At 47.2% G+C, this 288,358-nt stretch overlaps 6 protein-coding genes across 12 annotated transcripts in view; 2 read left to right on the top strand and 4 right to left on the bottom strand.

Annotated features, from left to right (window-relative positions):
• Positions 1-679, bottom strand: part of LOC134933530 (UDP-glucose 6-dehydrogenase-like) — an 87,113-nt gene extending 86,434 nt beyond the window's left edge. Inside the window, exon 1 of the mRNA XM_063928785.1 lies at positions 592-679. The gene's annotated coding sequence lies outside the window, so the exon portion shown is untranslated. The remainder of the gene's footprint in view (positions 1-591) is intronic.
• Positions 680-17,323: 16,644 nt separating this feature from the next.
• WDR55 (WD repeat domain 55) lies at positions 17,324-38,785 on the bottom strand. Of its 5 annotated transcripts, XM_063928779.1 has the most exons (10): positions 37,807-37,859; positions 35,552-35,602; positions 29,885-30,045; positions 27,088-27,188; positions 26,042-26,129; positions 25,719-25,763; positions 22,573-22,752; positions 22,255-22,354; positions 20,686-20,855; positions 17,324-18,332 (listed from the first exon to the last, which is right to left on the bottom strand). In XM_063928779.1, exons 1-10 carry the CDS (start codon positions 37,822-37,824, stop codon positions 17,999-18,001), a joined length of 1,248 nt encoding a protein of 415 aa, XP_063784849.1. In that variant the 5' UTR covers positions 37,825-37,859; the 3' UTR covers positions 17,324-17,998. The 5 variants fall into 5 exon arrangements, with proteins under 5 accessions (XP_063784849.1, XP_063784853.1, XP_063784852.1 ...); XM_063928783.1 differs by lacking the exons at positions 29,885-30,045; positions 37,807-37,859 and adding an exon at positions 38,444-38,785; XM_063928782.1 differs by lacking the exon at positions 29,885-30,045 and having other exon boundaries at positions 37,807-37,898.
• Positions 38,786-106,898: 68,113 nt separating this feature from the next.
• IK (IK cytokine) lies at positions 106,899-164,718 on the bottom strand. Its single transcript, XM_063928777.1, has 20 exons — positions 164,603-164,718; positions 162,228-162,291; positions 161,162-161,254; positions 161,001-161,060; positions 158,333-158,500; positions 154,129-154,243; positions 153,742-153,812; positions 151,715-151,761; positions 151,462-151,625; positions 150,876-150,984; positions 144,721-144,760; positions 138,585-138,870; positions 137,845-137,863; positions 130,329-130,404; positions 123,244-123,324; positions 121,891-121,948; positions 121,681-121,769; positions 121,394-121,502; positions 115,049-115,083; positions 106,899-107,423 (listed from the first exon to the last, which is right to left on the bottom strand). Exons 1-20 carry the CDS (start codon positions 164,616-164,618, stop codon positions 107,396-107,398), a joined length of 1,728 nt encoding a protein of 575 aa, XP_063784847.1. The 5' UTR covers positions 164,619-164,718; the 3' UTR covers positions 106,899-107,395.
• Positions 164,719-164,871: 153 nt separating this feature from the next.
• NDUFA2 (NADH:ubiquinone oxidoreductase subunit A2) lies at positions 164,872-181,980 on the top strand. Its single transcript, XM_063928778.1, has 3 exons — positions 164,872-165,011; positions 173,801-173,907; positions 181,697-181,980. The coding sequence occupies exons 1-3, from the start codon at positions 164,908-164,910 to the stop codon at positions 181,786-181,788; spliced, it is 303 nt and encodes a 100-aa protein (XP_063784848.1). The 5' UTR covers positions 164,872-164,907; the 3' UTR covers positions 181,789-181,980.
• On the bottom strand, positions 181,899-232,342 carry TMCO6 (transmembrane and coiled-coil domains 6). 3 transcript variants are annotated; one of them, XM_063928774.1, is made up of 14 exons: positions 232,197-232,342; positions 231,538-231,686; positions 227,571-227,704; positions 226,094-226,203; positions 221,485-221,668; positions 211,272-211,376; positions 211,058-211,143; positions 208,990-209,106; positions 207,980-208,091; positions 206,227-206,407; positions 203,705-203,799; positions 202,207-202,374; positions 199,964-200,074; positions 181,899-182,067 (listed from the first exon to the last, which is right to left on the bottom strand). In XM_063928774.1, exons 2-14 carry the CDS (start codon positions 231,617-231,619, stop codon positions 182,029-182,031), a joined length of 1,524 nt encoding a protein of 507 aa, XP_063784844.1. In that variant the 5' UTR covers positions 231,620-231,686; positions 232,197-232,342; the 3' UTR covers positions 181,899-182,028. The 3 variants fall into 3 exon arrangements, with proteins under 3 accessions (XP_063784844.1, XP_063784846.1, XP_063784845.1); XM_063928776.1 differs by lacking the exon at positions 232,197-232,342 and adding an exon at positions 232,136-232,167; XM_063928775.1 differs by lacking the exon at positions 232,197-232,342 and adding an exon at positions 232,033-232,128.
• A 16,843-nt stretch (positions 232,343-249,185) lies between these two features.
• Positions 249,186-268,739, top strand: CD14 (CD14 molecule). Its single transcript, XM_063930590.1, has 3 exons — positions 249,186-249,270; positions 249,617-249,727; positions 266,640-268,739. The coding sequence occupies exon 3, from the start codon at positions 266,648-266,650 to the stop codon at positions 268,049-268,051; it is 1,404 nt and encodes a 467-aa protein (XP_063786660.1). The 5' UTR covers positions 249,186-249,270; positions 249,617-249,727; positions 266,640-266,647; the 3' UTR covers positions 268,052-268,739.
• The last annotated feature ends 19,619 nt before the right edge of the window (positions 268,740-288,358 follow it).

Raw genomic sequence — 288,358 nt, 5'->3', positions numbered from 1 at the left:
TGCAAACGCTATGCCGCCGCCCACTGGGGAGTGTATTTTAGCTTAGCAGAAGTGTGAACGCTTGTGCAGCCGAGCTCTGCAAAAAAAGGTTTGTGCAGTTTCAGAGCAGCTCTGAACCTACTCAGCGCTTGCAATCACTTCAACCTATTCCTGTCCGGATTTGACGTCATACACCCGCCCAGCGAACGCCCAGCCACGCCTGCTTTTTTTCAGACACGCCTGCGTTTTTGCAAACACTCCCTGAAAACGGTCAATTGACACCCAGAAACGCCCCCTTCCTGTCAATCTTCTTGCAGCCATCAGTGCGACTGAAAACTTCGCTACAACCTGTGCACAACTACAGCGGGCTTTTTATACCAGTACGACGCGCGTGCGCATTGCGGGGCATACGCATGCGCAGAAATGCCAATTTGTAGCCTGATCGCTGCGCTGCGAACAACGTTAGCTAGCGATCAACTCGGAATGACCCCCTGTATGTATTACAATCTTGTGCTGTACTGTGTAAAGGCAGTATAAGACTCTACACAGGAACACATTTCTATAGTCTATGTTCTGTGGTACAGCTGTGATACATTTGAGGGATGTACTGACATCAGAGCCTTTCTTGGGTCCCATGGGTAACAGAATTCCAGGCAAATGCAAAGGGAGGCAGATTTGTTTCTGTGTGGGGACCATGTTGTCATGAGGAAAATTAGTTTTAGATATTTTTTTAATTGTTGAAGAAAAGAAACAAAACTTTATTTATATGTCCAGGCAATGAACAGCACTAATGAAGCAATGGCAGGTATTGGATGGCATGCTGGGACTTGTTGTTCCACAGCAAGTGTTAACCCACAATTTGCCTAGTCAGGGACTTCTTTTCCCAAAATAGGCTGAAAATTAAGACTGTATCATCTTTTGGGGTCACTTCAATTAGGCATGACTGGGTCTATTTACTAAGTCTGGGAGAGAGATAAAGTGGACGGAGCTAAAGTACTCGCTCCTGTCATTTTTGAAACACAGCCTGTAACACGGGCGGTAGGAGCTGACTGGCTGCTACTTTATCTTTCTCTCCAAAGCTTAGTAAATAGACCACTGAGGGGTCTATTCATGAAGCAGTGAAAAGAGTGAAGAAGTGAGCCAGTGGAGAAGTTGCCCATGGCAACCAATCAGCTGCTCTGTATTATTTTATAGTATGAAAATAATAAATGTTACTTCAATGCTGATTGGTTGCCATGGGCAACTTCTCCGCACTTTTCACTGCTTCATGAATAGACCCTTGATCGCACCCGTGATCAAGGGATCTATTTACTAAGTCTTGGGTGGAGATAAAGTCGCTGGAGATAACGTACCAGCCAATCGGCTCCTGTCATTTTTCAAACACAGCCTGTGACATGGCAGTTGGGAGCCAGTTGGCAGGTACTTTATCTCCAGCGACTTCATCTCCATCCGAGGATTAGTAAATAGACCCCCAAGTGCAGCTATATGCCTCGCTTCTTGTACCGCCAGACTCATGGATTTTGTTCGCGGCCTCATAGGGCTGGGTACAAAAATCCACGAGTCCAGGGCAAAATCGGGCAACAAATGTGCCACTGCAACGGGAACTCTCCCACCCCTCCCCCCTCACACTCCTAACTGAACTGACCCCAGAGAGAGAGAGAGATGGCTGACTAGCTGTACACGATGAACATAGGTTACTTCAGATCTGTCTTTAATTCTTCTGTATTACTAAGAATTTACATTTTCCTGAAATGTTCCTGATCTGGGAACTGTCATTTTAATGAATGATTTGACTTTGCAGATATAATGTAAGATACACATGTAAAAGCATTATATATAGCTACATAAGTAAACCAGTCAGTCAGGGGCCCCATTTCCTGTCAGCTGGGGGTATCCCATCCCCACGCTGGTATCTGAGCTTAAGTATTAACCCCCTCACTGCAATGACTTCACATGTACATCCAGAAACACTGGAACCCCAATCTCTTGTCTATGCCATTAGTATCTAGTAAGAACCCTGGCCCATGTAGCCTGCATTCATACAGTCACAGCTTGCATCAGTGTCACATTGCTGTACGTAAATTAATACAGTGTAATAATAATAATTGCAAAACTAAGGCATCTTTCTGTAACCTAGTGGTAGGCACTTTCATATCCCAGTTGTCGCGGCACTACAAGTCTCAGCACGCACGCCAATGTTGCTTACGCTGGAACTACTCCTTATAACATTGGGGGTCATTCCGAGTTGATTGCTCGCTAGCAACTTATTGTAGCGCTGCGATCAAGTTAAAACTCGGCAAAACTGCGCATGCGTATGCACCGCAATGCGCAGGCGCGTCGCACGGGTACAAAGAGGATCGGTGCTGGGTGATGGATTTAACGAAGAATCCATTTGCACAGCCGATCCCAAGGTGATTGACAGAAAGAGGGCGTTTGTGGGTGTCAACTGACCGTTTTCTGGGAGTGTTTGGAAAAACGCAGGCGTGTCTAGGTGTTTGCAGGTCGGGTGTCAATTCCGGGACCGGACAGGCTGAAGTGATCACAGCGGCTGAGTAAGTCCAGAGCTATTACACAAAGGGGGCGACCCGGCACCGGTCTAAAAATAGTTTTTGATTACAGAAAAACCAAATTTGGACAATTTTCAAGTAAAATCTTTAATATAATGTCCAGTTTGGGGGTGCGCCCAGAGCCAGTGACATATGCATAAACAAAAGGGAGAAAGAAGAAGGCTCTTGTGTGGGCGCACTCATTAATGGTAGTTAAATAACTAGAATGAATAACACTAGGTTGATTAGTCAGCAGATAAAACAAAATTTATTTGGAAATATTAAGAATATAATTGCCCCTGGTTGAGGAGATGTGAATGATCCCAGATAAAAATGTTCTGGTCCTGCCTCAGGAAATGAGATGGAGAGGGGTAGAGACACTGCGTATGCACCGCAATGCGCAGGCGCGTCGCACGGGTACAAAGAGGATCGGTGCTGGGTGATGGATTTAACGAAGAATCCATTTGCACAGCCGATCCCAAGGTGATTGACAGAAAGAGGGCGTTTGTGGGTGTCAACTGACCGTTTTCTGGGAGTGTTTGGAAAAACGCAGGCGTGTCTAGGTGTTTGCAGGTCGGGTGTCAATTCCGGGACCGGACAGGCTGAAGTGATCACAGCGGCTGAGTAAGTCCAGAGCTACTCAGAAACTGCACAAAACTATTTGTACCCCTCGGCTGCACAAGCGATCGCACACTTGCAAAGCGAAAATACACTCCCCCATAGGCGGCGACTATCTGATCGCAGCGCTGCAAAAAGTTGCTAGCGAGCGATCAACTCGGAATGACCCCCACTATGCGAGGATGTACTGTATACACACATACATATCTGTCCCACAAGGCAGTATACACTGTATGGCAAACTTGCAAAAAAGTGTTACAGTAACTAATGTGCATTATAATGAAAGCAGGGAAATGACACATAAATATAACCCATAAAAGTAGAGATTTATAATATAGTATGACTATGCTACTAGACGCAACTGGTAGAAAAAGACTTGCCTGAGGTGAGGGTAGACAATCCTTGATGCTGGATGGGAGAGTAGTGGCAATAGTCCTACAGAACTTCTGCTGTGCTGTGCTGTAACCAGATCCTCCCACCTCCTCTGTGGTGTACCTCTCCCGCACACCAATACTGTCCTCCTGGTGACCCTCCCAATACACATCTATACTTATCGGTCAGATTTTGATGCTTATTGAATAAAAGAGGGCTGATTGGAAAGTAATGAGACTGCCTCTGTTTTTCTGTCCCATAAGTAGACGTGGCAGTGCTATGCTGGTTATTGTGAAGTTCATACCTCCATGTGTCTGAACCTTTGGTTGGGCTGCCGTAGTCTTCTTTGTTCGGTCACAGCGAGTGGTAGATCTTTTGGACGTTTCGTCATGGCGGATGAGGTATACGTGTCTGTGAGATTACGTCAGACATCTCCGTCAGACATCGAGACAAAGTAATGCTGGGAATACACTATACAATTATCTGGTGGATCATCTGCCAGATCTGGTTGGTTGGAATGAAAATCTGGTAATGGATGAGAGCAAATGACAATCGACCACTTGCTCCCAAACACTGGAAAACGGGCAAAAACTGTTGTTCAAAATAATTGTTATATCTGTGATTTAACCAATTTGTCTGAACGACAGGTTTGTCTATTTCCCAGTGTTTGGGAGGAAAAGGTTTATTGTAATGTTTGTCTTATTGTGATAAACTCCAAAACCACTTAACCAATTGCAATGAGGTTTTCAGCATACCTCCCAACTGTCCCGATTCCACCGAGACGGTCCCGCTAATCGGACCCTGTCCCACCCGTGGACCACAGTGTCCCGCAGGTGGGTGGGGGGAGGTTGGGAAGGCCTTTGATCACCCACTGCTCTTCTCTGCACGTTCACGTTATCTAATCAGTGCAGGGAGGTGAGCCAGAGGCAGCCCAGCTGCTAGGGGAGCGGAGGGCACGCCCCAAAGCTCCTGTATACAGGGTCGTGGCAATAGACCACGTTCCCTTTCCAGGTCGCACCCGCCTACAGCGTGCGAGGGTCCCGATCCAGGAGAAACAAAAGTTAGGAGGTATGGTTTAAGTATCATCACAATTGGTCGTCGGGGGGCTGTGGGCAGGGCTCCGTGGGGAGGGGTCTCTTGCACTGTTTATTAGTTCATTTTTGTTGAAATTTCACACAGTGCCGTTTCTAATGGCGGGCGAGCCATGCAACCGCACGGGGCGCCCACCGCTGCACTTTTACCCTCTCCCGACTGCTCCCCCTCCTCCCTGTCATAATACTCTGCTCGGGTGCGGAGTTTCATGGAATGACGCATTTGCATCATGACGTCACAACGCAACGCGTCATTTCGCAAAACTCTGCCACCCGAGCAGAGAACTATGACAGGGAGGACAGGGAGGCAACGAGCAAGACACCCAGCCAATGAAACCCCTGGCAACGAGCATGACACTCAGCGCAGGAAACCCCTGGCAATGAGCAGGTAATTTAAAAGTAATTAGAAGCTTTACTGTAGGGCATAATGTATCACGGGCATTGCAGTGTGTGGCATAATATGGTGCGGGACATTACTGTGTGGGGCTTAGTATGGTGGAATTTTGTTTTTCCTGTGGTGGCAGAGGTCTGTTGGTGGAGGGTCAAAAACTGGGGTGTAAGGTAGTCTTTTCCTGTGAGGTCACGCGCATTTTAATGAGGCCACGTTCATTTTAGCAAGACCACGCCCTCGTGCAAATTCGTGTTTTTTTATGTCTAGGGGGGCTTTTTTATGTTAATGAGGGGGGGGGCACATTTATAAATCTCGCACTGGGGGCCAAATTGTCTAGAAACAGCCCTGAATTCACAATGCCTAGGAGAAAATCTTCACTTGGTCTTGACAGTGTCTGTTCATTCCGGCATCACGCAAAATCTTTGGGATGAATTTGGATTTCGTTTTCACTAAAGTATGGCTTAGTCGTCTAGAAAGATACTGAGGTATTTATTATCTCAATGCGAAATCAGGGAGAAGAGCAATAAAGGAAATAACAGACACCTGACACTCGGCATATGCAGTTTGCAGTTTTTTTAAGCCAAAAAAGATTATATATATATATAAATAGAATTTTTTGGGGACAAATATATTTTTAGGGACTGTTTATGATCTATGGAGACAACATTTTTTAATCGGAATTTGCACAGGCTCCTCTAGTCCAAAATAACTATATATTATACAATATATATGTCACAACTGAGGGCCTGAGCTGACGGGAGGCAGCCTCAGTTGTAGGGGCTGAGATGTACCGGAACCTGGGAGGTTGTATCAGACCCCTGGACATGTAAGTAACATGAATAATAACTGCCCGAAGGCGTGACCACGACAACTTGGATAAAAGTCAATGATGTTTATTATGACAACTCCGCAACACAGCAGCAGTAAAAGAAAACGTAAAAGTCAGCAAAGAATAAATACAGTTCCTGGGTACTACAGGATGGCAGGAGCCACAGGGCACTGGTAGTGTGAGATAGTTCTTATGATCTTCTAGATGGAAAGTCCTTACCAGGCCCGACTGTAGCAATGGAGATAACCCAGGATTGTGCCAGCTGGTGTTCCAGGGAAAGCTGGGTTGCTGAAGATAAAACAGCTGCTGTGGATACTGGCTGGAACCAGACTGTTGTTAGCACGGAGTGGATACTGGCTGGAACCAGTTAAATAATAAATGAACTTGGGAGCGATGAAATATGAACTGAAATGTAGAACTTGAGAGCGGAGAAATAATAATACCGGTGGAGAGTGGTAAAGTGTAGAAAGGACACCGGCCCTTTAAGGGAAGCTGTACTCTGCTGGAAGCTGAGCTGGAAGCAGGTAATGTTGTAGCTGGAAACAGATGAATCCACAATGGATTGGAGAGTCAGGCTACACCGCAGGTGGAATGCTGGTGCGGGTCTCTATGGTGGAAGTCTTGAGACAGGAGCTGGAACCTGGAAGACAATCACAGGAGAGAGACAAACAGGAACTAGGTTTGACAACCAAAGCACTGACGCCTTCCTTGCTCAGGCACAGTGTATTTATACCTGCAGCAAGGAAGGGATTGGCTAGGCAATTATGCAGATTATCAATACTGAGAACAGATTGGTGGAAATGATCATCTGACAGAATCCAAGATGGCTGCGCCCATGCAGACACTTGGAGGGAAGTTTGGTTTGTAATCCATGTGGTAATGAAAACAGTAATGGCGGCGCCGGCCACCGGAGACAGGAGGCGCCAGGCTGACAGATGCACATCCAACCACGCGGACACAGCGGAGGCCGCGGCTGACGTAATCGCCACTCAGACACTCTGCATGCAGAAGTTCAGGGACGGCGGCGGAGGCCGCGGGAGACGCCATGCCAGGTGTAATATGGCGTTTACTGTGACAGCGTCCCAGAGTGACAGGAGAGGATACAGGAATGTACACATCAGGATAACAGATGGGATCCGGTCCTGGAGCGCTGAGCCAGCCTTAGGAGGCATCTGATGGGTAAGAAATGGCGTCCAGATACCCGGATCGTGACAGCACCCCCCCCTTTAGGAGTGGCCCCAGGACACTTCTTTGGCTTTTGAGGAAACTTGGAATGGAATCTCCGGACCAAGGCAGGAGCATGGACATCAGAAGCATTGGTCCATGAACGTTCCTCAGGACCATAACCCTTCCAGTCAATAAGATATTGTAGTTGACCGTAACGGTGACGTGAGTCCAGGATCTTGGCCACTTCATACTCAACGCCTCGTTGAGTTTGGACTTTCGGAGTTGGAGGAAGTGAGGAATGAAACCGATTCAAGATCAGCGGTTTCAACAGGGAAACATGGAATGTCCTGGGTATTTTTAAGAAGGGAGGCAACTGGAGTCTGTAAGCAACAGGATTGATGACTTGTTCAATCTTGAAAGGACCGATATAGCGAGGTGCAAACTTCATACTGGGAACTCTTAACCTCAAATTCTTCGTGGATAACCATACCCGATCACCCACCTTGAGAGCAGGAACTGCTCGACGCTTCTTATCCGCAAACTTCTTGTACCTGAACGATGCCTTGAGCAGAGCTGATCGTACGCTCTTCCAGATATTGGCAAACTGATGCAAGGTGATATCCACTGCGGGAACAGAAGTTGCTGGAAGCGGTTGGAACTCAGGGACTTTAGGGTGGAATCCAAAGTTAGTGAAGAATGGTGTTGAAGCAGATGAAGAATGATACTGGTTGTTATGACAGAACTCGGCCCAGGGAAGTAATTGAACCCAGTCATCTTGAGAGGAGGACACATAGATGCGGAGGAAGGCCTCCAAGTCCTGATTCACCCTCTCGGTTTGACCATTGGTCTGAGGATGGTAAGCCGTGGAAAACTTTAGCTTGACTTGGAGGACTTGACATAAACTTCGCCAGAATTTGGCTGTGAATTGAACTCCTCGATCTGAGATAATTTCTTCAGGAAGACTGTGGAGTCGGAAGATCTCTTGTATGAATACTTGAGCCAACTTGGAAGCTGACGGAAGACCGGTGAGAGGAATGAAGTGTGCCATCTTGGTGAACCGGTCAACTACCACCCAGATGGTATTGAACTTGTTGCACATGGGTAAGTCTGTAATGAAATCCATCGACAAGTGGGTCCATGGTCGACGGGGAATGGATAGTGGAACCAGTTGCCCCGCAGGCGACTGGCGGGATACTTTATGTTGGGCACACTTTGGGCAAGATGCAATAAACACCAAGACGTCCTTTTTCAGAGTTGGCCACCAATAGGACCTAGAGATAAACTCCAGGGTTTTTTGGATACCTGTATGTCCGGCAAAACGGGAAGCATGGGCCCAATGCATGAGCTTCTTCCTTAGCATCGGCTTCACAAAACTTTTCCCTGATGGGGGCGTAGAGTCCATCCCTACCGTGGAGAATGCCAACGGATTTATAATAGGATGCTTGTCTGAAGACTCTGACTCATTTTCTTGCTCCCATGAGCGGGAAAGGGCATCGGCCTTGCGATTCTGAGAGCCCGGACAGAACTGGAGTTTAAAGTCGAACCTGGAAAAGAAAAGTGCCCATCTGGCCTGACGAGGGTTGAGACATTGTGCGCCCTTCAGGTATAAAAGGTTCTTGTGGTCTGTAAGTATGGTGATTGAATGAGAAGCTCCCTCCAACAGATACCTCCACTCTTCTAGAGCGAGCTTGATGGCTAGCAACTCCTGGTCGCCAATGGCATAGTTGCGCTCAGCTGGGGAGAACTTCCGGGAGAAGAAACTGCAAGGGTGTAAATGGCCATCTTTAGCCCTCTGAGATAACACCGCTCCTACTCCAACGGAGGAGGCATCCACCTCTAAGATGAAAGGAGAGTCGATGTCAGGCTGTTTCAGAACAGGCGCAGAGATGAACCTTTGTTTTAAAAGATGAAATGCTTGCATGGCTTCTTCAGACCACTTGGACGGGTTAGCACCCTTCTTAGTGAAAGCAGTAATAGGCGCCACAATGGTGGAAAAGTCTCGTATAAACTTTCGGTAATAGTTGGCGAACCCTAAGAACCTCTGGACCCCTTTGAGGGTTAAGGGTACCGGCCAATTTTGGATTGCTTGTAGTTTCTCAGGATCCATCTCTAGTCCGGAACCGGACACAATGTACCCTAGAAACGGAATGGACTTGACTTCAAAGACGCATTTTTCTAATTTGCAATAGAGATGATTGACACGGAGACGGGACAGAACCTCTTTAACCCAAAAACGATGTTCCTCTAAATCGTTGGCAAAAATGAGGATATCGTCTAGATAGACCACGACATGACGGTATAGAATGTCTCTGAAGATCTCATTGACAAAATGCTGGAAGACAGCTGGAGCATTGCTCAATCCGAAGGGCATGACGAGGTACTCATAATGTCCGTCACGGGTGTTAAAGGCGGTCTTCCACTCGTCACCCTCACGGATCCGGATGAGATTGTATGCACCTCGCAAGTCCAGCTTTGTAAAGATGGTAGCTCCGCTAACTCTGTCAAAGAGCTCAGTAATCAGGGGTAAAGGATAACGGTTCTTGATGGTAATGTCGTTCAAACCTCTGTAGTCGATGCACGGCCGCAGACCACCATCTTTCTTTTTTACAAAAAAGAAGCCTGCGCCGGCTGGAGAAGAAGAAGGTCGAATGAACCCCTTTGCTAGGTTCTCTTTAATATATTCCTCCATAGAATGCGTCTCAGGCAGAGACAACGGATAAGTTCGGCCTCGAGGTGGAACCTTCCCTGGAACGAGATCAATCGGACAGTCCCATTCTCTATGAGGAGGAAGGATATCAGCAGAAGCTTTACTGAACACATCCGTGAAATCTTGATATGGAGGAGGTGGAACATCAGACGACCTGGGGGAGGAAGAACAGACAGGCAATACTTTAAACAAACATGTCTCAGCACAGGAGGAACCCCATGCCAGGATTTGCGTAGTCGTCCAATCAATTGTAGGATTGTGAAGACGGAGCCATGGAAGGCCCAGGACCACAGGATGTGTGGCTCTTGGAATCACTAAAAAAGAAATAAGTTCGGAATGAAGAACTCCCACTCTCAGACGAACTGGTAGAGTCCTTAAAGAAATAACTGCATCAAAAATTTTGCTGCCATCCACGGCAGTTAAAGAAATGGACGAAGGAAGTCTCTCGGTGGGTAGGGACCACTGTTTAACATAGGCTTCGGTAATAAAGTTCCCAGCTGCTCCGGAATCAAGGAGGGCAATGACGTTCCGATAACGTTGAGCAACTTGAAGCGAGACTGGGAGATTACAATCTTGAGGAGATGGAGAGGAGATCATTACTCCTAGCCGGCCCTCTCCTTGGCGAGCTAGGATTTGGAGTTTCCCGGACGTTTGGGACAGGCATTAATGGTGTGAGACGGAGCTGCACAATAGAGACAGAGAAACTCGGAGAGACGTCTTCGGCGCTCAGCAGGAGTTAAACGGGAACGGCCAAGTTGCATGGGCTCATCTTTAGATGGTGACAGTTGACGAGGAGGAGGAGCAGAAGATTTTGGAGCAGATGATCTTCCACGCTCAGTTGCTCTCTCTCTGAAACGTAAATCAACTTTCGTGCAGAGTGAGATTAGCTCATCTAACTTAGAAGGTAAGTCTCTGGTAGCTAACTCATCTTTAATACGCTCAGATAAGCCATGCCAGAATGCAGCATACAGGGCCTCGTCGTTCCATGCCAGTTCGGATGCCAGGATCTGGAACTGTATCAGATATTGTCCTACAGTACGTGACCCCTGGCGTAAACGGAGAATCTCGGATGAAGCTGAGGTTACCCGGCCTGGCTCGTCGAAGATGCGCTTGAATGTTGACACGAAGGCAGTGTAGGAAGATAGCAGGGTGTCGGACCTCTCCCATAACGGTGATGCCCAATCAAGGGCTGAGCCACTGAGAAGAGAAATAATGTAGGCAATTTTTGTACGGTCACTGGGAAAATTGCCAGGTTGTAGCTCAAACTGAATCTCACACTGGTTGAGAAATCCCCTGCAGAATCTTGGAGATCCGTCAAATTTTGCTGGCGTTGGAAGATGAAGACGTGGAGCAGAAATGGGTAAGGTGGGTGGGGTTATAGCTGGAGTCACTGTGGTTGACGCACCAGACGCGCCTGATCCACGGAGAGTTGTCTGAATCCCATCCAGCCGAGTAGAGAGATCCTGGAGACAGCGGATGATGTGGCCCTGTGCAGCCTCCTGATGTTCTAGTCGGGCTGCCAGTTCTTGCATCGGCCTGGCCGCTTGATCCTGGTCTCCGGCTGGATTCATTAGGTCAGTGCTTACTGTCACAACTGAGGGCCTGAGCTGACGGGAGGCAGCCTCAGTTGTAGGGGCTGAGATGTACCGGAACCTGGGAGGTTGTATCAGACCCCTGTACATGTAAGTAACATGAATAATAACTGCCCGAAGGCGTGACCACGACAACTTGGATAAAAGTCAATGATGTTTATTATGACAACTCCGCAACACAGCAGCAGTAAAAGAAAACGTAAAAGTCAGCAAAGAATAAATACAGTTCCTGGGTACTACAGGATGGCAGGAGCCACAGGGCACTGGTAGTGTGAGATAGTTCTTATGATCTTCTAGATGGAAAGTCCTTACCAGGCCCGACTGTAGCAATGGAGATAACCCAGGATTGTGCCAGCTGGTGTTCCAGGGAAAGCTGGGTTGCTGAAGATAAAACAGCTGCTGTGGATACTGGCTGGAACCAGACTGTTGTTAGCACGCAGTGGATACTGGCTGGAACCAGTTAAATAATAAATGAACTTGGGAGCGATGAAATATGAACTGAAATGTAGAACTTGAGAGCGGAGAAATAATAATACCGGTGGAGAGTGGTAAAGTGTAGAAAGGACACCGGCCCTTTAAGGGAAGCTGTACTCTGCTGGAAGCTGAGCTGGAAGCAGGTAATGTTGTAGCTGGAAACAGATGAATCCACAATGGATTGGAGAGTCAGGCTACACCGCAGGTGGAATGCTGGTGCGGGTCTCTATGGTGGAAGTCTTGAGACAGGAGCTGGAACCTGGAAGACAATCACAGGAGAGAGACAAACAGGAACTAGGTTTGACAACCAAAGCACTGACGCCTTCCTTGCTCAGGCACAGTGTATTTATACCTGCAGCAAGGAAGGGATTGGCTAGGCAATTATGCAGATTATCAATACTGAGAACAGATTGGTGGAAATGATCAGCTGACAGAATCCAAGATGGCTGCGCCCATGCAGACACTTGGAGGGAAGTTTGGTTTGTAATCCATGTGGTAATGAAAACAGTAATGGCGGCGCCGGCCACCGGAGACAGGAGGCGCCAGGCTGACAGATGCACATCCAACCACGCGGACACAGCGGAGGCCGCGGCTGACGTAATCGCCACTCAGACACTCTGCATGCAGAAGTTCAGGGACGGCGGCGGAGGCCGCGGGAGACGCCATGCCAGGTGTAATATGGCGTTTACTGTGACAGGAGAGGATACAGGAATGTACACATCAGGATAACAGATGGGATCCGGTCCTGGAGCGCTGAGCCAGCCTTAGGAGGCATCTGATGGGTAAGAAATGGCGTCCAGATACCCGGATCGTGACAATATACATATATTGCACACCCCGAATGCAGTTATATATGTGTGTGTAAGATTTATTTAGCAGGAAAATCATATATTAATCACTAATCAGGCAGCTTATCTTGACTGATGAAGTTGCAGTTTACATGTCAATCCAGTAGTTGGCGCACCAAGACAAATACCACATATCATAGAGTCCATGGTAATGTTACTTGCAAACTTTCATTGTTACTGTAGGTTAAGTTGCAACGGATTTGGGATCTGTTTGAATACAGTGAACTTAGGGTGAGTTGTACTAAGCAGTGATAAAAGTGGGAAGTGAGCCAGTGGAGAAGTTACGTCAATGCTCATTGGTTGCTGTGGGCAACTTCTCCACTGGCTCACTTCTCCACTTTTTTTTTTTTTTATTCAACAATTTTATTTGCTTTTTCAAACGAGCAACAAATACAACATGCCATTGTACATCAAAACATCCAGATAATATTTTACAAACATAAACATTTGTTCAGCAATAAAGAAATATTAAAAACAAATAAAAATAAATGTGGTGCAGACTCAGTCTAATATAATAAAATATTTGGTGTATGAATAATTATAAAACAATTATTTATCAGAAAACTTTAAATATATTGGTTACGTGTATGAATTTATCAATAAAGTATATTACAGATTTGACTTGCATCTGCATATTATTGCTCACTTCTCTCCTTTTATCACTGCTTAGTACATCTCCCCCTTGAACTGTACTGTGTGATTGATTACCCCTTGAATTGGATTTTGTAGTTTAGATAAAAAACAAACTGTAGATTATTGCTTACCAGTATACTGTTGCTCAGGGCTGCAGGCGCAAATCTCAGGACCAGCTGCTTCTCCAATGGGCAGCTTTGCGTGGCTTGTTTACGAGTTAGTAGCCCCAAGCATCTTTGTATGTTAATCTCTGAAGGAAAAACTACAAATATTGTTTACAAAGAAATTTTGTGATTAATGTCTACAATATAAAATATACATCACAATATTAAATGCCACTACTGTTTTTGTAAAATTAGTTCCACTGAGCAATAACAGACATCCACACAAGAAAAACCTGCAGGAAAATGCTAGTATATACAGTACTGTGCAAAAGTTTTAGGCAGGTGTGGAAAAAATGCTTTCAAAAACAGAAGTATGAATAGTTTATTTTTATCAATTATCAAAATGCAAAGTGACTGAACAGAAGAGAAATGTAAATCAAATGAATATTTGGTGTGACCAGCCTCTGCCTTCAAAACTGCATCAATTCTTCTAGGTACTCAGTTTTTGAAGGAACTCGGCAGGGAGGTTGTTCCAAACATCTTGGAGAACTAACCACGTCTTCTGTGGATGTACGCTTGCTCAAATCTTTCTGTCTCTTCATGTAATACCAGACAGACTCCATGATGTTGAGACCAGGGCTCTGTGAGGGCCATAGCATCACTTCCAGGACTCCTTGTTCTTCTTTACCCTAAAGATAGTTCTTAATGATATTGGCTGTAAGTTTGGGGTCATTTTTCTGCTGCAGAATAAATTTGGAGCCAAACAGACTCCTCCGTGATGGTATTGCGTGATGGATAAGTACCTGCCTGTATTTCTCAGCATTGAGGCACAAAGAATCGGGCAACATTGATGATCATAGACACAGTGGTCGGCCAAGGAAACTTAGTGCATCAGATGAAAAACACATCATGTTTACGTCCCTATGAAATCAGAGGATGTCCGGCAGTGCCATCAGCTCAGAACTGGTAGAAACCAGTGTGAGCCAGGTACACCCATCTACTGTTCGGAGAAGTCTGGCCAGAAGTGGTCTTCATTGAAAAATTGTGGCCAAAAAGCCATACCTTCTACATGGAAACAAGGCCAAGCGACTCAACTATGCACGCAAACTTAGGAAATGGGGTGCAAAAAAACTGGGGTGAGGGTGATCTGGACTGATGGATGGAAGCAAGGGACAAAATGGTGTCCGTCAGGAAGTTTATTTTGGGCACATGTTCAATAAATTATTTTACATCCTGAGAGCGAACCACCATAATCCACAGAGATAAGTTCCATGGCATTTCCGACAATAGAGTGGGAACGCACCCATTGCAGTACACTGACATAACCTGTCAGTCACCAGGGTTTTCCCATATGGGGGAGTAGCAGAAAAGGGCAGTACGGATGGTGTAATGGTTAGCATCACTGCCTCATAACACCGAGGTCATGGGTTTGATTCCCACCAGGGCTCTGTGTGGATTTTGTACATTGGGGGTCATTCCGAGTTGATCGCTCGCTGCTGATTTTTGCAGCGCAGCGATCAGGTGAAAAAATAGCAATTATGCGCATGCGTTTGCCCCGCAATGCGCACGCGCGGCGTACGGGTACAAAGCTCTTTGTGGTTGTGCTCTGGTTCTAGCGAAGTTTTCCTTCGCACTGACGGCCGCAAGAAGATTGACAGGAAGGGGGCGTTTCTGGGTGTCAACTGACCGTTTTCAGGGAGTGTTTGTAAAAACGCAGGCGTGTCTGGGCGGGGGTATGACGTCAAATCCGGACACGAATAGGATGAAGTGCTCGCAAGCGCTGAGTAGGTTTAGAGCTACTCAGAAACTGCACAGACTGTTTTTGCAGAGCTCTGCTGCACATGCGTTCGCACTTCTGCTAAGCTAAAATACACTCCCCGTGGGCGGCGGCATAGCGTTTGTACGGCTGCTAAAAACTGCTATCGAGCGATCAACTCGGAATAACCCCCGTAATTCCTGTGCTTGCATGGGTTTCCTCCCGCAATATGCTGGTATAATGCCCCCCACCCCCCCTCAAAAAAAGAACCAAACAAAAAACACAACCCTAGTGTGTATGTACATAGGCAGATTAGATGGGCCAAGTGGCTCTTATCGGTCGTCAAAGTCTATGTTTCAAGAGGTCAGCTGCATAACTATTTGGCCTGTGAGCTTGTACAACAACTTCAGTGGTTTATAAAGGAGTACGTCAGTCACAAGGGACTCAAGGTCCCTGTAACCTGTTTAATGAGGCCTATGGTGGTATCTAAAAATTAGAATGCAACGGGGGCAATTCCAGCAAGTGTGTCCACCTCCCCACTGTTTCTCCAGCACTGGTTTGAGGAACGATGACATTTCATCTGGCAACATGTACCATCATACATAAATATTAAAGTTCTCCTGAATTCCTATATAATAATAGAAGCTTTAGCAATGCATTTCCTAATGATGGGCCAGCACTCGTCGGTCATGTAGACCTAGAGATCCCAGCCTTAGTTATGCGGTTCACAGGATAGGGGCTTGGTGGCTAATAACCAAAGTTACTACCTTTACCAAAATCGAATACAAATGAAGATAACCATTTAAAATTTGATAACTACCTGAGAGTTTTTAAGTGGGTCTGAGACTGGATGAAGTTAAGTATTTGCAGGAACTGGAAGTGCAGAGATAGCAGAAGATGGCACTTGTATGGCACAGGCTTGTAGATACCACATCTACCTCAAAGAGGGGTACCCTTCATCCTTCTGATGAAACCGATAGCCAGAATCTGATTAGTTGGTCCGCTCTATAGAAGCATACTTGCCTACCTGACCCTCTCCATGAGGGAGAAAATGCTCTGTTCCTGGACTTTCCTGGTAATGTATGATTGCCATCACCTGTGGTGAGCTAGTTAATTAATAAGAAAGGTGTTTCACCACAGGTGATGGCAATCATACATTACCAGGAAAGTCCAGGAACAGAGCATTTTCTCCCTCATGGAGAGGGTCAGGTAGGCAAGTATGTATAGAAGGCTCCACACTTCCCCAAGTGGCATGTTTAAACAACGAGAAAACTTAAGGAGATCTGTGACATGGTAGTTAGGAGCTGATTGGATGGTACTTTTCAATTCACTGGGTTATTAGAATAAGACAGAAGCTTCTACTGACAAAATAATTTGATGTTACCTTATCCAGGCTCCCTCTATGGCAGGGGTTCTCAAACTCGGTCCTCAGGACCCCACACAGTGCATGTTTTGCAGGTAACCCAGCAGGTGCACAGGTGTATTAATTAGTCACTGACACATTTTTAAAGGTCCAAAGGTGGAGCAAATTATTTCACTTGTGATTCTGTGAGGAGACCTGCAAAACATGCACTGTGTGGGGTCCTGAGGACTGAGTTTGAGAACCACTGCTCTATGGGACTTCTGTTCTATTTCCTTGACAAACATCCCCTGTATTTCTCAAACCTACTTTCTTCCTATATACAGTATACATTTAAAGCACATTTTTCGGTTTGCTACTGTCCCCAATATAATATCAGCGACACGTGTATAATACAAAACACTAGGCGAATCAAATTGGTCATGGTTTTTTTTTTTTTTTTTAAACAAAATCATCTAGATAAAACTTTATTTCTCTATCGTCCTAAGTGGATGCTGGGGTTCCTGAAAGGACCATGGGGAATAGCGGCTCCGCAGGAGACAGCCGCTATTCCCCATGGTCCTTTCAGGAACCCCAGCATCCACTACGGACTCCGAGAAATAGAATTATCGGTAAGTAAATTCTTATTTTCTCTATCGTCCTAAGTGGATGCTGGGGTTCCTGAAAGGACCATGGGGAATAGCGGCTGTCTCCTGCGGAGCCGCTATTCCCCATGGTCCTTTCAGGAACCCCAGCATCCACTACGGACTCCGAGAAATAGAATTATCGGTAAGTAAATTCTTATTTTCCTCTGTTTATGACTGTAGGTATAATAGATTCACTTTAAAATGCCATGTTCAGAGAAAAGAAAAAGGAGTATGTTCACCATTATTTGGTAGAAAAGACAACATGTTTAAATATTTAGCATTCCATTATGTAACAAAGGGACTGATTCAGGTTTGTAAGTAAAGCAAAAAAAGAAAGTAACTTTGTGTCCGGTACAAACCGTGTTGCCATGCAAGGGAAGCAAATACATTAAAAAAAATTCTGTGCAGGGTAAACACTGGCTGCTTTTGCATGTAGCCCACAAATGTTAGGCAGCTTTATTTTTACACTGCAATTTAGATTTCAGTTTGAACACACCCCACCCAAATCTAACTCTCTCTGCACATGTTACATCTGCCCCACCTGCAGTGCAACATGGTTTTGCCCAGTTGCTTGCTTTTTTGCTTTACTTACAAACATGAATCAGGCCCAAATTGCAGCCTGACAAGATATACCATCATCTGCCATGTGAAATAACAGTAGTGAAGAAATTATATCAATATGGGATGGAACTTCTAGGCCTTTTGGGAAATATCTCACAACTTTTGGTGGCACTGCCAACAGTCTGACCACTGGTTTGAAGAGTTTCTGGTTTGACCACATGGTACTGACAGAAAAAAAAGTCACTGGACTGATATTTGGGAGTATGCAGCCTAACTGCGGTCCTTGTAAGCTATCAGCGCACTTTAAAGTGAACTTCAAATGAGTTCTGTCCGTATGGAATATTTCAGTCGCTATCTGTGTCATCGCTGTCACTTTCTTCATCATCGTTTTCCTTTTCTTTGTTTTCGGTCGTCTCTTCCCTCAAGTCAGCGAAAAAGTCGTCGGCTCCGCCAAATGCCTTCTTGCTGAGCGCCGGTAGCTGCCGGTTCTTCTTCCGCTTCCTGTAAACGTCCACTATGACGGAGCCGAGTGACGAAACGTCCCAGAACTTCACTTTCTGGTCATGGGCGCAGCTGGCCAAGAGTTTTCCATCCCGGGATTTAGACAGCTGTTCTATTGGTTCTCCTGGATGCTGACCCACCGTACCGATAACTCGGTTGGGCAAAATGTTAATGGCCCTGGAATAAAAACATGAGATAATTAAAAATATATATATGTACGATTAAAAAACATCTCATTTTTGTTCTGGTTGACAAATAAAAAAATGATTTATTTATTTAAAATGAGACTATTTCTTCATACAAAATAGATCCCTAACTGTGTGATGTCATTAAGTGTTTCTGTCCATCTTTGTGATGTCATCTGTACTGTATACATCTCAGCTGAGTTTTAACCTAAATACATAACTGTGGGGGTAATTCAGACCTGATCGCTGGGCTGCTAATTTTGCTGTCCTGCGATCAGATAGTCGCCGCCTCCAGGGGGAGTGTGAATTCGCCGTGCAAGTGTGCGATCCTATGTGTACGCCGATCTGCTAAAATCCACTGTGTGCAGTTTCTGTCTGCGCAGCCCAGGACTTACTCCTACACTGCGATCACATCAGGCTGATCAGGGCCGGAGCCGACGTCACACACAATCCCTGAAAAGGCTTGGACACGCCTGCGTTTTTCCGGACACTCCCAGTAAACGCTCAGTTGCCACCCACAAACGGCCTCTTCCTGTCAATCACCTTGCAAACGCCCGTGCGAATGGAATTGTCGCACCATCCAGTCGCTGACCAGCGATGCCCTTTGTTGTTGTCAGACGCGCATGCGCATTGCGGTGCATACACATGCGCATTTAGTACCTGCTCACCCGCTGTGCGAAAACACAACGCACAGCAGCGATTATATCTGAATGACCCACTAAGATCACAGAGCTGGTTTTGTACCAGGGACATAGAGGGTCATTCCGAGTTGATCGCTCGCTAGCTACGTTTAGCAGCCGTGCAAACGCATACTCGCCGCACACGGGGAAGTGTATTTTCGCTTTGCAAGTGTGCGATCGCCTGTTCAGCCGAGCGGTACAAAAAAGTTTTTCGCAGTTTCTGAGTAGCTCTGGACTTACTCAGCCCTTGCGATCACTTCAGTCTTTTTGGTCCCGGAATGGATGTCAGACACCCGCCCTGCAAACGCTTGGACACGCCTGCGTTTTCCCTACCACTCCCAGAAAACGGTCAGTTGACACCCACAAACGCCCTCTTCCTGTCAATCTCCTTGCGATCGGCCGTGCGAATGGATTCTTTGTTAAATCCATCGCCCAGCAACGATCCGCTTTGTACCCGTACGACGCGCCTGTGCATTGCAGTGCAAACGCATGCGCAGTAGTAACCTGTTCGATGCTCTGCGAAAAACGGCAGCGTGCGATCAGGTCGGAATGACCCCCAAAGTCCTGATTTTAGTCATTGTTAAAATTACAATACTTCCCAGTATATGACATGAGACACAATGGAAATGATCTTTTGTGTTACTGATGTAATGTTGTTTAATTAGCAACTCACTTTAAAAACCATCATAATTTAGAACAATTGCGATGGTGCTGACACATCTTTCCCGTAATAAAGAAATTAATTTATCAAATAAATTAGTAGTCAGAGAGCGGGAGACAGATTGTAGTACGTATTAATTACAATTTTGGTCCGTTTATTTTCTAATGTCTACACTCAGGTGTCAATCACTAAACCACAATCCGAGATCATTATCCTGGTGTCATGTGTTCACTTGCAAATCATTTACAGATGTGTTCTCTTACATCCTTGCTGCAGACATGCTAAACAGCCCTTGAAGCCGCGCCATGCCGCAGCGGGACTCTGTAGCGCCGAGCGTCTTTTTTTTTTGCATTCCTTCCGCAAAAATGCGTCTTAGAATATGGCCATGCTGCATATCATTTTAATCAGCAGAAGCTGCTTGTGCGTTCTATTACATTACTTTGTGTCTAAGATGCATTATCACAGACAAAAACGCACACAAAAAGACGCTCTGCGCTAGAGTCACGTGTTATGTGTAACGCGATTTGTAGCGCACGGAGCAAAGACGTAAGAGGACGCATCTGTATCTGTCAATGTTTATGTGTAATGTTTGTTATAAAGAGAACAAATGGAGGCGTAACCAATCAGATTCCGGCGTCCGTTATTTAGTACAAAGTGCAGAATGTTAGCTAAAAACTGTTTGGTTGCCATGAGCCACAATCTCCGCTTGTCGTCATCAGAAGGTTTAAGAAATCTCCCCCAGTGAGAGCTACCCCTAATTTCCAAGTATGGGGGACATGTACTAAGCAGTGATAAAAGTAGAGGTGAGCCAGTGGAGAAGTTGCCCACGGCAACCAATCAGCTGCTCTGTATATGTTTATAATATGCAAACTATAAATGTTACATCAATGCTGATTGGTTGTCATGGGAAACTTCTCCACTGGCTCACTTCTCCACTTTTATCACTGCTTAGTACATGTCCCCCATTGTCTTGGTTATGAGACGTGCTCCATGATGCCACTGACCTAATAATGCCATCCGTGGACCCTGTGCACACGACGTTATCGCTGATGGGGATCATGCAGTCTATAGACTCCGCCTTCACTGCAAAACGGTCACTTGTTGCCCCAAACCCATTCCAGTTAAACAGGTAGATGGTCCCCTCGCTGGAACCACAGGCCACTTTTTTTCCCCTCTGAAGCAAGAGAGAAAATAGGGGGATTACAGGGTTTCACAAAATCTCATCACATCGGGCAAGGCTGTTTCTTAACGCAGATCTTGGCATTTTGTAATGGCCGTGGTGATCCGGGTACAGGTTACTTCTGAACAGCGGCGGCTGCTGCCCCTCGGTTGGACGGCTGCAGCGCCAAGCAGTGCAGGGGAGAGCTGGCCAGGACATATTAACATACATGTGTAGTTGTATGTAACATATGTCCTGGCTTCCCTCCCCTTGGATCCGGCGCCGCATGGAACACAGTGCTCAGGCTGTCAATCATCGTTTTGCCCGCCCCCCGGACTCCCATTGGCTGGTTTCCCAGGCGTCCGGGTTAACCGGTGATTGACCGCCTGAGCACTGTGTTCCATGCTGTGACGGATCCCCGGCGAAGGAAGCCAGGACATATGTTACATGCAACTACACATGTATGTTCACATGTCCTGGCCAGCTCCCCCCTGCACTGCTTGGACGGGGCTGCAGTCCAGGGGGTCGCTGCTTCTGAGAGATGCATCATTACATAGAGTTGTGTTGAAAACTCAAAAGTGCCAGTGTTCTGATAAATACAATGCAGTCATCAACTTAAAGTACAGTAAAAGTAATGTATGAATGTGCACGCCGGTAAGGGGGTCTGCAGCCCCCACTCTACTTGTCATCTGTCAGCGGCAGCAGCCTCTCTCCCCATGCCAGTAGTGTGCTGGGCTGTGGTGGGTCCAGTCTCCTCTGCCTGCATGGCATATCACACCTCCCTCCCACATCTGCCCCTGGCTGAGGGGCGCACAGCGCATATTTTCTTGAGTTTGGGGGTGTGGCCTCGCCTCCACATTTAGGCCACCTCCTACAGTACCCAGGCCCAACGTCACTCTATACGGCCCTGGAAACACAGAGTTGCCTGCGATTCTGTGTGCCTACGGACCTCACTGTACTTAGCAGGCTGCGCATGTGTCAGGGTATAAGCGTGTAGACCACGTACACGTATGAACATATGCAGAGACCCATCTGGCTTCACTCGTATCTCCTGCACCAATGATAGGTCTGGAGAAAATGCGCGCTGCCGATGAGGACGGCTGCTTTTCCCCCCGCGGATAAAGGGGGGCAGTGCAGGTGCACTGATGCAGCCTATTAGGAATGCAGGCAGAGATTCGCAATTAATTACAAATGTGTACAGTTATCGCAATTACTCCTACTTACCATGCGACTAGTAACCAGTCCCTTACGCTGTATATATTTAGCAAACGTGACCTGTTAAAACCTAAGTTGATGACAAACTTCCTTCGGGTATAAACAAGATTCTTACACCAGGCACCAAGTAGTGGCTTTAAAGGGCGCATAATGACCATCCACCCCAATAAAGGGGTAAGGGTGTCACCGCACAACCAACCTTCATTATAGCAACAGATGTCAGATCTCCGTTCTGGTATTCGGAGAGTAACTCAAACCGCCGTCTCTTTATGTTGAATACTCCCATTGTTCCATCCCCGCTGTAAGGAATAACGGACACACGATTACAGTAACACAGCACAAGACATATCATTAAACTGCAGGGGGGGGAGGGGGGAAATAAGTGAAATAATCGTCAGGTCACTTAATAAATGTAAGGGAGGGGTCTAACTGTGCGTCAACATCCAAGGTTAAATAGATGAGTGACAGTGAGCAATTAAAGGGTTCTAATCCTGAGTAGATGAACGGAAGGAGGTACCTGGCAGTGAGAAGCAGCTTTTTGTTTTGGTCAATGACCATGTCACTGATGTATTCTTCGTGGTTCTTCATCTCCATAAAAGCCGTACCTCTGCGGAGGTCCCAGATTTTCAGCATCCCGCTCTCATCACCGGTGGCAAAGAGGTTCTCATCTATCAGCAGCAGGCTGTTCAGCGCAGAGCTGCCATGTAGGAGATAAATCATCATAATACATTCACAGTCCTCTATTACCTTTCTTTATTGTACTTTAATTAGCAAAAATGCTAACTGCCCCGCCCTGCTTTTTTCTGAGGGAAAATGAAAAGTGAGGTAGAAACACAGACGTTCCTTCACACCCAGTGTCCATCTGCCTATGCATACGTGTGCTGTAAGTGGACACGTTATTCAGAAACGCTTTGTAAGTGGCAGGAAATTGTCACAAAAACTCAAGTGTCTCATGTGAGCACACTATATATTTCCTGCCATAGGCACTACAGAGGTAGGAGGTGTGGCTGTGATGGTGACAGAGGTACTACAGAGGTAGGAGGTGTGGCTATGATGGTGACAGAGGCACTACAGAGGTAGGAGGTGTGGCTGTGATGGTGACAGAGGCACTACAGAGGTAGGAGGTTGGCTATGATAGTGACAGAGGCACTACAGCATAAGGAGGTGCGGCTGTGACAGTGACAGAGGCACTACAGAGGTAGGAGGTGTGGATGTGAAGGTGACAGAGGCACTACAAGGGTAGGAGGTGTGGCTGTGATGGTGACAGAGGCACTACAGGGGTAGGAGGTGTGGCTGTGATGGTGACAGAGGTACTACAGAGGTAGGAGGTGCGGCTGTGATGGTGACAGAGGCACTACAGAGGTGGGAGGTTGGCTATAATAGTGACAGAGGCACTACAGCATAAGGAGGTGCGGCAGTGACAGAGGTACTACAGAGGTAGAAGGTGCAGCTGTGATGGTGACAGAGGCACTACAGAGGTGGGAGGTTGGCTATGATAGTGACAGAGGCACTACAGCATAAGGAGGTGCGGCTGTGACAGTGACAGAGGCACTACAGAGGTAGAAGGTGCAGCTGTGATGGTGACAGAGGCACTACAGAGGTTGGCTATGATAGTGACAGAGGCACTACAGCATAAGGAGGTGTGGATGTGAAGGTGACAGAGGCACTACAAGGGTAGGAGGTGCGGCTGTGACAGAGGCACTACAGCGGTAGGAGGTGCGACTGATGGTGACAGAGGCACTACAGGGGTAGGAGGTGTGGCTGTGATGGTGATGGAGGCACTACAGTGGTAGGAGGTGTGGATGTGATGGTGACAGAGGCACTACAACATAAGGAGGTGCGGCTGTGATGGTGACAGAGGCACTACAGCGGTAGGAGGTGCGGATGTGATGGTGACAGAGGCACTACAGCGGTAGGAGGTGCGGCTGTGATGATGACGGAGGCACTAGAGTGGTAGAAGGTGTGGCTATGACAGTGACAGAGGCACTATAGAGGTAGGAGGTGTGGCTGTGATAGTGACAGAGGCACTACAGCATAAGGAGGTGTGGCTGTGATGGTAACAGAGGCACTACAGTGGCAGGAGGTGCGGTTGTGACAGTGACAGAGGCACTACAGGGGTAGGAGGTGCAGCTATGATGGTGACAGAGGCACTACAGAGGTAGGAGGTTGGCTATGATAGTGACAGAGGCACTACAGCATAAGGAGGTGCGGCTGTGACAGTGACAGAGGCACTACAGAGGTAGGAGGTGTGGATGTGAAGGTGACAGAGGCACTACAAGGGTAGGAGGTGTGGCTGTGATGGTGACAGAGGCACTACAGGGGTAGGAGGTGTGGCTGTGATGGTGACAGAGGTACTACAGAGGTAGGAGGTGCGGCTGTGATGGTGACAGAGGCACTACAGAGGTGGGAGGTTGGCTATGATAGTGACAGAGGCACTACAGCATAAGGAGGTGCGGCAGTGACAGAGGTACTACAGAGGTAGAAGGTGCAGCTGTGATGGTGACAGAGGCACTACAGAGGTGGGAGGTTGGCTATGATAGTGACAGAGGCACTACAGCATAAGGAGGTGCGGCTGTGACAGTGACAGAGGTACTACAGAGGTAGAAGGTGCAGCTGTGATGGTGACAGAGGCACTACAGAGGTTGGCTATGATAGTGACAGAGGCACTACAGCATAAGGAGGTGCGGCTGTGACAGTGACAGAGGCAGGAGGTGTGGATGTGAAGGTGACAGAGGCACTACAAGGGTAGGAGGTGCGGCTGTGACACAGGCACTACAGCGGTAGGAGGTGCGACTGATGGTGACAGAGGCACTACAGGGGTAGGAGGTGTGGCTGTGATGGTGATGGAGGCACTACAGTGGTAGGAGGTGTGGATGTGATGGTGACAGAGGCACTACAACATAAGGAGGTGCGGCTGTGATGGTGACAGAGGCACTACAGCGGTAGGAGGTGCGGATGTGATGGTGACAGAGGCACTACAGTGGTAGGAGGTGCGGCTGTGATGATGACGGAGGCACTAGAGTGGTAGAAGGTGTGGCTATGACAGTGACAGAGGCACTATAGAGGTAGGAGGTGTGGCTGTGATAGTGACAGAGGCACTACAGCATAAGGAGGTGTGGCTGTGATGGTAACAGAGGCACTACAGTGGCAGGAGGTGCGGTTGTGACAGTGACAGAGGCACTACAGGGGTAGGAGGTGCAGCTATGATGGTGACAGAGGCACTACAGAGGTAGGAGGTGTGGATGTGATGGTGACAGAGGCACTACAGTGGAAGGAGGTGTGGCTGTGACAGTGAGAGAGGCACTACAGCGGTAGGAGGTGCGGCTGTGACAGAGGCACTACAGCGGTAGGAGGTGCGGCTGTGACAGAGGCACTACAGGGGTTGGAGGTGTGGATGTGATGGTGACAGAGGCCCAACAGAGGTAGGAGGTGTGGCTGTGATGGTGACAGAGGCACTACAGAGGTAGGAGGTGCGGATATGATGGTGACAGAGGCACTACAGCGGTAGGAGGTGCGGCTGTGATGGTGACAGAGGCACTACAGGGGTAGGAGGTGCGGCTGTGATGGTGACAGAGGCACTACAACGGTAGGAGGTGCGGCTGTGATGGTGGGCATGCTGAGATGTGTAGTACTACAGCAGCTGGAGTGCCACACGATACCTACGCCTGTTGTAGACTTTTGACCCATGATATACCTGGATTAGCATACCTGGTGAGGATAAATTAGAGAGTTGAGGAGAGGCCAGTCATGGACGGAGGAGACTTTTTCTGTTTCCAAGATACATGATCCCCTAAAATACACGTAGAAGTCCCCCGTGTCCTTTATTTCTATGCAGTTTCCCTGTCAGGTGAGATGTGAATGTGCAGCATACGGAAACTCCCATACAGGGATGGGATCATGTAAGCTGCACACACCCATCACCCATAGGCTGGCGGTATAGTCTACACACCCTCTAGGACCCTGTAAGGTATGAAGGAGATTCTTACTCATGGGCTTTGGTAATGCGCTTCACAAGCTTTCCCTGCTCCACGTTGAGAATGTGAATGGACTTGTCTTTAGAAACGGTGAAAAGTTCTAAATGAATAAAAGATAAAAATATTACAAAACCGGCATTTGTATTCGTATTGTCCATGGAGAAGGAGGATATAAACACTACACACACCTGCCAGTGACATTGGGCTGTGAGCTCCCCCCTCCCATACATTTACACTGTATTGTCTGATTTGCCCTATCTAGTATAGTTCAGCTCCTCTGAGAGATTGTCTGGTTGGAAAGAAGATCTGGTAATGCATGAGAGCCAATGACAAGCAACCACTTGCTCCCAAACACTATAAATTGGAAAAAAGCGGTCATTCAGACAAATTGGCCCCTTTCACACACACCTCTGCCACTCTCACATGTACCTTTGCCCCCCCCCCCCCCCCCCTCTCACATGTGCCCCTGCCCCTCTCACATGTGCCCCTGTCCTCACTAACCAGATCACACTACCGGACAGGACACTGCCTACCACGAGTTCAGCACACACATCTCCTGAAATACTCTGTGCTCTGTGGAGTAGTCTAATGTTCTGTTTGGTTGCAGATCATTCTAACCCCGCCCACTTCTAAACAGAGAATATCCCAAGGATTGAGTACAATGGGGGTAATTCTGAGTTGATCGCAGCAAGAACTTTGTTAGCAATTGGGCAAAACCATGTGCACTGCAGGGGAGGCAGATATAACATGTGCAGAGAGAGTTAGATTTGGGTGGGGTCTGTTCAATCTGCAATCTAAATTGCAGTGTAAAATAAAGCAGCCAGTATTTACCCTGCACAGAAACAAAATAACCCACCCAAATCTAACTCTCTCTGCACATGTTATATCTGCCCCCCTGCAGTGCACATGGTTTTGCCCAACTGCTAACAAAGTTCCTGCTGCGATCAACTCAGAATTACCCCCTATAACATGCTCAGACCATACATTAAAATGGGGGGGGGGAAGGGAAAGAAAACCAATGCAGTCTCCATGCACTAGGTGTGAAAGTGTCCTCTTACGTTGTCCATCACTGGTAAAAGCTGCATCTCGGCAGGATTTCAGGTGATGCCCAGAAGACCACAGCTCTTTGTTCCCATCCTCCAGGCAGGAATATGAATAACTGAAATAAAGGAGGATTCATTGAATAGCAAATATTGCTGATCAGTCTCTAATCCTAAATGCAGCATCTGAGAATTACCTTCAAAGACTGTAATGAGTCCGACAGCAAGCAGGGGTGGCTCTGAGTACTGACATACAGTAACCCAGAGGTTCCCAAACGCGGTCCTCAAGGCATCACAACGGTCCAGGTTTTACATTTATCCATGCTTGGCCACAGGTGACTAATTAGCACCTCAGTCAATTTGATTTAACCATCTGTGCCGAGCCATGGATATACCTAAATCCTGGACTGTTGGGGTGCCGTGAGGACCGCGTTTGGGAACCTCTGAAGTAACCTTTAAATCGCAACAGTTGTAATAACAGCTATTGAGTATTCAGCAATGTGTCTTCAAATAATAGCCCTCATTCCGAGTTGTTTGCTCGTTATTTTTCCCCGCATCGGTGCGATTAGTCGCAAACTGCGCATGCGCAACGTTCGCAGTGCACCAAGTAAATTTGCTAAAAAGTTGGGTAGTTTACTCACAGCTTAACGGAGAAATCTCTTCGTTCTGGTGATCGTTGTGTGATTGACAGGAAGTGGTTGTTTCTGGGCGGAAACTGGCCGTTTTATGGGTGTGTGTGTGAAAAAACGCAACCGTTTCTGGGGAAAACGTGGGAGTGGCTGAAGAAACGGGTGAGTGTCTGGGTGAACGCTGGAAGTGTTTGTGACGTCAAACCAGGAACGACAAGCACTGAACTGATCGCAGATGCCGAGTAAGTCTCGAGCTACTCAGAAACTGCAAAGAAATTTCTTTTCGCTATTCTGCTAATCTTTCGTTCGCAATTCTGTTAAGCTAAAAGTCACTCCCAGTAGGGAAGTAGCGTGTGCGGCTTAGCGTGTGCAAAGCTGCTAAAAGCAGCTAGCGAGCGAACAACTCGGAATGAGGGCCAATGTGTTTCAATTAAAATTAGTAACAAAAACACACAAAAATTAGACATTGTGACGACAAAGCAAAATTTCTGAAAAGAGCATCTTTGTAATAATGTGATGTTCTACCTTGTGGCCTGTACATCCTGTGTCATGTAACGGGGGTCTTGTGTGTGTCCCCTCCACACTTATGGCCTTCCCATTGCAAACACAAAAACAATCTGGAGCTGTCGCTGATTATAATGCTGTGTCTTTCCTTTTCCTGAACACTATGGGTTAATTCAATTAAGTGCCATGGTAACAATGTATTGAGCAAATTGGTCGCACTTATGGTATCCCCTGAATCGGTATTTTAGTATGTACCCCTGTGGGGCTGCCAACTACGACATGGGATTTAGGGGGTGATTTAGTGTGCCATTGGTGGCGTTCATATGCCACAACCGTGGTCATCGCTCAATATTCCCCGTAATAAACTGACCCCTATATTGGTCTTCTGCTTATCTGAGTTGCCATCTGCATCAGAGTTGACATCATTCCAATACCTTCTCCAGTTTGCATCTAATGCGGCTCCCAATACCATGCAATGACATTCCCAAACTTGATCCTCAAAGCCCAACAGTCCAGTTTTTCGGGATATCCATGCTGAAGCATACGTGACTCAGGGGCAGATGTACTAAGCCTTAGGACTGGATTCAAATACCTGCATTCATTTACTGCCTCGGGCTTTAAATCCCTGGGCTATTCAATTAAAGCCCATTTTCCTTGGTAAATTACCAACTACTGTGCGTTAACCCATAGAATCCGTTATAAATTCCCGGAACTATGGGTTAACAGCTTTGCAGCACCTGTGATCAGGGCATTTAAGTGGAATTCTGTTCAATCTTCCTCAGGCTCGAACAGAAATCTGCGTTAACTGCAGGAGCTGCCATGAGCTATAATTGAATAGCCCCGGCAGATCAATTAGCCTGTGGTAAATAACCTCGGCTAATTGAATCCGCCCCTTAGAGAGTGATAATGTGAAGAAAGATATAATCATCTCCCTCTAAAAGCCTTTCTCATTTTGAACTACCCTTCTGTGTTCGCCCATGGATATCCTTAAAACCTGGAATGATAGTGGCCTCGAGGACTGAAATTGGCAACCACTGCCGTAGAGTATTTGACAACACATTATATACTTCTCAGTGCTTCTCAAATCCAGTCCTCGGGACACACTGACAGTGCATGTTTTCCATATCTCTTTGCTAGAGAACAGGTGTATTCATTACTGACTGACACGTAATAAGATCCACAGGTGATTCTAGTTATTTCACTTATTGTTCTGTGAGGAGACCTGGAAAACATGGACGTTAAGTATGTCCCGAGGACTGGACTTGAGAAACACTGCTAAAGTGTATTAGGCAGGAAGCCCGTGTGCATGGAAGACAGCTGATCAGTCCTGGAAATCTATTACCATGCATGTTGATGAGCAGTATCTGCTGACGGTATGATCAGCACTGAGTAAGTACCATTGAAACACAGATGACCACCAAACATGCTGAAAAAGTATTTACACGGGGAATACAGAAAGATACAGTGCAGCGACCATTAGCTGAGATGTTGATCGGAAATGTGGGTGAGCCATTAGCATGGCAGTGAAAGGTAAGTGCAGATGGAACACAGCATGATTACTACTAAAGTTGTATGAGTGAAACGCGCTGGGCTGTCAGGGGAGGATCGTTAGGGAGATCATGGGCGTCAGACTCGCAAGATAATTGTTTAAAAATCAAAAATAAACTTATTTGACGACTTACACAAACACATCCCCATCTACGTCTCCTGCAGCGAGGATATCCCGACTGGGGTGAAACGCGATGGTGTTCACTGCAGCCTCGAATGATATATCCCCTGGCGTATCCCTCACCCTGGGTTCTGCGGGGCCCGGAGTGTCGTCAAGCTCTTCCTCAGACTCATCCTGTACAAGATGAGCATACCAGGTGTTTATTAGGCCATCTGAAATCATTTCACGTGCCAGGACACAAGGATTCCTCCCTAATCCTACTAGAAACACTCTTGTCTCAAAATGTCAACAACAAAAGAAGTATGTCAGAATAAAGAGTCAACAAAACTCACTGTACTCTGGTCATTAAGGTGTTAATACTCAAATGCTCAAAAACACCCCTGAATAAACTTATAGGCTACGAAACATCACATCTGTATGCAGACACAAAACGAGAATTTGCCCTGAGCTACATTTGTGCAAAAAAACAAAACAAAACAACCCCCCCCAAATACTCAATTTTATAGAGAAGTCAGAAAGTAGGTTTGTGTCAGACTCCACCGATGACATTACAATTTCCAACACTGAAAGTGTTCTACAGTTTAAAGTGGTCACGGGGTACTGGACTTTACAGAAAGTCCATTATACCTCTTACAGTTTCAGGTTCTAGATGAGCCTACATATGAATGTATATCCCTAAATAGTTGATATCTCTATTACAATTGTAAATGTGTTTCAAGGCATCTAACACTGTCTACTCTACATCTTTCCACCTGGCAGAATAATGGCTCTGAAGTGGATCTCCAACCTCATGGAGGCGATAGCAGACCACTACCGCCATCGTAAATTTTGACCAAAAAGCCCACCAAGGTGAAAAGGTTCTTACTTGTCAACGTATACTTTGTGGCTGGATAATGGTGAAATTATCCCAAAAGTACACCTGAGTGATCACTACAGTGAGTTCCGCGATGGCCGTTGGATGACGGAACAGGCTCCTGGCAGCATGGCCTTTAAAAGAACCGGAAGAAGAGAACCAACGCAAGCTCCATCACCGCTTAAAAACCTGGGAACCAGAGAATAAGGAAGAGCCCCACAGCCGTTTGAAGGAAATGTGGGCTCAGAATAAAATCTTAGAGAAGGAACTCCACGCCATAAAACTCCAGGTGGAAGCCACTCAGCTTGAGCTGATGGAGCCCAGACAACAAGACCAGTAAAATAACAAAAGAACAGAAATTCATTAAACGTTAATCATCTTCTTTATCTAGATAGAAAATGTGCTCTAAAAGGTTTCCGTAATCTTCTAATCAGAAAGGGCCGTAATTCTGTAGGAATTAGTGCTCCTTTTGTTCAGAAGACTGCAGAAATCTCTCAGTGCACTTTTTACCCACTTTCTAAGAGGTGAGTGGATAAAGAATATTGTTGTGAACTTCTGGAAAGAACATTCTGGCCCTCCTGTAAAGGGCCCTACTCACTGGCCGACCCGCCGCCGAGCTGCCCGACGGCGGATACGGCCGACGAGCGACCCGGCGGCAGTGACGGGGGGAGTGAAGTTTCTTCACTCCCCACGTCACGCGGCTGCATTGAAGTGCAGGCAAATATGGACGAGATCGTCCATATTGGCCTGCATGCACAGCCGACGGGAGACCAGCGATGAACGAGCGCGGGGACGCGCATCGTTCATCGCTTAAGTCTCCACACTAAAAGATATGAACGAGTTCTCGTTCATTTATGAACGAGATCGTTCATATCTTTCAGAATATCGCCAAGTGTGTAGGGCCTATAAGTTACTCTAGTTACAGCATGTAGAGTAGAACATCAATAAACTAGTCAGAGCAAAAATATTGTCTTCAGTGCGTTCTTGTCTCTATTAAATGTGTGTGTAGCGGGAAAATATATTTTATGTCTACGTAAATAAAGAAATATGATAATTATTCATAATGTACAATTATATATTCGTGAGCTTCCTGCCAGAGCTCCTGCTAATATCCTGATCTATCTCCTGTTTCCCTGGTGTTCTGTGGCTGAAAATTTCTGCAAGAGTGCAGTACCCCCCTCTGCTCCTGCAGTGTGAATTTGGGGATCCTCTGTGCCAAGAGTCCTAACTTACTGGCTGGTGAAATCTGTGACTGGATCCTGAGGAAGACTCTGCTCTCAGTGTAGCTGTTTCTCCTGCTGCAGCTCTGCCCTCACTCAGCTGCTGGGGCCAGTGTGCTCAGGGCTGGTGAGCTTGTATTATACACAGCACACATTCCACTGCCTGTCCCCTTCTCCCCTGGTGCGGATATTACTGAGCACATAGTATTACAGAGACAACACTCCCTGTGAATTTGGGACAGAGCTTTAACTATAACCGTAGTGCAGGGAAGAGCACTGTATGCCTGGATCCCTCTCACCTCTAGAACACATTTGCTGGACTCACACCCCTGCGTTCTTTGGATGAGCTGAGCTCCTGTGTGTATAACTCTGCTCCCTTTCTACCAGTGGATCTTCCTCTTGCTCCTATACTGCTTCTTCCCCCTGCAGCCATGTTTAATCCTGTTCATATTTCTGGACATTCAGTCTCAATCATCCTGAAGGCTATCGCGGAATCCGAGCAAAGGGTTATTAATATGTTTGGAGTAGAGACTGTTGCAGTAACTGGTTCTCCTGTGGGGTCCACCTGCCCGCCGGTGCTGCTACCCTCGGAACCTTTGGGGGAGCTTGTATCTGTGGTGCCTGCCGCTCCGCTACAGTCGATGCTTAATGCTGGAGGTTCCTCCGACGAACGCATTGTGAACAAAATGGGGGAGTTGCGGATTCTTCCTGCGCATATTCACCGTTATTTGCAGTGGGTGATGGCACGTGGGATGTCGGTGACTGCCTCTGTCTCATCGTTGGTGACTGTATGGACCTCCATTGCAATTTTCTTTGAGGCTCCGCAGTGTGACCTCCTTGATAATGGGGGAGAACGGTATTGTATCATTTCGCAGATAATTGTGATGTTTGGGAGAGGGATGGTTCTCCATTCTACATTTACCATGGAACTGTGGCCTATCCTCTTATCTATCTGGCTAATGCTGTGCAGGATGGTTGCTGGCTCCACTACCTTCCTGATTACTGCTCATGTACCGCTAAATGACTTGATTCCAGAGTGGGCTTATCCTCCGGACTGATTTTCTTTCTTTCCAAGTCTGTATAATACCTCACTGGTTACCGGGTCCTTGGCTGTGTTCCATTTTATTGTTGATACTTTCTTAAATACTATGTTCTATTCTGTTTTTTGTATGTCTTGCCATTGATATAATTTCGTTATTTGATGGTTCTAAGATATGTTTTATTTGACCAACGCTTATTTAAGGGTTACATATCCATATATACTGTTGTATCTGTAGGGTGCTACCAGCACTATTCCTTATATTTCCAGGTCGCTTATCATATCTTAATATTTGCATATTATTTTTTTATTTGTATTTCTCATATGAGGGAGATCTACTCTATTTACTGTTTGGCCATATTTCTTCTTTTTTTTATTTGCCCCAGTCACTTATTTTTTCATTTATCCTGGTATTAGGGAAGGGAGGGAGGGGGGTGTTAGACAGTTAGGTCATGTAGTTTAATGGGGGGTGGAGGGGGGGGGGGGGGTTGGGGATCCAGGTATACCTAGGTTGGGAATAGGCTATACAGGGTGGGGGGTATTGAGGTGGTTTGTTTTGGGTTTTTTTTAATTTATTTATTTTTTCTGTTTTGTAGGGATTTTTGTTTTATCTCTATGAGCAGCAGAGGTCTTAGGATTTTAATTATTTCTTATCTTTTTTTTTCCTGTATACTCATGCATGTTTTTTATCTATAGTTTGCAGTGCCAATACTTTTGTATTTTTCTACGCCTCATGGGTCAGTCTTTTTTTATTTTATTTTATCATTTTATCCTCAATGTGTGAGCTCACATGGCGCCTGTGGGCTCTTACTCTTTCTGCTTATTGATATAATGTGGGGCGTATTGTATATCCTGTACTATTAGACGTGTACTGCAGTTGTATTCTGTGTCTCCTGTCTGACCGTACTTCTGCTTGCATCCTGCATACTTTACTATACCTGCCGGTATTGTTTGTTTCATATGTATACTTTTTTTTTATTTTTTATTTTTTCATATTATTCTTTTTGGAATGTTCATTTAAAACTTTCAATAAAAAAATACGCAATTTAAAAAAAATTATATATTCGTAATATCAGGTAAAACAATTCCATTATCACACGTAAGCATCCACAATATATCACATATGATGGTATATAAAGTAATGGTATAACAACATACTGTACAGCCTAATTCAGATATGGCTGGAGGTGCGCCCACGGGTGCAAAGTACCAATTTTCAATACTCTGCATGCACGTGAAGCAGTCCTGCGACATAGGACGCACAGTGGCAGCAGACTGTCAGCGATTGGTCTGCTGCCATCTGGAGGGCAAGGAAGGCGCAGCGACGGCCTCCGTTTATGAAAATGGAGGTGTGTCGCCTCTGTTCAGGGGGCGGGAAGTGGTGAGAGATCTCCGTTCTAGGATGAAGATTTATTGGCTTCTACGACGGGCAGCATGCGGGGCACCGTGGGTGCCACAAGCCGCCCAATGGGAGGGGAGAGATCTGACGGTGCGTCGTTTGTAACAGACGCCTCGTGCTGCATTACAATACAGCGCTATTACTGCTGTTCCTCCTATTGTGATAACCTGTATAATCGGTTCTCAGATGAAATCGTCAATTTAGCTCCTGTATCAGAGCATCAATAAGATCGTCATACTCCTATTCCGATATATCACTAGTGGAAAGTCTCCTAATTAATGTAACCAGTGGAAGTAATTAGGACTTATACATAGTTACTATCATTAGTACTTGAGCCAATAATGTATATTGGGCCTCATTGAGATTTGATCAGAAAGGTATAAGACGCCCAAATTTGCATATTCACTCGCATAATTATGAAGCATACACAGAAATAGAGTACCACATCAATTCCGGTTGACGCATGCTTATGTAGAATATACGCGTCTGCAGTCGCAGCGGCGTCATGTTTAAAAAAATAAAAATCATGTAATGCCATCAAAAGATTTTTGAAATAGTTGTAGGGGAGGCAATCACGAGAGCGCCTGACGGGATCCCGGCACACACAATGCCAACGCCAGAATCCCAACAGGCGGTGAAAGGCCGCCACAGGCTTTTCTCCCTTTATGGGTGTCCAAAAGCAAGGGTCTTTCTAGTGCTCGCCCCGCTGCCTGCATACTGGTGGCTGGAATCCCGCTGTCAGGATCATGAGGGCCCCGGTATAACAACGCCCTGGGCCACCTGGAGGGGGTGTGACCACAGCATGCTGAGGGCATGGCCACACCTCTTTGGGGGCGTGTCTAGCACATGAGAAGCACCCACTCACAGAAGCATGGCATGCCTCCCAGCCAGGGCAGTAGAGAGCCTGGCCGGGCCCAGGTACTTTTCAGTGGGTATGGCCTAATCACAGGGGGCATGGACCAGGGCCTCCACTGGGCCCCTCCAACAGACCTGGGCCCAGGTAATTTGTACCCCCCCCCCCCCCCTCCCTCTCTCGGCGTCACTGCCTGGAATTGCTACTTGAGGATAGTGGTAGGTATTTACATTCAGAGGTGAGAGAGGCCATGAGTCCTGAGAATAGGTCCATTTAGGTAAAAAAAAAAAAATAACAAAATAAAAAACATTTGTACCTGTTGACTTTGTTCATCATTTGCTTCCAGGTCTTTGCTGAGCGGGGCGGCCTACAAGAAATCATGTAGAAATAACTGGTGGCATAAAAATCCAATTTTGTATGAGGATACAATGTTTCATTTAACATCTAATATGATTGCATGTGTGCAACAAGGACATAATTGTGAAACCGAAAGGTCACTAATATTTTGTTATTCACCATGAAAAAAAAATGATTTTACACCTTTATTAAGTGTGTAGCACAATTATCAGCAGAAGAGCTGGGTACACACTGGTTGATATCGGCAGGTGTGTACAACTGATATGTCTGCATGTTGTTCACAAACATATCGCGTCGGCCCTGAAGCACAGCCAAATTATCGGCATGTCTGGCTGTATGTACAGGCAACCCGCCCACCTGCATGGACCGCCGTCACCGACATAACAAATGGGTAGGCAAATTCAAATGCACGTCCATTTGTGATGTCAGGACCGACATATCGAAGGGCTAATTGAGGAGTACAGTACTCCTCAATTAGTACTGTACAGTACAGTAGCGCACCTAATCGGCCGTTCTATTTACATATGTAATTTTAGTATGGATCCAGTTCTTTCTATATATTTACCATGGATCTGGCTTTGGGATTAAAGTGAAAGCAGGAAAGGTCCGGACTCCGGACCAGCTACCTGCAGCAACTTCGGCCGCTCTGGGGCTCTCTGTGCATGCCTCCCTAAACTGAGCTTCACAGCGGACAAAAAAAGTCGTTCTGATGTCCGTACCGTTCCGTTGTGCTGCTCCCATTCTCTCTGCCCGAGTGCAGCCGCTGCGGGTCAGGAGGGGGCTGTTCATCTCTCTGCACCTTTTGCTGTTTGTCATACAGGGGGACACGGCGCACTGAGAGCTCCACAGCAGCACAAGTAATACCCCTTTCATACTGCACAAATAACCTGGTATCGACTCGAGTTATATTGCCAGGTCGATGCGGGTCGCTGTGCATTGTGAAAGGGTCACTCCAGAAATCCCGGGTCGCCTGACCTGGTAATTCAACCGAGAAATAAAGAAGGGTAATTATTATACCCAGGTGATTACCGAGTCAGGTGCAGTGTGAACGGATTGCCGGGCCGATGCGACCCGGGACCCGTTCGCAGCATAGGGAGAGGCGGCGCGGAGATGATCTCATCTCCCAGCGTTGCCTCCGCACCAGCCCCCGATGACGACGCAGTCCCCGCCTCCAATGGCAACCCGACCCTGCATATTGCCGGGTCAGGGAAGACAGTGTTAGGGCTGTTTCACACAATCCGGTTCTCCGCAGATCGCAAAAAGCTGGACAAACTTTGTCCAGCTTTTTGCCATCCGGGAGGGTCTTTCACAACGGTTTTGTGCTGTGTTTAAGGCTGTGCGCATGCGCCACAGCACGGCACAAAAAAAACGTGTGTGAAAGCGTCCACTCACACACGTAACTCACTGCCTGTAAGGACGGCACGGCAGACGGACCTTTCAGTGGATATTTCCGGCTGCAACCCGGCAGCCGTGCCGGGGTCGTGTAAACTGACAGATTGCTCTGCATGTGGCTCAGCAGCACCAAAAAGCCGTCTGGGATTTTGTCGGGCGGCGGGAGCCGGTGCGTGTGTAACAGCCCTGAGGGTCCAGTGCCGGGTCGCACCCGGGAAGGACCCATTTCCAATTCTCGGGTGCGACCCGGCATTTGCGATCCGAAAGCGGTATTAGTTGCTGCGGGAACCGACGCGGTGTTCCGGAGTCTAGACCAGTCCGGCTTTCACCCAATCCCGTCTTTTTTTCGAAAACAGAAACTTCCCACCTTTGGCAACATTCAAAGACATAAGTTTTCCAAGTGTCCCTTTTCATACTGCAGGACCACACACACCAACTCATTTGGGTTGTGTATATTACTGGTGGCATGGTAGCAAATGTAGCAACCTGACGTGTTATTGTTTTCTAAGCAAAATAAGTAATGTAAGGCACATATACATCTGCCTTACCAGATCATACAGCCAAGCTGCTGTTTCTCATTCTCATGGTGCTACACGTATAATGCGGAAAACGTGCGGCCACTAGTGCAGCACAGAGCGGTGCGTTGCGTTGCTGCAGGGAACCGGGTATAAGTGTGACGAGAACCCGGTGACTGCGCTCCAGGAAGGACCAGTCTGACACCCTGCACTCCTATACATAAGATGTATTAGTAGGACGCCTCACTCTGCATTGATTTAGTAATAAACCTGGTTTAGGAACATAAAACGCAGCACATGCGCTTACCTCCATGGGCGCCGCCATTTTTAAAATCCTCCTGCCAGGTCCTGGCTGCTGCATAAAGCAACACGGACACAACGGGGAAGTTATGGCGTTGTTGTAGCTTATTACACTAGAAAGTGCAACACAAATTCCCTGTTATTCAGTTCTGGGTACCTGTCAGCTCATGTATTTGTTAGATTCACAAAGTAACAGTATTTAACTATTACTTTATTTGTGCTCAGCTGGGACTTCTCTATATAGAAAGGGGAGAACATGCAATTTGCAGAATCAGTAAGTATGTATCAGTACATACTAGTCTGTAGCATGTTAGATGGATGGATGGATCATCTCATATCTCCTGCACTCAGGACTCTGTGGCATTAAAGTAGATTAAAGAGAGTTTATCAATATTAAAACAGTAAGAGTTTTATATTGAGTTTATTAATAGATATTAACGTATACAGATGGTGAGAACTATAGGTTACATGCCTTCCCCCCCCCAAAAAAAATGTAGACGGTCAGTATAGAATAAATGGACAGTGAGTATAAAAGCCACGGCGGTCCCTGGAAAGTAGGGGCAATTATTGCAGCTCCTGTGCTAAATGGTATGGTAAAAATTAAAATGTAGTGAGAAGTAAACCGTTGTTCTACTAGTACTTACACTAGGATAGCGTTCCCTGCTTAGCGCTGTTAATCCGCATCGGCAGCACCACTGACCTAGTGGTTACCAGTTCTGCCTCACAGCCCTGAGGTTGCGAGTTCCAATTCCTGACAAATTAACTATGTGTATGTGTGGAGTTTGTATGTTCTTCCTGTGTTTGTGTGTGTGTTCCCTCCAGGTGCTCTGGTATCCTCCAACACTCCAAAAACATACTAGTTAGTAAACTGGCATGTGAATAAACATTACTCCCAGTGTATACGTGTGCTCATGCCACAGGGAGTATAGATTGTAAGCTCCCAAACAATGAGGGTGCTTCTCCTCTAAGGACAATAATTGTGTATGCACCAGACTATTATAACTATCACATAGTTAATGAAGGTATATATCCTCCAAGGTGTATCACTCAGTATATTCAGACCTAGGGGGTAATTCCAAGTTGATCGCAGCAGGATTTTTGATAGCAATTGGGCAAAACCATGTGCACTGCAGGGGAGGCAGATATAACATGTGCAGAAAGAGTTAGATTTGGATGGGTTATTTTATTTCTGTGCAGGGTAAATACTGGCTGCTTTATTTTTACACAGCAAATTAGATTGCAGATTGAACACACCCCACCCAAATCTAACTCTCTCTGCACATGTTATATCTGCCTTCCCTGCAGTGCACATGGTTTTGCCCAATTGCTAACAAAAATCCTGCTGCGATCAACTTGGAATTACCCCCCTAGTGCATTGCCTTTATTGAGGAGGTATATATACATCAGGGGTTCTCAAACTCGGTCCTCAGGACCCCACACAGTGCATGTTTTGCAGGTAACCCAGCAGGTGCACAGGTGTATTAATTACTCACTGACACATTTTAAAAGGTCCACAGGTGGAGCTAATTATGTCACTTGTGATTCTGTGAGGAGACCTGCAAAACATGCACCGTGTGGGGTCCTGAGGACCGAGTTTGAGAACCTGTGATATACATAATTTGGATGGTGTACTATACATCCACAGGAGACTATATATTAAATAACGCTTACTAGATTAACTAGCACTATACTCCATCAGCACAATTAATGTTACCACCACCTGCTGGATGACGACAAGGGTGTCTAGCACTGCAATTAGAAATAACAATAATTGACTTATCTGCTCTGATCTAAAGGGCCCTACACACTAAAAGATTATCTGTCCAATCTGGCTGATTGGAAAGAAAATCTGGCAATGTCTGGAAGCAAATGGCAATTAACTATTTGCTCTCAAACATTGAAAAACAGACAAAAATGGACTTTAAGTCAAATTGGTTAAGTTTGTTTCATTAAACCAATTTATCTGAACTGTTTTTGTCCATTTTCTTGATTTTAGTAGCAAATTGTTGATTGTCATTTGCTCCCAGCCATTGCCAGATTTTCTTTCCAATCAGCCAGATTGGACAGATAATCTTTAAATGTGTAGGGCCTATTAGACCTATTACAGAACTTTGAACTATTATCACAATACTAAACAGGACCTGCACTTTCCAACATACCTCTATATTATAGAAATCCTACATCGAATATATAGTGAAACCAATATCCATAAATATAATGTGGACAAATTAAATAATAACTGATTACTGGCTTAATCTGGGACAAATAATATATCTTTTTGGTAGTGATGAGCGGGTTCGGTTCCTCGGAATCCGAGCCCGCCCGAACTTCACCTTTTTTTTACACGGGTCCGAGTGACTCGGATCCTCCCGCCTTGCTCGGTTAACCCGAGCGCGCCCGAACGTCATCATCCCGTTGTCGTATTCTCGCGAGACTCGGATTCTATATAAGGAGCCGCGCGTCGCCGCCATTTTCACACGTGCATTGAGATTGATAGGGAGAGGACGTGGCTGGCATCCTCTCCGTTGTATTAGAAAAAAAACAAACTGAGTGACTTAGTTTTAATTGTGGGGAGGATTGGGGACGGGGAGCAGCTGTTAGGGAGTACAGTGCAGGGTTTTGAGTTTAATCCGTTGTTTCTCTGCCTGAAAAAAAACGCTCCACCATATCTGTGCTCACTCAGTGTGCTGCACTGCTGCATGATATATCTGTGCTGAGTGCACTGCTCTGCTCACACTGCCTAATTGTGGGGATTGGGGAGCAGTTATAGCAGGAGTACAGTGCACAGTTTTGCTGACAGTGACCACCAGTCCAGTATACGTTTGTCTGCCTGAAAAACACTGGTGTTTTTTTTTTTTTTTAAATTGTTTATTTTAATTTTCAGGGTATAAACTTTACAGGTTACAAACATTACTGCAGCCTTCCCCCTTACATGGGATGGGCTGTTCTGTCTAACATTACATTACCGATGACAGAAACATAACCTTAAAAATAAAGAACATGTGGTTCCCACAATGTAAAAAAACAGCAAAGAGTTATGTCTCAGGGTAGACAGAGACTATTCAGATGGGTGGGAACCGACACACAGGTTCGTAATTATAACTGTAGGAGGGTAGAGACTAAAGAGATAGAACCTGAGAGGCGAGAAAAAGAGACAGGGGAGATGGGGAGGGAATAGAGTAGGAGGAGAGGTGGCAGGGTCAGGGAAATGCCGCTGGTACGCCCCTAATTTGCGCTGGTACGCGCATGGCTCTAGTACTAAATGGAAAGTGCTACTCGGGGAACACGAAAAGGATATGTTGAGGATATCCTCTGAGCTACTTGTCAGGCTAGTAGAGTACAGGTGTCATAATAGTAGGGCCGTCGAGCTCCCGGGGGATCGAGCTCCGTGTGCGGGGGCCTGTGAGTCAAACCAAAGTTCCCATATTTGAAGGAACTGAAAAGATCTGTTATGGAGGTATGCAGTGATTTTTTCCATGCTTGCGAAGTACCATATTTTGTTGATAACCTGTTGTATAGGGGGGGACTCCTTCTTTTTCCAGTTTAGGGCTATTGCGCATCTAGCCGCGTTCAGGATCTGTGTCAGTAATTTACCGGAGTTCGGAGGTGCATTGGCAATGGGGAGGCCTAGCAGAAAGGACCAAGGATCTTTGGGTATCCGGGTCTGGAGCACTTTGCTCAACAAGTGGGCGACTGAATCCCAGAATAGCTCGATTTTAGGGCATGTCCACCATATATGGAGGAAAGAGCCGTGTCCGCCGCAACCTCTCCAGCACAATGGCTGGGAGGAGGGAAACATTTTGTGAAGTCTAGAGGGGACTAGATACCACCTATATAAGATTTTATATGCGTTTTCCTTAACTAGGGTTGAAATCGAGGATTTTGCGGCAGCCGTAAAGACATCTGACCAATCATAATCATCTGGTATCGGGCCAAGGTCCTGCTCCCACTTGAGTATAAAAGCCGGGGTCGTCTCCTTATCCCCTACCTGGAGAAGGGAGTACAGTTGGGAGATGATTCCACGAGTGAGCGGTTTGTAATAGCAATAGGACTCCAGGGTGGAGAGAGGTTGGAATGGGGATGTGCTTGTTAAGGACGAGACAAAGTGTCTCACCTGGAGATATGTAAAAGGATTCGCATCCGGGAAGTCATATTTTGACGCGATTTCCGGTAAGGGTGTGCAGGCCCCTTCGGACAATACATCTAGAACAAAGCGGATGTTATGTGTCGACCATGAGTGCGAGCGGGCCATGGAATGGCCTGGGACGAACGAAGGGTTGCCCCACAGTGGAGTAAGCGCCGAAGGGGCTGATAGCATGTGGAAATGGCGTGTACAATAGTCCCAGATCTGACAGGTGAATTCCAGAACCGGGTGGAGTTGCAAATGGGGAGGCCTAGATTTAGGAGGGGATAGGAGTAGAGACGATAGAGGAGTGCGGCTAAGTGTCCTCTCTAACTGGAGCCAACGTATGGACTGCGTAGGTGCGAACCATGCAACCGCTTGGCTGAGATGGGTAGCCAGATAGTAAAGACGAATATCTGGGAATCCTCTCCCCCCTTCTTGTACTGATCTGCGGAGGGTAGAGAACCCTATCCTAGGAGTTTTATTTCTCCACACAAAACGTAGCAACCACGTATGAATTTGTGCCAGTACCGAGTCCGGCACTTTCACTGGTAGCGTTTGAAATAGATAGAGGAGGCGGGGGATAATATTCATTTTCAGAGCTATGATACGGCCTAACCAAGATATGATTAGTGATTGCCATTTATGGAGATCGGCCTTAAGATTTTTAAGCAAGGGCGAGAAATTTTCCTTAAACAAGTCTCCATAGCGGCTCGTAATATAGACCCCCAGATATCGAATTTTAGAGGTGCACCAGGTGAATTTGAAGTTGTTTTGCATGTTAGCTATTTGGGGAGGGGAGATGTGGAAGGGGAGAGCTTCCGTCTTGGACCAGTTGACTTTGTAGCCCGATAGCTTTCCGTATTCAGATAGGAGAGTAAAAAGGTTCGGCAGAGATGTGTGAGGTGAGGAAAGTGATAGGAGGACGTCGTCTGCGAACAAGGAAATCTTGTAGACAGAGTCCCCTACTCCTAGTCCCCCGATGTCGGGCGAGGCTCGGATTCGGGCTGCTAATGGTTCTATCACTAAGGCAAAGATCAGGGGTGAGAGTGGGCAGCCCTGTCTGGTACCGTTGGAGATGTCCAAAGGGTCAGATTGTACTCCGTTTATAGATACCCTAGCGGAAGGGGTCGAATATAAGGCTTGTATCCCTGTAAGGAATTCCCCCTGAAAGCCCAGATGTGCAAGAGTTTCAAACATAAAGGGCCACCCTATTCTGTCAAATGCTTTCTCCGCGTCCAGAGAAAGCAAGAGAGCAGGGGTGTGTGTAAGGTTGATATAGTGGGTCAGGCTAATAATTCGTCTCGTGTTGTCTCGTGCTTGACGGCCGGGGATAAATCCTACCTGGTCGTTATGGATAAGGTGGGGTAAGACTCTATTTAGGCGGAGAGCTAATATTTTGGCATAGATCTTGATATCTGAGTTAAGTAATGATATAGGCCTATAGTTAGCGCAAATAGATGTGTCCTTACCCTCCTTAGGGATGACTATTATCTTGGCCTCCAGTGCCGTTTTGGAGAAAGAAGCTCCCTGCAAGACAGCATTGAAAAGGGCTGAGAGGTGAGGTGTAAGTTGGGGGAGAAAGGTCTTGTAATATGCGGCCGTAAAGCCGTCTGGGCCAGGAGCTTTGCTAAGTTTTAGGGATTTGACAACAGTGGCAATTTCTTCTTCGGATATCTCCGAATTCAGTTCGGCTGAGACCGATGGGTTTAAACGAGGGAGATGGCATTGGGATAGGAAGGCACGGATAGCCCCAATAAAGTCTGGTTTCGTCTGGGTGGTCTTATGGGCGTTGTATAGTTTCTCGTAGAAGCGAGAGAAAGTGTCAGTAATGCGTTTGGGGTCCCTAGTCTTCACACCAGAGGGATGCTGAATAGACATAACGTTATTCCTTCTGGTGTTTTTTTTTTTTATTTCTTCATGCTAGTTTGTTTAGCAGTCTGCTGACAGTGTCCACCAGGTCCGTTATACAGTATATTATATATATAATTAAGCACTAAGCAGCAGTACGTTAGGCCACGGCTGTACCTACCTCTGTGTCATCACTCGTCGTCCATAAGTATAAGTAATACTATACTATCCATCCATCCATCTACATTGTATACCTGTGTGTTTTTTTTTTCTTTCTTCATACTAGTTTAGCAGTCTGCTGACAGTGTCCACCAGGTCCGTTATACACTATATTATATATAATAAGCACTAAGCAGCAGTACGGTAGGCCACGGCTGTACCTACCTCTGTGTCGTCACTCGTCGTCCATAAGTATAAGTAATACTATACTATCCATCCATCTACATTGTATACCTGTGGTGTTTTTTTTTTTTTCTTCATACTAGTTTAGCAGTCTGCTGACAGTGTCCACCAGGTCCGTTATACAGTATATTATATATATAAGCACTAAGCAGCAGTACGGTAGGCCACGGCTGTAGCTACCTCTGTGTCGTCACTCGTCGTCCATAAGTATAAGTAATACTATACTATCCATCTACATTGTATACCTGTGGTGTTTTTTTTTTTTCTTTCTTCATACTAGTTTAGCAGTCTGCTGACAGTGTCCACCAGGTCCGTTAAACAGTATATTATATATATATATATATATATATATATATATATAAGCACTAAACAGCAGTACGGTAGGCCACGGCTGAACCTACCTCTGTGTCGTCAGTGCACTCGTCGTCCATAAGTCTAAGTAATACTATACTATCCATCCATCTACATTGTATACCTGTGGTGTGTTTTTTTTTTTCTTTCTTCATACTAGTTTAGCAGTCTGCTGACAGTGTCCACCAGGTCCGTTAAACAGTATATTATATATATATAAGCACTAAACAGCAGTACGGTAGGCCACGGCTGTACCTACCTCTGTGTCGTCAGTGCACTCGTCGTCCATAAGTCTAAGTAATACTATACTATCCATCCATCTACATTGTATACCTGTGGTGTTTCTTTTTCTTTCTTCATACTAGTTTAGCCGTCTGCTGACACTGTCCACCAGGTCCGTTATACAGTATATCATATATATAAGCACTAAGCAGCAGTACGGTAGGCCACGGCTGTACCTACCTCTGTGTCGTCAGTGCACTCGTCGTCCATAAGTATAAGTAATACTATACTATCCATCCATCTACATTGTATACCTGTGGTGTTTTGTTTTTTCTTTCTTCATACTAGTTTAGCAGTCTGCTGACAGTGTCCACCAGGTCCGTTAAACAGTATATTATATATATATAAGCACTAAACAGCAGTACGGTAGGCCACGGCTGTACCTACCTCTGTGTCGTCAGTGCACTCGTCGTCCATAAGTCTAAGTAATACTATACTATCCATCCATCTACATTGTATACCTGTGGTGTTTCTTTTTCTTTCTTCATACTAGTTTAGCCGTCTGCTGACACTGTCCACCAGGTCCGTTATACAGTATATCATATATATAAGCACTAAGCAGCAGTACGGTAGGCCACGGCTGTACCTACCTCTGTGTCGTCAGTGCACTCGTCGTCCATAAGTCTAAGTAATACTATGCTATCCATCCATCTACATTGTATAACTGTGGTGTTTTTTTTTTTCTTTCTTCATACTAGTTTAGCAGTCTGCTGACACTGTCCACCAGGTCCGTTATACAGTATATCATATATATAAGCACTAAGCAGCAGTACGGTAGGCCACGGCTGTACCTACCTCTGTGACGTCAGTGCACTCGTCGTCCATAAGTATAAGTAATACTATACTATCCATCCATCTACATTGTATACCTGTGGTGTTTGTTTTCTTTCTTCATACTAGTTTAGCAGTCTGCTGACACTGTCCACCAGGTCCGTTATACAGTATATCATATATATAAGCACTAAGCAGCAGTACGGTAGGCCACGGCTGTACCTACCTCTGTGTCGTCAGTGCACTCGTCGTCCATAAGTATAAGTAATACTATACTATCCATCCATCTACATTGTATACCTGTGGTGTTTTGTTTTTTCTTTCTTCATACTAGTTTAGCAGTCTGCTGACACTGTCCACCAGGTCCGTTATACAGTATATCATATATATAAGCACTAAGCAGCAGTACGGTAGGCCACGGCTGTACCTACCTCTGTGTCGTCAGTGCACTCGTCGTCCATAAGTATAAGTAATACTATACTATCCATCCATCTATATTGTATACCTGTGGTGGCTTTTAGTTGTGCGCAAAATATGGAGAACACAAATGTGGAGGTTAAAAAAATAGGGAAAGATCAAGATCCACTTCCACCTCGTGCTGAAGCTGCTGCCACTAGTCATGGCCGAGACAATGAAATGCCATCAACGTCGTCTGCCAAGGGCCATGCCCAATGTCATAGTACAGAGCATGTAAAATCCAAAACACAAAAGATCAGTAAAAAAATGACCCAAAAATCAAAATTAAAAGCGTCTGAGGAGAAGCGTAAACTTGCCAATATGCCATTTACGACACAGAGTAGCAAGGAACGGCTGAGGCCCTGGCCTATGTTCATGGCTAGTGGTTCAGCTTCACATGAGGATGGAAGCACTCATCCTCTCGCTAGAAAAAAGAAAATACTTGCGGCAAAAGCACAGCAAAGAACTGTGCGTTCTTCGAAATCCCAAATCCCAAAGGAGAGTCCAATTGTGTCGGTTGCGATGCCTGACCTTCCCAACACTGGACGGGAAGAGCTTGCGCCTTCCACCATTTGCACGCCCCCTGCAAGTGTTGAAAGGAGCACCCGCAGTCCAGTTCCTGATAGTGAAATTGAAGATGTCAGTGTTGAAGTACACCAGGATGAGGATATGGGTGTTGCTTGGGCTGGGGAGGAAATTGACAAGGAGGATTCTGATGGTGAGGTGGTTTGTTTAAGTCAGGCACCCGGGGAGACACCTGTTGTCCGTTGGAGGACTATGGCCATTGACATGCCTGATGAAAATACCAAAAAAATCAGCTCTTCAGTGTGGAAGTATTTCAACAGAAATGCGGACAACAGGTGTCAAGCCGTGTGTTGCCTTTGTCAAGCTGTAATAAGTAGGGGTAAGGACGTTAACCACCTCGGAACATCCTCCCTTATACGTCACCTGCAGCGCATTCATAATAAGTCAGTGACAAGTTCAAAAACTTTGGGCGACAGCGGAAGCAGTCCACTGACCAGTAAATCCCTTCCTCTTGTAACCAAGCTCGCGCAAACCACACCACCAACTCAGTAGCGGATCTTGCCACGGGCAAGCAGTACTTTTGCCCGGGGCGCCGCCTTCCGGAGGGAGCAGGGCGCCCTCCGGAGGGCGCCGCACCAGGGCAAGATCCGCTGCTGGTGTGTGCCCCCTGCTGCCCGCTGCCCGCTGCCCCCGGCCGCTACCGCTGGGAAGGGAAACTAGACGCGTACGCGTCTAGTTTCCCTTCCAGTAGAGGTCCTTTACTGTGCGGTGCGCGATGACGTCATCGCGCACCGCACATCAATTCAGCTGTACAGGGGGCGTAAATGACCACGCCCCCTGTACAAAGCCACGCCCCCTTAAAGCCGCCCGGGGCGCCACAAGCCCCGGAGCCGGCCCTGCACCAACTCCCTCAGTGTCAATTTCCTCCTTACCCAGGAAAGCCAATAGTCCTGCAGGCCATGTCACTGGCAAGTCTGACGAGTCCTCTCCTGTCTGGGATTCCTCCGATGCATCCTTGAGTGTAATGCCTACTGCTGCTGTCGCTGCTGTTGTTGCTGCTGGGAGTCGATCGTCATCCCAGAGGGGAAGTCGGAAGACCACTTGTACTACTTCCAGTAAGCAATTGACTGTCCAACAGTCCTTTGCGAGGAAGATGAAATATCACAGCAGTCATCCTGCTGCAAAGCGGATAACTGAGGCCTTGACAACTATGTTGGTGTTAGACGTGCGTCCGGTATCCGCCGTTAGTTCACAGGGAGCTAGACAATTTATTGAGGCAGTGTGCCCCCGTTACCAAATACCATCTAGGTTCCACTTCTCTAGGCAGGCGATACCGAGAATGTACACGGACGTCAGAAAAAGACTCACCAGTGTCCTAAAAAAAGCAGTTGTACCCAATGTCCACTTAACCATGGACATGTGGACAAGTGGAGCAGGGCAGACTCAGGACTACATGACTGTGACAGCCCACTGGGTAGATGTATTGCCTCCCGCTGCAAGAACAGCAGCGGCGGCACCAGTGGCAGGATCTCGCAAACGCCAACTCGTTCCTAGGCAGGCTACGCTTTGTATCACCGCTTTCCAGAATACGCACACAGCTGAAAACCTCTTACGGCAACTGAGGAAGATCATCGCAGAATGGCTTACCCCAATTGGACTCTCCTGGGGATTTGTGACATCGGACAACGCCAGCAATATTGTGCGCGCATTACATCTGGGCAAATTCCAGCACGTCCCATGTTTTGCACATACCTTGAATTTGGTGGCGCAGAATTATTTAAAAAACGACAGGGGCGTGCAAGAGATGCTGTCGGTGGCCAGAAGAATTGCGGGACACTTTCGGCGTGCAGGCACCGCGTACAGAAGACTGGAGCACCACCAAAAAAACCTGAACCTACCCTACCATCATCTGAAGCAAGAGGTGGTAACGAGGTGGAATTCAACCCTCTATATCAGTGGTGGGGAACCTCAGGCCCGAGGGCCGTATAAGGCCCTCAAAGCCACTTGATCCGGCCCGGCCAGGCTCACCTAAACGAGAGGAGATGCCGAGCGCCCGCTGAGATTTTACCACCTGCGGGCGCCCGTCTCCTCCTCAGCAGCAGCCGGAGGCAGGAGCTCGCTCCTGAGCTCCAGCTTCTGGCCCAGGCAGGTTACATGTGTGGCTGTGCGGCGCTATGGGAGAGCCGTCATGACATCTCTCCCATAGTTTAGAGGAGAGGGAGGGCAGCGGTCCGGAAGCAGGATCAGGGCTGGTGAGCATTGTGTTTTGTTTTTTATTTTAATGTGTGTGTAAGCAGCGATACTAGGGGGCATAACTACAGGGGGCATATCTAATGGGGCATAACTACAGGGGACATATCTAATGGGCCAAAACAACTGACAGTGGGCATATCTAATGGGCCAAAACAACTGACAGTGGGCATACCTAATGGGCCAAAACAACTGACTGGGGGCATAACAACTGACTGGGGGCAGGCTAATTTTTAAGTTGATAATTTTTGTATGGCCCCCGAAGGATTTTATAAATATCCAAATGGCCCTTGGTAGAAAAAAGGTTCCCCACCCCTGCTCTATATGCTTCAGAGGATGGAGGAGCAGCAAAAGGCCATTCAAGCCTATACATCTGCCCACGATATAGGCAAAGGAGGTGGAATGCACCTGTCTCAAGCGCAGTGGAGAATGATTTCAACGTTGTGCAAGGTTCTGCTGCCCTTTGAACTTGCCACACGTGAAGTCAGTTCAGACACTGCCAGCCTGAGTCAGGTCATTCCCCTCATCAGGCTTTTGCAGAAGAAGCTGGAGGCATTGAAGGAGGAGCTAAAACAGAGCGATTCCGCTAGGCATGTGGGACTTGTGGATGGAGCCCTTCATTCGCTTAACCAGGATTCACGTGTGGTCAATCTGTTGAAATCAGAGCACTACATTTTGGCCACCGTGCTCGATCCTAGATTTAAAACCTACGTTGGATCTCTCTTTCCGGCAGACACAAGTCTGCAGGGGTTCAAAGAACTGCTGGTGAGAAAATTGTCAAGTCAAGCGGAACGCGACCTGTCAACAGCTCCTCCTTCACATTCTCCCGCAACTGGGGGTGCGAGGAAAAGGCTACGAATTCCGAGCCCACCCGCTGGCGGTGATGCAGGGCAGTCTGGAGCGACTGCTGATGCTGACATCTGGTCCGGACTGAAGGATCTGCCAACGATTACTGACATGTCGTCTACTGGCACTGCATATGATTCTCTCACCATTGAAAGAATGGTGGAGGATTATATGAGTGACCGCATCCAAGTAGGCACGTCAGACAGTCCGTACGTATACTGGCAGGGAAAAGAGGCAATTTGGAGGCCCTTGCACAAACTGGCTTTATTCTACCTAAGTTGCCCTCCCTCCAGTGTGTACTCACCTTGTCAGCAATCGGCGTACGAGGTTACTTCCAGAAAATGTGGAGAAGATGATGTTCATTAAAATGAATTATAATCAATTACTCCATGGAGACATTCACCAGCAGCAATTGCCTCCAGAAAGTACACGGGGATCTGAGATGGTGGATTCCAGTGGGGACGAATTAATAATCTGTGAGGAGGGGGATGTACACAGTGAAAGGGGTGATGAATCGGACGATGATGATGAGGTGGACATCTTGCCTCTGTAGAGCCAGTTTGTGCAAGGAGAGATTGATTGCTTCTTTTTTGGTGGGGGCCCAAACCAACCAGTCATTTCAGTCACAGTCGAGTGGCAGACCCTGTCGCTGAAATAATGGGTTGGTTAAAGTGTGCATGTCCTGTTTATACAACATAAGGGTGGGTGGGAGGGCCCAAAGACAATTCCATCTTGCACCTCTTTTTTCTTTCATTTTTCTTTGCGTCATGTGCTGTTTGGGGAGTATTTTTTGGAAGGGCCATCCTGCGTGACACTGCAGTACCACTCCTAGATGGGCCAGGTGTTTGTGTCGGCCACTAGTGTCGCTTAGCTTACTCACACAGCTACCTCATTGCGCCTCTTTTTTTCTTTGCGTCATGTGCTGTTTGGGGAGTCGTTTTTGGAAGGGCCATCCTGCCTGACACTGCAGTGCCACTCCTAGATGGGCCAGGTGTTTGTGTCGGCCACTAGGGTCGCTTAGCTTACTCACACAGGTACCTCATTGCGCCTCTTTTTTTCTTTGCGTCATGTGCTGTTTGGGGAGTAGTTTTTGGAAGGGCCATCCTGCCTGACACTGCAGTGCCACTCCTAGATGGGCCAGGTGTTTGTGTCGGCCACTTGGGTCGCTTAGCTTAGCCATCCAGCGACCTTGGTGCAAATTTTAGGACTAAAAATAATATTGTGAGGTGTGAGGTGTTCAGAATAGACTGAAAATGAGTGGAAATTATGGTTATTGAGGTTAATAATACTATGGGATCAAAATTACCCCCAAATTCTATGATTTAAGCTGTTTTTTAGGGTTTTTTGAAAAAAACACCCGAATCCAAAACACACCCGAATCCGACAAAAAAAATTCGGTGAGGTTTTGCCAAAACGCGGTCGAACCCAAAACACGGCCACGGAACCGAACCCAAAACCAAAACACAAAACCCGAAAAATTTCAGGTGCACATCCCTACTTTTTGGACATTAGAATGAAGAACGCTGACACACTATTTTAATCTTAATTCACATCTACTAACTTCCATTGCACTTCTATATGTTTTGTTTATGTCATCGATTTTAACCTCTATGTTTCGCCTTAACTTGCAGTCTAAATAAAAACAACTACTTTTTATGAGAATAATAATAAAAGTTAAATTTTATAGAGAAGTGATAACCATACCACCTCTCTTTATGTTCACCGATAGTACAGCCCTTTCCTTTCTTTTGTTGACATTCACTTTAAGCTGTAGTTGGTAGCACCCCCATGATAAATGGTAATTACCAATAACTTATAGGGGTTGTACAAGGAACTTTCGTTCCAAATTCTTATTCAGTTAATTGTGTGTGTGCAGAAACATCCCCATAGATTGTAAACTCCACTGTTGCAGGGAATGATGTGAATGAATGAAAGTCTCTGTAAAGAGCTGCAGAATATATATGCACTGTATAAATAACTGTAAATAAATAATGCAACTGTTAACCTAAAAATAAAAATTGATTTCTCATAAATAATTAATTGAAATCAAATTAATTTGTTCTCAAAGTCCCGGAAACTAGCAAATTGCAGTAAAAAGTCTGGTCTTTGCACCAGAACATGCAGCATCTGACGATATCGTCAGATTGAGCTGCATGCACAGCCGACGGAGGGGGTCGTTAACGATCCCCATGACCGGGCATCGGCTGTCATCTGCAGCATACACACTGGGCGACATAGTAAGCGATATCGGTCAGGAGGGTAACAATGAGCAATGGCCCTCATTCCGAGTTGTTTGCTCTGTAATTTTCTTCGCATCGCAGCGATTTTCCGCTAATTGCGCATGCGCAATGTTCGCACTGCGACTGCGCCAAGTAAATTTGCTAAGAAGTTTGGTATTTTACTCACGGCATTACAAGGTTTTTTCTCCGTGTTATGCACACCAGTGCCAGCAGGTATGTACTGGTGTCTGAATGGAGAGGGATGCAAAACAAATGAACTCACAGACAGACTGGGGAATATGACATTACATACACAGAAGGTGATAGGGTAACAAAATAAACACAAAGTGAACAGAGAAGCCCAAAGGCTAAGAAACTGGGTGTCTCCCTAGTATTAGGAGTGCTCAGATGGAAAGAAGCGAGATGTTGTGATTTAATACGTAGAGAACCCGAAATGCTGTTGCTAAGGGCAACAGTAAAACCTTAAAGGGTTACCAACGGGTGTGGCAGTAAACTCCTTGGTCAGAGATGGAATAATAGACACAAGGAGAGTCTCCAAAACCCTAGTCCTCACTTGCACTGCACTGGTTCAGCTTACTGCCACTAAACTGACACCTGAACACCTTGCACAGTGAGAAAGGATTTTGGCAGGCAAGTCTGAGAATACAGCCGCAAACTTGCTAGGTTCACAGAGTAGCAAAAGAACCCCAGCAGGTTAAACGACTGACTCCAGTCTTACTGCTAGGTCTGGATTGGCAGAGTGTAGTACCGAATCCCAAGGCCTATTTGCAGTAAGCAACAAACAAATACAAAGTTACACAGTACTAGCTAACTTTCAGGAACTGACTAACCAACAAAGATTCAGCAGCATCTGCCTAACCTGAGAAGAGGGTTTATATAGCAGGTGCTGTCCACGCCCCACTCAGACCTCACAGACTGTGAGCACAAAAACCAGCACCGGATCCCCTGCCGTGCACAGAGCCTGTAACCACTGCACAGCAAAAGACCTGAACCGGAGTATCAGCTACGCTCAGGTTACTCCGCTAGCACTTGTCTCCCGGTTGCCATGACGACGTGGCAGCACAGGGCAGGAGACCCTAACAGTACCCCCCCTCTGACGAGGGGTCAAAGAACCCCTACCACCGGGTTTATCCGGGAACTGCGAGAAGAAAGAGCGTATCAGTCTTGGGGCATGAAGATCACAACTGCGCACCCACGACCGCTCCTCCGGGCCATACCCCTTCCAGTGCACCAAAAATGACAGCCGACCCCGAACCATCTTGGAGTCAAGAATCCTTTCAACAACAAACTCCTTCTGGCCACGTATCAGAAGAGGGGAAGGTCTTCCACTGGAAGAAGGATTACCAATCGCCCGTTTTAAAAGGAAACAATGAAATGTTTTATTGATCGGGGTAGATCTAACTGAAATGCCACCGGATTGATAACCCTAGTGATCTTATAAGGACCGATGAACCGGGGGCCTAACTTATGAGATGGCTGTCTCAACTTCAAATTCTTGGTAGACAACCAGACGAAGTCTCCTAATTTGAAGCTGCAGGGTCTTTTCCGCTTATCAAAAACCCTTTTGGTCACCAATGACACAGACACAAGGGCTTTCTTCACTTTCCTCCAAATACCTTTAAGGACCGAAACCACAGAGGAACCACCAGGCATGGAGTCCAGGGGGTCAAAAGAATTGGCCTTAGGATGATGCCCATACACACAAAGGAAGGGAGAGATCCCTGTAGCAGAGTGAGCCGCGTTGTTATAGGCAAACTCCGCCATGGACAGATGAGCAACCCAGTCAGTCTGACACTTGGAGACATAACACCTGAGGAACTGCTCCAAGGACTGGTTCACCCTTTCAGTCTGCCCATTAGACTGCGGATGATAGCCTGACGACAAGCTGACAGAAATCTGGAGATCGGAACAAAATGCCCTCCAGAATTTGGCCACAAACTGGGATCCGCGGTCAGAGACCACATCAAGTGGCAACCCGTGGAGGCGCACAACATGCAGCATAAATAATTCAGACAGGCGTCTGGCCGATGGCAGCCCAACCAGTGGAACGGAGTGCGCCATCTTCGAAAACCTGTCAACAACAACCCAGATGGCTGTCATCCCCGAGGATTTGGGCAAGTCCACCACAAAATCCATTGAAATGTGGGTCCATGGCTTAGATGGAATAGAGAGTGGATGTAATGGGCCAACAGGAACCCCTCTAGGAGTCTTATTTCGGGCACAGATGTCACATGCCCGAACCCACTGATCCACATCCCTAGCCACTGAGGGCCACCACACCGCCCTAGATAGCAACTCCCAAGTTCTGGCAATACCCGGGTGACCTGCCGACTTCTTGGCATGGAATTCCAGGAACACTCGCTGTCTTAACCTAGGAGGCACAAACAAAAGACCTACCGGAAGGTCTGGAGGAGCCTGGTCCTGTGCTCTAAGGACTAATGACAAGAGGTCCTGGGTAATGCCCACTTTAATACATGATGGGGACACAATGGGCAATGGCTCCTCGGTGGTCTCCTGGTTTGGAGCAAAACTCCTCGAGAGTGCATCAGCCTTGATGTTTTTTGACCCAGGACGATATGTTATCACAAAAGTAAAGCGAGCAAAAAACAAAGCCCATCGTGCCTGCCTGGCATTGAGGCGCTTCGCTGACTCTAAATATGCCAAATTCTTATGGTCGGTGAGAATTGAGACCACAAACTTAGCCCCCTCAAGCCAGTGTCTCCACTCCTCGAGTGCATCCTTAATAGCCAACAATTCCCGGTTACCCACGTCATAATTCATCTCGGCAGGCGAAAATTTACGGGAAAAGTAAGCACAGGGATGAAGGCGATTATCAGACACCCTCATCTGAGAGAGCACTGCCCCAATACCCATCTCAGAGGCATCCACCTCCACCACAAAAGGACGCTCTGGATCTGGGTGTCGCAGCACCTTGGCCGAGACAAATGCCCTTTTGAGACGGGCAAAAGCCGCTTTGGCCTCACAAGACCAGTGAGCAACATCCGCCCCTTTCTTAGTGAGTGCCACCAAGGGCACCACTATAGACGAAAGTCCAGCGATAAATCGTCTATAAAAATTCGCAAAGCCCAGAAAACGCTGAAGCGCCTTCAAACTAGTGGGCTGCACCCAATCCAGGACTGCCTGTACCTTGGAAGCCTCCATTTGGAAACCTTCTGGGGAGATAATATATCCTAGAAATGCGATTTGCTGAACTTCATATTCGCACTTCTCCAGCTTCGCCCCAAGCCAGTGGTCTCTGAGTTTCTGGAGGACTAAGCGTACATGCTTCCGATGTTCCTCCAGGGAATGGGAGAAGATTAGGATGTCATCTAAGTATACAACTAAGAATCTATCCAAATATTCCCTGAGCACATCGTTCATGAAGTCCTGGAAGACTGCCGGGGCATTACAGAGCCCAAAAGGCATCACCAAATATTCATAATGCCCTGAGTGGGTATTAAAGGCAGTCTTCCATTCATCCCCCTCTCTTATTCGGATTAGAATGTACGCACCGCGTAGGTCAATCTTAGAAAAAATGGTGGCAGTACTGGTCAAACAAGACCGAAATGAGAGGCAGTGGGTATGAGTTTTTAATCGTGATACGGTTCAATTCCCTGAAGTCGATGCAGGGTCGCAACGAACCGTCCTTTTTACCCACGAAGAAGAACCCCGACCCAACTGGAGACTGTGAAGGTCTGATAAATCCCTTAGCCAAGTTCTCCTGAATGTACTCTGCCATAGCCTGAGTCTCAGGACGTGACAGGGAGTACAACCTGCTCTTGGGAAGCTTAGCATTCGGCAACAAATCAATGGCACAGTCATAGGGGCGATGGGGAGGTAGTACCTCTGCAACTTTTTTGGAGAACACGTCCGCAACATCCTGGCAATCCTGGCAAACTTAGCTGCGAAAGCCTGACTGGAAGGCTCAAGCAACCCCTGAAACAATCAGTACCCCAACTAAGAATCTCCCCAGAGACCCAGTCAAATTGAGGATTGTGGGCTCTTAACCAGGGCAACCCCAACACCAATGGGGCAAAAGTACAGACAGTCACATAAAAGGACATTTTTTCAGAGTGTGTGGCTCCAATAAACAAAGAAATCTGGCTAGTGCAAGAGGTAATTTTACCCTGGGATAATGGTTCCCCGTTTAACCCACAAATCTCAATTTCCGATGCCAAGGGTACTAAGGGAACAGAGTGTTTCAGGGCGAATTGGTGGTCCATAAAAACCCCGTCGTCCCCACTGTCCACAAAGGCCTCAGTCTTGACAGTTTGACTGAGGATCTTCAAGGTCACCGGAATGATAAAAGTCTTCTTGGGAAATTCTGACTTCTGGCCTGACAGGATATTTCCCATCACCCTCAGGCCCTGAAGTTTTCCGGCTTTTCTGGGCATGATACTACCACATGGCCTTTATTCCCACAGTACAAACACAACCCCTGCTGTCTCCTCCGCGTCTTCTCACGCGAGGAGAGGCGGGTAGCCCCAATCTGCATAGGCTCCTTGGAAAATTCCTCAGAGTCTGAGGTTCCCTTGGGAAAGAAGGAAACCTCGGTCTCCCTTTCAAGCCTACGCTCTCTCAGCCGTCTATCCACCCGGATGGATAACTGCATGAGCTGATCCAAGCTATCAGGCAAGGGATATTGTACCAGTTGGTCTTTTATCTGGTTAGAAAGACCTCTTCGGTACTGGTGTCTCAGGGCTGGGTCATTCCACTGGGTATCATGGGCCAACCTCCGAAACTCCGTACAATAAACCTCAACTGGCCTTCGCCCTTGCTTAAGGATCGAAATCTGAGCCTCGGCTGAGGCAGTCTTGTCAGGGTCATCATACAACATGCCCAGTGCCGTAAAAAAAGCATCAACACTTTTAAGCGACGGACAGTCAGGCTGCAACCCATATGCCCAGACCTGTGGGTCTCCTTGTAGCAAGGAAATCACTATGCCCACCCGCTGAATCTCCGACCCAGAAGACTGAAATATAGCTTGCAGCTCTCCTTGAAACAAAAGAACTGCGAGCGATCTCAAGAAAAACGATCCGGGAGATTTACTTTCGGCTCCTTAACCCCTGAAGATGCTGCTGCTGCGGGAGCTCCGCCAGCGGCCTGCGAGGTGTGTATTTTAATGGACAAATCATTAAATTGTCGAGTCAGGACCTGCACCAGACATCTCTGTGCAGTTTCTGAGTAGCTCGAGACTTACTCGGCATCTGCGATCAGTTCAGTGCATGTCGTTCCTGGTTTGACGTCACAAACACACCCAGCGTTCGCCCAGACACTCCTCCGTTTCTTCAGCCACTCCTGCGTTTTTCCCAGAAACGGTAGCGGTTTTTTCCCACACGCCCATAAAACGACCAGTTTCCGCCCAGAAACACCCACTTCCTGTCAATCACATTACGATCACCAGAACAAAGAAAAAAACGTGAGTAAAATTCCTAACTGCATAGCAAATTTACTTGGCGCAGTCGCGGACATTGCGCATGCGCACTAAGCGGAAAATCGCTGCGATGCGAAGAAATTTACAGAGCGAACAACTCGGAATGACCACCCTAGATTGCAGTGTAAGAATAAAGCAGCCAGTATTTACTCTGCACAGAAACAAAAATAACCCACCCAAATATAACTCTCTCTGCAAATGTTATATCTGCCCCCCCCTGCAGTGCACATGGTTTTGCCCAGTTGCTAATAAACTTGCTGCTGCGATCAACTCAGAATTACCCTCAAAGAGAGCTACTACAGCATTTTGCAGAGCCATGCAATACCTTCTGGTCTACACCAACTTGATCTGTCCCCCTCACATTCTGGCTGCCTGGTTCTGCTGCCGCACAAAAGGGATAGCAAGTGATGTTAGTGTGCTCCTGCAGAGGTTGGGTCACCTGACAGAGAGTGGACCCGGGGTACAGTTTTCCCTGCACCAATCCCTTAATCTGACTATGGGAACTTCATCCTACATCAAAATAATGTCCCAAAACATATCTCCAGGCAACTTTAGAACTATCTTCAATGAACAGAACAAGACGGTAGGCTTCAACAAATCAGAGAAAACAAGTGCAGTCTCCAGACTTAAACCCCATCAAGCAAGTTTGAGATGAAATGGACAGAAGGTGAAAGCAAAGCCACCTATAAGTGCAGCACAAGTGCTGGAACTTCTGCAAGAGTGTGGTTAAGAACTTCACAAACAAGTTTTGACTTCCACTGTAGAAAGAATGGCACATGTGTGTTTGGGATGTAGCTCCTTTACCGGCGGTCGGGATTCCGGCAGTCTGGATACCGATGCCGGATTCCCGACCACTTACAATGCTGGCTGCCAGAATAGCAGCATACGGGCTATTCCCACTCGTGGGTGTCCATGATACCCATAGAGTGGGAATAGAAGCTGTGGCGAGCTCATCGAGTAACTGAGACCGCAAGGGGCTCCGTTGCGACCGCTGGCATACTGACGGCCGGGATTCCGCGTGTTCTGCGGTTATATCTGCTCTAGGCGGTTATGTATAGGCAAAATGATTCTATAATTTTTTTTTATCTGCAATTGTCTATTCATTCTGTGCTTTCATTTCAGTGTACATATTTATTTATTTATTACCAGTTATTTATATAGCGCACATATATTCCGCAGCGATTTACAGAGAATATTTGCCCATTCACATTAGTCCCTTCCCCAGTGGAGCTTACAATCTATATTCCCTATCACATGTACACGCACTCACATTCACACTAGGGTTAATTTTGTTGGGAGCCAATTAACCTACCAGTATATTTTGGATTGTGGGAGGAAACTGGAGTACCCGGAGGAAACCCACGCAAGTACGGGGAGTATATACAAACTCCACACAGGGCCACGGGGGGTACATATTAAACATTTTAATAAAAAGTGGAAAAATGGGAGTATTCTAAACCTTTGACTGGTACTGTACATAGTTACTTTTATTTGTTCCTCCTAGTGATGAATTTAACACCTCAGATGTAATATTTTTATTACTATTATGCAATATTGTGGAATTTGACACATAGTGGGGTATTCAATTATCCGCAAATTCGCGGCAATTTTTCGGCCGATTGCCGCGAAAAATTTTCGTGCCGAAAATTGCAGCGAAAACGCTCCGTTTTTCAATTTTTCGCAAATTCGCTGCAATTTTTCGCACGAAAATTTTTCGCGGCAATCGGCCGAAAATTGCCGCGAAAACGCTCCATTTTTCGACCTATTCAATTCCGACCGGGTTTCACGTGAAAATTCTTGCAGTGAAAAGTGCAGGTGAAAATGGGGAAATCAGCCTGTACCCCAAAAAATGCTAAACTAACATAGGAAAACAGAAGAGAAGTGTGTTAGAGATCACATTAGAGAGTTTTTGGGGACTTAAATTGTGTGAAATGGCGGTTATATGCATTTTTTTTAAAATGCAAAAAAATGATAGAAAGCAAGTTTTTTTGAGCAAAATAAATGCTCTCACTAAATTGGGGGTACATGAAAATGGGTATAAGTATATATTAGGGTCATTTTAGGGTACTTTAAAAAAAAGTGGAAACAGACCGATTACTCCCATCTGCAAGCCTAAAAAACACCTGTCCCACTCATAAAGCACCCCAATATACCTGTCCCATACCTTGAACCCCAATTTCCATCACTTTTTACTTTTTCACCCCAAAAATGACATGTCATTATTGGCCAATTAAAAATAATTAAAAACTTCAACGTGCCTAATTAGTCATAAAGGGGGGTGTCCCAGGAGTTCTGTACCATATCCAAACATTTTTACCTTAAAATAGTGACTTTTCCCAACTTTTCACCTGCTTCAGAGAAGGTGAAGTGAAATTAGTGAAAACACGATCACCGATAAATTTTCCAGGATAATTTAATAGGCTGTAATTGCATTTCACGTGAAAAGTCCGGTTTTTCACCCGAAAACCGGACTTTTCACGTGAAAAGTCCGTTATCACTGCTAATTGAATATGGCCCTTTCTAGGGTATTCAATTATCCGCAAATTCGCGGCAATTTTTCGCCCGAAAATTTTTCGCGGCAATCGGCCGAAAATTGCTGCGAAAACGCTCCGTTTTTCAATTTTTCGCAAATTCGCGGCAATTTTTCGCCCGAAAATTTTTCGCGGCAATCGGCCGAAAATTGCCGCGAAAACGCTCCGTTTTTCGACCTATTCAATTCCGACCGGGTTTCACGTGAAAATTCTTGCAGTGAAAAGTGCAGGTGAAAATGGGGAAATCAGCCTGTACCCCAAAAAATGCTAAACTAACATAGGAAAACAGAAGAGAAGTGTGTTAGAGATCACATTAGAGAGTTTTTGGGGACTTAAATTGTGTGAAATGGCGGTTATATGCATTTTTTTTTAATGCAAAAAAATTATAGAAAGCAAGTTTTTTTGAGCAAAATAAATGCTCTCATTAAATTTGGGGTACATGAAAATGGGTATAAGTATATATTTGGGTAATTTTAGGGTACTTTAAAAAAAAGTGGAAACAGACCGATTACTCCCATCTGCAAGCCTAAAAAAACACCTGTCCCACTCATAAAGCACCCCAATATACCTGTCCCATACCTTGAACCCCAATTTCCATCACTTTTTACTTTTTCACCCCAAAAATGACATGTCATTATTGGCCAATTAAAAATAATTAAAAACTTCAACGTGCCTAATTAGTCATAAAGGGGGGTGTCCCAGGAGTTCTGTACCATATCCAAACATTTTTACCTTAAAATAGTGACTTTTCCCAACTTTTCACCTGCTTCAGAGAAGGTGAAGTGAAATTAGTGAAAACATGATCACCGATAAATTTTCCAGGATAATTGAATAGGCTGTAATTGCATTTCACGTGAAAAGTCCGGTTTTTCACCCGAAAACCGGACTTTTCACGTGAAAAGTCCGTTATCACTGCTAATTGAATATGGCCCTTTGTCTGAGAGAAAACTGATTTCATATATACAGCAGCTTACAGACATGTAATAGGAAAGTTAACTTGCACTCTCTGGCTTTAGCCATGACTAAAATGAATGTGCAGGTTATTTCAGCCACTGCCAGGTATATCTTGTTCCATAAACCAACCTAAGCGTAGGAAGACGTCTGTCACTGGTGACAGGTGAACGAATCATCATTATCGTCCTTCTCACTTCCCTTCATTATTTCTCCCACTGTTAAGATCTTTTCAATAGTTCCAACGCACGGTGAGGAGGTTGTGCATTGAAAAGGACTCCAGATAAGTTGGAGAGGCTGGAGGAGGTCTGTAGACAAAAGGCGGGCGCAAGATGAGAGTGATATTGTTTCTTTTTCAGTTTTAGTTTCTAAGTATAATGTTTTTTTGGTTCCGATCTTACACCTCACTTCTGTTGGCTAGCAGGGTAGGGAATTACACCAACAGTAAAAAGACAATGGGAGAAACTCGGTTACTGTCTCAGGCACAGCAAGGACTGTCAGACATAAAGTATCACAATATGCAAACAAGGGGGCTATAGATATAAAACATATATACATAAAATATGTTCCTTATAGAAGTCAAACTTTTTGAGGAGATAATCCGGCAGTCCACTTTATAATCTTTCCAAAGGTGTTCTCCTCTAAAACCTACTTTCTCTTACGTCCCATGGCGTATAGATGGGTCCCTTGGGAGCCATGGGCACTTTAAGAGTTTAATAGTGTGGGCTGGCTCCTCCCTCTATGCCCCTCCTACCAGAGTCAGTTTAGAAAATGTGCCCAGTAGAACCGGTCACAGCTAGGGGAGCTCCTAGGAGTTTTTCTAGTTTTTTTTAAAGAGTTAGGTACATGGAGGCTGCTGGCAACAGGACAGGGAGGCTGCTTCAAAGCAGGACAACCAATTTTATTGGGATCATAAAGAACAAACAGCGAGTCAGATTTTCTGTGACGAGCTGTTCGTTTTACAAGCACCTTCAAAGCCCTCCCAACATCCAAAGACTTTGAAGTATCAAAGGTGTCGGTAACAACCGGAACCAAGATAGGTTGGTTGATGTGAAACGCAGACACCACTTTAGGAAGAAATTGCTGACGAGTTCTGAGTTTAGCTCTGTCCTTATGGAAAATTAAGTAGTGTCAAAGTCGAAAAATATTGCAGTACACACATCACGTACAAACAACACACAGATTGCCTCCGCGCGTGTACTTGTTCTGCTGTGCGTGCACATATTCACAATTTGCGTATGGACGCTCCCGCGATCGTGCGCATCAGCGCGTGGTATGGGTATTTACGGAGAATCTGTGAACGCATGGAGAGCTATCAAAATACATTACATATTTAATCCAAATAGTGCACAATGTACACATAGTCCCCCTGCACCACACCAGAAAGTAACAACAGTTTAAATGGTTTCAGAACAAAGGGATTCACCTTTACAGGATAAGAGGGGACAGACTAAGGTTATAAGGTGGTGTTTGGTAGCCAGCTGTACGGTATTTTAAGGGTAACATTCTGGTGTTGGTTAGAGGGAGATCGCATGTTCCTGCGGATAGTTATGTGCAGAAGCAGAATATAGATATAAACTGTATTTACTGTATATTATTTATGCGGCGGGAATCCAGAGGAGACCACCCACAAGAGCAGTTGGGAAAGACATCACCTACCTTTTCAAATCAACCTATGACCTCTCCTGTACTGTAAAAGTGCATTCCTGTGTCCAATGGACAAAGGGATTACAGTATCCATTGTATTGCTTTTGGAAGAATTGTATAAATAAAGCCTGCTGCAGCCTAGCCTGACACAAGACTCACAAAGTTATCTATCAGATGACCGGTGACCGGCCGGGTTGCGCAAGCGATTCCAATCACGTATGTACATTGACTGTAGCCATTATTCTGTTATATTGTCTTGTATTGTAGTGTATGATTTGTATTGTAAACCCCCTTTCAGAAATAATCCACTGTGTTGTCGGAACCCAGCGGTAAAATCACAATTGGTGTGGTGTATTTCTTTCCCTGCTAAGGTTTAAAGTATAATAACATCACACTGCATTGCTGCATAAGGTTTAAAGTGTAATAGCAACACACTGCATTGCTGCATAAGGTTTAAAGTGTAATAGCATCACACTGCATTGCTGCATAAGGTTTAAAGTATAATAACATCACACTGCATTGCTGCATAAGGTTTAAAGTGTAATAGCATCACACTGCATTGCTGCATAAGGTTTAAAGTGTAATAGCATTGCATTGCATTACTGTAAAGGTTTAAAGTGTATCTCTGGGTGTGCGCGCGCTGTGTGTACTTTGTACCCCCAGCGCGGCGTTTGTATGCAAAGTCCGTACAGTGATATGGGACTCTGTACACTAATAGCGTATAAGGTGCGTAGAGTGTGAATTAAGTATAGCGGACGCAGCGGCTGATGGTTTAAAGTGTATTTAAGGTATGTTTAAGGTATAGCTTTCATTCCTGTTAGATAATCGACATAATCAATTGAGGGCATCGTCCGGTTTTCCACATATCCACAGCCTAACAGGTCACAGCAGACTTAACCTATCAGCAAAAGGGTGGACAGGTATCCTACGTATCCTTTTCTTGGTCGGTGGATGCACTGAGAAACCCTATTTGCTGATTAGACGACGTCTGCTCTGTAGGGATGCTGGTAGAATTCGTAAGGTAAACAGAAAAAAAGCTATTTAAAATCTGTGAATTTATTTTTTGGCGCCAAATGCGTACGCAACAAAAGCGTACACCCATACTCTTTGTACACCCGCTCACATTGTTGCCATAGGACTGATTGCTAGATTCATAATATAAATATTAAGGAAGTAAGTGTAAAACACAAACACAGTCTGGCCTAGTTATAAGGGTTTATACAGAAAAGAAACTGTGTGGCGTGTTAAGTGAGCGATTATAGTTAATATTGCTCATATTTATAGAAATTGTGTGAGTTGTTTTATTGCGTCTGCACATAACTACACGTGGTACGGAACGTGAGGACAGCGTACACAAAGCGTGCACGTGGGGCAAGGCCGCACACGTGGCATAGAGGTACGCACGGTTGCGTAATTACGCAAGCTTGCGTAGCGTTGTGTGCGCATAATAAAACCACACGATAGTTAGTTTCGTTTAAAGGTGGGACAGTAGCCACACTACAATAGCACAAGATTGCCCAGTTTCCAAAGTTTAGTATAAAACTCTTATTTACTGTATTGTCTCTGGGAGTAAAACTGCTTATCCAAATGAATGATAATTTTCTGTACAGAAAAACCAAAGTGTATTTGAGTGAGCGAACGTAGGAGCGAGTGGAAACTTGAACCCCGGAATTCGGAATCTCGTTGTGTGGTACATCAAGTGAGTGGAGACTTGGTGGCGTGAGGCAGCTGACTCACGTTAATATAAGGTTTAATACGTAAGTCGTGAGGAGACTTACAGGAGCGTGGTAGGGAATTGTGTGTGACCCATATAGTTTTTTTTTAATATACGCTCCGGCTGAGGTTTCGCAGCCTGAAAATCGATTCCAGTGGACGTATGGCAGATAAGTAACAAGTACCTATACGCAGTGTGATTGGACCGTGCGTTTGTGGGTGCGATATATAGCGCAACGTGATGTCCTTTTTACGAGCTTTTGCGTAAAATCGCGGTATCGTCAGCGCTGTATAGAGCATACGCAAGCGTGATTTGTGTTTAAAAGTGCTTAGGGAGTTTTCGCTGGTCTCTCTCAGGAAAATCTCCAACGACCGATACTTTACTGGAAAGGGTAAGTTATTCCTAAAAACTTCCAATAAATATAGGTCACATAGGGTCCTAAGTTGGGTACATTGCCTTCGCTATTGACAGTGTATGGTAGTACTGGCCAACGTGGGCAGTGAGCGGGTGAAGAGCGCTCGGAGAAATTTCACCGTTACCTTATATTGAGTATTTTGGTGTTTGTGGGAAAAGGCCCACAATTATGGGAGCCAGTTGCTCAAGTAAGGGACGTTTTGTAACCAGGGTTCAGGTTGAAGAGCCGCGGCCCATGGGGTCAGCGAAGTTTGAAGGAAAAAGTATTGAAAACTTTTTGTCTGAATGGGAACGTACGACTGACAAAGATAGGGTACCATTCCCTAAAGTGGGCAGTTTTGAACCAGAGGTATTGCTGAATTTAAGGATAAGGATATGTTTAATAAAGTCCAGAAAACAAAGGATTAGACATAATGATTGTTTAAAATTATGGCAACAGGAGGGGGATATGCAAAGAGAACAAATTCGCAAAACAGGTTCAAAACCTAGCGGGAATAAGAACACAAACACACCATTGTCGACACAGGTCAAAGGGGAAGAGATGGCTACAGTCAATGGTATATCCGTAAATGATAGTAGTATGCAAAAACAATGTATTAACCCTAATTTTTGCAAGATGTATCCTGTTTCGAAGTCTTTTCAAGGTTATAGGTCACAAGAAGATGAAGGATCCAGCCAAATTCCAGCTCTCCTCCAAACAGTCACTTTGCAGGAAACTCAGGTGGGGTCTGTCCAACCAGGTAGAGCAGTAACAGTATTCCCCAATGAAAGAACTGGGGAGGTCACAGCTACCGGTAAGTGTGAGACAGTTCATTGCACAGAGACAACAACACCTCACAGTAAACAGATTAGGAACGGAACGGTAGGAATACACCCTGTCTTGGAAATAGTAACTCCCAATGGGGGAACCGATAGTCAGGGAGTAATCCTCACCAGGAATAATGCAATGTATTGCCCGTGGCCCAGAGATGAGCTGCAATCAATCATTTCAGAATTCCCCGACCCTCGGAAGCATTTAGCCAGATGTCAGAAATTCATCAGAGATCTGGGTAATGCGTATGAACCGACAAACAAACACTGGCGGACATTTTTTAAAGCGTGCCTACCCCCTAATATTGACACCCAAATATTTATCACTGATTGTAGGTTAGAGTCGGATAGTCTTATGACTAACGAAAACAATCAGGAGAACTTAGAACAAATTAATAGACAACTAGAGTTGTGTTTCCCCATTCACGTTAAGTGGAGAAGAATTTTCTCCATAAAACAGAGGGAAAATGAAATGACATCTGAATATTTCCATCGGGCGCTGCAAATAATGGATAGATACATTGGGGTATCAGATACAGGGAACGATGCGAATTATAGGGAAGTGGCTGTCTCTGTGTTAATGGACAGACTCAATAAGACAGTAAGGGACAGGGTACAAACATCTTTGCCTAATTGGAAAGGGGCCACAGTAGCTTGTCTTAGAGAGTGCGCAATTGTACACCACAAGAATATTGTTAGGCATAGAAAACAACAGGAGGAGAGGCTGAGGATTGGAAGTATACAGGCCCTTACACCAAAGTCTTATCAGCCTAAAACCCAGACCCCTGCTGTTTGGAAAAGACCTAGATTATGTTACACTTGTGAAAAGGAAGGGCATTTTGCCAGAGATTGTAGGTATAGTAGAACACATAGCCAATAAAGACCCCTAGACAGAGAAAACAAGCCACATTATTAAACACATAGACGGGATCAAGGGACATATAGTAAGGAATCATGGTACAGTATAGAAAAACACAGATTCGGTTAATGGGAAGAACAGAATAAATGCAACTTTTCCCTTTTGACAGAACTTACTGGGGTTAGGAGGAGGCCTCTAAACTTCTGCTTCTCTCTCTAGCAGAAGTGACCTCTAAGTAACTTAACAGGAGTTTTGTTAGAGATGGTAAACATATTGGGGGTAATTCCAAGTTGATCGCAGCAGGAATTTTTTTAGCAGTTGGGCAAAACCATGTGCACTACAGGGAAGGCAGATTTAACATGTGCAGAGAGAGTTAGATTTGGGTGTGGTGTGTTCAATCTGCAATCTAATTTGCAGTGTAAAAATAAAGCAGCCAGTATTTACCCTGCACAGAAATAAAATAACCCCCCCAAATCTAACTCTTTCTGCACATGTTATATCTGCCTCCCCTGCAGTGCACATGGTTTTGCGCCCAACTGCTAAAAAAATTCCTGCTGCGATCAATTTGGAATTACCCCCATTGAGTGCTCCCGCCCAGGAAGCACAAAATATGTTAGATACCCACGAAGACTAATGTTGTATTTCACTGTTTTAGATGCATGTCCATCACAGGTAGAGGAAATTATCTCAAAGATACCGGGTTCCCTATGAATTTAGAATGGACAGGACACTGGATTGATGGCTGGGATAGTCCCAGTAGAGATATAACAAACATAGATTTTTTTTTTGGTGAGCAGACAGAGAAGACAATCATTCCCCTTACTGCCCAATCCAGATGTCACACTTTGTAAAATCTTCTTTGCCTCTACCAACTTATCTGTTACTAAACTCTATGTGATTTGTCTTCAAAGCTTCCTCTTCATCTCTTACGTCCACCGACAGGGTTACAGTTCAGACGCCACAGGCCTACTCGGTCTTTCGGAGTTCTGCCCAAACCAAGTATATCTCACCAGCATAGCGACACCAGTATTAACGCAGTATGCCTGGTCATGCACAAAGGGTGGAGAAAGAGAATACTGGTGAAGGGAGACTGTGCATAGATACCGATATACATGATGGCGTGACAGCCTGATGGTGAACACAAATCTGAAAAATTTTCTTTTTATTATTTCCTTTCTCTTTTCACTTTCCACAGATGGTTTACTTCACACAACTGATAATACACAACAGTTAAACACATTGAAATACAAGATTTATGTTCCCTACAGAAAGGCAGGACTGTTGAAGGGCATCCGAGCACAGATCTAGAACGATACACCCATCCGGAAAAGACATCAGCCCTACCCAAGAATGTTTATGAAAATGTTATGTGAATGTATTTTAGATATGTGTCTTATCTTCATCTCTACAACCTTCAGTTAATGACACACATAGTCGACAGGTGATATCCACATATACTAGCACTCACATATGTTCCCCCTCCATTTATCATCAACTACATGTGCACCCCATTTGTTGGAACAAGAAGCCGAAAAGAGCTCGGTAGTGTTTGTTGGCCCACTTACAGACCCTTAATATGGGATGAGAAGGATTTAATGTATACTTCGCAATACCTCAAAGCTTATTTAGAACATATACGGCACAATGATACATGCCCCTCAGACTTGGATTCATACATACATGCTTTTTACTATCCCACTAGGTCATACATTTCTTACCTACCACTCTCCTCCGTCCATCCAAAACTTCTGTAGATATTGTGTAGATATTTTCTGTTTAGTGATTAGATAGTGGCAGTTATTGGTGACTGCCAAAGGGTGGATTGTCAAAGTCGAAAAATACTGCACTACACACATCACGTACAAACAACACGCAGATGGCCTCCTCGCGTGTACTTGTTCTGCTGTGCGTGCACATATTCGCAATTTGCGTATTGTCGCTCCTGCAGTCGTGCGCATCAGCGTGTGGTATGGGTATTTACGGTAGAATCTGTGAACGCATGGAGAGCTATCAAAACACATTCATATTTAATCCAAATAGTGCACAATGTACACAATGTCCCCCTGCACCACACCAGAAAATAACAATAGTTTAAATGGTTTCAGAATAAAGGGATTCACCTTTACAGGATAAGAGGGGACAGACTAAGGTTATAAGGTGGTGTTTGGTATCCAGCTGTAGGGTATTTTAAGGGTAACATTCCGGTGTTGGATTGCGGAAGATCGCATGTTCCTGCGGATAGTTATGTGCAGAAGCAGAATATATAAACTGTATTTACTGTATATTATGTATGCGGCGGGAATCCAGAGGAGATCACCCACAAGAGCAGTTGGGAAAGACATCGCCTACCTTTTCAAATCGACCTATGACCTCTCCTGTACTGTAAAAGTGCATTCCTGTGTCCAATGGACAAAGGGATTACAGTATCCATTGTATTGCTTTTGGAAGAATTGTATAAATAAAGCCTGCTGCAGCCTGGCCTGTCAAGACTCACAAAGTTATCTATCAGATGACCGGGGACCGGCCGAGTTGCGCAAGCGATTCCAATCACGTTAAAAGTGTATTTAAGGTATGTTTAAGGTATAGCTTTAATTCCTGTAAAGATAATCAGCTTTATCAATAGGGGCTCTTGTGAAACGACGCCCCCATCTCTGACACACGTCTTGCTGAAGCCAAGGCCAACAGTGTGACTGTCTTGCACGTAAGATACGATACTTCTACCTCCTGTAACGGTTCAAACCAGTCCGATTGGAGGAACTGCAACACCAAATTGAGATCCCAAGGTGCCGTGGGAGGCACAAAGGGAGGTTGGATGTGCAGAACACCTTTCAAGAATGTCTGGACCTCAGGGAGAGAAGCCAGTTGTTTTTGAAAGAAAATACACAAGGCAGAAATCCAGACTTTTATGGAGCCTAGACGTAGGCCCACATCCACACCACACGCAGGAAATGTCCCAGCAGAATTTTTTCTGCTCTCACACCAAGAGACGTATTTCTTCCAAATGCAATGTTTAGACGTTAACCCCTTCCTGGCTTGGATTATAGTCTGGATGACCTTGTCAGGGATCCCTCTCCTGTCTAGAATCCGCCGTTCAACTTCCATTCCATTTAACGTAAGTCTTGATAGACGAACGGCCCTGTTGCAGAAGATCCTTGCGAAGAGGTAAAGGCCACGGATCTTCGAGGAGCATCTCCAGAAGATCCGCATACCAGGCCCTTCTTGGAACGTCCGGAGCAATGAGTATTCCTTGAACCTTTTCCCTTTTTAGAATTTTTGGGATCAGAGGAAGTGGAGGAAACACGTACACCATCTGATAGACCCATGGAGTCATCATAGAGCGTCTACCGCCACAGCCTGTGGGTCTCTCGACCTGGAACATTACCGCTTGAGCTTCTTGTTGAGACGAGAGGCCATCATGTCAATTTGTGGATATCCCCACCGATGTGTCAAGCACCTGAACACCTCTGGGTGAAGGCCCCACTCCCCCGGGTGCAGGTCGTGTCTGCTGAGGAAGTCTGCTTCCCAGTTGTCTACTCCCAGAATGAAGACTGCCGACAATGCCACGGTGTGTTTTTCTGCCTTGAGAAATCTTGACACCTCTGACATCAGGATTTTGGTACTTACCGATAAATCCCTTTCTCCGATTCCACAGGGGCCACTGGAGCGTAGTTACAATGGGGAATAGTAGGCAGTAATTGGGAGCTGGCACTTTAAAAAAATTCTAACCCTGTGGCTAGCTCCTCCCCTACTATCTCCCCTCCAAGCCAGTATACGTAAAACTGTGCCCAAGGAGAGCTGTAATAAAGAAAACCATAAGGTAGAGGAGGTTATTGACGTCTACTTAACCAGGATAACCCAAACTAACCCTGGAATCGAACCTAATAATAAACAGGTTAACCTGAACTCAACAAGCGGTCATTGAACCGCAAACCGTTAAGCAAAAAACAACAAGGAGGAACAGCGCTGGGCGGGCGTCCAGTGGCCCCTGTGGAATCGGAGAAAGGGATTTATCGGTAAGTACCAAAATCCTGATTTCTCCTTCATACACTAGGGGCCACTGGAGCGTAGTTACAATGGGGACGTCCCAGAGCTCCCAGAACGGGTGGGAGAGCGCTGAGAGTCCTGTAAAACCGCTTGGCCAAAGTGAGATGCAGAGGCCGCAAAAGTGTCAAACTTGTAGAATTTGACAAACGTATGACGGCCGGACCAAGTAGCCGCCCGACATAAAGTAGTCATAGAGACCCCCCGGGCAGCCGCCCAAGAAGGTCCCACAGAGCGTGTGGAGTGTGCTGAAATGGAAGATGGAGGTTCCCGAGAAGCCGCCAAATAAGCTTGTCTGATGGTCAGTCGAATCCATCGAGACAAGGTCTGCTTAGAGGCTGGCCAACCACGGCGGGCAGCGTCGTACAGCACAAATAAGGAATCAGACTTCCGAAGAGCCGAAGTCCTATCCACATAGATCTTGAGCGCTCTTACAACGTCTAATGATCTCGCATCCGGAGAGTCCCCTGAGAGGGCCGGGACGACAAGCGGCTGATTGATGTGAAAATCAGACACCACTTTAGGTAGAAAGGACATACGAGTACGAAGCTCGGCCCTATCCGCATGAAACACCAGGTAAGGAGACCTGCAAGAGAGAGCCCCCAGTTCCGACACCCGTCTAGCTGAAGCCAGCGCCAGGAGAAGAACCACCTTCCAGGTGAGATATTTTATCTCGACTGATTCCAGGGGCTCAAACAATGAAGACTGCAGAAAGGACAGGACAAGACTGAGGTCCCATGGCGCTGTCGGAGGACGGAAGGGAGGCTGTATTCGAAGAACCCCTTGAAAGAAGGTCTGAACCTCAGGCAGCAAGGCTAACCGTTTCTGGAAGTAAACCGAAAGAGCAGAGACCTGCACTTTTAGTGAGCCCAGTCTTAGGCCTGCTGAAAAACCCGCCTGCAAAAATCGGAGAAGACGGGCTAAGCTATACACGGAAGGAGAAAATTCTCGACGTTCACACCATGCTACATAAGCCTTCCAAATGCGGTAGTAGTGAGAAGATGTAACCGACTTTCTAGCCCGAAGCATAGTAGGTATAACTGTACGAGGAATCCCCTTCCTTGTCAAGATGGCTTTCTCAACAGCCACGCCGTCAAACGTAGCCTGCGTAAGTCTGGATAACAAAAAGGACCCTGTTGTAGAAGGTCGTCTCGTAGTGGTAGGGTCCAAGGCTCGGCCACCGACAACAGATGTAGAGCAGAGTACCAAACCCTGCGTGGCCAATCCGGAGCCACTAGGAGAACCAGAGCGTCTTCTCTCTTGATGCGTTGCAGAACCTTCGGCAACAGCGGGAAAGGAGGAAAGAGGTAAACGAACTGGAAATTCCAAGGAGCCGTGAGAGCATCCACGCCCGCCGCCGCCGGGTCCCTCGTCCGAGAGTAGTAAAGAGGCAACTGATGGTTCAGGCGGGACGCCATGAGGTCGATCTGTGGTTTTCCCCACCGGCGGACCAGTTGCCAAAACACCTGGGGATGTAGTGACCATTCTCCCGGGTGCATGTCCTGCCGGCTTAGATAGTCGGCTTCCCAATTGTCCACTCCCGGAATGAATATTGCAGAGAAGGACAGAGCATACTTCTCCGCCCAGAGAAGGATGTTGGTGACTTCCCTCATCGCTGCGCGGCTGCGAGTGCCGCCCTGACGGTTGATGTATGCTACCGTCGTGGCGTTGTCAGACTGAACTCTGACCGCTCGACCTCGCAGGAGGTGATGTTCCTGCAGCAGGGCGTTGTACACCGCCCTTAGCTCGAGGATGTTTATGTGGAGAGCGGATTCGTGGATTGACCAATGCCCCTGAAACTGATGTCCCAGGGTCACTGCTCCCCAGCCTCGCAGACTGGCGTCCGTGGTGAGGAGAGTCCAATCCCATATGCCGAACCGTCTTCCTTCCAACAGATGGGTCGACTGGAGCCACCAGAGCAGCGATGACCGTGCCTTTGGAGATAGCGTCACCCGCTGATGAAGGAACAGATGAGATCCTGACCATTGATTTAGAAGACACAGCTGAAACGGTCGAGAGTGGAAGCGACCGTACGGAAGAGCCTCGAACGCTGCTACCATCTTTCCCAGCAGGCGAATGCACAGATATACTGACACCCGACGGTGTTGAAGGACCAGTCTTACCAGTGTCTGCAGAGAAAGTATCTTGTCCCGCGGAAGGAAAACCCTCTGATGGACTGTGTCGAGAATCATTCCCAGAAACAACAGCCGTTGTGAGGGGCATAAGTGAGACTTCGGAAAATTCAGGACCCACCCGTGTCGGATCAGAAGGTCCTGTGTCATCCGGATATTCTGAAGTAACCGTTCTGCTGAGCTTGCTTTTATTAGCAGATCGTCCAGATAGGGAACAATTGTCACACCCTGCTTCCGAAGCAGGGCCATCATGACCGCCATGATCTTTGTGAACACTCTGGGGGCAGAAGAGAGACCGAAAGGAAGGGCCTGGAACTGTAAATGAGCGTCCTGTATTGCGAACCGGAGAAAAGCCTGGTGAGGAGGCCAAATGGGAACATGTAAGTATGCGTCCTTGATGTCTAAGGATGCCAGAAACTCGTCTTTTTCCAACCCCGCAATAACAGACTGGAGGGACTCCATCTTGAACTTGAACACCTTCAAATACGGATTGAGATCTTTCAAGTTCAGGATTGGTCTGACTGAGCCATCCGGCTTCGGTACTAGAAACAGGCTTGAGTAATAGCCCTGTTTTCGATGATGCGAGGGAACAGGGATCACAACCCTTGCAGACAGAAGCTTCTGGACCGCGGTTTGTAAGGCAACTCCCCGGTTGTCGGAAACTGGCAAACCCGTGGTAAAGAACCGCTGGGGTGGTTGCTCCTGAAAAACGAGCTTGTAACCGCAAGTGATGAGATCCCGGACCCAAGCATCTGGGCAGGACTGTATCCAGACCTCCTTGAAATCCCACAAACGAGCTCCCACCCTGTGATCTCCCAGGTGGGAGGGAGGCCCGTCATGCAGTGGCAGTGCCAGAAGACTTAACGTCTGACTGGGCTGAGGCTGCGGAACCTCTACCCCTGCCGCCGCCTCTACCTCTATGGCCACGGAAGGTAGAAGCTCCACCCCTGGCCTGTCCTCGAAACCTGGAAGGGGCACGAAAGGATCGAAAAGAGGGACCCCTATATGGTCTGCGAGCGGCTGGAGCAGCAGAAGGAAGATAAGCCGACCTACCCCCCGTGGCCGTAGAGATCCAGGCATCCAGATCCTTACCAAACAGAAACTCACCCGTAAAGGGTAACGCCTCTGCCGCCCTTTTGGATTCCGTATCCGCATGCCAATGCCGGAGCCATAGCGCTCTGCGGGCCGCAATTGTTAAAGCGGAAATTCTAGCTCCAAGAACACCTATGTCCTTGGACGCTTCGCAAAGATAAAGGGCTGATTCACGGATGTGTTCTGCCAAGTCTATCAATTGATCCGCCGGTAATTCGTCACGAATTCCAGAGGACAATTGTTCCGCCCAAGCTTCGATCGCCTTGTTGACCCAACAACCTACCTGCGCCGGGCGCTGCAAAACCCCTGCCGCAGAGTAAATATTCTTTAAGGTAGACTCCAACTTCCTATCTGACGCCTCCTTAAGTGAAGTTGCCCCCGGAACAGGCAGGACCGTCTTTTTGGACAGATGAGACACCGAAGGATCCACGATCGCGAGTTCTCATAGCGCGTTCTGCTACCTGCGGGAAAAGGATAGGAAGACAACATTTTTCTTGATACCTGAAATTTCGCGTCTGGATGCTTCCAGGCTGTCGTTATAAGCGCATCCAGCTCCTCCGAAACTGGAAAAGTCACCGGCAGGTATTGGTCGGTGCCAAACCTTGAAGGGCGTAAGGTGTCTTCCGTCTCCTCCACCTGTAAGACTTAGCGAATAGCAGTAATAAGAGCCTCTATACCCTGAGCTACTGGTTCAGAGTCCTCATATACCTGATCGTCAGTATCCTGGATATCCACATCCTGTATATCCTGCACATCTAACCCCGCCTCATCTATTTGAGGCATATCATCGTCAAAGTCCTGTAACACAGAGGCTAGCAATCTCTGTTTTGCAGCCTGTTGGGGGGGGGGGGCTAAAGGACGGGGCTTGGGAAGGTATTACAGCCCTGGAAAGCCCTTCCACTGACTTTGCCAGTGAGACTGCCCATGCAGGTTCTGGCGCCGGTACCGGGACAAGCTGTCGGAACCGGGCCGCCTCTCTATCTTCCCGAGAGTCTTTAAGTTCCCCAGTCAGCAGGGACATCACCTCTGTGAGCTGTGTCGACCATGTCGGGGCGCTCTGGGGTTCTGAGGAGGGCTGAGCTGATGGCTGTGACTCCTCACCTAAAACCTGACCCTGCTTTTGAGCTGCCTTGGAGCCTTTGGTGGCCATGGCAGCACCTAAACTTGATACCCTTCCCCCACAGGAAGACAGCAATAGGCAGAATGGGAGGGAGGGGAGGGAAGCAGGGAAAAGAATGTAGCCACAGCAGCCGATCTGTCCTGCACGATACTGTGTGCAGTGACAGGCTGCAATAAACAAATAGTGTACCTGCAGTGCCCCCGAGTGCCCCCCTTCCCCACTGTAACTGCTCTTGTGTGGTCGCGTGGCCTCTGTCCCGCGCTGCTGCTGACAGGAAAAGAACGGGTCCCCAGCGCGCTGTACTTCCGGGCGCGCAGAGCGGGATTAAGCCCCGCCCCCCTCCTTGACGGCGCCAAATTTAAAACTGCAATGTGAGCTTATGTCGGATCCTCTGTGAGCCGCGCTGGCGGGGATCCGAGCAGTGAGGAGAGCGGGCGGCTGGCGGGCGGGCGAGCGGGAGCGCGGCACAGCGCTGTTACTTTTTTTTTTTAAAATAAATAAAAATGAATAATAATAATAATCCGAGGGGGGGGGGTTGGGGGTGTTGTTAGGGTGCTGTAAGGGTGCTCTGTCACTGTCCCCTGTAGTCATCAATAATAAAATTAATTCTTCAGAACCCCCCTGTCACCCCTTCATCCCAACAGTCTGGGTGGGGGGGATATACACACCTTTCAGTGGTGGAGGGTGGCCCCGACACACGCCGCACGTAGCGGTGTCCGGCCGTCAGATACTCACCGCTGCCGTGCTGCCGGAATCTTCTGCTGGATGGAGTGGTCCCGACACGCGCCGCATGCAGCGGTGTCCGCCAACTCAGGAGAGCTCAGTGTCTCCCTCAGCCGGGGCCCATCCCGAGCCGCACGCAGCTGCGATGGGACCCCGCCGGCAGCTCCCACGGTGCAGACTGGCAGTGGCAGAGCTGCCAGTCTGTGCGTGTGTGCGAAGAAAAATAAAATAATAAAGAAAAAAGAAAAAATTTCTTCAGCTAAACCCAAGTGAACCAGCTCCCTTGGGCACTAAACTAAGACTGGCTTGGAGGGGAGATAGTAGGGGAGGAGCTAGCCACAGGGTTAGAATTTTTTTAAAGTGCCAGCTCCCAATTGCTGCCTACTATTCCCCATTGTAACTACGCTCCAGTGGCCCCTAGTGGATGAAGGAGAAATTGCTGCTCTGCTTTTCGTTCCGCCCTGTCGGTTTATGTATGTCACTGCCATCACATTGTCCGACTGGACCTGAATGGCCCGATCTTGAAGAAGAGTTGAAGCCTGCAGAAGGGCGTTGTAAATAGACCTGAGTTCCAGGATGTTGATTGGAAGGACGACTACCTGACTTGACCATCTTCCCTGAAACTGCACTCCCTGGGTGACTGCTCCCCAACCTCTGAGGCTTGCGTCTGTGGTTAGCAGAATCCAATTCTGAATCCCGAACCTTGATTAGGAGAGAAGTCTGAAACCACCATAGAAGAGAGATCCTGGCTTTTGGCAACAGACGGATCCTCTGGTGCATGTGAAGATGCGATCCGGACGATTTGTACAACAGATCGTTAGAGGCCACCATTTTCCCCAGAAGGCGAATGCAGTTATGCACAGATGCACCGAGATCCAGGTTGGCTTCAGGACAACCCGAACCATTGACTGGATTACCAATGCCATTTCCAAAGGAAGGAACACCTTCTGAGACTCTGTGTCGAGTATCATTCCCAGGAAAGGAAGCCTCTGTATTGGCTCTAGGTGAGATTTCAGAAGGTTTAGAATCCACCCGTGATCCAGTAGTAGTCTGGTTGAGAGGCCAATGCTGTCCAACAACCACTCCCTGGAAGGCGCCTTTATCAGAAGTTCGTCCGTGTACGGAATTATGTTCACTCCCTGTTTGCGGAGTAGAAACATCATCTCTGCCATCACCTTGGTGAAGACCCTCAGTGCCATGGAGTGACTAAATGGCAGGGCATGGAACTGGTAGTGATAGTCCTGCAGTGCAAACCGTAGATAAGCCTGATGAGGAGGCCAGATCGGAATGTGAAGGTACGCATCCTTGATATCCAGAGACACTAGGAATTCCCCCTCCTCCAGACTGGAGATCACCACTCTCAGAGACTCCATCTTGAATTTGAACACTCTTAAGTACGGGTTCAACGACTTAAGGTTCAGAATCGGTCTTACCCAACCATCCGGTTTCGGTACTGCAAACAAGTTGGAATAATACCCCTTGTTTCGCAGGTAGTGTGGAACTGGAACAATTATTTGAGTCTGTACAAGTCTGTGAATGGCGTCCTGTAAGGTTATACTTGCCTCTTGTGAAACTGGTAAGCCTGATCTGAAGAATCTGTGAGGTGGAAGCTCCTGGAACTCCAGTCTGTAACCCTAGGAGATAAGAGCTATGACCCAGGGATCCTGGCATGATCCCGTCCAAACGCGACTAAAATAAGATTTTACTCACCGGTACATCTATTTCTCGTAGTCCGTTGTGGATGCTGGGAACTCCGTAAGGACCATGGGAAATAGTGGCTCCGCAGGAGACTGGGCACAACTAAAAGAAAGCTTTTAGACTACCTGGTGTGCACTGGCTTCTCCCACTATGACCCTCCTCCAAGCCTCAGTTAGGATAATGTGCCCGGAAGAGCTGACACCAGGGTCGGACTGGCCCACAGGGGTACCAGGGAAACCACCGGTAGGCCCCACTGCCTGAGAGACCACTCCTTCCTCTAGGGATCAGGTTCCAGACTGTGCACTTGTATTATACATGGTAGATATGTTGCTTTACACTGCACTAGACCATAGGTTCTCAAACTCGGTCCTCAGGACCCCACACAGTGCATGTTTTGCAGGTCTCCTCACAGAATTGCAAGTGAAATAATTAGCTGCACCTGTGGACCTTTTAAATGTGTCAGTGAGTAATTAATACACCTGTGCACCTGCTGGGTTACCTGCAAAACATGCACTGTGTGGGGTCCTGAGGACCGAGTTTGAGAACCTCTGCACTAGACTATTGTGGATTTCAAGCCTCTGTGGAGGCTGGCCACACCCACTTTGTAGGCTGGCCACACCCCTACGTGTGGGCCCCTATAACTGCATTCCCCCGGTGGGCCCTTCATGCCCCAGTCCGACACTGGCTGACACTATAAGGAAGGATTTTGAATCCTGGGTAAGACTCATACCAGCCACACCAATCACACCGTACAACTCGTGATATTATACCCAGTTAACAGTATGAACTATAACCTGAGCCTCTCAATAGATGGCTCACAACAATAACCCTTTAGTTAGGCAATAACTATATACAAGTATTGCAGACAATCCGCACTTGGGATGGGCGCCCAGCATCCACTACGGACTACGAGAAATAGATTTACCGGTGAGTAAAATCTTATTTTCTCTGACGTCCTAGTGGATGCTGGGAACTCCGTAAGGACCATGGGGATTATACCAAAGCTCCCAAACGGGCGGGAGAGTGCGGGTGACTCTGCAGCACCGAATGAGATAACTCAAGGTCCTCCTCAGCCAGGGTATCAAATTTGTAGAATTTTACAAACGTGTTTGCCCCTGACCAAGTAGCAGCTCGGCAAAGTTATAAAGCCGAGACCCCTCGGGCAGCCGCCCAAGATGAGCCCACTTTCCTCGTGGAATGGGCTTTTACTGATTTAGGATGCGGCAGTCCAGCCGCAGAATGCGCCAGCTGAATTGTGCTACAAATCCAGCGAGTAATAGTCTGCTTAGAAGCAGGAGCACCCAGTTTGTTGGGAGCATACAGGATAAAAAGCGAGTCAGTTTTCCTGACTCCAGCCGTCCTGGAAACATAAATTTTCAAGGCCCTGACTACGTCCAGTAACTTGGAATCCTCCAAGTCCCTAGTAGCCGCAGGCACTACAATAGGTTGGTTCAAGTGAAAAGCTGATACCACCTTAGGTAGAAACTGGGGACGAGTCCTCAATTCTGCCCTACCCATATGGAAAATCAGATAATTGCTTTTACATGACAAAGCCGCCAATTCTGACACACGCCTGGCCGAAGCCAAGGCCAATAACATGACCACTTTCCACGTGAGATATTTCAGATCCACGGTTTTAAGTGGCTCAAACCAATGTGATTTTAGGAAACTCAACACCACGTTGAGATCCCAAGGTGCCACTGGAGGCATAAAAGGGGGCTGAATATGCAGCACTCCCTTTACAATGTCTGAACTTCAGGCAGTGAAGCCAGTTCTTTCTGGAAGAAAATCGACAGAGCCGAAATCTGGACCTTAATGGAACCCAATTTTAGTCCCATAGTCACACCTGTCACTTGAGCGTCCACCGCTATTGCCTGAGGGTCCCTTGACCTGGCGCAATATCTCTCTAATTTTTTGTTTAGGCGGGACGCCATCATGTCCACCTGTGGCCTTTCCCAACGGTTTACCATCAGTTGGAAGACTTCTGGATGAAGTCCCCACTCTCCCGGGTGTAGGTCGTGTCTGCTGAGGAAGTCTGCTTCCCAGTTGTCCACTCCCGGAATGAACACTGCTGACAGTGCCAACACGTGATTTTCCGTCCATCGGAGAATCCTTGTGGCTTCTACCATCGCCATCCTGCTTCTTGTGCCGCCCTGTCGGTTTACATGGGCGACTGCCGTGATGTTGTCTGATTGGATCAGTACCGGCTGGTTTTGAAGCAGGGGCCTTGCCTGACTTAGGGCATTGTAAATGGCCCTCAGTTCCAGAATATTTATGTGTAGGGACGACTCCTGACTTGACCAAAGTCCTTGGAAATTTCTTCCCTGTGTGACTGCCCCCCAGCCTCGAAGGCTGGCATCCGTGGTCACCAGGACCCAGTCCTGTATGCCGAATCTGCGGCCCTCTTGAACATGGGCACTCTGCAGCCACCACAGTAGAGATACCCTGGTCCTTGGGGGCAGGGTTATCAGTCGATGCATCTGAAGATGCGATCCCGACCACTTGTCCAGGAGGTCCCACTCAGAGGCGTATCTAGCACGGGGCGAGCAGGGCACGTGCCCTGGGCGCCATGGCAGCCCCAACAGAGGGGGGCGCCACCGGCACGGCCCACTCGCCCCATGCGTCAGGGATTCCACCGGCGCTACCCGCAGCGGTTTCCCTGTCTCCCCGGCTGCAGTGCCTGTCACAATAGACAGGCAGCGGCAGCCAGGAGCCTCCCCCTACTCCCCCCTGCAAAGTGTACGCGATCGCGTGCGCGATCGCGGAGGTGCGCGCATGCGCGTGCGCGACCTCGGGGGGCGCGTGGCCCCTGAACAGCAGTGAGCGGGGTAATCTACTTTATACTTCCCTGTCGGGACAGGGGGTGCGGGACATTTTGTGTGTGTGTGGGACAGTGATCTTGTGGGACAGTGTGTGTGTGTTAATTGTGTCTGTGTCGGACAGTGTGCGTGTGTGTTGTGTGTGGGACAGTGCGTGTGTGTTAATTGTGTGTGTGGGACAGTGTGAGTGTGTTAATTGTGTGTGTGGGACAGTTTGAGTGTGTGTAAATTGTGTGTGTGTGGGACAGTTTGAGTGTGTGTAAATTGTGTGTGTGTGGGACAGTGTGAGTGTGTATTAATTGTGTGCGTGTGTTAATTGTGTGTGTGTGTGTGGGACAGTGTGAGTGTGTTAATTGTGTGTGTGTGTGTGGGACAGTGTGAGTGTGTTAATTGTGTGTGTGGGACAGTTTTGCGTGTTTGTTAATTGTGTGTGTGGGACAGTGTGAGTGTGTTAATTGTGTGTGTGGGACAGTTTTGAGTGCGTGTTAATTGTGTGTGTGTGTGTGTGTGGGACAGTTTGAGTGTGTAATTGTGTGTGTGTGTGGGACAGTTTGAGTGTGTGTTAATTGTGTGTGTGTGGGACAGTTTGAGTGTGTGTTAATTGTGTGTGCATTAATTGTGTGTGTGTGGGACAGTGTGCGTGTGTGTTAATTGTGTGTGTGGGACAGTGTGCGTGTGTTAATTGTGTGTGTGTGTGTGTGACAGTGTGAGTGTGTTAATTGTGTGTGTGTGTGTGGGACAGTGCGTGTTTGTTAATTGTGTGTGGGACAGTGTGCGTGTGTGTTATTTGTGTGTGTGGGACAGTGTGCGTGTGTTAATTGTGTGTGCGTTAATTGTCCCGGCGGTTACTGGCGTCTGTAGTGTGCGCCCCGTCCTCCTCCGCTGCCGCTGCCGCTGACAGGAGCGGCGGTGTGCGGCTCTCCCCCTCCCTCGCCGGCTCCGTCCTCCTGTCGTGGCCCTGCAGTGTGTGCCGGTCTCCCCAGCAGCAGCAGCAGGTTAGTCTCTCCCCCCCCCCCCCCCCCTCTCTCTCACTCTCTCTCTCTCTCCTCCTGTGGATTGAAGTTTGTAAGTATCATTTTCATTTTTACAGGTACCCCTATTGGATTCTACTGACAAGTGGACGTGATCGGCGTGGGATGTAGGTAAGTAATCTGTCTCTCATTTTTACAGGTACCCCTATTGGATTCTACTGGACAAGTGGACGTGACCAGCGTGGGATGTAGGTAAGTAATCTATCTCTCATTTTTACAGGTACCCCTATTGGATTCTACTGACAAGTGGACGTGACCAGCGTGGGATGTAGGTAAGTAATCTATCTCTCATTTTTACAGGTACCCCTATTGGATTCTACTGGACAAGTGGACGTGACCGGCGTGGGATGTAGGTAAGTAATCTGTCTCTCATTTTTACAGGTACCCCTATTGGATTCTACTGGACAAGTGGACGTGACCAGCGTGGGATGTTGGTAAGTAATCTGTCTCTCATTTGTACAGGTACCCCTATTGGATTCTACTGGACAAGTGGACGTGACCGGCGTGGGATGTAGGTAAGTAATCTGTCTCTCATTTTTACAGGTACCCCTATTGGATTCTACTGGACAAGTGGACGTGACCGGCGTGGGATGTAGGTAAGTAATCTGTCTCTCATTTTTACAGGTACCCCTATTGAATTCTACTGGACAAGTGGACGTGACCAGCGTGGGATGTAGGTAAGTAATCTGTCTCTCATTTTTACAGATTCCCCTACTGGATTCTACTGACAAGTGGACGTGATTGGCGTGGGATGTAGGTAAGTAATCTGTCTCTCATTTTTACAGGTACCCCTATTGAATTCTACTGGACAAGTGGACGTGATCGGAGTGGGATGTAGGTAAGTAATCTGTCTCTCATTTTTACAGGTACCCCTATTGAATTCTACTGGACAAGTGGACGTGACCGGCGTGGGATGTAGGTAAGTAATCTGTCTCTTATTTTTACAGGTACCCCTATTGAATTCTACTGGACAAGTGGACGTGATTGGCGTGGGATGTAGGTAAGTAATCTGTCTCTCATTTTTACAGGTACCCCTATTGAATTCTACTGGACAAGTGGACGTGACCGGCGTGGGATGTAGGTAAGTAATCTGTCTCTCATTTTACAGATTCCCCTACTGGATTCTACTGGACAAGTGGACGTGACCAGCGTGGGATGTAGGTAAGTAATCTGTCTCTCATTTTTACAGATTCCCCTACTGAATTCTACTGACAAGTGGACGTGATCGGCGTGGGATGTAGGTAAGTAATCTGTCTCTCATTTTTACAGGTACCCCTATTGGATTCTACTGGACAAGTGGACGTGACCGGCGTGGGATGTAGGTAAGTAATCTGTCTCTCATTTTTACAGATTCCCCTACTGGATTCTACTGGACAAGTGGACGTGACCGGCGTGGGATGTAGGTAAGTAATCTGTCTCTCATTTTTACAGATTCCCCTACTGGATTCTACTGGACAAGTGGATGTGACCGGCGTGGGATGTAGGTAAGTAATCTGTCTCTCATTTTTACAGGTACCCCTATTGGATTCTACTGGACAAGTGGACGTGACCGGCGTGGGATGTAGGTAAGTAATCTGTCTCTCATTTTTACAGATTCCCCTACTGGATTCTACTGGACAAGTGGACGTGACCGGCGTGGGATGTAGGTAAGTAATGTGTCTCTCATTTTTACAGCTACCCCATTGGATTCTACTGGACAAGTGGACGTGACCGGCGTGGGATATAGATAAGTATGTGTGAGTGTGTCAGTGTGCTTTAATAAATTTTTACTGTCACGGTGTGTGAGTTGTGTTTTTATTTGGGTATTTTTTCTGTTGTAGAACTACAGGTACCGGCGGGCCCGTTATTTCCCTGCATGTTGGTACTTGAGGTTCTCCAAGTACCAGCAAGCGGGGGAGGCTTTCTGGGCCTTGTAGTTCCACAACAAAAAACAATATTCTTTTTTTACTTACATGGTTATCAGCCTCCCATCCACAGCCCACGGATGGGGGGGACAGCCTCGGGCTTCACCCCTGGCCCTTGGGTGCCTGGAGGGGGGGGTGACCCCTTGATTTAAGGGGTCCCCACTCCTCCAGGGAACCCCGGCCAGTGGTGACTAGTTGGGGGGGTAATGCCACGGCCACAGGGACCTACATAAATGTGTCCCCCGGCTGTGGCATTATGTCCCTGGCTAGTGGAGCCCGGTGCTGGTTTTAAAAATACCGGGGGACCCCTACATCTTTTGTCCCCCGTATTTTTGGAACCAGGACCGGACTAAGAGCCCGATGCTGGTTGTCTAAATACGGGGAACCCCTGTCCAATTTTTTCCCAGTATTTAAACAACCAGGACCGGCTCAAAGAGCCCGAGGCTGGTTATACTTAGGAGGGGGACCTCACGCAGTTTTTTTTTTACATTTTTAACCCATTCAGACCCTTCTTCATTAAGTTAATGGAAACCCTCTGACAACAAAATTGCATTCATGTCCTCCTCCCACTCCCTTCCCAGTCCCAAACACTAATTATTAATTTTTTCTATAAAAATGTACAATATATCACAAGTATGATGAGCAGGCATGCAGCGGGCATTGGCGGCTTTGGACTGAGTTGCAAATTAGTGGCGGAGGGCTGGGTCAGTTGATGGTGGGCGAGTTTGTAAGCCATTGGTGGTGGCAGCGGGCATCGGCTCAGAGGCAGTGGCGGGCATTGGCTCGGTGGCGGTAGGGGTCATCGGCAGGATTCGGCGGACATTATGGCTGTAGTGCCTCACCGCACGCCACTGACCTCACCGCATGCCACTGGTGTGTGGTACAGTGTGCGTGTGTGTTAATTGTGTGTGTGGGACAGTGTGAGTGTGTGTTAATTGTGTGTGTGTGGAACAGTGTCAGTGTGTGTAAATTTTTGCAGTCCAGTGTGTGTGTGGGGGAGAGGAAAGTATGAGAATGTGTGTGTGTAGTCTGAGTGGGTGTGTGTAGGATTTGGGGGTGGCAAGTCTGTGTGTGTGTAATCAGTGTGTGTGGGATGTACTAATGGCCATTTACCGAAGACAGATATGTATTAAACCACGGGCACTGAGATGCCCTTCTCACTCACCATCCAGCTGGGTGGGCGAGCCGGGCAGGTGGAAAGCCAGCAGCAGGGGCAGCATGCCGGATATCAGCAGCCGAGGGTGGGGGCTGTAATGCACGTGCGGAGCCCAAAGCCGGAGATCAGCAGCATGCTGACCGGCAATAAGCAGCTTCTGCTTCCGCGTTCAACATGCTGCTGATCTCCGGCTTTGGGCTACGCAGGGTTCGGGGGATGGGTGTCCTCTGCCGGTGTACTGCAGCTCCGGGGGTGCGGGCTCCGGAGGCTTTCAGCACTGTTGAATATCCAGCTGCCTCAAGTATGTACAGCCCGCACCCTCTGCTGCTGATATCCGGCATGCTGCTGCTGGCTGTCCCCCCGCCCGGCTCGGCCACACAGCTATATGGTGAGAAGGGCATCTCAGTTCCTGAGGTTTAACACATATGCCTCAGAAAATGGCCTCTGCGGTAAACGATACTAATGCTTACCATGACAGTAACAGCGGGGAGGAAGGCGCACATCGGGATCCTGCAGCATGAAACAAGAACCCCTTCGGAGCGCAGCAGACCACACTGAAAAGGGTGCATACCCGGTGCGGTGCTCTGCATCCCGGGTGGTGCCGAAGATGTGGAGTGTCGGAGGTGGCAGAAGCGCCGCAGCTTGGGGTGAGAAACCGCTGCAGCCCTTCCGCTGCTAAACTCTGCAATTAGTCTATTAAGGGGGTGGGCTCCCCTCATCATAGTGCCCCACAGGCCATGTTAATTCTGGGGGTAGGATCCCCTAACTCTATAATGGGAATTTTGGCTCATATCATGTGCTGTAACGTGAATTTTGGCTCATACCGTGTGCTATAATGTGAATTTCGGCTCATACTATGTGGGGTAATGTGAATTTTGGCTCATTCCGTGTGCTGTAATGTGAATTTCGGCTCATACCGTGTGCTGTAATGTGAATTTCGGCTCATACCATGTGGGGTAATGTGAATTTTGGCTCATACCATGTGGAGTAATGTGAATTTTGACTCATACCGTGTGCTCTAATGTGAATTTTGGCTCATACCGTGTGCTATAATGTGAATTTTGGCTCATACCATGTGGGGTAATGTGAATTTCGGCTCATACTGTGTGCTATAATGTGAATTTCGGCTCATGTCGTGTGGGGCAATGTGAATTTCGGCTCATACTGTGTGCTATAATGTGAATTTCGGCTCATACCGTGTGCTATAATGTCAAAGGGGCACCAGTACTAGATAGTATAAGGGGTCCTACTACACTGAAGGACACGCCCCTTTTGAGTGACCACGCCCCTTTTTCGGGGCGCGCGCATAATTGCTATCTGCACTCTTTCATTCCACCTTCAAAAATTCAACTTTGACCACTGCACCTACTTACACATACATACACACCATGACATCTTTATATGCAGTGACACCGGTGGCGTCTGCACATACTTTCCTTTTGTATTTTTTTTTTATTATCATTTTATGAATTTATTATTTTTATTAAAAAAAAAATATTTTTTTTTTTTGGGGGGGGGGGGGGGGGGGGGGGGGGGCGCCATTATTGATCTTGCCCTGGGCTCCAAAAACCCTAGTTACGCCTCTGGTCCCACTGAAAGGTTCTTGCATGGAACCTGCCGAATGGAATTGCTTCGTAGAAAGCTACCATTTTTCCCAGGACTCGTGTGCAGTGATGCACCGATACCTGTTTTGGTTTCAGGAGATCTCTGACTAGAGATGACAGCTCCTTGGCTTTCTCCTGCGGGAGAAACACTTTTTTCTGTTCTGTGTCCAGAACCATCCCCAGGAACAGTAGGCGTGTGGTAGGAACCAGCTGTGACTTTGGAATGTTTAGAATCCATCCGTGCTGTTGTAGCACTTCACGAGATAGTGCTACCCCGACCAACAACTGCTCCTTGGACCTCGCCTTTATAAGGAGATCGTCCAAGTACGGGATAATTAAAACTTCCTTTTTTCGAAGGAGTATCATCATTTCTGCCATTACCTTGGTAAACACCCTCGGTGCCGTGGACAGTCCAAACGGCAGCATCTGGAATTGGTAATGGCAATCCTGTACCACAAATCTGAGGTACTCCTGGTGAGGATGGTAAATGAGGACATGCAGGTAAGCATCCTTGATGTCCAGGGATACCATGTAATACCCCTCGTCCAGGCTTGCAATAACCGCCCTGAGCGATTCCATCTTGAACTTGAATTTTTTTTATGTATGTGTTCAAGGATTTCAAATTTAAAATGGGTCTCACCGAACCGTCCGGTTTCGGTACCACAAACAGAGTGGAATAGTACCTTGACTATTACCTGCTGGGAATACAGCTTGTGAATTGCCTCTAGCACAGCCCCCCTGCCTGAGGGAGTTGTCGGCAAGGCAGATTTGAGGAAACGGCGGGGGGGGGGGGGGGGGGGAGACGCCTCGAATTCCAGCTTGTACCCCTGAGATACTACTTGAAGGATCCAGGGATCCACCTGTGAGCAAGCCCACTGATCGCTGAAATTTTTGAGGCGGCCCCCCACCGTACCTGGCTCCGCCTGTGGAGCCCCACCGTCATACGGCGGACTTGGAAGAAGCGGGGGAGGACTTTTGTTCCTGGGAACCTGTTGTTTGTTGCAGCCTTTTTCCCCTACCTCTGCCTCTGGACAGAAAGGACCCGCCCTTTCCCAGCCTGTTTTTCTGGGATCGAAAGGACTGTACCTGATAATACGGCGCTTTCTTAGGCTGTGAGGGAACATGGGGCAAAAATGCTGACTTCCCAGCTGTTGCTGTGGAAACTAGGTCTGAGAGACCATCCCCGAATAACTCCTCACCCTTATAAGGCAAAACTTCCATGTGCCTTTTCGAATCAGCATCCCCTGTCCACTGCCGAGTCCATAAGCCTCTCCTAGCAGAAATGGACAATGCACTTATTTTAGATGCCAGCCGGCAGATATCCCTCTGTGCATCTCTCATGTATAAGACTGAGTCTTTTATATGGTCTATGGTTAACAGAATAGTGTCCCTGTCTAGGGTGTCAATATTTTCCGACAGGGAATCTGACCACGCAGCTGCAGCACTGTACATCTATGCTGAAGCAATAGCTGGTCTCAGTATAATGCCTGTGTGTGTATACACAGACTTCAGGATAGCCTCCTGCTTTCTATCAGCAGGCTCCTTAAGGGCGGCCGTATCCGGAGACGGTAGTGCCACCTTCTTTGACAAACGTGTGAGGGCTTTATCCACTCTAGGGGGTGTTTCCCAACGTGACCTATCCTCTGGCGGGAAAGGGTACGCCATTAGTAACTTTTTAGAAATTACCAATTTTTTATCGAGGGAAGCCCACGCTTCTTCACACACTTCATTTAATTCTTCAGATGGGGGAAAAACTGTTGGTAGTTTTTTCTCCCCAAACATAATACCCTTTTTTGTGGTACCTGGGTTTATATCAGAAATGTGTAATACCTCTTTCATTGCCTCAATCATGCAATGAATGGCCCTAGTGGACATTAAATTTGACTCTTCGTCGTCGACACTGGTATCAGTATCCGTGTCGACATCTGTGTCTGCCATCTGAGGTAGCGGGCGCTTTAGAGCCCCTGATGGCCTTTGAGGTGTCTGGGCAGGCACGAGCTGAGATGCCGGCTGTCCCGCATTTGGCATTTCGTCAAATTTTTTATGTAAGGAGTCGACAGTTGCACGTAATTCCTTCCATAAATCCATCCACTCCGGTGTCTGCCCAGCAGGGGGTGACATCACATTTATAGGCATCTGCTCTGCCTCCACATAATTTTCCTCATCAAACATGTCGACACAGCCGTACCGACATACCGCACACACACAGGGAATGCTCTGACAGAGGACAGGACCCCACAAAGCCCTTTGGGGAGACAGAGAGAGAGTATGCCAGCACACACCAGAGCGCTATATAATACAGGGACTAACTGAATTATATCCCCTTATAGCTGCTATAAATTATTATACTGCGCCTAAATTTAGTGCCCCCCCCTCTCTTTTTTACCCTTCTGTAGATTTCAGACTGCAGGGAAGAGCCAGGGAGCTTCCTTCCAGCAGAGCTGTGAGGGAGAAATGGCGCCAGTGTGCTGAGGGAGATAGCGCCGCCCCTTTTTCGGCTGACTTTTCTCCCGCTTTTTTATGGATTCTGGCAGGGGTATTTATCACATATATAGCCTCTGGGGCTATATATTGTGATTATTTTGCCAGCCAAGGTGTTTATATTGCCCTCAGGGCGCCCCCCCCCCCCCGGCGCCCTGCACCCTGCACCCATCAGTGACCGGAGTGTGAGGTGTACATGAGGAGCAATGGCGCACAGCTGCAGTGTTTGGTGAAGACTGAAGTCTTCTGCCGCCGATTTTCCGGACCTCTTCTTGCTTCTGGCTCTGTAAGGGGGACGGCGGCGCGGCTCCGGGAACAAACACCAAGGACGGGTCCTGCGGTCGATCCCTCTGGAGCTAATGGTGTCCAGTAGCCTAAGAAGCCCAAGCTAGCTGCAAGCAGGTAGGTTCGCTTCTTCTCCCCTTAGTCCCTCGATGCAGTGAGCCTGTTGCCAGCAGGTCTCACTGTAAAATAAAAAACCTAAAATATACTTTCTTTCTAGGAGCTCAGGAGAGCCCCTAGTGTGCATCCAGCTCGGCCGGGCACAAAAATCTAACTGAGGCTTGGAGGAGGGTCATAGTGGGAGGAGCCAGTGCACACCAGGTAGTCTAAAAGCTTTCTTTTAGTTGTGCCCAGTCTCCTGCGGTGCCGCTATTCCCCATGGTCCTTACGGAGTTCCCAGCATCCACTAGGACGTCAGAGAAAGAATCTTAACCGGGCTCCCACCTGACAGTCTTCCAAGCGTCGCTGTCTGTCATGCAGGAGGCTTTGAGGAAGCAGATCCGGACAATCCACTGTTGCTGTGAACCGGTAGATGCTGGTTTGCATGGTTTACTTCTAGCGCCTCTGACGGCATGTAGAAGAACCTCTGGCCTTGCCCTTAAACTTGGCAGTCCGAAAGCACTGCAAATTAGGTCCCGAGTAGACCTTCATTGGTGGAGGACCTGCAGAAGGAAGAAATGTAGACCTACCCACCGTAGATTTGGAGATCCATTTGTCAAGGTCATCTCCAAATAAGGCCTCCCCTGTGAGAGGTAGTCTCTCCACGGCTTTCCTGGAGTCGGCATCTGCAGTCCACTGGCGTGGCGTAGCCATAGACCCCTGCATGCAGACACTGTCATAGCCGTAGTACGTGCATTAAGCAAGCCTATTTCTTTTATGGCTTCCACCATAAAGTTTGCAGAGTCCTGTATATGTTGCAGGAACAAGACAACCTCCTCTTGAGGTGAGGTGTTTAACCTGTCAATCGGATTATCCGACCATTTAGCAATGGCTTTTGTAATCCACCCACAAGCAATAGTGGGTATTTGGTCCCCCCCTGTATACAAATATTTGAGTGTAGTCTCAATTTTGCAGTCAGACGCATCTTTTAGGGAGGCTGCACCCGGGACAGGCAATACAATTTTTTGTGAGAGCCTGGATACTGATGCATCCACTATTGGTGGACTTTCCCATTTCTAACAACCGTTTAGGGATTTGACATTTTTTTTTAATCAGGATTAACCCACGGTTATTCAGACAGGGTATATAGCTCCTTTGAGGCAGGAAAGGTGGCTGGGGATTTCTTCTTTATATTAAAGTAAGATTCCTCACTTTCCTCTGTCACTTTATCAGGGAGCTGCGGAACCTCTCTGATAGCCTCTATTCCCTGTAACAGAGTACCATCCCCCACCTCTGAGTCCACGTCATCCTCCTCCATGTCTGACACCTCATTATCCGAGTCAGACTGCCGGATATGGGCCAAAGTACGTTTTTGTGGACAGATGGTGAGGGACTGAGATGCTGGCTTGGGTACTGAGTCCTTTTTCATTAACTCATCCATAGACTGCCTTAAGCATTGCGTCTCTATCTCATTTCAAGATAACTTAGTAGAAATGGAGGAAATCATTCCCCTAATGGAGTCCAGCCATGCTGGTTCTGCCCCACTATCCTGGGAAGGGACACTACACTGAGTACACACTAGTGAACCCCCTGGGGTAGAGGAACACTGTGCCTTACATGAAACACACTCTTTGTCTGACACACTGTATAGTGACAATAAACACACACACAAAAAGGTTAAATGCACAATTAACCCACAAAGAGCCTTTCCAGGGAGATACAGAGAGTCTGGAGCCAGCATACAGCGGCCTTATCGCTAAATCAAAGCTTAGCCGGGTCGCAGACTAAGTACCTAGATTAGGGATTTAGTACACTTATAACGCTCAACCCCTGCTATGACACCCTGGTACCGCTGAGGTAATCTGGAGTCTCTCCGGAGGAGCTGCGCATCCCTGTCAGTCAGCTGCTGGATCCACTCATAGTGAAATCCCGCCCCTTCAATGGCGCGCGGTCTTCCCGCTCTTTTTTTATACTGGCTTGTATGTGTCCGAGTGCATAAAATGGAGACCGACTCCTTTTATGGCTTTGTTGCCAGTCTGGGTACTGTGTCCACTGACTCAGTCTGCCCCGGTTAGAAGCCGTGCGTCTCCATATCCTCATGCCGCCGTAACAGCCGGCGACCCGCTAACCGACACGCCAGCTTAGTACTCACTCCTCTTCTGTCTCTGTTAGGGGTAGCGTCATGCTGCGGGAATGTACGCTCGCCGTGGTGGGGCTTGTGAATTGTTCCATCAGGAGCTAGTGTCCTGTCAGCGGGGAACAGGACCATTAACCCTTTGGGAGGTAGGGCCATTCCCCCCCCCCCCTCTCCCCACGTAAGTCACATGAAGCAGGCAGGCTGGTGCCATCCAGCCCTGCCTGAAAATAACAAATTTAGAAATTAAATGTAGAAAACTCTTCAGGAGCTTCCATAGACGTGACCGGCTCCTCCGGGCACATTTTCTAAACTGAGTCTGGTAGGAGGAACATAGAGGGAGGAGCCAGCGCACACTATCAACTTCTTAAAGTGCCCATGGCTCATAGAAACATAGAATTTGTCGGCAGATAAGAAACACTTGGCCCATCTAGTCTGCCCCTTTTTTTTTTTTTTTTTATATTATTTTTTATCTCTAACCTTATTTGATCCTTATTTCTTTGTAAGGATATCCTTATGTCTATCCCATGCATGTTTAAATTGCTCTACTGTCTTAGCCTCTACCACCTCTGATGGGAGGCTATTCCACTTGTCCACTACCCTTTCTGTGAAATAATTTTTCCGCAAATTTCCCCTGAACCCCCCCTCCAGTCTCAGTGCATGTCCTCGTGTCCTTTTGCTTCTCTTCATTTGGAGAATGTTTCCCTCCTGGACTTTGTTAAAACCCTTGATATATTTGAAAGTTTCTATCATGTCCCCCCTTTCCCTTCTCTGCTCCAAACTGTACATATTGAGATTTCTTAGTCTTTCTGGGTATGTTTTGTGATGTAGGCCATGCACCATTTTAGTTGCCCTCCTTTGTACAGTTTCTAATGTATTAATATCCTTTTGAAGATATGGCCTCCAGAACTGAATACAGTATTCTAGATGAGGCCGTACCAATGACCTATACAGTGGCATTATTACTTCTTTCTTTCTGCTGCTGATTCCTCTCCCAATGCAGCCAAGCATCTGACTAGCCTTCCTCATTGCCTTGTTACATTGCTTACCTGCCTTTAAGTCATCTGAAATAGTAACTCCTAGATCCCTTTCCTCCTCAGTAGTTTCCAGTATAGTGCCATTAATACTGTATTTAGCTTTAGGATTTTTGAGACCCAAGTGCATGATTTTGCATTTTTTGGCATTAAACTGTAATTGCCAGACTCTTGACCATTCCTCTAGTCTACCTAGATCCTCAATCATTTGTTTTACCCCACCTGGTGTGTCTACCCTGTTGCATACCTTTGTGTCATCTGCAAAAAGGCATACTTTCCCTTTAATGCCATTTGCAATGTCACCAATAAAGATATTAAAAGGCACTGGTCCAAGTACAGATCCCTGGGGTACTCCACTGGTAACATTTCCCTCCTGTGAATGCACTCCATTTACCACAACTCTCTGTTTTCTATCCTTCAACCAAGATCTTATCCATTCAATAATCCTAATATCCAATCCCAACCTTTCAAGTTAATTTAGCAGTCTGCGATGTGGAACTGTGTCAAAAGCCTTACTAAAGTCTAGATAAGCTATATCCATGGCTCCACCTTTATCCATCACTTTAGTCACACAATCAAAAAAGTCAATAAGATTTGTTTGACATGATCTCCCCCCAGTGAATCCATGCTGTTTTGGATCCAGTAAATTGCCGGATTTTCTTTTAAGAGTGTTTCCATCAATTTCCCTACTACTGATGTAAGACTCACTGGTCTGTAGTTGTTTTCCTCTTCCTTGCTTCCACTTTTGTGCAGTGGGACTGTTTGCTCTTTTCCAGTCCCCTGGAATTACTCCTGTAGCTAATGACTGGTTGAATAATTCTGTCAATGGTGCTACCAGCACCTCTTTAAGTTCTTTTAGTATAGACGGCTCCTAGTTGACCCGTCTATACCCCATGGCACTAAATAGATTCCCAGTATTCCCTAGGATGTAAGAGAAACAATGCGTATTCCACTCACATTATTTCATGCAAGTGTACACACATCAAGGTTTCTTTATAGTGTTCTATATATTCCTTCTGTGCAAAACATATGGGCATACCCCACTCACTCTCTAGGGAGATTTAAACACATCAAGGTTCTTTTCTTAGAAGTTGGTAGTACACAAGGTAGACGTACCCTAAGCTCACAGCATGCATGTAGATGAGACACACACAAAGGTATCTTTAACAAATGGTCTGGAAAAGGGATACGTACCATAACTCGTAGTGTCAAATTCGATATAACACCTATCAAGGTATCATAAGGTAGGGTCCAGATTTTCTCCAAATGCTTGAAACAAACTATCAAAATGATCATAAAAGTCGGTACATTTATTGAATTAAAAAACATATGTCCAGACGGGATGTAGTTATGATCCCCGCGGTCAGAATAACAACGCCGGGATCCTGACCGCCAGAATGCTGGCAGCAGCGCCATGGCTATTCCCACTCGTGGGTGTCCTCGACACCCATAGAGTGGAAATAGAACCTATGGGGAGCCCACAGCGTAGCTTCATTGCGCTCGCCCCCCGTCAGCATTCTGGCGGTCGGGATCCCGGATTCGACCCGTCCAGACAATAGTAACAGTTTACCAGCAGGTACAGCAATCTGATCCCAAGATTCACTAGGGTAGAAGATGTAAAAACAGTACAAATGGTAAATGAGTGATTAAAAACAAAAATGTATAAAAGCAGGTATAACAAGTAAAGTATCTTAAAGGGTTCAGCAGGTTCCATAAAGCTACTCACAATCCATGTGTCAACGCGTTTTGGTCCTAAGACCTCTATCAAGTAACAACGCTAAATACACAGATGTGATTGGGCACCAGGTGTGACATTGGATCTGCTCCCTTTCCACGTGTTGTTATGGCCAATCAGGTGTCCTTGTTTGTCACTGCTCTCTCTCACCAGTTGGACAGTGCCACAGTCTAACTTCCACAGCACTTCAGTTATGTTATCTCACATCCACCTTAATTTGTCCCCCAGACTGGGGCCCTTTTGTTTGTATTTGGCTCCCAAGGCCTTGGCCAGTGTGCAACATATTTGGCAGCCAGTGATTATGAGGCAGATGCTGATGTTTTGTCAGAGCTGCACTGCACGCATGGCGTGATGGTCTTGTGGCATCTGCCGCATAGTGAATCTACAGCCAATGCGATTGACAGCCAACGACTGTTCAGGGAAGATGAACGCAGGCGTTTCACGATGGTTTTGGGGGCGCGTTGCAGCCAGCGACTGTGTCTTTGCCTAGAGTACTACTGGCCCCAGCATCTCCCATGCCATAGACATTCCGCAGAGCTACTCAGAGGTCTGGTGGCGCTTCCAATGCTGCATCTTCGGAAGCAAGCGACGGATGTCACTTTATAAAATCAGGATTTTGGTACTTACAGATAAATCCATTTCTCCGATTTCACAGGGGCTACTGGAGTACAGATACAATGGGGATATAGTAGGCAGTAACTGGGAGCTGGCACTTTAAATTTATAACCATGTGACTAGCTCCTCCCCTACTATGTCCCCCCTCCAAGCCAGTCTAGTTAAAATTGCGCCCGAGGAGAGCCGGAAAAGACCAACGTTAAAGCAGAGGAGGTTCGCTAAACCATTTAAAACAGGAGTAGAACATCAAGGAAACCTGGAAACATAGTGAAAGGGTAACATGAACAAAACGCGCAGTCACACATTGTCATGCAAACCGATAAGTGAAGTAGGAGGAAAACAGCGCAGGGTGGGTGTCCCGTGGCCCCTGTGGAATCGGAGAAACGTATTTATCGATTTATAAGTTACAAAATCCTGATTTCTCCTTCATCCACTAGGGGCCACTGGAGTGCAGATACAATGGGGACGTCCCAGAGCTCCCAAGGCGAGAGGGAAAGCGCTGAGAGTCCTGCAAAACCGCTCAGCCAAACTGACGCAGAGGCCGCAAAAGTGTCAAACTTGCAAAGCTTGACAAACGTATGTCGGCCCGACCAAGTGGTAGTGCGACATAAAATAGTCATGGAAACCCTGCGGGCAGCCGCTCACGAAGGTTCCACAGAGAACGCAGAGTGCGCCGAAAGGGAAGACGGAGGCTCACGAGAAAACGCCAATTAAGCTTGTCTGATGGTCAGACGTAACCGACTACCAACGTCTGCCTGGAAACCGGGCATCCAGAATGGGAGCATCGTACAGAACAAATAAGAAATCATACTTCCGAATAGCGGAAGTCCCATCCACACAGAGTCGGAGCGCCCCGACACATCCAAAGATCTCAAAATCTGGTGAATCCGCCAAGAGGGCCGAAACCACAAGTGGCTGATATATGTGAAAAGCGGACACCACCCTTGGGAGAAACAACATTGAGTACGAAGCGCAGCCGTGTCCTCCTGGGATATCTGAAAGGAGGCCGACCAGAGAGAGAGAGGAGAGAGACCCCTGTTTTGGCAACCGACTGGCCGAAGTCAGAGCCAGGAGAAGGACCACCCTCTAGGTGAGATTTATCATCTCCGACGACTCCAGAGGCTCAACGAACGGACACTGTCGAAAAGTGAGGACCAGGTTGAGGCCCCAAGGTGCCGTTGGAGGGCGAAAGGGAGGCTGCAGTCAGAGAACTCCCTGCAAGAAGGTCTGAACTTCCAGCAGCAAGGCTAATTTCCATTGGAAGAAAATCGAAAGAGCAGAGACCTGAACCTCAAGCGAACCTAGCTGGAGCCCTGCCGAGAAACCCGCCTGGAGAAAGCAAAGAAGGCGGGCCAGAGAAAAACTGAAGGGGAAAATTCTCTGCATTCACACCCCGCCACCTAAAGTTTCTAAACGTGGTAATAGAGAGACGATGTGACTGACTTCCAAGCTCGGAGCATAGTAAGTATAACTGTACGAGGAAACCCCTTCCTTCTCAGATGGCCTTCTCAACAGCCACGCCGTGCCTAAGTCTGGATAAAGAAAAGGACCCTGTTGAAGTAGATCCTCCCGTAGAGACAGGCTCCTCTGCTGACAACAGGTTTTGGGGTGGGGAATGCCGGTCCAGCGCAGCCAATGTAGAGCCACCAGGCGACCTAGCGCGTTATCTGACTGTAGCCATTGCAGAACCCGAGGTAACAACGGGAAGGAGGAAGGATAAATGAAACAGAAGCTCCAGAGAGACATGAGGGCATCCACGGCCACCGTCGCCAGGACCCTCGTCCGAGAGCAATAAAAAGGGTCAGACAGGACGCCAGAAGGTCGATCTGAGGTCTACTTTATCGGCGGACCAGCTGACGACACACCTGGGGATTGAGTGTACACTCTCCCAGGTGCATGTCCTGGCGGCTGAGATAATCGGATTCCCAATTGTCCACCCCTGGAATAAAGATTGGCGACAAAGCAAGAACGTTTTCCTCTGCCCAGAGGAGGACGTTGGTAACCTCTCTCATCACGCAACTTTTAACAGACCGTGTCTAGAAACATCCCCAAGGACAGAACCTATGCAAGGGACATAATGTAGGCTTCGGGCAGATCAGGGTCCACCCGTGCCGAATGAGAAGATCCTAGGCAAACTGGATAGTCCAAAGCAATCTATCTGCAGAGTGGGTCTTCAGCAGCAGATTGTCCAGATAGTGGACAAACGTCACACCCTATCTCTGAAGTAGGGCCATCATAATAGCCAACGACCCTTGTGACCACTCTGAGAGCAAAAGAGAGACCGAACGGAAGGGCCTGGAAGTGGAAATGAGCATTTTTTATCGCGAACTGGAGAAAAGCCTGAGGAGGAGGACAAATGGAAACATGTAAGTATACATCTACGATGTCTAAAAACACCATAAACTCCGTTTGCACCAAATCGGAAAAAACAGATTAAAAGGGATTCCTCAAAACTGGAAAGAGATCCCCTAAGTTCAGAATAGGCCTGGCCGAACCGTCCGGCTTTGTTACGAGAAAAAAGGTCTGAATAATTGTCCCGTTTCCGAAGACGTGAGGGAATAGGGATCAGCACCCCTGTGGATAAAAGCCTCTGGAACGCCCTCTGTAGGAGGGTCTCCTGTGGTCGGAAACTGGCAAAGCCGTGGTGAAGAAACACCAAGGCGGCTGGATCCGAAAATCGAGCACGTAACCGTGCTGAGTGATTAACGTAAAGTGATGAGATCCCTGCCCCAAGCAGGTGGACCGGATTGTACCCAGGCCTCCCTGAAATCCCACAGACAAGTAACCACCAAGGAATCCTCCAGGTGAGAGGGAGGCCCGGCCCATGGTGGGTGAGGTGGAGGACCTACCATCTAGCTGGGTCAGGGTTGTTGAACCTCTGCTTCGTTCTCTACCTCGAGATCCACTTTTGACAGAGGCACCTCCCCTGGCGTGGCCTCGATACCTGGAAGGGGCACGAAAGGACGGACTGGAATAGGTCCGTCGAGGAGCTGGAGCAGTAGTGGAAAGATAAGTGGACTTACCCTCAGTGGCCTGAGAAATCCAGGCAGAAGATCCTTTCCGACCAGGTCCAGAAAGGGCAACGCCTCTGCTGCCCTCTTGGGTTCAGTATCCGCCTGCCAGTCATTGTCAGAGAGCTCTTCAGGCCAAAACAGTCAAAGCGGTAAGTCTGGGTCTGAGGATAGAGATGCCCTTGGAGATCTCCCAAAGACAAAGCAGATTCGCGAATATGATCACCAGTTGATCCGAAAGCAAACCGTCCTGTAGCCTTGAGGACGATTGTTCCCCAACATCCTACCTGTGCCAGGTAAAAGTAGAACCCCAGCTGCCACATATTTCTATCAGACGGCTCCTTCAGCGAGGTTGCGCCAAGAACTGGCAGTGTCTTGGACAGGCGACACACAGAGGGGTCTACAATTGGAGGGGTCTCATATCACCTCCTGCTATCTGAGGGGACAGGAAGACAAAAATTGTTTGATACCTGACATTTTTCACCGTCAGGAGCATTTCCAGCTCTTCAGAAACTGGAAAAATTGCTGTCAGTTGCCTCATCGTGAGGGATGTGCAGTGTCCAGTACCAACTGCTGCAATGAGTGTCTTGAAACCCTGAGACATCGGTTCAGATTCCTCATAAACCCAAACGTCATCAGAATCCTGGACAGCTATCCATGCCTCCAACAGAGGCACGTCATCCGTAGAATCCTGTAACATTGAGGTTAGCAACCTCTGTATTGAAACCTGGGGAGGAGAAAGTACAGACGCGGTCTGCACCTTACCTGCGTATGCTGTAACTGCGATGAGGGCAGAATAGATGGCTCAGCCTCACAATCCTCACATTAGCGGAATCATTTCTGACCTATGAAAATCTTTAGTGCTGCTGTGGAACGTTTTCCAGACAGTGAAACTAACAGGTAGAAAAAACAGACCGGGGGGGGGGGGGGGGTAAAGAAGTGTAGCCACCAGTAACCCCTACCCTCTATCGTGCAGTGACCGGCGCCTCTCGCTGTCTGATGCTCCACACATTCCCCAAATTACCGCATTAGTATCACCTGTGGTCCAGAACTGGACATGAATGCAGGTGTTTGTCAATAAACTCCGGCCTTAGCCCCCTACCAGAAAAAGTGAGAAGCCAAGGAAAAAAGGAGGGGGCAGTGGGTGTGGTTCATCAAATCGACAGTGTCTAGGTCGACAATGTTTAGGTCTACCACTATAGGTCGACAGTCACTAGGTCGACATGGATGGAAGGTCGACAGGGTTTCTAGGTCGACATATGCTAGGTCGACAGGTCTAAAGGTCGACATGAGGATTTATTTTTTTTGGTGTTTTCTTCGTAAAGTGATCGGGATCCCAAATTAGTGCACCGCGTACCCATGCTTCGAGCATGGTGCCTTCGCTCCGCTACCGCTTCGCTCGGCACACTTTACCGTTCCAATCGTAGTCCACGTAGATTGTTAAGTATGAAAAAATTCAAAAAAAGAAAAAAAGTGAAAAACATATGTCGACCTTTAGACCTGTCGACCTAGAAACCCTGTTGACCTTCCATCCATGTCGACCTAGTGACTGTCGACCTATAGTGGTCGACCTAAACATTGTCGACCTAGACACTGTCGATCTTCAGACCGGATCCCGGGGGCAGTACCCACCCTGTATGCAGTATACTGCTAAATTAGTAAAACAGATGCCTCCCCGATATCTGTAAGTTCCTGTTTGCATTTAAAATGGCGGCCAGCCTATGAGAAAAGCCCATGTGGCAAGGGTGTTGGAACAGCACAAGCCTGGTCAGTGGAGCGTTTGAGGAACTAAGAGCCGGGTGTAAGCTCCGCCCCCTCCACCACGGCGCCCCTATTAAATCTAATGGCGCTAGCGGATACCGGTAACCCAGTGGACTGAAGAGCCCTGGCCCCTGTTGTCCTTGCGCTGTGGCGTGGACCTCAGCTGTCGCAGCAAGCAGCGGTGTCCGGTTCTAACAGTTCTTAAATGGTTGCCAGCGCGCGCTCCGAGACGCCGGGGCTTGTGGGGAGTTGAGAGCCCCCACCGGGACTAAGCTCCACCCCCCGTTATGGTGCCCAATTCAAAAGAAAAAACTAGCGCGTTAGGGGGACACCAGATAACCGTTTAAAATAGCAGCCAGCATGAGTAAGGATGGTCTATTAAACACTGACAACCAGCATTAGTGTGTGTACGCAAAGTCTCACACTGCTCTGCATACCCCGCCCGCAACGCTAACCGCGGCCTCATACTCACCGCACTTCTGAGCCCGTTTGTGCTGATGTAGTGGCCCCGACATGCACCGCACGCATCGGTGTCCGGCCGGTCTCCAGAGAGGTGTCTCTTCAGCCGGGGAACCAGCCCAAGCCGCACGCAGCTGGGATGGATACCCCGCCGGCAGCTCCCCCGATGCAGACTGGCAGAGGCAGAGCTGCCAGTCTGTGAGTGTGAGAAAAGAAGAATAAAAAATAAAAACTTCAGGAGTAATCCCAAGAGTGACCAGCTCTCTTGGGCACAATTTAAAGACTGGCTTGGAGGGGAGACATAGTAGGGGAGGAGCTAGTCACATGGTTATAAATTTAAAGTGCCAGCTCCCAGTTACTGCCTACTATATCCCCATTGTATCTGCACTGGCCCCTAGTGGATGAAGGAGAAAGATGGCACAACTCAGATCCGCTGCGACCAAAGATGATCTCTTTTGTATCCATAAATTAACCAGGCCTCTTCCACCCTGGCATGCAGTACAGCGACACTTGCATTAGCACTATACCTGGTGTATGAGATCCTCCTGAAATCAGACGCATCTCTACATAAACACAACTCTGCATCGTCCCCATTTCCACTACTCGGCCTCTCCCAATTAGACTATGTGCAAACTCCCCATTGCGCGGAACTCTACACTGACTCACAAATGTCAGCTCTAGGATCATCATTAGACACACCTCCTGAGTTTACCAAAACCAGTCTCCCCTGGCTGGAAGAATATAGGTCTTCTGAGGACTTTAAAAACTATGAGTAATTTAGAGTTGATCGCAGCAGCAAATTTGATAGCAGTTGGGCAAAACCATTCTGTACTGCAAGGTGGGGGGCGGATATAACATGTGCAGAGAGAGTTCGATTTGGGTGTGGTGTGTTCAAACTGAAATCTAAGTTGCAGTGTAAAAATAAAGCAGACAGTATTTACCCTGCACAGAAACAAAATAACCCACCCAATCTAACGCTCTCTGCAAAGGTTATATCTGCCACACCTGCAGTGCACATGGGTGGTCATTCCGAGTTGTTCGCTCGTTGCAGATTTTCGCTATGCTGTGATTTGTTGCTAACTGTGCATGTACATGGTACGCAGAGCACATGCAATAATAAGAATTTACTTACCGATAATTCTATTTCTCGTAGTCCGTAGTGGATGCTGGGAACTCCGTAAGGACCATGGGGGAATAGCGGCTCCGCAGGAGACTGGGCATAAAAATAAAGCTTTAGGACTACCTGGTGTGCACTGGCTCCTCCCCCTATGACCCTCCTCCAAGCCTCAGTTAGGATACTGTGCCCGGACGAGCGTACACAATAAGGAAGGATTTATGAATCCCGGGTAAGACTCATACCAGCCACACCAATCACACCGTACAACCTGTGATCTGAACCCAGTTAACAGCATGATAACAGAGGAGCCTCTGGATAGATGGCTCACAACAACAATAACCCGATTTAGTTAACAATAACGATGTACAAGTATTGCAGACAATCCGCACTTGGGATGGGCGCCCAGCATCCACTACGGACTACGAGAAATAGAATTATCGGTAAGTAAATTCTTATTTTCTCTGACGTCCTAGTGGATGCTGGGAACTCCGTAAGGACCATGGGGATTATACCAAAGCTCCCAAACGGGCGGGAGAGTGCGGATGACTCTGCAGCACCGAATGAGAGAACTCCAGGTCCTCCTCAGCCAGGGTATCAAATTTGTAGAATTTTGCAAACGTGTTTGCCCCTGACCAAGTAGATGCTCGGCAAAGTTGTAAAGCCGAGACCCCTCGGGCAGCCGCCCAAGATGAGCCCACCTTCCTTGTGGAATGGGCTTTTACAGATTTTGGCTGTGGCAGGCCTGCCACAGAATGTGCAAACTGAATTGTATTACAAATCCAACGAGCAATAGTCTGCTTAGAAGCAGGAGCACCCAACATGTTGGGTGCATACAGGATAAACAGCGAGTCAGATTTTCTGACTCCAGCCGTCCTGGAAACATATATTTTCAGGGCCCTGACTATGTCCAACAACTTGGAGTCCTCCAAGTCACTAGTAGCCGCAGGTACCACAATAGGTTGGTTCAGATGAAACGCTGAAACCACCTTAGGGAGAAAATGAGGACGAGTCCTCAATTCCGCCCTGTCTGAATGGAAGATCAGATAAGGGCTTTTACAGGATAAAGCCGCCAATTCTGACACGCGCCTGGCCGAGGCCAGGGCCAACAGCATGACCACTTTCCATGTGAGATATTTTAACTCCACAGATTCAAGTGGTTCAAACCATTGTGACTTTAGGAACCCCAAAACTACATTGAGATCCCAAGGTGCCACTGGAGGCACAAAAAGGAGGCTGTATATGCAGTACCCCTTTTACAAACGTCTGAACTTCAGGAACTGAAGCTAGTTCTTTCTGGAAGAAAATTGACAGGGCCGAAATTTGAACCTTAATGGACCCCAATTTTAGGCCCATAGACACTCCTGTTTGCAGGAAATGCAGGAATCAACCTAGTTGAAATTCCTCCATCGGGGCCTTACTGGCCTCGCACTACGCAACATATTTTCGCCAAATGCGGTGATAATGCTTTGCGGTTACATCCTTCCTGGCTTTGATCAGGGTAGGGATAACTTCATCCGGAATGCCTTTTTCCTTCAGGATCCGGCGTTCAACCGCCCTGCCGTCAAACGCAGCAACGGTAAGTCTTGGAATAGACAGGGTCCTTGATGGAGCAGGTCCCTTCTTAGAGGTAGAGGCCACGGGTCCTCCGTGAGCATCTCTTGAAGTTCCGGGTACCAAGTCCTTCTTGGCCAATCCGGAGCCACGAGTATAGTTCTTACTCCCCTCCGTCTTATAATTCTCAGTACTTTTGGTAAGAGAGGAAGAGGAGGGAACACATATACTGACTGGTACACCCACGGTGTTACCAGAGCGTCCACAGCTATTGCCTGAGGGTCCCTTGACCTGGCGCAATACCTGTCCAATTTTTTGTTTAGGCGGGACGCCATCATGTCCACCTTTGGTTTTTCCCAACGGTTTACAATCATGTGGAGACTTCTGCTGAGGAAGTCTGTTTCCCAGTTGTCCACTCCCGGAATGAACACTGCTGACAATACTATCACATGATTTTCCGCCCAGCGAAAAATCCTTGCAGCTTCTGCCATTGCCCTCCTGCTTCTTGTGCCGCCCTGTCTGTCTACGTGGGCGACTGCCGTGATGTTGTCCGACTGGATCAGCACCGGCTGACCTTGAAGCAGAGGTCTTGCTTGGCTTAGGGCATTGTAAATGGCCCTTAGCTCCAAGATATTTATGTGAAGTGATGTCTCCAGGCTTGACCACAAGCCCTGGAAATTTCTTCCCTGTGTGACTGCTCCCCAGCCTCGCAGGCTGGCATCCGTGGTCACCAGGACCCAGTCCTGAATGCCGAATCTGCGCCCTCTAGAAGATGAGCACTCTGCAACCACCACAGGAGAGACACCCTTGTCTTTGGTGACAGGGTTATCCGCTGATGCATCTGAAGATGCGATCCGGACCATTTTTCCAGCAGGTCCCACTGGAAAGTTCTTGCGTGCAATCTGCCGAATGGAATTGCTTCGTAGGAAGTCACCATTTTTCCCATGACCCTTGTGCACTGATGCACTGACACTTGGCCTGGTTTTAGGAGGTTTCTGACTAGTTCGGATAACTCCCTGGCTTTCTCCTCCTGGAGAAACACCTTTTTCTGGACTGTGTCCAGGATCATCCTTAGGAATAGAAGACGTGTCGTCGGGATCAGCTGCGATTTTGGAATATTAAGAATCCAACCGTGCTGCCGCAACACTACTTGAGATAGTGCTACCCCGACTACCAACTGTTCCCTGGATCTTGCCCTTATCCGGAGATCGTCCAAGTAAGGGATAATTAAAACTCCCTTCCTTCGAAGGAGTATCATCATTTCGGCCATTACTTTGGTAAAGACCCGGGGTGCCGTGGACAAACCAAACGGCGCGTCTGAAACTGATAGTGACAGTTCTGTACCACAAACCTGAGGTACCCTTGGTGAGAAGGGTAAATTGGGACATGGAGATAAGCATCCTTGATGTCCAGAGACACCATATAATCCCCTTCTTCCAGGTTTGCAATCATCGCTCTGAGTGACTCCATCTTGAATTTGAACCTTTGTATGTAAGTGTTCAAGGATTTCAGATTTAAATTAGGTCTCACCGAGCCGTCCGGCTTCGGTACCACAAACAGCGTGGAATAATACCCCTTTCCCTGTTGTAGGAGGGGTACCTTGATTATCACCTGCTGGGAATACAGTTTGCGAATGGCTTCCTATACCGCCTCCCTGTCGGAGGGAGACGTCGGTAAAGTAGACTTTAGGAAACGGCGAAGGGGAGACGTCTCGAATTCCAATTTGTACCCCTGAGATACCACCTGAAGGATCCAGGGGTCCACCTGTGAGTGAGCCCACTGCACGCTGAAATTTTTGAGACGGGCCCCCACCGTGCCTGAGTCCGCTTGTAAAGCCCCAGCGTCATGCTGAGGACTTGGCAGAAAACGGGAGAGGGCTTCTGTTCCTGGGAACTGGCTGTTTGCTGCAGCCTTTTTCCTCTCCCTCTGCCACGGGGCAGAAATGAGGAGCCTTTTGCCCACTTGCCCTTATGGGGCCCAAAGGACTGCGCCTGATAATACGGCGTCTTCTTATGTTGAGAGGCTACCTGGGGTAAAAATGTGGATTTCCCAGCCGTTGCCGTGGCCACCAGGTCTGTTAGACCTACCCCAAATAACTCCTCCCTTTTATAAGGCGATACTTCCATATGCCTTTTGGAATCAGCATCACCTGACCACTGTCTTGTCCATAACCCTCTTCTGGCAGAAATGGACAGCGCACTTACTCTTGATGCCAGTCGGCAAATATCCCTCTGTGCATCACGCATATATAGAAATGCATCTTTTAAATGCTCTATAGTCAGTAATATACTGTCCCTATCTAGGGTATCAATATTGTCCGTCAGGGAATCCGACCAAGCCACCCCAGCACTGCACATCCAGGCTGAGGCGATTGCTGGTCGCAGTATCACACCCGTGTGAGTGTATATACATTTTACTGCTTTCTGTCAGCAGGTTCCTTAAGGGCGGCCGTATCCGGGGACGGTAGTGCCACCTGTTTAGACAAGCGTGTGAGCGCTTTATTCACCCTAGGGGGTGTTTCCCAACGTGCCCTATCCTCTGGCGGGAAGGGGTATGATGCTAATAACTTTTTAGGAATTAACAGTTTTTATCGGGGGAAACCCACGCATCATCACACACTTCATTTAATTCCTCAGATGCAGAAAAAACTACAGGCAGTTTTTTCTCACCCAACATAATACCCTTTTTAGTGGTACTGGTATTATCAGAAATGTGTAAAAACATTTTCCATAGCCTCAATCATGTAACGTGTGGCCCTACTGGAAGTCACATTCGTCTCTTAATCGTCGACACTGGAGTCAGTATCCGTGTCGGCGTCTGTATCTGCCATCTGCGGTAACGGGCGTTTTAGAGCCCCTGATGGCTTTTGAGACACCTGGACAGGCACAGGCTGAGTCGCCGGCTGTCTCATGTCATCAATCTTTTGTAAAGAGCTGACACTGTCACATATTCCTTCCATAAGCTCATCCACTCAGGTGTCGACTCCCTAGGGGGTGACATCTCTGTTACAGGCAATTTCTCCGCCTCCATATCATTTTCCTCCTCATACATGTCGACACAACGTACCGACACACAGCACACACACAGGGAATGCTCTGATAGAGGACAGGACCCCACTAGCCCTTTGGGGAGACAGAGGGAGAGTATGCCAGCACACACCAGAGCGCTATATATATATACAGGGATAACCTTATATAAGTGTTTTTCCCCTTATAGCTGCTGTATTGTTATACTGCGCCTAATTAGTGCCCCCCCTCTCTTTTTTAACCCCTTTCTGTAGTGTAGTAACTGCAGGGGAGAGCCAGGGAGCTTCCCTCCAACGGAGCTGTGAGAGAAAATGGCGCCAGTGTGCTGAGGAGATAGGCTCCGCCCCCTTCTCGGCGGCATTTTCTCCCGTTTTTCTGTGGAATCTGGCAGGGGTTAAAATTCATCCATATAGCCCTGGGGGCTATATGTGATGTATTTTCGCCAGCCAAGGTGTTTTTATTGCTGCTCAGGGCGCCCCCCCCTAGCGCCCTGCACCCTCAGTGACCGAAGTGTGAAGTGTGCTGAGGAGCAATGGCGCACAGCTGCAGTGCTTTGCGCTACCTTGGTGAAGACAGGATGTCTTCTGCCGCCGATTTTCCGGACCTCTTCTTGCTTCTGGCTCTGTAAGGGGGCCGGCGGCGCGGCTCTGGGACCGGACTCCGAGGCTGGGCCTATGTTCGGTCCCTCTGGAGCTAATGGTGTCCAGTAGCCTAAGAAGCCCAATCCACTCTGCACGCAGGTGAGTTCGCTTCTTCTCCCCTTAGTCCCTCGATGCAGTGAGCCTGTTGCCAGCAGGTCTCACTGAAAATAAAAAACCTAAAACTAAACTTTCACTAAGAAGCTCAGGAGAGCCCCTAGTGTGCACCCTTCTCGGTCGGGCACAAAAATCTAACTGAGGCTTGGAGGAGGGTCATAGGGGGAGGAGCCAGTGCACACCAGGTAGTCCTAAAGCTTTATTTTTGTGCTCAGTCTCCTGCGGAGCCGCTATTCCCCCATGGTCCTTACGGAGTTCCCAGCATCCACTAGGACGTCAGAGAAAAGTTATTTAACACAAAACTTAGTAGATTTGCTGGTGTTCGAGCAACGATTTTCAGTTGCACTGCTGATCGGTGAATGATCGACAGGAAAGGGGCGTTTCTGGGTGGTAACTGAGCGTTTTCCGGGATTGTGCTAAAAAACGCAGGCGTGTCAGGGAAAAACGCGGGAGTGTCTGAGGAAACGGGGGAGTGGCTGGCCGAACTCAGGGTGTTTTTGTGACGTCAAACCAGGAACTAAACGGACTGAGCTGATCGCAATCTAGGAGTAGGTCTGGAGCTACTCAAACTGCAAGAAAATATTTAGTAGCAATTCTGCTATCCTTTCGTTCGCAATTCTGCTAAGCTAAGATACACTCCCAGAGGGCGGCGGCCTAGCGTGTGCAATGCTGCTAAAAGCAGCTAGCGAGCGAACAACTCGGAATGACCACCATGGTTTTGGCCAACTGCTAACAAATTTGCTGCTGCGATCAACTCTGAATTACCCCCTATATGTCCTCCCTTTCCACCCAATGCGTAACTAATCATCTTTAGATCAGAGGTTCTCAAACGCCTGAAGGCACCTCAAAGGTCCAAGTTTAAAGTTTATCCATCCTTGTCCACAGATGTTTTAATTAGTACCTCATTTTGATTTAACCATCTGTGCCATGAATATACCTAAAGCCTGGGCCGTTGGGGTGCCTTGAGGACAGCGTTTGAGAACCTCTGTAAATAGATAGTTGCTCCTTCAACTTATTTTTTTTTTTACCTTCTTATCTTTTCTTTATTCTCTACTTTAAAAGTTCAGTTCCTTTTATTGGATGTTTATTGGACACATTAGGCAGACGGTTCTGCTCCATCTTTTTGCTTCGATCTTACATGCACTCCATCACAACGTTTATATTTGTTATGTAGATGTTTATTTGAAAATCTTAATAAAACAGAATATACAAAAAATAAACAAAAAACAACAACCTATAATGAAAACGCAGGGACACCAATAGGATGTTAAATATTTAATAGGTTCCGATACACAACACAGGAAGATGATAATCTCATGAATCAGGAAAATTATGTTTGCGCTACGTACAAAGCCAAATACTGGATTTTTTTTCTTAGCATGCATCAATTAATTTAATTGACAACATCTATAAAAAGGCGAGATATCTATAAAATGATACATTGTACATTTAAATCGTATTCCTCTTATACGGGTAGAGGCAGCTATTTTGTGACTAAGACCAACGTACGGCCGATCTAATAGTAGGAGCTAGTTACCTGCAGGAAACCAGATTCAACTAATGGCGTCGGTGATGTCACCAGTGAAGGTAGAAACTGTACGCACACGGATGCAAGCTCAGTCCATAAAATACTGCCCCCACTGTGTGTAAGACACGTGCACCGTAACACAGATCATATTACCCCCCACCCCCCCAAAAAAAATAAAAATACCACTTTTGAAAATGGAAAAAAAAAAAAAAAATTCTTCTATTTAGGATTTCAGTATTTAGGTCTTTTCACTTCAACCCTGTAAATAGTAAGAAAAAAAAATATTTATAACAGACTCGTAGATATATTCAGTTGGCTTCGGATTCATTCCGACATGCATTTGTTGGAATGAATCCGACAACCCCTATTTTTTTATGTCGCACTGAGATGGTCGAAAAGGGGGCCAAAACCTGTTGTATATTATGCAAATTCTAAATGTTACTTCAATGCTGATTGGTTACCATGTGCAACTTATCCACTGGCTCACTACTCCACACTTTTCACTACTTCATTCATTTACCCCTCAATTCTAAAAAATGATACTGCAACATATCTTAATGCAAAATGACAAATGTACAAACCTACAGTCCGTCATGTGAGTTACGCTGAGTGCATGGTATTGGTGTGATGTAAGAGCTTCAGACCAGCTTAAACTATACTCATTAAGCAGGGGTTCTCAACATGCGGCCCTTCAGCTGCTGTGGAACTACACATCCCAGCATGCCCTGCCATACATTTGCTACTATTAAATGCTAAAACTGTGGCAGGACATGCTAGGATTTGTAGTTCTACAACTGGAGGGCTACAGTACATGCTGAGCACCCCTGCACTAAGGCATAGAGCAAGAGCCATTGAGACATCAATTACAAGGCAAAACAAAACAAATACACAAGGTATAGAATATTCTCTATATCATTCAACGCTGTGTAAAATACTGGCAGCTGATTACTACAGATAGCACTAATATTTCTTCTTCAGCCATAGGGAACACAGGGTAACACTGGGTATAGGCTTGTGAGCTAGAGTGGGCACCAAATAGTTAAGCTTTCATCCCAGGCAACCTAGGCTCCCTCTCCCGCACACACCACGGTTGTTACCACCGGTGAGGGGGGGCCACTGGCAGTGTGGTCCCCAGGTTGTCTCTGCATCTCCAATGGACCACCAGCGTGATTCATAACAGGGCACGAAACAGCCATTACCCTTGAGATCCAGGCCAGGTGGCGGTGGTAGGCTTTCCCTGTTAGCCCTTCCCACACATCTTTGGCACGTTCCCTCCTGCAGGCATCCCGCCACTGGGTAGTCTCCTCCCTTAATAAGAAGCTGAGCAGCCATTTTAGCACACTGCCTGCCTCAGCAGAGAGAAGCACAGTGTCCTGTTTCCCTATATACCTCACTCTAGGCTAGTCAAGTTATACATGCAAGCTCCTTCCTCCCTTGTTGGGGTTGGATTTGTCCATTGATCTTCTGCACTGAATGTTTTGTGTGCATGTATTTGTAAGTGTTTAAGAGTACTGTGTTTCTTTTCTATGCGGTCTCTGCATTTTAGTGCATACTATACTATGTTTAGCCAGGGTAGAGAGGCCGGAATCAAGATACCACACTCATGAGACCGGTGCTGGAACTCTGGCAGCCGACATCCCAACGGTGAGTATCGGGGGTCGGGCTAGTGCCTGTGGGTGGGGGGGTGTAGGAGTTAGGTACTGGGGGGGGTCAGCCCCAGCAGACATCCCCAGGGTTAGCCCTAGCTGCTACACCCGGAGGGTTAGGGTAGGAGGGGTTTAAAATACTTACCCCCTCCGATGTCTTCAGTGTCGGGGATGCCGCTGGCGGTCATATGACTGGATGGACTGGATAACTTGTGTGTGTAGAGGCTTTCTTGGAATTGCATTAATATGTCTTCCAAGAACAGAGCGTCTGGGGAGGTGGGCGCTCCTGTGTTTTGCAGAACTGTAGAACCTATGCTGAAGTGCTTTCTCCCCAGGTTCAGGACCATGATGGTCTCTATATCTGGTGTTTCACAGCTACGCAGTGGGAGGTCCCTTCGGCGACAGCTTACAGCCAGGAGCCAGCATGGGCTTCTACACTTTTCCACAGGCAATGTTGCAGTTAATAAGCTTGCAACACCCAGGCCCATTCCCCATGCTAGTCTACCAGCATTCTACCTGCTCAAGGTGAGTTGCAGTCACCTGTCATGGAACCACCGTGGAGGAAGTCCTTCACTCAGTCAGTGCAGGGGTCAGCATCTTTCCAGCAGACGCTAGATAGGGACCGCCCGTCCAAGCACCAGCCTACCAGGCTCTACGCCCCTGTCTGGTTATGACACAAGGATAATGTTTCAATTACCTTGAATGTTGATACCTCCTCTATCCTGGTGGACTCTCTACCAAAGGTGAATGTGGAAGCTCTGATCAAGACAGTTAAATCTGTACTTTTGATCAAGTAATAGGAGAAGACCTCTAAGTCTAGTGCCCTGGTATTTAAGCATCAGAAGAAAGTAGACGCCGAGTTGCCTTCTTCTGCTCAACTTGAGGACCTCCTGGCAGAGGCATGGGCTCACCCTAACTGGCGCTTCCACGTTTCTTAGTACATTGCTGCCTTTTACCTGCTCCCAGCAGCAGACAGGGCCAAATGTGAGTCCCCTCCTATGGTAGATGCTCACATTGGCCGGCTAGTGAAATCTGCTACCCTCCCTAATCCTTAACACTGCATCTTTTAAGGATCCAATGGATCGTAAGCTAGAGAACTTCCTCAAGGCAATTTATTCTAATGCGGATGCTATTGCACACCCAGCCCTCGCGTCCGCACGGGTGGCTAAGGCCACTGGATGCCTTGAAGGACAGTCTCCTTTCTGGTACCCACAGAACGGAGTTATAATCTCTAGTCAAGCATATCAGGAAGGCAGGCTCCTATCTTGGCGATTCGCCAATTGACATAGGTATCCTAACATCTTAAGTGTCGGCTTCTACTGTGGCAGCCAGGAGTGGCCTCTGGCTTCATACCTGGCAAGCTGATGCAGACTCTAAGAAGGCCCTTGAGACTCTCCCATTTCTGGGGAGGTCCTTTTTGGTCCCGAGTTGGACAAGATCGTGGCTACAGTTGCGGTGTCTAAGACTGCTTTCCTTCCTTCTGCGATAGCCCCCAGGTCTCTCCTTTCATCCACAAGTGAAAATTAAGGGACAATCTTTTTCCAGATTCCAGGGTCCTTCCTCCAAGGTCTCCAAGTCAGCTGACAAAAGCCTGCTGCATGAATGGGTGGGCATCCACCTGGGAAACCAGCTCTGCTTTCCTCCGATGCACAGATGGCGACCACGGCGGACACCTGGGTCCGGGTGTAGTTTCCCAAGGCTACGCCCTAACCTGTCGGGAGTGTATTCCTACCCAATGCTTTCCAGGCCTTCCAGTAGATCCAGGAAAAGCAGGAGCACTCCTGCAAGTCCATCCTCTCCCTTCTGACCTCCAAGGTCATCATCCCAGTTCCTCTGTCTCATGGGTTTGGGTGTATATGCCAACCTCTTCCTGGCTCAGAAACTGGACAGCTCATTCAGGACTATCCTCAATCTGAAGTTGCTCAACAGGTACATTCATGTTACGAAGTGCCATTTGGAGTCACTTTACTCCATCTTCCCGGCTATGGACCCGGGGAACTTCATGGCATCCTTAGATATCCAGAACACCTATTTGCATATTCCCATCTGGGTCAGTCATCTGCACCTCTTTAGATTTGCGGTGGTGCCGAAATTCCACCTTTACTCCATCTCAGGAAATGCCATATTTGGGAGCCTTACTGGATTCCAGGGTCCAGAGTGTTTCTTCACTTGGGCAGGCTACAGTCCTCACAGACCAAAAATCACTAATTTTTATGTCATCACTGAGTTTCAATACACTCTTGCATGCAGATGCTGGGCTCTCTAGTCTCCACCTTCAACGTGGTGGAGTAATTCCAGCTTCACTTCTGTCCTGAAAATTCTGACCAACTGGAATAAGTCTCATCTGCAGCTTAGGTCAAAGACGATCACTCTCTCTTTGGAGAAAGGTCCGTCACTCCCTCTTATGGTAGCTCCACCAGCCCCACTTGAACAAGGGCTGTCCCTTTTGGATCCAGGACTGGGTCCTGCTCACCACAGTCCGTGTCTTTCGGGGGTGGGAGGCGATGACTTATCAGACACTTTTTTGCAGAGTGTCCTCCATGTGCAACCTCTGTTCATTCCCCCGGTGGCTCAGTGAACCTTATTTTTGGTTCTTCAGGCTCTCTAGTCATCACACTTTGAGACTCCCCGCCAATGCCTCAGCCCATAGAGTGTCTGACTTGAGCACCTCGTCTTGTCGCTCACCTTTTCTCCTTAATCCACTAGGGGATACTGGCGCATAGACAATGGGGTACAGACGGGTGGATAAGTGGAGCCTGTTTTCATGAAGTCTAGCTGGATCCTCCTCCTCTATATCCCTCTAAGCCCAGGTTAGATTAGTGTCTCAAGGAGCTGAGTGCACAGAGGGCTGTCTCGAGCCCTCTTTTGTTTTATTTAACTTTTATTTTTGTCATTTGATGAGCCTCACAGGCAGACTGAATGCTCCTGCACTCTGCCTGCACCATCAGAGTCCCTGGAAGAGACCTGCTACAGCTTACTGAGAAGCTCGTGACTGGGTCCCTGGCCAAAGGACCATCAGACCCTAAGGTTCCGCCACAGTTTATTAAGATGGTAGTGTCTGGGTCAGTGGCGTCACTAGACATTTTAGCGCTGTGTGCAAGAAACCGCATCGGCGCCCCCCCCATATAAAATATGGGGGAGTGGCTTCATGGGGAAGGGGCGTGGCCACATAGCCCCGTTTTACACATTACGGCAGGCAGAGCTCCCTTTTACACATTACGGCAGTTAGAGTCCCCTTTTTTACACAGTACGGCAGGTAGAGTCCCCTTTTACGCATTAGGCGGGCAGAGTCCCCGTTTTACACATTATGGCAGGCAGAATCCCCCTATTTACACATTAGGGTGGCAGAGTCCGAGAGAGTGAAAGAATTATACTTACCTGTGACCCTCCTGTCAGCACCCCAGGTATGTGAGAGGCACACAGAGTCAGTGGAGACAGTTACTGCCCAGCCAGCTACAATATCCCGACCACCCCTCCATAGACCTGCCACCACAAGTATCCCGTCCTCCCAGCTCTGGCTGCTGCTGTAAACACCCCTCCACCCACCCAGCAACCGCCGCCGCTACACCCCCCCTCCCCTCAGGACTTGCTGCAGAGCATTCACCCATAGATGCTCTGAGCTGGTCTTCTTCGGAGTGTGGGTGACCATGGCAGCGGTAGGGGATATCTCCGTGCGGGTAACGTGGTATGGAGCTGCTGCGGCACTGTAGTTAAAGCTCTTCCATCCTCCGAGCGGCTCCATGCCAGAAGGAGCCGGAGGCGCGTCCTGGCTCTGTGTGGTCACTGCGCTGCTGGAGTCAAGGGAGGGGGGGGGTTGGTGCTGCTGCCACCTCTAAGTATATCAGCAGCTGTGCGTCCAGCAGAGAAGGAGCTGGGTGCAACGCTGCTATGATATTAGGTAGTGCTCAGCGTTGCTGCTTGCGGTGGCCAAACGGGGTGGATGCTGTGCCATCCGCCCACACCTAGTTATGGCCCTGCCAAATACAGCAGCACCACCCTGCACATGCACTTTCCACCTCCAAACAGACAAAGTGCACCCTAGAGATAAAATTCCAATCTCCAGCGTGCTCCTAGTGTGCTGTATATGAAAGCATGCTAGAGATTGCACCCACACACACAAACTAGGATAGCATATTACACACACATAGACTGCAGACTGTTCTCCCCATACACACACACTTGGATCACACACTGCCCCCCCAATTCCACTCTTTGACTTCAGACTGTGGCTCCCTACACAAATCAAATTGGACTGCACACTTGCCCCCTCCTCTGCACAGACATGACAATTACAGCCCACACACGCACTCTCAGTTAATTAAATTGAAGGTTGACTCACCGCTGGCATTGCCTCTGAAAAATGAAGAGAGGAGTCTGGAGGCTCTGCAATGGCGTGGGGGAAGCTGCTACAACTGGATTGCACAACAGTGCCCCCTGCCTAGGCCATCGTCCTATATCCAGCGCATACTGAGCACTGGCTGAGGATAAGAGCTTTTGGAGGACCAGTAGCTGGCGGGCAGTGTGTGCGCTGGCTGCGTCAGGTGCGGGTGACTGGTGGTCACTGAGTGGCAGCTGCGGTGAGCATTTTCACACAGGCGCAGCAGACCATGATGGCGTCGTACTGTGCAAGTGGTCTTCCGGTCCTGGTCCCTCTACACAGTAAGCAGGAGGGGAGGGGGCGGAGCACGAGGGGGATATACTGCCTGGCTGGTCCTCGGCAGCGCTGTCTGCTGTAATATACACAGCAGCCAGCGCAGCAGCTACAAAGGAGGACGGTAATCATGGTGGTGGCAGATGGTGCGCCTACAGGGCAAGTGCGCTGTGGGCAAAGCACCATCTGCCCACACCTAGATACGGCGCTGGTCTGGGTCCCAAAGCCCCCTTGCGCACCGGTCTGCATAGGCAGTGGTACGTTTAAGTAGGCTGCTTAGTATCGGGTCAGACACCTCCCAGCAGCGCACAGAGCTATGTACAGCTCCCCTATTGCATTATTCCCTTGCTGCAGGCTGCAATTTTATTAAAAGCCATTACAAGCAGCATTTGTGTGGCTTGGGGGGAGAGGGTGTGCTGCATTCCTCCCCATGTGATAGGCAGGGAGCTCAGCTTAATAGAACTGCAGCATACTAGCTTCACAGCTGCAGTGGAACATGGTGCCTGTGATTAGGCTACCTCCCTAAGGTGGAGTCCAGATTTCACATCAACTAGGAGATAGTGGTCCCTTCTTTCCAAGTACCAGATTCTTTGCTGATGGAGGCCTCCTTGGATGACGTGCAGGCCCTACAAATTCTTGATGATACGACAAGAGATCTCTGTTTAACGGATTCTCCCTTTGTCCTTTATGACTTTCACAAACAGGGCTGGCCGACAACTAAGCAGATTTTGTCCAGATGGCTAGACTATCCACCAAGCTTTTTCTATAGCTGACCTTCCTGCTCCTACCGTGGAGACGGCTCAGTCCACTTGGTCATTGGGGACTTCTTGGGCAGCATGAAGTGGTTGCAAAGTGGCCACATGTGGAACTCTGCCCATACTTTCATCATGTTCTCTTCTGTTGACACCTTCCCCTCCGCAGATGCAGCTATTGGGTGACGGTTTCTTAGCTCAGGTTAGGAACATGCCTTCCCTTAGGGGGGACGGCGTTAGGACATCCCAGTGTTATTCCTGTGTTCCCTATGGTTGAAGAAGAAAAGGATATTTATGTTCTTACCTGTGAAATCCTTTTCTTCAAACCCATATGGAACACAGGGCGCCAACCCTGACACACCTGGCTTGCAGGGGTTCTTCACCATTACCGGTTCCCGTTTTTCACATCCACTATATGTTTTGAACAGAGTGTTTGCCATTCTACCTCTGCCTTCTTCTCGCTCTTTGCTTTGGGCTTGTTATCTTAACTGGATGTCCGTGACTAGGGATTGTGTATAGGTGAGAGGGAGCCTGGGCTGCTAAGAATGAAATGGTGTCCAGACTGAAGCTCACCAGCCTATACCCAAGTGTTATTCCTGTGTCCCCTAAGGGGTTGAAAAAAAGGATAATATGGTATATAAGCGGATTTATTATTTCTTTTTACTGTCGATTTTATACATGTGCGTCTTAGGTGCTGTCCTGTACTTGTATAGTACATAAACTCTTCTAGATTGCATAAATACTTACTAAAAGGGACAAAAAGGACGTTTACAGCAAATACAGTAAACTCTTAAAACCTAAAAAAAGAATTTTCTAAATAAAACTGTTTACTTACCCATCAGCCTCCAGCTTCTTACGTTTCTCAATGATCTGAAGTGGGAAAAAAAATAAGAATTTACTTACCGATAATTCTATTTCTCGTAGTCCGTAGTGGATGCTGGGGACTCCGTAAGGACCATGGGGAATAGCGGCTCCGCAGGAGACAGGGCACAAAAGTAAAAGCTTTAGGATCAGGTGGTGTGCACTGGCTCCTCCCCCTATGACCCTCCTCCAAGCCTCAGTTAGGATACTGTGCCCGGACGAGCGTACACAAAAAGGAAGGATTTTGAATCCCGGGTAAGACTCATACCAGCCACACCAATCACACTGTACAACCTGTGATCTGAACCCAGTTAACAGTATGATAACAATGAAGTAGCCTCTAAAAAAGATGGCTCACAACAATAATAACCCGATTTTTTTGTAACAATAACTATGTACAAGTAATGCAGACAATCCGCACTTGGGATGGGCGCCCAGCATCCACTACGGACTATGAGAAATAGATTTATCGGTAAGTAAAATCTTATTTTCTCTAACGTCCTAGTGGATGCTGGGGACTCCGTCAGGACCATGGGGATTATACCAAAGCTCCCAAACGGGCGGGAGAGTGCGGATGACTCTGCAGCACCGAATGAGAGAACTCCAGGTCCTCCTCAGCCAGGGTATCAAATTTGTAGAATTTAGCAAACGTGTTTGCCCCTGACCAAGTAGCTGCTCGGCAAAGTTGTAAAGCCGAGACCCCTCGGGCAGCCGCCCAAGATGAGCCCACCTTCCTTGTGGAATGGGCATTTACAGATTTTGGCTGTGGCAGGCCTGCCACAGAATGTGCAAGCTGAATTGTACTACAAATCCAACGAGCAATAGTCTGCTTAGAAGCAGGAGCACCCAGCTTTTTGGGTGCCTACAATATAAACAGCAAGTCAGACTTTCTGACTCCAGCCGTCCTGGAATTATATATATATATATATATATTTTCAGGGCCCTGACAACGTCTAGCAACTTGGAGTCCTCCAAGTCCCTAGTAGCCGCAGGCACCACAATAGGTTGTTTCAGGTGAAACGCTGACACCACCTTAGGAAGAAACTGGGGACGAGTCCGCAGTTCTGCCCTGTCCCGAATGGAAAATCAAATATGGGCTTTTGTAAGACAAAGCCGCCAATTTTGACAATCGCCTGGCCGAGGCCAGGGCCAACAGCATGGTCACTTTCCATGTGAGATATTTCAAATCCACAGATTTGAGTGGTTCAAACCAATATGATTTGAGGAATCCCAACACTACGTTGAGATCCCACGGTGCCACTGGAGGCACACAAGGGCTGTATATGCAATACTCCCTTGACAAACGTCTGGACTTCAGGAACTGAAGCCAATTCTTTCTGGAAGAAAATCTATAGGGCCGAAACTTGAACCTTAATGGACCCCAATTTGAGGCTCATAGACACTCCTGTTTGCAGGAAGTGCAGAAATCGACCTAGTTGAAATTTTTTCGTGGGGCCTTCCTGGCCTCACCCACGCAACATATTTTTACCACATGTGGTGATAACGTTGTGCGGTCACCTCCTTCCTGGCTTTGACCAGGGTAGGTATGACCTCTACCGGAATGCCTTTTCCCTTAGGATCCGGCGTTCAAACCGCCATGCCGTCAAACGCAGTCGCGGTAAGTCTTGGAACAGACAAGGTCCCTGCTGGAGCAGGTCCTTTCTTAAAGGCCGATGCCACGGTTCCTCTTGGAACAGACATGGTACTTGCTGAAAGCAAATCCCTTCTTAGCTCCCGAGGCCATTAGTCCTCTGTGAGCATCTCTTGAAGTTCCGGTTACCAAGTCCCTCTTGGCCAATCCGGAGCCACGAGTATAGTTCTTACTCCTCTATGTCTTATAATTCTCAATACCTTGGTTATGAGAAGCAGAGGAGGGAACACATACACCGACTGTTACACCCACGGTGTTACCAGGACGTCCACAGCTATCGCCTGAAGGTCTCGTGACCTGGCGCAATACCTGTCCCATTTTTTGTTCGGGCGGGACGCCATCATGTCCACCTTTGGTCTTTCCCAACGGTTCACAATCATGCGGAAAACTTCCCGATGAAGTTCCCACTCTCCCGGGTGGAGGTCGTGCCTGCTGAGGAAGTCTGCTTCCCAGTCGTCCACTCCCGGAATGAACACTGCTGACAGTGCTATCACATGATTTTCCGCCTAGCGAAAAATCCTTGCAGTTTTGCCACTGCCCTCCTGCTTCTTGTGCCGCCCTTTCTGTTTACGTGGGCGACTGCCGTGATGTTATCCCACTGGATCAATACCGGCTGACCTTGAAGCAGAGGTCTTGCTAAGCTTAGAGCATTATAAATTTGCTCTTAGCTCCAGTATATTTATGTGGAGAGAATTCTCCAGACTTGATCACACTCCTTGTGTGACTGCTCCCCAGCCTCTCAGGCTGGCCTCCGTGGTCACGAGCATCCAATCCTGAATGCCGAATCTGCGGCCCTCTAGAAGATGAGCACTCTGTAATCACCACAGGAGAGACACCCTTGTCCTTGGATATAGGGTTATCCGCTGATGCATCTGAAGATGCGATCCGGACCATTTGTCCAGCAGATCCCACTGAAGAGTTCTTGCGTGAAATCTGCCGAATGGAAGCGCTTCGTAATAAGCCACCATTTTTACCAGGACTCTTGTGCAATGATGCACTGACACTTTTCCTGGTTTTAGGAGGATCCCGATAAGCTCGGATAACTCCCTGGCTTTCTCCTCTGGGAGAAACACCTTTTCCTGGACTGTGTCCAGAATCATCCCTAGGACCAGCAGACGTGTCGTCGGAACAACTGCGGTTTTGGAATATTTAGAATCCACCCGTGCTGTCGTAGAACTACTTGAGATAGTGCTACTCCGACCTCCAACTGTTCTCTGGACCTTGTTCTTATCAGGAGGTCGTCCATTTTCTTTGAAGACGAATCCTCCTTTCGGTCATTACCTTGGTAAGGACCCGGGGTGCCTTGGACAATCCAACGGCATCGTCTTGAAACTGATAGTGACAGTTCTGTACCACGAACCTGAGGTACCCTTGGTGAGAAAAGGCAAATTTTGGGACATGGAGGTAAGCATCCCTGATGTCCCGGGACACCATATAGTCCCCTTGTTCTTTGCTATCACTGCTCTGAGTGACTCCATCTGGATTTGAACCCTTGTAAGTGTTCAAATTTTTCAGATTTAGAATAGGTCTCACCTAGCCTTCAGTACCACCATATAGTGTGGAGTAATACCCCTTTCCTTGTTGTCGGAGGGGTAATTTTATTATCACCTGCTGGGAATACAGCTTGTGAATTGTTTTCAATACTGCCTCCCTGTCGGAGGGAGACATTGGTACAGCAGACTACAGGAACCTGCGAGGGGGGAAACCTCTCGACATTCCAATCTGTACCCCTTGGATACTACTTGTAGGATCCAGGGGTCCTGTACGGTCCCAGCGTCATGCTGAGAACTTGGTAGAAGCGGTGGAGGGCTTCTGTTCCTGGGAATGGGCTGCCTGCTGCAGTCTTCTTCCCTTTCCTCTATCCCTGGGCAGATATGACTCTTATAGGGACGAAAGGACTGAGGCTGAAAAGACGGTGTCTTTTTCTGCAGAGATGTGACTTAGGGTAAAAAACGGTGGATTTTCCAGCAGTTGCCCTGGCCACCAGGTCCCATGGACCGACCCCAAATAACTCCTCCCCTTTATACGGCAATACATCTTTGTGCCGTTTGGAATCTGCATCACCTGACCACTGTCGTGTCCATAAACATCTTCTTGCAGATATGGACATCGCATTTACTCTTGATGCCAGAGTGCAAATATCCCTCTGCGCATCTCGCATATATAGAAATGCATCCTTTAAATGCTCTATAGTCAATAAAATACTGTCCCTGTCAAAGGTATCAATATTTTTAGTCAGGGAATCCGACCAAGCCACCTCAGCTCTGCACATCCAGGCTGAGGCGATCGCTGGTCGCAGTATAACACCAGCATGTGTGTGTATACTTTTTAGGATATTTTTCAGCCTCCTATCAGCTGGCTCCTTAAGTACGGCCCTATCCGTAGATGGTACCGCCACTTGTTCTGATAAGCGTGTGAGCGCCTTATCCACCCTGAGGGGTGTTTCCCACCGCGCCTTAACTTCTGGCGGGAAAGGGTATACCGCCAATAATTTTCTATCGGGGGAAACCCACGCATCATCACACACTTCATTTAATTTATCTGATTCAGGAAAAACTACAGGTAGTTTTTTCACCTCACATATAATACCCTTTTTTGTGGTACTTGGAGTATCAGAAATATGTAACACCTCCTTCATTGCCCTTAACGTGTGGCCCTAAAAGAAAATACGTTTGTTTCTTCACCGTCGACACTGAAATCAGTGTCCGTGTCTGGGTCTGTGTCGACCGACTGAGGTAAATGGGCATTTTACAGCCCCTGACGGTGTTTGAGACGCCTGGGCAGATACTAATTTGTTCGCCGGCCCTCTCATGTCGTCAACCGGCTTGCAGCGTGTTGACATTGTCACGTAATTTCCATAAATAAGCCATCCATTCCGGTGTCGACTCCCTAGAGAGTGACATCACCATTACAGGCAATTTGCTCCGCCTCCTCACCAATATTTTCCTCATACATGTCGACACACACGTACCGACATACAGCACACACATAGGGAATGCTCTGATAGAGGACAGGACCCACTAGCCCTTTGGGGAGACAGAGGGAGAGTTTGCCAGCACACACCAAAACGCTATAATTATCCAGGGACAACCTTTATATAAGTGTTCCTCCCTTATAGCATTTTAATATATATACACATATCGCCAAATCAGTGCCCCCCCTCTCTGTTTTAACCCTGTTTCTGTAGTGCAGTGCAGGGGAGAGCATGGGAGCCTTCCCACCAGCCTTTCTGTGAGGGAAAATGGCGCTGTGTGCTGAGGAGAATAGGCCCCGCCCCCTTTTCGGCGGGCTTCTTCTCCGGAGTTTTAGATATCTGGCAGGGGTTAAATACATCCATATAGCCTCAAGGGCTATATGTGATGTATTTTTCGCCATACAGGTATTATACATTGCTGCCCAGGGCGCCCCCCCCCCCAGCGCCCTGCACCCTCCGTGACCGCTGTGTGAAGTGTGCTGACAACAATGGCGCACAGCTGCAGTGCTGTGCGCTACCTGATGAAGACTGAGAGTCTTCTGCCGCCTGGTTCCGGACCTCTTCATCTTCAGCGTCTGCAAGGGGGGTCGGCGGCGCGGCTCCGGGACGAACCCCAGGGCGAGCCCTGTGTTCCGACTCCCTCTGGAGCTATGTCCAGTAGCCTAAGAATCCAATCCATCCTGCACGCAGGTGAGTTGAAAATCTCTCCCCTAAGTCCCTCGATGCAGTGAGCCTGTTGCCAGCAGGACTCACTGAAAATAAAGAACCTAAAAACTTTTTCTAAGTAACTCTTTAAGAGAGCCACCTAGATTGCACCCTTCTCGGCCGGGCACAAAAACCTAACTGAGGCTTGGAGGAGGGTCATAGGGGGAGGAGCCAGTACACACCATGTGATCCTAAAAGCTTGCTTTTGTGCCCTGTCTCCTGCGGAGCCGCTATTCCCCATGGTCCTGACGGAGTCCCCAGCATCCACTAGGACGTTAGAGAAAAATGCTTACTAACAGCGCTAGAGCACATGCTTACTAACAGCGCTAGGGCACATGCTACTAACAGCGCTAGGGCACATGACTACTAACAGCGCTAGGGCACATGACTACTAACAGCGCTAGGGCACATGACTACTAACAGCGCTTGGGCACATGACTACTAACAGCGGTAGGACAGATGACTACTAACAGCGCTAGGGCACATGCTACTAACAGCGGTAGGACAGATGACTACTAACAGCGGTAGGACAGATGACTACTAACAGCGGTAGGACAGATGACTACTAACAGCGCTAGGGCACATGACTACTAACAGCGCTAGGGCACATGACTACTAACAGCGCTAGGGCACATGACTACTAACAGCGCTAGGGCACATGACTACTAACAGCGGTAGGGTAGATTACTAACAGCGCTAGGGCACATGACTACTAACAGCGCTAGGGCACATGCTACTAACAGCGCTAGGGAACATGACTACTAACAGCGCTAGGGCACATGACTACTAACAGCGCTAGGGCACATGACTACTAACAGCGCTAGGGCACATGACTACTAACAGCGCTAGGGCACTTGACTACATAAAAGCAATGGAATGTTTACAGCAAAACACCAATGAGTGTCATAAGATAATGAAACTAGGATTCATGGGCTGATACCTGGACACTTGCAGACAGAGAATAGTAGGCATAATGAACGGAACCTTACCGCACTGATCTTTTTCCACTGCCGGTCCAGTTCTGCTTTTTCATTTGTCTCTTTGAAGCGTCTTGTTTTACGTCCCTCTGACATTTTAATGCCGTACTGAAATGCAGCCCTGGGTAAAGCAAGATGCAAGGTTATTGAATGTGAGGGTTGAACTGGAATCCAGTCCAATTAGTAAACATGAGACTACAGTAAACATAAGCCTAAGATAAATGTGCAATAAAAGCACCTGGCTCCATAGTACAAACACAGTTTATCGCTGTGCCAGCGAAGCAATGCGTACTACTCACTTAGGCAGGGCTTCTTTGTTATTCATGTATTCACTGTACTCTTCCTGTGTATCAAAGTCCCAACGTCCTAGAGGACCCTTCTTATTACCCTGCAGCAAAGATATACCAATGTATACTGTTCAGTACCTTAATAGGTGGAAATTCTACATTTAAGACGAAACGCGTCATATTTTCCTGAATGAGTCCATTTACAAATTTACTGAAACGTACCTGGTCCATTTTACTGTAATCCACTTCTTCATCACTGTCCACTGCCATGTCGTCCATGCTGAAGAGACAGAATTCCGAGCAAGTTAGCGACTGCTCAATGCAAAACCAACGCTTCGTACAGTCATTTACTCTGCTGAACTCATTCACATTTGTCCAGATTTACACCGAAACAACCAGACACTCGAGCTTCGCTGTCCAACACACCATAGACACATGAAAGAGGATTACCAAGTGGCTGTTGTTGTCCACAGCTTATTTAACACTTAAAAAAGTAAATGAGTTCTGATATTTCCAAGAAAAATCTCTGGAGCCCTAAAATTCTGCAATGTAACCATCTAGAGTAACAGCTCCTTGGCTTGTCCCGCATGAGAAGCCTGGAACTAGTACCGCGGTGTGACAATGGCTGGGAACTAGATTACATTGTACTCCTAATAAAGGCCCTCATTCCGAGTTGTTCGTTCGCAAGGCGATTTTAGCAGAGTTGCTCACGCTAAGCCGCCGCCTACTGGGAGTGTATCTTAGCTTCTTAAAATTGCGACCGATGTATTCGCAATATTGCGATTACAAACTACTTAGCAGTTTCTGAGTAGCTTCAGACTTACTCGGCATCTGCGATCAGTTCAGTGCTTGTCGTTCCTGGTTTGACGTCATAAACACACCCAGCGTTCGCTCAGACACTCCCCCGTTTCTCCAGCCACTCCTGCGTTTTTTCCGGAAACGGTAGCGTTTTCATCCACACGCCCATAAAACGCCGTGTTTCCGCCCAGTAACACCCATTTCCTGTCAATCACACTACGATCGCCGGAGCGAAGGAAAAGCCGTGAGTAAAAATACTATCTTCATAGCAAAATTACTTGGCGCAGTCGCAGTGCGAACATTGCGCATGCGTACTAAGCAGAAAACCGCTGCGATGCGATGAAATTTACAGAGCGAACAACTCGGAATGAGGGCCAAAGTTCTTATCCCTTTAAAGCACAGGTTCTCAAACTCAGTCCTCAGGACCCCACACGGTTCATGTTTTGCAGGTCACCTATACATTTTTTAAATGTGACAGTTGGTGATACACAGTGCAGCTGCCGGGAGACATGGAAAACGTGAACCATGTGGGGTCCTGAGGACCGAGTTTGAGAACCACTGCTTTAAAGCAATGGCTATCAATGCCAGTCCGAAAGTACCAACAGGCCATGTTTTGAGGATTTCTTTATTTATTCCCAGGTGAGTTACTCTATGATGGTGGGTCAACAATTCTCCCACCTGCTTCTACAGACAGAAATCGATAAAACATGATCTGTTGGGGGCACTTGCAGGTTGAGGTTGAGAAAGAAGAACCACCACCAACAAAGGAACACTTACGTAGCAGGGTAACATTCAGCATAGCTGTTCCACATGCCAAAGAAATCCCCCAGCTGCTTCTTTTCTTCATGTTTCTTCATTGTTTGCAACAGTTAAAGAACATATAGTAATAAATGACCTATTCGAATCTTATATATAGAGAAATAGCAATAATCAAAAACACTATACTGGTCCAGAATACGAGAACACTAGGAATGAAACATGTAATGTGAATAGTAACAACATAAGGGGAAGTGCATCAAACCTCTTATAAGGGGACAAGTGGAGAATTTGTCCATAGTACCCAATAAGCTTCTAGCGGTCACTTCTCACATACAATACTGTGCAAAAGTTTTATGCGGGTGTGTAAAAAATGCTTTCAAAATTAGCAGTGGTAATAATTTATTTTTACCAATTAACAAAATGCAAAGTGAATGAACAGCAGAGAAATCTAAATCAAATCACTATTTGGTGTGACCCCCCCCTTTAAAACTGCATTGAAAGCATTCTTATTTTGCAGAATTTTTTCTTTTACACACCTGCCTAAAACTTGTGCACAGTAATGTACATCACATAAAATGACAGCTAGAAGTTGACTGGTCACAATGGGAAACTCCTCAAGGCTTGATACATCTCCCCAGTGTTCTTAAATGGTTTGGCTTTTGATGATGGAACAGAACAACTGAGGTTTGACATCAAAATGTAAAAGGTCCACCAATATTAAGGGGGTCATTCCGAGTTGTTCGCTCGCTAGCTACTTTTTGCAGCCGTGCAAATGCATAGTCGCCGCCCACAGGGGAGTGCATTTTCGCTTTGCAAGTGTGCGACGCGTGTGCAGCCGAGCGGGATGAAAACGTTTTTTGCAGTTTCTGAGTAGCTCTGGACTTACTCAGCCGCTGTGATCACTTCAGTCTTTTTGGTCCCAGAATTGACGTCAGACACCCGTCCTGCAAACACCTGGACACGCCTGCATTTTTCCTAACACTCCCAGAAAACGGTCAGTTGCCACCCACACACGCCGTCTTCCTGTCAATCTCCTTGCGATCGGCTGTGCGAATGGATTCTTCGTCCAATGCCCAGATACGATCCGCTTTGTATCCGTACGACGCGCGTGCGCATGCGGTGCATACGCATACACAGTAGTAACCTGATCGCTGCGCTGCGAAAAAATAAGAATTTACTCACCGGTAATTCTATTTCTCGTAGTCCGTAGTGGATGCTGGGAACTCCGTAAGGACCATGGGGAATAGCGGGCTCCGAAGGAGGCTGGGCACTCTAGAAAGATCTTAAGACTACCTGGTGTGCACTGGCTCCTCCCACCATGACCCTCCTCCAAGCCTCAGTTAGGACACCGTGCCCGGACGAGCGTACACAATAAGGAAGGATTTTGAATCCCGGGTAAGACTCATACCAGCCACACCAATCACACCGTATAACTCGTGATATGAAACCCAGTTAACAGTATGAAACAACTGAGCCTCTCAACAGATGGCTCAACAATAACCCGATTTAGTTAACAATAACTATGTACAAGTATTGCAGATAAACCGCACTTGGGATGGGCGCCCAGCATCCACTACGGACTACGAGAAATAGAATTACCGGTGAGTAAATTCTTATTTTCTCTGACGTCCTAGTGGATGCTGGGAACTCCGTAAGGACCATGGGGATTATACCAAAGCTCCCAAACGGGCGGGAGAGTGCGGATGACTCTGCAGCACCGAATGAGAGAACTCCAGGTCCTCCTCAGCCAGGGTATCAAATTTATAGAATTTTGCAAACGTGTTTGCCCCTGACCAAGTAGCAGCTCGGCAAGTTGTAAAGCCGAGACCCCTCGGGCAGCCGCCCAAGATGAGCCCACCTTCCTTGTGGAATGGGCATTGACAGATTTTGGCTGTGGCAGGCCTGCCACAGAATGTGCAAGCTGAATTGTACTACAAATCCAACGAGCAATAGTCTGCGTAGAAGCAGGAGCACCCAGCTTGTTGGGTGCATATAGGATAAACAGCGAGTCAGATTTTCAGACTCCAGCCGTTCTGGAAACATATATTTTCAGGGCCCTGACCACGTCTAACAACTTGGAGTCCTCCAAGTCCCTAGTAGCCGCAGGCACCACAATAGGCTGGTTCAGGTGAAACGCTGACACCACCTTAGGGAGAAACTGGGGACGAGTCCTCAATTCTGCCCTATCCATATGGAAAATCAGATAAGGGCTTTTACATGATAAAGCCGCCAATTCTGATACTCGCCTGGCCGAAGCCAAGGCCAACAGCATTACCACTTTCCATGTGAGATATTTTAAGTCCACAGTGGTGAGTGGTTCAAACCAATGTGATTTTAGGAACCCCAAAACTACATTGAGATCCCAAGGTGCCACTGGAGGCACAAAAGGAGGCTGTATATGCAGTACCCCCTTGACAAACGTCTGAACTTCAGGAACTGAAGCCAGTTCTTTCTGGAAGAAAATCGACAGGGCCGAAATTTGAACCTTAATGGACCCCAATTTTAGGCCCATAGACACTCCTGTTTGCAGGAAATGCAGGAATCGACCCAGTTGAAATTCCTCTGTAGGGGCCTTCCTGGCCTCGCACCACGCAACATATTTACGCCAAATGCGGTGATAATGCTTTGCGGTTACATCCTTCCTGGCTTTGATCAGGGTAGGGATGACTTCATCCGGAATGCCTTTTTCCTTCAGGATCCGGCGTTCAACCGCCATGCCGTCAAACGCAGCCGCGGTAAGTCTTGGAACAGACAGGGTCCTTGCTGGAGCAGGTCCCTTCTTAGAGGTAGAGGCCACGGGTCCTCTGTGAGCATCTCTTGAAGTTCCGGGTACCAAGTCCTTCTTGGCCAATCTGGAGCCACGAGTATAGTTCTTACTCCTCTCCGTCTTATAATTCTCAGTACCTTGGGTATGAGAGGCAGAGGAGGGAACACATACACTGACTGGTACACCCACGGTGTTACCAGAGCGTCCACAGCTATTGCCTGAGGGTCCCTTGACCTGGCGCAATACCTGTCTAGTTTTTTGTTGAGGCGGGACGCCATCATGTCCACCTTTGGTTTTTCCCAACGGTTCACAATCATGTGGAAGACTTCTGGGTGAAGTCCCCACTCTCCCGGGTGGAGGTCGTGCCTGCTGAGGAAGTCTGCTTCCCAGTTGTCCACTCCCGGAATGAACACTGCTGACAGTGCTATCACATGATTTTCCGCCCAGCGAAGAATCCTTGCAGCTTCTGCCATTGCCCTCCTGCTTCTTGTGCCGCCCTGTCTGTTTACGTGGGCGACTGCCGTGATGTTGTCTGACTGGATCAGCACCGGCTGACCTTGAAGCAGCGGTCTTGCTAGGCTTAGAGCATTGTAAATGGCCCTTAGCTCCAGGATATTTATGTGAAGTGATGTCTCCAGGCTTGACCACAAGCCCTGGAAATTCCTTCCCTGTGTGACTGCTCCCCAGCCTCGCAGGCTGGCATCCGTGGTCACCAGGACCCAGTCCTGAATGCCGAATCTGCGGCCCTCTAGAAGATGAGCACTCTGTAACCACCACAGGAGAGACACCCTTGTCTTTGGTGACAGGGTTATCCGCTGATGCATCTGAAGATGCGATCCGGACCATTTGTCCAGCAGGTCCCACTGGAAAGTTCTTGCGTGGAATCTGCCGAATGGGATTGCTTCGTAGGAAGCCACCATTTTTCCCAGGACCCTTGTGCATTGATGCACTGAGACTTGGCCTGGTTTTAGGAGGTTTCTGACTAGCTCGGATAACTCCCTGGCTTTCTCCTCCGGGAGAAACACCTTTTTCTGGACTGTGTCCAGGATCATCCCTAGGAATAGAAGACGCGTCGTCGGGATCAGCTGCGATTTTGGAATATTGAGAATCCAACCGTGCTGCCGCAACACTACCTGAGATAATGCTACCCCGACTTCCAACTGTTCCCTGGATCTTGCCCTTATCAGGAGATCGTCCAAGTAAGGGATAACTAAAACTCCCTTCCTTCGAAGGAGTATCATAATTTCGGCCATTACTTTGGTAAAGACCCGGGGTGCCGTGGACAATCCAAACGGCAGCGTCTGAAACTGATAGTGACAGTTCTGTACCACAAACCTGAGGTACCCTTGGTGAGAAGGGTAAATTGGGACATGGAGGTAAGCATCCTTGATGTCCAGAGACACCATATAATCCCCTTCTTCCAGGTTCGCAATCACCGCTCTGAGTGACTCCATCTTGAATTTGAACCTCTGTATGTAAGTGTTCAAGGATTTTAGATTTAAAATAGGTCTCACCGAGCCGTCCGGCTTCGGTACCACAAACAGCGTGGAATAATACCCCTTTCCCTGTTGCAGGAGGGGTACCTTGATTATCACCTGCTGGGAATACAGCTTGTGAATGGCTTCCAATACCGCCTCCCTGTCGGAGGGAGACGTCGGTAAAGCAGACTTTAGGAAACGGCGAGGGGGAGACGTCTCGAATTCCAATTTGTACCCCTGAGATACCACCTGAAGGATCCAGGGGTCCACTTGTGAGTGAGCCCACTGCGCGCTGAAATTCTTGAGACGGGCCCCCACCGTGCCCGAGTCCGCTTGTAAAGCCCCCAGCGTCATGCTGAGGACTTGGCAGAGGCGGGAGAGGGCTTCTGTTCCTGGGAACTGGCTGTTTGCTGCAGCCTTTTCCCTCTCCCTCTGCCACGGGGCAGAAATGAGGAGCCTTTTGCTCGCTTGCCCTTATGGGGCCGAAAGGATTGCGCCTGATAATACGGCGTCTTCTTATGTTGAGAGGCTACCTGGGGTAAAAATGTGGATTTTCCAGCAGTTGCCGTGGACACCAGGTCTGATAGACCTACCACAAATAACTCCTCCCCTTTATAAGGCAATACTTCCATATGCCTTTTGGAATCCGCATCACCTGACCACTGCCGCGTCTATAACCCTCTTCTGGCAGAAATGGACAGCGCACTTACTCTTGATGCCAGTCGGCAGATATCCCTCTGTGCATCACGCATATATAGAAATGCATCTTTTAAATGCTCTATAGTCAGTAATATACTGTCCCTGTCTAGGGTATCAATATTGTCCGTCAGGGAATCCGACCAAGCCACCCCAGCACTGCACATCCATGCTGAGGCGATTGCTGGTCGCAGTATAACTCCCGTGTGAGTGTATATACATTTTAGGATATTCTCCTGCTTTCTGTCAGCAGGTTCCTTAAGGGCGGCCGTCTGAGGAGAGGGTAGTGCCACCTGTTTAGACAAGCGTGTGAGCGCTTTATCCACCCTAGGGGGTGTTTCCCAACGTGCCCTATCCTCTGGCGGGAAGGGGTTTGATGCCAATAACCTTTTAGGAATTATCAGTTTTTTATCGGGGGAAACCCACGCTTCATCACACACTTCATTTAATTCCTCAGATGCAGGAAAAACTACAGGCAGTTTTTTCTCACCAAACATAATACCCTTTTTAGTGGTACTTGTATTATCAGAAATATGTAAAACATTTTTCATTGCCTCAATCATGTAACGTGTGGCCCTACTGGAAGTCACATTCGTCTCTTCATCGTCGACACTGGAGTCAGTATCCGTGTCGGCGTCTGCCATCTGAGGTAGCGGGCGTTTTAGAGCCCCTGATGGCCTTTGAGACGCCTGGACAGGCACAAGCTGAGTAGCCGGCTGCCTCATGTCATCAACCGTCTTTTGTAAAGAGCTGACACTGTCACGTAATTCCTTCCATAAGCCCATCCACTCAGGTGTCGACTCCCTAGGGGGTGACATCTCTATTACAGGCAATTGCTCCGCCTCCACATCATTTTCCTCCTCAAACATGTCGACACAATCGTACCGACACACAGCACACACACAGGGAATGCTCTGATAGAGGACAGGACCCCACTAGCCCTTTGGGGAGACAGAGGGAGAGTATGCCAGCACACACCAGAGCGCTATATATATATATATATATATATATATATATATATATATATATATATATATATAGGGATACCACTATATAATGTGTTTTCCCCTTATAGCTGCTGATATTATCAAATTGCGCCAAATTAGTGCCCCCCCTCTCTTTTTTACCCTTTTCTGTAGTGCAGGACTGCAGGGGAGAGTCAGGCAGACGTCCTTCCAGCGGAGCTGTGAGGGAAAATGGCGCCCGTGTGCTGAGGAGATAGGCTCCGCCCCCTTCTCGGCGGACTCTTCTCCCGCGTTTTGCTATATTCTGGCAGGGGTTAAAATACATCCATATAGCCCTGGGGGTTATATGTGATGTATTTTCGCCAGCCAAGGTGTTTTTATTGCTGCTCAGGGCGCCCCCCCCTAGCGCCCTGCACCCTCAGTGACCGGAGTGTGAAGTATGCCTGAGGAGCAATGGCGCACAGCTGCAGTGCTGTGCGCTACCTTGTTGAAGACTGATGTCTTCTGCCGCCGATTTTCCGGACCTCTTCTTGCTTCTGGCTCTGTAAGGGGGCCGGCGGCGCGGCTCTGGGACCGGACTCCGAGGCTGGGCCTGTGTTCGGTCCCTCTGGAGCTAATGGTGTCCAGTAGCCTAAGAAGCCCAAGCTGGCTGCAAGCAGGCAGGTTCGCTTCTTCTCGATGCAGTGAGCCTGTTGCCAGCAGGTCTCACTGAAAATAAGAAACCTAAAACTAACTTTTTCTAAGAAGCTCAGGAGAGCCCCCTAGATTGCACCCTGCTCGGTCGGGCACAAAAATCTAACTGAGGCTTGGAGGAGGGTCATAGGGGGAGGAGCCAGCGCACACCAGGTAGTCCTAAAGCTTTACTTTTGTGCCCAGTCTCCTGCGGAGCCGCTATCCCCCTGGTCCTTACTGAGTTCCCAGCATCCACTAGGACGTCAGAGAAATAAAAAATATAAAGAAACTAAGTGCCAGTATAGATCAACACTTTAGAACAGAGCACAGACTTTTTATACACCTGCTTTACATAAATATGATTGGGGAAGCAGTCAAGCATAACTATTCAATAAAGAAAATGATTTGGCTCTTGATACGCTCTACTAGAGCATGCATCATCTAGACTTTGCAATACTGGTAATCATGAATGACACTGTACAGTATATTATATTAAGCGCTCGTGCAAAAACATGAAAAGGATATTCCAATGCCTCCCATCCAGGAGCTCCCATAAAGTTATCATTGATTGACTTGAGAAGGTCCTTGGTGGATCCCGGTCCTAGTAAATGAAAAATAGTAAACCAATAAGAAATTGTGATGGCACAAAACCAGCTCACAACATTACTAGAGATCTACTTTTGACTTTAGAGTGACGAGCGAGACATGGTCACACCGCATGCACAATAAACTAAGCATATGTCCAGAGCAGACTTCAGTCCAAGTGTGGCACCACTTCTTCATGCGAGACACAAGAACCTCACACATACCGAGCATGTAGATATAATCAAAGTGGTTTATTTACTAAGTGTCGGGTTCTAAAACTCGGCGCTTCAGGCCGTGTTTATGCCCGACACTTAAAAGGGCAATGTTTTTCTTGCCATGTTTTGCTAGTAAAAGCACTGGCCTTTTAAATTTCAGGCATAAACATGACTGGAAGCGCCTGGTTTTAGAACCAGACGCTTAGTAAATCAATCCCTAAGGGGGTATTCAATTGGTGTGGGAATTTCCGACAAGTCGGAAAAACTGCACTTTTCGCGGCTTATAGGGCAAATTTGGATTCAACCTATTCAATTCCAGTGCCGTTTTTGAAAAATCCGACATGGTCCCAAAAAAAAAACGCGGAATGGCGAATTCGCCGCCGATCCACCTTTTTTGTCGCGTTTGATAGTTTTTTTGGTTTGTTTTTGCCCATGCCAATATGATAAAAAGAAAAAAAGGCGAATCGGCATGGTCGAAGACGGACCAAGAAACTGTTGAAAAAGCCCGCAATTGAATAGGGGAGTGTCAAATAAGTGCCGTTTTTCCAACACTAATTGAATACCCCCCCTAAGACTTTCTCTTAAATTGAATAATACATATGGGTCACCATAAAAAATGTAACCGATGTAGCTCCCGGGGGGAGAGGTGGGGTAATTAGATCACCCACATTCCATACAGCTACAGTATAGAAGTGTTGTATGGTAAGAGGCGGAGTTTACAGCCTGGCCCACTATATCCTGCTTCACATAGATGTTGAAAAGTTGCATATCCATTACAGATGTTACAGAGGGGAAAGAGGTGTAGGAAGCAAAGGAGACTACAGACACTCTACTAGATAAAAAAAAAAAAGATCCAGTGTGTTACCAATGTGGATACAGAGATGTTAGGGTCTCCTGCCCTGTGCTGCCACGTCGTCATGGCAACCGGGAGACAAGTGCTAGCGGAGTAACCTGAGCGCAGCTGATACTCTGGTTCGGCTCTTTTGCTGTGCAGTGGTTACAGGCTCTGTGCACGGCAGGGGATCCGGTGCTGGTTTTTGTGCTCACAGTCTGTGAGGTCTGAGTGGGGCGTGGACAGCACCTGCTATATAAGGCCTCTTCTCAGGTTAAGCAGATGCTGCTGAATCTTTGTTGGTTAGTCAGTTCCTGAAAGTTAGCCAGTACTGTGTAGCTTTGTATTTGTTGTTGCTTACTGCAAATAGGCCTGGGGATTTGGTACTACACTCTGCCAATCCAGACCTAGCAGTAAGACTGGAGTCAGTCGTTTAACTTGCTGGGGTTCTTTTGCTACTCTGTGAACTTAGCAAGTTTGCGGCTGTATTCTCAGACTTGCCTGCCTAAATCCTGTCTCACTGTGCAAGGTGTTCAGGTGTCAGTTTAGTGGCAGTAAGCTGAACCTGTGCACTGCAAGTGAGGATTAGGATTGTGGAGACTCTCCTTGTGTCTATCATTCCATCTCTGACCAAGGAGTTTACTGCCACACCCGTTGGTAACCCTTTAGGGTTTTGCTGTTGCCCTTAGCAACAGCATTTCAGGTTATCTACGTATTAAAACACAACATCTTGCTTTTTCCATCTGAGCATTACTAATACTAGGGAGACACCCAGTTTCTTAGCCTCTGGGCTTCTCTGTTCACTTTGTGTTTATTTTGTTACCCTATCACCTTCTGTGTACGTAATGTCATATTCCCCAGTCTGTCTGTGAGTTCATTTGTTTTGCATCCCTATCCGTTCAGACACCAGTACATTCCTGCAGGCACTGGTGTGCATAACAGTTCAAACACCAGTACATTCCTGCAGGCACTGGTGTGCATAACATATTCAGCAGCCTAATACTCCTGTAGAAATTTTGTGGGAATATGGAGCATACCCCTCAAAATACGTTGCAACAGGTGGTCGATCAGGTGCAGGTCCTGACTCGACAATTTAATGATTTGTCCATTAAAATGCACACCTCCCCGGCCGCTGGCGGAGCTCCCGCAGCAGCAGCACCTTCAGGGGTTAAGGAGCCGAAAGTAAATCTCCCGGATCGTTTTTCTGGAGATCGCTCGCAGTTCTTTTGTTTCAAGGAGAGCTGCAAGCTATACTTCCGGCTTAGGCCTCAGTCTTCTGGGTCGGAGATTCAGCGGGTGGGCATAGTGATTTCCTTGCTACAAGGAGACCCACAGGTCTGGGCATATGGGTTGCAGCCTGACTGTCCGTCGCTTAAAAGTGTTGATGCTTTTTTTACGGCACTGGGCATGTTGTATGATGACCCTGACAAGACGGCCTCAGCCGAGGCTCAGATTTCGATCCTTAAGCAAGGGCGAAGGCCAGTTGAGGTTTACTGTACGGAGTTTCGGAGGTTGGCCCATGATACCCAGTGGAATGACCCAGCCCTGAGACACCAGTACCGAAGAGGTCTTTCTAACCAGATAAAAGACCAACTGGTACAATATCCCTTGCCTGATAGCTTGGATCAGGTCATGCAGTTATCCATCCGGGTGGATAGACGGCTGAGAGAGCGTAGGCTTGAAAGGGAGACCGAGGTTTCCTTCTTTCCCAAGGGAACCTCAGACTCTGAGGAATTTTCCGAGGAGCCTATGCAGATTGGGGCTACCCGCCTCTCCTCACGTGAGAAGACGCGGAGGAGACAGCAGGGGTTGTGTTTGTACTGTGGGAATAAAGGTCATGTGGTAGTATCATGCCCAGAAAAGCCGGAAAACTTCAGGGCCTGAGGGTGATGGGAAATATCCTGTCAGGCCAGAAGTCAGAATTTCCCAAGAAGACTTTTATCATTCCGGTGACCTTGAAGATCCTCGGTCAAACTGTCAAGACTGAGGCCTTTGTGGACAGTGGGGCCGACGGGGTTTTTATGGACCGCCAATTTGCTCTGAAACACTCTGTTCCCTTAGTACCCTTGGCATCGGAAATTGAGATTTGTGGGTTAAACGGGAAACCATTATCCCAAGGTAAAATTACCTCTTGCACTAGCCAGATTTCTTTGTTTATTGGAGCCACACACTCTGAAAAATTGTCCTTTTATGTGACTGTCTGTACTTTTGCCCCATTGGTGTTGGGGTTACCCTGGTTAAGGGCCCACAATCCTCAATTTGACTGGGTCTCTGGGGAGATTCTTAGTTGGGGTACTGATTGTTTCAGGAGTTGCTTGAGCCTTCCAGTCAGGCTCTCGCAGCTAAGTTTGCCAGGATTGCCAGGGTGTTATGCAGATTTTGCGGACGTGTTCTCCAAAAAAGTTGCAGAGGTACTACCTCCCCATCGCCCCTATGACTGTGCCATTGACTTGTTGCCAAATGCTAAGCTTCCCAAGAGCAGGTTGTACTCCCTGTCACGTCCTGAGACTCAGGCTATGGCAGAGTACATTCAGGAGAACTTGGCTAAGGGATTTATCAGACCTTCACAGTCTCCAGTTGGGTCGGGGTTCTTCTTCGTGGGTAAAAAGGACGGTTCGTTGCGACCCTGCATCGACTTCAGGGAATTGAACCGTATCACAATTAAAAACTCATACCCACTGCCTCTCATTTCGGTCTTGTTTGACCAGCTTCGTACTGCCACCATTTTTTCTAAGATTGACCTACGCGGTGCGTATAATCTAATCCGAATAAGAGAGGGGGATGAATGGAAGACTGCCTTAAATACCCACTCAGGGCATTATGAATATTTGGTGATGCCTTTTGGGCTCTGTAATGCCCCGGCAGTCTTCCAGGATTTCATGAATGATGTACTCAGGGAATATTTGGATAGATTCTTAGTTGTATACTTAGATGACATCCTAATCTTCTCCCATTCCCTGGAGGAACATCGGAAGCATGTACGCTTAGTCCTCCAGAAACTCAGAGACCACCGGCTTGGGGCGAAGCTGGAGAAGTGCGAATTTGAAGTTCAGCAAATCGCATTTCTAGGATATATTATCTCCCCAGAAGGTTTCCAAATGGAGGGTTCCAAGGTACAGGCAGTCCTGGATTGGGTGCAGCCCACTAGTTTGAAGGCGCTTCAGCGCTTCCTGGGCTTTGCGAATTTTTATAGACGATTTATCGCTGGATTTTCGTCTATAGTGGCGCCCTTGGTGGCACTCACTAAGAAAGGGGCGGATGTTGCTCACTGGTCTTGTGAGGCTAAAGCGGCTTTTGCCCGTCTCAAAAGGGCATTTGTATCGGCCAAGGTGCTGCGACACCCAGATCCAGAGCGTCCTTTTGTGGTGGAGGTGGATGCCTCTGAGATGGGTATTGGGGCAGTGCTCTCTCAGATGGGAGTGTCTGATAATCGCCTTCATCCCTGTGCTTACTTTTCCCGTAAATTTTCGCCTGCCGAGATGAATTATAACGTGGGTAACCGGGAATTGTTGGCTATTAAGGATGCACTCGAGGAGTGGAGACACTGGCTTGAGGGGGCTAAGTTTGTGGTCTCAATTCTCACCGACCATAAGAATCTGGCATATTTAGAGTCAGCGAAGCGTCTCAATGCCAGGCAGGCACGATGGGCTTTGTTTTTTGCTCGCTTTAATTTTTTGATAACATATCGCTCTGGGTCAAAAAACATCAAGGCTGATGCGCTTTCGCGGAGTTTTGCTCCAATCCAGGAGACCACCGAGGAGCCGTTGCCCATTGTGTCCCCATCATGTATTAAAGTGGGCATTACCCAGGACCTCTTGTCATTAGTCCTTAGAGCACAGGAGCAGGCTCCTCCAGACCTTCCGGTGGGTCTTTTGTTTGTGCCTCCTAGGTTAAGACAGCGAGTGTTCCTGGAATTCCATGCCAAGAAGTCGGCAGGTCACCCGGGTATTGCCAGAACTCGGGAGTTGCTATCTAGGGCGGTGTGGTGGCCCTCTGTGGCTAAGGATGTGGATCAGTGGGTTCGGGCATGTGACATCTGTGCCCGAAATAAGACTCCTAGAGGGGTTCCTGTTGGCCCATTACATCCACTCTCTATCCCATCTAAGCCATGGACCCACATTTCAATGGATTTTGTGGTGGACTTGCCCAAATCCTCGGGGATGACAGCCATCTGGGTTGTCGTTGACAGGTTTTCGAAGATGGCGCACTTCGTTCCACTGGTTGGGCTGCCATCGTCCAGACGCCTGTCTGAATTATTTATGCTGCATGTTGTGCGTCTCCACGGGTTGCCACTTGATGTGGTCTCTGACCGCGGATCCCAGTTTGTGGCCAAATTCTGGAGGGCATTTTGTTCCGATCTCCAGATTTCTGTCAGCTTGTCGTCAGGCTACCATCCGCAGTCTAATGGGCAGACTGAAAGGGTGAACCAGTCCTTGGAGCAGTTCCTCAGGTGTTATGTCTCCAAGTGTCAGACTGACTGGGTTGCTCATCTGTCCATGGCGGAGTTTGCCTATAACAACGCGGCTCACTCTGCTACAGGGATCTCTCCCTTCCTTTGTGTGTATGGGCATCATCCTAAGGCCAATTCTTTTGACCCCCTGGACTCCACGCCTGGTGGTTCCTCTGTGGTTTCGGTCCTTAGAGGTATTTGGAGGAAAGTGAAGAAAGCCCTTGTGTCTGTGTCATTAGTGACCAAAAGGGTTTTTGATAAGCGGAAAAGACCCTGCAGCTTCAAATTAGGAGACTTCGTCTGGTTGTCTACCAAGAATTTGAAGTTGAGACAGCCATCTCATAAGTTAGGCCCCCGGTTCATCGGCCCTTATAAGATCACCAGGGTTATCAATCCGGTGGCATTTCAGTTAGATCTGCCCCGTTCTTTGGGTATCAATAAAACATTTCATTGTTCCCTTTTAAAACGGGCGATTAGTAATCCTTCTTCCAGTGGAAGACCTTCCCCTCTTCTGATACGTGGCCAGAGGGAGTTTGTTGTTGAAAGGATTCTTGACTCCAAGATGGTTCGGGGTCGGCTGTCATTTTTGGTGCACTGGAAGGGGTATGGCCCGGAGGAGCGGTCGTGGGTGTGCAGTTGTGATCTTCATGCCCCCAGACTGATACGCTCTTTCTTCTCGCAGTTCCCCGATAAACCTGGTGGTAGGGGTTCTTTGACCCCTCGTCAGAGGGGGGGTACTGTTAGGGTCTCCTGCCCTGTGCTGCCACGTCGTCATGGCAACCGGGAGACAAGTGCTAGCGGAGTAACCTGAGCGCAGCTGATACTCCGGTTCGGCTCTTTTGCTGTGCAGTGGTTACAGGCTCTGTGCACGGCAGGGGATCCGGTGCTGGTTTTTGTGCTCACAGTCTGTGAGGTCTGAGTGGGGCGTGGACAGCACCTGCTATATAAGGCCTCTTCTCAGGTTAAGCAGATGCTGCTGAATCTTTGTTGGTTAGTCAGTTCCTGAAAGTTAGCCAGTACTGTGTAGCTTTGTATTTGTTGTTGCTTACTGCAAATAGGCCTGGGGATTTGGTACTACACTCTGCCAATCCAGACCTAGCAGTAAGACTGGAGTCAGTCGTTTAACTTGCTGGGGTTCTTTTGCTACTCTGTGAACTTAGCAAGTTTGCGGCTGTATTCTCAGACTTGCCTGCCTAAATCCTGTCTCACTGTGCAAGGTGTTCAGGTGTCAGTTTAGTGGCAGTAAGCTGAACCTGTGCACTGCAAGTGAGGATTAGGATTGTGGAGACTCTCCTTGTGTCTATCATTCCATCTCTGACCAAGGAGTTTACTGCCACACCCGTTGGTAACCCTTTAGGGTTTTGCTGTTGCCCTTAGCAACATCATTTCGGGTTATCTACGTATTAAAACACAACATCTTGCTTTTTCCATCTGAGCATTACTAATACTAGGGAGACACCCAGTTTCTTAGCCTCTGGGCTTCTCTGTTCACTTTGTGTTTATTTGGTTACCCTATCACCTTCTGTGTACGTAATGTCATATTCCCCAGTCTGTCTGTGAGTTCATTTGTTTTGCATCCCTATCCGTTCAGACACCAGTACATTCCTGCAGGCACTGGTGTGCATAACAGTTCAAACACCAGTACATTCCTGCAGGCACTGGTGTGCATAACAGTTCAGACACCAGTACATTCCTGCAGGCACTGGTGTGCATAACAAACTTAAACGTAATTATGATTGATTCCTTTCTATAATTTATTCCTAATTGATATATTTAGTGCTGACTAGCCTGAACCACCACAATTCCATCCGTCACCAGCATTCTTAAAATTCCCCCCTGTAACTGCACCTACCACCCCTGTTTACAATAAAAGTTCTGGACACCCCCTTCAGCAGCCACCCCCGGCTCCCTACTCGGTATCAATTGGATTTAGCTTTTACTGTATAAATAGCCACTTACCTTCATCGATACTAATAGGCTGGAAAAAAAAAGAGAAAAAAAAAGAGAAATCTGTAAAAAGCCCACGTGGTTCATATAACAGATATAAGACATTAATAAGACATTAACATATTCTCATTTTTAATTCTGCACAATTATATTTAGCCAGGAATAAATAATATTTAGTCATACTAGTTTCCCTTTATGGTAAACACACTTCTTCTTATTTGCACTTATTTTTCAGAATCAAAGTCAACTGGCCAATTAAAAACGCATACGATTTTTTTCCTCCAGATTGATTGGCGTAAATCAAATCTGAAACATACAGATGGGTCCACGGTTATCTTGACTAGTTTTCTGTGCCTAGGCACAACATGACTTATTAGCATAAACCCTTCAGCTATTGTTCTCAACTGCAATACAATACAGAGAACAATACAGCAGGGGATTAAGTCCGACTGGCCAGTCTCAATTAATCCTATTAAAGGTCAAGATAAATCTGGACCCATCTGTATACCAGGATCGCCTTATTACTTGCAGGCTAGTATAGCTTTCATAAAAAGTGACGATGTCTCTAAATAAGTAGTTACTATTTATAGGGGAGAGGTTTGGGTTTTTACCAGCAATGAGTAGGTAGGACTCTGGTTAGAGTACAATACCCTAGCATCCAGCGTTCATTACGCAAAGGACCAAAACTCAACGTTGTAGGACAGCAGTTCCAACAGAACAAACAGAATCTGGTCTAGATTTACAGCCCTCACCTCGTCATCAGCCTTTGGTTTCTCAAAGTAGCTCTGTCTCCTCTTTTCTTCATCCCGGTCCCTCTCTCGGTCACGAGGACGGTCTCTTTCCCTCTCTCTCTCTCGCTCATGTTCTCTTTCTCTCTCTCTCTCATGTTCTCTGTCTCTCTCTCTCTCATGTTCTTTGTCTCTCTCTCTCTCCCGTGGGCGCTCTCGGTCCTTATCCCGCTCCCTGTGTTTCTCTCGTTCTTTTTCTCGAGGAGCTTTGGCCGCGGTTGGAACGTAGTCTCCAATATCGTCAAATATGCTTAAGAGAGAAACGGAACGACAATTACATTCTAAAGTAGAAGCCATCTGACTATTATATAGCTTTGTATATAAACTATCCTGGCTCAATCATTTGCAAGTAAGAAAGCCATAAGCAGTGGGGCCTTTTGTGCTATAAGGGTAGACTAGGCTCATCCCCTTACGATGGTCATGTACTGGGTGTATGTACTAAGCCTTGAGGAGTGATAAAGTGTAAGGAGATAAAGTACCAATCAACCAGCTCCCATCATTTTTCAAACAAAGCCTGTAACGTGGCAGTTAGGAGCTGATTAGCTGGTACTTTAGCTCTCTCCAAGGCTTTATACATAGATCTCATGCAGATTACGGGATCTAAGCTCAGGCTACACTGGAAAAACGTAATTTAATGTTTCAACTCCTATCCACCCTTCTTATTTAAGCTGAATTCTAGATCAGCATCCAGACACTTATCCTGTCACTAACTAAATTTAGTAAACATCGGTTTGGCCATATTGCTGCAATTGCATTGCAGAGCATTTACTATGCTCAAACCTGCTGCAGAACCCAGTGAGACCACACTTCCCTAGGGATATCAGCCCTGTAGCTGATTGGCCTCAAGCTAGTTGGTACAATGTACTCCCCTGCTATAGTGCCACCTAGTGCTTGTTAGTGGAAAATCAGGGAGACCCTATGCTCTCTGTCCTCCAGAGTTTCCCACTAATGGGGTTTAAAGGTTTAACCCCATTGGTTTCGCTGTGTTTTTGTGGCGAAAATGGGATTTAGAAACAGATAGGCATAGACTATAGGTTCTCAAACTCGGTCCACAGGACCCCAAACAGATCATGTTTTCCAGTTCTCCTCACAGAAACACAAGTGAAATAATTAGCTCCACCTGTGAATCCGTTAAAATGTGTCAGTGAGTAAAGACCACACCTGTGACCGGAGTTTGAGAACCACTGGCACAGACAAGACAGAACCGGATCCTGTATTTGGGATTCCCTAACCACCGGTAGCACCCAATGTAATCAAAGCGTCAGGCAATCCATTGCTTAGTAAATGTACCCTGTAGATGCTGACATGAAGACGGATATGTGCTCAGCATCAGAAACTGCGTATCTATGTGACTGATATGGGTAGTCAGTGGCGTGCGGTGAGGTCAATGGCTGGGGAGGCACTGGCTTCACCACTAGATCCCCAACAACATAAGAACACAAACCTCAACTCGCGTTTTAAGAACAGCATCAGCCCCATCATGCGACTGTCAACAGGGATCTACCCTACAGTCTAACATTAGCCAAAGCTGTCACTGTTGGTAAGCCACCTTGTCTCATTATACCCCCCTACTTGCGACTTGCACACCCCACTTGCCTCCCCTTTTGGATGCTCACGACCTGCATCCCAATTGCGGCTCTCACCCCCACAGTAGGATGACCACAGTTTGTGCAACTCCATTCCCGCTATCGTGGCTCACTCCCCCCCAGTCACCTGATTGTTGCTCACCCCACATTCCCTGATTGCAGCTCGCACACACGCTGCTTGTGGCAGTGTTGGAGAGAAATTAAAAAAAAATCACCATGCGGATACAAAATGCAAGATGCCTTCTGTCTGTTTGACAACAGCACAATAGCTGTCCTGACACACACCCTGCTGAGCACATAAGCACAGATGCAGGCAGAGTATCATCGGCATATTAATGCCCCCATTTATCAACATTATTATTTTTTTACACATTAATTAACGTTACTGCCTGAAGCGGTTTTTAACAGGAACTCAACAATGAAGCTGTCGCTGGTGAGCGACAACGTAAAAAAAACAAAAAACAGCGCTGTTTGTGAAGTCCAAACAGCGCTGACGAATCAAAACCTAGCTGGGTTTTTTTCTCTCACAGGTTGGCACATGCGCAGTGCCAGTGCTTCTTCCTTCCTGGCACATGCGCGGTACCAGTGCTTCTTCCTTCCTGGCACATGCGCGGTACCAGTGCTTCTTCCTTCCTGGCACATGCGCGGTACCAGTGCTTCTTCCTTCCTGGCACCTGCGCGGTACCAGTGCTTCTTCCTTCCTGGCACCTGCGCGGTACCAGTGCTTCTTCCTTCCTGGCACCTGCGCGGTACCAGTGCTTCTTCCTTCCTGGCACCTGCGCGGTACCAGTGCTTCTTCCTTCCTGGCACCTGCGCGGTACCAGTGCTTCTTCCTTCCTGGCACCTGCGCGGTACCAGTGCTTCTTCCTTCCTGGCACCTGCGCAGTACCAGTGCTTCTTCCTTCCTGGCACATGCGCAGTACCAGTGCTTCTTCCTTCCTGGCACATGCGCAGTACCAGTGCTTCTTCCTTCCTGGCACATGCGCAGTACCAGTGCTTCTTCCTTCCTGGCACATGCGCAGTACCAGTGCTTCTTCCTTCCTGGCACATGCGCAGTACCAGTGCTTCTTCCTTCCTGGCACATGCGCAGTACCCGTGCTTCTTCCTTCCTGGCACATGCGCAGTACCCGTGCTTCATCCTTCCTGCCACATGCGCAGTACCCGTGCTTCATCCTTCCTGGCACATGCGCAGTACCAGTGCTTCATCCTTCCTGGCACATGCGCAGTACCAGTGCTTCTTCCTTCCTGGCACATGCGCAGTACCAGTGCTTCTTCCTTCCTGGCACATGCGCAGTACCAGTGCTTCTTCCTTCCTGGCACATGCGCAGTACCAGTGATTCTTCCTTCCTGGCACATGCGCAGTACCCGTGCTTCTTCCTTCCTGGCACATGCGCAGTACCCGTGCTTCATCCTTCCTGCCACATGCGCAGTACCCGTGCTTCTTCCTTCCTGGCACATGCGCAGTACCAGTGCTTCTTCCTTCCTGGCACATGCGCAGTACCAGTGCTTCTTCCTTCCTGGCACATGCGCAGTACCAGTGCTTCTTCCTTCCTGGCACATGCGCAGTACCAGTGCTTCTTCCTTCCTGGCACATGCGCAGTACCAGTGCTTCTTCCTTCCTGGCACATGCGCAGTACCAGTGCTTCTTCCTTCCTGGCACATGCGCAGTACCAGTGCTTCTTCCTTCCTGGCACCTGCGCAGTACCAGTGCTTCTTCCTTCCTGCCGCATGCGCAGTACCAGTGCTTCTTCCTTCCTGCCGCATGCGCAGTACCAGTGCTTCTTCCTTCCAGCCGCATGCGCAGTACCAGTGCTTCTTCCTTCCTGCCGCATGCGCAGTACCAGTGCTTCTTCCTTCCTGCCACATGCGCAGTACCAGTGCTTCTTCCTTCCTGCCGCATGCGCAGTACCAGTGCTTCTTCCTTCCTGCCGCATGCGCAGTACCAGTGCTTCTTCCTTCCTGCCGCATGCGCAGTACCAGTGCTTCTTCCTTCCTGCCACATGCGCAGTAAAGGTGCTTCTTCCTTCCTGCCACATGCGCAGTACCAGTGCTTCTTCCTTCCTGGCACATGCGCAGTACCAGTGCTTCTTCCTTCCTGGCACATGCGCAGTCTCTCTGACCAGACGCTGAAGAGATTTGCTTGTGCTCCAGGCCGCGCTGCTGCACCTCGTACTCTTGGAAAGCCTGCAGGGAGGAGGAGCCATGCTTGGGGATCTGAGGTGTCCAGCATGTAGGGGTCTGGGGCCAGCCCGTCACACCATTTGGCAGCAGGCGGAATATGGATATAGAGCCGGGAGGGGGTTAGACAGAAACATGGAGCCAGGAGGAGGTTGCGGAGAACATGGTGTCGAGGCGGAGGTCACCGGGAACATGGAGCCTGAAGGAGGTCGCCGGGAACATGGAGCCTGGAGGAGGTCGCCGGGAACATGGAGCCTGGAGGAGGTCGTCGGGAACATGGAAGCAGGAAAAGGTTGCTGGGAACATGAAGTCGGGAGGAAGTCGCCGGGAACCTGGACCCAGGAGGAGGTTGTTGGGGACATGGAGCAAGGACGACGTTGCTAGGGACATGGAGCAAGTAGGAGGTTACTGGGGACATGGAGCAAGGAGGAGGTTGCTAGGGACATGGAGCCAGGAGGAGGTTGCTAGGGACATGGAGCCAGGAGGAGGTTGCTAGGGACATGGAGCCAGGAGGAGGTTGCTAGGGACATGGAGCCAGGAGGAGGTTGCTAGGGACATGGAGCCAGGAGGAGGTTGCTAGGGACATGGAGCCAGGAGGAGGTTGCTAGGGACATGGAGCCAGGAGGAGGTTGCTAGGGTCATGGAGCCAGGAGGAGGTTGCCGGGAACATGAAGTTGGGAGGGGGGCTCCGGCAATACAGCGCCGGTGAGTGCAAATTAACAGACAGCTACAGCTGACAAGCTTTAAATAGCGCAACGAATGGCAAATGGGGAATACCGCTAGTAAAATACACTTCCTCATGTCAAATCAATTAGGGGAAGAATAACATTAGCAGTGAAGCTGTGGGGTCTTGTTAAATAAATAAAGCAGATATTTATCAATGGAAATGGGGCTTTGACAGCAAAACCTATTGAGAAATGGTGGCATTGGTGTGCTGATGCTGCCCCCCCAGACACACACACACCTGACAAAAAGTGCTGACAACCTGAACCATCTCTCATTTCCCTAGCCTCATCACATCATTTGTGTCTCTCTCCTGCAGCCTCCACTTCTCTTACCCCTTCTTGCAGGTCGCAGGCACACATCGCTGCTGGGAGCCGCTCTGGAGGACAGGGAGAAGGCCGCAACGTTGCCAGTCTCAGCATACCTATCTGGCATAAGGCGGGGCCTCGGCTCCCATGCTGTAAGAGTGCCAGCGGCGGTGCACGGAAGGAGCCGGGTATGTAGAGATTGCCGCCCCCCCAGTGTTCAATCGCTCGCCCAGCCTACTTAGAGAGCTGCCTGGGAAACTGTCTACCAGGCAGCTCCCACAGAAGTACATATCTTCTTGTACCGCCGCCGCTTCCCCCTGCCGTGGTATGGGTGATTGGACAGTGGATCCAGCACTGGATCCACCTGTCCAATCACAGCTGCCTCGCTGACAGTGGCGTGCTATGATGTGTGTTGACAGCACGTCTCTGTCAACGAGGCACTTTTACTAGTGCCGCTTTCTTCCCTTTTTTCAATGGGCTTTTACAGCCCAGTGCTTGTTGCCGCCCCACGCCCCTCCTTATCCCGTTCTCATTGTAAAAGGGAGGCACTGCTATCGGTGCCTCCCAAGCTAATTTTGATGCATTAAAATGTTTAGAATTACATAAAGAAGATACTTATAACACAGGATATGTGTTACAATTATCTTCTTTGAATTGTTTTAATCACTAATGACAGGGGAGGCACTGCCTCCCCTGACTGCACGTCCCTGGTAGTCATGACAGACAATGGGAGAACAGTACTGTATAAATACAACTACTAGTAAATAATGCAGTGATTTAGACCAAATAGGGTGGCAAATTCAAGGATTTTGGCCTAAAATTGTCCGGGATGGAACTTCCAATGACGGGATTTCGGGGATTAGCCATCATATGCTTTTTTTTTTTTTTCTAATGCCAAGCCCCCCGTCCCCAGCTGTGCGCAGCGTGACATGAAGTCAGAGGTCATGCTGCGCAGCCCGACACCAGGCACGCTGACAGCCGGACCGCCCACACCCACCATTGAAGCCCGCCGACCCACCCTTCTCTAGCCCACCGCAAGCCACATCACTAGCCTGACGAGAGAGGAGGGTGAGTCACTGTGGGAGCCGGGCGGGGGGACGGGACGAGGGACGACCATTTGCCACCAATCCCCAATGCCGGGTATCCAGGAGTGAGCGTTTTTTAATCCCGGATCCCGGTATTTAAAAACCAGCCAGGGATTGGCCACCCTAATAACAAAGTGAGCACAGTACCCATTCTGTATCACAGATCTCATATAAGAGCAAAGCTCCAGAAATAATCAATAAATTATATAAAAGATCTTACTTCAGATCAGCCTCTGGAGGCTTCTTTTCATCCAATTTTCCTACAAATAAATAAAGAATGCATTATAGCACAAAGACATATACTATACATGCTGTTAAAAAGGCCAAAGAGGCAACAGTTAAAAAAAAAAAAAATCACTTGATATTGGATGGTTTACTTGTTCAGTCACTGTGGTGAGGTCCCGTATTAATCTACTACAGAGGGTCACAATGTATTTCCTGAACTCTATCACTCACACTACCAGAATATGAAGCAATCTGCGATTAGTTGCTGCACTTTTACAGCCCCTGTGCACCGGTTCCAATCAATGCCCCCACGGTGTGCGTTGCAGCAAACTGCTGCGCCTGATTAAGCGGATTAATATAGGATTTTAATACCTACCGGTAAATTGCGCGGAGACTGCTGCAGTACCGCCTGCCCAAACCGAGTATCCTCTTTGGCCAGGGTATTAAAGTTGTAGAACTTCACAGAAGTGTTCTTCCCCGACCAGGTAGCAGCTCGGCTTACTTGCAAGGCCGAGACTCCAAGGGCAGCCGCCCAGGAAGAGCCCACTGATCTTGTAGAGTGGGCCTTTAGAGACTTAGGAACAGGTAAAGTTGCCGACACATAGGCCATTTGGATAGTAAGCCTAATCCAACGAGCAATGGACTGAAAAAATGAACAATTCCTGGCGCTGTGATTTATACAGATATGTATGCAGCTCTCTCAGGGGCAATTGGTTATTCAGCCCCTATATATGAAACTACAGAAAAAACAACTAAGAGAGCGCTATTCACATCTGATGTGGATTTTTACTTAATATCTATGATAATTCAGCGCATTTTATACTTAATGCCGGCCGGTAATACATAAAAATCACAATGAAAAACTAAAACAATTAATAATTATATCCTTTTTTTTTTTTTTATTGTTAACTACACGTATAGATATATCCGCTCCCACTGTATTGAGATATCTCTCCTTATAACTTTAGATCTCAAGAGGAACAAATATTTTGCACATGAAACATATCCAACACTATTGCTCTTATCCGGAATAGCTGCACATGAGCTTTTTAGCCTCTGAATATCTCGCTATAATAATAATGTGTCCATGTATCGATTCATCTAATCAAAGTCACATATATTGAAGAGAATATTGGGAGCGACCTTCGGCTTGCAGCTTATTAATGATATTATTGAAGCAATTCATACAAAGCTGATTAGAAGCAACAGTTAGTAATGAGCAGACGTTAGTAATGTAACGTAAAAGAGCCACTATTTAATCACAATGCATGTGATGATCCTCCTGGTTAATTAACCCAAAAGTGAACTGTTTAAGGAGTGCAATATGTGTCCTGCTTTAAACCACGGTAAACTTGCTCGTCCTCCCGGCCGATGTTCACACTTACGACCTTATCCGGAGTCCGAGGATGTGAAGTGGTATGAAAGTTCCCTTGGTGCGGGAGTATAATGCCGACCAGCTGGTGATAGTTCGTCCGCTGTAGTATATAGGCAGAAATACTGACAGACGCGTTTCTCCGCCTACTCGCAAGCATCGGCGGCTTCCTCAGTGTCGACACATGCACATGTCGACATGTGCAGCTATTCCGGATAAGAGCAATAGTGTTGGATATGTTTCATGTGCAAAATATTTGTTCCTCTTGAGATCTAAAGTTATAAGGAGAGATATCTCAATACAGTGGGAGCGGATATATCCATATATGTAGTTAACAATTAAAAAAAAAAAAAAAAGATATAATTATTCATTGTTTTAGTTTTTCATTGTGATTTTTATTGTATTTTTATGTATTGCTGGCCGGCATTAAGTATAAAATGCGCTGAATTATCATAGATATTAAATAAAAATCCACATCAGATGTGAATAGCGCTCTCTTGGTTGTTTTTTCTTTAAAGCAATGGACTGCTTTGAAGTATGGTAACGCTTCTTCTGCGCATCATAGAGCACGAACAAGGAATCTGTCTTTCTGACCGGAGATGTACGCTTGACATATCTTCAAAGCACGCACAGCATCCAATGCCTCCGGAGGAGCAGAAGCGTCAGAACTGGACGGAAACACAATAGGTTGATTCAGATGAAACGCGGAGACAACCTTCGGCAGGAACTGCTGTCTAGTCCGGAGCTCTGCTCTGTCCTCGTAAAAGACCAAGTGCGGACTTTTACACGATAAGACCCCCAATTCTGAAACACGCCGATCAGAAGCCAGGGCCAGTAACATCACAGTCTTCCACGTGAGGTACTTGTCTTCTACTATCATCAGAGGTTCAAACCAGGAGGACTGTAGAAATGTCAACACTACATCCAAATCCCAGGGTGCCGTAAACGGCACAAAGGGAGGTTGTATGTGGAGTACCCCTTGCAGGAAGGTCTGAACTTCTGGCAACACTGCCAATTTCTTCTGAAAAAAAATGGAGAGAGGTGAAATCTGGACCTTAATGGAACCAAGACGTAAGCCCTTATGCACACCAGCCTGCAGGAAACGTCCCAAGTGAAACTCCGCAGGCGGATACGTGCGTACCTCGAACCAAGAGACATATCTCCTCCAGATATGATAGTGCTTTGACGTCACAGGTTTCCTGACCTGAACCATGGTTGCAATAACCTTCATGGAAAAGCCCTTGCGAGCTAGGATGTTCTGCTCAACCTCCATGCTGTCAAACGAAGTCGCTGTAAGTCCGGGTAGACGAACGGTCCTTGTTGAAGAAGATCTCTTCTGAGTGGCAGAGGCCAAGGGTCTTCTACGGACATGTCCAGAAGATCAGCGTACCACGCCCTCTGGGGCCAATCCGGGGCAATTAGAATTGCCTGGACACCTTGATTCCTGATTCGCTTTAGTACTCTTGGGCACAATGGGATCGGAGGAAAAAACAGGTAGACCAGCCGGTACGGCCAAGGCGACGCCTGTGCATCCACTGCCCTCGCCTGAGGGTCCCTGGTCCGTGAGCAATACCAGGGAAGTTTCTTGTTGAGACGAGAAGCCATCATGTCTATTTGTGGGCAACCCCACCAGTCGATGATCTGATGGAACACCAGATGGTGGAGCCCCCACTCCCACGGATGGAGATCAAGACGGCTCAGGAAGTCAGCCACCCAGTTGTCCATGCCCAGAATGAAGAATGCTGACATGGCTCTTGCATTTCTTTCCGCCCAGAGCAGTATCTTTGACACCTCTCGCATGCAGGCTCTGCTTTTTGTCCATCCTTGTCGATTTATATTCGCCACTGCCGTGGCGTTGTCTGACTGTACCTGGATCGCATGATCCTTGAGCAGAGGAGAGGCTTGAATTAGAGCATTGTAGATCGTCCGAAGTTCCAGAATGTTGATTGGAAGGAGGCTGACCACCTGCCCTGGACCTGCGCCACTTGGGCGACAGCTCCCCATCCTCTCAGACTCGCATCCATTGTGAGAAGGGTCCAATCCTGAATCCCGAAACTCCTGCCCTCCAGGAGATTGGAGGACTGTAGCCACCACAGGAGGGAAATCCTGGGCTGAGGTGACAGCTGAATTATCCGGTGCATCTGAAAAGGTGATCCGGACAATTTGTTGAGATCCAACTGAAACTTTCTAGCATGGAAACCCCCATACTGGATTGCCTCGTATGAGGCAACCATCTTCCCCAACAATCTTATGCAGAAATGTACGGACACTCGGGTAGGTCGGAAAACCATGCGGACCATCTCCTGAAGTGTTTTCGCCTTGTCCTCTGGTAGAAACACCTTCTGGGCCACAGTATCCAGCAACATCCCCAGGAACAGGAGCCTCTGAGTTGGCACCAGGTGGGAGTTCTGTAAGTTGAGGATCCACGTATGGTCGGACAAAAGACGGATGGTGCGGTCGATATGGAGCAACAAAAGCTCCCTCGATCTTGCCATTATCAGATTGTCCAGATAAGGGACCACATTGATCCCCTGGACCCGGAGTTGAAGCATCATCTCCGCCATCACCTTCGTGAATACACCCTTGAGGCTGTTGACAGGCCTGGAAATGGAACTGATCATCCAGCAGGGCAAACCGCAGGTACGCCTGATGAGGAGGAAAAATCGGAATATTGAGATAGGCTTCCTTGATATCCAAGGAGACCATAAATTCCTGTTCTTCCTGGCCCGCAATCGCAGTTTTGGATAGCCTGTTAGAGGCATGATTTGAATAATCTTGGGAAGGGGAATCCACTGACGCAACCACAAGGCCCTGCGCGCCGACACCACCATGGCAGACGTCCGAACATTAATGTTCCCCATCTCCTTGAGGGAATCACAGAGGACACGTGTAGTGTCCTGATTGTATTTCAGGAGGGTTACCATAGTAACTAAGGGCATATACCCCGAGAGGCCCCCCTGAATTTGCGTGGCCCAAGAATGAATAGCATGGGTCATCCAGCAACCCGCAATGACCGGTCTTTATGAAAGGCCGGCTGCAGTATATAGATTTTAGGGTAGTCTCTATCTTTCGATCCTCAGGAACCTTCATAGTAAAAGAAGCCCGGAGCAGGCAGCACCGCCTTCTTAGACAGGTGAGAGACTGAGACATTCCCCCCAGGGGGTTCCTCACAGAACGTTCTACCTTGAGGAGCAAATTGGAAAGTACGCAAAAAATTTTCGGACACTTGGAAATTTTTGTCTGTATTTTCCAGGCCTGTTAGAATAAGTCATCTAACTCTGGAGAATCAGGGAAAGTGACATTGGGCTTGTTTTGTAGAAAGAAAAACGACTGCTGTGAAGCAGCGTCCTCTAGAGGGAGCTGTAACACATCCCTTATAGCCAAAATGAGGGGTTCAATACCCTGAGCAGTATCGGTATCCCCACTAACGGCATCCAGATCATCACCATCATCTTGAATATCATCATCTGAATCTGATACAGCAGGTGATCCACGTTTCTGTGGACCTGCATGAGGAAGGGGGGGGGGGGGGGGGGGTGCATCTGCCCTAGCAGCTAAATCTGTAACAGCTTGTTGCAGCAGCTGAGTTTTCTGCACATTAGCAGTGAGCTGGGATGACATATCTAACATCATAGTCTTAAGAGACCCTAACCAGTGGGGCTCTGGACCCCCTCCCCCAGCCTCTTCACTAATTTGTGAAGATTGACTGCATTGTTCACATGAAACAGAATCATTATATAATGGAGAGAATCTGGTTTGACATACACTGCACAGCTTGTGTTTACCCATATTTCACAGTAAGCAAAATAACATACACACAGACAGTTATAATGCAAGCCTGCCCTACTTTATGTGAGGAGACACAGATGAGAGAGAACACCAGCACACCCTGAGCTGCACAGCCCCAATGAGGCTGTCAGCTTTCTAAACACAGTAAACACTAACAATTTAAGTCCTACAGAGGATCAGGATAGTGTACATAAGCGGCTCTCCCCCCTTTGCTACACCCTGTAGCAGTTTTCCAGCGTGTCTTGTGAGGCAGGAAGCGCTGTGTGTGCTGTAGATGGCTGCTGTAAGCAGAGCAAGGCGCCAAAACGCCTCAGGTCCCGCTCTCAGTTAGCCCAGCCCCCTCTAATGGCGCCAGAGCTATAATGAATATTTATATGGGCAAAGTCTCCTTCGTAGCTTAAAACATCACAAGCCGTTTGTGCAGTTTTACACGGGGAATCTTAGCGGGAACCCCCCAGGAGGGTCCCGTATGCCCCACCCGTGGTCAGCCGCACTTTAAACCAAGTGACCCCCCCTAACAGAGCCCCCGGTTTGTACTCCCCACCAATGTCACCTTCAGGCAACGTTAGGGGTGTGTGGCGTGCTGCAGCTGTGACAGCCAAGGCGCAGTGCCCCGCTGAACAACCACCACTCAGGACAGTGGTCCTGCAGCGGGGAAGCGTCTCTGCACCTTGACCCCCCCCCCCCCCCCCTAACTCCCTGTTGCCCAGACAGCATATCGAAAATAATACAAATGTAAAATTAAACTGAAGAAAACTCTCTGGAGCTGCGGAGTGTGCATCCTCTTCTGAGGGCACTTTTTTTCTAAACTGCCTGTGGGCGGGGGCATAGAGGGGAGGAGCCAGCACACCCAGTTGAAGAAATTGAAAGTGCACTGGCTCCTTTGGACCCCGTCTATACCCCATCATACTAGTTTCCCCCAATACCCCTTATGGATTCTAGAGAAATAAGAGCTTAGGGGGTACATGATAAATACACCAAATAACTACCTTTGTCCTTCTTTTTCAGCTTCTTGTTACGAGTCCCTTGTCTCAGGTAGGACAGGATTTGCGTCAGTTTGCTGATGACTATGTCATTAGTTGTGAGCGTTGTTTGAGCCTGAAAAATGAATGGTCAAAACGGTTACCTGGATGCTATGGATAAAACAAAAGTACAGGTAATCTGATGTCGGCAGTGTCCTCTGCTATAATGCTGCCATATTAACTCTACTGGCCAAGTCCTGAATGTTTGTCCATCTCACGGCAGGGTGAGCCGTTTATACACCCCTAGGTTCTATGCCCTCCAATGCTACTTGATAAGTTAATAACTGTCACACTACATACAATGGGGCAGATGTATTAACCTGGAGACGGCATAAGGAAGTGATAAACCAGTGATACGTGCAAGGTGATAAAGACACCAGCCAATCAGCTCCAATATGTAAATTAACAGTTAGGATCTGATTGGCTGGTGCCTTTATCACCTTGCACATATCACTGGTTTATCACTTCCTTATGCCTTCTCCAGGTTAATACATCTGCCCCAGTGATTGTGACCGATTCAGTGTTGTAACGATTTCACAGTGACGTGACTTACTTCCATGGTTGGACAGTCCGCCTTGCTTCGAATGAGCGTGGTTGGAATATCAGTGTCGGCATATTCATCGTCTAAGTCTACGACGTACGCCATCCGCCCTGGCAGGAAAAGCTCATTGCGCTCGTATGCTTTGCCTTTAAAAAGCATACGGTACACGTTGCGCCCTGTGGGTAGAAGATTACTGTGGATTGCTGGTACTATTTTTTTTTTTAAATCATGAAGAAAATGGGGGGGGAAGGGGTGCAGAACTTACCAAGGCGAGTCTTGAATTCAATCTTAATTTCTGGATCCTCATCTTTCCTATTGTAAAAGAAAAAACAATTGTAAATCATGAGGCTTTATAGACCAATATGGGGTATATTCAATTACAGCCGGAAGTACCGACAGGGCGGAAAGGCGGCACTTTCCGGCGATAATCGCAACTTTCAGAAACTTCAATATTCAATTGAAGTGCCGTTTTTCCAAGTCGAAAAACAAATGGATGAGCAGAATCCATGCGTTTTTAACCCCACCGCGGTTGAAATCGGTCCGTTTTCTACTATTCATTTTCGCCCATAAAAGAGGGTGGAAATGAGTGGTTGGAATGGGATAGGGAAACGGGTGGAAACAGCCTGCTATTGAATACCGACGTGTCGGATCCTCTCCGTCGGAGGATCCGACTGTAATTGAATATATGTGAACTGAATCTGTGTCTAACAACAGTATTTACAACAATAAATGGGGGGTGGGGGAGGGCTGCCCAAGAATGAGCCACCCCCCCCTGTGAGGTCCAGGCATGGATGCCGCAGGAAGTCTCGCAATTTCCCACCGCTTACACATAGATGGTTATAAAGGTAAGAACAAACTATTCTGTGCATCATATTACTACTGCTAATAATAATAATAAGGATATGCCTTTAAATAAAAGTGATGAATAGTGGAATATGGGATAGCGAAAAATTTTTGGGGCATCTGAATAATCTACTCTGAAGCCAGTATACAAAGTTAAACTCTGAATTGCAAATTTAGGGGTATATTCAATTAGGGTCGAATACTGCCGTCTGTCAAAAAGACGGCAGTTTTCGACTTTTTAAGGTCGAATAGTGATTCAACCTATTTAGTCCCATCAGTTTTTATTCGACAAGTTGTGGAATTCGGCTTGTCGAACAGTACGTGAATCAGCGGTATAGCTGCCGATTCACGTACTTTTGAGTGAAACGGGGCCAAATTCGACAGGATATGGCCCCGTTTCTGACCATTTCAGTCCGACATAAAAAAATGTCGGACTGAGATGTGGGACCCAGAGGAGGAGAGCTGCGGGCAGACGGGGGAGAGCAGCGATGCAGCAGGATGTCTCACAGCCGCGCCATTCACGACAGCGTCCACCCGGCTCCGAGACGTCCTTCTGCAGCGCTACTGTAACGCTGCTCTCCTCCGTCTGCCGGCGGCTCCCCCTGCTGGTCTCCCCATGGCTCCCCCCCTCTCAATTCGACTTTTTAAAAGTCGAATTGAGATGAGATTGCATAGGGGTTGTCAGAAACATTCCGACAAATGCATGTTGGAATGGATCCGACCCTAATTGAATATACCCCATAATGAAGTTGTGGTTGTGATCAATGTTAGTGGTCAACTGTAGTTCCAAATTATCAGGCTGCTTTAATAGTGCAGCCATCAGCAACAGAACTAGAACACACAGACATCAGTCATTTACAGTATCCACCAGTTTTACACCCAATATAATTATCTGCCCTGAGGTTATATGTTATACTGATCAACATTCATTGTGCTGCCAATCATATCAGAATAATTGGGGGGGGGGGGGGGGGGGGGGGGAGATTCCAAATATGACATCGGTGTTGCTAGATTGTTTAATTTTTTTAGATACCAATAGACAGTGACTGATCACTTATATACTGAGAGGGAATATTCTAAACTGATCGTGGAGTGAACACCTAGAATTTTCCAGTAGATTACCATATGCGCACATGAAGAACAAGAGCCAATTCAAATTAACTTTTATTTTTGAGTTAAGCAACCCCAAAATACCCTAAATCCATTCAAGTATCCTCGGCAACGAAATAAAAAAATGTTGGTACAGTTTTGTTATACTTTTACATAATAAATAAATATTAGATATTTATGGCCTTAACAGTTTCTTATTTAGCACAGCAAATTCCATTACGCTTTACAACTGGACATAATAGGAAGTCTAGGCACAAATGGCGCAGTTTCTGATTACTGTCACTTAGAAATAACGCCATCAAATCATAAGCGCCATTGTTTTATTCATAGGTCACTCACTTGGTTTCTTTTTGAGGCTTTTCAATTATATCCTCTTCCTCCTTTTCCTTGCTGGCAATTTCAGCACGGACCTAACAATACAACATACACACAGCTTATTTAATAATAATTAAAAATATATACACATTTTCAGGCGGTCAGAACAGTATTTGCACTACTGAATGGTGTTTGTAGCTCACAGTATGGGGAAGGAGTGGGTCACAGTTGTAGACAGAATGTATACACCTAGCCCTGTGAATAAGGATGGAGACGCTAGCATGCAGGTAAATGCAGGATACTTCTAAACAGACATCGTTAGATGCCATTCGCCAGAAAAAGAAGAAAACATGACTTGGGTTATAACATGTAAGTCTGCACGTAGCTCTATTGGAGAATGCCTTCTCTCACCTTCTGTAGCAGAGCAAAATCCAGACCTTTCACCAAGTGAGTGTGCTCCATGTCACCTCCCAAGAACTTGGACTCCTGGATCAACTGGCGCCTTTTCTCTGCGGCCGATTTGTCACTGCAAAAGAACGTAATTGTAAATCTCACCATTCCCAGTGTCACTATATAGGGGTATATTCAATTAGAGAGTCGGAAACTGCCGTCTTGTTGGAAAGACGGCAGTTTCCGTCTGGAATAGGTCGGAAAGGGGTTCCGACCTATTCAATCCAGCCTCATTTTTTCAGACTTGTTGGGAAGCTGTCGGAAAGCAAGTGGATTGGCGGAATAGCCACCGATCTGCGTGCTGCTGTCGGAAACTGGGCCATATCCGACAGGTTTTGGTCCTGTTTCCGACAATGTCAATCTGACTTTTTAAAAAGTCGGATTGACATTGTCGCGACCGGGCCAAACCGCAGCTATTGGGAGCTGAGGAGGAGGAGACGGGGGAGAGCAGGAACCCAGCGGCTCCAGCAGTGTAGCAGGAGGATGGGGCACCGCCACTGCCCACGGCAGCATCCACCCAGCTCCAGCAAGTTAGGTCCCGCTTGCTGTAGCCGGGTGGACACTGCTGTGAGGTTTGGCGGCGGTGTCCCATCCTCCTGCTACGCTGCTGTATCCGCTGGGTTCCTGCTCTCCCCAGTCTCCTCCTCCCAGCTTCCTCATCTCTTCAATACGACTTTTTTTTAAAGTCAGATTGAGATTGTCGGGAACAGACAAATCCTATCGGATTTGGCCGTTCATTGAATAGGTCCTGTCAGATCCATTCCGACAAATGCATGTCGGAATAGATCAGACTTTTTTTAAATCAAGTAATTTTTTTATTGAGTTTTGTAACACATTGACACAACAAGACAAAACAACAACATTGTAATAACCTATAACAATTGCCATCAATAAACAGGTATTTTCAGATCACAGTTCGGTGTGCGTGTTAATTCTTTTCGCATATGTGTACACGACATAGAATATCAATATTATTACGAATGTCGCTCAAGTGCTCAATACCTGCCCGCCCAGCCATGTGCTACTCCAGCGATCCCACATCTCCGTAAATCGAGAGGTGGAACCCCGTATTTTATACATATGCCTCTCATGACGAATTACCTCGTTCACCAACGCCCTCCAATGCTCCACCCTAGGCACATCTGCCGAGAACCAGACCCTAGCAATAACAACTTTTGCCAGCGTAGTGAGACACAGGACATATTTATACAGTAAGACAGAGTGTGTTTCCTCAAGATCTAACCCAAACAAGCATATACCAGGATCTAATGTAGGGAGGGACGGTGCTGTCATGATCACATCACTCCACACTTTACGCCAAAAAAGGGAAATCTCAGGGCAATCCCACAGTAAGTGCCAAAATCCGGCATCGGCTGCCCGACACCTGGGGCAGTTAGAATCTTCCCTAAGACCAGCCCTCTGCATAGTAACTGGAGTACGATAGGCCCTGTGTAAAATATAGAAAAAAACCTGCTTATATCTTATACACGGCGTAGTGTATCTAAGGGAGCTCATAATCTGGAGCCACTGCTCATGGGACAAGCGCCCCAAATCAGTCTCCCATTTAATACGGAGATTATTTAATAGATCGGGGTAGCTTCTATTATTTAAAGCAGCATATATGGTAGACACCCTCCCCCTCTGACTCAGAGAAGTAAGCATCGTCCTAACAGGTGAGTCAACAATCAGTGGTGGGCCATGAGGGAATTGAGTTTGTACAGCATGTCTAAGCCGAAAATACCGGAACAGAGCAGTATTAGGTACATCAAATTCGATCTTCAGTTGCTGAAATGACTTCAGCACTCCATCGTGGTACAGCTGACCCAGCGCCACGACACCCCTAGCAATCCATATATTATCTAGCGACATCTCATATAGCTCAGGGTATGCACTATTGAACCACAATGGAGTACCGGCATCATGTCCCTCCCAATCATATAAAGTGTGTGCATAGCGCCAGATGAGCAAGGCTTGACGCAACAGGGGAGGCAAGCCAGGCGCTGAGAGACCAGAGAGGAGAAGCTGAAGAGGAGAAAGAGAGAAAGTAGGAGAGCACTCCGCCCGCTCAGCCAGAAACCCCCTCACCGTAGTACCTAGAGAATCCCCGATCCATTCACTCAGATGAGACAGCTGAGCCGCTACATAGTATAGTCTGAGATCAGGGAGACTTGCCCCGCCGGACATCTGAGATCTGCATAATGTCCTGATAGAGACTCTCGCTGGCCTGCCACCCCATATAAATGAGGACAGAACGCCCTCTATAACAGTAAAGATCTTCTTGGGGAGGTATACCGGAGAATTGTGTAGAGCATAAAGGAATTTTGGCTGCATCACCATTTTAAATAGATTAACCCGACCCAGGACAGACAACGGTAGTTTTTTCCAGCTATGAGCCTTCTCTTTAAATGTCGCTAGAATGGGGTCAATATTTTGGGCCACATAGCTACGCGCCATAGGAGTAATCCAGATGCCTAAATACTTGAACCGCAATGTCCATTGCAAAGGATACGCCCCCTGTGTATTTTCCGGGAGAAGGCCAGAGATGGGGAAAATGTGGGATTTGTCCCAGTTAATTAGTAGACCGGAAAAGATACCAAAATTTTCCACTACCTGTAACACTGCTTGTAGGGAGTCATCAGAGTCTTGCAAAAAAAGAAGCATGTCATCCGCGTATAGCGCTACCACATCCACATGACCCCCAATCTCAACGCCCCTGACCCTACCATTACTGCGCAGCAGGCCGGCCAACGGCTCCACGGCGATTGCAAACAGTGCAGGAGATAGGGGGCAACCCTGTCGAGTGCCCCTCTCCAACGCAAAAAGCTCAGACGTGAAACCATTAGCCGTCACCCGAGCCACAGGCAAGGAATACAACAACTGGATAAAGCTAATAAATCGAGGGCCAAAAGCAAATTTCTCCAGCACCCCCCACAGGTACCTCCATTCTACGGAGTCGAACGCTTTGGCCGCATCAAGAGACACCACCACCGCGTCCGACCCCACCACATCACCCCTCTGGAGATGACAGAACAGTCTACGCAAATTTTGGGCCGTGGACTTACCTGGCATAAAGCCAGTCTGGTCCGGGTGAATTATTGTTGCAATTACCAAATTCAATCGAGATGCCAAGATTTTTGCCAGTATCTTGACATCAGTATTGAGGAGGGAAATGGGTCGATAAGACTCGGGGAGCAGGGGGTTCTTCCCTGGTTTCAACAGGACAATTATATTGGCCTCGGCCATAGAGCGCGGGAGAGCCCTACCCTCTAAGAGTAAGTCAAACAATTGTAGGAGATAGGGGGCAAAAAACGTACTGTATTTTTTATAGACTTCCCCCGGAAGCCCATCGGATCCCGGTGCCTTAGACGCCGGGAGAGACAGGATCGCAGCCTCCACTTCTTCCAACGTGATAGGTGCATCCAAAGCCCCCGAGTCCTCCCGGGACAAGCATGGCAAGGTCAACTGGGCCAAAAAATCCCGAAGCTGATCGTCAGAGTAACTGGCTCGGGAGGCATAGAGCGAGGAGTAATAACTACGGAACGTCTCCGCCACCATTGATCCAGAGTAACACAATTGGCCAGCAGAGTTCTTCACACACTGAATTACAGTTCTAGGGGAATCGGACCGGGCCAAAAAAGCCAAGTAGCTGCCATTCATCTCCGCCCGAAAATACTGCTCATGTCCTGCAAAAAGGAGTCTACGCCGGAATAGATCAGACTTTAATTGAATAGACTTGTACATAAGCTCCCCATTTCCAGGGTCACTATATAGACTTGTACATAAGCTCCCCATTTCCAGGGTCACTATACAGAATTATGCATATGTAATTTCTAGGTGATATATAAATAAAGGTTTTAATTAAGAAAAAAAAAAAAAAAAAAAAGGAGAACAGTAACTCCGACTGCTATGGGCACGATATGCACAATAAAATAGATCAATTGAATATCGCCCTGTGATCTCCCATCACTTTAGATGGGAGATTGGGTGCGATATAACAATTGAATCTCGTCCTAAGAATTCTCCCTGAATTAGTAAAAAAAATCTAACAATGTATAAAACAAGAATCAACAGCGTCACTCTCAGAGTTACTGAGGACAGAACAGACAACAATGAACGCTTGTAGACCATAAAACGACAGAACTGTTACATTTTGCGAGTAACTTACGCCTCCGCTGTGGGTCCTACTGCTCGGTAATTGGCTGTCGTGCTAATAAGCTCCGTCTCTTCGTAGTCCTTGTTGACGCCATCTCGTCGTTCTTTGGCTCGGTCTCTGTATTTCTCAGCCAGTTCTCTCTCCCGCTCAATCTCTTGCTGTCGCAATTTGGCGTAGTAGCTGCAGACAAGTACACAGTATTAAAGAATTAAGAACTTCTTTACAGGGTGACCGCACCTAAACCAGAACTGTACGCAAATTATTATTATTTTTTTTAAATCATTAACACAAGTGAAGAATATCATAGATGAAGAGCACTTGTTTCATGTGTAAGGCATCTGTCTGTAATCCGGGAACATCAACTGTAAGGGTGTGCACAAGGAGGTGTAGGACATATTTTAGTAAACTTTACGAATGTGCACTGAAGTGTAAAATGAATGCCCGTCTATTTAAGCCCATAGACCAGCAATAGGCAACCTGATACGCTTCAACAGCACCATGGGCCGCCCTCTAACCTAATCAAAGCTATAACAAACAAATGGGACAATAAAGTTGGAAGGAGCTTGGGTTGCAGGTGACCGTTCAGGGGACAGCTTGTGGTCCATGACCACCTGAATCTGAGAAATCAGCACTTTGTAAAGTCACAAGCTATTGGTTAGCTTTAGTTGTGGCCACCATGATATCTGGCGCACTCCCAACTCATACTATAATCTAGCGTAATATATACACATTTTTTTCCTTTATTATATCATGAGCTAAATTTATAGACATGATTATTCAACTCGATTTGCATACAATATAATAGAAAATAATAATAATAATAAAAAACAACAAAAAATAAATAAAAAAATAAATAAAAAATAAAAAATAAAAAACAATCATGAAGATAGAGATGGGTATATATTGCGCTAGATTGCATATTTATAACATAATTTTCCCTCTTTTAGACTATACATCAAGAGTCAACTAACAGTCAAAAGAATGACTGAAATACCAACGTTTTCTAAATTGCTGTGGATATGCTAAAAATAGATACTAAGTGTTACAATTTATTAATATCACTAAAGAATTCTAGCTATATTGTTACATTATTACATGATCTCACCTAAGGAATACACCAACCTTCCATATATGTATATATGTATATCGATCTATATTCATGGATTATATAGATTTGTTTAATTTATCACTATTAATATTATTTGGTACCTCTCTCTCTATACTTTAAGTTAGGATTTATATTTAATATTATTGATGTTATCCCATATCAATTTTTTAAAATAACAGAAAACTTTCAATATCTATATTCACTTCTGACTATCTAACTAAGTGTATACTAGACTTCTTATTTAAAGAAAGACGCAGGATAAATGAGAAGATTCCAAGTCTAGATATTGTATTTAAGGTTTCCAGTGGTTGGCGGAAGTGCTGGGACTATATTACTTGCAATAAACCATTGGTTGGCGGAAGCTCTATTGCCGGCGCTTCCGTTCAGAAAAAACCTCTGCTTGAGTGTATAGTCAGCGGTCACATGGTTCTATCACATGACCATGCGACCGTGACGATACTCCTGCCACACACGTTCTGCCCTCATCAGCGTCGAATAGAGTTCCGATCACGTGACGCAAGACAGTCACGTGATCGGACTAGCAAGGTCTCCTCCCTCTTCCTCCTTACTTTTACCACTTTGGCTACGTAAGAATTATATGATTGACAGCTTAGGGGGCGGTCAGTGTGCCACCTCCATCTCTGCTCCCCCCCAATAACAATCCTACAATCGAATAACTATAGTAACAACACAGAAAAAACAAACAAAATGATTGGCTAGCCATCACACACACACTTCCTGTCTCCTCCCTCTAAATACAGAATAAACAAAATTGATTCCACCCTGAAATGGGAATATTAATAAAAATGTAAATACAACTTCACAATTTATATATCATAAGAAGTAGGTTCGTCTTCTACTTATATTACGATATTTTGTTTGATTTCTTCTTTGATTACCATGCAACAATGTTACCAGGTGCTAATCAGCCACCATATTGGAAGGGGTATATAAACCCCACATACCCAAACAACTGACACCTTTGAAAAAGCTGCTGGTTGAACGCAGCGAAACGCGTCAGGTTTACAAGGGACCCAGAGCTGAGGACTATCTACTGGAAGACCGAACCATCCCCCAACTAAAATCCGGAATACTATATAAAGTCGGAGGATACAAATAGCAGATTGGACCGATTGATCTGATTATCCGCATCGCATGAGGAGCTCGCCATTTAAGACCTAGGAGCACCAATCCCTCTAGCGGACATTTCCACCTTACGGGACACTGCTTATCTCCTACTAAATATCTACACCGGATACAGAACCATTTGGGGGAACAATTTGGAACGGACACTTCCACTAATCATATTTACAGCTCTGACCATTGGGTAACCCTTTTTCAATAATAATATCCATATTGCATGGTTTTATATATTTTGTTTTATGTTGCATGCATTTTATGATCTAATGATCACAAAAGTACAGTGATACTATATATTTTATAATAAATTGTATTAACTACATACAGAGATTACATTGTCCAGTTCATCAAAACAGCGCAGCCTTCCTTCTCTCTTTTTGCACTCCCAACTCAGGCACCATTAAATAAGTACCAATGAGGCCATGAGATTACCTTTTTTTCTTCCTTCGGCGAGCAGCTGGATCTTCATCCTCGTTATATTCACGTGGCATTCTGCAAGGCATAACATATTATACAGATTACAATGGAGGGGCTACAGAAAAGGAGGCTGTATTATTCCTCCAAGCATGGATGTAAGGCACAGTGGTACTTACTCATGGTGACGGGATTTCGTAGGGGGTGCAGAAGAAGGTGTTGAACGAGGGGTCATAAGCAGTTTACGGAAGTCTTCATTTGTCAACTTTGACCTAAAAGGAACCACAGATTATATATGAATATTAAACAATTAATACCTGTAATGCTGGCCACACATGGGTTGGATCTATCACTCGGTTCAACCAACATGTGAAGAATTACCATGGTTATTTACATCAAGAAAATGCAATATGGATGCAACAAAAGACAACACCACAAGATACACCATAGTATGTATGGCAATGTGAAGAGGCACACTGTGCTCCGCCTTGATCAATCATTCATCATCTGCTAAACCAACGCTTGAAGCCCAAATGTTCTGCTGTTAGATTTCAAATGGCAATTCGTTTGTAAACAAAACCAGGTTGTTACTGCATTAAAATGATTTGCCCCTTTAAATCTAGTCACTATATATCCAGAATTGCATGAGACGCCTTCAGATGCTGGTTACACCGTTATGCGGGCTGATTATAGCACATTTTGCGAATCCACAGAACAAGACTTGATGATATCCTGCATTACTTTAGAGACACTGATGCAAGTTTTAGTCATATTTCATTGTTGGTCCAGTCTTAGGGTCAGTGGAGACAAGTCACCTGATGCTGGGTCCCAGACAAGCTAGGCTCTCCCGAAGTAGCTCATGCTCTCCAAATGCAACTAATGGGGGATTTTGGCCCTTTTGGTGCCTGCCTGTTCCCAGCCAGCCCTATACCCAGCGTTAGCACTCCTGTGCCCCCTAGTGGACGATGAAGGAAATTAGGATTGAAGATGTTGAACTAAATGAGCAGACAGATTTATAGATGGGAGGGTGTGTGTCTCTATCACTTCTATAAGTCAGTGTGAAAATACCATAAGACTTCTTTCTTGTATAATTAGACCACTCTTTTCCTCCTAGATATTGCTTATTAAGCTACTTGTTGGGCTATGCTGAGGGATTTCTCGTGCGCTTCTGAACATTTCTGACAGTTATTTAATTCTAAAATCACAAAAAGAAACAGACGGTAACAAGCAGCATATATTACTTACTGGAATGAAAGAAGATCTTCCACCTCATGGCCATCAGGGGCCAGAGGATTGGAAAACAACTCACCTAAAATAATAAGGAAAGGAACATTAGAACAATAAACTCCTGTAACGTTAGTAATATGTTACCCATGGGGTGGTCGTACAATACCCCATTTAGAAGCCAGTGACATCTAATGCTGGTGACACACAAGCAGATTCTTCTGCTAGGCAGGAGCAGCGTGCAAATGGACCAACGTGCAAGATAGCCACACAAATTGGATTGGCTAGTGCGTGGCAAGCAACATTACCAGGCTGTAACGTGGCCGGAAAATGTCTGCACAGGCCAATAACTTCCACCTTCTGACCACATTTGTCAACATGGCAATGAATGGGGTCAATTCAATTCCCCGACAGTTGAATAGCGCCGGGAGTTAGCTCCCGTCGCTATTCAATTCAGCTCGAGTTAAGTCGGCGAAGGCCCGTTCTCGCTGACTTAGGTTGAACTATCGGGAGAAAGGGCATTCTGTGACTTAACTCCCCGCTGCGATGCTGACTCCCGACAGAATCAGCCTTGCGCCGGCCGCACTTTTGTCGGATTTCCTTTCTCATCCCCTGGGGGTGAGAGAAGAATTCCCGACAATAAGTGTCACTTGTCGCTGTACTGAATAGCGCCAGGAGCTAACTCCCGGTGCTATTCAACTGTCAGTGAATTGAATCGACCCCAATGATATGATCAGCGCTTTTCTGGGGCTAAGCACTCTCCCATATCGGATCAACTCTCCAATATTATCTGTAATATTTTAACGTGTGTAGTCAGCTGTAACATATAAGGAGTAAGGAAGGATTTGCATCTAGTAACAGAAATAAGGTAAAAATGAAATGAATAGCCTGCAGTCACTCTGGTGCATTATACCCTTACAATTTAGTCAACCCTGGGTTATCAACTGAAAACTAAGGTTCCATCTGCATGGCCTGCTGTAGGTTATGCAGCCCTTATATTAACGGTCAAAAGATCGACAGTCCAAATGTCGACACATTACAATTTTATGCTATGGTTAGGGTGAAAATTGGGTGTTGACATGTACCTGATGACATTACGGTGTCTAAATAATGACTGTTGACATTATGAAAGCTGACAAAACATACTGAAGCCCTGCGGTAGCAGGGACGCAAGACTTAAGGCAGGCTTCCAAAATCAGAGAGCCCCACACAGCAAGAGGGAACTGTCCTCCAAGCTTCTGGTGAATGGGAGTGCTTAGTGAGGTATATGTGCCACAGGCAGCCAAGCAAGGACCCTGGAATGTCCCACTTGGTCACCGCTGAGTGGTATATAAGTGTGAGCATTACATATCCTTTTATAGCAAGTTTGAAAAAGCTTAGAGCTTAAAAAGTTCCATCGTCCTGGAAGACCTCCCCTCACCCTGGTTACTGGCATCAGAGAAGGGCTCTCAGTGCGGGAGGACCACAGAGCTCGAGTGAAGGCTATGGATAGCTCGCAGCATGCACTGCGGGGCCAACAGGCTCATAATGTCATTGGTGCCCGTGTACAACCCATTATTCATATAAGATATCTTGTAAACATTAGGCTGCTGAAATGATCATTTAAGTATATAGTGTAACATGAAATCTGTTCCAATGGCCACGCGGTGTTACAGATCATGCCTTGGGAATGTTTAACTGAATAGTTATGTGCAATCTATGATGACGGCAGTGTGTATGGCGACAGACAGTGAGGACTCTGTATGTGTCGTGGCCGACGGCTAGCAGCGCTACAGTGCCCCTAGTTATACAGACACCACATTGCATGTCGCCACGTATGACCGAGCGCAGACTGATGTCGTGTCACCTGCACTTCATGCTACCATATGCTGCACTAATACGGAGACGCCACGCTCTCTACCCAGCCCCCCAGGATAATTACACACACAGGAATGATCCCTACACAATGTACGTACAATGCAAAACGCGAGCAGATGAGGTGCGTGAGAGCTCTGCACAGCACAGTATACACCGTACAGTGCACACAGGGGGCTCCGTGGGTGCTGTGTGGCTACAGTGCCCAACATGGGGCGCTGCCAGAGCACCCTGGGACTTGTAGTTCCACAAAACCTAGAGAGGGGCAACCACAGCTGTGTGGAAAAACAATTCTTGTAAAATAAATACATATGTATATATATATATATATATATATATATATATATATATATATATACACACACACACACACACACACACAAGGATATGAAGAAATTATAACCCCATGCAGATAGGTGTAAACACAGGCCACACCGTACAGTTAGTGAATACGTTCCTGGTGTCACAGAGACACCTACCAGGCACCAGACACACATACAGAGACATACACAGGCCACACAGCTGCCATTAATACTACTCACTGTCTCTCTCGGGCATTTTTGCAGCTACACGTAGGGTAACTGGCAACCGGAAGTGGCTACTTCTCCCCACCAGCAACAATCGGAAAGCGGAAGTGACTGCTCCGTACACCGTACAGCAGCAACAGGAAGTGGCTCCTGCTCCGTACAGTTACCTCCCCCGGCTTCTCACTGGACGGTGGTTGCGCGTGCGCTATCCCGCCCATCACAGCCGTGCGGGAATCCTGACTGGCTGAGCCGCCGTCAATCCCGCTCTTCAAGATCGTTGATTGGATGAGCCGGGTTCTCCAGTTACCAGTGGGATAAACATGGCGGCTGCCGTGGTAAGGAGCATCGGCTCCAAGCTGAGCAGGAACGTGCGGGAGGTCCGTATCCACCTGTGCCAGAGGTCTGCGGGTAGCCAGGGGGTGAGGTGAGAATGGGGGCAGCGTGCTGGGGGAGGAGGAGAGAGGTGTGCGGCGCTGTGACTGCGGGGTCACCTTACTGGCAGCTGCAATGTCACCGCTCTCAGAGGCTGGAGGGCATGCTGGGAGTTGTAGTCCCACAGCTAGAGGTGACTTCAGTATCACATTCTATGGCCCTGTACTGCTTTGTAGTGGTGGTTACAGGGGCTTCACCCTGCCATGGCCAGGCACAGTGTCACTTATAGGGGTCGTGTGTCGGTGTAAATGGCTGCAAAGTTGCAAATGGCATTTAATGGAATGCTGTTATCTATGTGTCCCCAGGGACAGCAGTATAGTATAGGAAATTAACAATTTGCATATTAATATAATTTAGGCAATACTGCCCCCTGCTGCTAATTCAAAAGTGACTTGATAACATTTTTGGTGAAGTGTAACACATGCTCTAAATATGAAATTATGTTTGATTCAAAAAGATACTGTATATAAACCCCATCTATGTGTAATAAAGACAAAGTACACCATAAGTGTGTGTTCTGTAATGGGCCCTATACACTGATAGATCCGCCGCCAAGCTGCCCGACGGCGGGGGTGGGGTGGGGCAGTGACAGAGGGAGTGAAGTTTCATCACTCCCCCCGTTACCCGTCTCCATAGCAGTGCAGGCAAGTATGGACGCTCTCGTCCATATTGGCCTGCATGCACAAGCGACGGGGCACCAGTGATGAACGAGCACAGGGTCGTGCATTGTTCATCGCTGGTGCCTCCACACTGAAAAGATATGAACGGTATCTCGTTCATTAATGAACGAGATCGTTTATATCTTTCAGTATTACCTGCCAGTGTGTAGGGCCTATTACTCTCCAGCCATTAACCCATCCTTTTATAGATAGCCTGGTTATGTGACCACTTGTAGCTTTCATGATCTATCTAAAAACAATTTAACAAAACAAACAAAAAAATCCCTGTTCTGCGCTTAGAATATAATATATTAAATATATTTACTGATAAGTTGTATCTGGAGTTGCTTCTCTCAAAGGGTATTGGTCGTTGGGTCGACCCAACTTAGGTCGTCAGTCATTAGATTGACCACTATATGTCGACATGCATTAGGTTGACAGGGACACTAGGTCGACAGGTCAAAAGGTCGACATGAGTTTTTTTTTATTTATTTTTTTGGTGTAATTTTCTTCGTAAAGAGAGGGGGAACCCCAATTAGTGCACCGTGTCCCCTCGCATGGCTCACAGGTTACCGTTCCCAATTGTAGTCCACATGGATCGTAAAGTATGAAAAAGTCCAAAAATTGCATTTTTTTTTTTTTTTTTTTTTACAAACATGTCTGCCTTTTGACCTAGTACCTGTCGACCTAATGACTGTCACCCTTAGTGGTGGCGACTTAACGACCGTATCCCCTCTCAAATATAACCCACCAGCATAGGTTTCACCAAATATTTTCAAAATAATTTATTAAAGGGGGCGCTCTGTATGTACATCTAAACTGAAAAACCTGTGGTGATGTCTTTTGATATTGTGTTTTATAACAGGCTATCAGTTTTACAAAGTGTGATATTTAGTAAAAAAACCGAGCAGACCTAGTGACGTGCAATCATTTGTTAATTCTTGTAGCAAAACATGTACACGACACAATCGTAATTGATAACTTAGTTATTTATTAAAACTTTTTTCTCAGAAAATTGACAAAAACGAGATTTATGGTAAAAACTTACCGTTGTTAAATCTCTATCTGCAGGGTACACTCGGCTCCACAAGGATTAACATCGGGGTGTAGAGTAGGATCTTGATCCGAGGCACCAACAGGCTCAAAGCTTTTGACTGTTCCCAAGATGCACAGCGCCGCCTCCTCTATAACCCCGCCTCCATGCACAGGAGCTCAGTTTCGTTAACCAGCCCAATGCAGTAGCAGGTACCAGAGACGATAATCGCTCGTAGCCAATTACACCACACACTCACCGCAGGAGAGGGTGTCAGCGGCTATGCCAATACCAACCCAAAGACGCTAAGTGCGTCAGGGTGGGCGCCTTGTGTACCTCGCAGAAAGATTTAACAACGGTAAGTTCTTACCATAAATCTCGTTTTCTGCTGCGGGGTACACTGGGCTCCACAAGGATTAACATTGGGGATGTCCTAAAGCAGTTCCTTATGGGAGGGGACGCACTGTAGCGGGCACAAGAACCCGGCGTCCAAAGGAAGCATCCTGGGAAGCAGCAGTATCTAAGGCATAGAACCTTATAAACGTGTTCCCTGAGGACCACGTTGCCGCCTTGCACAATTGTTCAAGGGTCGCAATACGGTGGGCCGCCCAAGAAGCTCCAACCGACCGAGTAGAATGGGCTTTAATGGTAACAGGAACCGGATGACCAGCCTGTACATAAGCATGTGCAATCACCATTCTAATCCATCTGGCCAGTGTCTGCTTGGAAGCAGGCCAGCCACGTTTGTGAAAACCAAACAATACAAAAAGAGAATCAGATTTCCTAATGGACGAAGTTCTCTTCACATAGGTACGGAGAGCCCGTACCACATCCAAAGACCGCTCTTTGGAAGACCACTCAGGAGAATTAAAGACCGGAACCACAATTTCCTGGTTAAGGTGGAAGACACCACCTTAGGTAATTAACCTGGCCACATTCTAAGAACCGCCCGGTCACGGTGAAAAATGAAATAGGGAGACTTACAGGATAAGGCACCCAAGTCCGAGACCCTTCTAGCTGAAGCAATCGCCAGCAAGAATAGGACCTTAAGGGAAAGCCACTTAAGGTCAGCAGAGGCAAGAGGCTCAAACGGAGACTCTTGCAAGGCCTCCCAAACCACCGACAAGACCCAAGGGGCCACAGGTGGCACATAAGGAGGCTGAATCCGTAACACACCCTGAGTGCATGTATGTACATCAGGTAGGGTAGCAATTTTTCTCTGAAACTAAACCGACAAGGTAGAGATGTGAACCTTGAGGGAGGCCAGACGCAGCCCTAAGTCCAGGCCCTGTTGTAGAAAGGCCAATAGCTTGGCCATACTAAACTTGAAAACGTCATGATTGTGAGACGCACACCAAGTAAAGTAAGCATTCCAGACCCTATGGTAAATCAGAGCAGAAGCCAGCTTATGGGCCTTCAACATAGTTTGAACGACCGCCTCAGAAAAACCCTTGGCCCTCAGGACGGAAGCTTCAAGAGCCATGCCATCAAAGCCAGACAGGCCAAATCCTGATAAACACAAGGGCTCTGAATAAGGAGGTCTGGTCGTTGTGGAAGTAGAAGGAGACGATCCCACGAGAGACCCTGGAGATCGGAGAACCAGTGCCGTCTGGGCCATGCTGGAGCGACCAGAAGGAGGTTTCCTCCTCCTTGCTTGAACTTCCGTATTACTTTGGGCAGGAGTGACACCGGAGGGAACACATACGGTAGCTGAAAGGTCCATGGAATTGCCAGAGCTTCCACGAACGCAGCTTGAGGATCCCTTGTCCTTGCTCCGAAGATCGGAACCTTGTGATTGTGTTGAGACGCCATCAGATCCACATCTGGAAGACCCCACGTGAAGTTGAAACACCTCCGGATGGAGGCTCCACTCTCTGGCGTGTACGTCCTGACGACTGAGAGAGTCCGCTTCCCAGTTCAGGACGCCTGGAATGAACACTGCGGATATAGCCGGCAGATGGTGCTCCGCCCACTGAAGAATCCGTGATACTTCCATCATTGTCATGCGGCTTTGAGTGTCGCCTTGATGATTTATGTACGCCACCGTAGTGGCGTTGTCCGACTGTACCTGAACAGGTCTGTTCTGTATTAGATGCTGGGCCATTGTCAACACGTTGAACACTGCCCGCAGTTCCAGAATATTGATCGGGAGCAGAGACTCCTCCTTGGTCCACCGACCCTGAAGTGAGTGTTGTTCCAACACCGCGCCCCAACCTCTCAGACTGGCATCTGTCGTCAGAAGGACCCAGTTGGATATCCAGAAGGGACGGCCCCTGCTCAATCGTTGGTCCTAATGCCACCAGCTCAGTGACAGGCGGACCTCTGGAGACAATGAGATCATGTGAGATCTGATCCGGTGAGGCAGGCCCTTGGTCAGAATTAACTTCTGCAGAGGGCGAGAGTGGAATTGAGCATACTCCATGTCAAAAGCCGACACCATGAGACCCAGCACTTGCATTGCCGAATGTATCGACAATTGCGGACGAGATAGGAAGCATCGAATCCTGTCCTGAAGCTTCAGGACTTTCTCCTGAGGCAGGAACAACCATTGGTTGTGAGTGTCCAATAACGCTCCCAGATGTATCATGCTCCGAGCAGGAACCAGGGAGGATTTCTTCCAGTTGATCAGCCACCCGTGTGCTTTCATGCACTGGACCGTCAGATCTGGGGAAGATCAGCAAATCGTCCAAGTACGGTAGGATCCTGACCCCTTGACGGCTGAGTGTAGCCGTCATGATCGCCATAACTTTGGTGACAACTCAGGGAGCTGTTGTCAAACCAAAGGGTAACGCCCGAAATTGGTAATGAAGGTTGCCCACCGCAAACCTCAGGTACTGCTGATGTGACACTGCAATAGGAATATGCAGGTAGGCATCCTGTATGTCCAGGGAGAACATATAGTCCCCAGGCTACAAGGCCAGAACAATAGAGCGCAGAGTTTCCATACTTGGAGACCCGCACATGCTTGTTCAAGGACTTCAGATTGAGAATGGGCCGTGAGGACCCGTTCGGCTTTGGGACTAGAGACAGCAGTGAATAGTACCCCTTGCCTCTCTGAACCAGAGACACCTGTACTACCACTCCTGTGGTCCGGAGGGAATGTACCACCGAGTGCAAAGTGTTTGTTTTTGCCGGGTCCAGGGGCACATCTGTCAGGCAAAATCGATTATGGGGGGGGGGTATTCTTGAAGGGTACGGCGTAACCTCGAGTGACTACTTCCCTTATCCAGGTATCTGAAGTGGTCTTCAACCATTCCTGGGCAAAACCTAGAAGTCACAAGTAAAAATACACAGCAGGTATATCTTTTGATACAATCCTATATTAAACAAAGACACCTGATACACTTAGCCCCCTCAGGTATAGGAGTAGCACGCTGAGTGAAATACCCTGTAATGAGGCAACCACGCAGCAGCTACATGCACACACACATCTATAGTCACAAGTGTACCATGCAGAAATTATGCACCATAAAACTGCACTGGACTAGCGATACAAAGTAATACTCAGTATGGCTATATGTGTAAACAATAGATATAACAAAGCACAGTAAATACTGGATGTATATCACAGGGTGTTTGTACCACACAACCCTGAATGTATGCACTCTTTCTTAACTAACACAGTCCCAGTGCCAGGTAGAATACTTAAGTGTCCTGTAGGAAACGCAGCACTGGCAATCAGGCGGTTCTACAGAGGAGGATTTGCCTCTGCAGTCCCAGGAACAGCTCAGCTTATCTGTGATGGCCACTGGTCGGGTGTGAAGGAGAGGAAAGCAGCTCCAGAGCGGGAACATTCGTAGAAATGGTGCCCTGGGGGGAGGGGCCACAGGTCCGACCTGCTCACCCTGCTGGCATCCCCACCGGGCGCTGCGGGCAGCTTAAAACGGGGTATTTGTACAATAAAATCCCACCATACCTGTGCCCAGGAGTGTCCCTGGTGGCTAGTGGAGCGACTGCCCAGTAATCAGTGTCCACGCCAGCGCGCGCGGCCCGCCTCCTACAGCCGCGCTGGATCGCGGTAAAGTGCGGGCCCAGGAACCCCTTACCTCCCCCGTAGCTGCGGCCCCACCATCTGGGAGGACGGCGGCGTGTGTGTGACTCACGTTTAGAAGAAACCGGCGCCTCCGCTGCAGTGACCCGGCAACCAGGGCGCGGGAGTATACAGCACCGCTGGGGGTGAGGGAGCTGCAAACAGAAAAGTATGTGAGACTTTGCCTGCTGCAGCCCTTGAAGTCTTTTGTAGAAAAATCTTCATCTTTCTGTCATTTAAGCTATCAATGGACTGCTTCAGGCAGCCCTTCTGTTAACTGCCTGCATACTGCATGGCACCAACTTACAAACTAAGCTCCTGTGCATGGGGGTGGGGTTATAGAGGAGGTGGCGCTGTGCATCTTGGGAACAGTCAAAAGCTTTGAGCCTGTTGGTGCCTCGGATCAAGATCCTACTTTACACCCTGATGTTAATCCTTGTGGAGTCCAGTGTACCCTGCAGCAGATAAACCATCATAGTTTACATACACCATTGACAAGGAATCTGTTACCACTAAACTGCAGATGGAAATTGCTACTCTTTGTGTCGCCCTAGCACTAGGAAGCAAGCTTGTGACAGAGGCGGCTTGCAGTGTTGTGGACACGTATGCACAGGTGGTGATTGCTAAACCGCAACTTTTCCTGCCTGGGGGTGGCAGAGGGCAGACTGCTTCAGCAAGGTGCTGCCATAAATGCAGGGTGGCTGCCCAGCTGAAATAGCCTAGCGGGAATACTATAAGAAGGTACTTTAGTGTTCATTCCTGCACCTGTGCAGTTACGCTTTCCTGCCTGGGGTGTTGCTCTCTGCTCTGGTGCTTCTAGCACACTCTGGTCTGTATCTGAGTTCCAATGTAGGAATATGGTTGTACCAAATGCGCCAATGTTTGATCCTTCAGTGCTTTAGTCGGTCCTATATGAACTTAGAGCAAGTAAAGTAGAACTAAACCTGAAAATGAATACGAACCTATATTGGAACTTTATTTTTAAGCAACCGTCTTTTTTTTTTTTTTTTTTTTTTTTTTTTTTATACATTCTCATAAGTAGCAGCAGCTTCTTCTGACTGAGGACATGATGATGATGATGTGTCCCATCACCGTGCCCTGTTCTTTGTTCCTACCCTTCTAAGATCCATTACTGTGATCTGCTCCCATTGGTTTTGGAAGAAAAGGATGCATTTGCGCTAAAGCAACCTTTACATCTTGAGCTATATTTCCATTTTAAAGCGGATGTATACTACAACGGTTGTGGAAATGTTATAGATCAGTGGTTCTCAAACGTGGTCCTCAAGGCACCCCCAACAATCCAGGTTTAAAGTGTATCCATGCTTGGCCACATGTGACTTAGGGGTCATTCCGAGTTGATTGCTCGCTAGCAACTTGTTGCAGCTCTGTGATCAGGTTAAATCTCGTCAAAACTGCGTATGCACCGCAATGCGCAGGCGCACCGTGAGGGTACAAAGACGATCGGTGCTGGGCGATGGATTTAACGAAGAATCCATTTGCACAGCCGATCGCAAGGTGATTGACAGAGGGCGTTTGTGGGTGTCAACTGACCGTTTTCTGGGAGTGTTTGGAAAAACGCAGGCGTGTCCAAGCGTTTGCAGGGTGTGTGACGTCCATTCCGGGACCGGACAGGCTGAAGTGATCGCAGCGGATGAGTAAGTCCAGAGCTACTCAGAAACTGCAAAAAACTTTTTTCTGCCGTCGGCTGCAACAGCGTTCGTACACTTGCAAAGCGAAAATACACTCCCCCATAGACGGCGACTATCTGATCGCAGCGCTGCAAAAAGTTGCGAGCGATCAACTCTGAATGACCCCCTTAATTAGCACCTCACCCAATTTGATCTAACCATCTGTGCTTGAGCCATGGATATACCATAAACCTGGACCGTTGGGGTGCCTTGAGGACCTCTGTTATAGATGGTTTTCCCTGTCTGTGCTGAATTCCGAGAATGTTACAAGAAAGTTATTCGCTACATCACCTTTGCTTTCACTAATGAGAGAGTGTCTGTGTGTGTCTTCTTTGAGATATGGCAGAGGGGGTGGCCATTTATTACGTGTCCATCACAAGAGCTATAATGGCCGGTAAATACAGAAACTATATTAAGAAGCTTGGGAACACAATTGCTCAGCCTTATGGTAATTTCCACAATTGCTTTGTGTTCCTTTATAGACCATTATTACCATGCCAAGCTGAAATGATAAAGCATAGCCTTTCTGTAAAAGGGATGGAAATGGTAGGCACCAACTGCGCAAACCCCTTCTGCTGCCCTGTGGTATCACGATCAGATCACCCTATACCTGAAAATTGAAATATGAATAGATGGGGTGTAATACCACAAAAAGGCGCTAGGAGTTCCGTGGATAACTTGGAACAGCTTAAAGACCATTCAATATGCACAATAAAAACAATGTGAACACAATACTTTAAAAGACAAAAGAACACAAGTACTTTCTGTAAGGGAGAATACTAGCGAGTCCCAAAGACAATCTAAAAGTCCATGGATTGTCCCATATTTCTGTAAAAGGGATCTTGTGCTCTACAGGCGTGACCTTCCGGTAGCTGTTTGCAGGCGATCTGTTTGCTAGAACACCGTGACAGCACTGATTGACCGGTAGTCTTGAGGCTTGACTTTAGTTTACTGATTTCCCTACTGGCACAGTGAGAGACGGACCTCGCACCATAGCTGCACCTCCCCACCAGTGGCTCTTACTGCTGCAACGGGAGGACCAGACACCATAGAGTTTACAGCCGTGTGAAGAAGGGAGAGACTAGGCAAATGACAGGTCACTAATACTAGTTTAAAAATAATCTCCAGGCACCCTTTGCAGGTGCATATGGGCAATTCAGGTATGTTGTTTAACAGGATTCAGTTTATTGTAGTGGGCAGGAATATGGGCATGTGTTTGATATGCACAGGTTGGGGGTATTGTGGGTAGAGCTTATAATTTTCCAATATTGCCTTTTAAAATCTATGATTATTGTTAAGTACAAGCGTTAAAGGGATGGGCTTTGATGAGATGAGCTGTTTAGTTTTTATTGTTTTTGTTTTTTATCCTAGAGATTTTATTGAACAGAACTATGTGGAACTGAAGAAGGCTAATCCGGAATTCCCCATACTGATCAGAGAATGCTCAGAGGTGCAGCCCAAACTGTGGGCGAGATACGGTGAGTATGCGACAGTGATCATTGGCCAGGCGTGCACCATTGCAAGCTGTTATGTCGCACACATCCCTTACAGCGAGTATATCATTATAATGGGGGAATGTATATCTAAAGTGACAAGGATTTAATATTGGTATTAACACTGAAATTGTCTGATTTCTGATTGTGTTGCTGTGTAGGTTTGTAATGTGCAGGTATAATTTATTGCCAATAATTAATTTCTGAGGCTCTTTTGGAAATACGTAACAGTCCAGCCAATTACTTTAATTGGGCTCAATTGTCACCTCCCACCATCCTTTGTTTCCAGCCAGGGGCTGTAGTAGGCACGTGTTGTCTAAATATTTGCCAGGTGGTATTGCAGCATTAAGCCGACAAAGGAAGATCCTTCCTCTGGGCAACAGGCCAGTATCGGCCACAAGCCTCATGACTAGAACCTGTCGGTGCAGATGGAAAATTTATGGTGCGCCCGCAGGCTTACAACAGTAATTTTTCACTGTCCTCTACCCACATTTACCAACATTGGTTTATTAATGGGCATATGGGTCACCACACCCAACATGACATCCGCCCAATTGCCAGTATTAACTTGGTCAGATGTGATAATAGGATTTCATCACAAGGGGGCAGTAGTTGGTAACATGCGGCAGCTTTTTATGTACGGGCCTGGTACAATAGCCCTGAAAGTACATTCAGACCAATAACCACGCCTTCGCAGAGTAGCACTTAGGGGGAGATTTATGAAACTTTGGAGAGAGAGAAAGTGGAATGAGCTAAAAGTACCATCCAATCAGCTTACAACTGCCATGTTACAGTCTTTGTTTAAAAAATGGCAGTTAGGAGGTGATTGGTTGGTACTTTATCTCTATCCCAGGTTTGATACAATTCCCCCTTGTCAGTTCGTCCTTATTTATAAGAAAAATATTGGACTTTCAAGATACACTACGTATAGCATTAAAGGCAAGATGTATTAAGTCTAGAGAAGGCATAAAGAAGTGATAAGTGCAAGGTGATAACGCACCAGCCAATCAGCTTGTAACTGTCAATTTACATATTGGAACTGATTGGCTGGTGCGTTATCACTTCTTTATGCCTTTAAGTTATCTGCTCACTGGATCAAAGGAGCCAAGGCCAAACCATGGAAAATCAGTCCAGATCATTATTCTTCCTCCACCAAATGTTACAGTTAGCAGGACAGATTTGTGCATGAAGCTTTTCCTGGCATCTGCAGCACCTAGATTCATCCATCAGGGTGCTTCCACTGTTCCAGAGTCCAATAGTAGGATGCTCAAAACCATTTCAAATGACTCGGCATTGTGTCTTGTATGCAGCTTCTTCGCCATCTAAACCTCCCAGTAATCCGCTGCGGTGCTGTTGTTGCTTCCAGAGGCAGTGTGTGTTTCAACCAAGGTCAGACCATCTGTACATCCTACAGCACTTGGCAGTCCTGTTCTGTGAGTTCGTGCAACCTGCGGCTTTGTGGCTGAGCTTCTTCTGTTCTTAGACTCTTCCACTTCATCAGAACAGCTCATACAGTGGACTGGGCCATCTCTAGCATCTAATGTTTGCCTGTGGGGTGCATGGATGGATGCTTGATTTTTATCCACCTGTTTGCAATGCCGAAGATGAAGTGCCTAAACACACTTACTAGAAGGGTTGTCCACAATTTGATTTTGGAAACCTTGTACATCTGTAATATGTGTTTGTTTTAGAGCATGTCAACAGCAATTATTTCCTTTGCTGACCTTTTTAAAAGTAGATAGATAGATATAGATATAGATATATATATATATACAGTGTGATGTGCTGTCCCTGACGACTGGGTATATCCCCGAAACGCCGTTGGAACAATAAAATTATGCTATTTTAAAATGCATTGAAAGTCTGCTGGAGTGCCGCCGAATTTTGCAAACTATATATATCTCCTATATATTAGCTCAGATCTGTGACTTTGTGCCTCATTTGCTAACGCTGGGCGGAGTCACAACACTGGGCGGAGTTAGTCAAATGAGTCACAGATCTGGGCAAATCTATAGGAGACTAGGAGCAGAAGCAGATAGTATGGCCATGGCACAGGCAGGGGTGCATACCTCCCAGCTTTCTTCAGGCAGACAGGGGTGCATACCTCCCAGCTTTCTTCAGGCAGGAGGGACACACGCATAGCGAAAATGGGGCGTGGCAAACAAAATGGGGCGTGGCTTCACGGAAGGGCCCCCGTTTTCGTCAGTGGGGGGGCACGCCCAGCGCTCTGTGAGCTGCTGGCATGCCTCCAGGGGCGGATTATGAGTCCGGGGGGCCCAGGGCACTTGAGACAGGGGAGCCCTATCTCATCGCTGTGCCTGCTGTGGGGTTGGGGGCGTGGCCTAATCGTGCCCCGCGTGGCCACGCACCCTTATGCAAATTCTGGGATTTTTTTTTTTTATATGGAATTTTGGCCCCTCAGCTAGGGCTAAATCCAGAGGAGGTGGTCGCTCCCCCCTACACACCCGCACAGGCAGAAGAAAGCAGGGAGGCTGCTGCCTCCCTGTAACACCACAGACCTGCCAATACGCAGCAGCGTGTGCTGACTGTAGCTCAATGCTGCCGCTGGCAGGACGGGGGAGCTTCTAAGCTGGGACAGAGCTACTCCAGCCAGGGGGCCCCCTAAAACTGTGGGGCCCATGGTACGTACCCCCCCTTAATCCGGCTCTGCTGCCGGAACCCCGGGACAGTTGGGAGGTATGGGGGTGTGTGAGGGGGTATGCCGTACAGACAGACAGGCACCGGCTCACTGTGTGCTTGACCCCCCCACATCAGCATACTCAGCAGGGTCTCTCTGGCGCGGAGGAGCGTCACTTTCTAGCACACTCCACTCTTCTTAGCTGCAGTTTTGTAGGGCACCTGCCGCTGTGCAGGTTCCGTACTGCCTCTGTTATCTCCAGCCCCGGAAACCCCACCGCTAGCTGCAGCGCTGCCGCACGCAGTGAGGTGCGCCCAGCTCCTTCACACACTTTAGCCAGCGGGTAGCGCTGCAGAAGTCCGAGCTGCTTGCAGGCTCCGACACCCTCCTCCCTCCAGCGTCTCCTGGGAGCTAACCAGTCACTCCCAGTCTCCCCTTACCACAGTGCCCGGCAGCCGCGAGGTCCGCGCCGCGTGCATGCTATGACCCCCTCCTCCCTCCAGTCGTAGCATCTCCTGGGGGCTAACCAGTCACTCCCAGTCTCCCCTTACCACAGTGCCTGGCAGCTGCGCGAGGTCTGCGGTGTGTGACTGAGAGGGGGGAGGGATGCTGACGGGCAGAGGAAACAGGACTCCAGCCTGAGAGAGTCAGCCACGCCAAGTCTCCATCAGCAGCAGATCCCAACAGGTTGGAGTGGAACAGCAGCAGCCAGCAGCAGTGACTCCGGTAAGACACATCTGTCTGTCACCCCTGTCCTGGCCCCGTCGCCCCTGTCCTGGCCCCGTCGCCCCTGTCCTGGCCCCGTCACCCCATGCCCTCCAACTACCTTTTTGGCAGGTACAGTACCCGCAGCGCCTCCAGACCCCCCCTCAATGCACCACACCTCCGCACCTTCCCCTCCACCACATGCGGCACTCCACCCCTCCCCCACACGCTGTGCCTCCAGACCCCCTACACCACCCGTGGCTCCCACTCCTATGCCCCTCCACCACCCACAGCACCTCCAGACCCCCTCCACCCCCCATATGTCTCCCACCACACCTGCCCCCCTCCACCCGCAGCATCTGCAGTCCCCACCCATGGCACCCCCGCACCTGACGCGCCTCCGGACACCCTTCCCAATCCGCCGCACCACCCGTACCTGCCCCTCCCCTACCCACGGTGCCTCCAGACCCCCTACCCCACCCCTGGCACCCCAACCCCTTCCCATCCCACAGCACCTACGGAACCCTTCACCCATCCGCAACATCCCCGCACCTGCCCCTCTCCCACCCGTGGCATTCCTGCCACTCCCCCACCTACAGTGCCTCCGGACCCCTCCCCCATCTGCAGCCCCCACTCCTCTGCCCCTCCCCCACCACCTCCTGACCCTTCCCCATGCGGCCCCCCCCCCGCTTCCGCCCCCCCTCCACCCGCAGCATCTACAGACACCCTCCCCCATCCGCAGTCCACCCCGCACCCGCTACATTCTGTACATCGTGCCCTGCAGGTGCTGTTCACGCCGTCGCAAGGGGCTGCGCCTCCTTCACCATCGCACGCCCTTTCATTGTGCAATATTTAACCACTAACAAAGAAATGCAGGTAATACTCCATATAATACAAATATTAAACCCCAGAAAGGCATGCAAGGGTTAAGGGGGCGTAGCCCCTTGCGACGGTGTGAAGAGCGCCCGTAGGACGCGATGAAGCACCTAATAAATATATATATATATATATATATATATATATAGCTTTATATTACCGGCACTCCTCATTATAGCTGGCTGCCCTCACAAGATAGGATGGATGCAATCGATAGGTGCGGCACTCCAGTCAGAGAGAATTTCACATACAACCCATTTGCCTGTATGTGAAATTCTCTCTGACTGGAGTGCCGCACCTATCGATTGCATCTTGTGTGTGTGTGTGTGTATATATATATATATATATATATATATATATATATATATATATATATATATATATATATATATATATATATGTGTGTGTATGTATATACTGCTCAAAAAAAATAAAGGGAACACTTAAACAACACAATGTAACTCCAAGTCAATCACACTTCTGTGAAATCAAACTGTCCACTTAGGAAGCAACACTGATTGACAGTCAATTTCACATGCTGTTGTGCAAATGGAATAGACAACAGGTGGAAATTTCTGGCTGATGTTTTGGTCACTTTTGAAAGCTGGCGGTGCTTTCACTCTAGTGGTAGCATGAGACAAAGTCTACAACCCACACAAGTGGCTCAGGTAGTGCAGTTCCTCCAGGATGGCACATCAATGTGAGCTGTGGCAAGGTTTGCTGCATCTGTCAGTGTAGTGTCCAGAGCATGGAGGCGCTACCAGGAGACAGGCCAGTACATCAGGAGACGTGGAGGAGGCCGTAGGAGGGCAACAACCCAGCAGCAGGACCGCTACCTCCGCCTTTGTGCAAGGAGGAAGAGGAGGAGCATTGCCAGAGCCCTGCAAAATGACCTCCAGCAAGCCACAAATGTGCATGTGTCTACTCAAACGATCAGAAACAGACTCCATGAGGGTGGTATGAGGGCCCGACGTCCACAGGTGGGGGTTGTGCGTACAGCCCAACACCGTGCAGGACGTTTGGCATTTGCCAGAGAGCACCAAGATTGGCAAATTCGCCAGTAGGCGCCCTGTGCTCTTCACCGATGAAAGCAGGTTCTCACTGAGCACATGTGACAGACGTGACAGAGTCTGGAGACGCCAAGGAGAACGTTCTGCTGACTGCAACATCCTTTAGCAGGACTGGTTTGGCAGTGGGTCAGTAATGGTGTGGGGTGGCATTTCTTTGGGAGAGGGCTGCATAGCCCTCCATGTGCTCGCCAGAGGTAGCCTGACTGCCATTAGGTACCGAGATGAGATCCTCAGACTCCTTGTGAGACCATATGCTGGTGCGGTTGGCCCTGGGTTCCTCCTAATGCAAGACAGTGCTAGACCTCATGTGGCTGGAGTGTGTCAGCAGTTTCTGCAAGACAAAGGCATTGATGCTATGGACTGGCTCACCCGTTCCTCAGACCCGAATCCAATTGAGCACATCTGGGACATCATGTCTCGCTCCATCCACCAACGCCACGTTGCACCACAGACTGTCCTGGAGTTGGCGGATGCTTTAGTCCAGGTCTGGGAGGAGATCCCTCAGGAGACCATCCGCCACCTCATCAGGAGCATGCCCAGGCATTGTAGGGAGGTCATACAGGCACGTGGAGGCCACAGACACTACTGAGCCTCATTTTGACTTGTTTTAAGGACATTACATCAAAGTTGGATCAGCCTGTAGTGTAGGGGTGGGCAACAGGCGGCCCGCGGGCCGGATGCGGCCCGCGGACCGATCGTGCCTGGCCCGCTGTGCCCCATTAGAGTGCAATGACAAGCGGCCTGACAGGCCGCTTGTCATTGCACTGCTCTCAGACGAGGCGCCGCTGAGGAAATCCCGGTCACGTCACAGGGTCAGCTGACCGGGATTTCCTCTGTTACCAATCGCGCTGGGCGCAGAGCCGGATTAAGGGGGGAGCCGGGGGGTGGTGATCTGCGGCGCTGCGCTCCCCATGGGTTGCCCTGACAACCTAATTACAGCCGCGGCACCGCAGAGAAGAGAAGGACAGCTGCAACGGCTCAGCTGCAGAGACAAAAGTAAGCTGGCTGTATTTTTTTTTTTAGTTTTTTTTTTTTATAATGCTGCTATTTATTAAATTGGAATATTTGGCTCTGTATCGTGTTGGCTTGGTGTGTATACGTAATGTGTGTACTATATATATATATATATATATATATATATATATATATATATATATATATATATATATATATATATATATATATATATATATATATATATATATATATATATATAGTATATGTGTGTTTGTAAACATATACTGTATATATATATATATATATATATATATATATATATATATACACATACATATACATATATATATATACATACATACATACATACATACATACATACATACATACATACCTACCTACCTACCTACCTACCTACCTACCTACCACGGGCAGCACAACCGTTGACTAGAAGTAAAGTCCCCTCCGGAGGGCACCGGGATCCCAATAATAGACCTCCTTCAGGGAACCATTAGTACCCGGGGGCGCTGTCTGCTGTAATGTGTAAAAAGGGGGACGCAGCCTGCCGTAATGTGTAAAAAGGGGACGCAGTCTGCCGTAATGTGTAAAAAGGGGACGCAGTCTGCCGTAATGTGTAAAAAGGGGACGCAGTCTGCCGTAATGTGTAAAAAGGGGGACAATGTCTGCCGTAATGTGAAAAAACGGGGGCGCTGTCTGCCGTAATGTGTAAAAAGGGGACGATGTCTGCCGTAATGTGTAAAACGGGGGCGCTGTCTGCCGTAATGTGTAAAAAGGGGGACGATGTCTGCCGTAATGAGTAAAAAGGGGACGCAGTCTGCCGTAATGTGTAAAAACGGGGGACGATGTCTGCCGTAATGTGTAAAAACGGGGGCGCTGTCTGCCGTAATGTGTAAAAAGGGGGACGATGTCTGCTGTAATGTGTAAAAAGGGGACTCTTTGAGTATTTTGTGTGTGGCCCTCGAATATTCGCTGGAAGTGTTAAGCGGCCCCCCAGCTGAAATAATTGCCCACCCCTGCTGTAGTGTGTTTTTTCCACTTTATTTTGAGGGTGACTCCAAATCCAGACCTCCATGGGCTAATAAATTTGATTTCCATTGATAATTTGTGTGATTTTGTTGTCAGCACATTCAACTATGTAAAGAACAAAGTATTTAATAAGAATAATTCATTCATATCTAGGATGTGTTGTTTAAGTGTTCCCTCCCCCAACTTTTGCTTGGTTTACCATCCATGTGGACTATGACTGGGAATAGTAACCTGTGCACAGTGGTAGCGGAGCGAGACCACGCAGGGTCTATGTTACCACTAATTGGGGTCACAGGTGATGAAATATGCATAATGACCCCCCAAAAAAAATTGTCTACCATTTCAACCTTTTTGTACCTGTTGACCATCTAATAACTGTAGATCTTCTATACCACACCCAGCTCGGAGTGTTCTTGGGTATACAAATTGGATATTTCTACCTTCTATACCTTTTACTAAACCATCCAATGTCTCCATGCAGATTTTGGGAAAGAAGTGTGCCTCCCACTGACTAATCTGAAAGCTGAGCAGGTCGCCAAAGCCCTGGAGTCCGTAGTGAATAGCAAGCCATGAAGAGTTCTATTTATTCATCACCGTTGTAGGAGAAGCCACGAGTATTGCTGGGAGTCCTCGGTAGTAGCTGTGGACTGCGCTACTGATCCTACAACAGAACGGACGCTGTCTGTGTATGAAAAATTATTTGTTTATTAGAAAATTGTAAAGACTTATTATTCATATGACACCAATAAACGTATGTGAGAATTATGTCCTTGTTTTTTTCTGCAGTCACTATTCTTCTGTCTAGGCTGCTGCTTACTCCGTGGATGGACAGCCGCTGCTGTCATCTCTCCTCTGAAAAGAACAAAATAGGTAGATATGGTATACATCCGCCAATATAACCTAGAGCAAAGTTACCAGGAATAGGTGATCTGTGGAACTACACATGCCAGCATTCCCTGCCACAGTTTGCTGTTAGGTAATACTAAAACTATGGCAGGGCGTGCTGGGATGTGTAGTTCCACAGCAGCCTACCCCTGGTATAGCATAATAAAATACATTTTATATTTCTCTAACGTCCTAGTGGATGCTGGGGACTCCGTCAGGACCATGGGGAATAGCGGCTCCGCAGGAGACAGGGCACAAAAGCAAGCTTTTAGGATCACATGGTGTGTACTGGCTCCTCCCCCTATGACCCTCCTCCAAGCCTCAGTTAGGTTTTTGTGCCCGGCCGAGAAGGGTGCAATCTAGGTGGCTCTCTTAAAGAGTTACTTAGAAAAAGTTTTTAGGTTCTTTATTTTCAGTGAGTCCTGCTGGCAACAGGCTCACTGCATCGAGGGACTTAGGGGAGAGATTTTCAACTCACCTGCGTGCAGGATGGATTGGATTCTTAGGCTACTGGACATAGCTCCAGAGGGAGTCTGAACACAGGGCTCGCCCTGGGGTTCGTCCCGGAGCCGCGCCGCCGACCCCCCTTGCAGACGCTGAAGATGAAGAGGTCCGGAACCAGGCGGCAGAAGACTCTGTCTTCATCAGGTAGCGCACAGCACTGCAGCTGTGCGCCATTGTTGTCAGCACACTTCACACAGCGGTCACGGAGGGTGCAGGGCGCTGGGGGGGGGCGCCCTGGGCAGCAATGTATAATACCTGTATGGCGAAAAATACATCACATATAGCCCTTGAGGCTATATGGATGTATTTAACCCCTGCCAGATATCTAAAACTCCGGAGAAGAAGCCCGCCGAAAAGGGGGCGGGGCCTATTCTCCTCAGCACACAGCGCCATTTTCCCTCACAGAAAGGCTGGTGGGAAGGCTCCCATGCTCTCCCCTGCACTGCACTACAGAAACAGGGTTAAAACAGAGAGGGGGGGCACTGATTTGGCGATATGTATATATATTAAAATGCTATAAGGGAGGAACACTTATATAAAGGTTGTCCCTGGATAATTATAGCGTTTTGGTGTGTGCTGGCAAACTCTCCCTCTGTCTCCCCAAAGGGCTAGTGGGTCCTGTCCTCTATCAGAGCATTCCCTATGTGTGTGCTGTATGTCGGTACGTGTGTCGACATGTATGAGGAAAATATTGGTGAGGAGGCGGAGCAAATTGCCTGTAATGGTGATGTCACTCTCTAGGGAGTCGACACCGGAATGGATGGCTTATTTATGGAAATTACGTGACAATGTCAACACGCTGCAAGCCGGTTGACGACAAGAGAGGGCCGGCGAACAAATTTAGTATCTGTCCAGGCGTCTCAAACACCGTCAGGGGCTGTAAAATGCCCATTTACCTCAGTCGGTCGACACAGACCCAGACACGGACACTGATTTCAGTGTCGACGGTGAAGAAACAAACGTATTTTCTTTTAGGGCCACACGTTAAGGGCAATGAAGGAGGTGTTACATATTTCTGATACTCCAAGTACCACAAAAAAGGGTATTATGTGTGAGGTGAAAAAACTACCTGTAGTTTTTCCTGAATCAGATAAATTAAATGAAGTGTGTGATGATGCGTGGGTTTCCCCCGATAGAAAATTATTGGCGGTATACCCTTTCCCGCCAGAAGTTAAGGCGCGGTGGGAAACACCCCTCAGGGTGGATAAGGCGCTCACACGCTTATCAGAACAAGTGGCAGTACCATCTACGGATAGGGCCGTACTTAAGGAGCCAGCTGATAGGAGGCTGAAAAATATCCTAAAAAGTATACACATGCTGGTGTTATACTGCGACCAGCGATCGCCTCAGCCTGGATGTGCAGAGCTGAGGTGGCTTGGTCGGATTCCCTGACTAAAAATATTGATACCTTTGACAGGGACAGTATTTTATTGACTATAGAGCATTTAAAGGATGCATTTCTATATATGCGAGATGCGCAGAGGGATATTTGCACTCTGGCATCAAGAGTAAATGCGATGTCCATATCTGCAAGAAGATGTTTATGGACACGACAGTGGTCAGGTGATGCAGATTCCAAACGGCACAAAGATGTATTGCCGTATAAAGGGGAGGAGTTATTTGGGGTCGATTCATGGGACCTGGTGGCCAGGGCAACTGCTGGAAAATCCACCGTTTTTTTTACCCTAAGTCACATCTCTGCAGAAAAAGACACCGTCTTTTCAGCCTCAGTCCTTTCGTCCCTATAAGAGTCATATCTGCCCAGGGATAGAGGAAAGGGAAGAAGACTGCAGCAGGCAGCCCATTCCCAGGAACAGAAGCCCTCCACCGCTTCTACCAAGTTCTCAGCATGACGCTGGGACCGTACAGGACCCCTGGATCCTATAAGTAGTATCCAAGGGGTACAGATTGGAATGTCGAGAGGTTTCCCCCCTCGCAGGTTCCTGTAGTCTGCTGTACCAAGGTCTCCCTCCGACAGGGAGGCAGTATTGAAAACAATTCACAAGCTGTATTCCCAGCAGGTGATAATAAAATTACCCCTCCGACAACAAGGAAAGGGGTATTACTCCACACTATATGGTGGTACTGAAGGCTAGGTGAGACCTATTCTAAATCTGAAAAATTTGAACACTTACAAGGGTTCAAATCCAGATGGAGTCACTCAGAGCAGTGATAGCAAAGAACAAGGGGACTATATGGTGTCCCGGGACATCAGGGATGCTTACCTCCATGTCCCAAAATTTGCCTTTTCTCACCAAGGGTACCTCAGGTTCGTGGTACAGAACTGTCACTATCAGTTTCAAGACGATGCCGTTGGATTGTCCAAGGCACCCCGGGTCCTTACCAAGGTAATGACCGAAAGGAGGATTCGTCTTCAAAGAAAATGGACGACCTCCTGATAAGAACAAGGTCCAGAGAACAGTTGGAGGTCGGAGTAGCACTATCTCAAGTAGTTCTACGACAGCACGGGTGGATTCTAAATATTCCAAAACCGCAGTTGTTCCGACGACACGTCTGCTGGTCCTAGGGATGATTCTGGACACAGTCCAGGAAAAGGTGTTTCTCCCAGAGGAGAAAGCCAGGGAGTTATCCGAGCTAATCGGGATCCTCCTAAAACCAGGAAAAGTGTCAGTGCATCATTGCACAAGAGTCCTGGTAAAAATGGTGGCTTATTACGAAGCGCTTCCATTCGGCAGATTTCACGCAAGAACTCTTCAGTGGGATCTGCTGGACAAATGGTCCGGATCGCATCTTCAGATGCATCAGCGGATAACCCTATATCCAAGGACAAGGGTGTCTCTCCTGTGGTGATTACAGAGTGCTCATCTTCTAGAGGGCCGCAGATTCGGCATTCAGGATTGGATGCTCGTGACCACGGAGGCCAGCCTGAGAGGCTGGGGAGCAGTCACATAAGGAGTGTGATGAAGTCTGGAGAATTCTCTCCACATAAATATACTGGAGCTAAGAGCAAATTTATAATGCTCTAAGCTTAGCAAGACCTCTGCTTCAAGGTCAGCCGGTATTGATCCAGTGGGATAACATCACGGCAGTCGCCCACGTAAACAGAAAGGGCGGCACAAGAAGCAGGAGGGCAGTGGCAAAACTGCAAGGATTTTTCGCTAGGCGGAAAATCATGTGATAGCACTGTCAGCAGTGTTCATTCCGGGAGTGGACGACTGGGAAGCAGACTTCCTCAGCAGGCACGACCTCCACCCGGGAGAGTGGGAACTTCATCGGGAAGTTTTCCGCATGATTGTGAACCGTTGGGAAAGACCAAAGGTGGACATGATGGCGTCCCGCCCGAACAAAAAATGGGACAGGTATTGCGCCAGGTCACGAGACCTTCAGGCGATAGCTGTGGACGTCCTGGTAACACCGTGGGTGTAACAGTCGGTGTATGTGTTCCCTCCTCTGCTTCTCATAACCAAGGTATTGAGAATTATAAGACATAGAGGAGTAAGAACTATACTCGTGGCTCCGGATTGGCCAAGAGGGACTTGGTAACCGGAACTTCAAGAGATGCTCACAGAGGACTAATGGCCTCGGGAGCTAAGAAGGGATTTGCTTTCAGCAAGTACCATGTCTGTTCCAAGAGGAACCGTGGCATCGGCCTTTAAGAAAGGACCTGCTCCAGCAGGGACCTTGTCTGTTCCAAGACTTACCGCGACTGCGTTTGACGGCATGGCGGTTTGAACGCCGGATCCTAAGGGAAAAGGCATTCCGGAAGAGGTCATACCTACCCTGGTCAAAGCCAGGAAGGAGGTGACCGCACAACGTTATCACCACATGTGGTAAAAATATGTTGCGTGGGTGAGGCCAGGAAGGCCCCACGAAAAAATTTCAACTAGGTCGATTTCTGCACTTCCTGCAAACAGGAGTGTCTATGAGCCTCAAATTGGGGTCCATTAAGGTTCAAGTTTCGGCCCTATAGATTTTCTTCCAGAAAGAATTGGCTTCAGTTCCTGAAGTCCAGACGTTTGTCAAGGGAGTATTGCATATACAGCCCTTGTGTGCCTCCAGTGGCACCGTGGGATCTCAACGTAGTGTTGGGATTCCTCAAATCATATTGGTTTGAACCACTCAAATCTGTGGATTTGAAATATCTCACATGGAAAGTGACCATGCTGTTGGCCCTGGCCTCGGCCAGGCGATTGTCAAAATTGGCGGCTTTGTCTTACAAAAGCCCATATTTGATTTTCCATTCGGGACAGGGCAGAACTGCGGACTCGTCCCCAGTTTCTTCCTAAGGTGGTGTCAGCGTTTCACCTGAAACAACCTATTGTGGTGCCTGCGGCTACTAGGGACTTGGAGGACTCCAAGTTGCTAGACGTTGTCAGGGCCCTGAAAATATATATATATATATAATTCCAGGACGGCTGGAGTCAGAAAGTCTGACTTGCTGTTTATATTGTAGGCACCCAAAAAGCTGGGTGCTCCTGCTTCTAAGCAGACTATTGCTCGTTGGATTTGTAGTACAATTCAGCTTGCACATTCTGTGGCAGGCCTGCCACAGCCAAAATCTGTAAATGCCCATTCCACAAGGAAGGTGGGCTCATCTTGGGCGGCTGCCCGAGGGGTCTCGGCTTTACAACTTTGCCGAGCAGCTACTTGGTCAGGGGCAAACACGTTTGCTAAATTCTACATATTTGATACCCTGGCTGAGGAGGACCTGGAGTTCTCTCATTCGGTGCTGCAGAGTCATCCGCACTCTCCCGCCCGTTTGGGAGCTTTGGTATAATCCCCATGGTCCTGACGGAGTCCCCAGCATCCACTAGGACGTTAGAGAAAATAAGATTTTACTTACCGATAAATCTATTTCTCATAGTCCGTAGTGGATGCTGGGCGCCCATCCCAAGTGCGGATTGTCTGCATTACTTGTACATAGTTATTGTTACAAAAAAAAAAAAATCGGGTTATTATTGTTGTGAGCCATCTTTTTTAGAGGCTACTTCATTGTTATCATACTGTTAACTGGGTTCAAATCACAAGTTGTACGGGGTGATTGGTGTGGCTGGTATGAGTCTTACCCGGGATTCAAGATCCTTCCTTATTGTGTACGCTCGTCCGGGCACAGTACCTAACTGAGGCTTGGAGGAGGGTCATAGGGGGAGGAGCCAGTACACACCATGTGATCCTAAAAGCTTGCTTTTGTGCCCTGTCTCCTGCGGAGCCGCTATTCCCCATGGTCCTGACGGAGTCCCCAGCATCCACTACGGACTATGAGAAATAGATTTATCGGTAAGTAAAATCTTATTTTTTTTTTCCTGCTGGGATGGAGACCACAACAAAATGGCTGCTTCTTAAAAAAATCTGCAGCTTTGTACAACGTTCAAAACTTGTCACAGAGAAGGGCACTGAGCTTAGGACAAGCACCGTATACCGCACAATTGTGCAGAAATCAAGAATCCACCATCGTTAGCAATGTAGAAACAGACGTGTCAAATTATTTATCAATTGGACAACAGAAGGCAGTGGCTGACAAAGTCGGAATCCTCTAGAGCAGGCATGTCCACACTGCGGCCCTCCAGCTGTTGTGAAACTACATATCCCAGCATGCCCTGACAGTTTTGCTGTCAGAATGCCTTAGCTGGCTCAGGGCATGCTGGGATGTGTAGTTTCTCAACGTCTGGAGGGCCGCAGTTTGGACATGCCTGCTCTAGAGGAATTCATAAAGATTAGAAAGTCCAAAAAACTGTTAAGTTGTTGGGGTCTTCCAGACATAGACCTCTGGGCTTATTCATCAAGTAGCAATTTTTTTTTAATTGTTTTAATTTTAAGTCAATCATTAATTTTCCAAGATTTCGTCAGTGTGTTTTAAAACCTCAATTTCACTATAAAGCCAAAACGCCATTTTCTCTATCGTCCTAGTGGATGCTGGGGTTCCTGAAAGGACCATGGGGAATAGCGGCTCCGCAGGGGACAGGGCACAAAAAGTAAAGCTTTCCGATCAGGTGGTGTGCACTGGCTCCTCCCCCTATGACCCTCCTCCAAGCCTCAGTTAGATTTTTGTGCCCGGCCGAGAAGGGTGCAATCTAGGTGGCTCTCCTAAAGAGCTGCTTAGAGAAAGTTTAGCTTAGGTTTTTTATTTTACAGTGAGTCCTGCTGGCAACAGGATCACTGCAACGAGGGACTTAGGGGAGAAGAAGTGAACTCACCTGCGTGCAGGATGGATTGGCTTCTTGGCTACTGGACATCAGCTCCAGAGGGACGATCACAGGTACAGCCTGGATGGTCACCGGAGCCTCGCCGCCGGCCCCCTTGCAGATGCTGAAACATGAAGAGGTCCAGAATCGGCGGCAGAAGACTCCTCAGTCTTCTAAAGGTAGCGCACAGCACTGCAGCTGTGCGCCATTTTCCTCTCAGCACACTTCACACGGCAGTCACTGAGGGTGCAGGGCGCTGGGAGGGGGCGCCCTGGGAGGCAAAATGAAAACCTATTTGGCTAAAAAATACCTCACATATAGCCTCCGGGGGCTATATGGAGATATTTAACCCCTGCCAGAATACACTAAAGAGCGGGAGACGAGCCCGCCGAAAAAGGGGCGGGGCCTATCTCCTCAGCACACAGCGCCATTTTCCTTACACAGCTCCGCTGGTCAGGACGGCTCCCAGGTCTCTCCCCTGCACTGCACTACAGAAACAGGGTAAAACAAGAGAGGGGGGGCAAAATAGTGGCAAAAATTATATTATAAAAGCAGCTATACAGGGAGCACTTATTATAAGGCTATCCCTGTCATATATAGCGCTTTTGGTGTGTGCTGGCAAACTCTCCCTCTGTCCCCCCAAAGGGCTAGTGGGGTCCTGTCTTCGTTAAGAGCATTCCCTGTGTGTCTGCTGTGTGTCGGTACGTGTGTGTCGACATGTATGAGGACGATATTGGTGTGGAGGCGGAGCAATTGCCAAATATGGGGATGTCACCTCCTAGGGGGTCGACACCAGAATGGATGCCTTTATTTATGGAATTACGGGATAGTGTCAACACGCTAAAGCAGTCGTTTGACGACATGAGACGGCCGGACAATCAGTTAGTGCCTGTCCAGGCGCCTCAAACACCGTCAGGGGCTGTAAAACGCCCTTTGCCTCAGTCGGTCGACACAGACCCAGGCACTGATTCCAGTGGCGACGGTGACGAATCAACCGTATTTTCCAGTAGGGCCACACGTTATATGATTTTGGCAATGAAGGAGGCGTTACATTTAGCTGATACTACAGGTACCACTAAACAGGGTATTATGTGGGGTGTGAAAAAACTACCTATAGTTTTTCCTGAATCAGAAGAACTAAATGATGTATGTGATGAAGCGTGGGTTGCCCCCGATAAAAAGATGCTAATTTCAAAGAAGTTATTGGCTTTATACCCTTTCCCGCCAGAGGTTAGGGCGCGCTGGGAAACACCTCCTAGGGTGGACAAGGCGCTCACACGCTTATCTAAACAAGTGGCGTTACCCTCTCCTGAGACGGCCGCACTTAAAGATCCAGCAGATAGGAGGATGGAAAATATCCAAAAAAGTATATACACACATACAGGTGTTATACTACGACCAGCTATAGCGACAGCCTGGATGTGCAGTGCTGGAGTAGCTTGGTCAGAGTCCCTGATTGAAAATATTGATACCCTGGATAGGGACAATGTTTTACGGTCTTTAGAGCAAATAAAGGATGCATTTCTTTATATGCGTGATGCACAGAGGGATATCTGCACACTGGCATCACGGGTAAGTGCTATGTCCATTTCGGCCAGAAGAAGTTTATGGACGCGACAGTGGTCAGGCGATGCGGACTCAAAACGGCATATGGAAGTTTTGCCGTATAAAGGGGAGGAGTTATTTGGAGTCGGTCTATCAGATTTGGTGGCCACGGCTACAGCCGGGAAATCCACCTTTTTACCTCAAGCTACTCCCCAACAGAAAAAGACACCGACTTTTCAACCGCAGCCCTTTCGTTCCTTTAAAAACAAGAGAGCAAAGGGATATTCATATCTGCCACGAGGCAGAGGAAGGGGGAAGAGACACCAACAGGCAGCTCCTTCCCAGGAACAGAAGCCCTCCCCCGCTTCTACAAAAGCCTCAGCATGACGCTGGGGCTTCTCAAGCGGACTCGGGGGCGGTGGGCGGTCGTCTCAAGAATTTCAGCGCGCAGTGGGCTCACTCGCAGGTAGATCCCTGGATCCTGCAGATAATATCTCAGGGGTACAGGTTGGAACTAGAGACAGATCCGCCTCGCCGTTTCCTGAAGTCTGCTTTACCAACGTCCCCCTCCGAAAGGGAGACGGTTTTGGAAGCCATTCACAAGCTGTACTCTCAGCAGGTGATAGTCAAGGTACCTCTTCTACAACAGGGAAAGGGGTATTATTCCACTCTATTTGTGGTACCGAAGCCGGACGGCTCGGTAAGACCTATTCTAAATCTGAAGTCCTTGAACCTGTACATAAAGAAGTTCAAGTTCAAAATGGAGTCACTCAGAGCAGTGATAGCGAACCTGGAAGAAGGGGACTTTATGGTGTCCTTGGACATCAAGGATGCGTACCTCCACGTTCCAATTTACCCCTCACACCAGGGGTACCTCAGGTTCGTTGTACAAAACTGTCACTATCAGTTTCAGACGCTGCCGTTCGGATTGTCCACGGCACCTCGGGTCTTTACAAAGGTAATGGCCGAGATGATGATTCTTCTTCGAAGAAAAGGCGTATTAAATTATCCCATACTTGGACGATCTCCTAATAAGGGCAAGGTCCAGAGAACAGCTAGAGATGGGATTAGCACTGTCTCAAGAAGTGCTAAAACAGCACGGCTGGATTCTGAATATTCCAAAATCCCAGTTAATGCCGACAACTCGTCTGCTGTTCCTAGGGATGATTCTGGACACGGTTCAGAAAAAGGTTTTTCTCCCGGAGGAAAAAGTCAAGGAGTTATCCGAGCTTGTCAGGAACCTCCTAAAACCAGGAAAGGTGTCTGTACATCAATGCACAAGAGTCCTGGGAAAAATGGTGGCTTCTTACGAAGCAATTCCATTCGGCAGATTCCATGCACGAATTTTTCAGAGGGATCTGTTGGACAAATGGTCAGGGTCGCATCTTCAGATGCACCAGCGGATAACCCTGTCTCCAAGGACAAGGGTATCTCTTCTGTGGTGGTTGCAGAGTGCTCATCTATTGGAGGGCCGCAGATTCGGCATACAGGATTGGATCCTGGTGACCACGGACGCCAGCCTGAGAGGCTGGGGAGCAGTCACACAAGGAAGAAACTTCCAGGGAGTGTGGACGAGCCTGGAAACGTCTCTTCACATAAACATTCTGGAACTAAGAGCAATCTACAATGCTCTAAGCCAGGCAGAACCTCTGCTTCAAGGAAAACCGGTGTTGATCCAGTCGGACAACATCACGGCAGTCGCCCATGTAAACAGACAGGGCGGCACAAGAAGCAGGAGTGCAATGGCAGAAGCTGCAAGGATTCTTCGCTGGGCAGAGAATCATGTGATAGCACTGTCAGCAGTGTTCATCCCGGGAGTGGACAACTGGGAAGCAGACTTCCTCAGCAGACACGACCTTCACCCGGGAGAGTGGGGACTTCATCCAGAAGTCTTCCACATGCTGGTAACCCGTTGGGAAAGACCAATGGTGGACATGATGGCGTCTCGCCTCAACAAAAAACGGGACAGGTATTGCGCCAGGTCAAGAGATCCGCAGGCAATAGCTGTGGACGCGCTGGTAACGCCTTGGGTGTACCAGTCGGTGTATGTGTTTCCTCCTCTGCCTCTCATACCAAAAGTATTGAGAATTATACGGCAAAGAGGCGTAAGAACGATACTAGTGGTTCCGGATTGGCCAAGAAGGACTTGGTACCCGGAACTTCAAGAGATGATCACGGAAGATCCGTGGCCTCTACCTCTAAGGAGGGACTTGCTTCAGCAGGGTCCCTGTCTGTTTCAAGACTTACCGCGGCTGCGTTTGACGGCATGGCGGTTGAACGCCGGATCCTAAAGGAAAAAGGCATGCCGGAAGAAGTCATTCCTACTTTGATTAAAGCAAGGAAGGAAGTAACCGTGCAACACTATCACCGCATTTGGCGAAGATATGTTGCGTGGTGCGAGGATCGGAGTGCTCCGACGGAGGAATTTCAACTGGGTCGATTCCTACATTTCCTGCAATCAGGATTGTCTATGGGTCTCAAATTGGGATCTATTAAGGTTCAAATTTCGGCCCTGTCGATTTTCTTTCAAAAAGAATTTGCTTCAGTTCCTGAAGTCCAGACTTTTGTTAAGGGAGTGCTGCATATACAGCCTCCTGTGGTGCCTCCAGTGGCACCGTGGGATCTCAATGTGGTTTTGGAATTTCTAAAATCTCATTGGTTTGAACCACTAAAAAAGGTGGATTTAAAATATCTCACATGGAAAGTGACCATGTTACTAGCCCTGGCTTCGGCCAGGAGAGTGTCAGAACTGGCAGCTTTATCTTACAAAAGCCCATATCTGATTTTCCATTCGGACAGGGCAGAACTGCGGACTCGTCCGCATTTTCTCCCTAAGGTGGTGTCAGCATTTCATCTGAACCAGCCTATTGTAGTGCCTGCGGCTACAAGTGACTTGGAGGACTCCAAGTTACTGGACGTTGTCAGAGCATTAAAAATATATATTGCAAGGACAGCTGGAGTCAGAAAATCTGACTCGTTGTTTATATTGTATGCACCCAACAAGATGGGTGCTCCTGCGTCTAAGCAGACGATTGCTCGTTGGATCTGTAGCACAATCCAACTTGCACATTCTGTGGCAGGCCTGCCACAGCCTAAATCTGTTAACGCCCACTCCACAAGGAAGGTGGGCTCATCTTGGGCGGCTGCCCGAGGGGTCTCGGCATTACAACTTTGCCGAGCAGCTACGTGGTCAGGGGAGAACACGTTTGTAAAATTTTACAAATTTGATACTCTGGCTAAGGAGGACCTGGAGTTCTCTCATTCGGTGCTGCAGAGTCATCCGCACTCTCCCGCCCGTTTGGGAGCTTTGGTATAATCCCCATGGTCCTTTCAGGAACCCCAGCATCCACTAGGACGATAGAGAAAATAAGAATTTACTTACCGATAATTCTATTTCTCGGAGTCCGTAGTGGATGCTGGACGCCCATCCCAAGTGCGGATTATCTGCAATAATTGTACATAGTTATTGTTAACTAATTCGGGTTATTGTTTAGGAAGCCATCTTTCAGAGGCTCCTCTGTTATCATACTGTTAACTGGGTTTTGATCACAAGTTGTACGGTGTGATTGGTGTGGCTGGTATGAGTCTTACCCGGGATTCAAAATTCCTCCCTTATTGTGTACGCTCGTCCGGGCACAGTACCTAACTGAGGCTTGGAGGAGGGTCATAGGGGGAGGAGCCAGTGCACACCACCTGATCGGAAAGCTTTACTTTTTGTGCCCTGTCTCCTGCGGAGCCGCTATTCCCCATGGTCCTTTCAGGAACCCCAGCATCCACTACGGACTCCGAGAAATAGAATTATCGGTAAGTAAATTCTTATTTTCTCTGACGTCCTAGTGGATGCTGGGGACTCCGAAAGGACCATGGGGAATAGCGGCTCCGCAGGAGACTGGGCACAAAAGTAAAAGCTTTAGGACTAGCTGGTGTGCACTGGCTCCTCCCCCTATGACCCTCCTCCAAGCCTCAGTTAGATTTTTGTGCCCGAACGAGAAGGGTGCAATCTAGGTGGCTCTCCTGAGCTGCTTAGAGTAAAAGTTTAAATTAGGTTTTTTATTTTCAGTGAGTCCTGCTGGCAACAGGCTCACTGCATCGAGGGACTAAGGGGAGAAGAAGCGAACTCACCTGCGTGCAGAGTGGATTGGGCTTCTTAGGCTACTGGACATTAGCTCCAGAGGGACGATCACAGGCCCAGCCATGGATGGGTCCCAGAGCCGCGCCGCCGTCCCCCTTACAGAGCCAGAAGAGGTCCGGAAAATCGGCGGCAGAAGACGTCCTGTCTTCAATAAGGTAGCGCACAGCACCGCAGCTGTGCGCCATTGCTCTCAGCACACTTCACACTCCGGTCACTGAGGGTGCAGGGCGCTGGGGGGGGCGCCCTGAGACGCAATAAAAATACCTTAGATGGCAAAAAATACATCACATATAGCTCCTGGGCTATATGGATGCATTTAACCCCTGCCAGAATACATAGAAAAACGGGAGATAAGGCCGCCGATAAGGGGGCGGAGCCTATCTCCTCAGCACACTGGCGCCATTTTCCCCTCACAGCTCCGTTGGAGGGAAGCTCCCTCGCTCTCCCCTGCAGTCACTACACTACAGAAAGGGTTAAAAAAGAGAGGGGGGGCACTGATTACGCGCAGTATTAAAGATACAACCGCTATAAGGGGAAAAACACTTATATAAGGTTATCCCTGTATATATATATATAGCGTTCTGGTGTGTGCTGGCAAACTCTCCCTCTGTCTCCCCAAAGGGCTAGTGGGGTCCTGTCCTCTACCAGAGCATTCCCTGTGTGTGTGCTGTATGTCGGTACGTTTGTGTCGACATGTATGAGGAGAAAAATGATGTGGAGACGGAGCAGATTGCCTGTAATAGTGATGTCACCCCCTAGGGGGTCGACACCTGCGTGGATGAACTGTTGGAAATTACGTGACAGTGTCAGCTCTGTATAAAAGACAGTGGTTGACATGAGACAGCCGGCTACTCAGCTTGTGCCTGTCCAGACGTCTCATAGGCCGTCAGGGGCTCTAAAGCGCCCGTTACCTCAGATGGCAGATATAGACGCCGACACGGATACTGACTCCAGTGTCGACGGTGAAGAGACAAATGTGACTTCCAGTGGGGCCACATGTTACATGATTGAGGCAATGAAAAATGTTTTACACATTTCTGATAAACGAGTACCACCAAAAAGGGGTATTATGTTCGGTGAGGAAAAACTACCTGTAGTTTTCCTGAATCTGAGAAATTAAATGAGGTGTGTGATGATGCGTGGGTTTCCCCCGATAACAACTGATAATTTCTAAAATGTTATTGGCATTATATCCTTTCCCGCCAGAGGTTAGGGTGCGTTGGGAAACACCCCCTAGGGTGGATAAAGCGCTCACACGCTTGTAAGGGCTCTACCCTCTCCTGAGATGGCCGCCCTTAAGGATCCTGCTGATAGAAAGCAGGAGGGTATCCTAAAATGTATTTACACACATACTGGTGTTATACTGCGACCAGCAATCGCCTCAGCCTGGATGTGCAGTGCTGGGTTGGCGTGGTCGGATTCCCTGACTGAAAATATTGATACCCTAGATAGGGACAGTATATTTTTGCCTATAGAGCATTTAAAAGATGCATTTCTATATATGCGTGATGCACAGCGGAATATTTGCCGACTGGCATCAAGTCTAAGTGCGTTGTCCATTTCTACCAGTAGAGGGTTATGGACACGACAGTGGTCAGGTGATGCGTTTTTCAAACGGCATTTGGAAGTATTGCCTTATTAAGGGGAGGAGTTATTTGGGGTCGGTCTTTCAGACCTGGTGGCCACGGCAACAGCTGGGAAATCCACGTTTGTACCCCAGGTCGCCTCTCAACATGAGAAGACGCCGTATTATCAGGCGCAGTCTTTTCGTGGACAAGCGGGCAAAAGGTTCCTCATTTCTGCCCGTGGCAGAGGAAAAAGGCTGCAGAAATCAGCCAGTTCCCAGGAACAGAAACCCTCTCCCGCCTCTGCCAAGCCCTCAGTATGACGCTGGGGCTTTACAAGCAGAATCAGGCACGGTGGGGGCCCGTCTCAATGAATTTCAGCGCGCAGTGGGCTCACTCGCAAGTAGACCCCTGGATCCTTCAGGTGATATCTCAGGGGTACAAATTGGAATTCGAGACGTCTCCCCCTCGCCGTTTCCTAAAGTCGGCTTTACCGAGGTCTCCTTCTGACAGGGAGACAGTTTTGGAAGCCATTCACAAGCTGTATTCCCAGCAGGTGATAATCAAGGTACCCCTCCTGCAACAGGGAACGGGGTATTATTCCACACTGTTGTGGTACCGAAGCCGGACGGCTCGGTGAGACCGATTCTAAATCTAAAATCTTTGAACACTTACATACAGAGGTTCAAATTCAAGATTGAGTCACTCAGAGCAGTGATTTCGAACCTGGAAGAAGGGGACTACATGATGTCTCGGGACATCAAGGATGCTTACCTTCATGTCCAAATTTACCCTTCTCACCAAGGGTACCTCAGGTTTATGGTACAGAACTGTCACTATCAGTTCAGACGCTGCCGTATGGATGGTCCACGGCACCCCGGGCCTTTACCAAGGTAATGGCCGAAATGATGATATTCCTTAGAAGGAAGGGAATTTTAGTTATCCCTTACTTGGACGATTCCCTGATGAGGGTAAGATCCAGGGAACAGTTGGAGGTCGGTGTAGCACTATCTCAGGTAGTGTTGCGGCAGCACGATTGGATTCTCAATATTCCAAAATCGCAGCTGGTTCCGACGACTTGTCTTCTGTTCCTAGGGATGATCCTGGACACAGTCCAGAAAAAGGTGTTTCTCCCGGAGGAGAAAGCCAGGGAGTGTTCCGAGCTAGTCAGGAACCTCCAAAAACCGAGCCAAGTCTCAGTGCATCAATGCACAAGGGTTCTGGAAAAAATGGTGGCTTCCTACGAAGCAATCCCATTCGGCAGATTCCACGCAAGAACTTTCCAGTGGGACCTGCTGGACAAATGGTCCGGGTCGCATCTTCAGATGCATCAGCGGATAACCCTGTCACCAAGAACAAGGGTGTCCCTCCTGTGGTGGTTGCAGAGTGCTCATCTTCTAGAGGGCCGCAGATTCGGCATTCAGGACTGGGTCCTGGTGACCACGGATGCCAGCCTGCGAGGCTGGGGAGCAGTCACACAGGGAAGGATTTTCCAGGGCTTATGGTCAAGCCTGGAGACATCACTTCACATAAATATCCTGAAGCTAAGGGCCATTTACAATGCTCTAAGCTTAGCAAGACCTCTGCTTCAAGGTCAGCCGGTGTTGATCCAGTCGGACAACATCACGGCAGTCACCCACGTAAACAGACAGGGTGGCACAAGAAGCAGGAGGGTAATGGCAGAAGCTGCAAGGATTCTTCGCTGGGCGGAAAATCATGTGATAGCACTGTCAGCAATTCCGGGAGTGGACAACTGGGAAGCAGACTTCCTCAGCAGACACGACCTCCACCCGGGAAAGTGGGGACTTCACCCAGAAGTCTTCCACATGATTATAAACCGTTGGGAAAAACTCGACAGGTATTGCGCCAGGTCAAGGGACCCTCAGGCAATAGCTGTAGACGCTCTGGTAACACCGTGGGTGTACCAGTCAGTGTATGTGTTCCCTCATCTGCCTCTCATACCCAAGGTACTGAGATTGATAAGATGGAGAGGAGTAAGCACTATATTCGTGGCTCCGGATTGGCCAAGGAGGACTTGGTAACCGGAACGTCAAAAGATGCTCACGGAGGATCCGTGGCCTCTACCTCTAAGAAGGGACCTGCTTCAGCAAGGACCCTGTCTGTTCCAAGACTTACCGCGACTGCGTTTGACGGCATGGCGGTTGAACGCTGGATCCTGAAGGAAAAAAGGCATTCCGGATGAGGTCATCCCTATCCTGATCAAAGCCAGGAAGGATGTAACCGCAAAACATTATCACCGCATTTGGCGAAAATATGTTGCGTGGTGCGAGGCCAGTAAGGCCCGACGGAGGAAATTCAACTGGGTCGATTCCTACATTTCCTGTAAACAGGAGTGTCTATGGGCCTGAAATTGGGGTCCATTAAGGTTCAAATTTCGGCCCTGTCAATTTTCTTCCAAAAAGAACTAGCTTCAGTCCCTGAAGTTCAGACGTTGTAAAAGGGGTACTGCATATACAGCCTCCTTTTGTGCCTCCAGTGGCACCTTGGGATTTCAATGTAGTTTTTGGGTTCCAAAAAGTCACATTGGTTTGAACCACTTAAATATGTGGAGTTAAAATATCTCACATGGAAAGTGGTCATGCTGTTGGCCCTGGCCTGGGCCAGGCGCGTGTCAGAATTGGCGGCTTTATCCTGTAAAAGCCCTTATCTGATTTTCCATTCGGACAGGGCGGAATTGAGGACTCGTCCTCAGTTTCTCCCTAAGGTGGTTTCAGCGTTTCACCTGAACCAACCTATTGTGGTGCCTGCGGCTACTAGGGACTTGGAGGACTCCAAGTTGCTAGACGTTGTCAGGGCCCTGAAAATATGTTTCCAGGACGGCTGGAGTCAGAAAATCTGACTCGCTGTTTATCCTGTATGCACCCAACAAGCTGGGTGCTCCTGCTTCTAAGCAGACTATTGCTCGTTGGATTTGTAGTACAATTCAGCTTGCACATTCTGTGGCAGGCCTGCCACAGCCAAAAATCTGTAAATGCCCACTCCACAAGGAAGATGGGCTCATCTTGGGCGGCTGCCCGAGGGGTCTCGGCTTTACAACTTTGCCGAGCAGCTACTTGGTCAGGAGCAAATACGTTTGTAAAATTCTACAAAATTGATACCCTGGCTGAGGAGGACCTGGAGTTCTCTCAATTGGTGCTGCAGAGTCATCCGCACTCTCCCGCCCGTTTGGGAGCTTTGGTATAATCCCCATGGTCCTTTCGGAGTCCCCAGCATCCACTAGGACGTCAGAGAAAATAAGAATTTACTTACCGATAATTCTATTTCTCATAGTCCGTAGTGGATGCTGGGCGCCCATCCCAAGTGCGGATTGTCTGCAATACTTGTACATAGTTACAAAAATCGGGTTATTATTGTTGTGAGCCATCTTTTCAGAGGCTCCTCTGTTATCATGCTGTTAACTGGGTTCAGATCACAGGTTGTACGGTGTGATTGGTGTGGCTGGTATGAGTCTTACCCGGGATTCAAAATCCTTCCTTATTGTGTACGCTCGTCCGGGCACAGTATCCTAACTGAGGCTTGGAGGAGGGTCATAGGGGGAGGAGCCAGTGCACACCAGGTAGTCCTAAAGCTTTTACTTTTGTGCCCAGTCTCCTGCGGAGCCGCTATTCCCCATGGTCCTTTCGGAGTCCCCAGCATCCACTACGGACTATGAGAAATAGAATTATCGGTAAGTAAATTCTTATTTTAAAAACCATAGGTAATATCTGTGATTGCGACAATCCATATCATGACTGAGAAACACAAACCACCAGTATACGGCGTATAAATGAGAGATCTTAATTTGTCAATGCTCCGATTATTCGTTAGTCCAATCATAGTGCTTATCAACTTGTCTCCTAGGCACTGGAAATCTTATACTAGAACACGAGGCCATGCGTGTTTAAAGCATCTTACACGGTTGCAATTCCCCCCCCCCCCCCCCCCCCAGTTACCCAACAGGTGGTCTTACTCACCATTGGGTTATTACAGCAGTTCAATATCGCTTGCACTCGTTGCTGAATTTCAGGATCTTTACAGACTGGGGAGATTTCTAATCCAGAATGAATAAGAATGGTTTCTGCCACCTAACAGCAAAATAAACAAAACACTATCTTATGTTTTTTTTTTTTCATTGATTGCTAAACTTCACGCCTAATTGAATTCCCATACTAGAAAGAAACCGGTAAAACCATCAATTCAGAATTTCATTATCCTCACTTAGGACCATTACCTTTTATTCATTAGAGCTCCACTTCGAACCTCAGTGATATCTCAAATTTAGTCATGAGAGTGAGGGACAATGAAACGATCTACATTTCATGTCACATGCTATTATTCTACTGGCAGAACTGTGTTTGTTAATACGCCTTCCCACATTAAAAGCACTTAGTTGGTGCAATATCTATTTACTAGTTACCAGCCTGTCATAATGATGGAACAACATAACGGTAGTGTCAGTGCCCATGGCTGTGCGTGTCTGAATGGATCAACAATTGAATTACTCTGTCAGGCACCATCTAGTGGTCAGTGGTGGGCATAACACTTGAATCCACCCCCCATACAGGTGAGGAGCAGTGTTGGCCTTCAGTTTTTAAATATGTACATAAAGTTAGCAATACAAGTGTATATATACACATTTGAAAGTAGTAATACTTTAGAACAGAAGTTGTCAACGTGCAGCACTCCAGCAGCGGTGTAACTACACTAAACCTAGGCAGGGCATGCTGGGATGTGTAGTCCCACAGCAGCTGGAGTGCTATAAGTTGAATAACCTTGCGTTAGAATATTCTCTAACTCGGACCAGGCCAACCTGTGCCTCTCCAGCTGTCATGAAACTACACATCCCAGCATTCCCTAAAAGCAAAACTGTGGCAGGGCGTGCTGGGATTTGTAGTTTCATAACAGCTGGATAGACACAGGTTGGCCTGGCCTGCTCTAACTGAACCCCTTACAGGCAGAAAACAGAAATCGACTAGTTAATGGCAGAGTGTGATGTTTAAAATATCAATTAAAAGACCCAGGGAGCTGTATCAAGCCTTGGTGAGGGAGATAAAGTATTAACCAATCAGCTCCAGTCATTTTACAGTCACAGAAATCACAGAAGCTGATTGGTTGGTACTTCATTTCTCTCCAAGGCTTGATACCTCTCCCCCTAAGGAGGATATCCAATTATCCCCGGTAATACATCAGACTTTTTTCTGATGTTTCACCGATTTTTTTTATTTATTTAATTTTTTTAATTTTTTTTTACAGGCTATCCAGATGGATCGCCTGTTAAAAAAAAAATCTTCTCCCGAAAACACACAGGTTCAGTGAAACCTGAGTGTTTTTGTGTGAAACAGCCCCGTTTCTGTTTCCGGGGATTCTGTTTCGCCTGCCAGAGGCAGGTGAAACAAAATCCCTGATAAGGCGGTGTGTGCCGCAGCTTATCGGGGCTAACTAGCTAGCCCACGGCAGATCAATTAGCCCCGGTAAATTACCGGGGCTAATTAGATATCCCCCTAAGAATGTTAGTGTGCGAATAGTGGATTTTATGCCACAGTTAATGTCTAAGTTTCCTACATGCAACTTAATCTACATAAACTATCAGTGAAAGACAGATGACCTCAGAACGCGCCGTAGGGTGTATGGTAATTTGCCTTTGCATTACCCACTCTCTCATTTCAGATTATCCCGTTTTATAATAAAAGCCATCTGGAGTGTTTAGTTTTGAACATTGAAGGAAATTAAAGATGTAACAACGTAAGCAGTTTATTGGTCTACACACAAGAGTCTGCCACAATGTTTAGGGGGTTATTACAGTTTTATCACAATATTTATGTCGGAGAGATCTTTAAGAACTAAGCAAATTCTGAATTTCTGGGTCTTACCCTAGCGCTTGTATTTTTATTTCTTTAACAAGGCATTATAAATTCCTTACTATGCGGAGTCACCCAGGACATCTGTGCCCAAAAAATGGCCCACAAACTTGACAAAGGTAAAAGTCCAAAGGTTATTAGGGACACACAGTAGCGCATTGGGAAGGAATTGGGTGATTGAGAGAGTAGAAACCCTGTTTTGTTTTTTAAATATAATAATTAAAATATGTGATGTGGAAATGACAAACAGCTGTTCTACACTTTCCCTTTAACATATCTCTGTGAACAAGCAAATTAAACCAATTCACTGTCTAAACTGCGTCATGGACTGACGAGATATGTACTGGTGACAGACGTACCTCAGGGCAGTGACAGGAGATGACGCTCACTAGATCCAGACTGCGCAGCGCCACCTGTGCATCTAGGTTACCAAGGAGCTGAGGCAGCGGGGAGAATCCGCCTCTTTCCTGTAGAGACTGGCAGTAGGCAGGTCCCAGATCAGCTAGGTTGCATAACACTGCGAGAACCTGAGGAGGTGACACAACATGTTTTCATCCTTGTCAGGCAAAGAAACCGCTCTATGCAAAAGGACAACCCAATAACAAATGTCATTTCTTACTGCCCTTGCTGTATGAAGATCCTATTCATGGGATGCGGTCAAGATCCCGGCGGTCGGAATACAGACACCGGCACAATCCCGACATATTCTCCCTCGGTGGGTGTCCACGACACCCATAGAGGGAGAATAAATTAGTGTGGCGAGCCCGCAAGGGGTTGCGTTGCGCTCGCCCCCTGTCGGGATTCCGGTGTCGGTATTCTGACCGCCGGGATTTCGTACTGATCCCCTATTCATAAATGCAAAATAACAGCATCTACAGTAGAGACCCATTCACCAAGCTGAAAAGGGGATCTTATGGCTTACACAGTAGGAGAACAGAAGCTAAAACAAATACAGTTCTATGCCAAATTACAATGCGGATGTTCTTTTCCCTCTGGGGTCAGGTGAGGTTAGCAAACCCCATCAGCTCTGGGAACCTTGGCTTTCATCTACTTGCTGTCTGATCACTGATTGGAGAGGGTGTTGACTTATCTGTATATTATAGGGCTTCCCCTTTGCCCATAATAGGTTTAATCTGAGCTACGGTCCCTGAATGCAGCTTAACCAGCATTACAAATGCCAAGAGGGAGCTCTGGGCAGCCGTGGGTGTGATACGAGACAGTAGGAGGTGCTGCACTCGCGTCTGTCCAGCGTGCTGTGAACACCAGTGTGTACTGTCGGCACTATCTGCAGTGCCAGTTAGCTGCGTCCTGCAGTGAATTTAGCGCAGACTGGATGTACTATAGGGGTAGCGACTGCGTGTACGTGCTCCTATAGGATCTATAGAGCACAGTGGGACAGATGTATTAATGCTGGAGAAGTGATAAGTGGAAGGTGATAATGCATCAGCCCATCAGCTGTCAATTTACATATTGGAGCTGATTGGCTGGTGCGTTATCACCTTCCACTTATCACTTCTCTAGGCTTAATACATCTGCCCCAGTTTCTCTTTTTCCATCTGCTGAACTTCAGTGAGATGCTGGAAGAGCTGACTTGCACCACCTGCTGGAATCCCAGAGAATTACTGGTGCATTATTTCTTTGGGACTGTATTGGCTGCAGCCTATCAGTGACATAACTGAGGCGCATCATGAAGCAGTTCTGCCCGGCCGTATGTATTCATAATATAAGCATGTAGGGCCATATGTACTAAGCATCATCCAATGATAATAGATGCGATAACGTGACATTGTAAAGTGTTGAAGCTTGTGTGTTGTGTGTATAATACAATATATTACACACACTTGTATCAGGACTTACCAGCACAGTGATGTCCTGGGAGTGATCCAAAATCTGCAGCAGGGGCGGCACCAAGTTTAAGGTCAGCATTGCTGAGGACATAATAGGATCTTCCACTGTCAAATGCCAATAAAATACAGTCATCGGATGTTGTATTCTCACTGCAACGCTGGCATTTAACATTTTACAATGCAATAATAAGGTATGGCCGAGAATGCCATGTTTGTCACATTTCCCTAGTGTGAAAATGGCTAAAATCTGGATTACTAACCCCAGGAGAAATCACACGGATACGATACCTAAAGCCAGGGAGAAGTGACTAGCACATAATTCAGTTTCCCCGGCCAGCCAGCGGGTACTGTAGTGGAAACATTTAGTAAGGCCTTACCAACCTCTTGTAGAAAGTGCCTTAAAGGGTTTGGCTGTGTTCGGGGCTGATACCTGTGCATTGATTTTGGACCATATAAGAACTCTGCTCGAACAAATGTGGTATTACCTGCGTCACAGGGACAACCACCTAATAAGTTTTGGATTTCTTTTGTAACTCTCTCTCAAACTACCGCCCTATTTCTCAGCTCCCTTGTCTCTCTAAGCTACTTGAGAGACTTGCCTACACTCGACTCACACACTTTCTTAACTCTCACAATTTATTGGACCCATTTTGGTGAGGCTTCCGTTCCCAACACTCCACGGAGACAGCACTGACTAAAGTGGTTAATATTTTGGTCACTACGAAGTCTAAAGGCCACTACTCACTACTTATTCTTCTAGATCTCTCTGCTGCTTTTGACACTGTTGACCACTCTCTTCTCATTCAAACACTACAATCCCTAGGTCTTCAGGACACAGCCCTTTCTTGGTTCCTATCCTACCTATCTAATCGCTCCTTCAGTGTTCGCTTCTCTGAATCTACCTCCTCTTCGCTACCTCTTTCAGTGAGAGTACCGCAAGGCAGAGTCTTGGGTCCTCTGCTTTTCTCTATCTATACCTCATCTCTTGGTAAACTAATCAGCCCTTTTGGATTTCAGTATCATCTGTACGCAGATGATACTCAAATCTACCTATCATCCCCTGATTTGTCACCATCTGTATTGGGCCGTGTCACTGAATGCCTTTCTACCATTTCATCCTGGATGACATCTCGCCACCTCAAACGTAATATTTCAAAAACAGAGTTAATTATATTTCCACCGGCCAATAGTAGGTACCAACCCGATATCTCTATCACTGTTGAAAACTCGACAATTTACCCTACCCCACAAGCTCGCTGCCTAGGTGTCATCCTTGACTCTGATCTGTCCTTTGTTCCCCACATTCAGTCTGTCTCTAAATCATGTTACATGCATCTAAAAAGTATTTTATATTGAATGCGGTAGAGTACAGGTAACCAATGGAGGGACTGACAGAGTGGATCTACACACGATGAACGTCTAGCGAGGAAGATTAGCCTCGCAGCTGCATTCAGAATGGATTGTAGTGGTGAGAGTCACGTTTTGGGAAGACCAGTTAGGAGACTATTGTAATAATAAATACGGGAGATAATGAGAGCGTGGATTACAGTTTTAGCAGTGTCTTGTGTAAGATATGGCCATATTTTGGATATGTTTTTACTTACACACAAGGCCATTAACCAAAGTACATCTCTTGGCTCATTTCAAAACATCTCCCAACCCGACCTCTTCGCTCTTCACAAGACCTGCGTCTCTCATCCACACTCATTACTCGCTCCCACTCATGATTGCAGAACTTTCATCGGGCTGCACCCACTCTGTGGAATGCCCTACCACGCACAATTAGACTCTCCTCTAGTCTCCAAACATTCAAGCGTTCCCTGAAAACTCACCTCTTCAGGCAAGTGTATCAAATTCCAGAACTGCCCACATAACTTTCATAAACCTTCCTAGCAAATTGCATCCACTGTGCACAGTCCACACATATCCTCACCTGTCTTCTCACCCTTCCTCCTGACCCCGGTTCAACATTGCTGTGTGACCATATCATACAGCCCACCAAGAACCTTTGCAATCTGGTGGACAACTATGCAATAGATATCACCTATCCATGTGTATACATGCCTATTTCCCTATAGACTGTAAACTTGCGAACAGGGCCCTCCTACCTCTATGACTATTTTTTATTACCAAGTTTTGTTATATCATTGTTATTTCTAATTGTAAAGCGCAACAGAATTTGCTGCACTATATGAAACTGTTAATAAATAAATAATAAATAATGTAATTGCCGTCACTGTAAGTGCAAATTATTCCTGTACTAATTGGCCAGATAGAGTCAGTTTTACATCGGTTTGGTCAAAATCTCATTATAAAACTCCCCACTAACCTGGTGTAACACAGATGCACATGGACATCAGAGCAGCTCAATAGTAAATACAGTGGTTTTGTGCTTCAATATCCCGGCGATGCGCAGGGGTTTCAAAACCCCTGAAATTACTATAAATTTACCTCCCAGCGTCCATCCTGTCATTGCATATACATTATAATATTGTTCCAGTTGATTTTACATAGAATCCTTGTTGCTTTTACCTGTCAGGTTATTAAGAGCCCACAGACACTCGCGCACCATGAACGGATGTTCTCTGTGAAAATGCTGCATGAAAACGCACAAGGCCACGAGCAGGCGGCCATCTTGGATCTGGACCTTTTTGTCTCCTGTGTTGACTTCAGCTAGCAGGTTCCCCACACATCGCACTACCGGGCAAATCAGCTTCATGAGGAGAGAAAAATATTTTCCAGGGAATATTTTTTTTTAAATAGGGGAACATGTAGATAGTATTAAAAAAAGTTATAGCAAAACACAAAACAAAAACCGAGAGTTTAAATGAAAACCCATAATCCTGGTATCAAAGAAAACACAACTTTAGTTTTAAAAGTACTTTAACAACTATCCCCATCAGAGAGACGTACAGATCCTGCTTTTCCTCATTTGCAAACACTGTTTGCAGTTGTGAGAGCCATTGTATGGGATCAGCATTTGGAAGGCATGCTGGTTCCTGTAGTGCTACTTGGAGATCCCAGTGGTGGCTCCTAGGTAAGCTAGCCCTCAATTTGGGTGTATTTCTGTATGTGCCTTTATCATGAGGCCTTACAATAGACAATTACATGGCACTAAGTGGGTACTGTTATCATGCAGTGTAGGGACTGCCGGTAATCAGAGAAGCCGTGAAGGTGCTCGACAGCTTACCATGTATTTGCAAATATGCAACAAATATCTTTGAATATCTATTACCATATAGTTTTCAAGTATTGTTGCAAGTACTATTTAGTAAGTTGGGGGGGACAGGGGGAGAAGCACCCCCCTATCTGTTTTCTCCCACCTGTGCAGTTTTCCCAGCCTGTCCACTAGATAATCCCTCTCACTTCAGGTTCCCACTGCCTTGTACTTATGGGTGCCTGGTACACTAACGCCAAACTCGTACATACAATCAACACATTTATTTAAATAATAAAGCTTGGCACCCATGACTGCAAGGCAGCGGGGGCTGCAGAGAGTCTGAGAGGGCACGAGAGGCGAGTAGGATCCAAGAGGGGAGGAGAGAACTGAGGTGACAGTTATACAGGCAAGACAGACTGGGGCACAATTCAATTCTACGTGACGGCAGCGAGTTGCTGGAGCTCTGACCTATTTGCCGCCATCATGCGATCACTGATATTGCAGATTTCTAGAAGTGCGCAAGGAAACTCTCTGATGTTTGCCTACCTCAGCATTGAGTGATGTGCGTTGGTTTTCTTATAAAATGACAATAGCTGTGACACACAGTGCATAAAATCATGAAAAGTGCCCAAACAAGCCAAGCATAAAGCTGCACTTCTAGGATACATTGTACTAACATGGTGATTTCCATAGGAAGAACCCTAGTGGTGCTCCACACAATTTTATCCAGGGGAGCATCACTGCTAGCAATACCGAACCAGTAATTCTACTGCAATGACCATTGTAAAATGGCGGCAGTGGAGGTGTGTGTGTGGGGGACCAATCAGTAGCTGCAAACTCCTAAATGCCCTTTTCGCTTACATCAACCTTCAGGAGCATCACCCAGCCCCAATTTGCAATCAGGGGTTGTGAGCACAAGTAGACACCCACCCCGGGAAAACCTGCCACACAGAGCAGACCCTGAAAGAGGAATCACCAAGCTACTAGATGGTAGCGCCGCTTTCAGTCTTGACGTTGGGACCATCTGAAGTTAGCAAAGGGACCATCACAGTGTCAATCACAAAACTATTAGTGAATTGTTTCAGTCAAACACCAAACTTAGAGTGCAATGCTTCATTAACTCACCAGCTCAATGCCTGGAAAAGCTGACTTCGTGACGAGTTCTGCTTGCTTTATAAGTAGGTGTGTCAGTTTGGACGCGACGCCTTGTGAGATCAGCTGCAAGTTATTCACCTTGCTGAAAAGCAAACACAGGAGCTGCAATAACAAAATCCTGTGGCCATTTCAGAAATACTGATCAGAGTGGAATTTAGTTAGGATGACAGCTTTAATTGCTGCTAATTAAATGAATGGTTGTCCCCAACACACTAAAGTGATACAAGAAAGTACACCATTTACATAAACACTGACTGGCGGAACCACACTAAGTTCAGGCCCATGTTGTCAAGGTAACGCTTACTGCACATTAACTGCTCAGCTATAGTTTAAATAGCTGGGACCAGCTCCTGTCCACCCTCCATAGATTGGAAAGCTGGATGGGAGGAACTAAGCTCCACAGAAAAATGCAAGGGGGAGGGGGTTCCAGTTGCCCGGAAGTTCAAGTTGTAAGCTGTAAACAAAGGTGATCGCTTATGCGATCCTTACTGCATTTCCCCCAATGGTCAGGTCCTGCGCAGACTAATCTCTTCGCAGGAATGCGAACGCCTGATTGACAGTCAGAGGCGTTCAGAGGGAGGGGAGTGGGCGGCCGACGTTCGGGAAAATGGGGGGCGCGTCGTAGTTTCCTTGGCCTCGCAAGGCCACCTACGACGGCAAGCCTGTGTAAGCTCAGGCTTGCTTAACCTGCCGTCGCAGAGGGACATTGTGACCGATGGCAGCGATATACATCACAGATGCGATCGCATTAATGCAGGGAGGAGGGGTTATGCACCACCACCTGCATTTGCAGCAATCCTTACTGAATTAGGCCCCAATAACGTACTTTGATGATTAGGCTAGAGCTCCTATATAATACTCATTTTATGCATACTAGCAAAATTTTGCAATACCTCCTACATCCATTTACTAGAACGTGATCCAGAAATGCACTTTTCCATATCTGGCTGGTTTAGAGTGTTATAAAGGGTTGTAGTTACCTGCTAACAATATAATGGAGACACCAAGCAAATTCAATCATCATTCCAAACCCATCCTCCGAATCGGATAGTAGTAGTCTAAGTATGTCCTGTATAAGTCCAGTACCTAGAACGATTCTGCAGGAAGTAGAGGATGACAGCCATATAACAACAGGCAATAATACAACACTAAAAGGACTGGTGAACTGTGCTCACACATATCCCAATGCTGAAACAAACTGTGTTATTTGTACAATGTGACACCAATAAAGATAAAATGAAGTGTTCCTGATCTGGAGAACAAGCTTGAGTAGCTGTATACCCAATGTCGTCCACTTACTGTATATAGAAAAATCAGAATAGTATCGATGACAATGGAGTGTGCAGATGGAGCCTTGCACATCTAGGCTTCTCTGTTGCGCCTAGGTGCACCAAGGCTAATTAGCATAAACCTTTCATCTACTGTTCTCAGTTGCAATACAATACAGAGAGAACAATACATCAGGGGATTAAGTAATTACAGCAGGGGATTAAGTCCGACTGCCCTGACTCAATTAATCCTATTAAAGGGATAGATGAGGAGGGCTCCATCTGTATATAGCAACCAATCAGACTTTGACTCATTCTTTAAGCGCTCTTTAGTGAATGAAACAAAGCATTCTATTGATGCTGTAGGTACCAGCTTTTACCTTTGTTCTAGTTTTCCTAAATGTCCCCCCCCCACAGAAGTGCAAAGGCATCGCACAGCGGCGATGCCTTTGCACTTCAAGAGTAGCTCCTGACCAGCGCAGCTTTAGCGTGCTGGCCGGGAGCTACTCATCGCTCCCCGGCTCGCAGCGGCTGCGTGTGACGTCACGCAGCTGCTGCGGCCCGCCCCCCGTTCGGTCCAGCCACGCCTGTGTTGGCCGGACTGCGCCTACGCAACGGCGGCCAAACGCCGCCGTTTCGCCCCCTCCCGCCCAGCGACCGCCTCTGCCTGTCAATCAGGCAGAGGCGATCACAGCCCTGCCACGGCCTTTGGCCGTCTGGCATGCACCTAGCGCACTATGGCGCCGGCGCAGTAGAGACCCATTCGCTCGGCTGCGATAAACAGCATGACCCCCAGTATCCCCTGGCAGCACAGCAGAAACTACAGTCATTAGATACCGTCCTGTGGAGTAAATCCCAGGACCGGAAGGTGATGTTTAAGTCAAACGGTCTCTTTTCATCTTAGAATTAAGAAATAAAAAATAGTTGTGTAAAAGGTGAGTTCATAAGTAGCTGAATTATGTCAGGTTGCGGGACAGTGACCAATCCATCCACAGAGTCCAGCATTGCATAGTACAAACACACACAGTACGCAGGTTATAATTACTATGAATAACAGAGGTAAGAAACCACCCCACACACAATTAGTAATGTAATTAGTGAAGCGCTGATCCGCAAATGCAAAAGAAAACAAAAGATATCACAGCATGAATAGTATACTGTAAAAAAAGAGTTATAAATACTAAAGCAGAAAAACCTATTTATGTGTCAATAACATTGATACAATCCAATACATAATCTAGAAAAGGCACATGTATATAAAACAGATATAGAAGGTGAGCAATTAAAATTATTCAGTTGATATGAGCGCGTCGTGGTGTGTGAGACGCTGGAGTCTGAAGGCCAAGTGCGCTCAACCACCCAAACTGTGCGTATATCAGAATGCGATTGCAACCAAGAGTGATATATCAGTCTTATAAAAAGGACCGTGTTGTGACAAAACAGGGTGAGGCGGGGATGCGCCGCTGTCAGTGAGGCGGGGATGCGCCGCTGTCAGTGAGGCGGGGATGCGCCGCTGTCAGTGAGGCGGGGATGCGCCGCTGTCAGTGAGGCGGGGATGCGCTGCTGTCAGTGAGGCGGGGATGCGCTGCTGTCAGTGAGGCGGGGATGAGCCGCTGTCAGTGAGGCGGGGATGCGCTGCTGTCAGTGAGGCGGGGATGAGCCGCTGTCAGTGAGATGGTGATAGGCTGCGTTCAGTAGTCTTTCTGTGACTGATGCTGTTGGTTATATATACACACACAGATATGATGCACATTATTACATACTAAGTGTGGTGACTTACGGAACAATTTTTTCAGCGGCTTCTTTTGCCTGCAGTAACTGAGAAAGTGCGTATCCGGTGGCCTCTAGTACGGTCACATGTGGGGACTGTGGTGCAAGAGAAACATAATTTATGCTTGGTAGTGTATAAAAGACCCCATGTGTTTTATGACATGGATTAAAGAGAATACCGAGCAACAACAGGCTGTGAAGCATTGTAACCTAGTATATGTTACCTGGGTGCACAGAGCAAAGGCAGGAAACAGGCCTTGCAGAAGCAGCTGGCTCCTAGCTGTCTCACTTTCCACAATAAGGTTACCTAAAGTATACAGGCATAATTCCTGCCGTGAGAGGGAAGAGAGGATAGTTAGTATTATACATGTGTTAAATCAGACTGACCTTAGTGATGTCACTAGCTTCTTGTGAATTGATAGGTTCAGCACTGATTCAAAATGGCTGCCTACACTGTGTGCACCTGACTCATCCACTTAACAGAGAGTGGTCCAAGCCGTATCATGCTTTAATGGGTCTACTTATTCTGAGGAACAGGGCTAGTTCTGCAGTATGCAGACTTCTCCCTTCAAGAAATATGATCTTGTGGATGTACTTCAGTCTATTTGACGCACATCGCTTCCCGGTTAATAAAATGACTTTGCTGTCCTGTGTTGAATACACATTTATTTATATTTATGTTTTTTAACAACTAGGCTATAATTACACGTCTGCAAAATTTAAGGTATTGAAAGCATTTTTAATAATACCTTTATATTCTTAAAATTATACTCCTGTGTACATCAAGAAATAGTATATAAAAAAAATATCACATCACATTTACCTATAGGGGGGGTAAATACATTTTTAAGAAAAAACAAGAAGTTTAATTGTTCTTGACATATTTATTGTGAAATACGAAGAAGTGTAGATGATATCACTGTGTTTTTGTCTTAATTACATAATAAAATCAAACAATAATAGAAAAAAAACATAAGTATTGTTTTTTTTTTGTCTTCAAACTTCGTTTTGTCACGTTTCGCTTATACGGTTTTTTTTTTGTGTCGTCTCTGTCATCCAGGAGTAGTCAGCCATCATGCTGACCTCCCAACGACCCTGGTATCTTCGTTCTACATCTTTAACGTCTTGGTGGAACCGTTCACCCTGTTCTTCACTGTAGTCTCCCAGATTATTCGGGAAATGCTCAATATGGGATTCCAGAAACGTACTAATAAACTCATATTGCAGCCAAGGTTTCTGTAACTATTAAGCATTTCCCTGACAATTTCTTTGTAATTTGGATCCTTGACATTGCCTAAAAACTTTGAAATCACTTGTTTGAACGAAGTCCACGGCAAAAGTTCTATGATGGCTACTTAATGAGTAGCATCAATTAGTGTGTATACTGTACTGTATGAGTGGTGTGTACTGTATATGTACTGTGTATATGTATATGTACTGTGTGTGTACTGTGTGTGTATATGTGGTGGTGGGTGGGTGTACTGTAAGTGTGTGTATATTGGTGTGTGTGTGTGTGTGTGTGTGTACACTGTCTATGTTTGTAGTGTATATTGTGTGTGTATATGTGGTGTTGCATCTGTAGTTTTTGGTTCCACCTTCGCCAGCTTACTGTGTGTGTGTGTGTGTGTGTGTGTGTGTGTGTGTTTGTGTGTGTTGTTCCTTTAGACAGTGTGGGGTTTAGGCCCTTTGTAAATTTCCGCTCCAGGCACATGTGGACATTAATTTGGCACTGGCGGGGGGGAAGTTCTATGATGAGAACTGAATTGCATCATTCTATACTACCGACTGAATTCATTTAGGACAATGTTTTATAATAAATGTAGGCAGAATACATTTATTACTTTAACGCATATAAAAAATGACTTATTCATAAATACACGTTGTGCAGAAAAACGTGCTGTGATATGCAAAATCGGGAGTCATTTTCGTGTCCAAAAGCCAAAAAGCTATAAGTACTGAATTACACAAATTTGTTAAAAAGGCTTTTTCACTGCAGACCTGTGTTATTGTTTCACTGTAGTGTTGCACAGGTGCTAATATTATCTTGGAAGATAGGGATTTTGTACATACTGTTAGATCCATTACTCCAATGCTTGGAAGGGGATACAGTGATTTACTTAATTCTGGTCACTGGATGCATCCCTTTGCTCCTCCATAATTCCCTGCAGCCCAACTCTTTCTCAGCTTATGAGTAACAAAGCAAGCAATGACAGAGCAAACCAGGATAGATCATTCTTGGGAAGGATGGTTTGTGTCCAAGCACCAGAACAGAATTTAATAAGTAGGGAAAACCCTGTTTTTACTTGAGCTTTAGGCAAATACAGATGGAGGGATGTCTCTAAGCCACCCACAACAATTGGGAAGATTCCTAATGAGAGACAGCTGCTTGAAGGACTTTCTGGCAAATGTAGCCTTGAAGACACAGCATTACAAACCTCATACAACTTGGAGAAGGCATGAGGAAGCCACTAGTTGGTCAGTTAAAGAAAAAAGAATGAAAAACTGCGCTATTCTTATACACAGCCCCCTTCTAGCTGGTTGCTGCTCGTGACACTATGTGGGAATACTACCAGATCCCACTTGTGGCGTGATAGATGAAATAAATAAGTGTCTTAGCGCACACCTAGCATGAATGTGTGAATTTAAACCTTGTGTTTGCAAAAAATATCCACAATGAGACAAAATCATAAAATGTCAATTTATTTGTATTGGATAAAAATAAATGAGAAATAATAATTAATGATAAATAGAGATATATATAATAGGGTTCTAAAAAGCTTTATAGATCTTAAAGTGAATGTTAATCCATATAGCTTATACTACTAAAAACTCTTTTGCCCAGAGACTGCTGATTAATTGTCAAAGGACAATTAATCAGCAGTCTCTGCAATAAGCATTGGGACTATTGACAGCACTAACCATATTAATCCTGACTATCAGTGGCACACAGAGACTCTTTACAAACAGCCAGTACTAGGAATGCTCATTAAGGATAACAGCAAATCCTTATCCTTTTTTCTGGATAGAGACTGTTAACACACCAGTGGGGTAAAACGCTAAAATAGTGTGCCCACTGGAAATCCATATACATGTTTGTTTGTATGTTGTATGTCAGTCATGTGTACCGGTACTAGGGGGCAAAAGAGTTTTTAGTAGTATAAACTATATGGATTAACATTCACTTTAAGATCTATAAAGCTTTTTAGAACCCTATTATATATATATATATATATATCTCTATTTATCATTAATTATTATTTCTCATTTATTTTTATCCAATACAAATAAATTGACATTTTATGATTTTGTCTCATTGTGGATATTTTTTGCAAACACAAGGTTTAAATTCACACATTCATGCTAGGTGTGCGCTAAGACACTTATTTACTTCAACTAGTTGGTCAGTGTCAGCATGAACCTTTGCAGACTCATAATTTGTTGTTCCTCTTGATGGTTCAGAAACACCTACACTGTGACAATATAATTCTGTATTGAGTGCATGTTCCAAAAGAAGCAACACCTAAAAATGCAATATGTTTATGGCTAGAACGGTTGCTTGTAAGGATCATGTCGTCTGCAGGTAGTGTAGGCTGTCATGGATAGTAGAAATCACCCAGTTTGGGATCAAAAGGCCTTTCAGTGTCATATGTAATGGCTACATCTACTATCAAAGACAAGCAACCATCCTAGGAGACAACCAATTTATGGTCCAGCCATGATGCTCAACAAAGTAGGAAGGCCAGCTGAAGATACCAGTCTCCAGGATTAGGTCTACCTACATCAAGATGTCATCCAGACAAGGGAAAACCATGGCCTTCTGCAATGTAGACAGGCTACCTTGACCTTGATCACAATACCCACAGTGAGGATGTGCCCAAGTGGAGAGCCCAATATGGACAACGGGCTCCCTGGCAAGCGACTCACAAGAAGTGACTCTGATCCTCCCATTTCAGGATATAGTGTCTTTGATATTCACAGATTTTATGAATGAGACTGCTCACATCAATAGGATAACATGAGAAATTCCATCTTCACTTGCTTCTCCGGGGAGGAACCTTTTTTAAATAATTTTTCTCCCACTTGGGCACCAGTACCAGGTCAGTGCCGAAGAGCCACGGCAGTGGAGAGCCTCTTAAGCAGAATCTCATCCAATAATACAACACCCAGAAGATGTATAATGCAGTACAGTGCTCCACAGGCTATGGGTTATGCCATGGAAAATAAAGGCCACTTGTTACCATGGATAGATCCACAAAAGACTAAGCCAAAGACCTGGTTAAATTGCAACGTATTGTGACTTGCCCATGCAGTCCCAGGATTAGCTGGGACATGAGAAATAGATGGCACCAAAGGTCTGCCACAGATAAGGAGTACTGCTCTCTGGCAAGTTCATCTTCCAAAATTGGGGCAAAGTGAGCCTAACTGTCCAGACAGCAGTTTAGCCTAAAACTTAGAAGCAAACATAATTAAGAAATACTAAGGTATTCAACCCCTTGCTGCAGGCTTGGACTCCTGTGGCTCAGACAAGTTACAGCACATGGCTCAGGATTAAACTTTTATTACCCTGAAGACTAGCGAGCTACAAGCACAAAGAGACTAGTGAGAAGACAGAGAGGAGCAGGAAGAGACACCTTGGGTAAGTCTTTATTGCATTCTTCACAGCTCCTCTGTGTGGTTACCAGGACTCCTCAGCCTCCTGGCACCCACATTCTCCCTGTTTGCAGTGCAGGGAAATAATTAGCAGGGACATCCACAGAACTGAAGACTGAGGCTTAAAACAGCTGTGAAAGAGATGGATCCTACAGACAGAGTAGATGTACTAAGAGGGTGATCATCATTTCCTGTGACATTCCAGATGACAGCAGAACCAGTCCTTCTTGTAGGTACCAAAATGTTATAAACTACATAAACAGATAAAGGATTAACAAAGAAAAATCCAAAGCCACCTCCTAACTGGGGCACTATGAAATGAAAAACTGGGGAGGATTAGGGCTGTAAGTTATATTGAAGAGGAGGGTCCTCCAATTTAGCAGCCAACGTCTTGCCTCTAACATCTATAAATGGTTAAATAACAAGGCAAGGGTTCCATTATTTACAGAGCAAAGCTACTGTCAGAGGTATCCTGATTTTCTGCAAGGAGCAAAAATCATCCCAAGTAACCTATAGAATTGTTCCAGACTATAGGTACCTGTACAATTAAAGTCCTATTGTGGGTAGGAAAAACAGGAAGCCCCCACAGAAATCCACCTTCTCTTGGAACCCATGTAAAATTTGCAAATGCCACAAATAAAATCTGGCTTCTTCATGCCCCTGCTAAATATTTCACCCCTCTAGACAACACCATCTCAGCCTGCCAAGCCATGCCCTTCCCGGTATCAGCGATGGCATCCGAGCTGCACTTTTATGTCTGCATAACAAATAACGTGCAACACGCTCCGCCAGTCTAGCAGAGCCACCTACAGCGTTGTCTAGTGCTGCAATGCAGTACGTTATCGATCACATTTCTGTCTATTTATGTGAAAAGGCACACGCTGTGCATTCTACATTAATATACTGCTGGCTTCAACTCCACAACCCCTCAAGGAATTAAATCATCACTTACTAAATTTTCCCTAATCAGCAAAACTCCAGCAGAACCTATTTCCCAGTAAACGGCAAATTAAGTTTTAATCACAATGCATTCCATCCCGTACATTAACGCTTTCCTTCCCAGCCTTCAGCAGATTCTCAGCTCAAGAACACATGACTATTGTATGTAATATAATAAGTTGCATATGTAGACATTACCTAACTCTACTGTAAAACGTACAGTCAGGAACCGTCATACTCTTGTATAATTTCACAGGTGTTTATAGCAGTTAAGGGGAATGTGGGTGCAAGTCAAGTAGAGAGCTGGCAGGAGACCCCACCCCCTCTCTCCTGCTCTCACTGGCTGCCCAGACACATGTCTAGTGCAAGTCAAGTAGAGAGCTGGCAGGAGACCCCACCCCCTCTCTCCTGCTCTCACTGGCTGCCCAGACACATGTCTAGTGCAAGTCAAGTAGAGAGCAAATAGGAGACCAAACCCCCTCTCTCCAGCTCTCACTGGCTGCCCGGACACAACCCCCATCCCCACTGGAGGAGAAGGTAAGCCTGTGCTGAGTTACACTGCCCTCTCCAGTGATTACAGTGCCTTGCTAAAGTATTCACCCCCCTTCGCATTTTTCATGTTTTGTTGCCTCACAACCTGGAATTAAAATGGATTGTTTGAAGGTTTGCATCATTTCATTCACAGAACATGCCTACAACTTTGAAGATGTTTTTTTTTTTTTTTATTGTGAAGCAAACAACAAATAGGACAAAATAACTTCAGCGTGCATAACTATTCACCCCCCTAAAGTCAGTACTTTGTAGAGCCACCTTTTGCGGCAATTACAGCTGCAAGTCACTTTAGAGAAGTCTCTATGAGCTTGCCAGTGGGATTTTTACCCATTCCTCAAGGCAAAACTGCTCCAGCTCCTTCATGTTGGATGGTTTCCACTTGTGAACAGCAATCTTCATGTCTGACCACAAATTCTCAATTGGATTGAGATCTGGGCTTTGACTAGGCCATTCCAACACATTTAAATGTTTCCCCTTAAACCACTCGAATGCTTTAGCAGTATGCTTCGGGTCATTGTCCTACTGGAAGGTGAACCTCCGTCCCAGTCTCAAATCACAGGCAGACTGAAACAGGTTTTGCTCAAGAATATCCCTGTATTTAGCACCATCCATCTTTCCCTCAACTTGAGACAGATTTCCAGTCCCTGGTGCTGAAAAACATCCCCACAGCATGATGCTGCCACCGCCATGTTTCACTGTGGGGATGGTGTTCTTGGGGTGATGGGATGTGTTGGGTTTGCACCAGACATAGCATTTTCCTTGGTGGCCGAAAAGTTAAATTTTAGTCTCATCTGACCAGAACCTTCCTCCATACATTTGGGGAGTTATCCACATGCCTTTTGGTAAACTCAAAACGTACCTTCTTATTTTTAACACTAAGTAATGGCTTTTTTCTGGCCACTCTTCCATAAAGCCCAGCTCTATGGAGTGTACGGCTTATTGTGGTCACATGCGCAGATACACCAGTCTCTGCTGTGGAACAGATCCTTCAGGGTTACCTTTGGTCTCTGTGCTGCCTCTCTGATTAATGCCCTCCATGCCCAGTCTGAGTTTTGGTGGCCGGCCCTCTCTTGGCAGGTTTGTTGTGGTACCACGTTCTTTCCATTTGAAGATGATGGATTTGATGGTGCTCCGGGGGATCATCAAAGATTTGCATATTTTTTTATAACCCAACCCTGACTTGTACTTCTCAACAACTTTATCCCTGACTTGTATGGAGAGCTCCTTGGTCTTCATGGTGTGATGCCTCTTGCTTAGTGGTGTTGCAGCCTCTGGGGCCTTTCAGAAAAGGTGTGTTTATACTGACAGATCATGTGACACTTAGATTGCACACAGGTGGACTTCATTTCACTAATTATGTGACTTCTGAAGGTAATTAGTTGCACCAGAACTTTTGAGGGGCTTCATAGCAAAAGGGGTGAATACATATGCACACGCCAATTTTCACATTTTTATTTATAAAAATTCTTTTTTTATATACATTTTTCTCATTTCACTTCACCAACTTCGATTATTTTGTGCAGATCCATCACATAAAATTCAGATTAAAAAAATAAATAAATTACAGGTTGTAATGTAACAAAATAGGTAAAAAGCCATGGGGGGTGAATACTTTAGCAAGGCACTGTATATGAGCTCCTCCCCAGGCAGTGGCGGCAAGGGCAGGGTGGCATCTGACCCCTGGGCTGAAACACTTTTAGCATTTGGGGCTCCGTCGCACTTATCTGCCTGGCGGGGTCAGCTTGCAGCAGGCTTCTGCCTTATCCTGCAGGAAGTCTGTAGTGGACGGGCAGCAGCATAGTCTCCTCCCACCACCTCAGGCAGCTAGGGACAGGTACCTCCTCCTTCCCTCATACGCTGCAGGGTGACAGGGCTCTGCGGTCCCTCTCTGACAACCTGGCGGGGTGAGAGTGCAGCAGGGACAAAGGCTAAGCTTCCAAATTCAGGGACTTCCTCAAACCAAGGGATGGGCAAATTATGGCCCGCCAGGAAATTGGGACCAGTGTGTTGCCTCTGCGCTGTATCCAGGGTCAGATGCAGGATACATTAATGGCGGCTACATCTCCTGGCACTCACCCTTCACTGGCAGAAGGCGGAGATGAAGAGTGGAAAGGGGCCACGGGATGGGAGGTTGGAGAAGCCTTCTCCTCCTCCTGGACTGACAGCAGAGCAGTTATCCCCTCAGCTCTCACCACAACCAATCACTGTTTATTAGCTAGTTGCTCTGACAGTCTACTACACACCCCTGTCCCGGCACCGCAACGGACCATTCTACGGTATTACAATTATATTTCATTTATTTACGTGTACCAAGGCTAGGCGTTCCCAGGGACTGGGAATACTAGTGCTTGTCTAGAAAGTTATATTAAATTGCGTTCTCCTGGTTAGTCCCTGTATGTCCTTAGCCCACCAGATATAGAAATAGACCAGATTAGGAGCTGCAAGGTATCAATTACCGTATTTGCCGGCGTATAAGACGACTGGGCGTATAAGACGACCCCCCAACATTTCCACTCAAAACATAGAGTTTGTTATGTACTCGCCATATAAGACTACCCCTGCCGTCTCCCTGTCACTAGCAGCTGTCTGGTCCGCCCTTGAATCCATATTATGGATACCTGTAGTACCAGTATTAATCCACCACATAAAGTTGTAAGCCCCCCTCACCTGCAGCTTCCCTGCAGTGCTGCCGCTGTCCCCCCTGCCTAAGCTGCTGCCCCCCCCCCACCTTCTTATGCATACCTTGATACTCCAAATCTCTTATACTGTAAGAGACATGTCAGTGCTGCCGCTGTCCGCTGTCCTCCCTGCCTAACCGCCTGTCACTGCTGAATGTCGGCTCCTGCTCAGTGACATGAGCCGGGTGCTGCACTGTAACAATACGTGCAGCACCTGGCTCCTGTCCCTGTGTAGGAGCCGGACTTCACACAGCTTCACCCGTCGGCAGCGCCGTACACTCACCGTACACTCACACAGGTGAGATAGAGGGACTTCACGGGGGAAGTGGGGGGGGCAGCCAACATCATCTTCTTAACCCCCTGGATTGCTGAAAACGGGGGCCCGCCTGTGAGGCCACGCCCCCTTATGCTAGGCCACGCCCCTGTTTCGCGACTTCCCGCACCGGGTGTATAAGACGACTTCCCGCCCGGCGTATAAGACGACCCCCGGCGTATAAGACGACCCCCCGCTTGGAGGCATGTTTTTCAGGGGGAAAAAGTCATCTTATACGCCGGCAAATACGGTATTTTACTTATAATATCAGTATCTACAATTCTCAGAGGTTTAAAGTCCTGTAAGTACATTATATGTTAATTGTTATAGTATAATTATTATGTTACTCCTGTGTGTGACTTAGAGGTCTATTTATCAAGTCTGTTCTTCATAAAATTCTGCAGTAACAGCAATGAGCAATTAGATCTAACATGGGGCTGTTCCAGGTGTGTGTTGATCCATAACATACGGTATCCGGATGATAGATCTACACTGTCTAGTTTTACAGTCAGTGGGTTGACACTATATAGTCGACGTGCAATATGTCGACAGGTACAAAAGTTCAACATGACAATGTTCGACGCATGTTATTTTTTTGTTTTTTTTCCACCTGTTTTCCCAACATTTGCTTGATTTACTAATCACGTGGGACTACGATTGGGAATAGTAATTTGTGGCAAGATCTGCGAGTCACCTAAGCATGGCAAGGGTATATATTTCTACTGATTGTGGTCACAGAACATGAAATATACAAGGTGTGGCCCAAAAAAAAAACAAAAAAAAAAACATGTAGAGTAGACCACTGTCGTGTCGACCTTTTGACCCTATCATCCATCAACCTTTTGTACCTGTCGACTTAATGCATGCCGAGCATATGGTATCAACCTATTGACTGTCTATCTAGACAGTGTAGATCTTCTATAGCAGTGGTTCTCAAACTCGGTCCTCAGGACCCCACACGGTTCACGTTTTCCATGTCACCCAGCAGGTGCGCTGTGTATCACCAACTGTCACATTTAAAAAATCTACAGGTGACCTGCAAAACATGAACCGTGTGGGGTCCTGAGGACAGAGTTTGAGAACCTGTGTTCTATAGTATACCACACCCTTCCATACTCCAGAGAAGGTCACTTATAGGGTGGTATTTGCACCCCAGATATGAGAAAATTCAGTATGGGGAGACAAAGATTAGACAAGAGATGAGAGAAAGATGGGAAAGGTAGAGGAGGCACAACAGCTGGCGACCCGGCGGAGGAAGGGTCCAAAATAGTAGTATAGTAACTAATACAATACAAAGGTTCTTACCGTGAAGTCTGCACTACTCCCTGATAAATACGTTAGAAGGTACGAGGTAGCAGGCAGGCATGCCTTAGCAACCGATGGATCATCGGAGTGAGAGAGTTCATGCAGGCACCTAGCAGCCTCCATCTGTACATTGGCCAACTGACAAGTGAAGAGTCCAATCAGGACCCGCACGCTGCCTTCTGTCCTGCAATGGAAATACATGTACGAGGACATTTTAAATGGAAACGTACAATGGTTACAGAGCACTCATGGGAGTGTAATCAGTTTCATTTAGTTGAACGGAATCTCGCATTAACATAAGGTAGTAAATCGGGCTTTTGCGGCTGCCCGCAACTACAATCCTCATCAGCCTCATAGTAGGTACAGGCAGAAAGTCTTAGGTTTAGCTTAGACTGTCTGCAACCCGCTGCCTGCAGTGGAAGTTCCAAGATTGCAGAAGAGACATGACCACAGAAGATTTCACCACACTCTCCACTGTATCAGGATTTTGAGTATATAAACATTTGTGTTGACTATGATTGCTTCAGTTGAGGAATTTTCCCCAAATACTGCAACAGTCACAGATGGGTGTAATGAATGGTCAGCCTGCCATGAAGCAGAAATTAAAGAGGACCTCTACAAAGAAAACATCTGTGGCAAAAAGGATTCTTGTATAATAAACAGGATGTTCTGTTTTGTAGCTTTAATGTGTGGTGGTATGGCCACTGCCTGCCTATTATGTGGGGGCATTCTTGGTATAATGGCCCTCATTCCGAGTTGTTCACTCGGTAATTTTTTTCGCATCGCAGCGATTTTCCGCTAATTGCGCATGCGCAATGTTCGCAGTGCGACTGCGCCAAGTAAATTTGCTAAGAAGTTTGGTATTTTACTCACGGCATTACGAGGTTTTTTCTTCGTTCTGGTGATCGGAGTGTGATTGACAGGAAGTGGGTGTTTCTGGGCGGAAACTGCCCATTTTATGGGAGTGTGTGAAAAAACGCTGCCGTTTCTGGAAAAAACGCGGGAGTGGCTGAAGAAATGGGGGAGTGTCTGGGCGAACGCTGGGTGTGTTTGTGACGTCAAACCAGGAACGACAAGCACTGAACTGATCGCACTGGAAGAGTAAGTCTGAAGCTACTCAGAAACTGCAAAGAAAAATCTTTTCGCAATATTGCAAATCTTTCGTTCGCAATTCTGCTAAGCTAAGATTCACTCCCAGTAGGCGACGGCTTAGCGTGTGCAATACTGCTAAAAGCAGCTTGCGAGCGAATGAGGGCCAATGTACCAAAACAACACAGATATACTGTATGTTGCACGGCAGGTTTTCATTTGTGAGTCACTGCTGGTATGTGTATAGGGCACTATAATGGTATATTAGTGGTGGGCACAGCTGATATGATCTGGTGGTACACTGCTGGTATGTGTATAGGGCACTAATGGTATATTAGTGGTGGGCACAGCTGATATGATCTGGTGTTGTACTGCTGGTATGTGTATAGGGCACTAATGGTATATTAGTGGTGGGCACAGCTGATATGATCTGGTGGTACACTGCTGGTATGTGTATAGGGCACTAATGGTATATTAGTGGTGGGCACAGCTGATATGATCTGGTGTTGCACTGCTGGTATGTGTATGGGGCACTAATGGTATATTAGTGGTGGGCACAGCTGATATGATCTGGTGTTGCACTGCTGGTATGTGTATGGGGCACTAATGGTATATTAGTGGTGGGCACAGCTGATATGATCTGGTGGTACACTGCTGGTATGTGTATGGGGCATTAATGGTATATTAGTGGTGGGCACAGCTGATATGATCTGGTGTTGCACTGCTGGTATGTGTATAGGGCACTAATGGTATCTTAGTGGTGGGCACAGCTGATATGATCTGGTGGTACACTGCTGGTATGTGTATAGGGCACTATAATGGTATATTAGTGGTGGGCACAGCTGATATGATCTGGTGTTGCACTGCTGGTATGTGTATGGGGCACTAATGGTATATTAGTGGTGGGCACAGCTGATATGAGCTGGTGGTACACTGCTGGTATGTGTATGGGGCGCTAATGGTATATTAGTGGTGGGCACAGCTGATATGATCTGGTGTTGCACTGCTGGTATGTGTATGGGGCACTAATGGTATATTAGTGGTGGGCACAGCTGATATGATCTGGTGGTACACTGCTGGTATGTGTATAGGGCACTAATGGTATATTAGTGGTGGGCACAGCTGATATGATCTGGTGGTACACTGCTGGTATGTGTATGGGGCGCTAATGGTATATTAGTGGTGGGCACAGCTGATATGATCTGGTGTTGTACTGCTGGTATGTGTATAGGGCACTAATGGTATATTAGTGGTGGGCACAGCTGATATGATCTGGTGGTACACTGCTGGTATGTGTATAGGGCGCTAATGGTATATTAGTGGTGGGCACAGCTGATATGATCTGGTGTTGCACTGCTGGTATGTGTATGGGGCACTAATGGTATATTAGTGGTGGGCACAGCTGATATGATCTGGTGCTGCACTGCTGGTATGTGTATGGGGCACTAATGGTATATTAGTGGTGGGCACAGCTGATATGATCTAGTGTTGCACTGCTGGTATGTGTATAGGGCACTAATGGTATATTAGTGGTGGGCACAGCTGATATGATCTGGTGGTACACTGCTGGTATGTGTATGGGGCGCTAATGGTATATTAGTGGTGGGCACAGCTGATATGATCTGGTGGTACACTGCTGGTATGTGTATAGGGCACTAATGGTATATTAGTGGTGGGCACAGCTGATATGATCTGGTGTTGCACTGCTGGTATGTGTATGGGGCACTAATGGTATATTAGTGGTGGGCACAGCTGATATGATCTGGTGTTGTACTGCTGGTATGTGTATAGGGCACTAATGGTATATTAGTGGTGGGCACAGCTGATATGATCTGGTGGTACACTGCTGGTATGTGTATAGGGCACTAATGGTATCTTAGTGGTGGGCACAGCTGATATGATCTGGTGGTACACTGCTGGTATGTGTATAGGGCACTAATGGTATCTTAGTGGTGGGCACAGCTGATATGATCTGGTGTTGCACTGCTGGAATGCTCAGCAATGGCTATACGCAGGAGATCTGTGTATTTCATGGTGAGATCATCTCTTTGGCAGGCCTTTCATTGAACTTATGCTCTTAATTATTTTCAATGCTAGATTCTGTGTAATGCTGTCCAACTTGTCAGGTGATGTAATACATACATAAATAAAAACCTTTCACACGTCACCAGCTGTACTAAATCCTCTTGTGGGCCAAAGATGGGAAATAATGTATCAAAGTCATTGGATATTTTATCCATGATTTAGTACAGAGCTTAGGTAGGAGACAATTGAATTGCTCTGTAAATATATGAAGTAAAATATACTGTATTCTGTACATACTGATATACTGTACTGCAACTAGGGTTTAAGTGCTGCAAAAACAGATACATCTCTCAATTTTTTGCAGCAAAATATGAAGACAGGTTCTGCATGAGTGCTGCACGATGCGTCCGCAGTAGCAAACACTTCCACCCGAGCTGCATCTCGAGCAGACCGAGCCTTATGTGAAATCTGTTTCTGGGCAGCAATTAGGAAGCAACTATTCAGATGCAAGGGAACTGCTTCTTTTTGTGGGAATGTAATAGACGTGTGGCCCAACATCCATGCCCGTTGTCTGGATGCAGCTGGGATGCCCGTTTCAGATGGATCTTTTGAACCAAGCACTGGGATGGATGCACATGCCAATACGAACTACAATGAAGGCCGTGAACGTAAAAACGTGTGTGGATCGTTGGGTCGACAGTAACTAGGTCGACATTCGTAAGGTCGACCCCTATTGGTCGACACCTGAAATAGATCGACGTGGACATTACGTCGACACAAGTTTTTTTTGTTTTTTTTTTAATTGGTGTCGTTTTCTTCGTAAAGTGACCGGGAACCCCAATTAGTTCACCGTGTCCCCTCGCATGGCGAGCGAGGGTGCCCTGCTGCGCTTTGCACAGGTTACTATTCCCAGTCGTAGTCCAGGTGGATCGAAAAGTATGAAAAAGTAAAAAAAAAAATGAAAAAAATAAATAAATAAAAATGTGAAAAACTAATGTCGACCTTTTCATGTGTCCACCTTTGCCATGTCGACCTAGTGACCATGTCGACCTAACACATGTCGACCAATAGTGGTCAACCTAATGAGCGTTGACCTAAGTGATGTTGACCTAAAGACCGGATACCGTAAAAACTGTGGGCAATGCGACTTTGGCGCATGCGGAGACAGGGCCTTCGCATTGAAATAGGCTATCGGGAAGGCTGCTGCAGCCGATCCCAGAGGTGGCCACAGATGCGTCCGACTCACAATCAGCCCCAGAATGCACTCATTAAGGCCGGTGTTATAAAAGCGTCATTCAACCAGACAGGTTAGCGGAGAGAGCTCCGACAAGTGACTTCAGCCAGGAAAACGCTGCATTGCATAGGACACTGATCCACCTCTCATGGACGGGGAAACTCTGTTTTCCTATCCAGGCTACAGAACGCTGCTTCTGCTTTATCCCATCTGCTCCGGGTAATAGACAAAGAACCTAAGGATGATAAAACGCTAACTTACCTGATGAACATAAGCTGCACGTCCTTCCGCTGGAGACCATGTCGGAGATCAATGAGAGACTTCAGCTTGGTGGCTGACCCATGCTGGAGATCTCTGATCAGCTGTACAACCTGAGAAGGCAGAAGATATGGATGTTCATGGAGTGGACACAGGTGAGCACACCCTTCATACATGTCTATCTGTGGCAGCTGTTTATGCCACAGGCTCAAATTACACTTCCAGCTTCTTACACCATGTTATCAGGATCACACTGCAGTCGTATTTATGGCGTTCCGATATGAGCACAAGCATCAGCCGCACTTTCCCCAATTGATTTACAAAATGAAATCAAATCTTTCTTCATAGAGAAGGTTTATAATAGCATAGCTGGGCAGGATCACAGCGATTGCAATGACTATAATTACTAAACGCTTATGTTTGTTCCACACCCCCGGATTCAAATACGTTCTTCAATGATACACACCCAGGGCTAATTCTTGCAGAAGTCTGCGGTCAGATAGCCGCCGCCCAGACAGAGTGAAAACCCGCCTCGTGCAAGTGTGCAAATGCATGCGTACGCCGTGCAAAAATTTTGCCAGACAGCGGACCTCTACAAATCCATTCGCAACTCACTCACCATCGAATGATTTTTCCAGTCTGTGCGTAGCTTAGGTTTTACTCCTACAGTGCGATCGAAACTGAGCTGACGTCACACACCCGGCCTGAAAACACTTGGGAACGCTTGCGTTTTTCCTGACACTCCCAGAAAACGGCTAGTTACCACTCACAAACGCCCGCTTCTTGTCAATCACCTTACGTTGCACCTGATATAATTATCCTCAGAATGATTGAGCAGCTACCACTGTTTGTCAATCACCTTGCGAACGCCTAGCAATCTAAATTTTCGCACAATTCTGCTGCTGTTTTGGCTTGCGTGTGTGCATTGCAGTTCATACGCATAAGCAGTCATTCGATAATTGGCCGCTGTGCGATTTCGCACAACAGCGATCGGATCTGAATTAGGCCCTGAGTTGGGGGGAGTTGCACCTGGAACAAATCATATTACAATGCAAGGGGGTGCACATACATTTGCTTGGTTTGCATGCAGGGTAAATACTGGCTGCTGTTGCATGCCGGACAGCTTTATTATTACGCTGCAATTTAGATTTGTAGCAAGGACAAACCACGTTGCAACACAAGGGGAGCAAACACATACTTTTGCCACTCAGAGATATGTGATATTCCGCAATAAAAAACCGAGCGCTTCTAATTTTTTTGGTCTCGTTTGTCTTTACCTACTCGTAGGACTTGTGTGACAATCTGAGGTAGTTTTAGGCCAAAGTTTAGCAGAAATATAGAAAATTCTGAAGGGTTCACAAACTTTCAAGCATCACTTACTTTCATCACTTTAGTAGTAACGGTGGAGAATGAAAGCACCTGATTTTGGTGACCGTATGACGGCAACTGGCAAGTGACAAAGAGTGAGAGGCCTGCATACCTGCTGCTCAGAGAACACGTATCGCTCCAGCTCTCCTGACAGAGACGCCTCCTCCTCATCATCATCATCATCTGTCAGGTCCCGCAATAGCCTTTTGCTGATGAGCTGCTGCTGCCTTCGTGCTTTCCTTAGAGCTAAACAGACACAGAAATTACAAAATGCCACAAGAGTATCTCTGTCAGCACATTTCAATGTTCTATAACTAAAGCCCTAAGTCAGTGGTTCCCAAACTTTTTGGAATCATGGCACCCTAGAGTATCAGCATTATATTCATGGCACCCCTAGGCCAAAAATGTATTAGCGAGAAATTTTGTAATAAGTATTAAGTGTTTATAAGCAGGGGTGTATCTAGGGGTCCGGGCGCCCCTGGCAAAGTAAGAGACTGGCGCCCCCATATTTGAAATAGGGAAGGCACATGTGGGGCATGATCTTGTGGGAAAGGGGCATGACCATACAATAGTACTCCCAATTAAAATAACGTTTCACAGTAGTAATCCTTGTCACACTGTGGAGAAATCAGCAGTGCCTGGCGCGGCCAAGGAGGGGCACTGCCCGGCGATGCCACCCGCAGCCATGGGGGTATAATCAATTATTAATGGCAAGGAAAAGGTATCTCTGCGCACTACCTAGTAGTGGTAATGTAGCGATATATTAAGGATAGTATTCTAGTAGTTTATTTTGAGTTTCTTCACTGTGGTGCATTGCAGTGCCGAACACCGGTGCCATCTCCTGGCTGCTGTGTGAACCACCTGCCCTGGCACTGCCACTACTAAGTGATTCCACCCCCTGGCCAAGGGTGGCAACACCAGGAAGCGCCCCCTCCTCGGCCAGTGCACCTGGTAAGTGCCATCCTGGCCAATGGGTACTGTAGATAACCTCCTGTACCGAGCACACAGCCGTAGTCCCCACATCCTTCCAGCATAGACGTAGTCCCCATTCCCCTCCCAGCATATGGCCGTAGTCTCCATTCTGTTCCCAACACACAGAAGTAGTCCCCATTCCCCTTCCAGCACATAGCCATAGTCTCCATCCCCCTCCCAGCACATAGAAGCAGTCCCCATCCCCCTTCCAGCACATGATAGCCGTAGTCTCCATCCCCCTCCCTGCACATAGGCATAGTCTCCATCCCCCTCCCTGCACATAGGCATAGTCTCCATCCCCCTCCCTGCACATAGGCATAGTCTCCATCCCCCTCCCTGCACATAGGCATAGTCTCCCCCCTCCCTGCACATAGGCATAGTCTCCCCCCTCCCTGCACATAGGCATAGTCTCCCCCCTCCCTGCACATAGGCATAGTCTCCCCCCTCCCTGCACATAGGCATAGTCTCCCCCCTCCCTGCACATAGGCATAGTCTCCCCCCTCCCTGCACATAGGCATAGTCTCCCCCCTCCCTGCACATAGGCATAGTCTCCCCCCTCCCTGCACATAGGCATAGTCTCCCCCCTCCCTGCACATAGGCATAGTCTCCCCCCTCCCTGCACATAGGCATAGTCTCCCCCCTCCCTGCACATAGGCATAGTCTCCCCCCTCCCTGCACATAGGCAAGGTCTCCCCCCTCCCTGCACATAGGCATAGTCTCCCCCCTCCCTGCACATAGGCATAGTCTCCCCCCTCCCTGCACATAGGCATAGTCTCCCCCCTCCCTGCACATAGGCATAGTCTCCCCCCTCCCTGCACATAGGCATAGTCTCTCCCCTCCCTGCACATAGCCATAGTCTCCCCTCCCCGCACATAGGCAGTCTCCCCCTCCCTGTATATAGTCCTCTACTCTCAAAGAACATATCCGTAATATGTATACCTAGTGTGATGAGCTGGGCATCACCTGGGCTGGAGGATCGCACAGTAGGCAGGAACACCGCACTTTTGCACCACACTACACTTTCTGAAGAAAGTGAAAGTAAACTACAGCTCCCAGCAACCCTTGCTTGCAGGAGCTCCCGACAGCAAGGGCTGCTGGTAACTGTAGTTTATTTTCACTTTCTTCACTAGTGCATTGCGGTGCCGAACACCGAATACTGTGCGATCCTCCAGAACAGGAGATGCCACTACTAAGTGATTCCTCCCATTGGCCGAGGGTGTCACTGCCAGGCGGCGCCCCCTCCTTTGCTGGCGCCCCTGGCGAGTGCCATCCTGGCCAATGGGTAGATAGACCCCTGTTTATATGTCATCTTTAGGTACCATTATGTGGTGAGGAACGAGATTTGCTTCTGTTTGTCCACATATTTTATGTTTGGCAGCCACCAGCACTGGTTTTGCCTATTACATTGATCAGAAATAATTTTGGTCCTGGACCATCAATCCAAGGCACCCCTGCAAGTGTTCTGAGGCACCCCAGGGTGCCTAGGCACACAGTTTGGGAACCACTGCCCTAAGTAATAATTTTCCAGTCCAAAGCCTTCCCCCACCAGCTACCAACTTTACATCTCTCATTACAGGTTCTAACTGGAACCTGTGGCTGTGTAAGCTTTCTGCCAACAAGGTGTACGAGTTCCAGTCTCCACGTGTCTGTAGTCGTGCCAGGATCTGGAATTTTCTCGGATGGCTGGTCTGAGGAGTCTCGGCCGAGTCTGACTGCATTCCATGACATTAGGGCTGAAGCAGCCAGCAGGATAAGACATGCCAGTGTGTAACACGCCTTGCTTATAGTCTATAATAGAGGGAATCTGCCATACTTTTGCTGTTAAGGCATGCTGGGTTGGGTAGTTCTGCAGCAGCTGGAGTGCACCGTACAGAGAAAATATGAGTACCGGAGAAAAGGACATGTTAATGGCACCAGGAACGATACAGTGCAATAATTAACATACTAGGGTAGGACGCAGACACGGGCAAGGGTTAGGTAACTCACTGAATCTAAACGGACAAGTTGATGTGAGTCTTGGGGTGCGGGCAGCTGTCCTGCACCCAATGAGACCCTTACCCAATGAAGGGCAAACACACAGATTCTGAGTTACTGAAAGACACTAGGAGGCAAGAGACAAGGAGCACTTGAAGCACTGGATAATGCTGGGGATGGACATGAGGAAGGAGGGTCCTGCCTGTGAGAGCTTACATGCTGAGAGGACGGGTGACCAGTCGGAGGGTTACGGGGGAGAAGCACAGGACAGGGGAGGTGAGAACAGTGCTAATATTGGAGGAGGAATGGTAAACTATGAGGAAAAGGTGACTGTTTAAAATTGGTGAGATTGGGAGATTAGTCTGATTAAGTGAGGGAGGGAGTCTCAGAGGAGGGTCGCTGTGTGGGAGAAAGAGGGTAACCAGGGTGGAGTTCAGAAAGAGAAAGCGGAAGGAGGGAGTGTGGACAGAAATAAGGTCAGAGATGTACAGTAGGAGGGGGCAGGAAAATGAGATGGTCAGCAGTGTTCATGATACGCGGAAATGCGGTAAGGCGAGAATGGGGCCAGAGTGGAGGAGGTTACAATAGTCGGGGTGACAGATAAATAGCGCATGGATATGGGTTTTGGTGGCATCATATGGCAATCTACCGTCGTTATGTAGTTAATTAAGCCTACGTTCTACGGGGGTAATCCCAAATTGATCGCAGCAGGATTTTTGTTAGCAATTGGGCAAAACCATGTGCACTGCAGGGGGGACAGATATAACATGTGCAGAGAGAGTTAGCTTTGGGTGGGGTGTGTTCAATCTGCAATCTAATGTGCAGTGTAAAAATAAAGCAGCCAGTATTTACCCTGCACAGAAATAAAATAACCCACCCAAATCTAACTCTTTCTGCACATGGTTTTGCACAATTGTTATCAAAAATCCTGCTGCGATCAGCTTGGAATTACCCCCTACAACACAGTGACTTCACTAAGATTACTGTCCTGATCACAACTTAGAAACCAGATCAGTCGGAGCTACCACAGGCAGGGCAGATACAGTCACTTATGTCTAAGGCAGATAAATGGACTCTGGTGGGAGCAGGACGGCGGCGGCCCATTCAGTAACGAGTACACTGTGACGTATCACCTGTTTCCCGTTCTCTGCGTTGTGTTCTTAGCTCCTCCAATCCTGTTCGGGATTGCTTTCCCAGTTTCCTCCTACGCCACATAGCTTCTCTGAAGTGTCACGCCGGCCACTAGTGACTCTTATCACGGCGTAATTCAACAGCAGCCGTCCTAAAAGAGAAATAAACAAGCAAATATAATATTATTAAGCCTAGCATAGTATTTATACCAAGTGACCATACCGATCACAGAACACACACGGCCGACTATATGGAGATTCTTAGCGGCTAAAAGCAATTTTAGAGATAAGACAAGATTTAATGCAAAGGGTTGTGATGTTAAATCATTTTAAGTTTAACAAAATTCCATTACTACAATATTGGAGAATCCAAGTGCACAAGTACTAAGTCTAGTCTTATCTGAATATCCATATTTACTAATAAATGTATTAGCTGAGCAAAACACAGCATTGGTATTCAAGTCCTAACATAGAAGAAATACTTTAACATTTATTTACTTTAATTCATTGCAGTGCTGCCTTTATAAAAGTGAAAACTTTAAAAATGTATTTAATCAACACAATGCATAAAATAAATGGCTGCATCTTGTGTCTGAGTTACTTTAGTCCTGATAAATGACATCTATTCATTATTACAGCAGAGTCAGTGAAACATAACATACCTTCTGCACAGCATGGTCTCATGCCTAGGACGTCACACAGCGACATCTACAGGAGTCAGGCTGGTAATGACACCGGCTAACGACAGAGCTGTACACAGGACTGGCAGTGGCTGCTACATCCCCTTGTGGTAACGGCGGCCATGTTACTGAGGACCATAATACAGCGTGCCATACGGTTCACTACAACAAAATGACACCTGTGCGGGAGACAAGGTATTAGCGACAGTTGTAGTCTCTAGTAGTTTATACGGAATAGCCCATGTCCCTTCCAGGTGACGTCATATGTGGTAGGAATTTCGGCCATTTTGGTGTCTGGAAAACATTAGAAGTGTCTTACTGCTTCTATTTAATAGCACTGTTATTTGCTGCAGTCATCAGTGATTCAGTTTACTATTTTTTTAATGTTATATGTCATGTATTTTTTATTTTTTTTTCGTTTAACTTTACTTGCTGGGGCAATGCATGCTGATTAGCAGGTTAAGCGCCTAAGTTTGTGTTAGTGCATTTAAACATGAGCTCTAACAGTAGAGTAGAGGCACTCTGTGTCGGACTGGGACATGAAGGGCTCACTGGGGAGTGCAGTTGTAGGGGCCCATGCTTAGGGGTGTGGCCAGCCTTCAGAAGGGGAGTGGCCAGCCATCACAGAGGTTTAGCTAACTATTAGAGCGTGCGTTGTCTTGGCCACTTGATAAATATAGTCCATGCAAGACTTACCTACCCTCTCGGAATGGCTGGGAGGCTTCCGAAAATTTACCCTCCTGCCCCCCCTGAAAGGCGGGCAAGTGTTCCGGATTTAGATGTACCCCCTGCACTGCCCCTTCCACTAACAGCAGAGGGGGACAACATACCCTCCAACTGTACCTTTTTAATAGGTACAGTACCTTTTTTTCATGGTCTGTACCGATTTTTGCCTCTCCAAACTTCCATTGAAAGTATAGGAAAAGGGGCGTGGTCACGCTCCCTTTACACGCGACCACGCCCCCTTTTCGGATTTGTACCGATTTTTCTGTGTAAAATGTTGGAGGGTATGGGACAATCGCATCATCGTGGCCCCGCCTCCCGCTCTACAGTGCCAGTTTCCTCAGCACCGCAGACTGGGGGCGGAGCCACAATGATGCATCCTCAAAGCTCCACCCCCTGTAGCCCACCAGGGTCAGCCACATCCCTGGCCACGCCCCCTATATGCCGAGCAGGCAGCCAAGTCGGCAAGTATGGTCCATGCATGATAATTAGAGATGAGCGGGTTCGGTTCTCGGAGAACCGAACCCCCCCGAACTTTGCCTTCCGAGTCCGGATCCAAGCCAGGCTCGGATTTTCCCTCTTGACTCGGAAACCCGAACGCGGCAAAACGTCATCATCTCACTGACTGTCGGATTCTCGCGGGATTTGGATTCCATATAAGGAGCCGCGCGTCCCCGCCATTTTCACTCCAGTCTCGGAGAGTGTATAGAGAGGCTGTGTCCTCAGTGTTCAGTGTCTGTGTGTTGGGGCGGGAAAGTGGGGTGGCAAGTGTTGTACTGCTCAGTCCAGTGTAGTCACTCAGTGTATTGTGCTGTATCAGTCCAGGCAGTCACAGTGTTGGTGTTCTCTGCTGCCATATATCCAGTGTAGCTGTATAAGTGGTGCTGTGTTGTGCAGACCAGTCCAGTGTAGTCAGTGTACTATGCTGTATCAGTCCAGCCATTCACAGTGTTGGTTTTCTCTGCTGCCATATATCCAGTGTAGCTGTATAAAGTGATGCTGTGTTGTGCAGACCAGTGGTAGTGTCCTGTGTCATCAGTAACTCCAGTGACGATATACGCTGCTGCTATATGTCCACTGCTGCAGTATAACAATTATATTAACAACCTGTTGGGCTGCATCAGACCAGTGGTAGTGTCCTGTGTCATCAGTAATTCCAGTGATGATATACGCTGCTGCTATATGTCCACTGCTGCAGTATAACAATTATATAACAACCTGTTGTGCTGCATCAGACCAGTGGTAGTGTCCTGTGTCATCTTTAATTCCAATGATGATATACGCTGCTGCTATATGTCCAATGCTGCAGTATAACAAATATATAACAACCTATTGGGCTGCATCAGACCAGTGGTAGTGTCCTGTGTCATCAGTAATTCCAGTGACAATGTACACTGCTACTATATGTCCACTGCTGCAGTATAACAATTATATAACAACCCGTTGGGCTGCATCAGACCAGTGGTAGTGTCCTGTGTCAGCAGTAATTCCAGTAATTCCTGTGACGCATATTGTCTCATATAACTCCCAAAAAATAATGGAGAACAAAAATTTTGAGGAGAAAATAGGGAAAGATCAAGAAGAACCACTTCCTCCTAGTGCTGAAGCTGCTGCCACTATCCATAACATAGACGATGAAATGCCATCAACGTCGTCAGCCAAGGCCGATGCCCAATGTGATAGCAGAGGGCGTGTAAAATCCAAAAAGCCAAAGTTCAGTAAAAAGAACCAAAAAAAGAAATTTAAATCGTCTGAGGAGAAACGTAAACTTGCCAATATGCCATTTACGACACGGAGTGGCAAGGAACGGCTGAGGCCATGGCCTATGTTCATGGCTAGTGGTTCAGCTTCACATGACAATGAAAGCCCTCATCCTCCCGCTAGATAAATTAAAAGAGTTAAGCTGGAAAGAGCACAGAAAAGAACTGTGTGCTCTGAGATGGTATCACAAATCCCCAAGGAGAGTCCAAGACATACTTGCCTACCCTCCCGGAATGGGCGGGAGGCTCCCGAAAATTGGGTGACCCTCCCGGCCCCCCGGAAGGGCAGACAAGTCTCCCGATTTCAGCGGTCACCCCCTGCCCGGCCGCCCACTTAGCGAGTAAAGTGGGCGGTCCGAGCAGGCGATGACGCGATTCTTGTTGAATCGCGTCATCATAGCCACGCCCCCTGCTGTATAATGCCGAGAATAGCGGCATTACACAGCGGGGGGCGTGGCTTACATGACGCAATCAATCAGCCACGTCCCCGTCCCGCCTCTGGCCCGCCCCGTTCCGCCTCTGGCCCGCCCCCCTCTGGACGTCACCTCACTTCCCGCCTGCCCTGATGAGCCGACCGGCTGCTCTCTCCCGGAGAGAGCAGCCCAGAAGTCGGCAAGTATGGTCCAAGAGTGCCGGCGGTTGCGATGCCTGACCTTCCCAACACTGGACGGGAAGAGGTGGCTCCTTCCACCATTTGCACGCCTCCTGCAAGTGCTGGAAGGAGCCCCCACAGTCCAGTTCCTGATATTCAAATTGAAGATGTCACTGTTGAAGTACACCAGGATGAGGATATGGTGTTGCTGACGCTGAGGAGGAAGTTGACGATGAGGATTCTGATGGTGATGTGGTTTAAGTCAGGCAACGGGGGAGACACCTGTTGTCCTTGGGACGAAGAAGCTCATTGTGATGCCTGGCCAAACTACCAAAAAAGCCACCTCTTCGGTGTGGAATTATTTCTCCACAAATCCGGACAACAGGTGTCAAGCCATCTGTTGCCTCTGTCAATCTGTAATAAGTAGGGGTAAGGATGTTAACCACCTAGGAACATCCCCCCTTATACGTCACCTGCTGCGCATTCATCAGAAGTCACTGTCAAGTTCAGAAACACCTAAATCCCTTCTTCCCCCTGTACCCAAGCTCCTGCAAGCCACACCACCAACTTCCTCAACGTCAACTTCCTCCTCAGTCAGGAACGTCTGTAGTCCAGCAGGTCATGTCACTGTCAAGACTGAGGAGTCCTCTCCTAACCGGGAATCCTCCGTAGGATCCTTGAGTGTTACGCCTGCTGTTGCTGCCGCTGCTGTTGTTGCTGCTGGGAGTCGATCGACATCCCAGAGGGGAAGTCGGAAGACCACTTGTACTACTTCCAGTAAGCAATTGACTGTCCAACAGTCCTTTGTGAGAAAGATGAAATATGACAGCAGTCATCCTTTTGCAAAGCGGATAACTGAGGCCTTGACAACTATGTTGGTGTTAGAGGTGCGTCCGGTATCCACCATTAGTTCAGAGTCACTTAAAGATTTGATGGAGATAGTGTGTCCCCGGTATCAAATCCCATCTAGGTTCCACTTCCCTAGGCAGGCGATACCGAGAATGTACACAGTCGTCAGAAAAAAAGTCACCAGTGTCCTACAAAATGCGGTTGTATCCAGTGTCCACTTAACCACGGACATGTGGACAAGTGGAACAGGGCAGACAAAGGACTATATGACTGTAACAGCCCACTGGGTAGATGTATGGCCTCCCGCAGTGGCACCAGTAGCAGCATCTTGCAAACGCCAACTCGTTCCTAAGCAGGCTACGCTATGTATCACCGCTTTCCATAAGAGGCACACAGCTGACAACCTCTTACGGAAACTGAGGAACATAATCGCAGAATGGCTTACCCCAATTGGACTCTACTGGGGATTTGTGATATCGGACAATGCCACCAACATTGTGTGTGCATTACATCTGGGCAAATACCAGCATGTCCCATGTTTTGCACTTACAATTAATTTGGTGATGCAGACATTTTTAAAAAATGAGAGGGGTGTGCAGGAGATGCTGTCGGTGGCCCGAAAAATTGCAGGCCACTTTCGGCATTCTGCCACTGCGTGCTGTAGACTGGAGCGCCAGCAAATGCTCCTGAACCTGCCCCGCCATCAACTGAAGCAAGAGGTGGTAATGAGGTGGAATTCAACACTCTATATGCTTCAGAGGATGGAGGAGCAGCAAAAGGCCATTCAAGACTATACATCCACCTACGATATAGGCAAAGGAGGGGTAGTGCACCTGACTCAAGCGCAGTGAAGAATGATTTCCGTCTTGTGCAAGGTTCTCCAACCCTTCGAACTTGCCACACATGAAGTCAGTTCAGACACTGCCAGCTTAAGTCAGGTCATTCCCCTCATCAGGCTTTTGCAGACACAGCTGGATAAATTGAAGGAGGAGCTAAGACGGAGCGATTCCGCAAAGTATGTGGGACTTGTGGATGGAGCCCTTCAAGGGTGGTCAATCTGTTGAAATCAGAGCACTACATTTTGGCCACCATGCTCAATCCTAGGTTTAAAGCCTACGTTGTATCTCTCTTTCCAGCAGACACAAGTGTGCAGAGGTGCAAAGACCTGCAGGAAAAAGAGGCAATTTGGAAGCCCTTGCACAAACTGGCTTTATTTTACCTAAGTTGCCCTCCCACCTGTTATGATTCCAGTACTCCTGACCGGAGGAGATCTTATGACAATGGCCAGAGTACTGGAAGGGAATGCTGGTTACGGGAGCAGGAAAGACTAGTTGCCCCTGGCGCCCTAACTCTATTGTCTCACCCGTGCTATCGGAAATCCCTTGCGAGACTATGGTTTCTTGAGCCCCTGGCAGCCACGTTTGAAAGGCGGATTATGTCTGCCCAACTCCGGTGCCCCCCGGTCTTAGTGAGAGACAAAGGGAAATCCGAGGCAGGATGATGACAAGAGGACCTCTGACTACAACAGGCCAAGGGCAACAAGCTAACTAACCAAACTTGAAGTATGCGCGGAAAAACCGCCAGATAAAAGGACAACCAAAATCCACTAGTCCATTACTCCTACCCAGCACCGCTGGATACCAGAGTGGATCTGTGGGAGCAGAATCCTCCGCAAAAGCTCCGAAACACAAATAATAAATAATAAGTAATAAAGCGGCCAAGCCGCAACACACGGCTACGCCGCGACTCACGAACACCACTGGATGTTTAACGGTGCTCAGTCAGGACTCTAGGAACAGATGACGACTTCCGAGTGCAGGACAACTGAGGACAGGAACGACCGGACACAGCAGGACTGGAAACACTCTCAGCAAACAGATACAGCATGCAGGAAGCTATTACCGGCGTCTGTGTGAGGCACTGCAAGAGCATATAAACCGAAGCCCTCCAATCAACTGCTGCCAGTGCTGATTGCATGAATGCCGTGCAGCTGCCTTGCTGCACGGCCAGGAAACAGGTGCCCTTACTAATTTAAATGGACCCAGCAACGGGGAACGCGGTCCGCCAGTGGCGTCCCCGTTGCTAGGGTCCGTGCGGCTCCGTGCGCCCGGTGTCTAGCATTGCCAGGGAGCCGGCGGCTGTACGCGCACGGCGTCCCTGGTTGCTAGGCGCCGAGCCGCACCGACGAGCGGACCCCGGCGCCTAACACCACCAGTGTGTACTCCGAAAGAGTGTTTAGTGCAGCCGGTAACCTTGTCAGCGATCGGCGTAGGAAGTTACTTCCACTAAATGTGGAGAAGATGATGTTCATCAAAATGAATTATAAAGTCCTCCGGGAAGACCTTTACCAGCAATTGCCTCCAGAAAGTACACAGGGACCTGTGATGGTAGTTTCCAGTGGGGACGAATTAATACTCAGTGAGGAGGATGTACACAGTGAAAGGGTTGAGGAATCGGAGGATGATGATGATGAGGTGGACATCTTGCCTCTGTAGAGCCAGTTTGTGCAAGGAGAGATTGATTGCTTCTTTTTTGGTGGGGGCCCAAACAAACCAGTCATTTCAGCCACAGTCGTGTGGCAGACCCTTTCGCTGAAATGATTGGTTTGTTAAAGTGTGCATGTCCTGTTTATACAACATAAGGGTGGGTGGGAGGGCCCAAGGACAATTCCATCTTGCACCTCTTTTTCTTCTTTGCATCATGTGCTGTTTTGGGACTAGTTTTTTTAAGTGCCATCCTGTCTGTAACTGCAGTGCCACTCCTAGATGGGCCAGGTGTTTGTGCCGCACACTTGTGTCGCTTAGCTTGGCCATCTAGCTACCTCATTGCACTTCTTTTTCTTCTTTGCATCATGTGCTGTTTGGGGCCTATTTTTTAAATCTGCCATCCCGTCTGCCACTGCAGTGCCACTCCTAGATGGGCCAGGTGTTTGTGCCGCACACTTGTGTCGCTTAGCTTAGTCATACAGCCACCTCGGTGCAACTTTTAGACCTAAAAACAATATTGTGAGGTGTTCAGAATAGACTGGAAATGAGTGGAAATGATTGTTATTGAGGTTAATAATACTGTAGGAGCAAAATTACCCCCAAATTCTGTAATTTTAGCTGTTTTTATGTGTGTCCTTCCCCCCCACCCCCCCAGAAATCATCCAGATCCAAAACCAAAACACGAAAGGGTGGTCTTGGCAAAACCAAGCCAAAACCAAAACATGAAAATGGAATTAGAACCAAAACACAAAACACGAAAAGTGCCCGCCGCACATCTCTAAAATGTGCCAGATTAATAAGAGCAATGCACTGTAGAAAGAAAACATCATAGTCCTATGCCAGCAGCGGCCAACCCGCGGCTCCCGAGCCGCATGCGGCTCTTTCATCCTCCACATGCGTGTGAAAATGGTGTAGTTTGCACTGGCGCTAAATATTAAAAGATGTATCCCTTTTTGTTTAGAGGGATTTCCCGGCCAACAAACCAATAGGCCAAATAAAAGTTAAAATGTACAAACTTTTATTAAAACACAAAATACTGACATGAACATACACAAATAAAGTGCATCTGTGGGGCTGGACCAGTTTGAAGGTGAATGTGCAAATGGAAAAAATGTCTCTCACCATGAATCAGGGTTGCGGTGGGCTAGCTTTTTAGAAAAGCAACAGTGTCCCAGGCTGAATCTGGCCTAGGCACCACCGCAGCAGGTTTATTCAGCTTGTGAGTCCTTTTGAATCCACCACTGGTCCTCTCCCCTTGTCGCCTCCGTCTGTAAACAACGCGTTTCGGTCACTTAGCTGTGACCTTTTTCAAGTTCCTGGATGGAGGCTGTATGATCCTGGTGGTCTATTTATACCCCTCTTTATTAATGGCAATGTTTTCACCTGCGGGTAGTGAGCTCCGCAATTACCGGACATTCACTTCCGGAAGTCGCGGTTTGCGTTCCAACTGCTACCGGAAATGACGTCGCGTGCGTTCCATCGGTACCGGAAGTTGCGCGATCGCGACTGTAGTACATTGTGCTTCTGGATTTACTTGCTTTAGGCATTGCAGATAGTTATTTCGTATTGCAAACACCCATTTCGTGTCCACAAATTATCAAGCAAGGCTTTTCTTTTCTGGAGATGTCATTTTGAGGGAATGGATAAAATTATTGTAGATGATGCCCGTTCCGCCATCTTTCTCCATGGAAAATGGCCAGTAGCAAATGATTTCTTCCTTTTAAGAGGGTTTTTTTTGGATTATTGGGTTCTTTTCTCCTCATATATTCAGGGACCCTCTCTGACCAAACTTTGTGGTACTTTTTATTCCCACCAGTCCATCCCTATTACCCGAGTAGGGTCCCTGTTTTCTTTATGCAGGAGTTCGCCCCAGGAATTAGTATCAATAGTAATTCATCATTGTTGATACATAGAAGAGAAGAGAGAAACATTTTAGTTAAAAAAAGAAGAATTGTATGTGACTTGGTATACGTGAATTTTTATGACCAGACAGAAAGATTAAAATAGTTAAAATGTAAATAAATAAAAGGGGTATAACAGTGTGCATTCATAAGACATTTCATAGAGACAAGTCAATCTAAAAACCATTTCAGTTCGAAATCGACATTGTGTCCGTTAGGTTTCAGGGAATTGAGGTCAAAGATCCAACGCATCTCGGTTTGTGCGAGACGCTTATCAAGATCTCTATTTTTCCAATTTGTTTTGATCTGTTGGATTCCCAGGTACCTCACAATGTGCCCCTCACATTTGTTATGTATCTTGCTGAAATGGTCCGAAAAGGGATGGCTATCCAGACCCTTGCGGATGTTATACACATGTTCCGCCATTCGTGTTTTTAAGGGTCTGGATGTTTTCCCCACATATATCTTTCCACACTTGCATTCAAGTAAATATATGACGTTTCTTGAATGACAAGTTATGAAATCCCTAATTTTGTATTTTTTTCCTTTGACTATGAATTCTGTAATTTTCCTTGGAATGTCTTTTTTAGTGGTGGTTTTACACATCAAGCAGGTACCACACCTATGGAATCCCTGATTACATGTTCTTGCTAATGAATTTTCAGGAAGACTGCTTTTCACTAGCCTATCTTTCAGGGACCTTGCTTTTTTATATATGAAAGTCGGTTTCTTAGGGATGATGTGTCCAATAACCGGATCATCCTGTAATATTCTCCAATTCTGTTTGAATATTCTTTCGATATGCTTATGATGTGCACCATACTGTGTAATGAATGCCCATTCGTGAGAGTTCTCATTTGTTTCTATGTGTACTTTCTCTTTGAGTAAAAGACTCCTCTCTGTACTCCTTACTTGTTCTTCTGCCTTAACTAAAATAGAATTTGAATATCCCTTTTCTTTAAAACGGTTTCCCATCTCTCGTATCTGTACATCCAGGACATTTGAATCAGAACAATTTCTCTTTAGCCGTTTGTATTGCCCCACCGGAATGTTCTCAAGCCATTTTTGATGGTGCTCACTATCTATATTGATGTAAGCGTTCGAGTCAGTTGGTTTTCGATGAGTCCGTGTCAAGATAGAGTTGTTTTCAATGTATATGGCTAAATCCAAGAACACCAACTCTTTTTGACTCTGAGTGAAGGATATCATCCAGATCCAAAACCAAAACACGAAAGGGTGGTCTTGGCAAAACCAAGCCAAAACCAAAACATGAAAATGGAATTAGAACCAAAACACAAAACACGAAAAGTGCCCGCCGCACATCTCTAAAATGTGCCAGATTAATAAGAGCAATGCACTGTAGAAAGAAAACATCATAGTCCTATGCCAGCAGCGGCCAACCCGCGGCTCCCGAGCCGCATGCGGCTCTTTCATCCTCCACATGCGTGTCGGTCCGCTCCCAGCCACCACTGCCCGACACAGCCCGGCACACACATACTTCTAAGGTCTCCGTGGCGGTGACTATCTTCAATTCAGAGCTCACGGACCAGCAGCTAAGGATCCTGATTGGCTGCCGGACAGTGAGCTCTGATTGGCTCACGGCCCGGCGCAGAACTGAAGATAGACACCGCCGCCGGAGATTGAGGGGCAGGAGAGGCGCACACTGCGCTCTCCTACCATCATACACAGCAGTGCGGTGAGCAACACTTGGGGGGGGGGGTATGACTGTGGGGACATGTATATCTGGCACTGGGGGGCATATTTGTATATGGCACTGGGGGCACATATGTATCTGGCAATGGGGGCATATCTGTATCTGGCACTGGGGGCATATATGTATCATATATGTATCTGGCACTGGGGGCATATCTGGCACTGGCGGCATATCTGTATCTGACACTGGGGGCATATCTGTATCTGGCACTGGGGGCATATATGTATCTGGCACTGGGGGCACATCTGGCACTGTGGGGACAAGTGTATCTGGCACAAGGGGCATATCTGGCACTGTGGGGACATGTGTATCTGGCACTGTGGGCATATCTGTACCTGGCACTGGGGGCATGTATGTATCTGGCATTGGGGGCATATCTGTATCTGGCACTGGGGGCATATCTGGCACTGTGGGCATATCATGTGTATCTGGCACTAGGGGCATATCTGGCACTGTGGGGACATGTGTATCTGGCACTGGGGGGCATATATGTATCTGGCACTGTGGAGCATATATGTATCTGGCACTGTGGAGCATATATGTATCTGGCACTGTGGGACATATGTGTACCTGGAACTGTGGGGCATATGTTCCAAGTACACTATGATGTTCTCTGTATTATGCACCATTTAAAGAAGAACACAACCCAGAACCACCGAATAAATGCAGCAGGGGTTGGTACCTTTATGTATGGGTTTTGCTCTCACCCTACAAATATATTGACTTTAAAATGTTGATGTACATATTCAAGCAACCCAAAGGTGACTACTGTATCTGTGATGATAGAAATCGTTGTTTCTAGGGGCGTATTAACAGTGGAGGAGACCTGTGTGAAGCCTCCTCTGTCTGGGCCCCCTCCTCTCTAGCTGGCACCACAATAAAGTTTGAGCACTAGGGGCACAGACTTTATTACACATGTACAGAACTCAGGGGAAATGGTGCAGCGGACATTTTCCCAGAGATTTCTTTACTGTGCACACGCAAAACTTTGGGAAAAGGCCCCCTGTGTTAGGATTCTGTTCAGTATGTATCTGGTGTCAGCTGATCCACATGTGTTCTGTTCCTTGGCTCTGTGTACATGCAGCTCAGCAGGTGCACAGGGTTTGTAATTACTAGTGAACACTCCCAGCCTGGCCTTGTTCATTGGTTAGTGTGGCTGTTAAAGGCCAGCTAGCTGAGTTCTCAGACGCCGGTGATATTATACTACTTTCCTGCCTGAACTACCTGCATTGCCTGGTGTCTTCGTCCTAGCTCCTGTTCATGCCGAGAAGCCTGGTTTTCCAGTTCATATAATCCTGCCACAACCATTCTTGCCTGCTCGTGTTCATGCCAGAACTATTTAGTTAAGTATCATGGACTTTCACTGTGCTCTGTGGATTCTCTAGTATTCACTACTCGTGTTACATGTTACTATGGACTTCCTCTATGCCTGCATGCTGTTATGCTTTATTATACAAATCCTGCAATCCGTTCCGTGGATTATATTACTCTGATTCTTTATTCAACTGTCTCATTACTCTGCTGCAATTCTCAGTCTGCAAACCCATTTACTCTTAGCTCATATTGTACCCTGGATTGCTACTGTGATTCCTCTGCCATACCTCATTATACCACTGCTATAATAAATACTTATTCCTGCACTTCTGTGGACATTCATTTCCTGCAACAGTGATTGTTATACATTCTAGTCCTGTAATCAAGTCCTGGCTCTTAGCTGTTATATTACTCACCTGCTGTCCATAATCAGTGTAAGTGTGCTGCACATTTCAGTATTAAAGGGAGAGTCCATAGTCTGCTAACCTTCAATTCTGCTACAACGTGCTCATGTTATTACTGTATTCCCCAGTCAAGTCTGGTTAACCATTTCTATGTCACACTGCATCTGCCTGCACCTCCAGTAGTAATTCTCTCCTTGTAATTCACCTGCCAAACATTAGAGGCAGGTGAATCGTATTCGTAACACCCTGCACCATTTTCCCGGTGATTTGTGGAGAGGTTCTGCCGCAGACGGAGGACTACGGAGAGGTGAGTATTGCAAAAATGGGTGCAGGGTATGCATTGTGTGCCCCCCATTATACATATGCCAGTGCTTGTTTCAGTCCACAATTACTATACCAAGCCCATACTGTACTCGGGACTACATGAAAAATTGTGTGTCTCCCGCAGGTTTCGGGAGAGTAGGGAAGTATGTAATGGCGTCTAGAGAAGGGTTGGTGGAGTCTGCACAGGATCTCTCAGTATAAATGCTTGGTACTATATATAATGTAAGTTAAAGCTATAGCTGTAAATTAAACCAACATATGACCATAAAACAAAACAAATAATTAGTATTTGGCACTAGGTTGGCGGTGCTCCCAGAGATAGTTCAGTAAACTGGTCTAGGGAAAGTGTATGGTTCTTGTAAAGTACAGGAGCCAAAAAGAAAAGAAAGACTATATGTCTCTTCTGGGGCACACTTTTATTGAATAAAACTAAGTGTGCCCCAGAAGAGACATATAGTCTTTCTTTTCTTTTTGGTTCCTGTACTTTACAAGAACCATACACTTTCCCTAAGTATGTAATGGCCATTACCCCTTCTGTAACAGTGAATGTGGGAGAATGCCTAATTTGTTTAAGGCGAGTTTCTTTCCACAAAGCAATGAGCGTGGGCACACTAGCACTCCTCATACCTGCCTACTTTTGAAAAAGCATTTCAGGGAGATTGTGAAAGTAACACCTATAAGTACGGACGTGTACTGCTACATCTGAGAGGTGTCATAAAAATGACTTACATCCAAATGTAAATGAGCCCCAAAGTTAGTATACTGTATACACATATACTGCAAGTGGCCATGAGAAACCTTATTTAAAATGAATGTAGCCATAGGGATCATGGGGGGTCATTCCGAGTTGTTCGCTAGCTGCATTCGTTTGCTGTGCAGCGATGAGGCAAAAACTCGGCACTTCTGCGCATGCAGCGCAATGCGCACGCATGACGTACTATTACAACGAACAATGTAGTTTTACACGGGGTCTAGCGATGCTTTTCAGTCGCACAGGCAGCCGCAGAGTGATTGACATGAAGAGGGCGTTTCTGGGTGTCAACTGACCGTTTTCAGGGAGTGATCGGAAAATGCAGGCATGCCAGGAAAAACGCAGGCGTGGCTGGGCGAACGCAGGGCGTGTTCGTGACGTCAAATAAGGAACTGAATGGTCTGAAGTGATCACAAGCGCTGAGTAGGTTTGAAGCTACTCTGAAACTGCACAAAATTTTTTTGTAGCCGCTCTGCGATCCTTTCGTTCGCACTTCTGCTAAGCTAAAATACACTTCCAGTGGGAAGCGGCATAGCGTTTGCACGCAGGGGCGTATCTACCAATTGGCCAGGATGGCACTCGCCAGGGGCGCCAGGCAAGGAGGGGGCGCCGCCTGGCGGTGCCACCCGCGTCTAAAGGGTAGAAAAGTAGTACTATCAGACTGTACCTGGTGAGAGTCTGCTACTTCCGGCACGGTCCTGGTGTCCGTCAGCACCGCACTGCACTTGTAATCGGACTCAAAATAAACTACAGCTCCAAGTAGCTCTTGTTGCCGGGAGCTCCCGGCAGCAAGGGCTGCTGGAAACTGTAGTTTATTTAGAGTCTTATCACTAGTGCAGTGCGGTATGCGGTGCTGACGGACACTGGCGCCACGCCGGCAGTAACAGACTCTCACCAGGTACACAGCAATTGTTATATAGCACAGTGCTATAGATCTATTTGTTGTTGAAGATAATAAAAATGTGTCAGTGTTTGGGAGAAGGGACTCTGGAAAACTACACGATTTCATGCATGTTAGATGTAAGTAGTAAGTAAGCGAAAACTAACTTGTTGAGTGTAATAAAGAAAATACATATCTTACCTATTTCAAGGCCAGGTTCAAGGAAATGTATATCAGTTAATTGTATAATTGATCATTTTATCTCTGAAGTGATGGCACCCTGATGTTTATCTAACAGGAAGCACTTCTACCATCCAACTAACGGTGTTTGGTTAATGGCTGGGTCCATTTGAGGCTCATCTCACAGCATCTCATTAGCATTTCATTCAGGATGCAGTCAAGATGCCGGCGTTTGGCATCCCGGCGGTCAGAACGCTGACGCCAGCATCCCGAAACTGCTCGAAATGCTGATGCTGGCATCCCAACATAGATAGCGATGTAGAATGCCAAAATCCGGATCGAGTTGGTGCCAAAGTCTCCACTGGCAATCCGTGTGGGAGGGTTAGGGTTAGGCTGCAAGGGTTATGGTTAGGTTAAAGGGAGGGAGATTAGGAAGGGTGGGTTAGGGTTAGGCACCACTGAAGAGGCTGGGGGGGCGGGGTAGGGTCAGGCTGTGGAAAAGGTGGGTTAGGGGGAAGGGATGGTGTTATGTGAATATGAGACACTACTGTGTGGTGTAATGTGAATAAGGGACACTACTGTCGACTTCAGCTCAGCCTTCAATACAATAGTCACCGCCATGGGGTCCCAAAAGCTATCTGTTCCTGGACTGTAGACTTTCTGATAGATAGAAAACAGGTGGTCAAAGTGGGAGAATTCTTCTCCCAAGCACTGTCCATCAGTACTGGGGCCCCTCAGGGCTGTGTCCTCTCACCCCTGCTCTTCTCTCTGTATAACAACGACTGCTCCTCCAAGTCGCAGTCAGTTAAGATCATAAAATTCGCAGATGACACCACCGTAATCGGCCTCATAAAAGATGGGGACGAATCGGCGTACAGACAGGAAGTGGACCGGCTGGCCCGGTGGTGTAGCTGCAACAACCTCAAGCTCAACCCACTCAAAACTGTTGAGTTGGTAGTGGACTTTAGGAAGAGGCCAGTTGGAGTTCCCCCACTAATCATAGCCGACAGCGTGGTGTCACTACTGGACTTCTTCACGTTCCTGGGGACCACAATCTTCCGAGATCTCAAAAGGGGGACTCAATGCAAAGGCCATCATCGGAAAGGCGCAGCAGAGGCTGGTCTTCCTAAGGCAACTTAAGAAGTTCAACATCCCACAGAAGCTCCTGCTTCTCTTCTACTCTGCAATTGTAGAATCTGTGTCTTGCTCCTCGATAATCATCTGGTATAGTTCCGCCAGCGAGAGAGATAAACGCAGGGTCCAAAGAGTGGTAAGGTCAGCTGAGAAGATCATCGGAGCGGACCTTCCCCCTGTCCATGATCTGTATCTGTCCAGAGCCAAAAAATGGGCAACTAGAATAGTTAAGGACCCGCTTCACCCTAGCCACGGCACGCTCAACCTGCTGCCATTTGGCAGACCATACAGGGCCATCCCCACCAGATCCAACATAAGCCTCAATAGCTTCTTTCCTCAAGCAGTCCACCTGGCCAATACAGCCGATTCTGATTCTGTATGGCATAATTATAAATGGAAGTACTATTGTGTCCACACCCTTCCCCCACAAGACCATGCCCCATTTCCAATACTCACACCTTATTTCAAATGTGTGCAGGCGGTGTGTGGGAAAGGGGGAGGGGGGGGCACCAGCCCCTTACTTTGCCAGGGGCGCTCAGACCCCTAGATACACCCCTGTTTGCACGGCTGCTAAAAACTGCTAGCGAGCAATCAACTCGGAATGACCACCAATGTGTCTTATTACCAATACAGGGAAATGGCGCTGATGATCCTATTTGAATGTATATATCTCTAATTTATCTTTTCCCCAAGAATGTAATAGCTATATAATTGGGGTAAGGTAAAATCAGGGAGATTGCTCGATTATTCAGGGAGTGAGGGAGATTGCTTCTATTTCAGGGAGTCTCCTGCAGAATGAGGGAGGGTAGGCAACTCTAGCACTCCTATAGTGGAGAAGTTGCCCATAGCAACCAATCAGGTTATACTGTATATACCATTTATCTAACACAGTCTATGAAGTAGCAGTTAGAAGCTTACTGATTTCCATCGACAACGTGCCCAGTTTATCTCTCTCAGACGTTTGATTCATCTCCCCTGATCCCATTGATTATTATCGAGCTCTCTCTCTGTATATGTACTCACTGAATAGGCCAATCAGGCTTGCAGCATTGCAGTTCTGTAGTGGCATGTGAAAAAGAATCCACTAAGATTAAAATGTAATGTATGCTAATGGACTAGCTCATATAAGCAACTTTTTCTTTAATAAACAACTTGGCTCTTGAATACTAGGGGGAGATTTATCAGAGCCTGGAGAGAGATAAAGTGAAGCATACTTGTCTACTGTTCCGGAAGTAGTGAGAGATTCCCAATTTTTCGAGTAGTCCCTAGCACCGCCGGAAGAGTAGGCGGCTGTCCTTCCCTTCACCCGCTTCCTAGTTAAGCGGGCAGGGTGGAGAGATTAGCATGGGAATTGTAGCTCCGTATGGAGGTGGCAGGACTTGATGCAAATTATATAATTTTAACTCTGCAACTCCCAAAGGACCCACAAAATGCAGCATTTTTCCATGGTGGGGGTGGGGCCTAATGATGAGAGAGCCCGGCCACGCCCCTGAAGTGTCCAGTGGAGTCTCCTCTCCAGGCTTCTCATGGAGAGGAAAGATTTAAACTATGAAGTGGAGAAAGAAAAAGTACCAACCAATCAGCTCCTAACTGACATTTTTCAAACGCTGCCTGTAAAATGACAGGAGCTGATTGGTTGGCACTTTAATTCTCTCCACTTTGAGGCCTATTTACTAAGCTTTGGAGAGTGATAAAGTGAATAGAGATAAATTACCAACTAATCAGCTCTTAACTGCCATGTTACAGGCTGTATTTGAAAAATTACAGATGCTGGTTGGTTGGTACTTTATCTCTCTCCAATTTGTCTCTCTCCAAAGTTTAGTAAATAGGCCCCTTTAGCTTTCTCCAAGCTTTGAAAAATCCCCCCCTTGAATTTAAGAACTCTACAGCATTTTCTCCTTTATACTGTAACTCGTCCAATCAGTGCCCTGCCCTCTCACATTCTCTCTTCTTCCTCACCAGACGTGTTGTCCGGACACATTCTTGCCGCCAGCTGGCATGAGACCTAAAATAGCAGTAACCCATTAACTCTCTTTGTGGATCGGTATGTTGGCGTGTGTTTTTCATTCTGTACATGCAATATCTGTTCTGGGGCATTCGTCGTGTGTCTTCTTGTTTTTAAAAATGGTTTTAATGATACAACAATTAATAGTTAAAAAGAAAAGAAAAGAAAAGAAATAACATTGACAAAATCTCTGTTCAGCAATTACATCTATAGTCTTAGCCCTGCCTCCGGCAGGAACCGTACACTTGGGTGGGATAAGCTTGCGGCCGGCTTAAAATGACTCCTGCAAAGCTGTTATGACATAGGAAATTCTCAATAGGAAGTCTGTCCTCACTGTTATTTTTACCAGTTCCCTTTTTTTTCTCTCTTCCCTAAACTTTAATAGGAAGGCGGAGAGACAGAAAATGAGCTGGCTTCCTTTCAGGAGTAAGACGCAGCGGAGGAATGAAGAAGAGAATTTGACAACATAAGCAGAATCTTTTAAGCCGACTGAAAAGTAAGTTACGCGAACCTAGTCTTTTATACGGAGGGGGAATTCTCACTGGTAGGTGCTAGTAATCTTTTACAGTGTTTAATGTAAGCATCATGTCAGGTTGCCTACAGAGAAAACTATTGTAGCATCTTCTTGTAAGGAAGTAACTTTCGTCTTGAATCAAATGAACAGCTGAATAAATAGGCATTATTTTTCATAATGACGATAAAGTCCCTGCAATGGTTATGTGTTAATCAGTGGAACTGTATCATATTTTTCACTGGAAATAAAAAAATAAAAATAAAAAAAATCTGTCTATCTATCGCTACAAAACAAATATATATATATATATATATATATATATATATATATAGTGGCAGAGACAGAAGGGAATTTCCCATTACACACGTGCGTAGGGGTGGCACTTGGATACTTGTGTTGGTATCGTCAGCTCAATTTATGACTGCCATTTCCTCATACTTGCCTACCTGACCCTCTCCATGAGGGAAAAAATGCTCCGTTCCTGGACTTTACTGGTAATGTATGATTGCCATCACCTGTGGTGAGCTAGTTAATTGATAAGAAAGGTGTTTCACCACAGGTGATGGCAATCATACATTACCAGTAAAGTCCAGGAACAGAGCATTTTCTCCCTCATGGAGAGGGTCAGGTAGGCAAGTATGATTTAGATTCCTCAAAGTAGCCCCCTTTTGCTTTGATGACAGCTTTGCACACTCTTGGCATTTTCTCAATCAGCTTCATGAGGTAGAAGCCGGCCGGAAAGGAGCTGTGTCTCCTTTCCGGCCGGCTCCTCTGCGCATGTGTGGGATCTCACTACTCACACAAGATCCCTGGCGCAGTCCAGAGCCGGCACCCGCCACAGGCAGAGACAGCTCTATCCCTGCTGTGGTGAATGGGCATCACCACCTGCAGCTGTCGAAATTGGTGCTGACCTTTCATACGTTGCCGACCCATATCGGCCTGCTATCTTTTAGATAGCAGGGCCGATATGGACAGGAGTGCATAGAACCCTGTCACCAGGGGCGGATCCAGAAGAAAATGATAGGGGGGGCACTATGGAAGGGGAAGTACATTTGCGTGCGGCTTCGGTGCATGTGAGGTGGCGCGTCTTATACAATGCCCACAGTTGTAGCGCTCATTATGCAATGTCCACTGTACTGGTAGTGCCCCTTATATAGACCCCATAGTAGTGGTGCCCCTTATGCAATGCCCCTATTGCCCCCACTAGTAATGTTGCCTGTAGTAATGCCCGCAGTCATTTAGTGAGTGTGGCCAATTAAAATAAGACGTGATACACAGACATATGCCCCCAATAGTGCAGTGCCAAATCCACAATTGCACCCACAGTGCCAGATCCACAATTGCCCCCACAGTGCCAGATCCACAATTGCCCCCACCGTGCCAGATCCAAAAATGCCCCCACAGTGCCAGATCCACAAATGCCCCCACAGTGCCAGATCCAAAAATGCCCCCACAGTGCCAGATCCACAAATGCCCCCACAGTGCCAGATCCAAAAATGCCCCTACGGTGCCAGATCCAAAAATGCCCCTACAGTGCCAGATCCAAAAATGCCCCTACGGTGCCAGATCCAAAAATGCCCCTACAGTGCCAGATCCAAAAATGCCCCTACAGTGCCAGATCCAAAAATGCCCCCACAGTGTCAGGTATACAAATGCCCCCACAGTGCCAGGTAAACAATTGCCCTCACAGTGCCAGGTAAACAATTGCCCCCACAGTGCCAGGTATACAATTGCCCTCACAGTGCCAGGTATACAAATGCCCCCACAGCAGGTATACTATACAAATGCCCTCACAGCAGTTCTGCAGCTGCTTACCGCTGCTGCTTCTCTGCCGGCTCTGAGGGTGTCAGTAGGAGAGTGCGGCTATGTCTGGCGGCGTGTAGGACTTCAAACTAGCCGCCAGTTCATGAGCCAATCAGAGCTCGCGGACCGGCGGCTCCTGATTGGCTGCGGTCCGCGAGCTCTGATTGGCTCACGAACCGGCGGCTGGTTTGAAGTCCGCAACACGCTGCCAGATAGCCGCGCTCTCCTCCTGACAGCTGAGACACGCTGCCGCCGGACTGAGCGGCAGCGTGTCTCAGTGACACAAGCGGGGGGGGGGGCCCACAAATGACAGGGGGGGCACATAACGAGCGCTGATACTGCTTCTCCCCCATATCGCAGGGTAATACATTTACCCCGTAAGTAACCCTAATCGACTTTCTCATTAAACTATGAAGCAGTGCTCCTCGCAGAGCTTGTATGAAGCAGTGCCCTGAGGTGGCACTTGGTGATCATAACTAACTGGTTTCCAGATAACAGCTGTTACACAGTCCCAGTAATATCATTGCAAAAAAGCACAGTAAGGAAAAATCACTGCTGCTTCCTCAACAGGGTGAATCAGTCACTGCTGATAACTGTACATGAACTCTGCAGCAAACATTTTTGTGTGGGGAGAAAGGATGGAAAAAATGCATCTTTTCCATATTTATTATCCTCAGATGACTGCTTATGGCATGTAAGTGTCATAGGGGGTCATTCCGAGTTGATCGTAGCTGTGCTAAATTTAGCACAGCTACGATCATTCACACTGACATGCGGGGGGACACCCTGCACAGGGCTAGTCCGCCCCGCATGTCAGTGCCGCCCTACCCCCCGCAGAAGTGCAAAGGCATCGCAAAGCGCTGATGCCCTTGCACTTCAAGAGTAGCTCCCGGCCAGTGCAGCTTTAGCTACTCATCGCTCCCCAGCCCGCAGCGGCTGCATGTGACATCACGCAGCCGCTGCGGCCCGCCCCCGTTCGGTCTGGCCACGCCTGTGCTGGCCGGACCGCTCCCACGAAACAGTGGCCAAACGCCGCCGTTCCGCCCCCTTCCGCCCAGCGATCGCCTCTGCCTGTCAATCAGGTAGAGGAGATCGCAGCCCTGCTACGGCATTCGGCCGCCTGGCATGCACAGTAGGCACCCGTTCGCTCGGCTGCGACAAAAAGCAGCGAGCGGGTCAGAATGACCCCCATAGTCACTATTACCCCTTTCACACATGCGACCCAGGCAGGGGCGTCTCTAGAGAGGAGGGGACCCATGTGCAGACTCCGTGTGTGGGCCCCCTCCTCTCCCGTAGCCGTTGCGCCGCTGCTAGCGCTCTGAGCGCTGTAGACTCCGGCACAGTGCCAGAGTCTACAGCGCATGCGCAGTACTCAGAAAAATGGTAGCCGCGCCATATTTTCGGAGTCCTGCGCATGCGCTGTAGACTCTGGCACTGTGCCAGAGTCTCTAGTGGTCAGTGCACTAGCAGCGGCGCAACGGCTACGAGAGAGGAGGGGGCCCACACACGGTCAGCGATGGACTCCGGAAAGGTAAGTATAGGAGAAATGGGTGCAGTGTGTGTGGTGTGGCCCCCCCTGGACTGCACACACTGCACCCATGTCAAAGTCAGAAAAATATCACGATGCACACTGCCATATTTGCACCTCATATGTGTCCCTGCTGCGCATGCGTGCGCTCTCCCGTGCGTGCGCATACTCGCTGTTGCAGGCACCCGCAGGCGCACGGTATGCGCATTTACGGTAGAGATTGTATGCGTCTAGCGGGCGACTCTTTCGTTACATATTTTCACCATATAATGTATTTTGCAGATTATGGTCCCTTTGATAGATTCTGAAAGTTTAGTTAATATAGCATGTTCATGGACAGAGAAATCCCTCTTTGTTTGATACGAAGGGTCAGACAGGAGTAATACAGTGGTGTTTAGTATCCATCGGAAGAATATTTAATTAGCAATATTCCGGTGTTGGTTTGAAGCGGATTAATCGCTCGTGCGAATAGTTATGGACATAAGAAGTTTATGTCCATTTACTATTATTTGCACTTACTTATCCATGCGGCGGGAAACCCAGTTTCCCACCCACCTGAGCAGTTGGAAATTGTCACAGCCCACCTGTATGAATCAACCTATGACCTTTTGTTATAATGCGAGCAGGAATTCCTGTGTCCAATGAACAATGAGATTGTAGGGACCATTGAATTGTATTGTGTGTGGGGCATAAATAGACAAGCCGATCACATCCAGCTCTCACTCTTCAACGGTTCTCATTGCTGATAATCGGGAGCTGGATGTCCAGAGGCGCATGCGATCGTTCCCCTTTGTGCGTAAGTTTTCTCCGCAATCATGTTGTCTTTCTTGTTATTGTGGGCCATATCTCTCTCTCTCTCTTCTCCTCTTTCTCTCATATTCTCTTAAACGTAATAGTATTGTATTGTATTTCCTGTGTAGTTACCTGGTTAGTTAGTCTATGTTATATTGTAGTGTATGACTTGTACTATATTATTTTTTTTTGCAAGTATAACATTCATATAAGGCGTTAGACCCTAAGCCCGGTAGTTGTGTATTTATTATAGTGTTAAGTATTCACAGAGCGTCGGTGACGCTCAAACAGCGTTTAAGTTAATAAGGTTACACTGTGTTGCATCTACACCCTCTCTCTACACTAAGGTTTTACTGCATATTACATTGTTTATGGTTTAGATATAAAGGTTTAACATTGTGAGCGTCTGCGCCGCTGGTGATCTCCTCGTGGTCCCGAGCGTCTGCTACGCTATAGCGAACCATTACGTTAGTCAGCAGCCAATAGCGTGCCTGCCTGTGATCTCTTGGCCGTGAGCGAACGTGACGCTTGAGCGTCTCGACCTCGGCTAAGCGATTGCTACGCAACGTGCGTACCCTTACGGTACTCCATACGTCAATAGCGTACAGTGTTCTTAGGCCTCTTAAAGGGTTTTAAATAAGATAAATATTTAGCTTTATCAATTGGCGGCTCGTCCGTCCTTCACATATCTCTGCTAGGTAATTTCAGCAGACATTATCCATCAGCAAAGGGCGGGAGATCATATTCTTCGCAGTGCTGACGGGATAAGCGTCTGCTTCGCTTAGTAAAGGGTGCTGAAGGAATCCGGAACCGGAGGTAAGAACAACACGCTAGTGTCTTTTAAAACTGTTTATTTCTATCTTGCGTACGCACGCACATATCTGCATTTCTTTTTCATTCGTGTATTTTCATATATCACTCTCCTGTTTGCCATTTTATAATTGATAAACGTGCTAAGAGAGATTTGTCGCTATTTCATAGTTAAAGTGTAAAAGTAATGCATTAAGGGATAAAGTGTAAAGCACACACACAGCTCTACCTAAAGGTACAAGGAGAGATTGGTGTGGGGTTCAGTAGAGGATCGAGGATCATCTACATTGATAAACGTGTGCATTGTGTTACGGTGGACATTGGTTTTGTGTACACGTGTCTCTAACAAAGGGCTGAGACTCGCGTACGCAAAGGCCGACGCACGCAGCGTAAATTACGCAACGGAGCGTCTGGGTACGCCCACGTAACTCAAGTCACACGATAGTGTTGATTGTCAACAGGCGATAAATAGCGCAACAGGCGATAAATAGCGCAACAGGCGATAAATAGCGCAAATCTATTTTAATATCCGAAATTTAAATTAACAGATCCTTCTCCAAATTTACAACACATCTGGTCTAAAGAAAAAATTTCTGCGCAGAAATAGAAATAGAAACAAAAGTGTACATGTGATGAGTGAGTGTTTTGCAATTATATAAGTTTTACAATTTTGGGGATTGAACCACAGAAATCATCGAGTTCTCGTGAAGTACATACGTGTAAGTGACATACATGGTGGCTAGGGAGGCATCCCTTGTTAAACATATAAAGAGCATTAGAGTGTAGCAGACCAGGAGGTCATACTGTAACAGACCAGGAGGTCAGACCAGGAGGTCGCATAACAGACCAGGAGGTCCAGGTACAGCAGACAAGGAAGTCCGCTATAGAGTCAAGTAGCCCAACACCAAGAAGGGTTGGAGCGGAACCCATATAGGCCATAAAGCTCAGGCTGAAGGAATTCGCAGCTGCTGAATGTCGATTCCACTGGTCGCTCCGTACATAAGATTAGTTGCTTATGTACTGAACGATTGTACCGCACGTAATTGTGTGCATTAGTTAGTCTGACCAGTACCATTTGTGTACGAACCCGGTCATAAACGCTATTTGTACATTCTGACGTGATTTGTGTAATTTTTTATTTTTAAAAGGGAAGTTCGCTGGTCACTCAGGAATTATCCAACAACCCCACAGTTACTGGAAAGGGTTAATGCTCTGCGGATCACACCCACATGTTCCAGTAAACAAAGGTTCATAGGGGCCCTGGGTCGAGTACGCCAGCACTATATCAGTGTGTGGGCGTATTGGTCGGCGTGGGCGAGTAAGTGGGGTACTCGGTAAACCACCACCGTCAGCCTATAGTGAACATTTTGTTTTTTTGTAAGGGTTCGCTGAAGACCCTGATATAAAGGTCAGAGGTAGAGCAAGCAACACCTGCAAATTATGGGGGCCAGTTGTTCAGGAAGGGGGCGATCAACCTCGGTTCGGGTTGATTTAGTGAACCGACCAATCGGGTCGGCAAGGTACGTAATGTGTGAAAAATACGGCTCACACACAGAAGTTTTATGTGATGAATGGGAAAGAATGACAATGCATGACGGGGAGAAATTCCCAAGAGTAGGTAGCTTCAGCCCAGAAGTGTTAATGAATTTAAGGAGGAGGATATGTCTCATTAAATCAACAAAGAGACGAATCCAACATTATGATTATTTGCAGTTATGGCAACAGGAGGGTGAAATACAGAGAGGATTGGCTCAGGCGGCGGGATCTAATCCTATCAGGAAACTGGTAGCCACGGCCCCGCCGCCACCATACATATCAGGAGAGAAATTGGTTGCGGAGAATGACGCATCAGGGGGTAACAAACAGGCACTTAGCAACTGTATAAATGTTAAGGATAATGTTAATAAGTTAAACAATGCAAGTATTAACCCGTGCAAGTTGTACCCTGTTTTGAACTTTCCCCAGGAGTGTGATCAAGAGGACGAATCGGCAACAATATCGGCTCTCTCTCTAGCAGCCACCATATCAGAAACAACAGTAGGCACGGCCCAACCCATAAGATTAGTAACAAAGCCCCCTAGCGGAGGGACAGGTGAGGTCGTATCAACGGGTAAGTACGGCACCATACACTATGCTGAAACCATTTCACCACAGACTGTAGAATCTACACAGAATGATGTTGTTAAACTTGCTCCCGTGAGGGTAATAGCTGTTCCAAATGGGAAAACGGACACTACAGGAGTCACTCCTATCAGGAACATTGCCATGTACAGCCCGTTTTCCCGAATGGAATTAAGAACCATAGTGTCTGAATTCCCTGATCCTAGAAAAGACTTAGTTGCTAGCCAGAAATACATCAGAGACCTAGGGAACACTTTAGAGCCCAATAACAAAGACTGGCAGATATTGCTGAGGGCATGTTTACCCTCCAATGTCGACGCAGCTCAATTTTTAGCTGACTGTGGACTGGATCAGGATGTACCTCTTACAGATGTGTACAACACAGATAATGTAAAAAGGATAAATTTACAGTTAAAGGAGTATTTCCCAGCTGTAGCCAAATGGAATAGAATTTTTTCCATTAAACAAAAAGAGTCAGAAACAGCTGCTGATTATTTTCACCGGGCATTATTAGAAATGGCAAAATACACTGGCATAGAGGACATTAGGACCAATGCAAATCATCAAGAAGTAGCAGTATCTGTGCTAATGGATGGTTTAAAAGAAGCATTAAAGACAAGGGTACAGACCACGCAACCATGTTGGCGAGGTCTGTCGGTGGCTACTTTGAGAGAGGCTGCTATTGATCACGACCGGAATATCACCAGACACAGGGAGTCACAAGGTGATAAGTTAATGGGCGTAAGTATACAGGCCCTGACCACAAAGCAGCCTTTGTATAGATCACCAAACCCTGTGGGTAAGTCAAATGTGGTAACATGTTATTTTTGTCATAAACAGGGACACATAGCACGAGACTGTAGAGCGAAAAATTCACAAAGATCATACCAACCCCCTAGACAACGACATGACACACGAAATTGGGATCAGGGTCCACAGAGACGGAGTTATGAGCCACATACAGGGGAAACAAAAAGATATCCACCAAAAGGAGACTGGCAAACTCCTGGCAGTTCCCATTTAACCCCTTCACAAGTAGTTGCTGCCAGCGGGATTCAGGGAGGTCACCATACCCAATAGGGGTGTGGCCATACCTGTAATCTGCAGCCAGTAAAATTGATTGCAAATCTTGGAAGTGAACCCGAGATTGCAATAAATGTAGCTGGTAAATCATTAAACTTTCTTGTAGATACGGGGGCGGCCAAATCAGTGATAAATTCGACAGTGGGCATGAGAACCACTGGTAAGACAATTCCAGCCATAGGGGTAACGGGAGTAGTCCAGCACTACCCTGTTAGCAAACCAGCCGAGATTACAGTAGGGCCTTTACATACCAAGCATTCCTTTTTGCTGGCTGCATCGGCACCGACTAATCTCCTGGGAAGAGACTTATTGTGTAAAATGGGGTGCGTCATTTATTGTACTCCTGAAGGTGTATTCTTGGACATACCTGAGAATCACGCTCAGGAAGTGCGAGACATGTTAGACTCCCCATCAAAATTAATGTCACATACCATTATGACAAATAGGACTCCATCCCAAGTAGAAGAAATGACATCCCAGATACCAGAGTCACTTTGGACTAAAGATGGACAGGACACTGGATTAATGGCAAACGTAGCTCCGGTAGTTGTACAAGTAAAAGATGGTAGGATAGCTCCAAAAATCCCACAGTACCCTCTGAAGCCAGAGGTGGAGTTAGGAGTTTATCCCGTAATAGAGCGCTTGCTACAACAGGGCATTCTGGTAAGAACGTCCAGCACTGCCAATAGTCCCATCTTTCCTGTGAAAAAGAGTGGGGGGAGGGGTTACCGGCTAGTGCAGGATCTAAGGAGGATTAACAAAATAGTTGAGAGTCAGTTCCTCGTAGTGCCAAATCCAGCTGTCATCCTTATGCAAATCCCTCCCACTGCGAAATTTTTCACTGTTATTGACCTCTGCTCCGCTTTCTTTTCGGTACCTCTGCACCCTGACAGCCAATATTTGTTTGCATTTACATACAGAGGAGTCCAATACACATGGACTCGATTACCACAAGGTTTCATAGACAGTCCAAGTATATTTTCCCAGGCTTTGCATGATTGTTTACAGTCTTTCCAACCAGAGAGTGGATCAGTATTAATACAGTACATGGATGATCTACTACTGTGCTCTGATTCAGTGGAAGCATCCCTGAAGGATACGAAACAGCTCCTGTTTCATCTTTCAGACACAGGACACAAGGTTTCCAAAGACAAGTTACAATTATGCCAAACTAAAGTAAAATACTTGGGACACTTTCTAACACAAGGACTGAGACACCTGACCGCTGATAGAATTCAAGCAATTAGAGACATGACTCTGCCACAAACCCAGCAACAGATCAGAACATTTTTAGGAATGTGTGGGTATTGCCGTAACTGGATCCCAGGGTTTTCCATTCTAGCGTTACCTTTGCAGGAGATGGTCTCCTCAAACAAACCTGATCGGATTTCGCATACAGACGAGTCCGAGATGGCATTTGAGAGACTTAAACAGTACCTAACGCAGGCACCAGCATTAGGTATGCCAGACTATGGGAAACCCTTTGAGCTGTACGGAACAGAAAGTGCTGGTTGCGCGGCAGGCGTCTTAACCCAGAAGCACGGTGATGCCAGCAGGCCAGTAGCATACTATAGCGCTCAGCTAGATATGGTAGCGCGATCCCTCCCCACATGCTTGCGAAGCGTTGCTGCGATAGCATTGCTAGTAACGAAAAGCAAAGATGTAGTGCTAGGTCACAACCTCACAATTCATACACCACATGCAGTGTCAGCCTTGCTAAATTCTGCCCAAACCAGGCACGTCTCATCAGCGCGGTTTACAAGATGGGAATTGGCACTAATGGCCCCCGTAAACATCACCATAAGGAGATGCAGTGCATTAAATCCTGCAACATATCTCCCAGGTGTGCCTGGACAGGCACAAAGGGTGGAGGATGAGAGTGGTGGGGAAGGAGAATTTAATACAAAGGAGGACACACATGATTGTATGGAATATTTGACCCAAAATTTTACCGCAAGGCCTGACATCAGTGACAACCCACTGGAAGATGTAGATCTAACTTTCTACACGGACGGTAGTTGTCACAGACAGTCAGACTCGGGAGACTTGTGTACTGGATACGCAGTCGTAGATGACCAAGGCACCATAGAAGCGGAACCGCTAGGCCCACCTCACTCAGCCCAGGTTGCTGAACTGGTCGCCCTAACCAGAGCATGTGAATTGGCTAAGGGCAAATCAGCCAATATCTACACCGACTCTAGATACGCATTCGGGGTAGTCCATGATTTCGGAGCCCTATGGCGCCTCAGAAACTTCATGATGGCAGCTGGTACACCGGTAGCGCATGCAGCTCACATCAAAAGGCTTCTAACAGCGATACAGGAACCCGACAGAGTGGCTGTTATCAAGTGTAAAGCACACACATATAGCCAGGACCCAGTATCACTTGGTAACAGCCGAGCAGACGAAGCAGCTAAGTTAGCAGCTGGTACCCCCAGACAGACAGACACCACACAATTGATGGTATTTAATACCATCAACACACAGAAGCTGTGTGAGATGCAAAATTTGTGTTCCACACAGGAAAAGGCAGCCTGGAAGGCAAAGGGATATGGCCAGGAGTCATCAGGACTCTGGACGGATGGACAAGGTAAACCAGTGGCCCCCAGAGCATATCTTCCATGTTTAGCTGAGGCAGCTCACGGGCTGACTCATCTGGGCAAGGAAGGAATGTGCAAGTTGGTAAGAGCATATTGGTGCGCCCCAGGATTTTCATCTCATGCAAGTAAGAGAGCAATGTCATGCCTTACATGCTTAAGAAAGAATATCGGAAAGGCAATACCAACAGAACCATCTCATATCCCACCTACAGGCGGTCCTTTTCAGGTAATACAGATTGACTTTATTCAATTACCCCCTTGTCGAAATTTGAAATATGTACTTGTTTGTATAGATGTGTTCTCAAATTGGGTCGAAGCATTTCCTGCGGCCACAAATACCGCTATGTTTACTGCTAAGAAAATTGTGCAGGAATTTGTATGTAGATATGGTATCCCTAGAATAATTGAAAGTGATAGGGGTACCCATTTTACAGGTGATGTCTTTCAAGGAATGTGTAAGTTGATGGGAATTGATAGCAAGCTGCACACTCCATACCGTCCACAGGCGAGTGCGAAGGTGGAAAGAGTGAACAGCACTATTAAAAATAAACTGAGCAAAGTTATGGCAGAGACAGGATTGACATGGCCAGAAGCTTTACCCATTGTACTGTACAGCATCAGAACCACTCCCAGGTCCCCTCTTAATCTGTCTCCCTTTGAAATCTTGTTTGGTCGACAACCGCATGTTATGATTAACCCTCAGGATGATTTGAAGTGTAACAATGAAGTGACTGTAAAATACTTGATTAACATGAGTAAACAGTTAAGGAATCAGAATGATAATTTGAAGTTAGTGATTCCTGATTTACCAGATAGTAATTGTCATGACATTGAACCTGGGGATTATGTAATGATACGGAATTTTCTACGCTCAGGTTGCCTTATTGACAGATGGGAAGGACCATACCAAGTCTTATTGACTAGCACTACAGCATTGAAAGTTGCCGAGAGAGAGACTTGGGTTCATTCGTCCCATTGTAAGAAGGTTGCTGATCCAGAGAGGTCCCGTGATAAGGAACAGACGGTAGAGGAAGTTGTATCACTGGAGTGTCTGTTCCAGGAGGACTGAGGCGGCACCTGAGCATTGAGAATCACAAGATCAAAAGCAGTTGTCGATCCCCTGTTCCCTTTTATTGTTTTTCTCCACTTCCCATCCCCTCTCCCTCAAATAATTTTTTTTCCCCCTTCTCATTCTTCTTCGTTTCCTCCTAAGATGGACTTGCCTCAAGAGACTGTGATCCGGATTTTCCTGTTGACCATGATGTTGACCAGAGCAGTCTGTTCCGGCGAGAGTACCATGGAGGTCGAGAGAGGTTCTGGAATGGGTTCTGATGACAAAGATGGAGGCGTAGTTTTCCGAGAACAACATAATCAACAAGCAAAGGCGAGTATCAGAAAACGGTCCGATAACAGACCATAGAAGGAATTGTGAAGGATTGTTAGCTGAAGAAAACTGTATCTGTAGGCTCTGTGACAATGTGGTTGAGGATGGGTGCATCAAGAAATGCCAATCCAGTTTTAATATCCACATGGACCTGCATCCCTTGAGTGACTATCACTCCTTAGTGGGTAGTGTGTTAAATCAAACAGATTGTTGGGTATGCTCTCAAGTACCTCAAGGTCATAGCAAATCAGGATTAGTACCATTTCCTTTAACGATAGGGGAGGTACTTGAGCTAAGTGGTGGGAGGCCGGTGGACAGGAGGTTTAATATCTCCAGTCCTCCTAGTTTGAAGCTCCACCAATATCATGTGGATAGATCCCTAGTATGTTTTAACATTTCCAATCCCCGAAAGCCGGGAAATTGGGAAGTGTCATGGAGTAACCAAACCATGATCTTTTCATATAGAGCAGATAGAATGCCTACAGATACAGAGCTTATACGCCACATAGCCAGTAGAGGAAAATCTTTCCGATATAGGTATACCCTAGGAAGTAGGATTACGAGAGTTGGAGAGGTATCACCAGGATACTGTGCACATATCGTACAAGCTGATACGTGTACTAGACAGATGGGGGAATTAGGGTTAGGAGATTTCACATGGAAGATGTGTAATATGGTTATGTCCTACTCCGTCCCATATGTTCTCCCCGATGATGCATATTTCATATGCGGGAGGAAGGCGTATAAGTGGCTTGCCCCAAACTCTGAAGGATTGTGTTATATTGGAAAAGTACTGCCTGAAGTAATGACTGTATCACATGCCAAAATGAAAGATATACACCGTGTTGCCCAAGCTCCTTATACTCATACTCATTACGAGCACGTAGTTAAACGGCACCTGATAGAAAGAACAGAGCATCCGGCCTCTGACATGATCCATGAATCCACCGGGATTCAGTTTCTAATCGCGTTAGACATCACTCGCACCGCCAGAGGAGTGTTGAATTATAAATACATATCTGCGCTCGCAAATTTGTTAGACAATATCACAGAAATGTATGATGACACTTTTAGGTATACTGGAAGAGAACTTCAAGCTTATAAAACAGAACTGGTTCAGCATAGAATGGTTCTCAATTATCTCACGGCAGTGACAGGTGGATATTGTGTCACACTGGCAACGCAGTACGGCGTGAAATGCTGCACATATATAACGAATAGTACCGAGGACCCGGTCGAGGTCATAGACCAAAAGATGGACGATATTCTCCAACTGAAATGGGAATTTCGCAGGAGACACAATCTCACTCTTGCTGCTGTAAGTAATGAGCTGACTAGTTGGGTGTCATGGTTGAGCCCGCGAAATTGGTTCTCTGGTTTAGGAGAATGGGCTCAAGGAGTCATAATGGATGTTGGGAAGTTTCTTCTATGTCTCTTAGGTGTTGTCATAACGATTGGCTTGATATTTAGATGCGGTCAGGCTTTAATGAAGTGCAAACGTAGTACTAGGGTAATGATTTTAAGGAGTGAGGAAATTGTAATTCCAATGGATTTGATTTATGACCCAACTGTAGAAACAATGATGTGATGAAAATGCGATTTCTACGGTCCGTTTCTTTCACCTGTTTTTCCGGTTTCTCCAAGGTAACAAGACCTACGTTTGACGAGGAATTTGATGACCCTGTATACAGACAACGGATGGATTAAAGAAGGAGTTTTGACAACCTTATACACAGATATTTGATGAACTATGCCATAGACCCCCAGTTTCCCTAGAAATTTTAAAATTACGCTAGCCCAACACTTTTGTAAGTCTATGGACATTGACAAAGCTTTTTGCCCACACGCCTTTTTGGCAAAAGCACAAAGAAGACTGCATTCAACAGACACCGAACAAGACTTCAGCCGACAAATGTTCATTAACCTGACATAGAATACCACTGCATTTACCGTAATTATGTCTTTTCTTCATCTCTACAACCTCCAGGTAATTACACACATAGTCGATAGAGAATACAGGCACAGATATCAGCAATCACATATTCCCCCATTCATGTATCATCAACTAAAATGTGCTCCCCATTTTGTTACAACCACAGCCGAAAAGAGCTCGGTAAAGTTTGACAGCCCATCCACAGACCCGTACCACGGGATAAGAAGGAATTCAAATGTATACTTCGCAATACCTCGAAGCTTGATTTAAAACACGTATGGCACGATGATACATGACCCCCCAAACACGGATTCATACACACATGCTTCTGCTATCTCACTAGGTCATACCCTTTTCCTACCTTCTCCTCCCCTCCCCTAGCCAACCATGTAAATGTATTAACCCCTGACATATATTTTTCTCGTTTTTAAATGTTTTAGGAAGTGGCAGTTATTGTTGACTGCCAAAGGGTGGACTGTCAAAGTCAGAAAAATATCACGATGCACACTGCCATATTTGCACCTCATATGTGTCCCTGCTGCGCATGCGTGCGCTCTCCCGTGCGTGCGCATACTCGCTGTTGCGGGCACCCGCAGGCGCACGGTATGCGCATTTACGGTAGAGATTGTATGCGTCTAGCGGGCGACTCTTTCGTTACATATTTTCACCATATAATGTATTTTGCAGATTATGGTCCCTTTGATAGATTCTGAAAGTTTAGTTAATATAGCATGTTCATGGACAGAGAAATCCCTCTTTGTTTGATACGAAGGGTCAGACAGGAGTAATACAGTGGTGTTTAGTATCCATCGGAAGAATATTTAATTAGCAATATTCCGGTGTTGGTTTGAAGCGGATTAATCGCTCGTGCGAATAGTTATGAACATAAGAAGTTTATGTCCATTTACTATTATTTGCACTTACTTATCCATGCGGCGGGAAACCCAGTTTCCCACCCACCTGAGCAGTTGGAAATTGTCACAGCCCACCTGTATGAATCAACCTATGACCTTTTGTTATAATGCGAGGAGGAATTCCTGTGTCCAATGAACAATGAGATTGTAGGGACCATTGAATTGTATTGTGTGTGGGGCATAAATAGACAAGCCGATCACATCCAGCTCTCACTCTTCAACGGTTCTCATTGCTGATAATCGGGAGCTGGATGTCCAGAGGCGCATGCGATCGTTCCCCTTTGTGCGTAAGTTTTCTCCGCAATCATGTTGTCTTTCTTGTTATTGTGAGCCATATCTCTCTCTCTCTCTTCTCCTCTTTCTCTCATATTCTCTTAAACGTAATAGTATTGTATTGTATTTCCTGTGTAGTTACCTGGTTAGTTAGTCTATGTTATATTGTAGTGTATGACTTGTACTGTATTATTCTTTTTGCAAGTATAACATTCATATAAGGCGTTAGACCCTAAGCCCGGTAGTTGTGTATTTATTATAGTGTTAAGTATTCACAGAGCGTCGGTGACGCTCAAACAGCGTTTAAGTTAATAAGGTTACACTGTGTTGCATCTACACCCTATCTCTACACTAAGGTTTTACTGCATATTACATTGTTTATGGTTTAGATATAAAGGTTTAACATTGTGAGCGTCTGCGCCGCTGGTGATCTCCTCGTGGTCCCGAGCGTCTGCTACGCTATAGCGAACCATTACGTTAGTCAGCAGCCAATAGCGTGCCTGCCTGTGATCTCTTGGCCGTGAGCGAACGTGACGCTTGAGCGTCTCGACCTCGGCTAAGCGATTGCTACGCAACGTGCGTACCCTTACGGTACTCCATACGTCAATAGCGTACAGTGTTCTTAGGCCTCTTAAAGGGTTTTAAATAAGATAAATATTTAGCTTTATCACCCATTACAGAAACGCCAATGGACCATTTGTTGGGTCTAGCAAGCCTGCAAATTCCCAGGTCTCAGCCCAACCCTGGTAAAGAACAGGGACAGCCCGGGGTCCCGGGACTTCATCCTGGATGTGTGTTCATGTGCAAAAACCCGGGTTTTTGTTGCATGTGTGAAGGGGGTGGTATTTTCCCAACATCAGTGGAATTAGAATAAAGATAAAATAAAAACAACCATTATAAAATGAAACCATAGCGTTCACTTTCTGGACTGAAAGCAACTGGGTGGTGTGAGGATTCCAGTGTAACTTCTAGCTCTTGTCTATCTGCCAGCCGTCTGGTTTGCCTGAGGTCAGCCTTATGCCTCGTCGCTGGCCTTCCTGCTACCTCAACATGGGCTAAATAAATCACATAGGAAAATAGTGGGTGAAAGACTCATTTTTATTATTACTAGCAATAGAAACTTAATACTTTATGTAGAATCCAATGTCACATCAAACAGCGCCACCTAGTTTCCAAATTATTCTATCCCACAGTAGTAAACTGACTTCAATATTAATAATTTCACCATTGCACCATACTATTATCAGTACCCAGTGGTGCAAGTAGAAAAAATTTCTTAGTGGTACTGTGGTCAGAGCTCACGGACCGGCAGCCAATCAGGAGCTGCAGCTGCCGGTCCGCGAGCTCTGATTGGCTCACGAACCGGCACCTCATTTGAGAGACACACCCCCGCCGGAGATACAAGAGGGTCACAGGAGAAGTGCGCACTGCACAGTGGCTGCAGGCATGGAGGTCAGGCCGGCGGTACTGCATACTGGCTGGCAGTTTCTTACCGGTATGCAGTGCGGCCACCGTACCGCCATATTTGCAGCACTGTCAGTACCCTAAACCAGAGCAATATAATAATGCTTCGAAATTAAATGTTTTTCAGATTTCAGAAAATTATTTGTCATTGTAACAAAATGTTATTTATTTTGTTGCCTTCCCCTCCAGATATAAAGATGAAGACCATCCAATCTTTGGTTATCATTCTCCTCTTTGTGCAGAAGATGACAAAGGCCGATAGGGATTGCGCGTACAATAAGAACCTTAAACACTGTTACTGCTCGCATCTGGACCTTTCCAATATCATGCGCATCATTTCCTGCATTCACGCTTCCAGTTTTGAATTTAACGGAGGAAGTTTCATTAACACAGAAGATTTTATGACCTTTAATATAGAGATGGAACAGGTTCTAGGCATGATCCGCGTTCCGGTGACCAAGATAAATTTTGTCAATGTAGTGATGTCCGAGGAATTTCTGTCTATCTTTATAAACTGGGTGCACAGGATTCCAATCAAGCTGCTTGAATTTGAAAACACGACCTTCGTTGGCAAACCATTTGCAACCACCAAGAGCGGGCTACCGCCTCTCATATCATCGTTGCAATTCATCCGCATGTCTTCACACCCATTAATCCAGAGAGATTCTGCCTTCAGTGGGTTTGGCAACTGGATGTCTAACCTGGAGAATTTATCTGTGATGAGATCTCAATTAAGGAATATTCCTTGTAACATCAGTCTTCACTTCCAAGCTTTGTCATTTCTAGACCTATCGGAAAATCTTCTTCAAGACCAAGACGTCTCCTCCTCGTTTTGTAATGGCTCTTTTCCCAGTCTCAGAACGTTATCGCTCAGAAACAACAATTTGGCTAGTTTCGAAAGAGTTTGCCAAATTCTCAGCAAGTACGACCAATTGGTACATTTGGATTTAAGCCAGAATAATTTCTTTAGCAAGCCAAACTCTTCCTGCGTGTGGCAGTCTTCTTTAATTCGCCTAAATCTATCTAACACAAGGTTGGAATCAGTGGACATTAGTTTTCCACAAAATTGCGAAGTGTTAGATTTAAGTCACAACGAGATTGAATTTCTAAATCTATCATTGTACAAACTGAGAGAGCTCTATCTGTCCTACAATAAGCTCTCGGCTCTTTCCAACATGGGCAAGTTTCCTCTTCTGCAGGTCCTAGCCGTAGACGGGAATCCAATTAAGAATCTGCAAGGAGGCCAGTTACAGTATTTTAAACATCTGAAGAGTTTTAAAGGTGACAATATTCCATACACATGCTCTTGCTCCTTTGTAGAAGAGATGAAGGAAGTTGGCAAGTCTGGTTTAGAAATTCAGCAGTGGCCAAATGGATACGTGTGCGACTCTCCTATTTCGGTTAAGGATAAGTTGGTCAACGATGTCCATCATGCATTCTTCGAGTGTCACACATCTCTCTTAATTGTCGTGATATGCATTGGAATATTAATATTGTGTATCGCCATCATCATCTGCTTTGTGAAGATTCAGCGGAGCAGCAAAACAAGATCTCAGGAGATACAGGCTGGGAATTCGAATAGTGTGCATTTTCAATCATAAGGACGTTGCGGAGAATGCGCGAGTATATCTATCTATATCTAAAGACGTGTGTCATGATATCGGCAAGGATATGGGACGTTATGTCAAACATAATAGGCCTGGTTTTGAGTCACGCACAGGTACAAGGGGGAGAGGTGTCAAACATTCGAGAGAGATAAAGTGGAGAAGTTGCCATAGCAACCAACCAGGTTTTATTTGTCATTTATCTAGCACAGTCTATAAAAGGACAGTTACAGCAGAAGCTCTGGGCAACCTCTCCACTTTATCTGTCTTGATACATCTCCCCCCCCCCCCCCCCTCCATGTGCGGTCGCATTCAGAAGGCGGATAGATTTCCCATGCACAAGGGCAGCTGTCAACACTTGTGTCGGTACTTACACCTATCCCATGCTGGGCGTGAAAGACTAGTCTGAAACAGGAGTCTCCTCTGCAGATGCAAAAAATAAAGGTACAAAACTGCTGAATAGCGCCTCAGATCATGAATATAATTTATATATTTGTACAATTGTTCCGTCACCTGCGCTGCCGTGAAACACTGTGTGTGTGTTTATAATAAATGGATAATAATAAGAAGAAACGGCTGCGCAAAAGTGGAAGAACAACCACCAATGGCTAATGGGGAATAATTAATAATAAGAGCTGACGTAGAAAAAGAAAAGATTTATTATGTTAATAACATTAAATAAAATGCAATAAAAAACACACGAAAATAAAATTAAATATGTCAACACCTAGATCATAAGATGTATGAGCTGTAAATTCTCAATCTGCTTATTGAGAATGGGAACCACAGAGTCCAGAATTGATGTGATTGGAATGTCCACAGTTCCAGATAAACAGCCGATCAGTGTGTGGCTGATGATAGATGTCTTGAGAGATTTTCACAGGCAGGTGGGCAAATGAATAATTAAATTATGATTACCTTCTCCTAGGGCTGGTCCGTACCGAGCTACCTTTGACAAAGTCACATGTCTGTGACGAAACGCGTCAGGACCCCGCCTCTTTGCACACCTGGATCATTCTACCTATTAGGTAGCAAGCCGCACACTGAGCCACAGAAATCCTGGTTCTACACCGGCCCTACATCTTGGCTCAAACTGCTCATTGAACCACAGATATCCCGGCTCCACACCGGCTGCACATCCCGGCTCATTATACGGCCGTCAGCTACTCCTTTCATTATATTGGAGAGACCACCATGTATCAGGCAGTGAATTGCCCGTAAGCCATCCGGTTTTTCAGCCCCACGCATCGGCCCTGTGCATGGCTGCTGACATCTTCTCTTATAACGCGGCTGAAACTACATTATTTACCGCTGGTTGCCTGGTTACCGCACAGTCATCTCCTCGCCGCGCAGACGGACACTGGGCATTGCAGGACCGCAATACAGAGGACGCTCGGTACGGACCAGCCCTAGGAGAAGGTAATCATAATTTAATTATTCATTTGCCCACCTGCCTGTGAAAATCTCTCGAGACATCTATCATCAGCCACACACTGATCGGCTGTTTATCTGGAACTGTGGACATTCCAATCACATCAATTCTGGACTCTGTGGTTCCCATTCTCAATAAGCAGATTGAGAATTTACAGCTCATACATCTTATGATCTAGGTGTTGACATATTTCATTTTATTTTCGTGTGTTTTTTATTGCATTTTATATGTAGACTCCGAATGTCTTAACTAATGTTATGAACATAATAAATCTTTTCTTTTTCTACGTCAGCTCTGATTATTAATTATTCCCCATTAGCCATTGGTGGTTGTTCTTCCACTTTTGCGCAGCCGTTTCTTCTTATTATTATCCTCTGCAGATGCAAAGCTGGCTACAAGTCCACTATACTCCCATGACTAACTATCCCACTAAAGGTTCTCTTCCCTGCATATGCCCAGTTGCCACCCACAGATGCCCATTTACCATTTGGAGGGAGACGGCTGAGATGTGTCCAACTCGGAATCAACTGAAGATATGCAAAGATGCTTGCGTTGGCTGCGGTGCACGTTCTCAGACTTGTGGGTAAATCAGAACCAGGCCCAACAAAGGTTATTTTTAGATGCAAATAATCAAGTGGATGTTTTATTAAAGGGCAGTTTGCATAATACACTTCCTATGGGCATCTTGGAGACAGAATAGGAAAGCTCTAATTGACCAATATGTTTTCAAACTGTCATCTTGATTTTTTCAAATGACAGGTGATCAGGACCAGATTAACAATGGTGCAGATGAGACTACGGCGGTGATTCAGATCTGATCGCTGGGCGTTTTTCACACAGCGGGCGATCAGGTACTGACTGCGCATGCATATGCACCGCAATGCGCACGCATGGCAGACAGCAACAAAGGGCATCGCCGGTCAGTGACGGGATGGTGCAAAAAATCCGATCACACGGGCGTTGGCAAGGTGATTAACAGGAGGAGGGCGTATGTGGGTGGTAACTGACCGTTTACTGGGAGTGTCCGGAACAATGCAGGCATTCCCAAGTGTTTTCAGGGAGGGTGTGTGACGTCAGCTCCGGCCCCGATCAGCCCGTTCTCATCGCACTGCAGGAGTAAGTCCTGGGCTGCGCACACACTGCACAAAGTGGATTTTAGCAGCTCAGCGTACACATAGGAACGCACACTTGCACGGCGAATAGGCACTCCCCCTGGAGACGGGGACTATCTGAACGCAGGACAGCAAAATTAGCAGCCCAGGGATCAGGTCTGAATTACCCCCTATAGCTCCAGGCCTCCACATAAATATAGGCCCAGAAATGCAACGGCATGATGACAACCAGGTGCCCAGCTGGCCACACGGTCGGCCATAAATCATAAGTACTAAAATGGTGTTTCTGTTTTCCTCTCAAAATGACGCAATTTTTCTACTTTTGCACTGGTCACACCTCCTCTGCATTAGACAAGAGGCCCCATGTGCACATGCCTCATAATTCAGCCATGCGGGTGATGAGAGTTCCAGATGCTAAATAGCACTGGACCCCTCCTGGGAACCCTTGTCTGTGGGGATCAGGGATAACATAATGTGACTGCTCTTATGGCACTACAAGTGACAGCATGGACAGTGGTTGAGGCTTGACGGGCACAACTGACAAGTGGCTGGGGAAGTGGCGCCAACAAGCTCTGCACATCAGTCCATAGTTGTCTCCCCAATCTGGTTCTGGATTGCTGTGGCTGCTGGCGATCTCTCTAGTCATTTATAAAAAATAAGAGAATATCACGGTGTTAGTAAATAGAGTGGTATAGTGTAAACTTTAAAGGTGCAGGGGATTTTTTTTTTTTGCTACATGATTGCTCAGAAGGGACCATGGGTTCTTAATAATGACTCTGATTAAACCATCACATTGAATATTGTTAAGAAATGTGCCCAAACGGTACAGATATTTCAGATTGAATCCTACAAGCAGTGGCATAAACCAGAGGCGTCAATCTGGAAGTTTTTGTGCAAGGATGGGGAATCTCTGTGCAAAGCAGCTTTCATTGGCTATCATTCAGGGCCGGACTGCCCATCTGGCACTTCTGGCAAATGCCGGAAGGGCCGATATAGGGATGGCCATCGACCATCGATGATTCGAAATCATTGATGGTCTATTAACGATGTTTAATACTTTTACCATCGATGGGGAAGAACCAGATGGTTTCCCGCCATTGATGGTTCAGTGCTACCGAATATTATTATAATTTTTTTTTATCCCTCAAAGTGTAGGGCACAGAGCTTAGCCCCGCCCCCAACACCCACGAAGCCACGCCCCTGGTCTCTGATTGGCCCGCATTTCATTGCATGCACATGCCAGGGCTGAATTCGGATGCCAGTCCGTCCCTGCTATCATTCATATATTGCAGACTAGGGGTGGGCAAGAGTATTTATATTCCAAGGTGTGATTGTCTGTGCAGTGAGGTGTGTTGTGCAGATGGATAGTCTCTCTTTGCAGGGGGGAAATTCTCTGTACAAATGATAGATTACTCTGTGCACAACAGGTTTCTGTGTGGAGAGGATGTAGCCTGTAGTACAAAGCACACGGCCATTTCGTCATCAGTGACAGACTTAAAGGTTTGTTTTGCTTAGAAATTGACACAATGGGCGGAATTCAAATGATATATCACACCCATTCTCCTTTCTAAAGTGATCCCCGTTATCGAGCATATCGCGCCCATAGTAATCAGGTTTAGCTGCGTAAAGGGTTAGGGTGCCTCGCTACCCCGGGGTAGCGAGATGAAATGAAACCACACCTGTCAGCAGAAACAGGTGTGGAAGGGGTCGGAAAGAAATGAATAATACCTAATTGGTCTTATGTAGAAGTTAAAAGTAAATGCAGATTTAGGGGGATATCCAATTAGCCACGGTAATTAACTGCTGCTAATTGATCCGCCCTGGGCTATCTAATATAGCCCTGAAGTCAGATCTCATCTGGGATTTTTTTCCACCTGTCTGAGGCAGGTGAAAAATCCTCGAAAAAATTCCAAACTTTTCGTGATTGCAGCCGCTAAAACACATGCCGTAGGTCCAGGAACGTATCCCAGATCTTATGTGTTTTCGGACGAAAATGTTAAATTCAGGTGCAAAAAAATAAGATTTTACTTACCGATAAATCTATTTCTCGTAGTCCGTAGTGGATGCTGGGACTCCGTCAGGACCATGGGGATTAGCGGCTCCGCAGGAGACAGGGCACAAAAATAAAAGCTTTAGGACTAAGTGGTGTGCACTGGCTCCTCCCCCTATGACCCTCCTCTAAGCCTCAGTTAGGATACTGTGCCCGGACGAGCGTACACAATAAGGAAGGATTTTGAATCCCGGGTAAGACTCATACCAGCCACACCAATCACACCGTACAACTTGTGATCTGAACCCAGTTAACAGTATGACAAACGTAGGAGCCTCTGAACAGACGGCTCACAACAATAACAACAACCCGATTTTTTTGTAACAATAACTATGTACAAGTATTGCAGACAATCCGCACTTGGGATGGGCGCCCAGCATCCACTACGGACTACGAGAAATAGATTTATCGGTAAGTAAAATCTTATTTTCTCTGACGTCCTAGTGGATGCTGGGACTCCGTCAGGACCATGGGGATTATACCAAAGCTCCCAAACGGGCGGGAGAGTGCGGATGACTCTGCAGCACCGAATGAGAGAACTCCAGGTCCTCTTTAGCCAGGGTATCAAATTTGTAGAATTTTACAAACGTGTTCTCCCCCGACCACGTAGCTGCTCGGCAGAGTTGTAATGCCGAGACCCCTCGGGCAGCCGCCCAAGATGAGCCCACCTTCCTTGTGGAATGGGCCTTGATAGATTTAGGCTGTGGCAGGCCTGCCACAGAATGTGCAAGTTGAATTGTGCTACAAATCCAACGAGCAATCGTCTGCTTAGAAGCAGGAGCACCCAGCTTGTTGGGTGCATACAGTATAAACAGCGAGTCAGATTTTCTGACTCCAGCCGTCCTTGAAATATATATTTTCAATGCCCTGACAACGTCCAGCAACTTGGAATCCTCCAAATCGCTAGTAGCCGCAGGCACCACAATAGGCTGGTTCAGGTGAAACGCTGAAACCACCTTAGGCAGAAACTGAGGACGCGTCCGCAGTTCTGCCCTGTCCGAATGGAAAATCAGATATGGGCTTTTATACGATAAAGCCGCCAATTCTGACACTCTCCTGGCTGAAGCCAGGGCCAGTAGCATGGTTACTTTCCATGTAAGATATTTCAAATCCACCGATTTGAGTTGCTCAAACCAATGGGATTTGAGAAAATCCAAAACTACATTAAGATCCCACGGAGCCACTGGGGGCACAACCGGGGGCTGTATATGTAGTACTCCTTTTACAAAAGTCTGGACTTCAGGAACTGAAGCCAATTCTTTCTGGAAGAAAATCGACAGGGCCGAAATTTGAACCTTAATGGACCCTAATTTGAGGCCCATAGACAATCCTGTTTGCAGGAAATGTAGGAATCGACCCAGTTGAAATTCCTCCGTCGGGGCCTTCCTGGCCTCACACCACGCAACATATTTTCTCCAAATGCGGTGATAATGTTGTGCAGTCACCTCCTTCCTGGCTTTTACCAGGGTAGGGATGACCTCTTCCGGAATGCCTTTTTCCCTTAGAATTCGGCGTTCAACCGCCATGCCGTCAAATGCAGCCGCGGTAAGTCTTGGAATAGACACGGTCCCTGCTGAAGCAGGTCCCGTCTTAGAGGTAGAGGCCACGGATCTTCCGTGAGCATCTCCTGAAGTTCCGGCCGGGTACCAAGTTCTTCTTGGCCAATCCGGAGCCACGAGTATCGTTCTTACTCCCCTTTGCCGTATAATTCTCAGTACTTTTGGTATGAGAGGCAGAGGAGGAAACACATGCACTGACTGGAACACCCACGGTGTTTCCAGAGCGTCCACAGCTATTGCCTGAGGGTCTCTTGACCTGGCGCAATACCTGTCCAGTTTTTTGTTGAGGCGGGACGCCATCATATCCACCTTTGGTTTTTCCCAACGGTTCACGATCATGTGGAAGACTTCTGGATGAAGTCCCCACTCTCCCGGGTGTAGATCGTGTCTGCTGAGGAAGTCCGCTTCCCAGTTGTCCACTCCCGGAATGAACACTGCTGACAGTGCTATCACATGATCTTCCGCCCAGCGAAGACTCCTTGCAGCTTCTGCCATTGCCCTCCTGCTTCTTGTGCCGCCCTGTCTGTTTACGTGGGCGACTGCCGTGATGTTGTCCGACTGGATCAACACCGGCTGACCCTGAAGCAGAGGTTTTGCCAGGCTTAGAGCATTGTAAATCGCTCTTAGCTCCAGTATATTTATGTGAAGAGACATCTCCAGGCTTGACCACACTCCCTGGAAGTTTCTTCCCTGTGTGACCGCTCCCCAGCCTCTCAGACTGGCATCCGTGGTCACCAGGACCCAGTCCTGTATGCCGAATCTGCGGCCCTCTAACAGATGAGCACTCTGCAACCACCACAGAAGAGACACCCTTGTCCGTGGAGACAAAGTTATCCGCTGATGCATCTGCAGATGCGATCCGGACCATTTGTCCAGCAGATCCCACTGAAAAGTTCGTGCGTGGAATCTGCCAAATGGAATCGCTTCGTAAGAAGCCACCATTTTTCCCAGGACTCTTGTGCATTGATGCACAGACACTTTTCCTGGTTTTAGGAGGTTCCTGACAAGTTCGGATAACTCCCTGGCTTTCTCCTCCGGAAGAAACACCTTTTTCTGAACCGTGTCCAGAATCATTCCCAGGAACAGCAGACGTGTCGTCGGGGTCAATTGAGATTTTGGAAAATTCAGAATCCACCCGTGCTGTTGCAGCACTACTTGGGTTAGTGCTACTACGTCCCCCAGCTGTTCTCTGGACCTTGCCCTTATCAGGAGATCGTCCAAGTAAGGGATAATTAATACGCCTTTTCTTCGCAGAAGAAACATCATTTCGGCCATTACCTTGGAAAAGACCCGAGGTGCCGTGGACAATCCAAACGGCAGCGTCTGAAACTGATAATGACAGTTTTGCACCACGAACCTGAGGTACCCTTGATGTGAAGGGCAAATTGGGACATGCAGGTAAGCATCCTTGATGTCCAGGGACACCATAAAGTCCCCTTCTTCCAGATTCGCTATCACTGCTCTGAGTGACTCCATCTTGAACTTGAATTTTTGTATGTACAGGTTCAAAGATTTCAGATTTAGAATAGGTCTTACCGAGCCGTCCGGCTTCGGTACCACAAATAGTGTGGAATAATACCCCTTTCCCTGTTGTAGGAGGGGTACCTTGACTATCACCTGCTGAGAATACAGCTTGTGAATGGCTTCCAATACCGTCGCCCTGTCTGAGGGAGACGTTGGCAGAGCAGACTTTAGGAACCGGCGAGGGGGAGACTTCTCGAATTCCAACCTGTAACCCTGAGATACTACCTGCAGGATCCAGGGGTCCACCTGTGAGTGAGCCCACTGTGCGCTGAAATTCTTGAGTCGACCCCCCACCGCCCCTGAGTCCGCTTGTAAAGCCCCAACGTCATGCTGAGGGCTTTGCAGAAGTCGGGGAGGGCTTCTGCTCCTGGGAGGGAGCTGCTTGGTGCACTCTCTTACCCTTTCCTTTGCCTCGGGGCAGATATGACTGTCCTTTTGCCCGCTTGTTCTTATAGGAACGAAAGGACTGCGGCTGAAAAGACGGTGTCTTTTTCTGTTGGGAGGGGACCTGAGGTAAAAAGGTGGATTTCCCGGCTGTTGCCCTGGCCACCAAATCCGATAGACCGACCCCAAATAATTCCTCCCCTTTATACGGCAATACTTCCATATGCCGTTTGGAATTCGCATCACCTGACCACTGTCGCGTCCATAAACTTCTTCTGGCAGATATGGACATCGCACTTACTCTCGATGCCAGAGTGCAAATATCCCTCTGAGCATCTCGCATATAAAGAAAAGCATCCTTTAATTGCTCTATAGTCAATAAAATACTGTCCCTATCCAGGGTATCAATATTTTCAGTCAGGGAATCCGACCAAACCACCCCAGCACTGCACATCCATGCAGAGGCGATGGCTGGTCGCAGTATAACACCAGTATGAGTGTATATACTTTTCAGGGTAGTTTCCAGCCTCCTATCAGCTGGATCCTTGAGGGCGGCCGTTTCAGGAGACGGTAACGCCACTTGTTTTGATAAGCGTGTGAGTGCCTTATCCACCCTAGGGGGTGTTTCCCAGCGCGCCCTAACCTCTGGCGGGAAAGGATATAATGCCAATAACTTCTTTGAAATTAGCAGTTTTCTATCGGGGTTAACCCACGCTTCATCACACACTTCATTCAATTCCTCTGATTCAGGAAAAACTACAGGTAGTTTTTTCAGACCCCACATAATACCCCTTTTTGTGGTACTTGCAGTATCAGAGATATGCAAAGCCTCCTTCATTGCCGTGATCATATAACGTGTGGCCCTACTGGAAAATACGTTTGTTTCTTCACCGTCGACACTAGATTCGGTGTCCGTGTCTGGGTCTGTGTCGACCGACTGAGGTAAAGGGCGTTTTACAGCCCCTGACGGTGTCTGAGACGCCTGGACAGGTACTAACTGGTTTGCCGGCCGTCTCATGTCGTCAACTGATTTTTGTAACGTGCTGACATTATCACGTAATTCCATAAACAAAGCCATCCATTCCGGTGTCGACTCCCTAGGGGGTGACATCACCATTACCGGCAATTGCTCCGCCTCCACACCAACATCGTCCTCATACATGTCGACACACACGTACCGACACACAGCAGACACACAGGGAATGCTCTTATCGAAGACAGGACCCCACTAGCCCTTTGGGGAGACAGAGGGAGAGTTTGCCAGCACACACCCAAGCGCTATAAATATATAGGAACAACCCTACAGAAGTGTTGTTTCCTTTATAGCAGCTTAATATATCAATATCGCCAAAAAAGTGCCCCCCCTCTCTGTTTTACCCTGTTTCTGTAGTGCAGTGCAGGGGAGAGTCCTGGGAGCCTTCCTCGCAGCGGAGCTGTGCAGGAAAATGGCGCTGTGTGCTGAGGAGATAGGCCCCGCCCCCTATTTCGGCGGGCTCTTCTCCCGGTGTTTGTGAGACCTGGCAGGGGTTAAATACATCCATATAGCCCCAGGGGCTATATGTGATGTATTTTTAGCCAGAACAAGGTATTATCATTGCTGCCCAGGGCGCCCCCCCCCAGCGCCCTGCACCCTCAGTGACCGCTGGTGTGAAGTGTGCTGACAACAATGGCGCACAGCTGCAGTGCTGTGCGCTACCTCATGAAGACTGAAAAGTCTTCTGCCGCCGGTTTCTGGACCTCTTCACTTTTCGGCATCTGCAAGGGGGTCGGCGGCGCGGCTCCGGGACCGGACTCCATGGCTGGGCCTGTGTTCGATCCCTCTGGAGCTAATGGTGTCCAGTAGCCTAAGAAGCCAATCCATCCTGCACGCAGGTGAGTTCACTTCTTCTCCCCTAAGTCCCTCGTTGCAGTGAGCCTGTTGCCAGCAGGACTCACTGAAAATAAAAAACCTAATAACTTTTTCTAAGCAGCTCTTTAGGAGAGCCACCTAGATTGCACCCTGCTCGGACGGGCACAAAAACCTAACTGAGGCTTGGAGGAGGGTCATAGGGGGAGGAGCCAGTGCACACCACTTAGTCCTAAAGCTTTTATTTTTGTGCCCTGTCTCCTGCGGAGCCGCTAATCCCCATGGTCCTGACGGAGTCCCAGCATCCACTAGGACGTCAGAGAAATGGGGAATTCTTGAATCAAACCTCCCCCCCCCCCACCCCCAGCCAAACAAACCCAGCCACGGCTGAAATTGTTTGGGGGCTAATTGAATATCCCTCATAGGGTCCTAATTTGATGCAGTGCTGCAAGGTTTGCAATTCCATTTACACAGTGTTTTAGAGGGATGCAAATTAAAAAACACTTCTAGCACCACTTATGAAAGCAAGCCTACTGTAGATCAGGTGAAACGCGTCAGTTTAGTTTGGGAAGATGGAAAGTTTTATAGTGCTATATAAGTTTTATAGTGCAATAACCCATATATAGGTACAGTGTCTGTGATGACTTTTTCTAATTACATCATATACAATACTACTCATCTTGTTGTGACCTCTTTTACTCACTATTATTTATTATAGCGTTTCTATGTATCACTATCAATGGTATGCCTCTTAGCCATAGCTGTATCTGTTTGCCCTCTTTATATGTCCCATTCTGGCATTGTTTGCATGTTTTTTAAGGTGCCCATAAATGCTGCAATTGTGATGGTCAACTGAGTAATTTTAGACCAAAGTGGCCAAAAATCACAGCATACAGTATGTACAATGGCCGCTATCTGGCCCCAGTGCCAGACTTTGGCCACATACATGTATGGCTAGATTGGACAGTGGTCAGGCATTCAAGATCAGTGTAACCATATAGGGCCGGGTATGAGTACATATAAAGTCTACCATTTGCCTCCACACAATTATGTCTGAGGCAGTATTTATATGCTGCACATCAATTCCCTACAAAGCAGTAACTTTCATACCAAAGTATTTTACGCATCTGGTGCCCCCAGCTGCTCCACTGACATGAACACTGTACATATCTTGCTTTTTATACACCATATTTTTTATTTGATTTTGCATTACAGTTTTTGCCCTGGATAGATAAAAGTTTCCAATGTATTATTGTCCGGGTTTAAAAAAAATAAAAAATGCTTTTAATAAATCTCTTGAATAAATTTTATTTTCAGTAGCTATTCGATGTCAGAGTCTTTATTGTCCTATATAATGCCAAGTCACACCAGGGGGCACAACTCGGGTAAGTGTGGGGATAAGCAGGCACAAGGCTCCAACAAATTGTGTCTGCCGTGTTCCTTATCCACAAGAGACTAGTGTCTGTATTGTTCCTTAGCCACCAATGCACGGCCTCTGAATTTACTGTAGTTACCAGAACTAGCTCTGGATTTACTAGGGTAACCAAAATAACTTTGCCATTGCTAGGTTCACCACAATGGCCTCTGCATTTACTAGGGTCACCAGAATGACCTCTGCATTTACTAAAGTCACCAGAATGACCTCTGCATTTACTAGGGTCACCAGCATGACCTCTGCAATTACTAGGGTCACCAGAATGTCCTCTGCATTTACTAGGGTCACCAGAATGACCTTTGCATTTACTAGGGTCACCAGATTGCCATCTGCATTTTCTAGGGTCACCAGAGTGACCTCTGTATTTGCTAGGGTCACCAGAATGACTTCTGCATTTAGTGGGGTCACCAGAATGACCTCTGCAATTACGTTGGTCACCAGAATAACATCTGCAGTTACTAGGGTCACCAAAATGACCTCTGCATCTACTTGGGTCACCAGAACAACCTCTGCAGGGTAACTAGTTTATCTTCTTGCCAATGCAGCGAGCATGTCTTTAAACCTTATTTACCCCAATAACGAAACACTGTACAGTTCCGCCTTGCCCATACCTCCCAACGTGACCCTCTCCAGGAGGGACAAAATGCTCTGCTCCTGGATTTTCTCTTAATTCATGATTGCCGACACCTGTGTTGAACAGGCTATAATGAATAGGAAAGGTGTTTCAGCACAGGTGATGGCAATTATAACTTAAGAGGGAAGTCCAGAACAAGAGCGTTCTGTCCCTGCTGGAGAGGGTCATGTTGGGAGGTATGCCTTGCCTCCAGTAAAATGTGGCTCCTCTAAATGGCGCTCAGTAACAGCCTCTTCCCCTGCCTCATGGGAGTCGTTACACACTAAAGTCTTCATATAACAATGACAACATTTGGTTAAAGATCCCGGTTGTAAGATGTGAGAGGAATACAGTACAGCATAACATCATCATCTCCGAGCTCATAGTCAGGGGGGAACATCTCTTGCTGGGTAACAAGGTTCTACTGACACGGAAACAATCAGCCTGAACCTGATATCTATACAAGCAGAAACGTATTAAATATTAAAGGTAACTGTATACCGGCCTTCAGGCGACTTTCTACTATAACAAAATGGACAACGGACAGGTAGGAGTTACAGATGCCATTTGGAAGATATTAGCTTTACTTGTTATGAAGTTTGATAGAGTATATACACTTGTCTTTATTATGGCTTGAGCTGGAGAGCAGAAATTGTCTCATGTAACTGATTATTACTGAGTACCGATTATATATACGGGGTACAGTTCTGTCTCAGTATGTCTAGTAATGCTTACTATGGGCCCAATTGCCTGCAATTGTAAATCAAGTATTTCCTTATTTCCATTAATGTTTACTTTAGTATTCTTTATAACTTATACAGTACAAAACATATTCAGTAGGAACCACGTGATATATGTATATATTTACTAAGGACCTGATTCAGCCACTACTGCAAAATGATGCCTATGTCTTAGCCGATGGGTTGTCCAGTGACTGCAGCTGTAATTCACTACGATGCGCAAATAGCCCCATTCCCCTAGTCACCGCCCAGGAATGCCTATCAGAAATGTCTGGATCTGCAAGCAGTTCCGAATTGCGTCCGCTACGCTAGCCACTGGGACGCATGGCGTCATGGATAGATGCACAGAGGAAAAACACTGGACTCCAGTCTATGGGGGTCTATTCATGAAGCATTGAAAACAGTGGAGAAAGTAGAGAAGTTGCTCATGGCAACCAGTCAGCATCTCCCTTACATTTTATTGAATGTGCTTGATAAAGGCTTACTTCAAAGCTGATTGGTTGCTATGGGCAACTTCTCCACTGTTTTTTTTCTCCACTCTTTTCACTGCTTCAGGAATAGACCCCTAACTCTGAAACAGGTTCTAAGTACCCTGTAAGGCACATGCCGATTTATTTAACTGCGTACAAATATGCTGTAACCTGTAGCAACAAACAGATTCTAAATTACATTCTTTCACTACAGTTTTGAAAATGAAAACAAGTATATAATTGGTTAATACGGGCTACTATGCACCTATATTTAAGTTACCACATTATGGTGGTCATTCCGAGTTGTTTGCTCGTTGCCGATTTTCGCAACGGAGTGATTATGTGGAAAATGCGCATGCGCATGGTACGCATCGCGCATGCGCTAAGTACTTTCACACAAAACTTAGTAGATTTACACAAGGCCGACCGACGCTTTTTCATTGCTGGGGGGATCATAGTGTGATTAACAGGAAGTGGGTGTTTCTGGGCGGTAACTGGACGTTTTCAGGGAGTGTGCTAAAAAACGCAGGAGTGCCAGGTAAAAACGCAGGAGTGCCAGGTAAAAACGCAGGAATGGCTGGGGAAACGGGGGAGTGGCTGGCCGAACGCAGGGCATGTTTGTGACGTCAAACCAGGAACTAAACAGACTGAGCTGATCGCAATCTAGGAGTAAGTCTGGAGCTACTCAGAAACTGCTGCAAATTATTTAGTAGCAATTCTGCTAATCTTTCGTTCGCAATTCTGCTAAGCTAAGATACACTCCCAGAGGGCGGCGGCCTAGCGTGTGCAATGCTGCTAAAAGCAGCTAGCGAGCGAACAACTCGGAATGACCCCCTATATCTGTAACTGTTTTATTAATACTACTTTCTGATTTTATCTGTTCCACCATGGGCTAGGTCCTCCTAACTTCAGCTGGGGCTGGTATATGACATGTTTATATGTTCAGAATGTTGACATTCATAAGGGTGACACTGACATGATGTTGATCTGTTCTTAATGTTGACATTATGGGGGATATTCAATTACCCGCACTCACTGTCGGGTGTAGACGCGTCCGAAAACACACAGGTTTCCCTGAACCTGTGTGTTTTCATGTGAAAAAATACTTTTTTTTGGGGTGTTCAAATTGAATATCCCAGAAAAAAAAAAATCGAAGAAACATCGGGAGTTTTCACTCTCGATGTATCTTCAGGGGAAATTGAATATCCCCCTATGAATGTAAACTGTCATACAGTAATGTCAACACTCCTATTTTAGCTAACCCTAACAGCAGCCTAACCATAACCCTAACCCTAATTGTAGCCTTACCCTAACCCTAACTGCAGCCCAACTATAACCCTAATTGTAGCCTTACCCTAACCCTAACTGCAGCCCAACTATAACCCTAATTGTAGCCTTACCCTAACCCTAACTGCAGCCCAACTATAACCCTAATTGTAGACTAACCCTAACCCTAACTGCAGCCCAACTATAACCCTATTTGCAGCCTTACCCTAACTGCAGCCTAACCCTAACCCTAATAGTAGACTAACCTTAACCGGGTGCAGTATTGTATGCCGGCGGCCGGGCTCCCGGCGACCAGCATACCGGCGCCGGAATCCCGACCGCCGGCATACCAACAGCGTGGCAAGCGCAAATGAGCCCCTTGCGGGCTCACTGCGCTCGCCACGCTGCGGGCACGGTGGCGCACTACGTGCGCCACGCTATTTATTCTCCCTCCAGGGGGTCGTGGACCCCCCAAGAGGGAGAAAAAGTGTCGGTATGCCGGCTGTCGGGATTCTGGCGCCGGTATACTGTGCGCCGGGATTCCGACAGTCAGCAAACCGAAGACCACCCCCCTAACCCTAACTGCAGCCTTACCCTAACCCTAACTGCAGCCTTACCCTAACCCTAACTGCAGCCTTACCCTAACCCTAATTGCAGCCTAACCATAACTCTAAAGGCCCATATAGACGGGCCGATGTGCAAGAGATGTGTGCTGAGCGAAAACGGGGGGGGGGGGGGGGGGCGCTCATTTCACCCAGCGGTGAAGTGAGCGACCTGCTAGATTGGCCTGCATACAGGCCAATCTAGCACCAGCGATAGCGATGCGCAGAGCTGCGCAGAGCTATTTCTGTAGGGGGTACACACTAGAGATGAGCGGGTTCGGTTCCTCTGAATCCGAACCCGCCCGAACTTCAGTTTTTTCTTCACGGGTCCGAGCGACTCGGATCTTCCCGCCTTGCTCGGTTAACCCGAGCGCGCCCGAACGTCATCATCCCGCTGTCGGATTCTCGCGAGGCTCGGATTCTATCGCGAGACTCGGATTCTATATAAGGAGCCGCGCGTCGCCGCCATTTTCACACGTGCATTGAGAGTCATAGGGAGAGGACGTGGCTGGCGTCCTCTCCGTTTAGAGAAGAGAGAGACACAGTAGAGACGAGAGAGACACAGTAGTAGTAATTTTGGGGAGCATTATTAGGAGGAGTACTACTATACTACTATACTACTTGCTGAAGTGATATAGATTAGATAGTGTGACTGTAAGTGTATTGTATTAATTATCTGACTTGTGGGGGAGACACTGACAGTGGGGAGCAGTTAGAGTCTGAGAGCAGGACTCAGGAGTACATATAACGTACAGTGGGTGCACACTTTTGCTGCCAGAGTCAGTGCCACACTGCCATTGTTGTGACCACACTGACCACCAGTATCTCCTATATAATAGCCCTATTCTGTGACCTTGTGATTCATTTGCTAACGCTGGGCGGAGTCAACAGTGGGCGGAGTTAGTCAAATGAGTCACAGAGATCTGGCCAAATCTACAGGAGACTAGGAGCAGAAGCAGATAGCATGGGCATTGGGCATGTCACAGGCAGGGGTGCAGACCTCCCAGCTTTCTGCAGGAGCTTTCTCCAGGCAGAAGGAAGGAAACACACTCGGTGAAAAGGGGGCGTAGCTTCACGGGAGGGTCCCCGTTTTCGTCAGTGAGGGGGCATGCCCAGCGCTCTGTGAGCTGCTGGCATGCTCCCAGGGGCTGATTATGAGTCTGGGGGGCCCAGGGCACTTGAGACAGGAGAGCCCTATCTCATTGCTGTGCCTGCTGGGTGTTGGGGGCGTGGCCTAATCGCGCCCGCGCGGCCACGCCCCCTTATGCAAATTCCGATATATATTTTTTTTATGGGATTTTGGCCCCTCAGCTAGGGCTAAATCCAGAGGGGGTGGTCGCTCCCCCTTACACACCCGCACAGGGAGAAGAAAGCAGGGAGACTGCTGCCTCCCTGCAGCACCACAGACCTGCCAATATGCAGCAGCGTGTGCTGACTGTAGCACAATGCTGCCGCTGTTGCTGGCAGGACGGGGGTGGGGGTGGGGGGGGCTTCTGAGCTGGGACAGAGCTACTCCAGCCGGGGGGCCCCCTAAAACTGTGGGGCCAACGGTACGTATCCCCTGCCCCCCCCCCCCCCTTTAATCCGGCTCTGCTGCTGGAACCCCCCCATTAATCCGTGCCCCCTGATGCCCCCTCTCCCTCTGTCTCCACTATTCACCGCTGCTCTGCTAAGCAGAACAGCGAGTACAGGAGCTTTCCAAATGCCCCCCACCGCCGGACACTGCGACCCGCGGGTGGGACAGCGGGACAGACCCCCAAAAATGGGACTGTCCCGCAAAAATCGGGACATTTGGGACTCAGGTATGGGGTTGTGTGAGGGGGTATGTCATACAGACAGACGGGCACCAGCTCACTGTGTGCTTGACCCCCCACATCGGCATACTCAGCAGGGTCTCTCTGGTGCAGAGGAGCGTCACTTTCTGGCACACTCCACGCTTCTTAGCTGCAGTTTTGTGGAGCACCTGCCGCTGTGCAGGTTCCGTACTACCGCTGTTATCTCCAGCCCCGGCAACCCCACCGCTAGCTGCAGCGCTGCCACCCGCAGTGGAGTGCGCCCAGCTCATTCACACACTTTAGCTGGCGGGTAGCACTGCAGAAATCCGAGCTGCTTGCAGGCTCTGACCCACTCCTCCCTCCAGCCGCAGCGTCTCCTGGGAGCTAACCAGTCACTCCCAGTCTCCCCTTACCACAGTGCCCGGAAGCCGTGAGGTCCGCGCCACGTGCATGCTATGACCCCCTCCTTCCTCCAGCCGCAGCGTCTCCTGGGAGCTAACCAGTCACTCCCAGTCTCCCCTTACCACAGTGCCCGGAAGCCGTGAGGTCCGCGCCACGTGCATGCTATGACCCCCTCCTCCCTCCAGCCGCAGCATCTCCAGGGGGCTAACCAGTCATTTCCAGTCTCACCTTACCACAGTGCCCGGCAGTTGCGTGAGGTCTGCGGTGTGTGACTGAGGAGGGGGGGGAGGGATGCGGACGGGCAGAGAAAGCAGGACTCCAGCCTGAGAGAGTCAGCCATGCCAAGTCTCCAGCAGCAGCAGATCCCAACAGGTTGGAGTGGAACAGCAGCAGCCAGCAGCAGTGACTCCGGTAAGACACATCTGTCTGTCACCACTGTTTTGTCCCTAATACCAATCTCTCCCGTGCCCTGTGTTCTGTCATGTCCCTGTCACCCCTGGCCTTGCCCTGCCACCCTTATCCTGGCCCTTTCACCCTTATCCTGGCCCTGTCACCCTTATGCTAGCCCTGTTACCCCTATCCTGGCCCTGTCACCCCTGTGCTTGCCCTGTCAACACTATACTGGCCCCGTCACCCCTGTCCTGGTCCTGCCGCCCCTACCCTGGCCCTGTCACCCCTATCCTGTCCCTATCATTTCTGTCCTGGCCCTGTCACCCCTGTCTGGCCCTGTCACCCCTGTCCTGGCACCGTCACCCCTGTCCTGGCACCGTCACCCCTGTTCTGACCCTGTCACCCCTGTCCTGGCCCTGTTACTGCATACCCTCCAACTACCTTTTATGGCATGTACAGTACCCGCAGCGCCTCCAGACCTCTCCCCAATGCACCACACCTCCGCACCTTCCCCTCCACCACATGCGGCACTCCACCCCTCCCCCACATGCTGTGCCTCCAGACCCCCTACACCACCCGTGGCTCCCACTCCTCCACCCCTTCACCACCCACAGCACCTCCATGCCCCTTCCACCATTCACCCCCCTTATATGTCTCTCCCCACACCTGCCCCCCTCCATCCGCAGCATCTGCAGACACCCTCCTCCATCAGCGGTCCCCCCCACACCCACCCCTCCCCCACCAATGGCACCCCCGCACCTGCCCCTCCACCACCTGCAGCACCTCCGGACCTCCTTTCCCATCCGCCGCAACACCCGTACCTGCCCCTACCCATGGTGCCTGCTGTCCCCTACCCAACCCCCGGCACTCCCGTCCCTTCCCATCCCACAGCACCTCCGGAACCCTTCACCCATCCACAACATCCCCACACCTGCCCCTCTCCCACCCGTGGCACCCCTGCCCCTCCCCCACCTGCAGTGCCTCCGGACCCCTCCCCCATCTGCATCCCCCACTCCTCTGCCCCTCCCCCACACGCAGCAGCTCCCGAACCTTCCCCATCCGGGCCCCACCCCCACTTCTGCCTCCCCTCCACCCGCAGCATCTACAGACACCATCCGCAGTCCCCCCCGCACCCGCTACATTCTGTACATCGTGCCCTGCAGGTGCTGTTCACGCCGTCGCAAGGGGCTGCGCCTCCTTCACCATCGCACGCCCTTTCATTGTGCAATATTTAACCACTAACAAAGGAATGCAGGTAATACTCCATATAATACAAATATTAAACCCCAGAAAGGCATGCAAGGGTTAAGGGGGCGTAGCCCCTTGCGACGGTGTGAAGAGCGCCCGTAGGGCGCGATGAAGCACCTAGTAATAATATATTTTGTGATTGTCTGCTTAGGACTCGGAGTACTAGTTGCAACGTGACCTGACCACCAGTTTAATAATCAATCACCACCAGTTTAATATATATATATATATATATAATTGTATATAATATATATATATATAATATTGTATACCACCTACCCGTGGTTTTTTTTTTTCATTCTTCTTTATACATACTACTATAGTAGCTTACTGTAGCAGTCTGCGGTGCTGCTGACCTGACAGTGTCCAGCAGGTCCGTCATCAGTCATTACATAATAAATATATATAGTACCTGTCTGGCTGCAGTACTAGTGATATTATATTGATTTCATCTCATTATCAATAATTTATCATCCAGTCTAGACTCTATATTAGCAGCAGACACAGTACGTTAGTCCACGGCTGTAGCTACCTCTGTGTCGGCACTCGGCAGTCCATCCATAATTGTATACCACCTACCCGTGGTTTTTTTTTTCTTTCTGCTTTGTACATACTACTATAGTATAGTAGCTTACTGTAGCAGTCTGCGGTGCTGCTGAGCTGACAGTGTCCAGCAGGTCCGTCATCAGTCATCATTACCTAATAAATATATTATCTACCTGTCCGGCTGCAGTACTAGTGATATTATATATACATACATATATATATTGATTTCATCTCATTATCATCCAGTCTATATTAGCAGCAGACACAGTACGTTAGTCCACGGCTGTAGCTACCTCTGTGTCGGCACTCGGCAGTCCATCCATAATTGTATACCACCTACCCGTGGTTTTTTTTTTCTTTCTTCTTTGTACATACTACTATAGTATAGTAGCTTACTGTAGCAGTCTGCGGTGCTGCTGAGCTGACAGTGTCCAGCAGGTCCGTCATCAGTCATCATTACCTAATAAATATATTATCTACCTGTCCGGCTGCAGTACTAGTGATATTATATATACATACATATATATATTGATTTCATCTCATTATCATCCAGTCTATATTAGCAGCAGACACAGTACGGTAGTCCACGGCTGTAGCTACCTCTGTGTCGGCACTCGGCAGTCCATCCATAATTGTATACCACCTACCCGTGGTTTTTTTTTTTCTTTCTTCTTTGTACATACTACTATAGTATAGTAGCTTACTGTAGCAGTCTGCGGTGCAGCTGAGCTGACAGTGTCCAGCAGGTCCGTCATCAGTCATCATTACCTAATAAATATATTATCTACCTGTCCGGCTGCAGTACTAGTGATATTATATATACATACATATATATATTGATTTCATCTCATTATCATCCAGTCTATATTAGCAGCAGACACAGTATGTTAGTCCACGGCTGTAGCTACCT

Source organism: Pseudophryne corroboree, chromosome 6, assembly GCF_028390025.1.
Source record: "Pseudophryne corroboree isolate aPseCor3 chromosome 6, aPseCor3.hap2, whole genome shotgun sequence".
Lineage (NCBI taxonomy): Eukaryota > Metazoa > Chordata > Amphibia > Anura > Myobatrachidae > Pseudophryne > Pseudophryne corroboree.
Note: the sequence above shows the minus strand (reverse complement) of the source record. Positions and strands in the feature narration are given on the sequence as shown.

What these genes read in the sequence shown, in the direction of transcription:
- WDR55 (XM_063928779.1), bottom strand. An exon ending in ATGATGAACAAAGTCAACAG is followed by an intron (nt 30,046 to 35,551) that starts GTACAAATGTTT and finishes CATCTTGTACAG; the next exon opens with GATGAGTCTGAGGAAGAGCT. An exon ending in AAGCTGCTTCTCACTGCCAG is followed by an intron (nt 22,355 to 22,572) that starts GTACCTCCTTCC and finishes TATTCCTTACAG; the next exon opens with CGGGGATGGAACAATGGGAG.
- IK (XM_063928777.1), bottom strand. An exon ending in CGGACTGTCCAACCATGGAA is followed by an intron (nt 150,985 to 151,461) that starts GTAAGTCACGTC and finishes TTCATTTTTCAG; the next exon opens with GCTCAAACAACGCTCACAAC. An exon ending in GCTGAATGTTACCCTGCTAC is followed by an intron (nt 121,949 to 123,243) that starts GTAAGTGTTCCT and finishes CTGTCTCTTCAG; the next exon opens with CATGGACGACATGGCAGTGG.
- NDUFA2 (XM_063928778.1), top strand. Translation starts at nt 164,908, where the DNA reads ATGGCGGCTGCCGTGGTAAGGAGCATCGGCTCCAAGCTGAGCAGGAAC. An exon ending in GCGGGTAGCCAGGGGGTGAG is followed by an intron (nt 165,012 to 173,800) that starts GTGAGAATGGGG and finishes TTTTTATCCTAG; the next exon opens with AGATTTTATTGAACAGAACT. An exon ending in CAAACTGTGGGCGAGATACG is followed by an intron (nt 173,908 to 181,696) that starts GTGAGTATGCGA and finishes GTCTCCATGCAG; the next exon opens with ATTTTGGGAAAGAAGTGTGC.
- TMCO6 (XM_063928774.1), bottom strand. Translation starts at nt 231,619, where the DNA reads ATGTGGCGTAGGAGGAAACTGGGAAAGCAATCCCGAACAGGATTGGAG. An exon ending in GGAGTAGTGCAGACTTCACG is followed by an intron (nt 211,377 to 221,484) that starts GTAAGAACCTTT and finishes CTCTCACGGCAG; the next exon opens with GAATTATGCCTGTATACTTT. An exon ending in TCTCCTGTCACTGCCCTGAG is followed by an intron (nt 200,075 to 202,206) that starts GTACGTCTGTCA and finishes TTTTGCTGTTAG; the next exon opens with GTGGCAGAAACCATTCTTAT.
- CD14 (XM_063930590.1), top strand. Translation starts at nt 266,648, where the DNA reads ATGAAGACCATCCAATCTTTGGTTATCATTCTCCTCTTTGTGCAGAAG.